Source organism: Pteronotus mesoamericanus, unplaced genomic scaffold (assembly GCF_021234165.1).
Source record: "Pteronotus mesoamericanus isolate MK-2021 breed Mesoamerican mustached bat unplaced genomic scaffold, CSHL_Meso_final contig_74, whole genome shotgun sequence".
Classification (NCBI taxonomy): domain Eukaryota; kingdom Metazoa; phylum Chordata; class Mammalia; order Chiroptera; family Mormoopidae; genus Pteronotus; species Pteronotus mesoamericanus.
This window is the reverse complement of record NW_026555247.1, coordinates 1,481,941-1,770,298: the sequence shown is the minus strand read 5'-3', so window position 1 is coordinate 1,770,298 and position 288,358 is coordinate 1,481,941. Positions and strand designations below refer to the sequence as shown.

General features: G+C 38.2%; 3 protein-coding genes and 1 pseudogene across 7 annotated transcripts in view; 2 read left to right on the top strand and 2 right to left on the bottom strand.

Annotated features, from left to right (window-relative positions):
* SMCHD1 (structural maintenance of chromosomes flexible hinge domain containing 1) overlaps positions 1–91,662 on the top strand; it is a 156,823-nt gene extending 65,161 nt beyond the window's left edge. Inside the window, exons 20-48 of the mRNA XM_054583414.1 lie at positions 2,120–2,264; positions 8,175–8,271; positions 9,714–9,786; positions 11,773–11,912; positions 12,530–12,664; positions 14,624–14,851; positions 23,988–24,136; positions 25,050–25,138; positions 26,208–26,326; positions 29,100–29,267; positions 30,547–30,672; positions 32,611–32,690; positions 32,919–33,076; positions 35,635–35,750; positions 37,351–37,415; positions 48,920–49,007; positions 49,553–49,684; positions 50,792–50,944; positions 55,266–55,392; positions 55,564–55,683; positions 56,737–56,822; positions 57,502–57,624; positions 62,931–63,121; positions 64,776–64,885; positions 65,204–65,274; positions 73,060–73,231; positions 79,303–79,461; positions 79,732–79,846; positions 90,456–91,662. Of these exons, the coding sequence (XP_054439389.1) occupies positions 2,120–2,264; positions 8,175–8,271; positions 9,714–9,786; positions 11,773–11,912; positions 12,530–12,664; positions 14,624–14,851; positions 23,988–24,136; positions 25,050–25,138; positions 26,208–26,326; positions 29,100–29,267; positions 30,547–30,672; positions 32,611–32,690; positions 32,919–33,076; positions 35,635–35,750; positions 37,351–37,415; positions 48,920–49,007; positions 49,553–49,684; positions 50,792–50,944; positions 55,266–55,392; positions 55,564–55,683; positions 56,737–56,822; positions 57,502–57,624; positions 62,931–63,121; positions 64,776–64,885; positions 65,204–65,274; positions 73,060–73,231; positions 79,303–79,461; positions 79,732–79,846; positions 90,456–90,480 (3,560 nt within the window). The 3' untranslated portion in view covers positions 90,481–91,662. The remainder of the gene's footprint in view (positions 1–2,119; positions 2,265–8,174; positions 8,272–9,713; positions 9,787–11,772; positions 11,913–12,529; positions 12,665–14,623; positions 14,852–23,987; positions 24,137–25,049; positions 25,139–26,207; positions 26,327–29,099; positions 29,268–30,546; positions 30,673–32,610; positions 32,691–32,918; positions 33,077–35,634; positions 35,751–37,350; positions 37,416–48,919; positions 49,008–49,552; positions 49,685–50,791; positions 50,945–55,265; positions 55,393–55,563; positions 55,684–56,736; positions 56,823–57,501; positions 57,625–62,930; positions 63,122–64,775; positions 64,886–65,203; positions 65,275–73,059; positions 73,232–79,302; positions 79,462–79,731; positions 79,847–90,455) is intronic.
* A 27,975-nt stretch (positions 91,663–119,637) lies between these two features.
* On the top strand, positions 119,638–170,015 carry EMILIN2 (elastin microfibril interfacer 2). The gene is made up of 8 exons (XM_054583413.1): positions 119,638–119,914; positions 120,461–120,583; positions 145,192–145,367; positions 149,412–151,313; positions 164,102–164,515; positions 165,750–165,782; positions 166,394–166,522; positions 169,013–170,015. Exons 1-8 carry the CDS (start codon positions 119,781–119,783, stop codon positions 169,348–169,350), a joined length of 3,249 nt encoding a protein of 1,082 aa, XP_054439388.1. The 5' UTR covers positions 119,638–119,780; the 3' UTR covers positions 169,351–170,015.
* Positions 170,016–172,669: 2,654 nt separating this feature from the next.
* Positions 172,670–262,082, bottom strand: LPIN2 (lipin 2). Of its 5 annotated transcripts, none has more exons than XM_054583409.1 (20): positions 261,849–262,082; positions 217,088–217,288; positions 209,188–209,283; positions 205,662–205,963; positions 195,663–195,770; positions 194,937–195,060; positions 193,255–193,597; positions 190,412–190,511; positions 186,987–187,174; positions 183,360–183,453; positions 182,882–182,951; positions 182,040–182,129; positions 181,227–181,309; positions 180,118–180,262; positions 179,071–179,219; positions 178,447–178,533; positions 177,384–177,536; positions 176,868–176,982; positions 176,159–176,262; positions 172,670–175,820 (listed from the first exon to the last, which is right to left on the bottom strand). In XM_054583409.1, exons 2-20 carry the CDS (start codon positions 217,277–217,279, stop codon positions 175,676–175,678), a joined length of 2,688 nt encoding a protein of 895 aa, XP_054439384.1. In that variant the 5' UTR covers positions 217,280–217,288; positions 261,849–262,082; the 3' UTR covers positions 172,670–175,675. The 5 variants fall into 5 exon arrangements, with proteins under 5 accessions (XP_054439384.1, XP_054439385.1, XP_054439383.1 ...); XM_054583410.1 differs by lacking the exon at positions 261,849–262,082 and adding an exon at positions 259,870–259,905; XM_054583408.1 differs by lacking the exon at positions 261,849–262,082 and adding an exon at positions 238,799–239,113.
* An 18,498-nt stretch (positions 262,083–280,580) lies between these two features.
* LOC129078799 (probable ribosome biogenesis protein RLP24) lies at positions 280,581–281,081 on the bottom strand (annotated as a pseudogene).
* Between the last annotated feature and the right edge of the window lie 7,277 nt (positions 281,082–288,358).

Below are 288,358 nucleotides of genomic sequence, written 5' to 3'. Positions count from 1 at the left end.
GGTTTTTCTCTCTTTGTTCAGGTTCCCCAGAGTGGAGCTTTCTAGCCTCATGCTAGAAGGGTAAACACCTGGCTGCCAACATTTTGGGAGCCACGCTGGGGAAGATTTTTGAAGGTTTTCACATTTAGTAAATAATCTTTTGCTTGATTTTCCCATTTTCGAAAACTTAGGACACTTTTGGTAGTGCTGTTTTCCTCACTTCTTAGACCTACTTTCTTTTTCTTTTTTTTTTTTATCTTCCCCATACAATGTCTTCCCCATCTATTGCTGGAGCTGAGGAAGGCAGTTGACTGGCTCTGTGTATTGAGAGGTGAGGATCTGTGGAACTGTTTCTTAGACTTTGGCAGATCTTCCTTTTTTATTTCATTTTCACTCTAATTTGATATAACAATTCCTGAGACTTTTGGGTGTCTTATAGAGTGAATTAGATTGTTCTCTGCTTGCTTTGTTGTCATTGAGGATTTGATGTTCTTGGATCTTTTCTACAATAAGTCAGTGACACTTATCTATACATTCTCCAGCTTTCAAATTTGATAACTGTTGTCTTTTTTTCTTTGTTGTTTTATATGTTTAGGCCACTTAAAAAAAAATCCCTATAGTGTCATTATGATGGGGTTTTTGGAAAGAGAGCTAATCTAAGTGCCTGTGATCACTTTGCTTTAATGAGATGGACGACCATTGAGATCTTTCCTCTTTGGATATATAAATCCTCCACATATTTTTAATCACCATGGAGCACATTTTATAACATGGATGTGTTATAGTTTAAGCAGTTTTCTGTTGATAAATATTTTGTTTTCCAATTTTTTTGCTATTACAAATTATATTGGTATATAGGGGGAAAATTATGCTGCTTTGTGCTAGAATTTCTCTAGGGTGGATACCAAGAAGTAGAATTGCCAAACTAAAGTGTATGTTCTTGAACATTTTAAATACATTTACTCTCAGAGTGTCTTCCCCAAAAGGTTGTGGTACCCTCACCAACAGACTCAGTGCCAGTTTTCCTTTGATCATTTCTGGCCAACCTGTATTTTTATATAACTTAATGGCAGTAAATTATTCCTTTAATTATTAGGTTGTACACCTCTTCTAGCCTTTATTGGACATTTTTATGACATGAAAGCCTGTTCATTTGTTGTGGCCATTTCAGTTAAAGATTTGGTTCTCAAACTGGAGCTTGTATCTGAATCACCGGAAAGCCTTGTTAAACAGACTGCTGGGCTTCACTCCCAGAGTTTCTGACTTAGTAGGTTTGAGGTGAACCCTAGGATTTGCATTTCTTTTCTTTTTTTTTAATGCTTTATTGTTTATGCTATTACCGTTGTCCCGGTTTTTCCCCCTTTGCCCCCCTCTGCCCAGTCCACCCCCACTTCCATAGTCAATCCCACACTGTTATCCATGGGTCCTTCATATATGTTCTTGGACTTACCCCTTCACCTTCTTGTAAAGAGTTCCCACCTCCTCCCTCCCCTCTTACAGCTGTCAGTCTCTTCCATGATTCTGTGCCTCTGGTTCTATTTTGCTCATTAGTTCATTGTGTTCATTAGATTCCTCTAACTGAAATAAGCCATTTGGTAAAAGACAAATACCATATGATCTAACTTATAAAAGGATTTGCATTTCTAGTAATTTACCAGGGATGTCTGAAACTATTAGATTAGAGACCACTCATTGAGAACAGCTGGTTTAGAGGAGGTTTTATGTAATCTGGATTTTAAGCCTTTGTTGCATTTGTTGCAAATATTTTCTTATATAGGACTTTTAGCTTTCTTTATTGTATCTAATGAGATAATGTAAACTTTATTAAACTTTTATACCTATTTTTTACCTTTTTATGCCTATTAATTATGTATTTAATAATGTTTTGCCTTAATATTTCCTATGATATGGTTATAAACATATTCTTTATTATAATAATCTCTTTCTAGAATATTACTTTTAGGTATGATATGAGATAGAGATCTAACTTTATTATTCTCCCAAGTGGATTATAAATATAATTTGTGTAATTTTTGCACAAACTTAAAATGCCATCTTTATTATTGTTTAATTTCCCATATATAAATTGGCCTGTTCTGACCTAAAATTAATTTTCTGACCAATGAATTTTATTTTTAAGAGGGTAAGCCAGAGAAATTTTCATTTGGTCTTCTGGATCTTCCTTTTCGTGTTGGAGTTCCATTCAATATCCCTCTGGAGTTTCAGGATGAATTTGGTCATACTACTCAACTAATAAATGATATTCAGCCAGTTCTTGAAGCAAGGTAATTTGAAAGATCAATTTGTATTTGACTTTCCATATTTGCTAAGCATTTACTCTCTTTTCTTTTTTTGGCTTAAATATTTTATATGTGGTTACTTTCAGTATTACCATTAAAATGCTTAGTGGTTTTTATGATATCTGGGGGATTTATTTACCCCCAACCTATCATCTGTGGCTACAGGGTCATGTATATATAAATTGACCTGCTGAAGTTTATGTTTTGACTGAATTTACTGTTAAGTTTAGGTAAGACTGATAGCTCTGTCATTTTTTACTTCATTTCTTTTGGCAAGTATGATATGATGTCTCCTGGTAATTGATTATTAATTATAACATGTTTATTTTGTTGTTTGCTTATAAGTTATGGCCATTTAAACTGAAAGATACTGTCTACTAGATTTTTCACCTAATGCAATTTATTTTGGTTCATTTAAAAATCTATAACAATAAAGTATATGCTTTCCATGCAAATTTGAGTCCTTCCTTAGAATTTGGCTTTACTTAATAGTCCTTTAGAGTGATGTGATTGGCTGGTATTAAGAAATAGCTCTTTGAAACTTAACAGTGTGTCCAGTGATATGATTGAGGAGGTTCATTATTTTCCATTACTTCTTTTTGTGGTGCCTGGGAAGAAATTCTTCAGCAGTTTAAAGAGCATGAATGCTAGTATTTCTTTTTCACATTGGATGCCAGATTTTCTGGGTCCACTTTTTATGTTTATCTTCTTTTGTTGTATCTGTTTTTTTCCCCTTATGCTATAATCCTTTACTCTTTCAGTCATTTGAACATGTACTCTATTCCAGGGATTCGCTAACCGAAGATACAGAAGTGAATAAAGACATTGTATTTGCCTTCTAGAAGCTCATAGATTAGTGTAGATAGCTTAATATCTAGATTTATACCATGGTAAAGTTCCTGCAAAGCAATACATAGGTATAATAAAAAATATTCAAAATGAATTTTTCAATTTTATGTTCTCTTAATTTTCAAAAGTAATTCTCATATTTTGACATCTCACATTCATTTGAATATTAAACAGTAAAGGAAGTGAAAGAATTAAATACAGTTGGCCCTTGAATATCAGGGATTACGGTTGCCAGCCTCTGCACCGTCAAAAATTCACATTTAATTTCTCCCTCCCCAAAAAGTTAACTGGTAGTCACCTGTTAACTGGAAGGAAGTCGCACTAATAACATAAACAGTCGATTAACACATATTATGGATGTCATGTATTATATACTCTATTTCAGTAAAGTAAGCTAGAGGAAAGAAAATGTCAAGAAAATCATAAGGAAGATAAAATTACATTTACAGTATTTATTTTTAAAAATCTGCATGCAAGTGGAACTGCACAGTTGAAGCCCATGTTGTTCACGGCTTAAGTGTACTTAAACATGTTTGTTCAAAAATAAAACACTAAAAAGAATCCCATCTAGTCACAAATGGAAAATACTAGTGCATTAGTTGACACCTATAACCATTAACCTGTTATCAGTTATAGCATCCATCTTATCCTTTAAAAATATTTTTTTATTGATTGATTTTAGAGAGAGGGGAAAGAAGTATGGGATGGAAGAGAGAGATGGACTTGTTGTTCCATTTATATATACATTCACTGGTTGATTCTTGTACATGCCCTGACCAGAGATCGAACCCGCAACTTTGGCATATCGGGACGACAGTGTAACCTCCTGAGCTATCAAGCCAGGGATCCATCTTATCCTTGATAGGGTATTCTTACATATGAAGTCCCTGTCACATATATATTGATATTTAAGATTTTGGACTTCTAAAAAAGTCTTGGTGACATGGCTCTGTGAATTTATCCTAAAAGTATGACCATTATCTGAGTGGGTTTCTTGTGGAGGTTTTTTTTGTTTTGGGGTTTTTGTGTGTGTGTGTGATTTATATTTTTAAAAATTATTCACATATATTGTCTAAAGAATCAAACTTTTTGATAAAGCTTGTTATAAAAAAGAACTTCCTCCTTCTTGTGCCCCCTCTACCAAGCCATAATCCACATCTCAAGAAGCAAACCACTTTCAACTTTTGCACTTAAATTTTTTAGTGACAAAGATGATTTATTTCTAAGTAACTTTCTATTGCTACTTCTTGATTTATTTATTTTTTTTTTAGTTTTAAACATCTGTTAATTTTTGGTTATGGAAGATGGGAACATAACTCTCTTGATGCCACTTCTATTACAAATAAGCCTTTTTTTCTGTTCCCTCTTCAATAAAGTTATATTCTGGCTTGATCAGTATTTAGTGTTTATTATAGGTATAAATAAACGCTAATCACTTTCTTTATTTTACAACTTTGTTCTTGTTATACTTTTTCTTGGTAAGTTATTACAAATTAAACTAAATTTTCTGCCAGTTGTCTGGTCTCTTAAGACATTTAGGTGCATGAATAGTGTATTAGTTTCATATTCTTGGAGACATCTCTCTTGGAACTTGTGTTCCAGTCTAGACCCAATTGTTTTTATGCTTATTAACAGTTATGATTCTGTAATCTTAGAGAAAATAATCCTATTATTTAATAAACATTAAGGCAGAATGCGATGATTATCACAGGCAATTTCATAGATTGCAAAAACAGTAGGAAATGTTATTCTCAATATCATTAAAACAATATTCATGTTTTTAAGACAAATTGCTAAGTATCTTTATGTCCAGGTTGTAGGGTTTGAAATTCGGAATCAGCTGACTATAAGTTAGGCCCAGGAAACTGGGAGACAGGGCTTTGTCTTCTTTAATGATTACTCTTCAGAGTGATGGATCTGACGTTTCTGAGGACATATTCCTGAACTGTGAATCTCTGAAGTGGCTTATTTTATTTAGCATTTTACCTTTCATGGGTCCCCCATTTTTTAAAAAAGAATCCCATGTACCTTTCCTTTTGCTGAAGCACATCCTTCACTAATTTCCTAAGAAAGGGTACATGTGGGATAAGATTATTGCTCTGAAAATGATCTTTATTCTGCCTTGATACTTCATTTATTGAATTGAAGAGTGAACACTGATTCCTGTCAAAATTATGAAAGCATTGCTCTATTTCTGCCTTTGAGTTTTCACTGTTGCTGATAAATTTAAACTTGGTTAATTTTCCTTTTTATTTTTCCTATGTACTGTCTCTGGACATGTAAAGGATTTACTTTTTATTCTTAACAGAGCGAAACTTTATAGCAATTCATATCTGTATAGGGTCTCTTCATTACTTGAAGTATTCAGTTGGCCAAAAAGTCCTTACTTTTTTTCCATAAAATAAAAGACAGATTTTTCATTTTCACCAATAACTTTATGGATTTGGGTATTTTGAGTATGTCAGCTATCTCCTGAATGGTATAACGTTGATTGTTCTCAAACAATGTATTGATTTGATCACTGTCAACTTCAGCTGGTCTGCCCCACTTTGGAACATCGTCCAGTGGGAAATCCCCAGCATGAAACTTCACAAACCCCTTTTGACGTGTTCGATCAGTTGCAGCACTTTCTCTGTACACTGCACAAATCTTTTTTTGCGTTTCAGTTGCATTTTTATCTCTCTTGAAATAATAAAGCATAATATGCCAAAAATGTTGCGTATTTCCTTCCATCCTCAATATTTTAATGGATACATAAAAATTTACCAATTTTGATGAGATTTTTTTAAATGCATGCTGATGTGACAGCTGTCACAATACTATCTCACAAAATTGTTTCGAATAAGTTGAAGACAACTAAGTGCTTTAAGAGCTATCTTATGGCAAAAACCAAACAACTTTTTGGCCAACCCAATACTTCATTCTCTACCTTTCATCATCACTGTTTTCTCTTTCTTGGATTTTTATTTATTGATACTGAACCTTCAGACTGGTTCTCTGATTTCTTAATTTTTCTGTTTTTCTTGATCTCTTCATGTTTCTTCTACTTTCTGATATATTTTTCACAACTTTATAACTTTTCCCATTGAGTTTTTCCTTTCTGCTATACTTTTAATTTCCAAGAGTTCTTCCTGGCTTTCGGAATGTTTTCTTATAGATCTTCTTTTTGTTTTATAAATGCAATACATATTTTCATTGGTAAATAATTGGTAGTTTAAAAAAAACAAAACTTTACCTACCCAGATAATCTTTCTCCAAGTTAGTTGTTTTATGTTGGTTTTTCATCTCTTTGCTTCAGATATCTGGTTATCCTTTGTCATCTTCTTATAACTGATTGGAGAACTAAACTGCAGATAGGAGACTCAGCGCCTAGGAGAGGCTGTTGACCCTGAACTCTGCTACAGGATGATCTGTCTGTAATACTTCCTTGAGGGAAATCCTATTATGGGTATCTTTAGGTCTTTTTTTCTTGGGCTGGGCTATTTTTTCCAAGAAAAAATCTTTAATTTCTTGCCTGAAGGGGAATAATTTGGTTCTCCAGGTTCCTAACTTACCCAATATCAAGGCTGGCATAATAAGAATGAGTATGAGAAAGTCTCAACATCTGTATGCATTTGTTAGGATTATCCCTTCTGTTCATTTTAGTATTTTCTCTTTCAACTTCTCTTTCAACTTCCATTTATTTCCTTGATTCAGAGAGTCTCTGCTTTAGCCATTTTCAGATAATAATCTTTTAGTCATCTGCCAGAGATAGAGAGGAAAGATCTGAGGATACAGAGTTTCACATTTATTTGTTTATTTATGTATTTATTTTTATCTTTCTCTTTTGACCCCACTTTTAAAGATACCTAGTACCTAGTACCTCTAAAAGTGGGTACCTGAGCGGTACCTGGGAATTCTGGAATTCTGTTTTATAGATTGGTTTCCAGCTTTTTCCATTGCTATTTCAGGGTTTAGGTTTTTTGGTGGTTTTTATTTTTGTTTTTGTTTTTGGTTTTTTTTTGAGACTACTAGGTCATTTACTACTGTCAGTCCTGTGTTTTAGTAAGTTTTATCCTTTTCTTCCTATCCTCATCTTTAACAGTAAAGAATTCTCTTTATTGTCATATTTCTGAAGTTCCATGAGATAGTGAAAGTAGCTTTGTGCCTTTAATGTGCCATTTTCCCCCAGGAGTCCATTTTATTTTGTATGCTGTTTTACATCTTACTCCGCCCTCCCCCTTCAAAAAACGTGTTGTTTAATTTTCACAATTTATTCAGAAATACTTGTAAATATTTAAATTCCATTCTTCAGAAAAAATAAGCTTTTTTTATTTTAATTTTTTTATTGTTCAGTTGCAGTTGTCCCGCCTTTTTCCCCAAATTAGGCTTTTTCTTTCTTCATCATAGTGTAGGTTTCCTTTTTTCCTCACCTTACCCCTTGACAGAGTAAAATGTTTACACTGTAAGACTATACACATGTTCAAAGGTGATTTAGAAATCAAATTGCCCATCGTAGTAAATTAGGTATCTCAGTGTATATTCTTACACGATTACCTCCTTACAAGCCTGTACTTCATTTTTTGGACTTCATCTAAATTTGCCATTCAGTTTAATAGGTGTCAGAAATTCTCTAAAATCCCATTGACTGAAAGATTTGCAAGAATTCATGTCAAAGTCTGAAGAAATGCTTAAACCTGGACTATTTGGATTTTTTTTTCTCCAAGCTTATATGCATGGTTAGCATTTGCTTATTTCTTACTTTGTATCTTTACTATTTCAATATGAAGTTTTATTTATATATATTTATATATATATTTACATATATATATAAAATTTGCAGTGTTTGGCTTACTGGTATCACTTATTAATACTTGTTGGATCATTTTTGTATGGAAAAGAAATTCATGTGAATTTGCTTTTCTGGTCAGTTCTATTTTTAAAAATACTATTTTATTTTTAAAAAATGAATTAGTCATGCTAATAGCATATGAGAAAATAAACCACATTTGCAGCTTATTTGTAGGTAATGGAGGGGAAGTTACAAAATAATTTATTTTTTTCCAGTGGTTTATCTTTACAATATGAAGAAATAACCAAGGGACCAAATTGTGTAATACGAGGTGTTACAGCTAAGGGCCTTGTAAACTCTTGTCAAGGCAAGGTAAGCATTGTACATAAATGTTATAGTATATGTTTATTATGTGGTAAAAATGAAATTATAAATTTAAAATCAAATAACCTATTTTTGTAATAAAATGACTATGATGTTGGATTTTTAGGAATTGGAATCTTGTCACCTGACTTACCATTTACATATCTAAGAAAAATCAGCATGTTTGCTAACTGTTGTTTTTGTTAAACATTTATTAATTAAATATTTTCAACTGTATTTATTTCAGTCTTTTCACACTCAAAGCTATTTTTTTCAGTACAGTTATCCAGTACTATGTTGTTTTTAAAAAGTTTTACAGTTTACTTTTAATATCGTATTGGTTTCAGGTATATAGCATATTGGTTAGACAATCACAGATTTACAAAGTGTCCCCCAATGTTTCCAGTACCCACTTTTCTCTTTCCATCCTTTTTTGAAATTTTAGAAATAAACATATGAGAGACTTTAGCTCACTTCTGTGAACATATTGGGTTAGGTATTTGGGTGAAGCAAAGTATCTTGGGAGGGATAATGTTAGGAAAGTAAAGCCATAAACTCAAATCAGGTAATTTTTCAATTAGGTATGTAAAGCAGCTAATAGATTTATATGACTAAAGGAAACATTATGAATAATAACTTAAGTAATCTTACTTTTTTTCACTGTATCATTGCCTTCAATATATTTAAATTTTTTCCTCAAAATGCTGTTTAAAATAGAACATGTGAATGTAAGTACTGTTTACTGGACTTAAGTGTATAATCAAATCAAAGTAAAGAAAGTTTTTTACATCTTTCTGAATTCAAATTTCCTTGAACAAAGAACTCGAATTCATGGAAAATTTGATTATTATGAGATAAACTTAAAAAGATTTCTAGATTATAAAAAACTTCATTTTGAAATAACTTTATAGAGGAGTTAGATAGTACACAGAGTTCACATACACTCTTCACCCAGCTTCCTTTATGAACATATTACATAATCATCCAATACTTATCCACCCTAAGTAATGAACATTGATACACTACTCTTAACAACACCATGGGTTATATTTACATTTTCTTTTCAGTTTGTTTCACTAGTGTGGATTTTTGGGGGGTTTTTTTCCTATTCCTGGATCTAATCCAGAATACTATGTTGTATTTGGAGATTTTTAGAGTTTGTTTTTTTTTTTTTAACTTGACTGTTTTCCCCACATTTTTTTATGATGTCCATCCTGATTTTGGTCATCATTCAGAGGTTACATTTGTAAATCTGAAGAAACTATTGTCTGTAAAGAAACTGTCAATTATTTTACCCCCACCCCTTACATACATATATATAATTTCAGTCATTATAAAATTGCTAAGTAGATTTCTATAATGGTATAAAAATAAAAAGCAAAATAAATCAAAATTGAGTTGATAAAGTACTTATGTACATAACTCTTGGATTTGATTAATTTTTCCAACAGAATTTTAATCTGAAGGTTATTCTTCCGGGTTTAAAAGAAGACTCACAGATTTTGAAAATTAGATTACTGCCAGGTAATATTTTAAGAAATATTCCTACTATTTACCTTTTAAATAATATTCTTATGATAAGGTATGATATGAATATAAAGGTCAAGTATATTTGAGTTTGATTACGGTATAAGTTTTGAAAATATATATGAATATCTAACATAGCACTGACAGAAATGATCAGTTAAGAAACAGGTAAACATTGAGGAGGACTTCAGTCAAGTTATAAAAATAACCTTGGGAGAGGAAAGTGAATATTGAAAATGTATTTGGGAACTATTTTTAGGGCTATACTTATTAGGCTTATATGAGGACTGGATCTACCTTTTCTGATAGAACTGTAATTATTTCTTATTTTAAGAAGAAAAGTTTCTCATGTATTTATGTTGCTAATTTGATACTGACATCCATTTGAAAATGAAGTTACATTAAAGTTACTCTGTGTAGAAAATGCTGGCTAATTTGAGAGATGGTCTATTTAAGAACTTCAAAGAATATATTCTAGAATCAGCCCTTTTGCATTTGAATCTATGGTGACACTAATGAGCTAGGTAAATTTGTTCTATTTGTCGGTTTTGTGTGTAAAATAAGAATATTTACTTTCAGAGTTGTGAGGATTAAATGGTTTAATATAGGCACCTTGCTTTGCACAGTTCTGTGGTAACTGAATGGAGGACAGAGTTCCAATATACATGAGTTCTCACTAACACAGTACTGCTGAAAGTGAGAACTGCATGTGCTTGTAAAAAGCCTAGAACAGTGCTTGGGATGTACGTTTTAGCTCTGATATTAACAATACTATGATTATATCTTTACCCATATATGACCTTTCGTACTGGTTTTAAGTGAAAAGAAACTTATTAGCTATTTTATTTCCTTTCACAAATTCCCCTCAAGCATGATTTGATAAAGATGTAAAAATTGGCATATTAGTAAAAGTATAATAAAATCATTACATATTAATAAACACTGACAATGCTATTATTATTTTAGAGGTTAGCTAAAAATATGTATTGGAGTAATGAAATTCTTAGACACCATATGGTTCTGACAGTTTTTTGGAATTCAAGAGGGAAAGTGGTAAAGAGGGAATTAGCACAGTATAATTATTAGTGATCAACAGGTTTCAAATTACACACCAGAACTTAAAACTGAGCCTGATACTCACTAGCCATTTGACAAGATACTTAATCTCTCTGGGTTTCAGTTTCCTCATCTATTAAAATGGGGACAATAATATTACCTTATTTATTAAAATCATTGTGAGGGTTGTATGAGAATAGTAATTAAAATTTATTGCCTGGCATATAGTAAAAAAGTAAATATTAACTAATAATAAAGTAAAATAAGTATTTCTAGTAACTGTTCTTTGTAAACTTGTATTACTAGCATTTAGCATAAGTTGAATTTTAAAATATTAGTGTTTATAAAGCACATCAAGTGATCTTGTTACAGAAGTGTAAACCCTCTTATTAATCTTAGAGGAAGCTTGCGTTGTAATTTGATTATGATAGCAAAGTAGTGGTCAGTCTAACAAATTAGCTGATTATATCATTTCATGAACTGATCCTTTGAACATTATTATCCAAAACAAGTGTCTAGTTTCATGTGCCTGAGAAATCAGTCATTGTGTAAAGTTAATGTTAGTAAATGAAATAGTAGTTTAATAAACTTCTACTTTTCTTTTTGAATACTTTTTTTCTGGATCTTTTAAAGAATTTACATGTATAGGTGATTTCCAGCATGAGTTATCACTATGTCATAGCTTGTTCCATAAAACTAAGTGTAGCCATCAAACATTTTAACATAATTGAGACAACCCTGATCATGTATAGAATGTATGCATTTGGGGGATAGAAGTGACAGAACATGGATATTGCTTAGTTTTTTGTTTTTCAGCATTATTTGTAAAATATTAAAACTTGATATTTTAAAAATTCTTTCTTTTGCTATTCAATATTTTAGTCTTAGAAACTTGAATCTGTATTTCATTATTTAATTTCCTTGTAGGTCCACCTCGTCGATTGAAAGTGAAACCTGATTCTGAAATTTTAGTTATAGAAAATGGAACAGCTTTCCCATTTCAGGTAGAAGTTTTGGATGAATCAGACAATATAACAGTACAACCAAAATTGATTGTTCATTGTAAGGTAAGCTGTTGTAAGATAAAGAATATGTAGGTTTTATTTTGAGTCCCATTGTAGTTAAACGTAAATGACGATCTTTCAGCTGCTTTATAGTAAGCCTTATATATTATCTAGCTTTTTAACAAATATTCCATGGAGAAATTTGTGGGATATCTCATTGCCAATAGTTTTCAGGATCCCTAAGCCAATAAAGATGCCAGCCATGCCGAGTTTCATAAAGAAAGTTATGAACTAAAGATTCCTCTCCTCTCACCTCATTTCAGATGATTTAATTTATGAATAGAGTGATGAGAAATAAACTTCAGGATTAGAGGTGGATGGATAAATGAAGATGACTAAAGTCACAAAAAGGAAAGGAAAACCCACATAGTTTGCAAAGTAGAAAAGAAAGTTGTTAAGGAAGTTAGATTTTCTTCCAAAATAGATAAATTTTACTTAGAAGTATAAAAAATTGACTCTCTTCATTCAGAAGTTTGCTAGACAATTAGTGAATTCTAATTAGAATTTTCTAACTTACAGCCAGAAATCACTGTAGTGAAGTATTTGAGAAATTAAATAACCGTTATCTAATAATCAGTTATGTTAATGAGATCTTACATTATTTTTTCTGCTTCTAATAGTTTTCAGGTGCTCCTAACCTTCCACTCTACACTGTGGATTGCAGTAGTTCTGGAACCAGTATTTTATCAGGATCTGCCATTCAAGTTCAGAATATTAAAAAAGACCAGACGCTTAAAGCTAAAATTGAAATACCTGTAAGTTGTTATTGTTATTCATTTGAATTATATTGAGTCTTCATACAAATATTCTTTTAAGAGGTTTACACTAGATTTTGTAAAGTTTTCTGACTTTTAAAAATGAAGTCTTTGCAGTTCTTTTAGCCAAAGGGGAAAAAAGGCAGCATGAAGTAGTATAGTGAGTAATTCAATAGTTTATATCAAATATTAGTAATTTTCTTGATGAACTATTTTGTAATATCTGTAGCATTATTGATTTACAAATTATTGATTTACATATTCCTAAAATTGATTTTTTTCTTATGTAAAAATTTGACATTTATGTGTCAGTTTTATTTTTTATAGTTTACGCTTGTTTCTTAGAAAGTTTGGTAAATATTTCCACTTAAACTACCACTGAAGAACTGTAAGCATTTAATTTTTATGTATAATTTTAATAAGAAACAATGGTTTTTATTTATTATTCTCATAAAGATTTATATCTTAATGTTCCAGTAGGATACCTTTTATTGGATATATATCATGGCTGAGGGTGAAGCCAGCCTGATATAAACAATTGATCCCCTAGGGTTTCTGAATGGATTAACACATACTTAAACAAGTAAAATACTTAAATGTTAAATGTGAGTCCTTTGTAATTGATAGTAGATGATGAATAACCTAATTCCAGTTGACTGATGTTTTTCCTACTAATTATACATCAGATAACATTTTGAGCCTTAAAAGGGTAAAAGACAGCTTTTATTGTTTGTAGTTAGAATGAGATGACTTTATTCTAATTAATTTTTTTCCAACTGCTTGTATTTGATAATCTTCAGATATTTGTTATGCATTTTATCCTTTCAATAATATGACCAGAATATTTTGAGCATACTATTGTGCAAAACATCAGGAAGATTTAGGAAGAAAAAAGTTGGATTTAGGGAGGAATCTGGGCTTGGAAGCAAAAGTAACAAATTATTAGGTATTATGTAAATACTACGGAACAGCAACAGAGAGAAAACCCAAGAATCCAGGTCAGTGAAGACGAAGACCAAAGTATACCATTTAATATGCAGTTAGAAAATGTTATCCAAAAGTATTGACTCTTCAGTTTGAGTCAGGCAAATAATATATGTACATGATAGAGGGTAGGTTATTTATCTGATATTCATTGAGGTAGGAATTTTGAATGTCATTCATCTGGATGGACTTTAATAGGAATGACTAACTGTAACCAATGACGAAAGAGACATGAGCTAAGGAGGGGTGGAAAGGTATTTTAGGTTTAGGTTTATTTTGAATTTTGTTTATTTTGGGGAATGTACTATTCCTAGATTATGAAATAATGATGTAATGTTTAATTTTGTGTGCTCAAAACCAATTTATACAGCTTAACCCAGCTCAACTCTACTGATCTGTGGAACACAGATGTGCCCATAGTAAATCATAAATAATACCACCTCAGTCTTCAGGATATTTAGTCTTTATCTAGTTATAAGCAAACTTGTCCACTTAACCTCGGCGTATAATGAATTGAAAAACACTAGTGTAACCTTAATATCATTAAATAATATATTTTACAGCAATTATTTGTCCCTGATTTTATGGAAAGTTTGGATTTTTTACACCTTTATTCTTATTAATGAAAGGCACTATGTTCATGTCATGTGATTAAAATTTTACAAGTTTGTGGCAGTTTAAGTAAACTTACAAATAAAAGGACAGGATTCCTTTTAAGTCCAAACATGCCAGTTTTATGGTCTTAAAGTGGCCACTATCTTTATAAGTTAATGGTATAAAGTATGGATTTATTAATAGTACAATACACTATTAATTACAAAACCTGTGAATGTTAACAGTATATAAGAGGATCTTCCATAATACTGGAATAAGTTTTTAAGCAGTGTAATAAAACATTTACCATTAAAGCCAAAAACTATGTTTTCAAAAACTACGGATGTCACTCAGTATATGTTGGTTTGTCTCTCTTCCTAGAGTTGTAAAGATGTGGCATCTGTGGAGAAAACTATTAAGTTGCTTCCCAGTAGCCATGTTGCAAGATTACAGATATTCAGTGTGGAAGGACAAAAGGCAATCCAGATCAAACATCAGGATGAGGTTAATTGGATAGCAGGCGATGTTATGCATAATCTTATTTTTCAAATGTATGATGAAGGAGAAAGAGAAATCCATGTAACTTCAGCTTTAGCAGAGAAAATTAAAGTAAGTATCTCAAACAAATTGGTTATTTTTAAAGATTTTGTTTATTTTATGCTTTGAAAACTCTTTACAAGAAGATTCGTAGGGAGCCTTTAAGAAGAACTGTATCACAGAGAAATAATACTATTTAAAATTTCAGGCAAAATAATAATTTTTTTCATGTACTAGATAGAAACATGAATGATTCATGTGTGACAAAATGATTTTGACACTTAAACCAAATTCCAATCTTTGGCATGTTATTTAGTTGTCACTACTTGACTGCCTGTATTTCTGTATCCATAATAAAGATCACCACCTTACCAAAGCAATCTATTTATAGCTATTTTGAAGGCAGTAAATAAAATGTCTGGTAAAGGTAAACAGTAAAACAGTATTGTTAATTTAATGTCCTGATTTGGCCATTTGAAATTGGTATACCACTTGATAAAAACATAATCCTTAAAAAACATTTTGGTTGGTTCTCAGTAACTTTAGGTGGTTTTCACCAATCTGCTGTCATTTGAATGCATCATTTGTACCTACAAAGGGTGAATCTATGTGTTGAACTGTCTCTTTTAACAGAGAACCAAATCAAAATAGATTGTTTTCACATAAAGTACATGGCTCTCTCATTCTTAACTGAAAGAATAGTGGACAATTTATACTTGCTTCTTTAAAAGTACAGTTAATTCTACTATAATGAAACACGTAAATTACTAAAAATCATTGTAGTATGTAAAATGGTGCAAAAAAAAAATCACATGTCTTATGGGGAAAATGGAAATTAGAGGCACAATACTCAAGCCTCATCAGTCATCCATTTAAAAATAAAGATAGGGAATTAATAAAACAGTACCAAAAACAGTAGCAGTAACATTAACTGATTGAGAAGTCCATGAACACTATAAAAATATGTCAGTTTTCATGTGGAAGTGAAGGAAATGTTGCAACTTCTGAGCTACCATGAGGTGGTGGGAACGCCACTAGGTGTGGATATGTGGCTCAATACACATAAATAGCTAGATGTTTGGTGTTTGAGGTGTGATATTTTGTATGTTCCTACATGACTTGGTTCAATTGGGTACAGTTTTCTGTGTTCAACTATTGTAAGGTAAAATCTGTTTTATACTCAAATTATTCCCTATTATTTTAATTTCATTAGAATAAATTTGCATTTTTAAACCAAGCATTATAGCAGAACAAACTGTACTTTTGCCCTTGACATTCATAGAGAAAAACTCCTCAAATTTTATATGAGAAATTAATTTTCTAGAGCTCCAGGTTTCTTTAAGACAATTAGAGTTAAACATCCCTCCACCCCCAATTCTAGAAAGCCAATATCTGTGGACCCTTATGTAATAGATTCCAATTAACTAAAAATTTGGACACTTGTTATTTGTGGGACAGAATGCACAACTTACTTTTTGTACTGTCATATCCTTTAGTCACCTTAGGTTTCCAAATAGGATCTGATATTTTAAAAGAATTGTTTACCAGGGGCTAAACTGATCTTATTTTTAAAATCTTACTTGGAATAACCCTTGTTACAGTCACTTCATGTTTTCTCTCATTAATGAGGGAAGAGGGGATTAAGAGAGAAATAATCCTGAAAGGGAGGCACAGGTCATTTTTATCTATCGTATGTCAGCAGATTTAAAATTGCTTGGTTTAAAAATGGTGCCAGGAACCTGGCTTCTAAACTTGTTCCACATTCTATTTCTTCTTTTTTCTTTTTCTTTTCTTTTGTCTTTTTTTTTTGTTTGTTTTTGTTTTTTGCTTTATTGTGTATACTATTACAGCTAACCCTTCCTCCCCCTTTCTTATTGAAGTTAAGAAGAAACACTGACTGGAGAGCCTCTTCCTGTATATTACTTTCTTTTTGCCATTCTCAGAGCTTGTGGTCTGCATTTGACACATTTTGCCTCAAATCTAGTAGCTATGTGTTTCTTGGGTTCCAGAGATTTTAAAACATGCACCTCTTTGTTAATAAAAGATATTAAATACTATTTTATTAAATGTATAGTCTTTAAAGAGGTTATTATAGTTTTTAGAAAATTCTCTAATATTTAGGAAAGTCAACACAAACTGAACTAGGAATTCATTGAAGGAGTAGCACCATTTTTAGTGTAATGCTTGCTTCTAATGGTAAAAAAAAGTAGGATAAAGAAGATAAGAATGAAAGATGGTTTTAAAAAAATGAAAAGGTGACTAAGAATAGTAGAATGGCATAAACTGGGATGAAAAGATTAGAAAATCAGTGCTTTAAGATTAAATCGCAGTGGTCAAAGGCTAAGAGCAGAGAGGAAGTTAAACTAAAAAATCAGAAATAGAAAGGATTGGAAATTTAAAAAAGCATAGATTGGGATAATCAATTTTAAAATATGGATCTAGTAACAAATTAAAATATGGAATGCAAAAGGTGCAAAATTAAACTAGAGCTAAAAATCATTTAAGAGGTTAAGGGAGACCCAAATTGGTGGAGGAGTAGGTGGAAGATACACTAACCTCCTTTCCCCACCAAACTGGACTTACAACTAAATTATTAAAAAATCATCCTGAATAACCCCCTGAGCACTAGCTAGAGAACAATATCACCAGAATGAGACTGGTAAGACGTGATGAGGTGTGAGAGAGCTGGCTGGGGTTCCCTGGGCAGCAGCTGAAGTTCCAGAGGGATATTTTAGCTGCCTGGTGGGGTTCCCCTTGAGAAGTGTGGGGTCCAAACTCCAAGTGGTTCTCCCCATCCTAGAGCACCATAACCTAGAAAGGAACCCAAATAACATCTGGCTGAGAAAATCATTGGGGTTTCTGTCTACCAGGGAGAAATGGCTAAAGATATACAGAGCCTCTTTAAGGGCCAACACACAAAATACATTTGCAGCCACTTACCCAGGTCTCCTTCAGAGGAAGGGCAGAGCAGTCTAGAGCCACATGAGGAGAATCTGGGGTTGGTAGCTCTGAGGAGAGAGCTGAAGGGTCATCCACCAGGATCCTTGTGTTCAGTTATTCCCCATACTGCAGGAGCCATCTTTCTCTGGCAGACCACTTTCCTCCTCGTGGCATCAGCCTGAAAAAAGCAAGTGCCCCACCCTGTGGAGCTTAAATTAAGCTCCCCGCTGCTGAGGAGTACAGCTGAAGGCACTTTCATGAATAAGACTAACAGAAAGCCTGCCGGTGGAGATGGATTGGGAGCTTTAGGACTTTAGCCCCCAGGCCCTGTGCTTATAAAAGCTGGCCTGGGTACATAGCTTGGTTCTTTCTACACATAGCTAGGCCTAGCAGAGGGAGCCACAAGCTGTGGATCACTGCTCCAACAGGTTGCCCAGGGCCAGTCACAGGCAGCATCCAGCATAAGTTTGCACAACAGTTTTTGCAGATCTACCTAGTACATAGGGACAAACACACAGAGGCAGCCAAAATGGGAAGACAAAGAAACGGGTCCCAAATGAAAGAACAAGAGAATTCTCCAGAAGAAGAGCAAATTAAAATGGAGGCAAGCAATTTATTAGATACAGAGTAGAAAGTAATGATTATAAGGATCCTTAACAGCATGAAAAAAGACATAGAAACCATAAAAAGGGACAAGTCAAAAATACAGAGTACAGTATCTGAAATAAATAATATGGAGTAAACAGTAGGTTAGATGAAGCAGAGGATCAAATCAGTGATTTGGAAAACAAAGTAGAAAAAAACAGCCAAGCAGAGCAGCAAAAAGAAAAAAGAATTTTTTAAAAGAGGAGAGTCTAAGGGACTTTTGGGACAACGTGAAGTGTAATATCATCCACGAGGTAATACCAGAAGGAAAAGAGAGTGAACAAGGGATGGAGAACCTCTTTGAAGAGATAATTACCAAAAACCTTCCTACCTGCTGAAAGAAAAAGACAAACATGTCCAGGAGGTGTAGAGTCTCAAACAAGATGGACCCGAAGAAGGCCACACCAAAATGCATGGCAAAGCTTAAAGACAAGGAAAGAATCTTAAAAGCAGCAAGAGAAAAGCAGTTACAGTGTTGTTAATTTATTCTGGAACTCATGGTCAGTGCTGAAACCAATGAGTACCAAACAATGAATTATTTTCTCTTGCTGGACGGTATTGTGACTCACACAATGTTTAGCAAATGTGACGAGTCTGGAGCAAGTGCGAAGTGCTGAAACATTTTTATTCTCGTCAAATTCTGAGGCGGACAAGTACCAAGGTATGACTGTAGTTACCTACAAGGGATCTCCACTAAGACTTTAACTTGATTTCTCAACAGAAACATTTCAAGCCAGAAGGGATTGGCATGAATATTCAGAATGAAAAGCAAGGACTTAACAGCCAAGGCTACTTAACCCAACATAGCTATAATTTAAAATTGAAGGAGAAATAACCCTGGCTGGTGTAGCTCAGTGGATTGAGTCCTGCCTGCAAATCAAAGGGTTGCCAGTTTGATTCCCAGTCAGGGCACATGCCTGGGTTGCAGGACTGGTCCCCAGTAGGGGGCATGTGAGAGGCAATCACACATTAATGTTTCTCTCCCTCTCTTTCTCCCTCCCTTCTCCTCTCTAAAAATAAATAAATAAAATCTATTTAAAAAATTGAAGGAGAAATAAAGAGCTTCCTAGATGAGAAAAAGCTAAAGGAATTTGTTACCACTAAACCAGTATTGTGACAAATGGTAAAGGTATTTCATTGAAAAGAAAAAGGAAATAACAGGAAAATAATTCAGTAAAATGACCATAAATACATATCTATCAATAATCACTTTAAATATAAAGGGTTAAATGCTGCAGTCAAAAGACATACAGTAGCTGAATGGATAAGAAAACAAGACCCATATATATACCATCTCCAAGGTACCCACCTGAGAACAAAAGATACACACAGGCTCAAAGTGAAGGGATAGAAAAATATATCTCATGCAAATAGAAAAAAAAAAGTTGAGGTAGTAATACTTGTATCTGACAAAATAGACTTTAAAAGTAAGGCTATGGTAAGAAATAAAGAAGTGTTGACAATACATGATGATAAAGGGAACAATCCAAGAAGAGGGTATAACCCTAGTAAACATTTGTGCACCCAATATAGGAGCAACTAGATATGTAAAGCAAATTTTGATGGGCATAAAGGGAGAGAGAGAAATACAGTCATAGGAGAGGATTTTAACACCCCATTGACTTAATGCATAGATTTTCCGGACAGAAAATCCACAAGGAAACAGAAGCCTTCAATTACACACTAGATTAAATGGATTTAATTTATATCTTCAGAATATTTCACCGCAAAACAGCAGAATGTAGAGTCTTTTCAAATGCATATGGGACATTTTCTAGGATAGACCACAAATTAGGATACAAAACAAGTCTCAGTAATTTTAAGAAGATTGAAATCATATCAAGCATCTTCTCTGACATTAACATGACACTAGTTATCAATCACAAGAAGAAAACTGAAAAATACACAAAGACATGGAAGCCAAATATCATGTTATTAAATAAACAATGAATGGGTTAACAATGAGATGAAATCAAAAGATACCTTGAAACAAATGGAAATGAGAATACAACAACTCAAGATGTGTGGGATACAATGAAAGCAACCTTAAGAGGAAAATTCATAGCATTACAGGCCTATCTCAGGAAATTAGAAAAACTTCAAATAAACGATCTAACTTTACACTTAAAGGAACTTGAAAAAGAACACCAAAGCCCAATGTAGGCAGAAGGAAAGAAAGAATAGAGATCAGAGTGGAAATAAATGAAATAGAGTCCAAAAAAGTACAAAAAAGCAATGATTCCAAGAGCTGGTTCTTTGAAAAGATAAATCAGATTGGCAAACCTTTGACCAGACTCATCAAGAAAAAAATTGATAGAACCCAAATAAAATCAGAAATGAAAGAGAAGAAATAACAATTGACACCAAAGAAATAGAAAGGATTGTAAGAAAATATTACATACAACTATATGCCAATTGGAAACCTGGACATAATGGTTAAATCCTAGAAACATATAGTCTTCTAAAACTAAATCAGGAAGAATCAGAGAATCTGAATAGACAGATCACGCCTAGTGAAATTGAAGCAGTAATCAAAAAACTCCCAACAAACAAAAGCTCTGGACCTGAAAGCTTCACAGATGAATTTTACCAACACTCAGAGAAGAACTAATACCTCTCTTTCTGAAACTATTCCAAAAAATTCAAGAGGATGGGAGATCTTCAGGGTCATTTTACAAGGCCAGCATTATCCTAAAAAACCAGGTAAAGACACTGTGAGGAAAGAAAATTGCAGGCCAATGTCCCTGATCAGCATAGATGCTAAAATCATCAACAAAATATTAGCAAACGGAATACAGCAATACATCAAAAAATATCATACAACTTGATCAGTTGGGATTTATTCTGGAAATGCAAGGTTGCTGTAACAGTCACAAATCAGTGTGGTACACAACGTAAGTAAAATGAATAAAAACACATGAACACATCAATAGATGCAGAAAAAGCATTTGATAAAATCCAGCAACCATTTATGATTAAAAACTCCCAGCAAAGTGGGGAATAAAGGGAACATACCTAAACATAATAAAGGCCGTATATGACAAACCCACTGCCAGCGTCATACTCAGCAGGCAAAAACTACAAGTGTTTCCCTTAAGATTGGGAACAAGAGAGGGATGTCTGCTTTTACCTCTTATTCAACATAGTACTGGAAGTCCTACTACAGCAATGAGACAAGAAGAAGAAATGGTATCCAAATTGAAAGGAAGAAGTAAAACTGTCATTAGCAAAGGACATGATACTGTACATAGACAACCCTAAAGATTCCACAAGAAACTTCTAATACTGATAAATAAGTAAAGTAGCAGGATACAAAATTAGTATCCAGAAATCAGTAGCGTTTTTATATGCTAATAATGAACTATCAGAAAGCAAAATTAAGAAAACAATCCCATTTACAGTTGCCTAAAAAAGAATGAAATACCTAGGAAACATTTAACCAAGGAGCAAAAAGACCAATACTTGGAAAATTATTAGAAACAAAAGAAAGAAATTTAAGTAAATAAGTGGAAGCACATATTGTGTTTATGGACAGGAAGAATTAATATCAATAAGGTGTCCATACTGCCCATTGCAGTCTATAGATTCAGTACAATCTTGATTCAGTACAATCAAGATTCCAATGGCGTATTTCACAGAACAGGAACAAATATTTCGAAAACCACAGAAGACCCACAGCAATCTTGAGAAAGGAGAACAAGGGTGGAGAAATCACACTACTTACTATCAAACCAAAATATAAGGCCATAGTAACAAAAACAGCAAGGTACTTGAATAAAAAATGACACATAGATCAATGGGACAGAATTGAGAGCCCAGAAATAAACCCATGCCTATACAGTCAATATTTGACAGAGGGATCAAACACATACAATGGGCTAAAAATAGTCTATTCAGTTAATGGTGTTGGGAAAATTGGACAGATACATGCAAAAAAGTGAAACCAGACCACCTTCTTATGCCACACACAAGAATAAATACAAAATGGATTAAAGACTTAATTGTTAGACTCAAAACCATCAACATCATAGAGGAAAACATGGAAAGTAAAATCTCGGACATTGCTCATGGCATGTTTTTCCCTCCAATGTATCTCCTCAGGTAAGAAACAAAGGAAAAAAAATAAACAAATGGGAGACAATTCACTGAATGGGAGGACATATTCTACAGTGATACATCTGATAAAGGGTTAATACCCAAAATTTATAAAACTCAACACCAAAAAACCCAAACAATCCAATTAATAAATTAATTCAGTTAATTAATGTGCGAAGGATAGACACTTCTCCACAAAAGACACACAGATGGCCAGTAGATATATGAGAAAGTGCTCAATATCACTAATCATCAGAGAAATGCAGTTTAAAGCCATAATGAGATATCACCTGTCAGAATGCCTGTTGTCAATAAATCAACAAACAAAATGCTGGGGAGGATGTGGAGAAAGGAGAACATTTTTGCACTGTTGGTGAGAATGCAGATTGGTGCAGCCACTGTGGAAAAAAGTATGGAGTTACCTCAGAAAATAAAGTGGAACTACCTTATAACCCAGTGATTCCACTTCTAGAAATATATCAGGAAAAAACCCAGAAACACTAATTTGCAAAAATATAAGTACCCCTGTGTTTACTGTGGCATTATTTAGAATGGCCAAGATTTGGAAGCAGCCCAAGTGTCCATGATTACATGAGTGGATAAAACAACTGTGGTGCATTTACACAATGGAATACTACTTGGCCATTAAAAAAGAAAAGAAAGAAAATTTTACTCTCTGCAACATCAAGGATATACCTGCAGAATATTACTGCTAAGTGAAATAAGCCAGTCAGAGAAAGACAGATACCATATGATTTCACTCATATGTGCAATCCAATGAACAAACTAAACTAACAAGCAAAATAGAGACCAACTCATAGATAGAGAGCAGGCTGATAGCTCTGGGCTGGGGAGTTTGGGGGTGGAGGAATCAAGCTAGGAAGAAAAAGGACTCATCGGCATGGACAACAAGGTGGTAATTGACGGGGGCAAGTAAGAGTGAAGGTGAAAGAGGGTATAAGGTGGATAAACAGTAATGGAAAAATATGCACTAAAAATGGAGCTAAAAACGGAGAAGAAATGTTTGAAATAAACTCTTAAAAAAATGAATTAAGTCGAAAATATATTGTAGCTAGAGTGGTAGTTACATCCCTGGACATAATTTCTGTTTTCTTGGTGAACAAGGGTCCACCCAAAATCTCATTTAAAGCCAGTATTAATAAGATTCTTTTAAAAAATGGAAATTACCTCTCAGAATTGATCATGTGACTTGATCTACCTTTGTATATATTATTTTAAACTATAATTATTCACAGTGATAATCTTGTTGCAAAACTCTGAAGAAGTGACTTAAGAATTTTTATTTTATTGCATTGAAAGATATGGCCACATTAACAGCAAAGAAAAGAAGATACATTTTTATCATTGTAATTTGTGACCCACTATCATTCTGATTATAAAGGTGCTTTCTTTTTCCTCATAGGGAAGTAGAATGGGTTACAATTTAAGAGTTGATTCAGTAAGGTAAGTATTAGTAGGAGGGTATTAGACTTAAGTGTTTAATTCTTAAGTGTAATTTTTCTCTTAGGTTAATTGGACTCCTGAGATTAACAAAGAACACTTACTACAAGGACTGCTTCCTGATGTACAAGTACCAACATCTGTAAAAGATATGCGCTATTGCCAGGTTTCATTTCAAGATGATCATGTGTCTTTGGAAAGTGCATTTACAGTAAGGTTTGTGTGCATATTACATGTGGCAGTATTTCGAAATTCAGCATGTAACAACAAACATGCTTTTCTCAAATGCACATATGTAGGAGTTGTTTTAATGTGTAGAAAGTATCACAGTTTCTGTGAAATATGGTAGGTTGTCTTTGGAATAAAGCTTCACTGGAAATATGATTAGTTCTTAATATCACTATAACCCTCTGTTTAATTGGGTTCATAGTATCTGTTAGAACTGGAACTTTGACTAAAGGAAAGTCCTCTGAGTGCAAGCAACAGTGCGAACACCTGCAAAATGACAGACATGAAAAATGCAAAATATACAATATAATCAGTCAATGTATTGTTCAGAGGGAAAAATTCTTCATTGGTTAGTGATGATTTTCAATAGCTAACTCCAGCCAGACCCAATATATAGAACTGATAGAAAAGGAGAAGGCAGGTAAGTATATTAAAAAACTTATCTCTTAGCCTGACCTGTCAATTCCTTGGCCACCTTTTTTACAGTAACCCTCTTCATACTATTTCCAGCACTTAAAATAGCTCCATGTTTGAGTTAAAAATTTTTAGATATGCTGCTTATCTGCCATAGCCAGATTTCTTGATGAGTTATTCTTACCATCTTTTATTTCTCAGTGCTCTCGTTACAATTTCTTGTTTAATCCAGCGTAGATACTACAATTTAACACTTATATAATTTTTTTTCTGTCAGTATTCTTTACTCTCTTTGCAAGCTTTTTTTCTCTCTTTACTCTTGGGTTAATAGTGATGTTCTATAAAGGCATAAATTGTATTTAAGTTTTAGAAACTGTGATATTTATATATCTTTAGCACATCGAAATACTCTTATTTTTTTCTACAACACATGGTGTGACTAAAACCTTTTAATATAAAGGCTTTACAATTTGTTAACCAATTTCAGACCCCTCCCTGATGAACCTAAACATCTAAAGTGTGAATTAAAAGGAGGAAAAACAGTACAGATGGGCCAAGAGCTTCAAGGGGAAATAGGTTAGTATGTCTTGCTTTTTTTCCTTTAAAATACATATATAATGTGTACTTATGTTCATGTTTTGACATGTATAATTTGAAAGGAAAGCTTTGAGTTTATGTACAATTATTGGTGTAAAATCCATTGTCAGAAAAGCTTGAAGTATTTTCACTATTTTTGCCTAGGCTGACATAACTGTGAAATCAGTTTGGCAAAAATAATTTGTTGGGAAAATGTTGGTTTTTGCTAAAAGTAATAATAGCTAATATTAAAAGTATAGAGTAAATATATTAGTGGTGCATATGTCTCCTTTATTTTTCATATATCTAGAACGGTGATTTTCAACCTATTTCATATCATAATACATAAACTAAAATTTGGCAGCATGCCCAAAAAATAGACATTTTGCCAATCTGACAAAAAAAAAAATAGGTATAGTTTTTATTGACCTACAGAAAAAAATAATAATAATTACCCACCATTTTTTGCTCCAAAGTCACTTTTTAAAGAAACAGGTGCCTATACTTGTATATAAGGATTTCTGGTACCAAGAATTAAACAGTCAGACGCAACCTTATTATGTGATGTGGCCAGTAAGATGCAACTCTAGTATGGACTTTATATTTATGGTTCAAGACAGGGCATTCATACTGGATGGCTATTGTTGTGTTGGCTGTTGTCATTGTTTTTATTTGACAATCCAAGAAAAAGGAGGTCAGTGTCTCTGACTAAATAGTCAGGTATTGGCATGCTTTAAAAATTCTTGGGGCACACCAGTATGTTGCAGCACATTGGTTGAAAATCACTGATCTAGTATATTACTAAATTATTTTTTTCAGGTTTTTATGGTAAAAATCTGGTTACTGTCAGCATTATTTTAAATATATAAATACAAATGTACTGATGTATATTCTTGATAATTTTGTACTGGTTATAATAGAAGTCAGTGCAATGAATTTTTACAAAAATACAAAAGAGAACAGTTAGAGTAAGTTTCTAAGCATACTTTAATGAAGTATATAAATGTGTTTATAGATATTTGTATCATCTATTAAAAGATAACACTTTAAAATTAAACATTCCTTTTAGTTATAATAGTTACAGATCAGTACGGAAATCAGATTCAAGCATTTTCACCAAGTTCTTTATCTTCCTTGGGAATCGCTGGTAATGGACTTGATAACTCACAGTTGAAAACTACCTTTCAGGTATGGCTGCTTTCCATAACAGTTGGCTTATGCCATTGGTTTATATATATAACAAAATTTGGGAAAAACTAAAATAACTGAAAGAAGTTTTATTTTAGTCTTTATCATGAAAACTCATAAAAAGGTATTATAAAAACTTGTTATAATTAAAAATTTTGAACATATGCAAAAAATAGAATAACTAGTGTAATTCCTATGTTCCCATGACTACTAGTTCAGTAGTCACTACTTCCGTCTTTACCATATCATCTTTAAGCAAATTTCATACATCATCATTTCATTCATAAATACTTTGATATGCATATAAGGCAGCTTTTCATGCAGTTATTTAAATAAAATTTCTTAGTGCTCAAGCCTGCATTAGAGTAATTGTGAAAGTTTCCAACTGTGTAGTTAATTGAGATTAGTTTGAAAAATAAGAATTGCGGTGCAATTATTTTAGTTTAAAACAATCACACATGATGTATTCTACTTGGAGAGATCAAAGACAGCTTTTGAAAAAAGTAGATGCTGGGAGTTGGACCTTCAAGAAATCTGCCAGGCCAGATAGGTGAAAGTGGAGGAATTCTAAGGCCAATGTAAAATTGAAATCATTTAGATCATTTAATGCTTTTTAATACTCCTTCCTTTTAGAGCCTCCATTACAGTTTTTACCTGAAAGAACAATCATAAGAATAGCTCCTTGCTGCCCTTTCTAACTATAGTTACTGTTTCCACTAATCTATTATTTATGGAAATAATAGATTATTTTTGTGCTATTATTTTCAAGTTTTCAGAACACCACTTTTCACTGTATCTTAGCACTGCCAAAGAACTTTTTTTTAGCCAAAGAACTTTTAATGATGTTTCGTTCACTATACAAAGACAAGCTTTTCTCTCTGACTTTCAGGTTCTTCAATTATCAAGCTTTACTGTGTGTGTGTGTGTGTAAATGAAATAAGATAACCGTTCTCCTGCTTTTATGAATGACCAGTCTGCTTCCTACCACTTTACACACAGACTTCCATACTCTGTCACTAATTGCTCCTAAATTGTAATCTGTTTTCCTACATTTTTAGTTATATTAGATACCCATCAGCATATAGACATGCTATATCTCTCATATTAAAAAACACCCACCCTGACACACAAAAAAAACACCCACCCCAAAACTTTCTTTGGCTTTGAATCCCTGTCAGTCTGTTACCCTATTTCTCTCTTTTTATAGTATAACTCCTTGGAAGGATTGTATATATATTGTCAGTTTTCACATTCCCAGGCAGGCCCCACTGAACATGTTTTCTTTCTGCCCTGCTCCACGTGAACAAATCCATTGTCAGTTTTTTCATCTTATGCTGTCTATCAGACCTATCGGCATTTTCCATAATAAATTTAGATTCTGTCACACTAGTATGGCTTAAAATACTCAGTAGTATTTTATAACAGCATAATCTCATATCTTTCTCCTCCCATAGCTTGCCAGCCAAGTAGACTTTTCTTTCTACTGACATTTTACCGCTAATACACTGTCTTGACTTCCTTTCAAACAGTAGGAGTCTGCCCCCAGTCTCTGAAGAGAGAAAAGAGCTTTTTATTTTTTTTAATATAAAGTAATTTTCATATGTCATAGTTTCTTAAAATCATTTTCATATCTGCAACTACATAAATGTACTACTATTCTGAAGTACATTCCTTTAATAATTTCAACATTAGACCTTAGAGAATGCCTTTAAGAATTTTATATTTAATTCTCTTTGTACTTATCTACAATTTGTAAAGGCATGTACAGATTTCATTTTCAGGATTTTAAGTAAAATCAGAATAACTTCCAATATGATATAAAGAAATCACCTCTTCAGGACTTTTGGTGTTTAACTATTAAATGTGAAATTCTAGGTTATACTTTACATATATTTGAACTTTCAATATGTTTTACTAATGAATATTTCTTTCTTTTTTTACAAATATTTGAAAATTCCCATTGGCTGCACTCTTTGGGGTTTAGGGGAGATTAATGTTGATTATTTTGAAAGGTCTTCATACAGAAAATATTCTACAAGTTGTTTCCAAACATAAAATATAATATTTTAATACCGATCTTTAAAAATCTGATGAATTTGTCCGTAGTGGGAATTTAAGATGATTGAATCATTAAGGGTCAGTATTAAAATGCAGACACTACAGTGCTCATTGCCAGTATGGAATTGGTTTATATCATTCAGTCACATGCAAAAATTACAAGCTTGTTTTACTGATTTTCATTAATATGATGTGTTAAGTATTCTAAGTACCAGAAATTGAGCAGTGACAAATCAAAGTCCCTACCTTCTTAGAGATCACCTTGTAATATGGAAAGCATGCAATTGGTGAAACATGAGTATTGAGAAAAACAAATCATGGTAAGGGCATAGAGTGCCATTATATGGAGTTGCCAGGGAAGATACCTCTGAATAAGATATGCTATATGCAAAAACCTAAAGAAAAGCCATGTAGACATCTGGTAAAGAAGGTTACAAGGGGAGGGAAAAAGCAAGTGCAAAGGGTATTGGGCAAACACCTGCTTGGCTATGTGGGAATAAAAAGGAGACAGTTAAGTGTAAATGACAGGAATTAGTAAGGTAGAAGGACATAGCCAGACTTTTTAGATTGCCTCCTTAAAACAATTCAGTTTCTCCTCTGAAGGAAATAGAATGCATGGTATGCCAGTATTGACATGTGTGCAAGTTATTTGCTGTTGTTTTACCCAGAAACACATCTCCCTGTCTTTTCTCAATGTACTTGTTTTCCTCACTAGGAAAATACGCAGAGTATTAGTGTGAGAGGCATCAAATTTACCCCAGGTCCTCCTGGAAATAAGGATCTTTGTTTTACTTGGCGTGAATTTTCTGACTTTATTCGAGTACAGCTAATTTCTGGACCACCAGCTAAACTTCTCTTTGTAGACTGGCCAGAAGTAAAGGAAGTAAGTAACTTTTTGACTTGATAGAAAGAATTTAATATCATATGACTTATTTCTTTCAGCTTGTCCTGGATCAAAATAGATATATTTGGTTATCGAAGTAACAACAAATAACAATAGTAACAGTAACAATAGTAAAAGGGCAAAGTAATATGATTCTTAATACTCCATTATTTAATTCATCACTTTGTCTTTGTTAAAAAAATAGTGTAATAATTGAAATCCTGAAGATGTTATAGATATTTTCAAACATGCATAAAAGTGAAAGTAGTATAATAAACTCCATTTTCAACAGTTACTGATTTTTGCCAATTTTTTTCTTTATCCTCTCTCACTGACCTAAAAAATGTTTTTGCTGGAGTTTTAAAACATCAGTTATCAAGTCATTTTGTCCATAAAAATTTAAATATATGTCTTCCTGGGTAAATAGTTAAATCTTAAATACTAATTCTACAAATATATTACTTTTGTTGAGTTTTTACTAAATTTTTAGAATTGCAAATTTGAAATGTTTAGATTCTGGCATTTACTTATGGTGTAGCAGGACCTATTGGTATGATAGCTTACTTTTTTTTTTTTTTGAAAGGAAAATAAACTCATATGACCATGGTACTAAATGAAACTATACTACTGGAGGAGCAGATCATCTAAGAAAAGTTAATATACCTGTGCCCTAGCTTGAGATTATCCTTTTTGATTTGTGAGTTAAAAAACAAACAGATAAACTACCATATGACAGATTTCTTGCCTGATGGCAGTTTGTTGTTATTGTTTTTAGTTAATTATATCCAGTATTAATAGGTCAGCAGCCAAATTCCCAGAATTATACAGGCCTTATGTAAAGTAGGGGAAAAGCAAGAAGTATTTTAAGCAAATAAGATAATGTAGCCTTATTTAACTATGGGCTAAAAAGCTCTATTACTGCTTCATGTAGAATGGCAAAGGTCTGAAAATTTATAGAGGAACTAAACTATAGATAGCCAATGCTAAATCTGGGGACCTACGATAAGCTTCTCTTTCCTTTGAAGTCATTCTGATATCTAACTTTTAGGAATATGGTAGGAGCCAATAATGTCAAATGCTGTTTTTCCTTTTACGAAATTAATCATTTCTTGGAGATCATTAGTGGTAGTATAATTGACTTTTAAAAGTTTATTTTAATTAATGAAAGAAGTTATTTGTGAATAGAACAGAGACACTATGATCACTTTATAAGTATACAGTGTTCAAATAGTTTTAAGACATGTTGTAGTGCTTCTTAAAGTATTTATAACTGTATCAGTCTATTCCAGTGATTAATGGAAGAGAATTACAGAATCCTCTCATTGTTCAACTTTGTGATCAGTGGGATAATCCAGCACCTGTACCACAGGTTAAAATAAATGTCATAAAAGCTAACAATTTAAAGGTATGTTTTAAATGTCCTTAAATAATTTTCACTTAAAATATTGGATTTCATTCTTATGTTAAGGTCTTTAGGTGTCACATTTGTTTAAATATAGTGTCTATAATGTTTATTATTGCTTAGTTTAAACCAACCTAAAGATTTTTTCATAATATTTTTGAGGAAATAAGTTTACATCTTACAAGTAGTGTAACAAGGAGCAGTGTTCTTCAGTTAAGACTGTTGAGTGTTTACAGTATAATACCAGTATTTGGATTTCAGATTAGGTGGAATAGATAACACTGACAAGGTGTGACTGAAGGACAGACACAATGACCTGCAGTATGGATTAAGGAACAGATATTACTGGGAAAACTTACAAGCTGGGGTGAAGGAAAAAAAAAATAAATAAAGGCATGTGAGTTACCTACCAGGGCCTGGGTATAGCTGCTCTCCTGGGTTTTGTTCTAGGTTGTGGGGCAAGCATGAATATGGCTGTGTAATGTTCGGGGGCAAACATAGTGCTGGACATCAGGAAGTCCAAGATTAAATATTTTTCCATGAGATGTGGCAGGGACTTTGGATGCTTTATGCAAAGTTGGACGTCCTTCTGTGAGGGGAAAAGCAAGAAGTTGCCAGTGCCTTGCAAAGTTGTATTTTGGCACAATTCCTCCTCTTAGTTGAAGGGAATTAATTTGTCCCATTAAGGTTACAAGGCAACACAGAGAGATAATACTGAGCCAGGCTTGAACTTTATACTCACAGTTAATGCAGGCAGTTAATAACATGTAAATACACAGTTCTCTTGAAATTAATCTGTTTATTTCAGTAAGAATCCCAGCAGGAATTTACCAGGACCTGAAAAGTTGATCTTAAAAAGCATATGGGAGGTTAAAGTACCAAGATTGGCTTGAGATCCGCATGGACATGTTTTCATAGTAAAGTAGTCAGGGTTAGAGATCCTAAGCCTGTCAAAAAGATTATGATATTGCTGCTGACGGCCTGAAATGGATTTGCTTCTCTGGCATAGCAACAAGGATTTAGGACCCAGATGGAATGCTTTGAGAAAAATTGGTTGAGAGACAATGGATCAGAGGGTAAATGTGACAGGTACAAATATAGGACTTTGTCATTTCACTTACTCCTCATTTTTGTCTCACCAACTATTGTTTCTTTTTGTCTTCATTACCATAGTTATCTAATTGTTAGGTTCCATTAAGCAGAAATAAGTATTAGGGTTTAGGAGTGTGATTTTTCTGCTACTACAGTTAACAAATTCACTTTTGTTCATTTTTATTTTTTTCCCCTCATCTGAGGTCATACTTACTGATTTTACAGAGAAGGGGGAGGAATAGAGAAACATTGATCCTGTGGTCCCTGACCAGAAAATGAACCCTCAACCTAGGCATGTGCCCTGACTGGGAATCAAACCTGTGACCTTTTGGTTTATGGGACCACGCCCCAACCAACTGAGCCACATCAGCCAGTGCAAATTCACTGTTGTTCTTAATATTTGTTTCTAGGAGAGTTAAACTGATGATTTTTTTCTACCCTAAATAAGAGTGTGATTCTAGTTTCTAGAGAAGCATTTGCAAAACACCAAGAAACTTTTATAACCAATGATTAGGAAATGTGGCAACTGATTCTTAACCATGTGAAGGTGAAAGCTTGGTTATCACTAATGAAGGTAGTATTGCAACAAAGATTTAGGAGCACATTTGAATAAACAAAGAGAAAGATGTAGTAACAATGGACATAGTATTATGATGCCTTGCTTTGTGTGTGTGTATTTATATTTATTTCTCCCATGCCATGCTGCGGTTTTGGAATGTACAGTGTTTGTGAAATTAGAAAAGTTAGAGGTTTCAGAAGTGTGTGCAACTATAACTTTTTAAATGGTAATAGAAAAGAATTTGATTTCTAGAATTTTCTAATTACCTTTGTATTTTGTTTTATTTTTAGCTCATTCCTTCAAACCAACAGCATAAAACAGATGAAAGGGGCAGGGCTAATTTGGGAGTGTTCAGTGTTCATGCCCCTAGGTAAGAACTGAGAGTTTAATAGTTATTAGTATTATAGAGACTGGTTTTCCATATAACTTGCTGAAGTTAAGAGTAATAAACTAGCCTTCTGTCTAGTGTTAGGCAGGTGATAGAATGAGCAAGAGTAGTTTCCTGAATGAGTTAAACTTTGTATAAATTCTCAGAATTTTTAGATTATAACTAATGCAATTTGAACCCTTCCCCAAACCCCCATTTTTTTCTTGTTAGAGGAGAACATACTATACAAGTGAAAGCCATCTATAACAAGAATACCATAGAAGGGCCTATAATTAAGTTAATGATTCTTCCAGACCCTGAAAAACCTATTCGTCTCAATGTTAAATATGACAAAGATGCTTCCTTCTTGGCAGGGGGTACTTTCACTGGTGAGTAATTCACAGTTTAAAATAACTTTGTAATGATAATTTGCCTTTTACATTAGTGGAATAAATTATTCTGGGTGTTTAGCATAGTCAAAATGCAAGTATGTAGTAGCCTTTTAAATGACAAGGAAAGTACATTTGACTTAGTTATGTCTTTCCTCACCCTTACAGCCTGCATTCCTTAGTGGTATAAAATGAACTGAAAGTTCATACATAAACTGATGCCCTAAGGTAATTCATTTTGCAAAGAAATATGAACTACTAAATGGGGAGTGCTATAGGGGCTCTATATACAAACTGTATTGTAGTGTTATCTTAAAATAGAACTAGAATTAATTTAGATGGAAATACATCACATCAGAATTTATGATGGAAGATATTTCAGAACAAAAACATTCACTAAACATATGCTGTGTCCAAGCACTATACTGGGCTCTTAGTTGCAATAAAGAATATGTAACAGTCCTCAATGAGTTCAGTGTAATATATGGGGTTCGCCAAACAGTCCGTTATGTTTTTTCTGTAAAATAAAAGACATATTTTATTTTCACCAATAACTTCATTGATTTGGATATTTTGAGTATGCCGGCAGTCTCCTGTTACTGGTTTCCAGTGGATAGAGGCCAGGGGTGCTGCTAAACATCTTTCAATGCATAAAACAGCCCCACAGCAAAGAATTATTTGGCCAAAATGTCAATAGAACCAAGAAACTTTGCAAACCACTTTTGACAACATTCTGTCAGTCGCAACACCTTCTCCATACATCACACAAATCACTTTTTACATTTCAGTTGCATTTTTATCTTTTTTTAAAACAATAAAGCATAATACACTGAAAATGTGTATCTTCTTCCATCTTCAATATTAAAATGACTGCACAAAAATTCACCAATTTTGGTAAGCTTTTTTAAATGCACACTGATATAAAAACTGTCACAATGCAGTCTAACAAAATTGTTTCGAATGAAGTTAAAGACAAGTAAGCGCTGCTAGAGCCATTTTACAGAAAAAAAACTAAATGAACTTTTTGGCCAACCCAATAGAAGACAATCAGGTAAGCAAATAATTTCAGTGTAGTGTAGCAGGTGCCAATTAATAGGAAATAGTATTGCTTTATACAGGAAATTTTCTTGAAGTTTTCTTGAAGGTATGAATTCTTATACATAGATTTAAGTAGTTAAAAGAAGCAGGCTAAAAAGTTTAGGTTCAAAAATTAGCAATTTTTAATAATTATGGTACATACAGCGTCTGGCAAAAGTAACACCTCCTTGATCATGGTTGGTAGAGTAATATGGCTGTAATAATTTATAGTTTTAATTCAAACATTTCACCTAAAATGTCATATGGTATGCTTGAGTGTGATCTTGTTATGTTATAGGAGTACATGCTTATGATTTTGTAATAAAATATTTTGTAATAAAAAGGGGGAGTTATCTGTACCAGACCCTGTATATACATAGCCTTTATATTCAAGTGTTTGAAATCTGTTTGGGAAGATAAGTTCTATTTCTGTGATTAAAAAACTGTAACATGCCAAATGAATGTTGCAGATGATAAACTTAAGGGAAATATTATATGTAATAGGAACTACTATATGCTATTAAAAATCATAAGAGAAAAGAAACATTGTATCCTTGGAATACATAAAGCATGTTGATCTATGAACACATTTGCTCAAAATCTAGGTTACTGAGTACAGTCTTCTTGCTCTTGCATGATAGAACTTACTGCATGGCAGACTATGAAAATAAAACAAGGGACTGGTAATAATAAAGATGTATGTATAGATTTCTGGGAAGGATTTAGCACCAGAGTTGTCTCATGATTAGCAAGTTTTATAGACAAATTGTTGGAGAATGCTGTTTAAAGAATAGTGTTATTTTCTTCATCAGAATTTTATTAACATTTAAACAAGAATTTTATTTTAAAATTCTTGTTTAAATGTATAATATATATTATTATATGTTATATATAATGTATATATAAAATTATTAGAATATGTTATAACATTATAACATATTTGATATACAGGCATACTTTGTTTTGTTAAATCTCTAAGATACTGATTTTTTACAAATCAAAGGTTTTTGGCAACCCTGTGTCAAGCAAGTCTCTAGGCAGCATTTTTCCAACAGGCTAATTAAAAGTATGTACATTCTTTTTTTTAGACATAATGCTGTTGCACACTTAAGAGATTACAATATAGTACAAGCATAACTTTTATATGCCCAGGAAACCAAAAAATGTGTGGTAACTTGCTTTATTGCGGTGGTCTAATACCAAACCTGCAATATCTCTGAGGTATGCCTGCACAGTAAGTCCTCACTTAACATCATCTTTAGGTTCTGCAGCTTTAAAAGAAATGACGTATAACAAAACCACATTTACTATAGGCTTATTTATATAAACAAGAACAGGAGTTAAGTTCCTGGATATCTTATCAACAGTATAATAGACAGTGCTGAACCAAATGATACTATTTGAGGAACTGTTCTGCATTTAGCCAAATCCATTAATTGAACTATAAAGAAAATAATTTTTTTTAATGTTTACCATGACAGATTTTATGATTACTGTTATTTCTGAAGATGATAGTATCATTAAAAATATTAATCCAGCACGTATTTCCATGAAAATGTGGAAGCTCTCTAACAATGGGAACCGACCACCAGCAAATGTGAGTCCTGGATAGCATTTTAAAGTTAAAAATAGTTCTTACATCTAACTTAAATGTAATTTAAGTAAAAATGCAATGCGTATATAATGAAGAAGTAGAAATTAACCTACTCTTTTACTTGGGATTTAAAAAATATATCAGTATGTTTCAAAATTGTGTTGATACTATTGAAAAGGAAATATTACATTGTAGTATTTCTAAATTTTTAAGACACATTATACTATACAATTATCTTGTCTAAAGGACAGGAGCACAAAGCAAAAGCATTAAATATCATTAAGAGATAATATAGAAAATTAAATAGTAGAGCAATGTGATTAATAGTTACATGTTAGAGAAGGGGGATAGAGTGATGAGAACAATTTGAGGGTCTAAAGCAGCATAGTCCAATAGAAATATAATTCACGCACACTTAAAATTTTCTAGTAGCCACATTGAAGTGTAAGAAGAGCTGGCTCATTTGCCTGAGTTGGAGGGAGTGTCATCCCATTGACCAAAACGTCATGGGTTCAATTCCCAGTCAGGGCACATACCCAGCTTGCAGGTTCGATCCCCAGTTGAGGGATGTATGAGAAGGCTACCGATTAATGTTTCTCTTACACACCCAAGTTCCTCTCCCTTTCCACCTCTTCCATCCTCACTCCCCCTCTCCTACACCCTACCTCCTTCCTTTCTAAAAACAATGAAAATTGTTCCTGGGTGAGGATAAATAAAATACAAAAATAAAGTGTAAAAAGAAATAGTAAAATTAATTTTAATGTAGTTTTAACCTAATAGATCAGAAATTGCCTTTTCAAGATGAACTAAATGTTTTATTTTTCTTTTATTATTATTTTATTTTTATTCTTACCCAAGGACATGCTTATTGATTTTGGCGTGGGGGTGCAGAGAAACATTGATGTAAGAGAGAAAAATTGGTCAGTTGCCTCTCATCTTTGTATCCTGATGGAGAATAAAACCCATGGCCTTTCAGTTTATGGGGCAATACTCCAACCACCTGAGACACACCAGCCAGGGCTGCACTAAATATTTTTAAATTTATTTTGATATTTTACTTTTTTAAAAAATCTTACCAAGTCTTTGAAATTTGGTGTGTATTTTATGCTTACACCACATCTCAGTATGAACCAGCATATTTCAAGTGCTCAGTAGCTAGATGTTGACTACCATACTGGACAGTGCAAATTTGAAATAAATTTCAAATTGAAAACTAAACCTTAAACTATATCAGAAGTTTTTAATTTAACAATGTCGTTCAGGATCTATGGTTAATTTTAATTACCTCTTTAGGAAGTTAGCTTTCTTAATATATGCCATCAGTCCCATCAAGCAGCTATTACCTTAAATTGTATCACCACCATAAAGATCTATTATGTGTCTTTTAATAATGGTATGTGTTTCCATTGTGACTTATCTCATTATTGTGTCTTACATACATTGTAAATATATATACAAATAGGTATGTGCCTATGTATTTATAAATCCAGATGTGATTTGTATTCACATTTGGTAAAGGTCATATAACTTCTCATCCTAAATACACTATGTTAAATGTTCATGATTTCTCTCTCCCCCTCTTCTCTTCTACTTCCCTTTCTAGGCAGAAATATTTAGTTGTAATAAAATAAAAGATAATGATAAGGAAGATGGCTGCTTCTACTTCAGGTATTTCTCAAGTCATTTCATATTGTTAAGCATACTTTGTTACGAAGTGAATCAGCCTTGATGATGTTTGCTTGCTCAGCCAGAGGAAAATAACTTATGATTAAATAGAAAATAGTAGTGTCTTTTAGGTTTTTTCCCCCAGGAAATTTTTTGAGAATATATGTGTTTTACCTGTTTTTAAATTTTGTAAAATGGCTTGGGGAAAGGTTGAGATAGATAGATAGATAGATAGATAGATAGATAGATAGATAGATAGATAGATAGATGTGTATATATATATGCAAAATTATCAAAGCCCATTTCCAGAGTACTTTATAATATGTTACTAAAAGGGAGATCTCTGTAATCTGAAACTGAAGATCTTACAAAGTAAAAAAGAAGACTAGAGTAGTGGGTTGTGTTTTTTTTACTATTTAACTATATGATCGAGATGTTGCTTCTGTATTCTGGACCTTTACTTTGAAATCTGATAAATAATTTTGAGTAGACTGTGACTAAAGTTTTGTTTATTTTTAATGAGAAATGTTCTTTTAGATTTTAGACTAATAGTTGCCTTGTTTCTTTAAATGTGTTAGTCTTTTTAAATCATGTACAAAACAAAAAATACAGTTACAAACTATTGTTAAAATAATGCTAGCATTTACAATTGCTTAGGTATTTACCATTATTGAAATCTTTATTTCCCGATGTGGCTTTCATTACTGTCAACTGTATTTTTAATCTTACCGTACAAATCTCCCTTGAGCACTTCTTTCTCAGCTAGTGGGTAATGCACTCCCTTAGCTTTTGTATATCTATGAATGTCTTAATTTCCCCCTCACTTTTGAAGGACAGTTTTGTTGAGTATAGGATTCTTGGTGGTTGGGGCTTTTTTGGTTGTTGTTTTTTGTTTTTAGCACTTTGAATACATTGGCCCCACTTCTTCTGGCCTCCAAGTTTTCTGATGAGAAATCCAGTCCTCTTATTGAGGATTTCTTGTATGAAATGATTTTTTCTACTCTCTTGCTGCTCTCAGTATTCTCTTTTTTGAAAGTTCAATAATAAAACGCCTTGGTGTATGTCCTCTTGAGTTAATCTTATTTGGAATTCTTTGATTATCTTGGATTTTTATATTCATATCTTTCACCAAAATGGGAAGTTGCTGGCCAAATACTTTCTATGCCCTTTTCTCTCTCTCTTCTACTGGGACTCCCACAGTGTATATGTTGGTCTACTTTCTGATGTCCCAAAAGGTCATTTAGGCACCATTCACTTTTTCTGATTTTTTTCTTTTACGCAAACTCGAATATCCATTGTCTTCAAGTTTGCTAATGCTTTCTTTTACTAGTTGAAATCTACATTTCAATACCTATAGTGAAATTTTCAGATCCAGAATTTTTCTTTGCCTTCTTTTCAGGCTTTCTATCTCTATTGATATTATCATACATCTTTGGGGTTTTTTTTGTTTTTGTTTTTTACTTTCTCCACATCTTCCTTTAGTTCTTTGAGCATCTCTGAGACAGTTATTTTATCAGTCCTTGTCTAGTATATTTGCTCTCAGGTGTTTTTCAGGAACAGTTTTTTGTGACATTTTTTCTTTTACATGACCCATACTTTTCTGTTTGCATTGTGATTTTTTTGTTGCTGTAGTTAAAAACTCAACATCTGAATCTAATGCTGTGGTAGCTCTATAATTGAGATTCTCTTCCTTAACTAGGATTTGATTGCTATTGGGTTTTTTTTTTATTTTTGTGGGCTATTTCTTGCCAAGGTCATTCTTAAATATATACATAAGGTCTTCTGAGCCTTTCCCTGAACATGTGTGGTCACTTTTTAATATTCCCAATTATGCAGTTGGTTTTTAATGTCTGGCTCTGCAAAACTGGAAAACAGAAAAAATAAAGGGAGATGGGGTTAAGGAATGGGTACTGGCCCTTTAAATCACCCTGGTAGTCACTTCATTTGGAGGATGAAGGGCTTGCAACAATAGTAGTTCCTGTAGGAACAATGGCTTCATACATTTTTGTTCTGCACCTCTGTGATCACAGGTAGCAATCAGTGTAGATATACCTGATAAGTGAAGGATAGGGTTGTTTCCTGGAATTGTGCACAGCTGCCTGTCCTGGGGGTGGAGTGATAAATAGTTGCTACTGTATAAGAGTTGAAATTGACTGAAATTAACCTCAGTTTACCTTGCAGATCTTCCATCTTGCTGGAATTTGCCAGCCTTCAGTGGCCTACAGAGTTCCAAAATAATTTTATCAGATTCTTCCAGTACAGTTGTTTAGATTCCTGGTACTTTCTATTCCTGTCGTCTTCCCAGAATTTTCTCTAATTTTTCCTCTACTTTTAAAATTCCTTAAACCATCATCAGGAAGGTCAAATTGCTTATTTATATTAGGTCAGTGTTTTTTCAGACTAACTATATTGAAGGACCAGTTTCTGTTTTTTAAAAATTTTACAATCTGTCATAGACCAATGTTTTTTGTTTTCATTTGGAAAAAAGAAAAAGAGAAGAATAGAAAGATTCTCTGAGCCCTGGCTGAGCGGCTCTGGTGGTTGGAGCACTGTCTTGTACTCCAGCAGTCCCTAACCTTTTTTGCACCATGGACTGGTTTCATGGAAGACTGGTGGGGTGGGGAGAGCTGTTTAGGGGACAGGATGCAGAGGCAGAGCTCATGTGAGCCTCACTCCCCAGCTGTGCATGGCGGGAGAAACAGGAGGCGTAGCTCAGGCGAGCTTTGCTTGCAGCCTGGTTCCTAACAGGCCATAGACAGGTAGTGGTCCACATCCTGGGGGTTGGGGACCACTGCCATACACCAAAAGTTTGTGGGCTCAATCCCCAGTCTGGAAACCATCTACCAAGGGTGCGGTTGATCCCAGGCAGGGCATGTACCCAGGGCAACCTATTATTGATGTCTCTCTCTCCAATCAATGTCTGTCTGCCTGTCTCTCTCTCAAATCAAAAATATATCCTTGGGTGAGGATAAAAAAAAAGTCTACTGAATATGCACTTGTTCTCAAAGTTATGTCAGATTGTAATACATGTTTCTGAATACTCTTATCTTGTGACTGACAAGTAACATATTTATGTCAGCAACTGGTCTGCACTTGGTCTCCTTGGTCTGCACTTTGAACCATTGCCTTAGGTCTTTTTTTGGATGGGAATGATTTAGACATCTGAGGAAGGACACATTCCCTTCTCTTCAGTATATTAAGTTATCTTTCAGTGTATGAATCTATTTAATGTGTGGTAATTGAATCTTACCTTATCATTCTAGGGCATGTTTGAAGAATATTTTAGTAAATCTTTTAAAAATAATCACACATTTTAAAACTACTTAGAGGTTGTAGTTACACAACAATGTATATGTGCTAATAAATGCCAATGGAGTGTACATTCTAAAATTTTGTTATGTGAATTTCACCTCAATAAAAAGAAATCATACACTGTCAGTTATACATGTATGTAAAATATATTTCCCAATATTGGGTATATTTGAATGATGAAAGTATTTGAATTCCTGATGTGTGTTAATCACTATATTTGGTGTTCTACATATATCACTTAATTTTTTAACCTTTAAAAAACTGAAATAGAAAATTTATAAAGTTAAAAAAAAAGATATGCAGCTTTGTGATTTCTCCCAAAGTGAATGTCTGTGCTACTACTACTGAAATTAAGAAGTAGAAGATTTCCAGTACCTTCAAAGCCCTACCTGTGCCCCTCCCATTTATTTTATATATACACACACTTGTATGGACACACAAACAAAAATAACTCCTCTCCTGACTTAGTTTTCTTTAGAGTTATATTATCCAAGCATACATCCCCAAATTCTCTAGTTTAGTTGTACTCACACTTTAACTTTAAACAGATCATATTCTTTTGTATAAAACTTCTTTCTTTCACTCAACATTGTAAGGTTAATCTATTATGTGACTTAGAGCAATAAATTTGTTCATTTTCATTGCTGTGAAATTGCTGGGTCATAGATTATTTATATGTTTACCTTTTCGAGCTGCTGCCATACAGTTATCCATAGTGTTTATATCAATTTATACTTTTACCAGCAGCGAATGAGAGTTTCCATTGCTCTGTATTTTCCCCAACATCTGGATTTATTCGTATTTTCAGTTTTAGTCTTCTGGTGGCTTTGTACTGGCATTACATTTAGTTTTAATTTGTACTTCTCTTTTCATCATATATTTATTGGCCATTTTAATAACCTTCTGTGAAGTACCTGTTTGTAGCTTAGCAATTTTTCTGTTGAGCTTTTTTTCATATTAATTTTTGGAGTTTTTATATATTGTGAGTCTAAGCTTTTTGTTAGACATCTTTGCCCATTCCATGGCTTGCTTTTTCATTTTCTTTGATATCTTGAAAAGAAGTTCTTAATTTTTATTGATATATAATCAAACATGTTGATCCTCTCCTTTGTATGTAGCTCTCTTTATGTTCTGAAGAATTATTTCTTTACATTTAGGTCATGAAGCAATTCTACTATATAAGTGTTTTGGGTGTTCCTAAGTCCACCTTCATGAATTTGATGATTCATTAGGAAGACACATAGGACTTAGCATATATTCATACTCACAACTATGATTTATTAAAGTGAAAGGATAAAAACAAAAATCAGGAAAGGGCATAGCTGCAAGGAGCCATGTCCAAAGGAAAACACTTCAGTTTCTAAGGGTTCTATCCCATGGAGTCACAGGACATGATTAATTCCCCAGCAACGTTAATGATAACACGTACGAAATATTATCAACCAGGTGAATCTCATTAGAGATTCAGTACCCAGGGTTTTTATTGGGGAGCTGGTCACAAAGGCATCCTCTGCCTAGCATATACCAAAATTCCAGATTCCCAGAAGGAAAGCAAAGGTTTAGCATAAACCATATTGTTTGTACAAAGTTTAAGCATTGTTAGTGACTCCTACAAGGTAATGGTGGGAACCTTTCTGAAATTTAGTTTATAAATCCAGCCAGGGCTCAACCTTGCCAGCAGACCTTTAGATTCGCTATGTTAATTTTTTATTACAGTATGTATTTATATATACGTATACATATGTACACTTATACATATATATGTATGTATATGCTGTGTGTGTGTTTATATACAAGGTCTATCCAGAGAAAGTCCAGCCATTGTTAATATAAGAGAATGGTTTATGTGACATCAGTGTAACCTGGCAGCTAAGGAGAGTGGTCTGGAATGCACAAGCATGAACAATGACTTTACTAGTCAGCGGGGGTGGTAGATGCCCTTGAGTGAGCATGTGTACTGTGTGGCTGTCACATTCAAAATAACTGAGAGAATGAATCTGCATTAAATTTTGCAATAAGCTTTGAACATTCCTCCATGGAAACCATTCGGATGATTCAGAAGGCTTTCAGGGATGATGCAATGAGTGCAGCACAAATGAAAGTGTGGCCAAACTCTTCAAAGATGACTGAGAATCCTTTGAAAGTGGTCCACATTCTGGAAGGCCTGCAACACTGAGAACACCTGAGAGTGTTGAACATGTATGGGCTGGAATCAACAAACATGAGCGACTGACAGTGCAAGAACTAGAAGCTGATCTGAGGATCCAAAAACTACTGTGTCTGAGATTTTGACATAGGATCTGGGCATGAAATGTGTCGCAGCAAATTCGTTCCATGGCTTCTGCTGTCAGAGCAGAAGGATCATCATGCTGCATTTGCTACAGTGAACCAGATTTTCTCAAGAAGGTCACAACTGAAGATGAATGGTGAGTCTACTGCTATGATTGGGAAACAAAGGCCCAGTTGTCCCAATGGAAGTCACCTGGTTCTCCATATCCAAAGAAGGCCCAGCAAAGTCACAGCAAGATCAAGACCATGTTATCAGTGTTTTTTGATTGGGAAGGTGTTATATATCACAAGAACACTCCTCCAGGCCAATTAATAAGGAGCACTACCTCAGTGGTCTTTATCTGTTGAGAGATGCAATAGGACAAAAACAGCTGCAGCTATGGGCAACTGATGATTGGCAGCTTGCTTCATCAAGGCAGCGTGCCAGCTCATACATCATGTCTTGTGCAGTTTTTTTGCAAAACATCAAATCACTCAGGTGACTTGGCCCCTCTGTATCCCAGATTTGGCACCCTGCAACTAAAGTCAGTTTTGAAAGGGAAGAGATTTCAGATTGTCGATGAGATTCAGGAAAATACAACAGAGCAGGCAATAGTGATTTCCAACAAGGGATTTTGTGGAGTATTTTGAAGAGTGGAAGAGATGCTGGGAAAACTGTGTGAGATCCCACAGTGCCTACCTTGAAAGGGACTGAGGTGCCATTGTCCTCTGTACGATGTTTCTTGTACCTTGTATGTTCATTCAGTGCCTCTATTTTTCATATTACGTGGCTGGATATTTTCTGGTCAGACCTCATATATGTATTTGTCCCTATGTTATTGAAAAGATAATTTTTCCACAAAGCCATCTGTATTATAAATCATGTACCCATGTATATGTGTGTCTGTTTCTGAACTCCCTATTTTGATATCATGATCTAGTTAATACATTTTACTCTACCATATTTTTTGATAAGTCTGATGTCCTATGGTACGAGTCCTGTAACCTCGTTGTTGTTTGTATTTTGGTTCTTTATTTTCCCATACTAATTTTAGAATCAGCATATCAAGTTTCAAATAACAAAAACAATTTCAATAATAAAACCTGTTGGAATTTTGTTCCGATAGAAATTTGGGAACATACTGCAGTATACAATATGGCATATCCCTGTGTTTATTTAAATTTCTTTAATTTTTCTTACAATATCTAGTGATTTTTTTAAATCAAAGTCTCATGTTTTTCCTTTTAGATTAATTTCTAGATAATTGAATTTTTTCCGTTTTATTTAAATATAATTGACATATAACACTGTATTGGATTAAGGTATACAAGGAATGGTTTATGTATGTACATATTACAAAATAATTACCACAATAAGTTTAGTTAATATTCATCCTCTCACAGAGCTATACATTTTTTTTTCTTGTGGTGAGAACTCCTAAGATTTACTGCCTTAGGAGCTTTCAAAGACCTTATTGTATTGTTAACTCTGGTCACCGTGCTGTATATTGTATTCTAGGACTTATTTATCTTGTAGCTGGAATTTGGACCTCTTAACAACCATTAGTCATTTTGCCCACGTCCCACCGCTCACTTCTGGTGACCACCAATCTGTTCTCTGTATCTGTTAGTTTAGTGTTTTTAGATTCAGCATATAAAAGTGAGGTAATAATATTTGTCTCTCTGACTGACTTATTTCACTTAGCATAATGCCTAGAGATGATATTTTTGATGCTATTGTAAATGGTGTCCTTTAAAATTTTTAAATTTTGTTGGTAATGAAAATCCAGTTGATTTTTATATATTGACTTTGTAGCTAGCATCTTTGTTAATCACCTTGTTTCCAATTTTATTTGTTGCTTCTTTGGGATTTTATGTATAAAGGACCCATGGACAAGGACAATGGGGGGAGGATTGAAAGTGGAGGAGAGGTGGGCAGAGCAGGGGAGAGCAGTGGAGGAAAATGGGGACAACTGTAATTGAACAACAATAAAAAAAATATTTGCACACTTATGTCTGTAAGTAATGATAGGTTTATTGCTTTCCAGTCTTTATGCATTTTATTTTTCTTGCCATACTACGCTGGCTTGGATTTGCAGTGAAATGTTAAATAGATGTGGTGAGAGTGATCATTCTGATCTCATTCCCAATCCAAAGGGAGTGTTTCCGCATTTCACCCATAAGTATGATGTTTCCTTTAGAGTTTTTCTTTTGCTAGGTATCTCTAACAGACTGTTTATTTCTAGTTATTACTAAAAGAATTTCTACTTATTATGAATTGACATTAAATTTCATTATATATTGAAGTAATAATATGTGATATTTTTCCTTTTTTAATGTGAATTACAGTACATTAGTTTTCTGAATGTTCATCCAACCTTGCATATTGGAATAAACATGATTTTATCATAATGTATTACCTCTTTTAGGTATTAGTGGATTGCTTTTCCTAATATTTTGTTTGTGATTTTTTTTCATCTACATTAATGCATGAAAGTTGCCTGCATTTTCTTTCTTACAAATTCTTCTCAAATTTGGTGTCTTAAGTCATCATGTATACCTCACAAAATTAACAGGAAGAAGTGGTCCCTAAGTCTTGGTTTATTATATCAGAAGATCTTACGTAATAGTGTCATTATTTTTTCTTAAATGTTTGGTAGATTTCATAAGTGGTTTCATCTGAGCCTAGACTTTGGAAGATTGTAATTAAGATTCAGTTTCCTTGAATTCAGCAGTTATAGGACATTTGTATTTCCTGTGTTGTCTTTCATCAGTTTTGATATTAAGAATTTGTCAGTATTATCTAAGTTTTTTAAATCACTATTTTATAGTATCTTCTTTTTGTTGTACTATCCTTTTCTTGCTGATTAATTTTACCAAGATATTTCAACTTTGTAGGTCTTTCCAAAGAACCAACTTCAGCTTTTTAGAAATTTTCATTGATTGCATCTACCCAGGCTTATTCAGAAATATAGTGTTTAATTTCTAAATATGAGATTTTCTTATTCTTTTTTTGTTACTGATTTGTAGATTAATTCCACTGTGGTCAGAGAGCCTACCCCGTATAATTTCAGTCTTTTGAAATTAATTGACAGTTATTTTTGTACTGTGTGTAATTTTTGTAAATATTCCTTCTGTACTATAGAATATACTGCTTTTGAAGCAAAGTGTTTTTTTATGTTTATTAGTTTAAAATTTGCTAATCATTTTAAGTTTTCTACATCCTTTTTTTTGTATGCTTTTTCAAGCAGTGAGTAGTAGTATGGATTTGTCTGTTTACCCTCTTAGTTCTACCAGTGTTTATATATTTTGAGAGTATCTTATTTACACACAGACTTAGATTATTATATTTTCCTGGCATATTGAATCAAGTATCATTACATTATTCATCTTTTTTTCTCTGGTAATTTTTTTGTCTTAAAATCTACTTTGATAACAGTATATCAAAGTATATTTTACTGTTTCCATAAAATGTCTTTTTTTATTACTTTAGTATCTTTATATTTTAAGTGGTTCTAAATGATACAGTTGTTTTTTTTAAATCTCCTTTTCAATTGAAAAGTTTAGATCTTAATATAATTACCAAAACACATGCTTTTGTATCTATAGTCCTACTGTTTGTTGTTTTATCCTATTATTCTTTCTTCCTTTTTCTGTTTAATTTATTGTTTTGAAATGTTGTTTTCTGTTCCATATTACGTTGATAGTTGTACAATCTTACTATTCTCTTAAGTAATTTTTTTCAGATTTCAGCATTCATTGTTGACATACCAATGGGTAGTGACAGTTTGCATTTTATACCTTCTTGGGACAGTGAGTGAATCTTAGAACACTTAAACTCCATTTTCTCTCTCCCACATTACATGCCTCTGTTGTTGCGAATGTTAAACCAGTCAAGGCATGATTATTTTATATAACCAGTGGTCATTTAGATTTATTAACTTAATCCTCTCTGTTAATCTTCAACTTGGCTTCCATCTGAGTTCATTTTCTATCTGAGGAACTTCCTTTAGTATTTCCTCTAGTGCACATTTGCTAGTGATGAACTATCTCATTTTTTCCTGAAAATATTTTTTTTCACTCTCATTCTTGAAGGATATTTTTCTTGGATATGATTATTTGGGTTGGCAGTTTTTTTCTTGAAATACTTTCAAGCCATCATTTACTACCTCATCATTTTCATTAAGAAGTTAGCTGTTATTCGTGTTATTATCTTGAAAATCAGTCATTTCCGCTCTTCTTTGGTTGGTTTGATTTTTGTTTTCCAGCAGTTTTGCAACAACATACTTGTGTTTGGATTTCTTTTTATTTTCCTGCTTGGTTTTTATAGGCTTTCATTTTGTGGTCTTTGTTCAGTTTTTAAAAATTGTAAGCCATTATTTCATCAAATATGCATTTGCCTCTTTCCTCTTTCCCTCTTCTTCTAGCAGCTCTTAATTACATGCATATTACCTTCTCCCAGTAATCTCTGTCTCTTACCTTCTTTGCCATTCTTTTGTTTCTCTTCATTCTAGATACTTTATTCCGAACTACCTTCAATTTAATCTCTACTGAGTGGTATGTAATATACAGTTAAATCCATCTTTGAATTATCAGTTTTTGTTTGGTATTTTTCGTTCACCTTTTTTTTTTTAAGGTACAGTGCTGTGTTGAGATTCTCAATCTTTTGGGGTTTTTTTTTTACCCTAAATAATAACCAGAGTTTGTCTAAAGTTTCTTTGGATTTGTTTTTGTTGGTTTTTGTTCTAGTTTTCTGACCTCTTCTTCATGTACCTCGTTTCTTTTGTGTCTGTGGTTTGGTTTTTGTTTTTTACCATTTTATTTATCAACGTTTATAGAAATAATTTGAAATCTCAGCCGTTACCTTCCTCCAGTATCGTTTACATTTGCTTCTTTGTGTTCATTGTCTGGGCCACTAGCAGCCTGTTACCATTTTAGTCCAGTTTCAGAGATTGAGATAATTCAAAGCTGAATTGCTTTATTCATTGGGAACCTGTCTGCTTTAGATTCACCTCTATATCTTAGGATGTGCTCCCAAGAGTAAAACATCCTTAAATGTAAAACTCACCTTCCAGGATTTTTTTTCATCCTACTGAGTTATTTTTCACTTTTTGCTTGTTGTCTCTCAAACATCTTTAAGCAGATGTCTTTACACATGGCTGTCTTCATCAGGAAGGGTAGGTCTGCCATTGGAAGTGGTATTCTGTTTTATTCTGTTGGAGTAAACATGGTTTAGGAAAAGGTCAAATAATTTTCTCCAAGGTTACATGTATGTTACAGTGCTGGGATTTTAAGTCACCTATCTATTCAAAGCCTTTGTTCTTTTTGCTACATTATGCCAGTATTTTTAGACTATAAATGACGTGTGAAAGCCACCATAGAGATCATGAGCCATATTGCACATGCCAGTCAAAGTATAACCATAAAATGTCATTCATATCTTCATTATCGTTAATTCTGATCAAAACAGGCTAGTAAGTATACCTCTTACTAGGCACTACATTCTTGATTGATAATTAAACCACAGTAAATGCCTTGTAAAGTTAACTATTTAGAATATAAAAACAACATAAAAAGATCAGCATATCCTAAATTTCAAAATATAAAACTGTGAGTAGGAAATTTATTACGTAAAATTGAAGCAAATTCACTTCACATCTAATTCAGCATTTTTTGTGTTTACTATTTTGTGAACTTTATATTCCTACTCTTTCAGCTTTGCCATACCCAGTGCCTGGTTTTTTGATGTTTTGTGGAATGTCCAGGGAAAAGGAACCTGAGATTAGCTTAAATGAAGGCTAATGTAGTAGTAGTAATTCTCTTTTTGTGCATTTTCTTTTTGTGGCAGGAACAGAAATTATTGATGTTGTGAATTCTTTCCCCATTTATTTAAAAGTTGTGAATAATTTTATCTCTTTCTAATTTAGGGATAAAGCAATTCCTAATAAAATGGGAATATATTGTATCCAGTTTGGTTTTATGATGGATAAAGCTAATACTCTTAACAGTGAACAGGTTTGCTTACTCTCTTTATATGCCACAGTTAGCTTTACATTTTCTTGCTTAATTTAGGAATGAAATGTTTTATTTTAAAGTGAACTAATTATTGGTTGCAGATGAATTAATTACTGAATGCAAAATGTAAATAATGCAATTTTCAGAACCATTAGAATATATTTAAACTACATTAATATGATCTGATGCATAAGTTACTTTTTCCATCTCACTTTATATCAAAGATTCAGTTAGTAGGCATTTTAGTGTATATCATGGTAAGATAGCTTCTATCAACCATACATGAAATTTCTTAATTAGTATTTTGGATACTAGAATTCTGGATAATGAAGTTTAAGGCAATTTTAACATACATAATCTCCACTTAAAAAATGGCAGTGTACACCTTTTATCCTGAGTTTTTAATAGTTCATTTAAGAGATTAATGGAAATAAATTTTTAAAAGTAACATTTCATTTAATATATGCTATCATTTCTTCTCTTACTCTTGAACTTTAAACCATCAATATATATTGTTAATCAGACTGCTTCTTTTGTTTTGAAAGATTATAATTGATGTTCAACCTAATCAACCTGTGAAGTTAGTACCTAAAATTCAGCCAGCTACACCAGCTGTTTCAAACGATCACTCGGTTGCCAATAGGACCCTTGTCAAAGACCTACATCTTATTATCACGGTAATGTTCATTTTGTTCCAAAATTGTGAAAGGCAGCAAAAATATTTCTAATTTTAGGGTGCAGAATAGTTATTATAGAATCAGATTTTGATTATTCATTTGAAGGGTATAGGGAAAATTTGTGCAGATGAATGAAATATAAACATCTTTGAATACAAATAGAGAATGCATAACATAATACATGAAATGTATTCGGCTATACTAAGTAGAACTGACTCAAGAATGCAAAAATCTGCCTATCCTAATATTTCCTCTTTAAATCTCCTCTTTCATGTATTTATTAAATATGTGTCAGATAAATTGATTTCTCCATGTACATTTTCACTGAGTGGGTGGAAGGAGATAAACAATTCTTTTTAAGAGATTTGTTCTGATAATAGATCATAATGAGCTCCTCCTTGGTGAGACTTTCTGATTACTTGCAGAGTAAGCAGCAGTAGAATTGCTATGAATATTAACAAAAACAGGTAAAATACAGTAGTAGGACCTTACCTTTATGGAAAATTCTGCTAGTGGGATACTGAATTCCTTATAGTTTATTTTCTTGTTGTAGACAAATGAGTTGTTCTTAACTTTCTTCCCCAGATCAATAGATGTAAAAGTATATGACAAGGTGAAATTTTTATTTTTATTCATTTATTTATTTTTAGAACGGTGGGGAGAGAAGGAGGGAGAAAGAGAGGGAGAGAAACATCAATGTGTGGTTGCCTCCTGCGCCCCCTACTGGGGACCTGGCCCACAACCCAGACCTGTACCCTGACCTGGAATCAGACCAGCGACCCTTTGGTTCACAGGTTGATGCTCAGCCCACTGAACCATGCCAGCCAGGGCATGAGGTGAAGTTTTTAAATGGGAGTCCTTTTAGTATACAAAGTTAGGAGCCATTGTATTAGCTAGAAGCTGGTGGTTCTTTCATGGTTTATGGGATTATTCTCTGCCCACAGGACACAATATGAGAATTGAATTCTGTGCTTGGAGTAAAGGATCAGAATAATTTAATATTTGGAGTTTTATAAATATGTCATATTTCTGATTTGTACATACCCTTCTCTGGGTTTAATCTTATCAGTTCTTCTAATTAGTTGTTTTCCATTGTTTATTTTTAAGGATGACTTCAACAATCAGACTGGAATTGATTTGGTTGGCACTGTAATAGCTACCATCAAAGGTTCTAATGAAGAAGATACCGAGACACCACTCTTTGTTGGGAAAGTTAGAACACTTGAGTTTCCCTTTGTGAAAGGTTCAGCTGAAATCACGGTAATTTTTATGTTTTTTGGTAGATAAGATTTCTGTATATATTTGTGTTTCATTGAAAAGCTACCATTCTGTGGATAGGAACAGAATAAAACGGCCTGTAAAATGTGTATATATCTTAGAAAAATTTGATGTATCAGCTTATCTTTGTTATTTTCTTCCAAAATGGAAATAGTTTTACTCATGAAAAATACACAGTGCAAAAACTCAAAAATAATCACTATGTTATCTCTCTTTAAGGATAATGATAAGCAATTTAGTGTATAACCTCCAGACTTTTCTGTATAAACACTAACACTGCATGGATACCCTGTGTGTATGATTTATATACATGGTGTATATGTGCGTGTGCATGAAACTTCATTAATGTAATAGAACATTGCTTTTATAAAAATCTTTTCCTATTTAACTCACCTTTGTTATATTTCTTCATCAGTAAGTATCAACTTAAGTCATTGTATTGATGATCATAATTTATTTGATCAGTCCTAAGTGAAAATTTAATTTTTTCCCAAAGCTTGTTTTATCAACAAGCTGATGGAAAGCTTCCATCAGCTTTCTTTTTTTTGTTTGTTTTGTTTTGTTTTGTTTTTGTTTTTTTTTAATTTTAATTTATTTTTTCAAATACATTTGTCTCAGCCTACCCCCCACCACTTTCCCTTGCCCCCTCCCAACATAAGATAAATATATCTTATTATTTCCTTAAGAAATTGCTAGAAGCAGCCCCAGCTGGTGTGGCTCAGTGGATTGAGCGCTGGCCTGTGAACCAAAGGGTCGCTGGTTCAGTTCCCAGTCGGGGCACATGCCTGTGTTGTGGGCCAGGTCTCCAGTAGGGAGCGCATGAGAGGCAACCACACATTGATGTTTCTCTCCCTCTCTTTCTCTCTCCCTGTCCCTCTCTCTAAAAACAAATAAATAAAATCTTAAAAAAAAAGAACGAAATTTCTAGAAGTAGATTGGAGACAGGGCCTTTTGGTAGTTACTGCCAGTGGCTCTTCAGTTTATATTCCCACCAAAAGTATGTGTACATCCTTATAGTTTTACTAGCCCTGAATATGAAGTTTTTAAAATTCTAACGAAGTTTCCTATATTTTAAAAAATATATTTTCTTTGTTACTTCATAGTAAGGTTGAACAATTTTTATATTTATGATCTTTGTAGATTTGCCCCCCAACTCTTTTTCTTATGGAATGTTCATTTTCTTCTCAATTTATATTAAAGATATTAATGCTCTTTTATATATAAATATTTTTCTTTAGTTTGTCTTTTATTGGGACATTGTTTTATTGGGCAGGAGGAAAGATGATATTCACAGCGCCAGGTCCAGTATTCTTATGCATTTAATTTTTTATTTGTCTGAATTTTTTTTTTCAAATTCATTAAATTTCTTGGTTTCATATATGTATGTAATCATTCTTCTTATACCAATTAATTTGAAGAGTCACTTTGTGTACATCTTGGTCAGTGTTTACATCTAATCCAGTGCTAATAGCGCTTTTTTAAAAATTATAGTTGACATATGATGTATTAGTTTTAGGTGGACAATATATCCCACTGTTTTAAACATTAGGCTTATAGGCAGGGAGCCTACAACTTGCACTTGGCCTACAGTAGACATATCAGTTGATTTGGCAATGACAAACCATTATAGCATTTTCATTTTAATTAGTTTCTAAAATTTAAAGTTCTGGAATTTTTACATGAAGATACACATTTCTGATTTATGTGGAGAATTCTGAAGACCTGGCAATACTGAGCCAAGATTCTCTTATGGTAGCATGACTTTCTAGTCATTTGTATCTATTCCACTTCTTTTCATTTATTAACATCAGGAGCAAGTGTCAGCTGATACTTTTATTTACACTTGTATTTTTATTTTTATTTTAATGGAGAGTAAAGTGAAATTTTCTTATACCATAACAAAAATTAGGTAATGATTGCTACATGTTGAAAAACAAAGAAGGGGAGAGACACGTTGAACTTCGAAGTAGGTTTGTTTTAGAGGAATACGCCTAGCCCACTTTACCTAATTCCTGTTTACATATGTCCTGTTTCCTTGGCCACCCTGTTAAGTTTTTCACATTGCTGACCCTGCTGAACACATTTATGATGTTGCAATGATTACTTAATACAGAATCTAAGCTTCATGTCATACATAGGAATTTCCACTAGAGGTTCCTAATATCACACTGGATAAGCAGGAAACTCAAATGCTGCTTGGCTCATGACCGTTTCTTGATTTAGTAGGTCTAGGGCAGGGCTCTGGAGTCTGATTTGTAAAAAGCAAGTGATTCTTATCACTAGAGACACTTAGGAAACACTGGTCCAGAACACAATGAGTATTTGTAAATATTACACATTTGCATGAAAAGAACGTGTATTGCTTTTTAAGGTATAACCTATTGAATATATAATTTTTTAAGTTTGTTAATTTTGTTATTCTAATTCTCTGTATTATTTGCCTACTTTATCTGGAAATTTCTGAAAAAAAGATGTCTAAGTTTCATTCTGCTATGCATTTGTCTATTTATCGTATTCTAAGTTCCTATTTTTAAATGTATTCAATTTGGGACTCTTCAGTTTTCTTCATTTCTGTTATCCTGTGTTTGCTTTTTTCTTGATAAGCTGTACATCAGAGATTACAATCTGTAAAACTATGAGATAGGAAAGGTTTCCATGAACAAGACATAAACGAAGAGATATTTTTATTTTTAACTATATTAAAAGTTCAAACTATGTACCATAAACGTATCCTAAATAGAATTAAAAGAACAGTGTTGATGTGTTGGTAATTGTTGACACTGAATAATGTTACATAGAGATTCGTTATATGATTGTGTAATAAAATTTTAGAGATGATAAATTGGGTAGAAATATTGCTCTGTATGTATTGCTACAAATATGTATAGCAATATTTCTAAATATAATACAGGATTAATATATTAAGCATTTTTTTTAAAACTCCTTAAAAAATCTTCCTGCAAATCAAAGAAAAAGGCTATCTACTGGATAAATAAATGACCAAGAATATTAACAGACATATAGTGGAAGAGAAAGTATAAATGACCAATAAATAAGAAGGATGATCTCAATACCAGTCATGGAAATATGCTAGTTAGAGCAATAATGACTAGTTGTTTCTAACCCATCTTTTTAGAAAAAAAATACTTGATTGATATTAAGTGTTGGCCAGCATCAGAGAAGCTAAATATCTTTGTACGCTAATGGTAAGAAGATAAATTGATACAGCCTTTTTGAAATGAAATTTGATGACTACCTATTAAACTGTTTTAATGAGTCATATTTCTTATCCTAGAGAACACACAAGGAAGTGTTAAATTTCCTTTGCTATGTTATAAATAATAACTAAAACTTGTAAACAAACTAAATGTTCATTAATCCAGTGAAAGGTCATCATAGTGCAGTATATCTGTACTGTCCATAAATTATAAAAATTGATATTTAGACATTCACTGGAATCGATCAACAAATCAAGTGCTGAAAAGAAATTACTAAAGTATAAAGTGTATGCTATTTTTTAAACACAAGCAGTATTTTTATTTTTATGTGTGTTTATCTTCATGTAAATGACTGAAAATATCTTTCAGAAACTAAGTGGGATTAGGGATCAGTTTAATGGTGGGCTTGTGTTCTATATTTGGGGAAAGAGAATTGTTAGTTATAATTTGTGATTTTGTAATTCTCTGGAATAGTGAATTCTATTGATTTAAATTTTTTAAAGTTTTAGTTCTCTTTGAGTTGTATTATTGTAGTCTGAAAAAACAGCTAGCTTCTGTGTACTGTTCGACTGGAAAAATCCTTCAGGATATAAATATTTATATTTGCATTATTTACTAGTTGTATTCTGTAGTCTTAAACTAAAGATTATCAAAAAGCATTTTTATATGTGTGCAATAATGTGAAAAATTGTTTTTTTTAAAACAAATATTTAGAGCTTTTCAGGACCTCTTACTTGGTCACCTGGGACTGACTGGTGGGTCTTCTTCCCTGGTAACAGCTGTAACTTAAACTCAGCTTTGGGCTTTGGGCATTTCTTTGTGGTTGTTTTTATAATTTTTACACCATCAACAGTTTCACACTGCTTCAACTTAAAGGTTGGAATCAAGAAGATTTTGCAGGTCAAGATGCAAGTGGCCATTGATATTTCTGGTCTGAAATAAAGGTAAAATGTTTAATAAATCTTAAGGGTCAGTGTTAAAACTTACCAGTTAGAAACAGCACAATGAAAGATATAGCACTTTTACATTGACAGATACCTTTTTTAACTTTTTGTTGTTGTTGTTGCTGTTTTTTCTTTATTCAGAGTCTCGTGCTGGCAGAAAATAGTCCTGGAAAGGATAGTACTGAATATTTTATTATATTTGAGCCTCAGCTACCAGCTTTATCAAGAACATTAGAATCATACATCCTACCATTTATGTTTTCTGATGGTAAGTTTCTAGGAAAGTAGAGGATTACACTCTCATATGTTTGTGATACTTTAGGTAACCTTGATTTGCTTTCCATTAATATTGTATTTATTAGTTATGTAGACCTGTTATGACATATATTGGAAAAATCACAATTTTTAAATTGAAATAAATTATCTGAATTTTTTTTAGATGTTAAGAAGCAGCAGCAACTGCTAGCATTTGCGAAACAAAAGGATAAATTATCTCGATCTATTGAAACATATAGAGATGTTTTTGAAACCAGCAGACAGCTTATTGATGAAATGAAGTGTAAGTCATTTTATATTCAAAAGTAATAAAAAGTATGCATTGGGGAACAATGAAGCAGAAGGTTGAGACCATGAGACTTTTCTTTTCCTAGACTACACGTAAACTGCAGTACACAGCAGAAAGGATTATGGTTTACAGTATTCTTCATTTGAGTTACTTAAGATGAAGTATTTCTTCATTTCAAATGAGTTTGTATCCTCTTTACCTAAAAAAAGTGAGATTTTTTAAAAATTAGAAATCTGTAGAATTTTAAAGCTTTAACATAATAATATTTATATCTAGCTTCAGCTTCTGGCAAAGATATTAGATGACATCACTGGGGGATTTGTAATATGATTTTTATTTTGAGGAATCGAACTGTGTGTTTTACTTAAAATATCTTAAGTATTTCACACTATGGAGATGTAGAGGGCAGCACACACTAATATAAAAATATGCAGTTTATTTTTTATCAATACATAGAATGTTTCCTGCAATTTTTAATGTCTGTATACTGTTACGGCAAGACATTTGCTGAATTGAACTCTGTCATCTCTTTCCATTTGTCAAATTTTTTTGGCTACAGTTTTTGGCTTTATGTTAATTAAATAGTTAAAATTTTGACCCATAACCAACAAATATGTACTGCCTGTATCTAAGTATACTCACTTTTGTATTACCTATCCAATGTCAAAGATATTTAGAAAATAACAGGAACTATGTAGAGTAATGAGATAATACATCCTTTGTAGTACTAAAAATTATTTTTATTAAGTCTTATTTGTTTCTCGGAATAACCTTATGCAGTTATGTATGTCATGTGGATTAGGATTAAATAACTTAGCCAAGAGTACTTGAAGTTTTCAGTATAATATCATAATATCTCTCTTAACCACATTAGTTTTGTTTCTTAAATTTTTAGTTTTATTTTGAATTTCTAAAAGAATCACTATTTTTCATTTTAGTCAATTATAAAAACTAAAACAATGAAGTAATATTGAAAATATTTTTTAAAACTATATTTTGGGGGTTATTACACGTTGATGCAGAGGGTGGTTTTGTTTTTAATTTTAGGCCAAGTTGAAGGAGCGAAATTAAAAGAGGCCCAGTTGAGAAATGAACTAAAAACACATAATATTGACATTCCTACAACACAACAGGTACAGTTTCCAAATATATGTGAATGATTTTTTAAAATTAATTCTAGTCTATAATTTTTTTTTTACCATTATGTTGTATTAGGATTGTCATGAGCACTGTTGTTTTTGGTTACTAAGATATATGTAGATTATAACCTGGTCACTAACTAGACATTAAAGGAACCAACAAAATGATTGAGTGCTCTTTTAAAAGAAATTGCAGTTTATATATCTAATGTAGTGACACCAGTAAGTGAAATTAACAACACACCAATCTGCGAACTGCACTGAAAAGACTGTGTCGGTTATAATCAATATAGGCAGTGGCAAAGAAAATGAGATAAAATATGTCTTTATAAATAACAGAATATTTTAAACTTATATTCTTTCATTTATAGGGTGGGGCAAAAGTAGGTGTACCTTTGTTCATATAGAAAATGAGATAATAATAAATAATAATACAAGAAAAAACTCTCTTCATACTCTCAACTGTAAACCTACTTTACCCCATCTTGTATATAATTCAGTTTCAAAGTTCTGTTATATGTTATGTATTTCTTAACAAGATATTAAAAGTAAAACCTGCTTAGTAACTTTGTTATTGAGTTGTCCAAATTATTAATTTTTCTTTGCTCTTGTTATAGACTACTTGATACAAGAGTAATTGGTTTTGTAGTTAATTTTCCTCTATGAATTACAGGTGCCACACATTGAAGCACTTTTGAAAAGAAAGATATTAGAACAGGAAGAACTAAAGAAAAAACCTAGAAGATCATGTACTCTTCCAAACTATACTAAAAGCAGTGGAAATGTTTTGGGAAAGGTTTGTGTTTAAGCCTTTAAAGAGACAGTGCATTTTGTTATCTCGTTTTGTTCAAAATGTGTTTTAAAATGACATTATAATAGGAGTGTTAGTTTCTCTGTACTTTTAATTTTTTCCAACAAATTACTTGCTCTAATTACCATAATAGGGATTTGGCAGAATTTAAAACTGAAATACGTACTTAATCCCATAATTATTACTATTGAGGTCTTGCAGAAGTTGTTAACATGTCTTAATTCAAGGCTTATTGTCTTTTTAGAGATGCTTTCATGTCATATGGCTTATTGTCTTTTTAGAGATGCTTTCATGTCATATGGCTTAATAGGTAGCCAAGACCTTTCTGTCTGACTCAAGCTTCAGTGAGAAAACAGAAGAGAAAGAAAAATCAGAATTTGTCTGAATCTAAAATTGTTACAAAGAGAGTGAATTCTTGGATGCTCCTAGAATTAAAAACAGTAACAACAACAAAAATTTTATACATGTTTGCTGCCAAAAGAGTACCATTCTTTTCTGCTATCCCTTTTTCGGTTCTACCTTATTCAATCTTGAACTTCAATCTTGAACATTCTATTTTTTAGAAAGTGTTTCTTACAGAAGGTGTCCCTAACATCTTCCATTTTTAATGGTGTTAAGGTTTATGGTATACATAGGTGTGTTTTAGCTGTTAAACTTTTCCATTTAATGTGCATCTTAGCTTTCTGCTTTTATCTCTGTCTTAAAATTGGGGAAACTGAAACTTAGGTACAGAGTGATTTGAAACTTGCTCATGGTTACATAAGAAGCAAGTGGCAGAGCTTGGACTCACAGACTCAGCCAGTCTGACTCCAGAGTCTCTGCTGTTTATTACTACCCTTTATTGCCTTTGAACTTCATTCTTTTACAGCCACTCTGAACTTTTTATAGTATTTCTGTTTTTACATGAGGAAATTGAAGTTCAGAGAAGTTAAATAACTCGTCAATGTATAGTTAGTAGGAAACAGAACTTAGACTTAAGCAAGTCTTTCTAACTCCAAAGCCCATGGTAGTTTTTTTATAAATGGTTCCATACATCACAAGCAAACTACACATTGAAAATAGGTGGTAATCGTTACTATAAAAGTGTGTAGCAGTATTTACTACTGAAACTGTGTTACATTATTATCCAAACTCCAAATATAAAATTGAGAGTGTAAATTCATAAACTGAAAAAGTTTATAATTTATGATGTTTTAAATTGTTATTCCTCAGAATCAACTTATAGAAAGAAGTAGTCTTTATAGAAAGAAGCAGTCCTAGGATTCTAAGCATATGGATGTATATAATAGCCTGGTTTCTGGTACCAACATTCCACATTTAGTGGTTCATTTGATAAAACTCTTGCTCGGTGTGTAAGATTTTTACCAAAATACAAAATAAATTTTTTAAAGTCTTCTATTCAGATGTTTCTCATCGCGTCTTGAAAATCAGGGGGAAACTTGAAATTTCTTTCTTTTTTTTGTTTGAAAAAAATTTCAAGTATATTTTATTGATTACGCTATTATAGTTGTCCCAATTTTTTTCCCCTTTGTCCTCCTCCACCTGGTACCCCCCTTTCCCTCCAGCAAATCCTCCCCACTTAGTTCATGTCCATGGGTCGTGCATATAAGTTCTTTGGCTTCTCCATTTCCTATACTATTCTTCACATCCCTGTCTATTTTGTACTTACTAATTATGCTTCTTAATCCCTGACCTTTTCGCCTTCTCTCCCCCTTTCCCCTCCCAACTGATAACCTTCCATGTTATCTCCATATCTATGATTCTTTTCCTCTTCTGGTTGTTTGCTTAGTTTGTTTTTGTTTTTGTTTTATAGATTCAGTTGTTGATAGTTGTGAGTTTGCTGTCATTTTACTATTCATAGTTTTAATATTTTTTCTTGAATGAGTCCCTTTAACATTTTATATAATAAGGGCTTGGTAGTGATGAACTCCTTTAGCTTTACCTTGTCTGGGAAGCACTTTATCTGCACTTCTATTCTTAACGATAGCTTTGCTGAATTGACAGTAATCTTGATTGTAGGTCCTTGCTTTTTATGACTTTGAATACTTGCCAGCCAGTTCTAGCTTGCAAAATTTCTTTCGACAAATCAGCTGACATCTTATAGGAACTCCTTTGTAGGTAACTCTCTGCTTTTCTCTCACTGCTTTTAAGATTCTATCTTATCTGTGTATATTTTTATACTGTATTCCTGTACAATGTCATAAATTTAAACAAGTGAATAATTAAAAGAGATAAAAGAAGAGGCAAAAAAAAAAAGATTCTTTATCTTTTACATTTGGCATTTTAATTATGGTGTGTCTTGGAGTGGTCCTCTTTGGATCCAACTTGTTTGAAACTCTCTGCTTCCTGGACTTGTATGTCTGTTTCCTTCACCAAATTAGGGAGGTTTTCTTTCCTTATTTTTTCAAATAAGTTTTCCATTTCTTGTTCTTCTCCTGGCATCCCTATGACTCAGACGTTGGCACTTTTGGAAGTCCCAGAGTCTTATGATTCTCTTCTTGGTGTTTTAAATTCTTGTTTCTTCTTTCTGTATTAGTTGACTGTTCATTTCTCCCTTATGTTCCAAATCATTGATTTGAACACTGGCTTTCTTCTCTTCACTGTTGGTTCCCTGTGGGTTTTTCTTTATTTCACTTAGTGTAGCTTTCATTTCTTCCTTTACATGTTTGCCATACTCAGTGAGTTCTCTGAGCATCCGTATCACCAGTGTTTTAAATTCCGCATTTGATAGGTTGGCTCTCTCCATTTTGCTTAGTTCTTTCCCTGGAGTTTTGATCTGTTCTTTCATTTGAGCCATATTTCTTTGTCTCCTCAATTTGGCAGCCTCTCTGTGTTTGTTTCTGTGTATTAGGTAGAGTAGCTTTGACTCCCTGCCTTGGCACACCTGTTATATTATAGGGGGCAGAGTCTTACATATATTCGCCAGGGCAGGGCAACCCACTTCACTGCTTTGTGGCACTATATGTGGGGGAGGGGTTGGAAAGGGAACAGTGCCACTTGCTCAGCGCTTGTGCAACTGGCGCCCTTCTAGCTATTGCCCTGATGGTGGTTCTCAAAGTGATTGGGTTTGCATACACTCTTAAGACCATGGGGGCCCTTTAAGCAGACTCCCTTGAGAGACCAGCAGTTTCTTCTGCCACCCAACCCCTACAGACAGGAGTTAGGAGGCTTTCTTTCCCAGTGCTGGAACCCCAGGCTGCACAGTGCTCCCAACCCCAGGCGTGACTGTGCAGCCTGGGGTTGGGATCGCTTGTACCCCAGGTGTCCCTCCTGGTTTTTAATCCACCATATATGAATGTGGGACTGCCCATTCCACCGGCCGCCATCTCTGCTCCCTTGCTACACATCACTCTGCATCCTCTCCACCCTGGCTCCCTGTTTCCATCCCTCCTACCTATCTGGATGAATACTTCTTTAGTATTCAGAGGGGAAGGGAGGGAGAAAAACATCAATGCGTGGTTGCCTCTCCCACACCCCTCACTGGGAACCTGACCTGCATGTCAGGCACGTGCCTCGACTGGGAATCGAACCGGCAACCCTTTGGTTTGCAGGCCATTACTCAACCCATTGAGCCACACCAGCCAGGGCATTAACTTGGATATTTTAATGTTGCCTTCTTATTTACAAATACCTTGAAATCCCATCCATATTCCATTTTTAAATGCCATTCATCTCCCATTCCTGAGGAAAAATTACTAGCATCCATGAAATGTAGCCCTGGCCAGTGTGGCTTGGTTGGAGCATCGTCAAGACCAAAAGGTTGTGGCTTCAGTCCCTAGTCTGGGCACATACCTAGGTTGCAGTTCCATCCCCATTAGGGGCACATATGATTCCTAGTGTAGATGTGTATGTGACACAACCAATCGACGCTCCTCTATCACATCAAAGTGTCCCTCCCTTTCTCTCTCTCCTTTCCTTTCTTTCTGAAAGCAATGAAAAAATGTCTTTGGGTGAAGGCGGGGGGAGAGAGAGAGAGGAGAAGAAGAAGAAGAAGGAAGCGGGGGAAGGGGAGAGAGGAAATAGCTAGGATTGACTCAAACTGAAAAGGTAGTTAGCTTAAATGAACAGAACACCATATATGTTACACAGCTTTAAAAAAATGAGTGCTTGTCTTAGAGAGGATTAACTTTTTGAAAAAATAAAAAATAATACTTTGTATTGCCTGAAAGCTAAAAGAGAAAATATAATGTTAAGGAGTCTGCTGAGAGCTTCCAATCATATCTTCACTTAGAATTAATTACTGCAGTTAAAAGATTAGGGTGCTTGTGAACAATCACAAAATGGACACTTGTCTGTACTAGAACTTGTCAAAATTAGAATGAGGTCACCAAAGCAAATTTTTGGTTTTGACAATAGCAAGGATGGAAAGATTTCATTATCATTAACAGAATATGAAATTGCTTTCTTTGGAATAAGTATATAGGTCACAAAATTAGAATGAGTAGTGATTTGCCATTACTAATCCCTCTTTTGTTTGCTAGAACATTTTTTATTTACGTGTGCTAGTTTCTCTGCATGTCCGTTTTCTTACCTTTTTCCCCACTAACTTCAAGAGAGTTGGAGTATAGGGGTAGACATTATGGTGTTTCTAAGACTGACAGACAACTTTCTCATTGCTAGGTCAGGTTTTCACCACCAGATCAGATAAGAAAAAAAGGTAGATGACCATACCAATGCAGTGAATGAGGTTTTTAATTGGTCATGAAATTTCAGCCCTGTTGGACTTTGGTCAAGAATGCTTATGACTAAAGTATTTGTAAATAAAAGGGTGGCAATATAGCCTAACCTCCGAAGTGTTCTTATAAGCAGAAGAAATGATTCTTATTTGTGACATTTAGATTTGTATTCTGAAAGAAATACTATGGTATTGGAGTAAAATACCTACTTAGGAGGGTATGATCTGTAACTATGTTTAATTGAATCTTAAAACTCCATTTATTGTATGTGTATGTTATTTAAATATATTTTATGGTTACTTAATTAAAACATTCCCAATGGTAGAGATATTAAATGTGAAAAAATACATCACTAATTAGCGGATAAATATTTTTATTTGTTTATTTGCAAATTTTATTGGAGTTTAATCTGTGGAACAGTTTTTCCAAAATTTAACAGCAGAATAGACAGTTTAATGTTCAAGCCAGTAAGTTTTATAGTTTGATAATTTTTGAATTCATATGAGTGTTTCAGAGAAGTGTTTTTGCTCCTTAGACTTGGGCTTTTAAAATATTTCATACCAATTTTTTTTTTATTTAGTGGTTTATACTTGATTTTTTAAAAATGTGTTGTAGATTGCACACCTGGCACAAATTGAAGATGACAGAGCAGCAATGGTTATTTCTTGGCATCTGGCAAGTGATATGGATTGTGTTGTCACCTTGACCACTGATGCTGCGCGTCGTATCTATGATGAAACCCAAGGCCGTCAGCAGGTGTTGCCCCTTGATTCTATTTATAGGAAGACTCTTCCAGACTGGAAAAGGTTAGAAAAAAAATGGAAGTAATGATTTTTTTCTGAAATACCTTTTTTTTTAATCAAAGCACAGAATTTAAAAATGATTCCTCTAAAAGATGCCTAAAACAAACTGAGAAATAACTCAAAGCATTGACATTATTTTATCTTCATCACAAATGTGTATACTTTATTACGATCAATATTGCAGTATATTCAATTAAATATGCTGACCATGTCTAAGTTGCAAATTTTTGGTTTTGACAGTAGCAAGGATGGAAAGATTTCATTATCATTAACAGAATATGAAATTGCTTTCTTTGGTATATAGATGCATGTCTTTTGTCCTATTTATGTAATGTGAAAAGAAACAGACATTATTTAGGTAGAGAGGGTCTCTATTGGAAATGCCAATGGCAAAGGTGAAATGCAAGACTAGCCAGTTAGGATGTTTCATCCTTATTTCTGTATAAATCTGGTTCCTTTAAGTAATTACTTCTTTATTTGCTTTTCAGAGTATGTTGTTAGAAAGTAACCATGCAAATCAATTAGGTATTGTTAATCAAAATTTTAAAATATTTTATGTGTATTCTGATTTTGAGTGTTTTTTATAATCCACCTTAAAAGACTGGAAGAAAATAGTAACAAAACAAAAAAATTAAAATGTATAACAATTTTTCTTATATTTGTAAACAAAGCTTTGCTAGGCCTACAATTGTACAGGAATAGGGACTTTAAGGAGAATGGGAATTCATTAAGAGTCTACTGTGTTATTAAACTAACATTTCATTTTGTAATCTAAAAATAGATTAAAGAATCAACTGGAATTTGAACTAATCTATCTGCTCCTAAAATTTCTCACTCTGCTACTAGTCGTACCCATTTTAAACAACATAGGAAATCCCATCAGATCATAATTACTGTGTTTTGTGAGAATGATTTCCCCGTAGGAGGGCTTATCCTATGTCCATAATCCCTAAAGACCAAATTAAGAATCTGTGATTTAAGAAAAGTATGAATTTGATATTTAGAGCTAATGTTTGCTCTAGCAACTAATTATCTTCTCTTTTCCTGGTATTGTACCTCTAATTGGGATTGAGTTAACTAACTTCTAGAGCCACCTTTCCCTTCAGCACTTCTACCTTCAAAATCTGGAAAAAACTACATCATTTGGAAAGGAAAGATCCAGCACCCCAGCCAACCTCCATCACTTGAATCCTATCATACTCTGGGCTTCAGCTTCTCATTCTCTATGTTGTGTGGGAAAAACAGAGAGCCAGGCCTATAATCTACCTCCCTACATGTGTCTAAGTCTTAGACCTGCTCCTTTCCTCCATTCTAGGGTCCCTCTCCCCATGATACTGTTAATATCATTGGCATTCTTATTTAGGTCCAGCTTTAGAGGCTGCTTTTCTTTCATTATCAAACTAAACAACTGTTAATTAATACTGATTTTATAAACTAATTGAGGGTAGTAGTACAGATAAAACTAAGTAGATATTTTTATATAGCAAATATTATTTTCATTTCTAAGGGCATAATAATCATTTAGTAGTTTTCCTTGTGGTGGGGAGTTGATTAAATGATCACAATAATATGCGCTGTATTCATGTTTTTCATATTTTATATTTTTTAATCAAAAAGTTATATAAGATTAATACTTTTAAAATTTCTTTTCATTCAGACCTCTGCCTCATTACCGAAATGGAAAATTATATTTTAAACCCATTGGAGATCCAGTCTTTGCCCGAGATTTGTTAACATTTCCAGATAATATAGAACATTGTGAAACAGGTAGAGGAAATTATGGTGATTTTATTTTATATAGATGTTACATTTGTGAACTAGAGTTATAAATTACTGATTGTGGAATTTCTGTTTTCCATAATTTATTTAGTTTATAAGTAATAGTTTTATTTCCATAATTTATTTAGTTTATAAGTAATAGTTTTATTAACATTTAATTCTCTCATTTTTTCCAACTGGAGGTAAGTGTTGAATAAAATTCTAATGTTAGCATTCTTTGTAAGAAAATGTTCAATGTGTGTGAATACTTTAATATGACCAAAGAAGGTGTCATGATTTTAAAATTTTATTTATTGAATTTTTTAGTATTTGGTATGCTATTAGGAGACACCATTATTTTGGATAATTTGGATGCTGCCAATCATTACAGAAAAGAGGTATGTATTTGAATTCTTTTTTAATTTGTAGCTATAATTGTGATGTGTATTTTAAAATTTTAATATAGATCTATATAGGAATTATTTTATGACACATGCAAATTATAAGTAGTCCTATCAAAACCAATTTAAACTCTACATATTGATAAGCTACATAAAATTGGGCACAATGTGAATGTGCCATCACACAAGTTAAAATGAGACATGTTTTGGGGTTATTAAATCATCTAAGACTCAAAACTGATATCTATTATTGATGATGGTATTGGAAAAAGAATACTCTCAGATAATGTTGGTAGAAATGTAATTTTATGTGACCCTTATTTATTAATTGTTTAGGCAGCTGTAACAAAATACCACAGACTGGATAGCTTAAACGATAGAAATTTATTGTCTCTCAGTTCTGGAGGCTTGAAAGCCAAATTCAAAGTATGCAGAGGGTTGATTTCTTTCTAAGGGCTATGAGGGAAGGATGTCTCTCAAGCCTTTGTTCTTGGTTTGTAGATGGTCACCTTTTTCTGTTCACATCTGTGCATAACTGTTTCCCCTTCTTATAAGAACACTACTCACTGGATTAGGGCCTGACCTAATTACCTCATTTTAACTTGATTACTTTTTTTTTTCATGTTTAAGTGTATAAAATGAGAAAATATTTTAAAATATTTATGTTAAACTTGGAATGTCTGAAACAACTGAAATTTGAACTTTGTTGCATGGATTCCTGATTAAGTGTGAGAGTTTTCTTCTCCTGTCCTGGTTCCTGCCTGTGTCATACTTTTATTTTTCCTTCTGGAGGCATAGGCTACCAGAAGAAGAGGATGTGAGAAAATATATTGAGATAGTACACAAAATTTCCCTAATTAAATGTGAAGTGTGGCCTTTGTATTGTTTCTGTCAAATGGTGAGCTCATTGGCCACATAGTAGTCATGTTTATATTCTCATTTTATGACAATTTTACGGTACCATTGTATGCCAGGTACTTGCCTCTTACAGAGATACTTTTTCTCAATTGGCCAGCTGAAGGAAGTATGTATGAGTTGCTGTAATATTAGAAATCGATTCTGGCAGCCCATGTCCTGATTGGATGGCTTTCGGTTGCTCTTCATCTGGGAATAATATATTGCACCAGGACACAAACATAAGCATTAACCCTGGCACTTCAACTCTGTTGGCTGATACTGTCCTAAAATTTATGAGGTCCCTTCATAGAATTAAGACTCAAGTAGTGATTTAAACCAAATTAATCATACTGGCCATATTGGTTCAGTTCAACTCTGGACATCTTAATTTGGTCAAGGGTACATTCACTAACAATTAAAATAAATGCAAGAATGTTTATTATTCTCTCCCTGACAGGAGAAACTAATAAGTATAACAATTTAATTGTTCAGTTATTCAGTTTTCATTAACCCTTCAATATTTAAAATGTCTTATAGTAAAAATGTCAGAGCATATTTAAAAATATATACAGTATAAAGCAGTTTGCTTTTATAAAATTATTGATATTTAAAACTTATTAACCATCTTTTCATTATAATATTTAAAATTATTTCACCTGAAAATAGTTTACCCACAAATACCTATAATTCTGTAAGCTAAATAATTTTTTTTTTTTTTTTTTATTGTTCAAATACATTTGTCTCCATTTTCCCACCACCATTTCCCTGCCCCACCTTCCCCCACCTCCCACCCCCAAGCCTTTCCCACTTTGGCTTTCTCCATGCATCCTTTATACATGTTCTTTGATTTGACCTTTCACATTCTTTTCCCCGTTACCCATCTCTCTCTCCCTCACTCTTGTTACTGTCGGTTTCTTTTTTCTTTCAATGTTGCTGGTTATATTTTTCTTGCTTGCTTGTTTTGTTGATTAGGTTCCCCTTATAGGTGAGATCATATGTTATTTGTCTTTCACCCCGTGGCCTATTTGCCTTAGCATAATGCTCTCCAGTTCCGTTTGTGTTGTTGCAATGGGTAGTAGCTTGCTCTTTCTTTCTGCTTTGTAATATTCCATTGTGTAAATGTACCATAGTTTTTTGATCCACTCATTTTCTGATGGGCACTTAACTTGCTTCCAGCACTTAGCTATTGTAAATTGTGCTGCTATGAACATTGGGGTGCATAGAGGTTCTTTTGAATTGGTGTTTTGGGATTCTTAGGTTATAATATCAGCAGCGGAATTGCTGGTCAAAAGGCAGTTCCATTTTTATCTTTTTGAGGAAATTCCAAACTGTTTTCCACAGTAGCTGCACCAATCTGCATTCCCACCAACAGTGTACTAGGGATCCCTTTTCTCCACATCCTCACCAGCACTTGTTTGTTGATTTGTTTATGATGGCCATTCTGACTGGTGTGAAGTGGTATCTCACTGTGGTTTTAATTTGCATCTCTCTGATGGCTGACGATGCTTAGCATCCTTTCATATGCTTGTTGGCACTCTGTATATCCTCCTTAGAAGTGTCTGTTCAGGTCCTTTGCCCATTCTTAATTGGATTGTTTGTCTTCCTGCAGTGGAGTGCAGTTCTTTATATATTTAGGAGATCAAACCCTTGTCCGATGTATCACTGGCAAATATTTTTTCCCATACGGAAAATACATTTCCCTTTTCATTTTGCTGATGTTTTCTTTAACCATGTAGAAGCTTCTTATTTTGATGAAGTCCCATTTGTTTATTCTTTCCTTAATAGCCCTTGCTCTAGGGGACATATCAGTGAAAATACTGCTGCGTGGAATATCTTGAGAGTTTCCTGCCTATGTTTTCCTCTAGCTCTTTTATGATGTCACGACTTATATTTAAGTCTTTTATCCATCTTGAGTTTATTTTGGTGTATGGTGTAAGTTGGTGGTCGAACTTCAGTTTTTTGCATGTAACTGTCTAGATCTCCCAACACCATTTGTTGAATAGGTTATTTTTAACTCCATTTTATTCTTCTTCCCCCTTTGTCAAATATTAATTGACCATAGAGACATGGGTTTATTTCTGGGCTCTCTATTCTGTTCCATTGATCTTTGTGTCCTTTTTTTGCCAGTACCAGACTGTTTTGATTACAGTGGCCGTGTAGTATAGTTTGATGTCACATATTGTGATCCCTCTGACTTTGTTTTTCTGTCTCAAAATTGTTACGGCTTTTTGGGGTCATTTATGGTTCCATATAAATTTTTGAAGTCTTTGTTCTATGTCTGTGAAATACGTCATTGGTATTTTAATAGGGATTACGTTGAATCTATAAATTGCTTTGGGCAGTATGGACATTTTAATTATGTTAATTAATACTTCCAATTCATGAACACAGTATATGCTTTCATTTATTTGTGTTTTCCTTAATTTCTTTCTTCAATGTTGTATAGTTTTCTGAGTACAGGTCTTTTACCTCCTTGGTTAGGTTTATTCCTAGGTACTTTCTTTTTCTTGTTGCTATAGCAAATGGGATTTTTTTCCTGATTTCTGATTCCGATATTTCACTATTGGTATATAAAAATGCCTTCAATTTCTGAATATTAACTTTGCATCCTGCTGTTTTGCGAAATTCACTTATTAGGTCGAGTAGTATTTTGGTGGAATCTATGGGGTTTTCTATGTACACTATCATGTCTTCTGCAAACAATGATAGCTTTACTTCCTCCTTTCCAATTTGGATGCCTTTTATTTCTTTTTGTTGTCTGACCGCTGTGGCTAGGACTTCCAATACTATGTTGAAAAGAAGTGGTAAAAATGGACAGCCTTGCTTTGTTCTTGATTTTAGTAACAAAGCTTTTAGTTTTTGCCTGTTGAGTATGATGTTGGCTGTGGGCTTTTCATATATGGCCTTTATTATGCTGAGGTATGTCCCCTTTATTCCCACTTTGCTGCATGTTTTTATAGTAAACATGCTGTGCCTTATCAAATGCTTTTTCCGCATATATTGATATGATCGTGTGGTTTTTGTCTTTCCTTTTGTTTATGTGATGTATTACATTCATTGATTTGCAAATATTGAATAATACTCGCATCCCTGGGAAAATCCCACTTGATCATGGTGGATGATCTTTTCAGTGTATTGCTGGATGTGGTTTGCCAGTATATTTTTGAGGATTTTAGCACTATGTTCATCAGCAATATTGGCCTGTAGTTTTCTTTCTTTCTTGTGTCTTTATCTGGTTTTGGGATTAGGATGATGCTGGCCTCATAAAAAAAGTTTGGGAGTCTTCTCTTTTCTTGGAATTGTTAGAGGACAGGGCTTAGCTCTTCCTTAAATGTTTTGTAAATTTCTCCTGTGAAAGAACCCAGTCCAGGGCTTTTGTGTGTTGGGAGTTTTTTGGCTACTACTTCAATTTCACCAGCTGTTATTGGTCTATTCAAGCTTTCTGCTGCTGCTTCTTTCAGTGCTGGAAGGTTATATTTTTCCAGAAATTTGTCCATTTCATCATGGTTTTCTTTTTTTTCTTCTTTTTGTTTTTATTTACTTATTTTTTAATGTCAAAATCCATTATAAAATATTGAAAAATTTAAATCCATTAATTTAGTCTCAGCAATTAAAACACCATAACACCTGCATAGATAATTAAGTAGGTCAGTAAAATAAAATGAGCATCCTAGAAACAAACGTATATATCTGCCTAACAATGTAATATGTAATTAAATTGCTATTTCAAATAAATGGGGAAAATAAGGCTTATTCAACAAATAAGGTGCATGAACCACTATTTTTTGAAATAAAACAAATATAGAGACCTATTTCACACATTATACAAGAAATATTCAGGTAAGTTAAAAATCAAAATGTAAAATCTAAGAAGTTTTAGGAGAAAATACAAAATAACATTTTTTCTTATCCTGAAGGAACATATTCAAACCCAGAAGCTATAAAGAAAATATTAACAATATGACTATATTAAACATTTAAGACTATATAGTAATATACATACAAAAAAATTAAAGGACAAGTAATAGAATAGGAAAATATTTGTAACACATCTAAAAAAGGGTTAATAGTTTTGTTTTGTTTTTTTAAGGAAAAAATTCTATAACCATTTAATCAAAAAATGGATAAATACCAAGAAATCATTTAGAGCTTTTTAAAAATAATAGAAATAGGCAAGAAATATACATAAACAGGTTTAGTTTCAACAAATAATAAAGTACAATACATCATTGTCACAATCAGATTAATAAGTATTAAAAATATTGGTAATATCGAGTATTGGTGAATGAAAAGAACTGGGTATTCATAGACTCTTTTTCTTCATCTTCTTAAAGCAGTCCCGTTGGCATATTTTGCAGTGCTGGTTTGGTGGAGGCATATTCTTCCAGCCTTCTTTTGTCTGGGAAACACCTTATTTTGCCTTCCATTTTAATTGAGAGCCTTACTGGGTAGAACAATGTTGGTTGCAGGCCTTTGCTTTTCACTACTTGGAATATTTCTTGCCATTTCCTTCTGGCTTACAGTGTTTCTGTTAAGAAGTCAGCTGCTAGCCACATTAGGTTTCCCTTGTATGTTACTACCTGTTTTCTCCCTTGCCACCTTTAGGATTCTCTCTTTGTCTTTGATATTTGCCATTTTAATGATGATGTGTCTTGAAGTAGGCCTCACTGGGTTCCTCTTAAAAGGGATCCTCTGTGCTTCCTGGACTTGTGTGACTTTTTTTCTCCACAAATTAGGGAAGTTTTCCATCATTACTTTTTCCAACAGGTTCTCTATCCCTTGCTCTTCTTCTTCTGCTGCTATCCCTATTATATGGATATTATTACATTTCAATTTGTCCTGCATTTCCCTAAACACCTCTTTATTTTCATTTTCTTGCTCTTTCTGGGAGCTTTTTTCTACCTTGTCCCCCAGCTTGCTATTTGATCCTTGGCTTCCTCTAGCCTGCTTTAGAGTCCTTCTGCTGTGCTCTTCAATTCAGAAATTATATTCTTCATTTCTTCTTTGTCTCTTATTGATAGTTTCTATGTCCTTCTTCATGCTAACTGTTTGCAGTAAGCTCCTTGTCGCTTCCCAGTAGTTCTTTGTAATTTTCTCTGAGCTCACCGAGCTCATTGAGCTTTCTTAGAACTGTTGTTTTGAACTCCATATCTAATAGTTTACCTGCCTCTATTTCATTTAGTTCTCTTTCTGGGGATTCCTCCTTTTCCTTTAATGGGGGGGTGTTTCTTTGTCTTCCCATTATTCCTGAGACTCTTATTTTTTTGCTTCTGCTTCTTAAATTGATCTGTCTTGACATCCTGACTTTGTGGTGTGAACTTCTATGGCAGGAGACCACTGTTTTTACTTTCTGGATCCGCTTCTGATGATGTCAGATGTTGCTCTTGTCTGACCTTAGGCAGTTTGTTTGAGACTCCCAGGAATCTACAGTCTGTGGCTGTCTCCTTCAGTTGATAATCTAGTCACTCCGCACTCAGTAGTCATGCTTAGGCACCCCAGGGTGGGTCTGAGTCCCTCCTGGGGGCGGGGTTATTGAGTCCCCTCACACTGCTGCCGCTCAGGGGAGCGGTCTGCCTGAGCAAGATGGCTGGTGCCATATGGGTGAAGAGTCAGCACTGGGATCCCGCCAGCTACTCTCTCAGTTCTCTCCTCAAAGCTTCCATCTCCAGTCTCCTCAAGTGTCTCTAGACCACTCTGCACCCTCTTTAGCCAAGGATCTACTATCTGTGACTGCCACTCTATACTCAACAGTCAGGCTTACCCACCTGGCCAGGGCAGAGCCTACTAGGGATGGGTCTATTGTGTCCTCTCATGCTGCTTCTACTCAGGGGAGTCTAACTTGATTTCTTCTATAAACACATTATTTTCAAATAAGGTCACATCCTGAGAAACTTGGGGGTTAGGGCTTCAACATAAAAATTTTGAGATACACCATTCAACCCTTAACACCTTTGAAGGCACAGTGTGTCAATATATATTATCACTATATAACAAACACTTCAGAAGTTGCTTTAAACAATAACAACATTATTCTCGTATGTCTCTGGGTTTCTCCAAGTAGTGATAGAAGACCTTTTCCCAATAAACTGGAACCCCCAAACAGCTAGACCTTATTGTAAGGATAAACAAAGAAATACACCTGTCCATCTCAACTCCAAGTGCTTCTAAAAACTGACTAGTGGAAGTATTTCATTTGAATTCTGCTTCTCTGATTACCAATGAAATCAAACATTTTTTTTTTCTTTCTTAGACCTCTTTTGAAAGAACATTCTTAAAGATCACAAAATACTAAATCTAGTGTCTTTTATTATCTTACTTCTCTGAAAAATTTAATTCTTGACTTTTTTTCATGGCTTAGTTTTACTAGATAGTTCTAATTTCCCCAACTCTCACATTACTAGCTCTTTTACTTCCCACAACTGAAATTACAGTATTGTCCTCTGAAGATTTAGCCCTATGCTTTTTACTCTAATATTCTCTCTTTGCTATTTTTTGGTCATCTGGAAAATGCATATGTAACAAAGGAAATTGAGCTAGTGATACTGCCCTGATAGTGCCATGGCTTTCAGAAACACAAACTACTCTGGCTAGTCCCTTTCTTTTCCTCTTATCAATAAAGTTGTCATTTTCACTTTTTTCCATTTGTGTCATCATTATTCTAATAACTTAAGCTAACACTTAAGAATTATTCATCCTTTTTCATTGCCCGGCCTCTATTTTTTCCCAGTTTATCTTACACAGCACTAGCCTATTAAGATACTTAGAAAAATACTAGCATGAGCATGTCATTTCTAATCTCAGAATCCTTAAATGATATCCATTTTCTTAGGGCAATTGAAATAAGTTTTACATACTCAATAATTATTATATGTTTACTTAAAATAGGTTGTTAAAATTACACACTGTCCTACACTGCTCACCAGAGATGGAGATCGCATTCGAAGTAATGGAAAGTTTGGGGGCCTTCAGAATAAAGCTCCTCCAATGGACAAACTTCGGGGAATGGTATTTGGAGCTCCGGTACCAAAACAGTGCCTGGTCTTAGGGGAACAAATAGGTAGGTTGAATAAGTACTTCGATAACAATTTCTCATTTGATTTTAATCCTTTATTTGGGGCTTGTGTATTGATATTCTAATAATGAAAAATTAACCATTAACAAATATGAATAAGATGTCTTGTTCAGGGCATGTGACCTCCCTCCACCATTTTTCCTTCTACAGGCTATGTCGCCTTGTTTTTAGTCAGCTAATATAATTGTTTTATATCTGTGTTCTGAAGTGAGTGTATAGGTGATCAGTATCCCTAACCCTATGTTGTTCAAGGATCAACTGTACTTTTGTAAGAGGTCCCCTAAAGGCCATTACCTTAGAGCCTATTTATATAGTTCTTGGATACATACTTTTTCAGCAAAAAGTAGTTTGTTGTTATTGTTAATGATTTTATTAAAAATGGTAAATACAATATAAAATTTATCATCTTAACCATTTTTAAATGTACAGTTCAGTAGTGTTAAGTACATTCATTCACACTGTTGTACAACCAGTCTCCAAAACTATTGTCATTTTTGCAAAACTGTAACTCTACCCATTAAATAGCAACTTCTTATTCTCCCTTCCCCCACCTCCCCGCCCTGTGCCCCTAGCAAGTACTAGGGTTTCTCTCTGTGTATTTGAGTATTTTAGGTACATTATATTAAGTGGAATCATACAGTATTTGTCCTTTTGTGACTGGCTTATTTCACTTAGCATAATGTTTTCCAGATGTATCTGTGTTACAGCATATGTCAGAATACCCTTTCTTTGTAAGGCAGAATAATATTCTATTGCACATATATACCATATTTTTGTTAACTTTTATTGAAATACAATAAACATATAGAAACATGTACATTTCATAAACATACCAATTTATAAATTTTCATAAAATGAACACTGCCCCTGTATTAAGAAGTAGAATATTTTTGGCACCACAGAAGGTCTCTCAGTCCCTTTTCCAGTTATTGTCCAACCCCCTCGCCAAAGGATAACAGCTTTCTTAATTTAAAATAGCAACAACGAGCTTTGTCCATTTTTTGCACCTTAAGTGAATGGAATTGTGCAGTTCATACTCTTGTGTGTCTGGCTGTGTTCTTTCAATACTATATGTATAGTTGTAGTTCATTTACGTTGCAGGATTGTGTAAATATACCATAATTTATTTTTTTTTATTTCACTGTTGAGGAATTCAGATAGTATCCAGTTTTCCGTTATTACTTCAACCCCCAACAATGTTCAGAGTAGTAGTTGGGAAACATAGTGGACAGAAGGTTGTTTGTATTCCTTTATGAGCTGGCCAGTCAGGTGCAGCTCTAAGAGGAGACAGGAAAGGCTCAGGAAAACAGTTTTTACACTTACAGGTCCTTGAAGCAGGAGGCCCCACACACCATGCACATGGGAAAACACCACCGTGGTCAGGAGGCAAAAGACAAGGAGAGTGCTTGAACCAGTCTTTATTGGGGTCCCGGCAGGAAAGGAAAAAGGCTTGACAGTGTAAACTGTTTAGGATTATCTAGTTTGAGTAATTCCAGTGGGCTTTGGGTTATAGGCTTGGTCTTTAGCTAGTTGCCTGGTACCTGGTCCTGAGATGATAAGGCAGAGGAATATTGTTTCTTGGTGTGCACAGACCAGATAGAGAAGGTTTGGCTGTGGATTGGTTAGTTTGCATATCAAAGGCATTGGCTATCTCTGGGAGGGGCAGTCTCTTTTCCAGCCAGAAAGGTGTTTTTAGGATATCAAAACATCATAGTCTACAGAAAATTAAAATGATATACAATACAAAGGTTCATACTTCAGTTTATGATGTCATTGAATGCTTGCAAAAATCTCTGTAGACAATAATTAAGATAAATTGATAAGAAATTAGGGGGGGAAATTCAAGGCAGTGAATCAACATAAAAAAGCCTCAACCCTTATCACTCTACCTCTGCAGTTGATAGCAGTGGTCCCAAACAGAATTACCGGTGGAACCTTCAGAATACACAGGTGCTATAGTGACAGCATTTCCAGTTTCCCTGGGCATCTGAATGTCAATGTAACAGTAAGGCATTATCTGTAGATCTTAGGGAAGAAAAGGTTGTTAAGTAAAGATTTCTGTGCCTTATTAGATTGTTTTATATATGTAAGGTTGACAGATAATACAAGGATTTCAAAAATTTAAGTTACATATCCTTCTTGATAAATACCTTCAAAGATACATTCTATATACAGACTAATGACTCAGCAATAAGAACTCAAATATTAGACAAACAATTTTTAAAAAATCAAATGAGACAGTTTAAGATTACTAATTGGGTATAATATACTTTTGGTTGTAAACAATAGCAGCCAGCCATGACCATTTGAAGCAGAACAGAAATGTATTGGAAGGAAACTGGAAGAAATTGCAGATTCAAGAGAGATTGAAAACAGCCAAGACAAAACCAAAAATGGCTCTGGGACATTGAGCAGCCTTGAGTTCCTTGCACCATCACCCTGGAGTGCATTTTCTAACAACTCAGATTCTACAGTTCCTAAGAGAGAGATTTTCCCTCCCAAATCAGCCAGCCATAGTGAAGATCAGATAAACAGAGCTTTGAAGAACCTCCTTCTAGTGTATCTTGTGATGCTTGCAGACAAAAGCAATTTCCAACTAGACAACCATCACAAAAATTGTAATAGCAAAATTAAAAACAGTTGTTTGTCTTCTAGATAATTTTACTACACAGTGTTTTGTGTTACAGTATTTAATGTGATAATAGCAAATAAGAGCAAAAAAAGGAAAAATGAGTATTTACATGTTATAAAATAAGATGATTAGAAATAAGACCTTGAGTAACATGTGAATACATTGTTCTTTCTTTAAAAAGCAAAGACACTTAGATTTTAAAACATCCTTTTCTATGTATTTTCCACTTCTGCCTCAGTGAACGTTATATGTCACTTTTATAGTCAGAAAAACTTACTAATTAGTTTTTAATACCCATGTTCTTTGAACCAATAATTGATCTTCTAGGAAACATGCCTAAATAAACAATCTGAAAAACAGACAAGACTTTCTTTTATTCAGATGACTATTGCAGCCTTGTTTTTCAAGCAAAACATTAGAAATGTTAAATGCTTTAATTGAATTTATAATCTGAGAGATACCTATTATAATGTTAAATGGAAAGTGGTTGGAAAGTATAAATGCAGATATCAAACATTTGAAAAATTAAACCTTCATACTTGTCTAACGAAAAGACAAGAAAAAAGTGAGATGGTAAACCTACCAGTTTTTGCCCAACCTTCCTTTTTTTTTCTTTTTCCTATATTATCTCAGATTTTCTATAGAGATGTTAAAAAATAAGTATGGACATTGTGGAAGCCAGGATATGGACAAAAGAGAGGAGAGTTTTTAATAGCATCTGAAGAAAGGAAAATCTTTTTAAATAGCCAATAAATAATTGATATATAGTTTATAATCATGATGTCATCAAACTAATTAACACTTCTATTATATGTTTATATATTCCAAATATGTAGACCAGCTTAGACATTATTTATACTTTATTATATCATGCTTAATTTATTCAAATATTTACCTGCTCAATTATTACTATCCATTTTTTTTTTAAGTTAAATCATTCTTAATTTTTTTTTAGAAATAGTGAACAAGATTGAGTGCTGTGGTTTTCAGGGCAAGTATGTTTTGTTTTATAATGGAAATAAACCGAGTATATAATGATTTCCCATGTACCTGTCACCTAGCTAATTTTATTTCAGTTATACCTACCCCTCTCACAACTTGCTTCCCTCCTCCTCTCCTTGGGTAGATCATTTTGGAACAAATCAAAGCAGAAATTCTGTGTATTTTTTCACGTATTTTTTTTCCCCAGTCATCAGGACTTATCAGTTTTTTTGCCAATACAGTCTTAGAATCATGCAGAACACAAAGTCTGAAGAGACCTAAATATTTTTAGTAAAGTCTGCTTACCCATCTAACTGCTTAAATTTTTCAGTGGTAAGAACGTTGCTTCTGCCTTGTTATTAACCTTAATGTGCCTAATAACAGCCCTGTAGTTATATTTTCTGTTCTTTGTATTGTTTTTAGTAGCTTTACTTACATAGTCATTTCCTTAGATACAGTGAAATAATATATATCTTTCTTAGTAGGTATCATACAGAAATTAATGCATTGTAATTTGTTTTCTTCTCTTAAATGAACAGATTTTTAGAAGTATTTTGTTGCCATAGTAAAGCTTCATCAGTTTTATTTTTTCCGGAGAAAAAAATTTCACACAACAAATATTGTAAAAACCCAAAAATCGTTTATAAGCAGAATTGAATGTGAATTTTGAATTTTTCTTTGTCAGAATTCTCATAAATTTAGTTAGGAAATACTTTTAGTGACACCATGGTAAATAGAAGTTATATTTCATATAAAAATTAGAGGTTGATAAGACATATTAAATTAAGCTGCTGCTCTCCACTTTATGCATAAAATATGAAGCTACTGTTAGTGCTACAATTAATGGAAAATATTTAATATTATAAATAAGAATACTAATGTTCTATTAAAATATTTGAATATAAATAGGACTTCAGTCCTTAGTGATTTGAACTTTTATATTGTCTCCTGAAGTGCAGCATCACTGACATACAAGTCTGGATACTATTTTGTAACTCATTCGTATATAAAATAAGTATATTTTATGCACATAGAAAAGATTTTTTTATTATGAAAATGGGAGTACCTCCAGACCAGAAAACTGGTCTTTTTTCTAGATACCTCCAGGAGTTCCCAGTACATAATAAAGAATTAAGGAACATAAGAACCTTGTCATCACTCAGTTACACATATAGAATTTGTATTTAAATATATGAATATATTCATAAGCATACACAGATATGCTTGCATGTGTATTTGCTCATTCACTCTAATTATAGATTGCTAGAGTGCTGGATAGTTTTCATTTTAAATGCAGTTCTAGACCCTTAAAATATAGAATATCTCACTTTATGTCTTATGTTATATCTAATATACGCAACTCTTAAATAATTTCTTTCACAGTTTTGTGTGTAAACTACTCTGTGTATTTGTTAAATTTTGGATGTTTTATTTTCGTGAATGTCGCTCATCTTTATGTGTGATTAGCATCTCAAAAGGCCAGATAATAAATATTTTAGGCTTTGTGAAGCAAGAGGCAAAATCAAGGGTAGTATGAAGGTATTTATATAACCATTTATATTTGTACAGAGCATTCTTGGCCCATGGGTTGTAATTTGCTGACCCCTGAACTGGAGTATACTCACTGTATTTAATATTTAGTGTCTAGTAAATCATACAGACAGGTGATAAATAATATAATGTAATGTAATACATTTTTAAACAAGTAATAGAAGGAAAGATAAATTTTGAAAATTAAGTATTTTATCAAAACGGCATTTTTGAAAGCTGTGTTTAAAAGAATGGTCATGTCTGTTAGAAGCAGTGATTTTCTAACAGTATTACATACATTTAATGCATTTGTAGCCCCCCCCCTTCAAATTTGTCTATGTGGAATAAGATAGAATATTCAATATTAAACAGGATATAAATATTGAATGAGTGAGTGATCCCATTTACAGAGCACAATTATGTAGAAAGCTCCTTATACAGAATTAAACTTACTAAGTTAAGCCATTGAAGAAAATTAAAATTTAACAAGCCAACAGTCTTGTGCTGGGGTCTAAAATCTGCTTTTTTATATGTTTACATTGAACATTTTGTGACTTTGTAAGTAGTTCCCACATGTTACTATAACATAGTACCCAGTATTGCTAATTCTTCTTTCCTAAAACCCTAATTTGATGTGATATCAGTAGTTTTATTTGTTTTAACTCTTTGAAAAATGTTATTTATTTACTTTTAGAGAGAGGGGGAGGGAGGGAGAAAGAGGAGGAGAGAAACATCAATGTGTTGTTGCCTCTCATGCACCCCTCACTGGGGACCTGGCCTGCAGCCCAGGCATGTGCCCTGACTGGGAATCGAACCAAAAACCCTTTGGTTTGCAGACCAGCACTCAGTCCATTGAACCACACCAGCCAAGGCTATCAGTAGTTTTAATCAAATGTCTTTGGTTTCTTTGCAGATCTTCTTCAACAGTATCGTAATGCTCTGGACAAGTTGAACAGTCTGACTAAGGACCTTAACAGTCAATTAGAGTACCTTCAGTCTCCTGAAATGAAGAAGAAAAAACAAGAACTTGATGAACAAGAGAAAAATCTGAAACTAATAGAGCAACAACTAGGTATGTGCTTACTTTTTGTTAATGCCTACTTTCTCTGCATGAAGATAAATATTTATGATTATAGGGGTTCAACCATAATAAGAATGTGAATGATCTAGAACTTAATCTTGACTTCTAAGTCATCTGATAAATGGTTGTAAACTGTTCTCTCAGAAGAAGTAAGAATCATTCTCAGTATTATTTATTAATTATTTTTCTATAAATTAAGATGTATCTGTTTTTCTTGCGTATAATTCCAATCTTTTAAAAGTTAATTTTCTGTTTTTATAGCTATAACTCTCACACCTAAGTGTAACGATTCATTACGTCATCCAACAAAGGTTGAAATGACGGATTGTCCAATTCCTCCTAAAAGAATGAGAAGAGAAGTTATAAGACAAAATAGGTGAGTCTATTTATGACCTGATAGTTAGCATTGGTTATTTTATCAAAGTTCTTGTCTCATTATGCTTTAAAAAATAGCATGAGTTTATTTCTAATTTCCCCCTTGAGCCAGAATTTTTTTTTCAATTAAACTAAGTGATGGTTAGGAAAGGAAGACATAATCATTATATTTTCCTAGAATACTCCAATTTTCTAAGTGATTTTTGCTAATTATTTGGAAAATTTAAGTTTATTTTTATTTTGTATTTAAAGTTAGTGTTAAGATTTAACTTGCTTTTCTCATTTGGCTTGACTTATCAATACATTGCATTCTACTTCATAGAATCAGCAACTTGATAAATATAGAATATGCAAAGCCATTTATACATTACTTATTTAAAAATTGCTTATAATATTTGGTTTGGAAAATCTTATACCATTAAATAGCTCACCAAAATGGCAACAGAGCTTCTTGCAGCCTAACTCAATGGTATGGAAACTATCCTTTTAGGATTAGATTTTAGTAAAGCCACAGCACAGAAGGATACCATGGTACAAGGGTTTTTTTATACATTGTTTCAAAAAGTTTAAATATAGACTTTTGAACTGTGGTATTTGGATTTGGTATTCCCCGCCCTTCTGTCTACATATTTTGCATTTATGAGGTAACTATGTGAATGATGATTTTGTGTTGTATGTTGCTGGGTGAATAAAAGTGAGATATATAGGAAGGAATTTAATTCATTCCATATAACAGATAGCTTAAGGCATTAGAGCTTAAATCTCTCACAGATTTGAGAAGGGCTTAATTTAACAAGTGTACAGGACATATGGGAGTTTAGAAACAGTAAGTGATGCCACCAAGAAGCAGTCAGCCAAATCCAGAATGTCAAGAATAGGACATTGTACAGGAAAGGTCACAGCTTTTGCTAATAAATCAATGACCTAAAAGAAAGATGAAAGAAAGAAACAGTTTTACAAACTGTTTGTAAAAGTGATTAAGTGATCGACAATCAAATGTAGTATGTAGACCTTTTTTGGATCTGGATTTGAATCCTTAAAATGACAACTTCCAAAATATTTAGAGATTTTAATATCACCTGGATATTAGCTATATTAGGGAATTATGAATTTTGTGATTGTGTATAACAAAATGATAGTATTTACATTAAAAAATATATTTTAGAAATGTTCAGTGAGGTATTCATCAGTTAAATAACTCAATGCTTAGGATATACTCTAAAATACTGCAGGAGGAAAAATATGTGACAGGATATGGAAACAAGATTGGACAAAATGTTATAATTGTGCAAGTGTCCTATAATTTTTAAATATGTTTTATTGAAGATGGGGAGCATTTTTTCAGTTTTCTAGGAGACCAGTAAAGAAATTCCTGCTGAGCAGTTCTAAAGTACATGTACTTGAAGCTTCATCATAGCCTCAGCACTGAATTAGCCCAAGACCTTGCAGTTACAATAGCACTACTACAGATGTCACTGATTTGGATCTTGGTCATTAAGATTTTATGGCAATTCAGAGGTGGTGTGGGCTAAAGTTTTTCAGTTTCTCATTATGTTGTTAGTAGTACCATCATATACAAAGTTATACATTATATGCAATAAATCAAATGGTAAAGATTGTGTTGTACCTGTAATGTGAGCCACACACGCAATTTGACATTTTCTAGGAGCCATGTTAAAAAGAAACTGAGATTAATTTTAATAATATATTTCAATGAATCCAGTATACAAAATATCATCATTGTAACATGTAAACAACATTAAAAGTTATTGATGAGGTATTTTAAATTCTTTTTTTCATACAAAGTCTTCAGAATTCTGCAGACAGTACATCCCTGGACTGCTACATTGCAAGTGCTCAGCAGCCACATAAGACTAACAGCTACTGTATTGGACACCATAAGCATAGAAAGAGCTTATGATGATAAAATCTTGTTTCCTATGCATCTTCACCTTATTCCATCACCTAGAGGCAACCTTTGTTTCAAATGTTTAGTTTTAATTATTTTGTTATTACCTCCGTTTTTAAAATATACTTGTCTGTCTTACCAGTTTTCAAACAGTACAGCTCACCCAACCCTTTTGGTATGGAAGTTTGTCTTGCCTGGCCCACCTAATGACTTTTGGATGGAATTGTTCTGAATTATTTTAAAATTTTCTCTGTCATGATTATTTCATTATATTCTACCCTGCAACCACAACCAAGTCCTCCCCCCATGCTTTCTTCAAAGGTAGAGAGCAGTAAACCACATACATTATCATGGCTGTGTAAACAATTAGTACTAGGCAAAGTTGTGTGCTAGGATTACTTTTTTTCTCTATGAAATTCTAGGTTACCAGTCAGTGTTTTAGACATCAGGATCAAAAAATCTTGCATCCTCTGTCAGTTCTTAGAAATCATGTTAAATGTTAATCCAATTAGACTGTTTGTTACTGTTTTTCTGGAGTTTTTAATCTTCTTCCTTTTTTCTTTCATTATCTTGATCACATACTCTTCCTCCTGATCCAGTGACTACTAACTACGTAGGCTTCCTGGGTCTTCATAGCTACTTCTTGGGTTGGATCCACTGTGCCTTGGATTCCTTGCCTTTCACTCTCTTACACCTTTCTTAGGAAAAGTGTATACAAAGAAACTTGGAGCTCTTGCATGTCTGAAAATGTCTTCATTCTGCCTTTACATTTGATTGAAGTTTTCTGGTAATAACAGGATAGAAACAAGGCTAGAATATACTAAAGGAGAAGGGCCTGGGAACTAGTCTAGAGACAATGGCAAGAGACAAAAGGAGAATGGGAGGAAAGATAGAAAAGGAGAGGAAACCACAGCCTAGAATGTTCAAACAGAAACTTGGAAAGCTTTGTTCTCTTGTTTCCAGGCATTATAGCTACACTATGAAGTGAGATAACAATGATAATTAGTTAATTAAATGTTACTATATTGGCTTCAGGTATAGTAGGTAGCATGCTAGGGGCTTGTCTAATACTGGCATCTAGGGAGCCAGCAACCGGAGAGTTAGCCCTCCAGCCATACACTTAAAGCAAAGCCTGCGGATCCATTGACATTGCTCTGACCTGTCCCACTTAAAATTTCCACTCAGCTAGGAGACTTGATGGGAAAATATTTCTGTTTTTTCAGCAAGAGAAGAAATCCAAGCCAACAGCACAGTCCTCTGTTTTAAATATAATCATACAACCAAGAATCATCATGCATACATGCATATGAGGAAAAAAGCTAAGATAAATAGTAAAACAAACCCTGGAAGATAATTCAATCAAACTCTTTTTAAAATTTGTAATTTTTAATAAGATTGCAGGAGGAGTTATATTTACGAAAAACTCAAAGGCTATTAAGAGAAAGATACGGGTGGGGCAAAGTTATAGATTACAAATACTGTTGTTGAAATACAAAGTTCAAAGGACTAAGGACACTGGACAGTAGCTCATTCGATTATAGAGTATTGTCCCCATACATCAAGGTTGTGGGTTCGATCTCCGATCAGGGCACATACAAGAATCAACCAGTGAATGCATAAATAAGAGGAACAACGCATTGATGTTTCTCTCTTTCTCAAATCTATAAATAAAACTTTAAAAAAATGGAGCCATTGGTCCTGTATGGGGGGAAAAAATTCAAGGGACTAAAAAAGAAAATGCCTAGAAAAAAATTTGTGAAGACAAAGATGGAGACATAGAGAACCAATTCAGACTATTAGGAATCTTAGAAAGGAGAAAATGGAGAAGAAAAAAATCTGTAGAAACTTTTTCAGGGATAAATGAAAGGGCAAAATGACTGACAAAAGAGGCATGAAGATAATTAATAGTAAAATTTTAGAATATTGAGGAAAAGTAGAACAGCGTAAACTTTTGCAAAGAATGAAAAAGAGAACCCTATTGTCAGTGCAGATTTTGACACACAGAAAACAAACACCAAAACATCAGCTTATTTGTTACTTAGCTTTGTGTTGGCAATGTAAGAAGTTTTAGATAGAGATTTTGGTATATTCTAGCCTATGGCTTCCCTTTTTACATCTTATTTATATTTGGGAAATTTAAAATCACTTTAAATTTCCATTTAAAATTTAAATTTCTTAAGTTTCTAAATAAATTTAACTTACTGTTTAATTAGTAATTTCCTCATACACAAACTTGGTTTGTACTCCATAAATTTTTTTTTTTTAGTTTTTGGAGAAGACTTTATGACTTGGCAAAATTTGCGTGACACATAACATTAAATAACTAAAAAGAATATATAACTATATATGGTATGATCTAAATTCTCTTAAAAAATCACACACACACAGAAGACTGGAAGAACACACACAGGCAGTGGAATTACAGGCAATTTAAAATTTCTTTTACATACCTAAATAAATGTTTTTCTTTTTTCAAAAATATCTTTATAATTTCATTTACAGTTTTATCATTGTAACAAACATTTCTTTTTTAAATTTTTTTGCATTTTTTGTTGTTCAGTTATAGTTGTCTTGCCTTTTTCCCCATTGCTGTCCCTTACCCTGCCCCCCCACCCAATTCCACCATCAATCCCCTCCCCCATTGTCCATGCCCTTGAGTCCTCTATTCATGTTCCTTGGCTTGCCCCTTTCTCTTCTTTCCTCCTCCCCATCCCCTCTGTTCACTGTCAGTTTGTTCTTTATTTCCATATCTCTGGTTCTGTTTTGCTCATTTGTTTGTTTTGTTCATTAGGTTCACTTTATAAGGTATTTGTCTTTCACTGCCTGGCTTATTTCACTTAGCATAATACTCTCTAGTTCCATCCATGCTGTTGCTAAGGGTAGGAGCTCCTTCTTTCTTTCTGCTGCATAGTATTCCATTGTGTAAATGTTCTAGAGTTTTTTGATCCACTCATTTACTGGTGGGCACTTAGGCTGTTACCTGCACTTGAGGATTGTAAATAACACTGCTATGAACATTGGGGTGCATAAGTTCTTTTGAATTGGTGTTTCAGGATTCTTAGGGTATAATGCCAGCAGTGGGATCACTGGATCAAAAGGCAGTTCCATCTTTAGTTTTTGGAGGAAATTCCATACTGCTTTCTACAGTGGCTGCACAATCTGCATTCCCATCAACAGCATACAAGGGTTCCCTTTTCTCTACAACCTCACCAGCACTTGTTTGTTGATTTGTTTAGATGGCCATTCTGACTGGTGTGAAGTGGTATCTCATTGTGGTTTTAATTTGCATCTCTGTGATGGCTAGCAATGCTGAGCATCCTTTCATGTGCTTATTGGCACTCTGTATATCCTCCTTTGAGAAGTGTCTGTTCAGGTCCTTTGCCCAGGATTGTTTGTCTTCCTGGTGTGGGGTTGTATCAGTTCTTTATATATTTTGGAGATCAAACCCTTGTTCAAGGTATCATCGGCAAATACCTTTTCCCATATGGTCGGTTGCCTTTCCATTTTGTTGATGTTTTCTTTAGCCATGGAGAAGCTTTTTAGTTTGTAGTCCCATTTATTTATTCTTTCCTTTATACCCCTTTCTGTAGGGGTTTCTGAAATTTTCCTGCCTATGTTTTCCTCCAGGACTTTTATGTTGTCACAACTTATATTTAAGTCTTTTATCCATATTGTGTTTATTTTTGTGTATGGTGTAAGTTGGTGGTCTAGTTTCAATTTTTTTGCATGTAGCTGTCCAGATCTCCCAACACCATTTCTTGAAGAGGCTATTTTTACCCCATTTTATGTTCCTGCTCCCTTTCTCAAATATTAACTGACCATATTGACATGGGTTTATATCTGGGCCCCCTGTTCCACTCCATTGGTCTATGTGTCTATTCTTATACTAGTACCAGACTGTTATGATGACAGTGGCCTTGTGATATAGTTTGATGTCACATATTGTGATCCTTCCTATTTTGTTCTTTCTCAGAATTGCTGTGGCTATTTGGGGTCATTTATGGTTCCATAGAAATTTTTGAAATGTTTGTTCTATATCTGTGAAATATGTCATTGGTATTTTGACAGGGATTGTGTTGAATCTATAAATTGCTACAGCTAGTTATGGACATCTTAATGATGTTAATTCTTCCAATCCATGAACAGGGTATATGCTTCCATTTACTTGTGTCTTCCTTAATTTCTTCAGAGTTGTGTAGTTTTCTGAGTACAGGTCCTTTACCTCCTTGGTGAGGATTCTTCCTAGGTACTTTATTTTTCTCTTTGCTATAATAAATGGGATTTTTCCCCCTAATTTCTGTTTCTGATATTTTATTGTTGGTGTACAAAAATACTTTTGATTTCTGAATGTTGATTTTGCATCCCACCATTTTGCTGAATTCATTTATTAGATTGAGTAGTTTTTTGGTGGAGTGTGTAGGGTTTTCTGTGTACACTATCATGTCATCTGCAAACAGTAACAACTTTACTTCCTCCTTTCCAATTTGGATACTTTTCATTTCTTTTTCTTCTCTGAATGCTATGGCTAGAACTTTCATTACTATGCTGAATAGAAGTGTGAAAGCGGACACACTTGTCTTGTGTCTGATCTTAGGGGAAAGGCTTTTAGTTTTTACCCATTGAGTATGATGTTGGCTGTAGGTTTCTCGTATATGGCCTTTATTATGTTGAGTTATGTCCCCTTTATTCCCACTTTGCTATTTGTTTTTGTCATAAATGGGTGCTGTACTTTATCAAATGCTTTTTCAGCATCTCTTGATATGATCATCTGGTTTTTGTCTTTCCTCTTGTTTATGTGATGTATTACATTTATTGATTTGCATATATTGTACCATCCTTGCATCCCTGGAATGAATCCCACTTGATCATTGTGTATGATCTTTAAAATGTATTGCTGCATCGTTTTCCATTATTTTGAAAGGATTTCAGCATCCGTGTTCATCAGCAATATTGGCCCATAATTTTCTTTCTTTGTTTTGTCTTTATCTGGTTTGGAAATTAGGATAATCATGGCCTCATGAAAAGAGTTTGGGAGTTTTCCCTCTTCTTGAATTTTTGGACTAGTTTGAGAAGAATTGGGGTTAGCTCTTCCCTAAGTGTTTGGTAAAATTATCCTGTGAAGCCATCTGACCCAAGGCTTTTGTGTGGGGGGAGCTTTTTGATTTTACTGCTTCAATTTCACCTGATATTATAGGTTTATTATAGCTTTCTGCTTCTTGACTCGATTCTGGAAGATTATTTTTCTAGAAATTTGTCCATTTTGCCCAGGTTTTCAAATTTCTTGGCGTATAGTTTTTCGTAGTAATTTCTTAATAATCCTCTGTATTTCTGTGGTATCAGTTGTAGTTTCACCTTTTTCGTTTCTGATTTTATTTATTTGGGTCCTCTCTTTTTTTTCTTGATGAGTCTGCTTAAAGGCTTGTTGATTTTGTTTATCTTTTCAAAGAACCAGCTCCTGGATCTATTGATCCTATGAATTATTCTTTAAGTCTCTATGTAATTTAATTCTGCTCGGATCTTGCTTATTTCCTTCCTTCTGCTTGCTCTAGGCTTTGTTTGTTGTTGTTCCTCTGGTTCTCGTAGATGTAGAGTTAGGTTGTTTATTTGAAATGTTTCTGTCTTTTTTAGGTAGGCCTGTATTGCTATGAACTTCCTTCTCAGGACTGCCCTCGCTGTGTCCCATAGGTTTTGAGCTGTTGTATGTTCATTTTCTTTTTTTTCCTGAAATTTTATTTCTTCTTTGATCTCATTGTTTACCCATTTATTGTTTAATAACATGTTATTCAGTCTCCATGGATTTGATTGTTTTTGAGTTTTTTCCTTGAGGTTGGTTTCTAGTTTCAAGCCCTTGTGATCCAGGAAAATGCTTGATATGATTTCGATTTTCTTAAATTTGTTGAGGCTTGTTTTCTGTCCTATCATGTGGTCTATCTTTAAAAATGTTCCATGTGCATATGAAAAGAATGTATATTTTCCTTCTTTGGGATAAAAGGTTCTATATATTATATCAGTTAAGTCCATTCGATCTAGTGTATCATTCATTGCCACGATGTCCTTTTTGATTCTTTGTTTGGAAGATCTGCCCATTTTTCACAGTGGGGTAGTCAAATCCCCTAATATCAGTGTGTTGCTGTCTATATCTTTCTTGAAGTCCTCCAGGAGTTTCTTTATATATTTGGGTGCTCCTATGTTGGGTGCATATATGTTTACAATGTTTATACATTCCTAATGGATTCTTCCCTTTAGAATTATGAAGTGACCCTCTTTGTCTCTTTTTATGGTCTTCATTTTGAAATCTATTTTATCCAATGTAAGTATTGCTACCCCAGCTTTTTTTTCCTGTCCATTTGCTTGGAATATTTTTTTCCATCCCTTTCAGTCTGTGGAGGTGTTTTGTTCTGAGGTAAGTATCTTGTAGACAGCATATATACAGGTCATGTGGTCTTATCCATTCAGCTACCCTATGTCTTTTGATTAGAACGTTTAATCCACTTACATATAAGGTTATTATTGATAGGTGCTTGTTCATTGCGATTGTTTCCCTTTGTACCTGTGTTCCTCTCTCTCTCTCTCTCACTCTATTCTTTCATCTTTTTAAAGCAGTCCCTTTAGCGTGTCTTGCAATGCTGGTTTGGTGGAGGTGTGTTCTTTTAACCTTCTTTAGTCTGGGAAACTTCTTATTCATCCTTCCATTCTAAATGACAGCCTTGCTGGGTAGTGTAGTCTTAGTTGCAGGCCTTTGCTTTTCATTACTTGGAATATTTCTTGCCATTTTCTTCTGGCTTTTAGTATTTCTGTTAAGAAATCAGCTGCTAGCCTTATAGGGGCTCCCTTGTATGTTACTAGCTGTTTCTCCCTTGCTGCCTTTAAGGCTCTTTGTCTTTAAAAGTTGGCATTTTAATTATGACCTTTCTTGGAGTAGGTCTCTTTGGATTTACCTTGATTGGGATCCTCTGTGCTTCCTAAACTTGCATGGCTTTTCACCTCTCCAGGTTGGGGAAGTTTTCTGTTACCGCTTTTTCAACAGGTTTTCTATCCCTTGCTCCTTTTCTTCTGGTATTCCTGTGATGCAAATGTTGTTACGTTTCATGTTGTCCTGAAGTTCCCTTAAACTATTCTTACTTTTTGAGTCTTTTTCATTTTGTTACTCTACATGGGTATTTCTTTCTACCTTTCTTCCAACTTACTTATTCAATTCTCTGTTTCATCCAGCCTGCTTGTAATTCCTTCTTGTGTGTTTTTTTTTAATTTCATATAATGTATTCATTTCTTCCTGGTTATTGTTTATAGTTTCTTTTTCCTATTTCATGTTGTTAATAGTTCCTACTCGGTTCCTTGTAGTTGTCACTAAGTTCCTTGATAACCATTTTTTTATTTCTGTCTGATAGATTACTTGCCTCAATTTCATTTAGCTCTTTTATTGGAGATCCTTCCATTCTTGTTGATTGGGGGGTTTTGTCTTTGTCTCCCCATTTTAGGTGACTCTTTTTGTTTGTATCTGCATCTCAGGATGCTCTGCTTTGCCTGCCTGTCTTCATGCGGTGGCCTTCTGTGATAGGAGTTCTGTGGGAGTCACTGATGTAGTCTGTTTGATTTCCTTGTCTGGATGCTCTAGGGTTCCCCTTTATTCCATTTGTGTGGGCTCTTTTGTTGTTCTTGGGTGTACTTCATAAATTTTGAACTAAACTCACATATTTCAAAAATATTACAGCATTTGAAATTAAAGTGTTTTAGTGTTGAAATAGCAATATATTTTATCCATACAAACAGGAACAAATTTAATAGTAGGAAACACCAACACAGTATGTATGTTCACATGTTTTTATTTATATGTGTATATGTATATTACATACTTACATAGTTATCATAAGCTTTTATAGAGATTATAAACCATATTTCATTAACTCTAAGATGTCATTATAAGAAAAACAATTATATATGAACATTAAAGAAAAACAATACAAATTAACTCATGAAATTAAAAGGTCAATTTCAGAAATGTTAAATGTGGAAAAACATGGATCTTAGAGTCAACAAAATATACTTAACAATATATGATATTACACAGTAGACTCATTTTCTTTAATAGAGAGTTTAGTTTTCTAATTCATTTTTTACTCATAAAGATCACAAATTAGTTCTTTATCAAAAATGTGTATCTTCCATTTGGAAATTCCAGTGTAGGGAAATATCATTAGAAAATAAAGTACTTAGATGTCCCTGAATAAAAATATCTGTGTATCCACTGTGTTCATCTCTATGTGAATGGAACTATAGGTTTTTTTTTAAGTGTTTTTAAAATTTTGCTTGTCTTTATTTTGTAACTTTTTTCTAATAAGCATTTTACGTGTTAATTTTTTAAATGTAATTTCATTTAAGGAAAATTGGGAGGGGAAATAAGTGAAAATCTTCAGATTTGGAGTCTGAGAAATACTATTGTAAAGAAGTGTGGTACAAATTACTTACCCCTTTTTCTATATATGTTTGCTGATTTTATTTTGAGGCTCTCTTACTTTTTTTTCCTGACATGTCAAAGAAGTGATTATATACAAGGATTAATTAAATATGTTTATACTGAGAATTATCATAATTAATAGGATATAGTTCTATTGCATATTTAACTCTCTAGGTCTGATGACAGAGTTTGGGAATGGAAAATTTTGATACATGTAATTTATTTATTTTTTCCCATTATGACCAGGACTATAACCAAAACAAATGTGTGAAAGGTGACAGAGAAGAGGGGACCTTTGGTCTCAGTAAGAATGCCCTGCCTTCTGCAGCTCTCTTTCAGAAGACCAAGAAGGTGACTTACCAAACTGTATATTTCTGGGGACAGTACAAGAATCTGGGGCATTCATTTCCATGTCTGTCCAGATGAGACTGGAAGCAACTATTCAATTTTATGATTCTCACTGGACAATATGGATTTCCTGTCATTATTCCAGCCAGCATGCCCTTCGGTTATTATTACCTAGCAAATGTGTCAGAGGAAAATGTGCAAATATGGCAGTGACTGTAAAACTGACACAAAGCATTTATTAATCCTGAAGAAAAGTATATGTACTATTTTTCAATATGATTACTAGAGATATGCTAGAACTATTTCTTGGAAACAAACCTTTTTATTACTTTTGTGTGAATTTATTTAACAAAACTGTTTTGTGTGTTGTATCTAAGAGAAGTTCCAGAGGTTAGGTATTTAATTTTAAATATGTGAGGAAACTCTTAATGAAGAATTCAAAATAAAAGTAGTGGAAAAAGCACAGGAATCTGGGAATTCAAATGTTAAAATACATGAAAAAATATTAAATTCATGAGTGAACTTGTGGCAGCAGTAACATTTTAAATTTCTAAAGACTTATCCTGTATGTGTGTGTATATATATATATATATAAAATATGCCGCAGCATCCATTTTTATAAGTATTGTTTGACTCTATTAATACTAGATTATAGTCTCAGCCTTAATTCTATATTTGCATTATTTTGTAATTTTTTATTGCTATTTTTAAAGGGTTAAAGAACTCGTACACTTCTACATTAACGCAATAAGGGCCTGCTAGGAGGTTGCCTCAGACGCATTTGGATTGTGTATTAAAGCTGACATGTCAACATATATGTCATTTGTGTAAGTTCAGTCATATTGGTCTGTGAAGTTACTTTATAAGGAAATACTTTTGATACAGTTTTGTGTCCCAGGAAATGTGTGTGTTTTTAAATCCTTTCTAAATACACAGTGAGGTTAATAAAAAGGATTGGTTTTCTTTTTCTCTCTATTTAATAGTTTTTTTTCATTGAAAGCTTCATGAAAGTTATTACCTACACTGCTGACCTGTCTTCATAATTGGAAGTCATTTAACTGTTCTTGCTGAAGAAAGAAATAAAATGGCAATAATAGAATTAGCTAAAGAAAAGATTGGATCCTTTTAAGTGAAACTTATTCTTATTTGTTCTTAAATACTAGTGTAAAAAGATAAAAGTCCTATCTTCTATAATTATTACACTTTTGACTCTTTGACATGGTTATTTACAATTTTAAATGGGTGGGATTAATTCAATTATATTTTGAGTATATAATTTTCATCTGATAATTTTTAGTAAAAAGTTTGAATTTGTATCATTTTTATACTATTAAAATAACTTTTCAGTTATATCTGCTAAACATTTTCATGGAATCATCTCTTCCCATTCATGGTTATGGAATTATATTTATAAAATTACTTTTATACATATTACTTTAAGATGATTTATTTTGCATGCCTGTTAAACACTCGGTACCTGTTTTGACTTGCGAAGGAGGATACCATTCCTTGGAATCCATGGGGAATTGCTTACAGGACTCCCTGCTGATACCATACTCCACGACCACTCAAGTTCTTGGTATAAAATGGTGTAGTATCTGCATATAACCTACACACATCCTCCCGTATATTTTAAACCTCTAGATTATGTACAATACTTAATACAATGTAAGTGCTATGTAAATAGTTCTTATACTGTATTGTTTAGTGAATAATGGCAAGAAAAAATGTTGGTACATGTTCAATACAGATGCAGCCATCCTAGGACTAACTGCATGTCAGCAACAAAATAACTTTTAAATAGACTTTAAAAAGAAAAATGTTATTAAAGATGAAGGGGACATTTTATAATGATAAAGGGGTCAATCTGTGATGAAAATATAAAATTAATAAGCATGTGCACCTAATAACAGAGAACCAGGATACATGAAACACAAACTGACAGAAATGAAGAATATTCAACAGTAATAGAGACTATACCCCATTTTCTCTTTATTTTTTTATTTTTCAATTACAATTATACAATAAGTTCATTTCAATACTATATTAGTTTCATATGCACAACATAGTTACTACACGTTTATATAACTTACAAGTGATACATTTTGCATGTATCTGTCCTGTCTTTATTCCATTGTGTAATCTTGCTGCTTCTGTCATAGATTAATTGACCTCATCAGTATGCGTTTATTTTTGGACTCTATTCTGTTACACTGATCTATGTATATCAGTTTTTATGTCAGTACTGTGCTGTTTTGCTTACTATAGCTTTAAAGTATAGGTTGATATCAGGCAGTGTGATACCTCCAACTTTTTCTTTCTTAAGATTGCTATGGCTACTCAGGGTTTGTTTGTTTTTTTTCCTTTCACATAAATTTTAGGATTATTCTAGTTCTGTGAAAAATGTCATTAGTATTTTGATAGGGATTGCATTGAATCTGTAGATTGCTCTGGGTAATGAGGACATTTTAATGATGTTAATTATTTCTGTCCATGAACACCATATAGCCTTGTTTATTTGTATCTTTAATTTCTTTCTTCAGTGTCTAATAGTTTTCTGAGTACAGGTCTTTTACTTTCTTGCTTAAATCTATTCCTAGGTATTTTATTCTTTTTGATGCAATTATAAATGGGATTTTTTTTAAACTTCTCTTTCTGATAGTTTGTTCTTTGTGTATAAAAATGCAGTCAATTTCTGAATATTAATTTGGTATCCTGCCACTTTACTGAGCCCATTTATTTTAATCATTCTTTCTGCAGAATTTTTAAGGTTCTCTTTATAATAGTGTCATGTCACCTGCAAATAACAGTTTTGACTTCTTCTTTTCCTATTAAGATGCCTTTTTTCTTGTCTGAGTGCCGTGGCAGGATATCCAATACTATATTGAATAAAAATGGTAAAAGTAGGCATACTTGCCTTGTTTTTGATCTTGAAAAATTTTTCAGTCTACTTAATTCATCATTAAGTATATATGAAGTTAGCTTTGAGTTGGTCATATATATGACCTTGATTATGTTGAGGTATGTTCTATCACCATTTTGCCAAGAGGTTTTATCAGAAATGAATGTGGGATTTTTGTCAAATGCATTTCCTCATCTATTGATATAATCACATGATTTTTATTCTTCCTTTTGTTTATGTGGTGTATCATAATTTAATTTATGGTCATTAATGGTTATGGTTAATTTGTGGTCATTGAACCAACTTTGCATGTGAGGGATAAATTCCACTTGATTATGCTGTATAATCTTTTTAACATATTACTGAATTCATTTTGCTAATATTTTGTTGAGGGTTTTTGCATCTATGTTCATCGGGAATATTGGCCTATTTTTTTGTTGTTATTTTTGTAGTGTCTTTGGTTTTGGTATCAGGTATACCCCATTCTCAACAATGGAACAACTAGACCAACTAATAGATTAAGACCAAGAACACAATGAAAAAGTTGAAAAACATGATAAGCCAACTAGACTTCACAAACATACAAAAGATTTCACCCACCAACAACATTATATATTCTTATAAGGGAAGGGAAGGGGAAAGTCAAGGAACATATAGCAAGGACTCATGGACAAAACCAAAGGGGAAGAGCTGAGGGAGGGAAGGTGGGAGGGGGCAAGGGAAAGAGGTGGGGGGAAGGCAGAGACAAATGTATTTAAAAAGTAAATAAATTAATTTAAAAAAAAAAGAAAAAAAATAAAATCTCTTCTTAGAAAGAAAAAAAAAAGATTTTATGTATTTATTTTTAGGGAAGGGGGAAGGGAGAGAAACGTCGATGTGTAAGAAAAACATTACGGTTTGCCCCTTGCATACCCCCAGCTGGGGGCCAAGCATGTTCCCTGACATGGAGTCAAACTGGCAACATTTTGGTATGTGGGCCGGTGCTCAGTCAACTGAGACACACCAGCCAGGGCCAACATGATACACCCTTAAACACACATGAAACATTCTCCAGGATAGACCATAGACTAAACTATAAAACAAACCAAAAAATTTAAGAGGATAGAAATAATATAAAGTAAGTTCTCCGGTCAAAATACAATGAAACTTTAAATAACAGGCAAACATGTGGAAATTAAACAGTACACTCCTAGATAACCAGTGGGTCATAGGGGAAATCAAAAGGAATTCAGAAAATACTTTGAGATGAATGAAAAGAAACCACATTAGAAGTTACAGGATGCACTGCTTAAAGTAGTGTTTAGCAGGAAACTTATAGCTATAAATAACCACACTAAGAAAGGAGAGATCTCAAGTCAATAACCTAATTTTTTACCTTAAGACATTGGAAAATGAGAAGCTAAACCTAAACTAAGCAGGGGGGAGAAAAATAAACTTTAGTGTGGAAATTAATGCAATAAAACAGAGACTAGAAATACAAGAGAGAAAAACAATGAAACAAAAACTTATTTTTAAAGATCAACAGTATTGAAAAGCCTTTAGCTAGTTTGACCAAGAAAAAAAGAATATATTAGAATGGAGAATATACTAGAATCAGAAATAGAAGAGGTACATTCCTGATGACCTTACATAAGTAAAAGGATTATAAAGGAATACAGTGAATAACATTAATTTTTTAATATGTGAACAAATTAAACAACTTGGCTGAAGTGGACAAGTTCCTAGAGAGACACAAATTGCTGGAACTGACAAATAGACAACCAGAACAGACATATAACAAGTGAAGATTTTGAATCAGTAATTTAAAGAAAAAACAAAGGAAAACTACCCCCAAAGAAAAGCCCAGGCCCAGAAGACTTTACCACTGAATTCTACCAGACATTTAAAAACTCTATACCAATTTTTCACAAACTTCCAAAAAATTGGAGAGAGTACTTCCCATTTCATTCTATGATGTCAGTAGTAGGCTGATAACCAAAACCAAAGACATCATAGGAAAACTACAGACCAATATCCCTGTGAACATAGATGCAAAAATCCTCAAAAAATGCTTCAAACACATTCAGCAACATATAAAAAGAATTAAACACCCTGATCACATAGAATTTATCCCCAGAATGCAAGATTGGATGGGTTAACATCTCAAAATCAGTTGGTGTAATATATCACATCTATAGGATTAAAAATAATTACATAATCTTGTGCATGGATGCAGAAAACATTTAACAAAATTCAACCCATTTTTTTATGATTTTAAGTAAAACACTAAGTATTAATAGAAGGGCACTTATTCAACTTGATAAAGGTCATCTATGAAAAACCCAGAGCTAACATTATACTTAATGGTAAAACTGGTTGCTTTCATTCTAAAATAAGGAACAAGACAAAAAATACCTGCTCTTGACACTTTTACTCAACATTATACTGGAGGTTCTAGCCAGAGTAAATAGGCAAGAAAAAGAAATTTAAGAAGTGGAACTATCTCTGTTTGCATATGATATAACCCTGTATATTAAAAACCCTAACTAATCCATTAAAAAACCACTATGAGTTCAGCAAGGTTGCAGATTCAAGATTTACATAGAAAATCAGTTATATTTCTATATACCTGCAACGAACAATCCAAAATTGAAAGAAAATGTCATTTACAATAGCATTAAAAAGAATAAAATACTTAGTAATAAATTTAACTGAAGAGGTATAAAACTTGTACTCTGAAAATTACAAAACATTGTTAAAAGAAATGAAAGACTGAAATGGCGGGGGGGGATCTCATTTATGATTTGGAAGACTTGACATTGTTAAATGGAAATACTCTTTAAACTAATCTACAGATTCCACACAGCCCCTATCAGAATCCAACTGCCTTTTTTGTGCAAAGTAACAAGTTGATTCTACAAATCATGTGGAATTTCAAGTAATACAGAATAGCTGAAACAATACTGGAAAAAACAACAAAAGAGGAATCACACTTCTCAGTTTCACAACTTACCAAAAAGCAACAGTAAGTACGGCACTGTAATACTGGCACAAATATGGGCATATCAGGGAATGAAAGAGAATTTTGGGTTCAGAAATAAACCCATGCTTCTATGATCAGTTGATTTTCAACAAGGGTGTCAAGATCAACCGAAGGGGAAACAAACATCTTTTTGATAAATCATGTGGAGACAACTAGATAGCCACATGCAAAAAGTATTGTTGCAACATTAACCTCACACCATGTACAAAAATAAACTCAAAATGCACAAAAGGCCTAAATTTAAGAGCAAAAATTATAAACTAGAAGGAAACAGGGATACATCTTAATGATCTTGAATATTACACCAAAAGCAGCAGCAACAAAATGAAATAAATTGAACCATCAAAATTACATACTTTTTTTTTGCTTCAAAAGATACTATCAAAGTGAAAGGACAACTAGCAGAATGAGAAAATATTAACAAATCATATATTTGATAAGGGACATATCTAGAATACACAACCTTTACAACTCAAGAATAAAAATTCAAATCAAAACATTGTTATTGGCATAAAAACAGACAAAAATCAGTGAAACAAAATAGCCCAGAAATAAACCCACACAAATATGGTTAATCAGTTTATGACAAAGATGCCAATAATGTACAATGAGGAATAGACAGTCTTCAATAAATGGTCCTGGGAAAACTGGACAGCCATTTGCAAAAGAATGAAACTGGATAACTATCTTACACAATACACAAAAATTAACTCAAATGGTTTAACAACTTGAACCTAAGACCTGAAACCATAAAACTAGAAGAAAACAGGCATCAGTCTTGGTAATTTTTCGAATCTGACTCCTAAAGCAAAGGCAACAAAACTAAAACAAATGGGATTACACTGAATTATTCTGCTCAGCAAAGGAGAACTTCAACAATCTGAAACGACTAAGTACAAAATGGGAGAAAATATTTGCAAACCACTTAGCCAATAAGGAGTTGACATCCAAAATATATAAAGAACTCATATGACCCAATAGAAGGAAAGAAAATCTAATTTTTAAAATGGACGCTTTTTTTCTTAAATACTCTCAAATGTCAGTCATAGGCTCAGCACTGGTGCCAAACTGGAATCTGCATTAACCTGGTGAACACCACTTGCTCCTCCCTAACTTCCTGAGATCTTATCTTACCCAACTTGTGTACAGATTTCGGCTCTTTCAGGGACTGAGCTTTACGGGCAGCCAGTAGGCGACAGCAGGCCTCAAGGTACCCTGTGCCTTTTGCCAAGTTGCTATAGGCTGGGTATTGGTGGCAGCCAGGCTCACTTTACCATGTGGTGTCTTCCACGCACTTCCAGATCCAGCACAGGCAGCTACCAAAAGTGGATCACTTTATAGCTCCTACCAGGTAGTGCTGGCCCAGTCACAGATAGCTGCACTGAAACCTACCCCCTCCCCACAAAGAGGCCCCAGAAACAACACACCTGATGGCAGCTTCAGCACACCACCCAAAGAGCACTATAAGAGGCTTTCCTGAAGTGTGGGCTACTGGGGCAATTCCTGCTCCATGGGTCAGCCTCCACACAGCAGCTCATACTCTTTGGTCCTGACCAATTCTCATAGCCAATTATCATGAGGGTCAGTCCCATGCCAACAGCAGTCAAAGCTCAACTACAACAGGAGGGCACACGCAACCCATACAAGGGATACTCCTGGAGCACCTGACTCAGGTGATCAGGGTTACTGCACGATGGGGCCCCATAGGACAACTACTGTGGAAGGCTAATCTGCGAAGACTGAGAGAACAAACAGAAAGGCAGCCAAAATAAGGAAACGAATATCTCAAATGAAAAACAAAAACAGGAGAAAAGTCCAGAGAAAGAGCTAAAAGTGGAGACAAGCAATCTATCGGCTACAGAGTGCAAAACGCTGGCTATTATGATGTTTGAGGAACTTAGAACTTCAACAAAGAGATAGTAAGCATAAAAAGGACATTGAAACAGTATAAAAGAACCAGTTAGAAATGAAGAATACAATAGCTAAAATGAAATGATCACTAGAAGTAATCGAGAGCAGACAGTTGAAGCAGAGCACCAAATCAGCAACTTGGGAGACAAGATAGCAGAGACAATCAGAACAGCAAATAGAAAAACAAAAGACAGATGAAAAAAAAAACAACTCTATACAAATGGAAACAAAAGACAATCTGGGGTAGCAGTACTTATATTAGACAAAACAGTCTTTAAGACTATAATAAACAAATTAGACTACCTTCTTACACCGTATACAAGAATAAACCTAAAAAAGGATTGAAGACAAATGTAGGATTCAAAACCATAAAAAACTCCTAGAAGAAAACATAGGTAATAAAATCCTGGGGCCCTAGTTCATGGGTATCTAACAGTGGGGTGGTGGCAAGGGAAATCTTCCTGCTGCTAATCCTGAGTTTCGCAGGTTCAGGGCATTAAAGAAACTCATCTCATTTTCCTTTTCTTCCTGTAGCTTACTGTCAGGGGTTTTTGAAACCACTTACCTTCTCCGCTTCATTAGGTTGTTCGCTTTCTTTGCCAAATCCTTATTGCATAAAGACATAAATATTTCCCTTACCGTTGGCAAAACAATTTCAACTGTATGATGGTGTAGTAATTTAAAGAACGACTTAGGGGCTATTTTTTCCCCACAGTCTCAAGTATACATAGACCAAGCAGTGTTACAGTAGAAAACCAATTCTTAGTTACAGACCAATCTGCTAAAATTTGGCCCAGTGGGCTCCCTTTAGGAGTCAAAACAGAACAACCCCTGATGGCACAGAAGTACAAACTCCAAACCATAAACATAGCAAGACCTCAGACAAAGTGGGAATATGTGAAAAAACTTGGATCCATAATTTTATTATTCCAAATGAACATTCACAGCAAATACTAGCATCTTATCTTCCACCAACCAATATCACATTATTCTGACCAGACCCAAATGGCACCAAGTCCAAGTAGCACAAAGCCTAAATGGCACAAAGTGTCAAGTGGCACAGGCACAAAGCAAAGTCCAGGCCCTGACCAGGTAGCTCAGTTGGTGAGAGCATTGACCTTATTTATATACCAAGGTTGGGAGTTAAGTTATCAGTCAGGGCACATATAAAAATCAACCAATGAATGTACAAACAAGTGGAACAAAAATCTCTCTCTCAAATCAATAAATAAAATTTATTTTTAAAATTCTATTTTTAAAAAAGCAAAGCCCAAACAACACAAAGCCCCAAGTGGCATAAAGCCCAAATAGCAGGGATAGGTGGCCAGCTAATCAAAACTTTGCTGGAAGTTGTCCATGATCTCTCAGCTGTAGTAGTTTTCAAGTTAGCAGTGTCCGTCCCATTAATTTCAAAGGACCAGCTCATCAAAACTTTGCCACTAGTTATCAGTAGCACGAAGCCCAAGTAACAGGGCTAGAAGACCCTCAATGTGCATTCTGGTTTAACTCAGCCAGTCTAGGTGTTCATCTGCTTCCCACTTCCTTTCATTAGCTGAGCATTTCAGGCAGCTGACGCCCAGAAGCCTGTTTCCTTTCACCAGCCAAGCATTTCAAATGGCAGATGCCTAGAAACCCATTTTCCTCTCACCAGCCTACTCCTGGGGTTGGCCTGCCAGAGGCAGCTGGGACCCAACCCCGCAATCTCCGGGACTTAACGAAGTCCAGGTTCTCCTGCCTGGCTCACAAAAAACAGAGGAAACAAGTGAGTTCGGCTCCCTGTGGTAATGAAAGCCATTTACACAGTATTGGATGCAAAAGGAAAGAGGTTCATTCAGGTACTGACCTAGAAGAATTGTGGACTCCCATCTCAAAGACCATCTTGTCATTCTGCTCAAGCCCATGGAGGAACGCGAGGGTTCTCTTTCTTTATCCAATCATCCTGTTAGCTTTTGGCATGCTCAGGCCCTACCCATTAATCCCTCTAGCCTTTGAGGTGCTCAGTGTGAGAACCACCCCCTGTGTCATCCTGGCTAATAAAGGAAACTTCCTTGTGCTCCCCAACTGTTTATGGTATCAGGGTCAGAGGGGAGTAGAAGGCTGCAGGACCTGCAGTTGGAAAGCCTAGAGATTCAGCAGCCCTCAGCCCACCTCCAATGCTGGACATGGCACCCCCACATCGAGGGAGCCGGTTGGAGTCCACAGGGCACCCCTGGATCCTGGCCTTCCCACGTCCTCTACACAGCCCCTGTGAGGCCTGCCTCTGTAACTGTCTATGATAACATTGCTCTTAGCAATATTTTTTTTATCTATTTCCTCGGGCAAGGGAAACAAAAGAAAGAAAAATGGGACTACGTCAAACTAAAAGTTTTTGCACAGCTGTGGAAACCATCAACAAAACAAACCTACCATTCTGGAGAAGATATTTACCAACAATATATTTGGTAAGGGGTTAATATCCAAAATTTATAAAGAACTCATACAAATTCACACACACACACACACACACACACACACGCGCGCGCGCGCAAAACCTCTTTTAAAAAGAGACCTGAGTAGACACTTTTCTAAAGAGGACATACAGATGGCTGATAGACATGAAAAGATGCTCACCATCACTAATCATTAGAGAAATGCAAAAACCACGATGAGCTATCACCTCACACCTGCGAGAATGGTTATCATCAATAAATCAGCAAACAAGTGCTGGCAAGGATGTGGAGAAAAAGGAACCCTTATGAACCCTTGGTGGGATTGCAAATTGGTGCAGCCACTATGGAAATGAGTATGGAGGTTCCCCCCCAAAAATTAAAATATAGAACTACTGAGCAATTCTACTTCTAGGTATTTCTCCAAAGAGATCTAAAACACTAATTTGAAATGATATGCACCCCTATGCTCATTGCAGCATTATTTGTAATAACAAGATATGGATGCAACTCAAGTGCCCATTCCTTAGCAGACAATTGTATTAAGAAGTGGCATGTAACGGATGGAACTGGAGAGCATCATGCTAAGCGAAATAAGCCAGGGGGCGAAAGACAAATACCATATGATCTCACCTATAAGCGGAACCTAACCAACAATGCAAAGATGCAAGGAAAATATGACCAGCAACACTGAAAGGAAAAGAAATCAACAGAGACAAGAGGGAAGGGGGGGGCAGGGAAAGTGAAGGGAAGGGGAAAGTCAAGGAACATATAGCAAGGACTCATGGACAAAACCAAAGGGGAAGAGCTGAGGGAGGGAAGGAAGAAGGGGGCAAGGGAAAGAGGTGGGGGGGAGGCAGAGATAAATGTATTTAAAAAGTAAATAAATTAAAAAAAAAAGAAGTGGCATGTATACACAGTAGAATATTACTTGGCCATAAAAAAGGAAATTTTATCATTTGTGGCAACATGGATTGATGTAGAGGGTATTATACTAGGTGAAATAAGTCAGACAAAGGAAGACAAATACCATATTATTTCACTTATATGTTAAATCTAATGGACAAACAAAACAAACAGACTCACAGATACAGAGAACAGACTGATGGTTGTCAGATGAGGGGGGTTGGGGGACTGGGTAAAACAGGCATTAAGAAATACAAATTGCTGCTTACAAAATAGTTACTGGGTATGTAAAGTACAACATAGGAAATATAGTCAATATTGTAATAACTCTGTAGGGTGTCAGGTGGGTAGTAGACTTATCAGGAGGATCACTTCATAAACTGTTAATGTCTAACCACTATGCTGTACACATGAAACTATTAAAATAATATTGAATGACAACTGTGACTGAAAAAAATTTTTTTAATGAGTAGATATTTTTTCCAAAGAAGACTCTGTGGATGGCCAATAGGTACACAAAAAGTTCTCAACATCACTAATCATCAGGGAAGTGCAAATCAAAAACCAAAGATATCACCTCACATCTGTTAGAATAGCTATTATCAAAAGATGAGAAATAATTAGTGTTGGTGAAGATGTGGGGGGGAAAAGGAGATCCTTTATGCACTGTTGGTGGGACTCTAAATTGTTACAGCCACTATGGAAAATAGTATGTAGGTTCCTCAAAAAATTACAAAATAGAACTACAATATCATCTAATAATTTCATTTTGGGGTATTTTTCCAAAGAAAATGAAAACACTAACTCAAAAATACATATGCACCCCCATGATCATTGCAGCATTATTTATAATAGTCAACACAATGAACTACTACTCTTCAGCCAAAAAGTAAAGAGAATGAAGTGTTGCCATTTTCAGCAACACAGATGGGCCTTGAGGGCATTATGCTAAATGAAATAAGTCAAACAGATAAAGACATATACTATATAATCTCACATGTGGAATATAAAAAACAACAAAAAAAAGCAAGCTTATAGATACAGAGAACAGATTGGTATTTGCTAGAGGCAGGCAGTGGGAGGTGTGGATTCAGTGCATGAAGGGTGCAAACATACAGTTATTAATCAATCATAGGCATGTAACATAGTATGGTGACTATAGTTAATATTGTATACATATTTAAAATTTACTAAGTAGACTTAAAAATTCTCATTACAGAACAAAGCTGTAACTATATATGGTGACGGATGTTAACTGGACTCACTGTGGTGATCATTTAGCAATATATACAAATATTAAATCATGTTGTACACCTGAAACTAGTATAATGAAAATGTCGATTATACCTCTATTTTAAAAATGAATTAAAAATACAATCCTAAAAAAATAAATTTTAAAATGTAATAGTCCTCAAAAAAGAAGTAGAAAATCGATTTTTTGGAGTAGTCTGAATAACTAATAGGGGAAAATGAAAAGAAAAATCCTAAGCAATTAAGAGGGAATAAGATGGTTTAATGACATTTTGGTCAGGAAGCCATCCTGAGGTCGGTCAAGAAGACCATGCTCTGCTGTCAGAGCCAAGCCTTCCCCAGAAGACAGTGTTTTTTTGACACTAACAAACACACAAAAAATGATTTGAGCCTCATATGAGTAAAGAGTGGAGAAAGGCTTACTGAGCTTTATAGACACATGCAAATACACCATAATTTCAACGTATTTTTTCGTATTTCAAAGCAGCACCCAAAGCTTTTTTTCAAGAGGAGTTAAGGGATACAGACCCATAGTTTGTCAGGAATTCTTTTTTAAAAACATTTGATAAAGTATAGCACCCATTTATGATAAAAACACTCAGAAAACTGGAAGTAGAGGAAGAATACCTCAAGATAATAAAGACCATATATGAAAAACCTACATCGAACATCATACTCATTGGGTAAAAACTAAAAGTTTTCCCAGTAAGATCAGGAACAAGGCAAGGGTGTCCACTTTTACCACTTCTATTCAACATAATATTGGAAGGTCTAGCTACAGCAATCAGACAAGAAAAATAAATAAAAGACATCGAAATTAGAAAGGAGGAAGTAAAACTGTCATCGTTTGCAGATGATATGATAGTGTACATAGAAAACCCTATAGACTCCAGCAAAAATCTACTCTACCTATTAAGTAAATTTGGCAAAACAGCAGGATACAAAGTCAACATTCAGAAATCAAGGCATTTTTGTACCTGAACTATCAGAAACAGATATCAAGGGAAAAACCCCATATGATATAGCAACAAGAAAAATAAACTACCTAGAAATAAACTTAACCAAGGAGGTAAAAGACCTGTACTCAGAAAACTCCACAACGCTGAAGAAAGAAATTAAGAAAGACACAAGTAAATGGAAGCATATACCATGTCCATGGATTGGAAGAATTAACATCATCAAAATGTCCATACTGCCCAAAGCAATTTATAGATTCAACGCAACCCCTATTAAAATATCAATGACATATTGCGCAGATATAAAACAAACATTTCAAAAATTATATAGAACCATAAACGACCCCAAATAGCTGCAGCAATTTTGAGAAAGAACAACAAAGCAGGGATCACAATATGTGACATAAAACTATATTACGAAGCCACTGTAATCAAAACAGTCTGGTACTGACAAAAGAATGGACACATATAGATCAATGGAACAGAACAGAGAGCCCAGAAATAAACCCATGTCTCTATGGTCAATTAATATTCGACAAAGGGAGCAGAAGCATAAAATGGAATAAAAATAGCCTCTTCAATAAATGGTGGTGGGAGAGCTGGACAGCTGCAAAAAAAAAAAATGAAACTCAACAACCAACTTACACCATACACAAAAATAAACTCAAGATGGATAAAAAAACTTAAATATAAGTTGCGACACCATAAAAGTGCTAGAGGAGAACATAGGCAGGAAACTCTGATATTCCACACAGCAATATTTTCACTGATATGTCCCCTAGAGCAAGGGACATAAAGGAAAGAATAAACAAATGGGACTTCATCAAAATAAGAAGCTTCTGCATAGCTAAAGAAAACATCAGCAAAATGAAAAGGGAACCAACTGTATGGGAAAATATATTTGCCAATGATACCCCAAACAAAGGTTTGATCTACAAAATATATAAAGAACTCACTCGACTCCACTCCAGGAAGACAAACCACCCAATTAAAAATGGGCAAAGGACCTGAACAGACACTTCTCCAAGGAGGACATATACAGGACTCAGAGACATATGAAAAGATTCTCAGCATCGCTAGCCATCAGAGAGATGCAAATTAAAACCACAATGAGATATCGCTTCACACCGGTCAGAATGGCCATCATAAACAAATCAACAAACAGTAAGTGCTGGTGAAGTTGTAGAGAAAATGGAACCTTAGTACACTGTTGGGAATGCAGACTGGTACAGCCACTGCGGAAAACAGTTGGGAATTTCCTCAAAAAACTAAAAATGGAACTGCTTTTTAACCTGGCAATTCCACTGCTGGAATTATTCCCTAAGAATCCTGAAACACCAACTCAAAAAGACCTATCCACCCCAATGTTCATAGCAGCACAACTTACAATAGCCAAGTGCTGGAAGCAAGCTAAGTGCCCATCAGTAAATGAGTAGATCAAAAAACTATAGTACACTTACACAACGGAATACTACACAGTAGAAAGAAAGGAGGAGCTCTTACCTTTCGTGACAGCACCGATGGAACTGGAGAACATTATGCTTATCGAAATAATCCAGGTAGTGAAAGAAAAATACCATATGATCTCACTTATAAGTGGAACCTAATCAACAAAACAAGCAAGCAAAATATAACTAGAGACATTGATATAAAGTACAAACTGACAGTAACAAGAGGGTAGGGGAGAGAGAAATAACGGGGATAAGAACGGGAAGGGTCGTTAAGGAACATGTATAAGGGAACCATGGGCAAAGCCAAAGGGGGTTAGGATTGAGGGTGGGAGGTGGGGGTGGGTGAGGTAGGGGAAAGTGGTGGTGGGAAAATGGAGACAACTGTATTTGAACAACAATAAAAAAAATAAAGTAGAAACAAAAAGAATGCTTTTTAAGGATTTTTTCTTATTGTGAAACATATTTGTTAATATATGTAAAAATATGAAACAAACAATTTAATAACTAAATAGCTTCAAGGTCAATAACAAGAATACTGCCCTAGAGGCACCTATGTTTCCTTCTGATCTCTCGACCCTCCTTCTCTGGAGATAACCACTATCTTTCCTTGTTTCTCTCTTGCCCAGCTTTATAGTTTTATCCCCTAGTATGCATTCCTAAACAACATAGTGTAGTGTTGGCATTTCTGAACTTTATTTAAATTTAGAAATCATACTTTTACCAGAATAGCCTTTTCTAACTAACTTCTGACACACTTAACACGATTTAAGATTCATCCACGTTTATGTGTTATCTGCAGTTCACCCATGTCCGTTGTGGTATAGGATTCTATTATGTGGATGTGCCACAATATATCCATTTTACTTCAGTGAGCATTTGTTTGCCTGTTAGAAACAAGGTGCTGGAACATTGTAATAGAGGTCTCCTGGAACAGATATTTGTTTTATAATCAAGTTGGGAAAAGAAGAGCTTAAATGTCTACTTAATATAAATTAATTCTTATTCTATGAATGATTAAAAAGTGGTTTTGCATCACAAAAAAAGGTCTCTTGGTGCACTGTGCAAGACCTTCTCTAGGCAATACATCTAAGGGTGAGATGGATAGGCTTTAGGGGGTGTGACTTTTTAAATGTAAAGTAAAGCAGAACTGTTTTCCAAAGTAGCTGTGCCAACTTAAACTCCATCTGGCCATGTATGAGAGTTTGTCCACGTTCACACTAACACTCAGTGTTGTCAGACTAAAATTTTTGTCAATCTGGTAGTATGTAGTAGTATCTATTTGTCATATATATTAATTAGTATGCACTTCCATGATTATTAATGAGGGTGTGCATATTTTTTTATTGGCCATTTAAGTTTATCCTTTTGTGGAGTGCAGATTTCAGTCTTTTGTCCATTTTCCTATTTGATTATCTTTTCCTTGTTTATTTATTGCTGTTGATTTACTAAGTTCCCCTATCAATTCTTTATCAGTTATATCCTGAGAACACCTGAGAGGGCCTGGAGACCCCAGGGAAAGTTCAGAGGACAATGAGGAGCACCAGGGTCCGGAGGGTGGAGTTGAAGTTCCCCAGGCATGAAGGAAATCCCTCACAAAGGGAACTGTTTAGGCAAAGATTATGTTTGCTGGAGGGCCTTCATTCAAACATATGTGGAAAAAGGTAAAAAGAAGAAAGAATCCTTCTCCTTCTTCAGCCCTTGTCAGGCAAATTAGATTTGTTTCTGGATTTAACATTCTTATTTTTGAAGACTAGTTTGTGGATGAAACAGATTCGCGAGTTTCTCCAGGTTGGGCTTTAGCGCTGCACTGCGCCTTTGAAGACTCACCTCAGATAAGGTACCTCATCTCTTTAGGCAAGGGAGGACACATGGAGGAAACCATCATCTAAAAAAATTGTTTTCATTGGCCAGATTTGTTCCCTTTGAAATTTTGAAATATCTTAAAGAAGGTTTTAAATCCCCAACCTGATGAGTTTATTCATAATGAATTTATCCTTCAGAAGATATCATTTATTTTTATTTCCCTGGCAGTCATTTAGAAACAGCAGTTCAAAGCTGAAAATGGATTTTCCTTTTGTTATCTCTGCAGTTGACAGATCTTTCTGGCTAAGCAGTGATTTGGCAATGGTTGGTTTTTAATTCTAGCTTTTTAAAAGTACAGTTAAAGAAAACTGCAATTCTAAGGCAACATAGGTTTGAAACCTTATTTGGCCCCTCATTACCTCATTCATGAGGGCGGGAGCACTCTGGCTGTAGATCACATGCTCTGGCCTAGGGAGAGGGTGACTCTTATTTTGTTCTCTGACTGATGGGCCTCAGAGTGGGGTGGAGAAGGGCTGAAAATAGTCACTTCTTGGCTGCGTCTGTCAGGAGGGAGGGCCTCTCTAATATGGGTCCATTTACAAGTGAGAAAGAGAAATAAACCTCTGGAGGTTGACCTCACCAGTTACAGTGAATATGATGTGAGCAGAGATGATACGGCCGAGGGAAAACTTAACGGGGGTTTAGATTTATGCAAGGTGTTTACATTTGTTAAAAGATAATGCTTAAGTATACTCTTCTGTTCAAAGGTGGAGTTTTCAACTTGTTTCAAAGTCAGCATCCCCAGATCCCAGTTCTCACCCAAATTTAATACCACTGTTCCACCTATATACATATTAGGTATGTTAATTTGGTCAACTGTTTTCTAATAGTCAGCTACCTATCTGCTTTCTTTCACTCCTTCAATTAAAGTTATTGAGCAAGTAATATATGCCAGACACTGTCCAAGTATAGCGTTAAAATATGAATGAGGTGAATAAAAAATAGTTTTTCTTCAACAAACCGTCATTCCAAAACTAATCAATGGTGTTAGAAGTCAGAATCAATGTGACTTTTGGAAAGGATTAATGGTTGGAAGCAGCCATGAGGGGTCCTAGGGTGCTGGTCGTGACTTGCTTCATGATCTGGGCGCTGGTTATGTGTTCACTTTGTAAAAATTCATTCATAAATCATTTATGAATTATGTACTTTTTAGTAAAAATGCTATATGTTGATACAATTTGCTATAATCTACAAATATTTATTTTTAAAGAAACTTTCATGAGCTCTGGTTGGATAGCGCTGTTGGTTGGAGCATCATCCCACATACCAAAATGTTGCAGGTTCGATCCCCAGTCAGGACACATTCGAAAGCAGACGACTAATGTTCCTCTCTTACTCCCTTCCTGTCTCTTTTGCTAAATAATCAATAAAAACATGTCCTTGGGTGAGGATTAAAAAAAAAGAAACCATTTATGAAATTGAAATCCCTAGTACTAAAGGGAAAGATTGTTTTGGGGTTGAAATATATTGGAACTGAGTTCTGGTACATTTTTTCTAATGCCCTTCCTATTTCTCTCAGGAATCCTGGCACCACTGCCCTAAACAACCATTTGGAAAGCATAACCTCAAAAAAGGGAATAAAATATTTTGTTTTCATATTTTAAAATTAGGGAAAAACATGTAAGAGTGTAATATAAAACTAAGGCACTTTCCTTCTTGACCCCTCGACATTCTCTGAATATGAAACTCTTGTATCACTTTGTATTTTCCATTGGTCAAAAGATATTAGCAACTTTTATCTGCCATGGCTTATTGTTTATGTTGTTGTAGTCTTTTGACCAATAAATGTCCAAAGATGTCAATGGGGCTTAGATGGTGAGTTGCATTTCAGCAGGCTCTTCCCTGCTCTGCACTATTTAAATGTGCTATTACCAGGCCAGAGCATTTAAATATGCTATCACACCATGGTGCTGTGTTCTTTCTTAGCTCCCCTGGATGAATTTAGAAGTGATTAAGTCTGAGAAGACTGGGCCAAAGGAAGCTCATGCAAATATCCTGCTTCATTGATAACTACCTAAACAACCAAATTTCCAGTGCTTAATGATTTTTTTAATAGTAACAATTTCAAAAAGTTACAAAAATACATGAGGCAATAGCAGAACAGGGGAACTTTTCCCAAGTTGTGACTTATAGCAGTTCAATTCTTTCTCATTTTCTGATTTTAATATTTGCATTGATATTTACTAATGTTTTAGCCTTTAAAAAACACTACATTTGTGTTAAATAAATATAGTGTGGCTTTCAGTTCATTTTAGGTCTCTTAGTGTGACCATATAATTTATTGTCCAAACCCAGGGCACTTTTGAAGATGAAAGGAGACACTAAAAATAATTAACAGTGTTAACTGATCCACAACAGGAGGAACCGGGGACTGGTCCCAGCAAAAGGATATCTGGTCACCCTACCTATCTTTAGATAAGGGGAAAAAAAACAAAAACAAGAACAAACTAGAGTTTGTTTTTCTCCACCAGCCTATACTGTATCCTTCAACAGTGCTATGTCATGCACCCTTTCCTCATGTTCATTACTCCTCAATCCATTCTGGTCTGTCTGCCTCAACTACCTCCTGGGTACTTCTAAAACCACACACCTTATTCCAGCCAGTCTACCAGCTAGCTCCTGCTCTTCTTTATTAAATACAGTATACTTATCATATTAATTATAATCACTTCCTCTCCTGCAATCACATTCATTTTTCATATCAGGTTTTAAGCAAAACAAAATAACAATGAAATACTTCTCCTCATGCCCTGGCTGGTATGGCTCAGTTGGTTGGAGTGTCATTTTGTAAACCAAAAGGTTGTAAGTTCGATTCTGGTCAGGGCATATACCTAGGTTGCGGGTTCAGTCCCCAGTTAAGGCACATACAGAAGGCAACCGATCAATGTTTCTTTCACATTGATGTTTCTCTCTCCCACTCACTCTGGAATCAATTTTTTAAAAAAGTCTCCATGGCCATCACCAAGGTACATTTTTTTTACAATGCTATATTCTATTTACTAAATGTAACTTTGTTCATGTTCTGAAATCATTCTATTCATGTGTGTCTTGCTTCCAAACAACTAAGATGATAAAGAGCTAAATCTGTTTTTCTGTGGCTTCTGTATTACCTGGTGTAGTGTTCAATATGCAGAACTTCCTCAGTATGATCCTGATAAAGCAAAGCTTTGGATGGCCACAAATTCCTGAGAACAACTTTTTATCCCCCCAAATATGACATTTTCTTATTGTTCACAGAATTAAGTTGAAATACAGTTTATTATTTTTATTCATAGATTCTGCATTTGTGGGCAAGCCTACTCACCGATTTTTTTTTTAACTCCAAAGAGCAATTCATATAGCCCTATCATGGTCATTATGGACTTGGCAGAGGACAGAGCCGTGGAAACCTTCCTTGGCCTATCTATGCACAAGTTCCCAGCTGAGGTCCAGCAAGGCAAGGCTCTTCCTTCTTGCTTTAGTTCCCATGCTATAAACAAGTGTTCTTTTCATGATAAATGTAGCACCACGTGTTTTGGGATTGGGTTTTTTTTTTCACTTTTGTGCTTTTTATGGGACATTTTGCTCCTTAAAATGGCCTTCAGGCACAGTGCTAAAGTGCTGTCTGGCGCTCCTAAGCACAAGAAGGCTGCGATGTGCCTTAAGGAAAGAACATGTTTGTTAGTTAAGGCATGAGTTACAGTGGTGTTAGCCATGAGTTCAGTGTTAACGAATCAATAGTATCTATTAATTAAGGTATCTTTGAAAGAAACACATAAAACAGGGTTGTGTATTGATTGGTTGACAAAATGTTATGACCAGATGTTTGTAGGAACCTACCCTGTATTTCTCCTAGAAACAGTTTCTAATATTCACTAATTCAGTGTATGCAACAACTTTATAGAACATAGTATGCCAAATAATGACAATTGACTATATTTAAATACTAAACCATTGTTTAGAACTGCACAGCCTGAAATGCTGTAATGAGTTAATTTGTTCATAAATACTCTTCTAATGAGTATGGATCAAGATTATGCTAAAATTGAATAACTTATAATCCTGCAACTCATTCTGCCTATATAAAACACTTTGTTGATTCCAGAACAATTAACTCTCATTCCATGCATAAATGATGAACTACAACATAGTTTAATGTGGCTGATAATAATGAAAACATTATTGCCTAAACTATTATAGTTCTCTTGGAAAGAAACAAACATCTCCTAAGAGCCTATTTTTGTCAGTTATTTTTTTATAAAGAAAGAAATGTGTTCAAAACCATACCATAAGTGTGCCAGCAATACATTCTCAAATATACTATTTGACCTCTAGTAAGCTATCGGGAGTATTCTATGAACTAAGAAACATCTGGAAAAAAATTAAAGGATATGGAATTGGTAACCAATTTCATCTTTTTGAGGAAGAAAATACTCATGATTGAATTGCTTGATGATCTGCATTTTTTTTTTTTTTTTGGTGTGGAATAATTGACCCTACCAAAGATGTCATTGAATTGGCCTAAAGTCCATCCCGTAGAGGATGAAATCACCTAAACAATGAACTGACTATATGCTTTCTCTTGGGAAGCAGGAGAAAGAAAACTGGTCTAGAAGTCAGGAGTTCAGGAGCCCATTCCCCACTGCCACATTTAGAGTTATTTCTGGTTATGCCACGCATGTGTCTCTTGATAGCCTCTTCTTTGTATTTCTTATTTGGAAAAAAATGCAATAGATTATCAGCTCCCCATGTCAGCTGGCACAACAAAAGAATGACAAAGTTCGGGAACCAGATTGCAAATTTGTTGCAATGCTGAAGTAGTAAGGATAACAATTGTAAGTATTTATCCTCTGCTTATTGTATGCCAAGCACTGTGCTAAAGCATTTACATGTGGTAACTCAGCTAATCCTCCCAACAGCTACATGAGGCAGTCCTATTTTCAGAGAAGAAAATGAAGGATAGCAAGGCATATTGACTTGTCCAAGATCATTCAGCTTGGGAGGTGGGGGTCCCAATTTTGAAGAGTACACTGACTCAGTTGCATGAGCTCTTAAACACTTTTATTTTCACATGTGATTTTAGGCATGATTTTAATTTTTCAAACATTTGAAGTTCTTAGGTGATAGTTTAATATGTATTAAGGCACACACTCCTGATCAATATAGGGAAATTTGCTCTTGGCATCTCTCAACAAAGATGATTAAAATAATGCTCATAATCCTTAACAATGCCATCAGATCAGTCAGTTGGTAAGTAATATCTATCTTGGGTTAAAAAGATACTGAGATTTTGAATCTTTAGTTATGTATGGTCTTAAACAAAAAAAGCTTTCATGGCTGAAAGCTATTTTTAAAGAAAAGGTTTATTAGACCATTGCTACTGTTGGCATAAGAAATGTCCAAACATGTACAAAATTTTTATGAGTTTATTTGAGCCAAACTGATGACAATGACTAGGAAGCAAAATCTCAATGAACAGATGAAGTGCTCCAGAGAATGACAGTTTTGCGGCTCATTTTATACATTACAGTCAAAGGAGGAGGCCTAAGGGAGTTACACGAAATTCATTGGTAGCAAATTAGGGAGACGGGAGAAAGCAAAGGGGGAAATCCCTGACATTAAATGAAGAGTAAAATGAATACACACATACTCCTTTCACATTGGTGGGTACAGGATAGTTAACAATTAGCATTTACAACATGTATTTATGGTTTTGGGGGAACAAGATAATAATGAAGTATCCTGGGTGAGTGTGCCCAGAGGGATCTGAAAAAGGAGATTACTCTGACATTTCAGAGGTATGTTATTGTAGATGCAAAAGGACAATAGACAGGCTTACTTAAGGTAAAGACTGACATTTGTCAAGGAAGCTACCGGCCTCGGATGGGCTACCTTCTCTGACCAGGTTTAGAAAGTAATTTCTGTGTCTAGGCCATCCTGTGTGATTACTTTTGGTCTCTGAGTTGGTAAGGCCCACCAAGCAGGCTTCCCCTGAGCCTGTCACCTTTAGTATGTGGCCCCTTTTTCATGCACACTAGCAAGCAAAAGTTCAAGTCCCCGGGGCTTGCAGTCTAAACCACCTGGAGTTGATAGGCTCTTTTATGGAAACCATTTGGGGGAAAAAGATGTAAACCACTTTTGAAAGAATTTACACTGGCTATAGATAAAGAGGTGGGAGAATTTGAGCAGGGTTAGTTCAGGGACAGGTACAGAGTCCCTATGTAAGAAGGGTCCACTCCTGTGGATTTGTGGCGGGCAACAGCCTAGAAAGTCTGAGCATAAGCAAAAAGGGAAGGCTCCAGAGTGCCATGGCACCAGGCGATTTTCTTTAGATAATCCTGGAAAAGGATTATCTGGAAGTTAATTCAAAGTCCCAACATATATTCAGGAATGCAAGCAATCTTGTTGGTTTTGCCCTGCAATTGTTAACTGATTAATCGTCTTGTCTCTTCCTTCCATGTTCTGTCCTGCTATCATTTAATTTAGGACACCTCAGAATTTTTTCCCTGTCAACAGTAAATGGGATATTTGCAAATAAGTAAGTTATGAAAAACTGAAAAGAGCAATTGTTCTTTGTTCTGTTGCAGTCCAGTTGAGCAAAGCCTTGATTTAACAGGACAGGAAAGTCGCTGTTGCCTATAGATTCTGAAGTGTGGGGACTCACTGAATTTATTCTGAAAGTGCCTTGTCCAATGCAATGCCTATGGCAAATGGAGCTATGCAAATTTGCATCAACTGAACCTTGGCATTCCAAAAGAGTGACCAAGCTAGACAATGCAGTTAGTTAATTTTTCTCAGACACATTTCTATCTTTCTTCCCCTATCAAATGGCACTTTTTTTAAAAAAAGGAAAGAATAGCATCTTATCACTAACTTATGAATGTTTAATACATTTACTTAGGGTATTGCTTTGCAATCAAAATTTATTCAAGACATTCAGTCTACAAGGACCTTTTCTATCATTAGATAAGCAGCATAAAGACAGCAGTAAAAATACCTAGAAGTACATCTAGAAATCAGGCAGAAATTTTTTTGAGTTCTAGAAAGCTGTGGAAAAAAAGGGGCTGCATACTAAACCTGACAAACTTCGGGAAAGGCTGCATGCATGGTGGGCCTTGCAAGTGCAGAGACTGAAAGTAACCAAAGAAAATTATCTGAACATAAAAATGCCGAACTAAAAGTGAGTCATGGCGGGTAGTCCATCCTAGGCCTATAGCTCCTTGACTAGAATCAATCTTACCTCAAACGAACCTGTCTATTACTGTCTTTTTACATCTAAGATAACATACCTTTGAAATATCAGCGGGATCCTTTGCAGACCCCTTGGGGTACATCTACTACACGAGAGCTGGAGAGCTCAGAACTCATTCTTGTTCCCTAAATATCACCGCTCTGCACTGTAAATATTAAGTAACTGTCCCATACCCACCAATGTAAAAGAAATGTCTCTCCATTTTACCTTTTATGCAATCCCAGAGATTTTTCTGCTTTGCTTTGTCCCACCCCCTTAACCTACCACCCGTGGATTTTATGTAACCCTCCTTATGCCTCCTCCTTTGATTGTAATGTATAAAATGAATGCAAAACTGCCATTCTCCGGAACATATTCTCAATCCATTGAGATTTTTTTGCTTCCCAGCAATTGTCATCAGTGTGGCTCAAGTAAACTTTCATCAAAATTCTCTACAGGTTTAAAACTTCTAGCCAAGATGGAGATGTAGGTAGATATCCTTTGCTTCCTTGCACAACCAAAAAGAGGACGACAGTCAATTAAAAAACAGAAAACAACCAGAACTGCTTAGAAAATCGAATTGTATGGAAGTCCGACAACCAAGGAGTTAAAGAAGAAACATTAATCCAGACTGGTAGGAGGGGCGGAGATGGGCAGCTGGGCAAAAAGGACATGTGGCAATGGTGCAGCTGGAGGACCGGGTAGTCCCACATTTCCATGCAGATAAATCGTGAGGAACAACTTGGGAGTAAGACAGACTGTGCCACCCAGGGTTCCAGCGTGGGGAAATAAAGCCTCATAACCTCTGATTATAAAAACCTGTGGGTGTTACGGTGGCCAGAGAAACTGCCAGTCTCACAGGACAGTTAGTTGGAGAGACCCAACGGGGTCCTAGAATGCACACAAACCCACCCACCTGGGAATCAGCACCAGAAGGGCCCAATTTGCTTGTGGGTACCAGGGGAAGTGACTGAAGGTGGGGTGAGAGCCAAGTATGCAGCATTGTTCCCTCTCAAACTCCTCCCCCACAGACAGCACCACAACACAGTGAGGAGGGTTGCCCTGCCCTGGCAAATACCTAAGGCTCCACCCCATACAACATAACAGGTGTGTCAAGACAAAGAAATATGATCCAAATGAAAGAACAAATCAAAACTCCAGAAAAACAACTAAGCGACAAGGAGATAGCCAACGTATCAGATGCAGAGTTCAAAACACTGGTAATTTTGCTCACAGATATAATTGGGCATGGTCACAAAACAGTAGAAGAAATGAAGACTATGCAAAGTGAAATAAAGAAAAATATACAGGGAACTGACAGTGAAGGGAAGGGAACCAGAACTCAAATCAATGATTTGAAACAGAAGGAAGATATAAACATTCAATTGGAACAGAATTAAGAAGCAAGAATAAAAAAAAAAAAAAATGGAGAGAGGCTTAGGAACCTCTGGGACAACTTTAAATGTTCCAACATCTGAATCATAAGGGTGCCAGAAGGAAAAGAGGAAGAGCAAAAATTCGAAAACTTATTTGAAAAAATAATGGAGAATTTCCCCATTCTGGCCAAGGAAATAGACTTCCAGGAAGTCCAGGAAGTTCAGAGAGTCCCAAAGAAGTTGGACGCAAGGAAGTACACACCAAGGCACATCATAATTACCTTACCCAAGATTAAAGATAAGGAGAGAATCTTAAAAGCAGCAAGAGAAAAGGAGACAGTTACCTACAAAGGAGTTCCCATAAGACTATCAGCTGATTTCTCAAAAAAAAAAAAAGAAAAAAAAACCAACAAAAACAACCAAACTTACAGGCAAGGAGAGGCTGGCAAGAAGTATTCAAAGTAATGAAAGGCAAGGACCTACATCCAAGATTACTCTATCCAGCAAAGCTATCATTTAGAACGGAAGGGCAGATAAAGTGTTTTCCAGATAAGGTCAAGTTAAAGGAGTTCATCATCACCAAGCCCTTATTATATGAAATGTTACAGAGACTTATTCAAGAAAAAGAAGATCAAAAGTGTGAACAGTAAAATGACAACAAACTCACAACTATCAACAACTGAACCTAAGAAAACAAACAGAAAAACAAAAACAAACTAAGCAAACTAGGACAGGAACAGAATCACAGAAATGGAGATCACATGGAGCGAGATCAGAGAGAAGGGGGAGGGGAGAGAATGGGGGAAGAATGCTTCTCCATAAATGGTAGGTACAAAATAGACAGGGGGAGGTTAATAATAATGTGGGAAATGGAGAAGCCAAAGAACTTACATGTATGACCCATGGACATCAACTAAGGGGTGGGGGCGGGGGTGGAGAATGCTTTTGGAAGGAAAGTACCAGACAGAAGGGGATAAAGGTGAGGAAAGAATGGGACAACTGTAATAGCATAATCAATAAAATATACTTAAAAAAATTTCTCTACAGGTTTGGACATTTCTTATGTTGAGAAAGCAAAGATGAGGGAAGAGAAGTGTGGGTATCCCAGATTAGTCTTGTGACTGTTGGCCACGTCCTATACCAAAATCAGTTCATCTTGATCAGATGTGTTGTGCCCATGTGACTAAGCATGGTGATGAGGGACATGGATCTGCCTGCTGTCTCTGTAATGAACACCCATCCTTCCATCTCGGAGTACTGGGGCTCAGCAGGCTCAGTGCCTCCCAAGAACGGACCCCAAGTACTGAGCCAGATGAGCCTCTTTTATCATGACCAAGAGCAAAGGAATGGATATTATGACGTAGTTCTCTTTGCATGTTGGCTTTAGGTAAGCTGGTCACCCAATCAGGAATGTAAGTTATTATGGGGCACTTTTTATTTAAAAGCAGAAATTCCTTTAGCTGAGACTATCAGGATAAAGGATATCTACCTACATCTCCATCTTGGCTAGAAGTTTTAAACCTGTAGAGAATTTTGATGAAAGTTTACTTGAGCCACACTGATGACAATTGCTGGGAAGCAAAAAAATCTCAATGGATTGCTGCAGAAAACTGAGTTTGCAAGTGCCTAAGGTAGTTGGTAACATATAAAGAATTCACACTTGCAGCATTCTGTCAATTATGTCCACACTACTGCTCATGGCTGGGACCAGATGACCTGCCCACTTAGTCTGTTTCCTAATGTGCTTTAACTCTCTGTCTTCAGGAAGCCCCTGAAGGGCTCTCTAGTTTGTGAGTTTGACGTGTCCCTTCCTCTGGTTAGAGAAGAGGAAGGGAAGATTGTCTCTTGGGGTCTTGGCTTCAATTCTTCCTGAGAGCCAAGAGCCTTCTTCCATCTTCCCAGAGCCACCCCACACTGGGTACGTGTGGGTTTGTGTCTAGAGAACCCCACATGTGATTTTATATGTGTGATAAATATTATCTCACTTAGTTGACTGTACATCAGAAACTTGACACCCTTCGCTGAACAGGAGCGCCTGGAAGCTCTATAAACACAGAGTCCATGTGCGTTTGGGAAAATCCTGTGTTTTTGCACAACGCCTAGCATGGAACAGGTGCTCAGAATAAAATTTATTTACTGATAGATGCCATTTATAGCTGATTAAATATAGTACTGCAGTCATCTCAGTGAGAAACTGCTCCTCAAATTCTGGGACTAGAATGCAGCTTCCTCCTATAACTGACGCAATGGAAAAAATAGATTTGACTCGATCAGTTCAACTTCACACTCAAGTTTGAGAAATACCTGTATCGAAGAGAAATTGTGATTGTTAGCTGTTAGTTTCAGATACACACACATCAGTGTGTTCCCTCCATTTTTCACTCTGTCACTCTCTCTCTTCTGTGCTCTGTTTCTTCCCTATGACGTTTTATGAACAAAGATGGTATTGAGATGGGGGGTTAGTAGAGCCACCCAGAAAGATACAGATTGGTTACGCAAGTCAGCTTTTTATCTTTTTGTTATTTCCCCCTCGGGGGGCTCTTCAGAAGGCTGGGATGACTTCAGTCCACTATTTGCATGATCTACCATTAGAGAGTTCATGGGCAGACTATGTATGTCCTTGCATGGTATAATTTTCTGCTCAGATCTTGCAAAACTTCTACTTAGGAAACTTCCATTTACAAATCAAAAGACTCAACATACCCCATTAAAGCATATTAAAAATAAAACGAAGCAATGGCTTCATTTAGCAGAGTAGGGAACACAACAAAGCCTTGTTATTATCCACACAATTCACAGGCAACAGTGTCCTGCTAGCTCACAGATATTACAGTTAATCTCTGCAAACAGCCTCGCTCTAGTGTTCATTAGCTGCAGCAGGTGAACTCAGATACATAACCTTCTTCAACACCCAGAGAATACAACCCTTTAGTCTGGATTTTATGTAACATTATTCTGTGGAGTTGCTTTACCCCAAAAGAAATTGATAGAGATGAGTGTAACTCACAAATAGGTAGAAAATACACAAGCAAGTGTAAAAACTAATGGCTAGCAGTGTCTGAATTGTTAAGAAGCAAAGGCGACTGTTGTGGAGCAAATGGCTTTAATATTGATAGAAAAATAAAGTTCAGAGGAGGACATCAGAAGCAGAGACTCAGGTGGCCTTTCAAAAATCTGTGTAGTGTATATGAGAACCTGGGGCTGCGCTGCAGAAGCTTTTGGGCAGTGGTGGGGCTGTCGCTCCTACTGTGCCCTGCTGCCCCGGCGTTGACTTGGAAACTGTTAAATGAATGGATAAGGCAGAGGTGGGTGAGGAAAGAGAGGAGCATTCGCGTTCATTTCCCCCCTAAACTCTCCTAAATCCAAATGTGGGGGAATGGACGCGTCTTGCCACTGGAGGAAATCCGAGCCGCCTCTGATAAAGGACAGATACAGATGTCCCTCTTTCACCCTGGGAAGCCGGCACCCATGCCCGACGTGAGGACTGCGACTCACCGGCGGCGGCCACTTCCCGAGGGGCTGGGGGCGCTCCTGTTGGAAGGTGGTAGGCGGAGTTCCCTGGCTTTTGGGAAAAGACCAAAGGAATGAATAATTGGAAATTCTGTAATACAGACCCTTCTCCCAAACCCTTTAGCCCTTTCACCCCAAACCCCCGCTGAGAGGCAAGGGGACTGGAGACAGGGAGTCGTGGTGGAGGGAGAGTCACGTTTCCGAGAGGGAAGTGAAATAAAGAGGGCGGCACCCGGGGGGACCTGTGCGTCATTGAGGGACCGAGCAGAAACGCGGGCGCACTGGGGTGGAAAAGGAGAAGTGGGAGCGAGAAGCCAGAGAGGGCAGCCGCGGAGCGCGGTGGGGGCGCCGCGAAGCGTCCGAGCCTCCTGTCTTCTCCCGCCGCGCTCCGGCCAGCAGCGCTCAGGATCCCGCAGGCGGGGCGCCCGCCACGCACAGAATGTGGCCTCGGACACGGCCCCGGCCCCGCGCGTCCTGGCGCTGGGCGCTGGCCCTGCTGGCCCTGGGCGGCGCGGGGCTGTGCCAAGCCGGCCCGCAGCCCAGGCACCCTGCGCGGCCCAGTGCCAGGAACAAGTAAGTGTGGGGCCCCTCTCCTCGACCCCAGGACGGCGAGAACGCTTCCCAGAGTCCTGGGCTCCCGCCGCCTCCTCCCCGACCCGCGGCCGAGCCCCTACACTGCCCAGCTAGAAATGATGAGCAGCAGCTGGGTGTCCCCCGGGGCTGCTCCTGTAAGGCGCCTCCTCCCTGGTGGCAGTGCACTTCTTGGTCGGCGCGGAGTCCCGGGTGACCGCGCCAGCGCCTCAGGCAGGGCTGCCTCCGGGGCGGCGGTGCGCTGTGGTGACCCGCAGCACGGAGCGCTCAGAAAACTCCTCCCAGGAAACTACTGGAGTCTCCGGAGTGCTTTTCCCTGCCTCTTGTAGAGAATAGGTGCGGGCTCTCCAAAGGCGCACTGGCACACCTTCCAGACGCCGGCTGTGTCGAGCTCCCGCCTCAGCAGGGACCGCGACCTCCCTAACCCGGGCTCCGTCTGCTCCTTTCTCAGCTCGTCTCCTCTCCCCTAGCTTCATTGTTCTCGGGGGTTTACAAAGTGCCCCGCTCCCTCTCTCTTCTTCACCCCAGGAACTGGTGCGCCTACATCGTGAACAAGAACGTGAGCTGCTCAGTGCAGGAGGGAAGTGAGAGTTTTATTCAAGCTCAATACAACTGTGCCTGGAACCAGATGCCCTGCCCGTCGGCGCTTGTGTAAGTCCCGGAGGGGAGGAGAGGGAGGGGTGGGTCGGCCCAGGCCGGGGCGGGGGCGGGGGCGGGAGCGGTGGGGGTGGGGTCCGAGCGTTAGGCTCCAGCGGGTCCGCAAATCTCTTCTAGAGCGCGTGGAAGCTCCGCTGCTGAAAAGTTGGAGCGCTGAGTGGGGTCCCGGGCGCGCCGGGGTATTGAAGAACCATTGCTGCCCCGAGTGAGCGCTGAGGATGCGCACGATTTGTTTGTGATCACTGGGGCACAGAAGGGATGAGCAAAGCCCCTATTTTCTTTCTTTCTCTCTTTCTTTCTCTCTCTCTCAATTTTATGACTAACATAAGGCAGCTGGACCTAATTAGATCCATATTGTGCATTCTGGGGCATACAGAAATTCCAAGATGTATACGGCTAAAAATGTTTAAATGTAGGATTAGCTGAGTGTCCTAAAACAGACGAGTTTTTTTTTCAGGTTTCCCCATGAAACTGACCTCTTCCAGGGTTGTAGACCTCTAAAGTCCCAGGAATAACTTGCTTAAAAGTGTGTCATCATTGTTTTTTTCACTTTAGTTTCCTGGATTGGCTAAGAGGTTGTCATGAGAGAATGGTTCTTAAAGATAAGGGGGAGAATTAATTATCTTTTTGCTTAGAAATATTTCACAATCTTAAAAGAAAAAAGGAAGCAATTGAGTTACAGATTCCGTTAAATACATCACACTCATTCAATGGTCATCCCGCAAGTCTTTGTGTTTTTGTGTAAGTCAGATATCAGAGCTCTTGTGAACAAATGGCTGTTGGGGAACACATGTGATGGTTGAAATTAATTGTTTTCCCCTAAGAATAAGTTGTTTGTCTTAGAGCACAGTACAGCAAAGAATAATAGTCAGTAGGCGGATCTGTCTTTGGCAAAGCAAAGGGACAGATTGAAACTTGTGTGCCAGAAAACCTCATTCCAGAAGACAGATGAACCTTCAGGCATGTGAGGTACAAGAGGTCCCTCAATCACCCCCATGGGCTGCTGTGGGAACTGCAAACAGGAAAGGGATACTTCCTCTCAGGTTAACAGCTTAGAAGAGATCTCCACTTTTTATTACACAGAAAAAATAGGCTGCAGTGGGATCGCTGGCTGTCACATTGAGTTGGGTAGATTGTCAGAGTGGTGCAGTACCGCTATCCTGTCTGCATCTCTGGTGGGTAACCAGCAGACCTCACAGTGACTTGTAGATGGTAGGGTGGTCAGTGACGTGGGCTGTGAAAGTATTCACAAAGAAAAGAAAGTGTAGAGAATACAGGTTTTATCTACCTTCCAAGAAAGGAGAGGGGCATGGTGTGGAGAGATACACCAGCATTGAGGAGCAGGGGCTTTGAGCTTTTATTGAATTATAATTGGATTAAAAAAGGGTAGGGGTGGTCGTGTGTGGCCCCTCGGCTGTTGGGGCATTGTAACATGAGGCTGCAGTTTGCTGCAATGTTGTCTTCTGCCTGTGGCTATAGCTAGTTCTGTTCTTGCTTCCAGTAATGCCCAGTCCTGGGGACAAGCTCAGAAGAGCAAAATGGCGTCATGTTTAACAAGGCTATCGGCCTGCTAGGCAACTGACACCATGATAGCAAAATGTGCTCACCTTAGCCTCTCAGAAGAGATATGTAGGTATTCATTACAATTTGAATTAATTTCTATAAAATTAGATTTGTTTATCAGGAATATTTCATTTGTCTTACACAAGAATAGAATTTTGTGGTTTCCTCAAACCTTAATATTATGATAACTTAGAAATAAACATTTTTTTATTTGGAGAGGTAATATTTTTCATTTAAATTACTTTTTTGGTTAATTTTCTGAAATTATTTTAGTGCTTGGAATATCCGGTCGTGATTCAATTGTTGTATTTGACCAGAACTCAGTGTAACAAATTCTCTGTCTTCAGTGGAGTCAATCGCTGCCAGGTCACCAGGTTAATGAAAAGCATTTGGAGCGTGTTTTTATCACCCAATGGGAAAGCAGCAAAAATTGCTGTAAAAATGACAGATGCTTCTATTGTTTTATTAAACAAAACCAAAATAAGTCACCAAGGTATTTTTCTTCAATAACTGTGTAAACAATTCAGGTGTGTTTTTTAAAAAAATCCTGCACTGAAAGTGAAATTTAAAATATAAAAACAAACTGTTTTAGCTGATCAAGCTGAAAATTTTGAAATTAGGCGGTTAATTCAGTCTTGACCCTTTTCTTACTGTTTCTTTAGAGTCAGGAAAGGAATGGTTTACTTTATCTTTCAACTACTAGATGTTTTCTAAATTTGGAGAAATAGTAGATGAATGAAGACAAAGGGAGAGACATTACTTTTTATATACTTGAAAGAGAAGGAATCCCTGTTTGACGCAGAAAACCTGTTTGTCGCAGGTTTTCTGATGAGCCCAGAAATCAGAGTAACCTCTCTCAATGCATAGATACTGTTAGGTGAGGTCTTCTTTATTTGAGCCTCAGGCCCTGGGACCTGTGGATGTGAAGGTTCTTGAGGATGACTTTCCGGGTGGTTTTAGGAGCACAGGCATGCCTTGCTTTATTGCCTTTCACAGATGTTGCTTTTTTTTTTTTTTTTTTTTTTTTTAATCAACTGAGGGCAAGACCATCAACCAGCAAACAAAACTACGTCTCGCTTTATTGCAATGCTCACTTTATTACCGTAGTCTGGAAGCGAACTCTCTGTCACCAAGACAGATTGGAGGCTGGCCGAGATGCTGGAGCTAGAAATGCCGTTTAGCATCTAGTGACAGTTGAGTGTCTTGGGGTGGCAGGTATAAACTAGTGAGGCCTTAATCCAGTTAGAGCAGAGCAGGGTTGTTAGGGGCGGTGGAGGGAAATGAGGAAGAGAAGCCAGGCCAGGAGGACAAGAGCAAAACCAAGATTTTAAAGGTAGAAACTACATCTTGGAGACCCCTGGAGGAGAGGTCCAGGAGACTGAGGGGTCCAGAGGGCTGGAGGTGTTAGCTAGCAGATTTGCTTGTGCAGAGAGAGGCAGTTTCAGGTCAGTTTCAAGCGCATAGACATTGTAGCTCCCCGGAGATTAAAGGAGGATCTGAGGACACTCAGTTACCCAAGAGTTAAACGTGTTTCAAAGGCTTTGGTGGAGAAAGAGAGTTGATAGCTAAGCAGGTGAAAAATTCCTTGAAGAGAGAGAACTCTGAATATTTTATGAGAGAAGTGAAGAAGCCAAAGGGAAAGATTGAATATGCTCTGAGACAGGTGGCAATTGGCTAGGTAACACGGGGTTTGATGGGGAAGTTCACACAAATAAGGGGAGAACATCTGTGCCTGGTCAAATCATTGGGTGCTAAGCCTCTGTGGGCATTTCCAGCAAGTGTAGACAAGGGTCCACTTGCATGTATGAAGAGCCTTAGATTCCAGATTGCAAATTGCATATCAATATGTGAATCTAGGAGCAGGGAGGGTTTTTATATGATATATGAGCATTTTGAGCAATTACTTTTCTGAAACTGTAAAGAACCTTCTGAGTGTCAAGCACTGTATTAGGACTTTTTATTCTGTTAATTTAATTCTTGCAACAACCATTCAAAATGAATACCATCATCTCCATTTTATCCATGAGGACACAGACAGGAGATATTCCCTGACTTGCCTGTGGTCACAGGAGACTAAGTGGCTGAGATGCCTCCAGACCCAGGGCTGCTGTCCTTTGGGGACTGGCCTCTGTCCCTATGGCAATGGAGAATGCATTTGTTTGTTTTAATGTGTACCCTCAGTAGACTGCATAGTATTTAACTATAAAGAGCATTTATACCCTCTTTCATGCAAGGCAATTCCCACATAAAAGTGATTGAGAACATTTTTGAAGGCTTACCACAGCGTCGCAGGCCCAACTTGGTGAGAATGTCTCTCTGGAGTGCATCCTTAGAACAGAATGAGCCCCTTTGTCTTCATTGCCTTCCATCTTTACAGCATCCCCAAGGGCGTTATCCCCCTTTTGCAGGAGGGCATGCAGTTAGGAAGCAGCAGAGCCTGGATTCAAATCTATGTCTATTACTGGTATTTCCAAGCCTCAGGCTCTTCCCAATGCACACCGCCCGCAGCCTCTTGCTGTCTAAACCCATACCCTGGGATGAGGACCCACCCCAAAGGCCTGTGTGTGTGACACCTGCCCAAGTGCTGTGATGCTGGTACCTCTGGAGCGATGGGAAGGGAGGGGTGAGGGCCTTCTTAGGGCCTCTTAACATGGTTTGGTGGTGTTTGGATGTACCAGTGGTAGAAACAGCACTATCTTTCTTCTCCTTCTTGGACTAGGCATTGTTTCCTTTAATGCATCATTCATGTCTCATGGCAGTAATTTCAGATAGTTACATAACCACCCACTTAGCCCGCAGTGGCCCTGGCTGACTGATGTTAGTAATGGAGACATTTGGGGGCATCCTATGTACAGAGCAGCTGACTTGCTGGTACCTTGTTTTTGGATCGTGGGATCTGAAGATCCCAGATGTAAGGCAGGACTATTCCTCTGTAATGGCTTCCCTCCCAACCCAGGACTGAGGCTCTGCAGATCTGGCTGCCTGCTCTCTGACACCGCAAACTGACTGGGGTTTATCAGCATCTACCCAACCCCACCCCACCCCCGCCTCCTTCTTGGGTGTGTTGCATCTTGGAGAAATTTTTCCTATTAGCTCTTAAAAAAATCTCATCAGTTGGTGAGGTATTCTGGATGGGACCAACTGAAGGATCCTGTGCGGCTGTGATAACAGACTAAGAATATGAATTTGTAGCAGGTGTGAGTTTTAAGTGCTTAGTTTTCAGAACTCCTTTAATTCTCTGATTCCAACGGGAGCGATAGTCAGTCAGCTGGAAGAAAAGTTTATTAGGGAGTAATCTCAGCCGGGAAAAGTTTTTTTGTTTTTTTTGTTTGTTTGTTTGTTTTTTAACTAACAACACATAAAACTAGGGGAAAACATAAGAGCTTATGTTTTCTGGACACAATTCAACATTTTCTGCATCACCAGGAGCAGAATTCTGTTCAATTCAAAACGTACCTCTTGTGCATATAGCTTTGGCAGATTTTTTTCCCCTTTAGCTTTCAAACAAACAGCTTGTGATCAACTGGCTGTTTAAAGCCTTTCTCCTGGGTCCTGAGGGAAACTTGAATGAATTGAGGAGGCATGAGGGAGTGTGGGAGGACACTTGCCAACGAGCACACAGGGGCGCTCAGACCCCAGAGCCTGGCGCTGCCCCTGGTGCGTTCCCCTCCGTGGGTTTTCCGTCCTTACCTGCCTTTGGGGAGTGTATCTGGTGAGCTTCCCCAGATTCCTCACACCTTCCTTTCAAGCTCCTTTGACCTTTTGCTCTTTTCCCTTTCCTAGGTTCCCCGTAGATATGTACAGCTCTTCGGCATTCCCAGAGCACTTCCACATGTGTTGTGTTTTTTTTCTCTCTCATCATAAGCTCAGCCCAAAGATTAGCTAGGGCAGAGACAGGGGTGTTGGAAAAAGAAATTTTATGCTTATGGGCTATATTTTCAACATTATCTTGGAGAAAAATTAATGGGATTCAAAGAGAGGTTATGGCCTAAAGAAAAACAGTTTGCTTCTTGTTAAACCACATTTTAGTTCCATTAATTGGTCTTCCTCCATCGATCTGTTCTACCATGTTGGTACTTGGTAAATGAATTAAAATTCCAAGGTAGGCAGAAAAGTCGAGGTGAGTGGGGACAGGCACCCTCGGAGGTAGTGCCCAGAGGCCGCTGGCGTGGCCAACACATCCTGCAGAGGAGGCGAAAGACTTGGCTTCTGGCCTGAGCACTCCCACCACTGAACTGTGCGACTTCAGGCAAGCCCCCCACCCTCTCTGAGGCATGGTTTCCTGGTTTCCTCCTCTCTGCTTTACCAGAGAGGCAACATAACTGACACAATTTTGAAAATAAACAACGCCCTATTGCCCTCATGTAAGGTACACTTAGCAGGACTGTCTAATGAATACGTGTGTTCTCATTGCTCTGTTTGAAGTGTTGTTGCCCCTCAGGTGATCTTATCTTTCAGGGTTTCAAATTTGAAGTTTAATGCTTCCTGACATGTTAAAGAAAGACTGAAGTGCTAAACAATGAAATAAATTCAGTGAACTAAGATAACAATTCTGAAATTATAATGACTAAAACTGACTTTTAAACATGAAGTTAAACTCTTAGAGTCTGCTTTGGAAGCAGAGCCAGCAGCGGAGTGTGTTCAGGGAACACGTGAGCGAGTCCTGTAGCCGTGGGCAGGTGCTGAGTGCCTGCGATAGATCGGCAAAGAGCAGTGAGGTGCGCGTTCCAGTCGCCACGAGTGGTGGTGAACGGTGCCAATCCCCGGCCATCTTCCTTCCACCCAGACACTAGCACCCCGCTTCGGTTCTTTACTTGTAGAACAAATCCTCTTCCTCACGTTGATAATGTTAAGATGTTACTTACAAATGTTTACTGAGTGTCAATAATGTGGTAGGCACTGCATATGACAGTTACAGTGTTCTACGTACTGTTATTTATTTATTTATTTATTTATTTATTTATTTATTTAATGGGGGGGGGTCAAACCATTTTATTGAAGGTCGAAGGGCTGGGAGATCCAATGTGCTCAGCCCGTGGGGATCTCCCCAGCTTCACAGCCACCAAAAGCCTACATACTGTTTTTTAAAACCTAAAACTGAAAAACTGTGCCAGTGTCCAGATTGCTTTCAGACTCTCTCTCAAATGTTTTGATTTATTGTTGGTTACAAGACTTTTTTACTACTCAAAATTGACTGCTCCTGTCCTTAATGAAGCAGTTTTCTGGACTTCAAAATAACAATGAACTGCTTGGTAAAATGATGCAAGTGTGACTTCTCCTTATGAAACGTGATTTTCCTGGAAGGGTCAAGATAGGAATATTGTAGTTTTAATGTGATAGGAGTTCACGCTGGAGGAAAAATAGTGAAATGATTAAAGTGAAAGTCACCACTAAGTTTTCTTCTTTCCTTCCTGTTTTAAAGTGGTGATGGGTGTAGAAAAAAGTGGAGAGGATTCAGACTAACCAGATGCCTGGTTTGAAAACGCTGTAGAAGCAAACTTTTCTGGGTGTGTCAGGGCTCAGCTGTACTTTTTATTTTTTTCCACCTAAGACATATTAGATGATTAGGGAACACGCCTAAAAATTATTCTTTGCAGTGTCAGCCTTTCAGGACAGTGTGCTTTACTATGCATTTGGTTAAAAGAAATCGGGTTAAGAGAAAGATGGTTTAGGTGAAGCCTTCTCATATTAATTTTTTTAAATTATATATTTTTTAATTATATTTCATTTTTTAATTGAAATATAATTAATTTTTAAAATTGTATTTCGTTGTTTATACTATTACAGTTGTCAGTATTTCCCCCTTTGCCTCCCTCACCCAGCCCCCACCCCTCGGTCCCTCAGGCAATCCACGCACCATTGTCCCTGTCCGTGGGTCATGCATCTACGTTCTTTGCCTACTCTACTCCCTGTAATGTACTTTCCATGCCTATGGCTATCCTATAACAACCAATTTATACTTCTAAATCCCTTCACCTTTTTACCCATCACCCCATTCCCACTCTCATTTGGCAAACATCAAAATGTTCTCTGTATCTATGATTCTGTTTCTGTTCTGCTTGTTGATTTATTATGTTATTTTAGATTCATTTGTTTAGATTAAAATGTATTTATTGCCATTTTATTCATATTTTTTATCTTTTTCTTCTTGTTAAGGAAGACCCTTTAACATTTTATATAATAACTGGTTTTGTGGTGATGTACTCCTTTAGCTTTTTCTTGTCTCGGAAGCTCTTTAGCTGTCCTTTGATTCTAAATGATAGTTTGCTGGATAGTATAATCTTGGTTGTAGGTCCTTGCTTTTCATCACTTTGACTATTTCTTACCAGTCCCTTCTAGCCTGCAAAGTGTCTTTTGAGAAATCAGCTGACAGTTTTATGGGTGCTCCCTTGTAGGTAACTGCTTTTCTTTTATTGCTTTTAAGATTTTCTTTTTGTCTTTAAACTTTGGCATTTTTAATTATCATGTGTCTTGGTGTAGGCCTCTTTGGGTTCATCTTGTTGGGACTCTCTGTACTTCCTGAACCTGTATATGTATTCCCTTACCAAGTTAGGGAAGTTTTCTGTCATTATTTTTTTAAATAGGTTTTCAATTTCTTGCTCTTTCTTCTTCTTCCAGCATCCCCATGATGTGAATGTTGGAATGCTTTAAGTTGTCCCAGAGGCTCCTTACACTAGCCTCATTTTTTGGGGGGGGATTCTTTTTTCTTCTTGCTGTTCTGATTGGGTATTTTTTGCTTCCTTATATTCCAAATTGCTTGTTTGATTCTCAGCTTCATCCACTCTATTGTTGATTCCTTGTAAATTATTCTTCATTTCAGATAGTGTATCCTTCATTTCTGATTGGATTTATTTTTTATGGCGTTGAGGTCCTCACTAAGTTCACTGAGCGTCCTTATAACCAGAGTTTTGAACTCTGCATCTAGTAGATTGCTTATCTCCGTCTTATTTAATTCTTTTTCTGGAGTTCTGTTCTTTCATTTGGGCCATGTTTCTTTGTCTCCTCATTTTGGCAGTCTCCCTGTGTTTGTTCCTATGTATTAGGTAGATGTGCTACATCTCCCAGGCTTGGTAGAGTGGCCTAATATAGTAGGTGTTCTGCAGGGTCCAATGGCACAGCGTCCCCTATCACCCAAGCTGGGTACTTGCTGTGTGCCCACTGTGAGGGCTGTGTATACCCTCCTCTTGTAGTTGAGCCTTGATTTCTGTTGGCACATTTAAGGTCAGCAACTGCCTATGTTTGATCTGGGACCACCTGGCATGAGCTACAAAATGATGTGTAGACAGCTGCTACTTGTGCTGGGCTTGGAGGTGCCCAGGGGAGCCAAGTGGTGATCCAGTGTTGGCTGCTGCTAGTGCTGGGCTTGGGGCAATGTAGGAAGAGGTATAGGCCTCACTGAAGCCAGAAGCTGCTTGTTTGAGAGAAATTAGGAAATTCTGAAGCTTGAGCCAAAACAAGCCATTTGTAAGGAAAAGCCATAGGAGACAGCTTAGGTAGGCTGGAAATTTGGATGGAGCAAGGTCTTAGGGAATCACCAGGGTAGGGCAGTGTGAGCCACGTTGAAGGAGTCTCAGATATGGCACTTGCCTGCCAACTCTGTTGGGGGAGGGCTCAGAAAAGGAACAATGGCTCCTGCCAGCACTTCTGTGTGGGAGAAAGCTGATGCTCAGCTCTCACCCTGATGCCACGCACGTCTCTTCCTCCCTATATGTCTCTGGTGCCTTTCAAGCTGCTGCTTCAATACTGAAGCTCAGAGAGAGTGATTCTGAGTAAGTCTCTGCATGGGCCCTTTAAGAGGAACCGCCTGGGACTCCAGTAGTTTCTGTCTTCCATAGCCTCAATCCCTGCTGGTTTTTACAGCCAGAAGTTATGGGGACTTATCTTCCTGGGCCTGGAACCCTGGGCTAGGGTACCTAGTGTGGGTCTGGGACTCCTCTCTCCCAAGATATCCCTCCCTATTTTTATCCACCACACTTGGGTGTGAGACCAGCCCATTCTGCATCTCCACTCCACCTACAGTCTTGATGTGATTCCTTCTTTAATCCCATAGTGGTAGGACTTCCACTCAGCTCAATTCTTGGAGGTTCTGTAGTTTAGCTGTAATTTTGATGTGGTTGTGTGAGGAGGCAAGCCGTGTTTACCTATGCCACCATCTTGAGTAATTTCCTTCAAACTGGTCATTTCGATGACAGGAAATTTGCTATGAGTCTTCTCCGTTTTTTCCTAAATTTTCCCATCTTCACATAGATTTGTGATTGTACAGTACCTGCCAAATACATGGGTGTAATTCAGTGATCTTTTACAGAGTTGCTCATAATCTACTATAAAACAAAATACTAGAAATTTCCCTCTTGCCCTTACCAGTATGGCTCAGTTGACTGAAGCATTGTCCCATAACCAAAAGGCTGTGTGTTTAATTCCCAGCCAGGGCACATACTTAGGTCATGGGTTCAATCCCTGGCCCATGCGCGTGTGAGCCCCTGTATGGGCATGTACAGGAGGCAACCGATAAATACTTCTCTCTGGCACCGATGTTTCTCTCCCTTCCTCTCTCCCTTCCTCTCTCTAAAAGCAATGAGAAAATGTCCTTGGGTGCGGATTAAAAACAAAAAATTTCCCTCTTGTTTCAAGTTTTCAACATCTCAACAGGGATGCTATTAAAGGATCATGAGATAAGAGCCTAAAATTTTCCTAAACTGTAGTGGTGAAAAATGCCACTTGTTTTTTGCTGAGGCTTTTCCACATATGTTGAAAATGTAGCCCAAGAGCTGTGGTAGTGATTGCGACAGATCTCAGGGAGGGGGTGAGTTTCACAATCCAGTCCTTCACCGGGAGATCTTTTCACCATGAAAGCGTTTCCCTGGCTTAGTCCATTTCAACCCAAAGGGCTCTCACATGTTATTGGAATGAGGGCCTTGGCCGGGAGATACAGTCGAGGCTTTCTGAGTATTCTCAGTGTTCCAGAATCTTGAATCTGGCCTGCTGTCCTGAAAGTGTTCAGGCCTGGTTTGTGTGCCAGGAGGCCTATGCTGGAGAGTCTTCAACTGTTTTCAGCTGGGCAGCAACTTCCAGGACAACACCACCACGCTAGGACCCCGGTTGCCTGTGATAAATGATGTGCCCTTTTCCCATCCCAACATGTTGCGTCATCTTCTGGCCACTCGATGTATTTGGGAGTCATTTTGTTATATCATTGCACAAAACAGCTAGAAAGATGTAACACAGATTCCCTGCTCACCAGTGGTGCAGGAGTGGAAGCACAAATACCTTTTATGGCTTGTTTCCTGAACCAAATAGCAAGGCATCCTCTAAACACATCTTTTCAGAAGTGTCCCTGGGAAAATAATAATCCTAATGTGTAGACTGTCTGATTTTCAAAATGCTAATTTATGTCTTTGATACTTTGTGTTATTTTACACAAAATGGCAATTGAAGGTGGTTATAAACAATTCTGTTTTGACTGTCTTTCTTTAATCATTGATCCATAACTTTAAAATTAAAAAAATAAATATAAGCCTGAGTTTCCAACAGACAAAACAATTGGTGGTGTGTCTGAAGAGTAATTCAATACATTAAAAAAAAAAGCTTTAGTTAAATTCCCATTTTGAAACTTTGAAAAAGACTCAGTAATGCTGATTTTGGTTTTTACTTAACAGAGATATATTTTGGGTAGGCAAGACTATCTAGTACTTTGCTTTCACAGTCCTGATGAGATTTTTAAAAAACACCCCAATGCAAAAATAGTTGCTTTTTTAAAATTCAGCTTTATTATGTATAATTTAGAGAAACTGTACATATTTAAAGTTGGGTAATTTAATATTTTGGCCCCTGAAATCAACACCACAATTGAGATATTGAACATTTCCATCATCAAAAGCTCCTTCACACTCCTTGACAACGAACATGCCCCTCCAGTTCCTCTCACACGCTCCTCCGCAGACTGGTGTGCTCTCCGTCGCTGCAGGTGTGTTTGCAATTTTTAAAGTTTTATTTAGAGTTATACGCTCTGTACTGTTTCTATGTCAAGATTTTTTTCATTCAGCAGAATTGTTTTGAGGTACATCCATTTTGTGCTATGTATCAATAGTTGATTACTTCTTATTGTTGACTAGTATTCCTTTGTATGTGTGCACCACAAGTTCTATAGAGTGGTTGTTTTGTAACTGAGGACTTGTGAAATGCTGAGTGTATAAAATCATTTATAATGATCGTAAGATAACTTCTTTGATTTTTCTGAAGATCAATTGAGGTGGTAAATACGTAACAAATGTAGAAAATTAGATAAAACCACAATGAAGTAAAAAAAAAAAACCATGTTATAGCCCTGGAAAATGTTGAATTGAGGCTACATAATTTAGGCTAAGCCATTCTGAACTGGCAGAAAGCCCAATGGGGTTAAAGAAAACTTATTCTTTGAAGACCACAGGTTACTTGGTTTCATTAAACAAATATTTTTGTGCAGGGCCTGTGTCTGACACAGGACTAGCAAGGAACTCCGACCTCTCTCTTGGCCTCCAGAAGGTCACATCCTGTAGGTGAAATGAGACATAAACAGAAATCATAACAACATAAAACGTAGAAATTAGCATTGCTACAAGAGAAGCACAAATAGCTGAGGATGTTCAGAGGTGGAGGAAATTGTTTCCAGCCAGGAGGAATCTGAGAACTGGTTTGTGGGTGGTGACATCTTGGCAGGGCTTTGACGGGACGTTCTAGCTGCATATGTGCAGATGTGAGGGCATCCTGCATAAACCAGGAAAGAGGGAGCAAGGGCTGAGAGGTGGGAAGTGAAGGAACATCCACAGTGAAGAGTAAGTCAAGGGGTCAGCACAGCTGCTTTCTTCTGAGGGCTGTGAGAGAGGGATCTGTCCCAGGCCTCTGCCCTCGGCTGGTGGATGGCCGTCTTCTCCCTCTCTTTACAATGTCTTCCCTGTGTGTGTGTCTCTGTCCAAATGTCCTATTCATACATGGATGCCAGTCATCCTCGATTTAGAGCCCATCCTAACGATCTGATTTTAATTCGATTACCTCTGTAAAGACCTTATTTCCAAATAAGGTCACATTCTGAGGCACTGGGTGAGGATTCCAACATATCTATTTGGAGGGAGGGAATATAATTCAACCCATTACAGCTAAGGTTGGGAGATTGGGCTTTATCATTTGGGCAAAGGGGAGTCATAGAAGTTTTTTGGTCTGGGACACCATCAGAGGTTTGCTTCCAAATGTTGATCTGGCAATGTGTGCAAAATGAATTTGAGAGGAGACAGAACAGGGTAGGCTTGAGGGGTGGAGAGAGGGACCCTGTTGGGAGATGGGCTACAGTCCATGCCAGACTGGAGGTGGCTGCGACCTGCCTGCAGAGACGAGGAGAAGCAGCGGCTCAGTTCCAGTGGCTGTGTGACCACCTCTGTGCTTAATGCATGATTAGCACTGGGTGGGTTTGAGGAAGTGTGAAGATCAGTCACTAAGCAATCTGTATAGCCTGTTGTCAAGATTATTGACAAAAAAAAACACACATTGCAAAGAAAGGCATATTAGTTCATGGATCGTCATTGGGAATTATGGCAGGATTGCCTTTATCCACGGGACAATCAGTTATTATTCATCAGTTTTGGTGATCAGGAACCAACTTCTGTGAAAGCAGTCAAGTCCATTATTATAGAATAACCCATATTTTTAGTTTTACTGCAAGTTTTTGCCTGATGGCGTGTGTATACACACACACACACACACACACACACACACACAGTTTATAAACCTCACTTACATAGTTTTATAGCTTCACAGTTTTCACAGCTATTGTATAATTTTATTCTTTCACTATCTGGGAGGTAGAAAAGGGGCAAATATTTAAACCCTAATTTGTATTTTAGGAAACAGAGAAGTTTTCGGGTCCTATCCAATCTAACTTGTCTTTGAGTTGGGACTTTAATGGTGACTCTTGTTATGGATAATAAAATTATATGTTATTTTCCACATGGTCTCCATATAAGTATGATTGTTCCATGTTGGATACTGGTGGCTCAAGGAAAGCCATAATGTGGTGCCTGGTACCACCTATTAGGCCCCCAAAGGATGTTTGCTGAATGAAGGGATGAAAGAGAGAGCATGTGGGTTGTTTCTTTATTTTTCTATTGAGGCTATTAAAAAAAAAAACCAGTTTAAACTTCACAGCAAAATTGAGGGAAAGATACAGAGATTTTCCATACACCCCCTTTCTCCATACATGCACAGCCTCCTCCATTATCAACATCCTGCGACAGAGTGGTATATCTGTCACAATTGATGAACCTACATTGACAAATTGCAATCACCCAAAGTCCATAGTTTACATTAGGATTTATTCTGGGGAGATCACGTGTTTGTAGCTTATCTTCCCTCCCATTATTAAGAAGCATGTGCCTAAGTCTGGTATTCAGTTTTCAGTCATGGAGACCACAAGTTTGAATAACTGTCCATGGCTTGTGTTTTTAATATGGAAAGTATGACATACATATAGTCTTTGAAAATAATTGTTAATAATGAATAAAAATGCAACAGCTTGCAGCTACAACAAGGATTTCACATATGGTAGATTCCAATTAAATCAACCAAAGCAATGATATAAATTGTAATTTAGATTTCTGAATTGGCTATCTTGGTGTAACTTTTTAAAGTTTTTTTGCCAAGACATAGGTGTACATTCACTCTATGATGTGAGACAGCTTTATTTTATGTGAGTTCATATTATACAACTTGGTGTTATTGGGAGGATGCAGTGACCAAAGATAGAACTGCATTTTGAAAAAGTTAAATACTAAAAGTATAGGAAATTATTTTAGAGATTAATTTTGGGGCTTTTTTGAAAATACCATACTTGCTTGTATATTTATTTGCAAAAATTGATTGAAGGCAGTTTTAGTGAAGTCTTCGGGTAGTGGGCCAACTTCAGCACCAGTTTATTAGGAGGATGAGATCCACTATTTACACCACAGATTTAATTGTTTTACTGATTTAAATAAAACAAAATAATACACCCTGGCAGGTATGGCTCAGTTGGTTGAATGTGTCCCTCAAGACAAAAAGGTCACTGGTTTGATTTCCCATTTGGGGCACATGCCTGGGCTGTGGGTTCTGTCCCTGGTTGGGGCGCATGTGAGAGTCACCTGACTGATGTTTTTCTCTCACATTGGTGTTTCTCTCCGTCTCTTTCTTTCTTCCTTCCCCTCACTCTAAAAACAAAACAAAATAATACAATCCATATAATTTTTCTTAAAAAACATGATTTTAAAGAAATGGAAAGCATACCATATATTTTCAATTTGTTAACAGGTATCTGTGTGTCCCCTCTTCATTTAGCATCCATATATTTGTCTCATTCTCCTCCAATATTACAATTTAGTAGCAAATTTGTCCTTTATTCAAGGGAAAAACCCCATAGATTGGTGGAGTACAGTGCTTCACAAGCAATGGAGCGCTATTCCTGAGGGACTTTGACCTTAAAAAATAGAGGGCCAGCTATTTGTCCAGCAAAATGGGTTAATTTGGGAACAAAATGGAATGACAGGTCCAGAGAAACAAAGGAAAGGGACATTCTTATAGATTTGGGAAGCGCTATCGTAAACAAAGAGTCTATTAGAGAAAATGAAAAGCTGGAAGTATAGTGGCTTTTCATTGGCTGAGCTATGGCAGCTTCCCACTGGCTGAGCTATGACTGGGCAAAGAGGAAGTTCCCTCCTACCGAGTAAAGCAGTGTCACTGTCAGAGATGTAAGGTACGTCTCTTCCTGTTGGGGTTGGATGTGCATGTTGAGTGATTCATGTGAGTGTCCCCTCTTCTAGCCTCCTGACTCCATTTTAAATGAGGTTTCTGTTTTTTCATTTTCACAGGCAAGAGTGAGTTTTATAAAGCATTAGAGGAGGGAACATGTAAACAGGGAATGATTGGCTGGGATTGAATAGCTGACCTTATTTAGAAAGATCAAGGAACAAGGAAATAGGTATAGAGGTCAGAGGTGGCTGGGCATTTGGGGATTGGCTGACTGGCAATACCTTGTTTCTGTCAAGTGGAGTATGTACACGAACACGGAAGTTCAGTTTGCTGATGTGGTACTGGGTAGGAGCAGCAGCACCCTCTGAGTCTAGAAATTTCTTTCAGCACCTCTCACTTTACCAGAATTGTGGGTGCCCCAAAGCTTCCTTCTAACCTGGGACAATTCCCAAGGCTTAGTGTCCCATAGCCCTTGCATACCTGGGTTCTGTGGTGATTTTCTTAAAACCACATGGTGTTGGCCAAGGTAGGGAATGTCATACCCCCAAGTTTCCTAAGAAAAATCCAGCCCCACAAGTCTGCATGAGCCGTCAGGACTGTGCTGAAGAGTGTTAGCAACACAGATGGCTCTAAGGACATCCTAAGTTTTACCAACCTTGAAAATCCACTTGCCATCCCAAGTCTTCTTGGAGGAAAGTTCCTCCTCCTTGGCCTACTGCTCCGCTACCACCTCCCTTATAAAAGTGAATAAGCAGTCCTGGCGGGCAGCTCAGTTGGTTAGAGCGTTATCCCAATATGCCAGGGTTGCAGGTTTGATCCCAGGTCAAGGCACATACAAAAATTAACCAATGAATGCATAAGTAAGTGGAACAACAAAGTGATGTTTCTTTCTCTCTCTAAAATCAATAAAAATAAATAAAAGCAGATAAGTAAAATTCTTTTTGTCTTGCTAAATAGCCCCCCACTCCCTACTTGTCTACACCTTGAGATCTTGGGGTGGGGTGGGTTGTGGCAGCATCTTTCAAAGGAAAACAATGCTCCTCCTAAGCAGAGTGCACATGAATGAGGTGTCTCCATGTCATTGTGTTAAGTGTGGATTTAAAAAAAAGTGATACAGGGTTAGCCTGGATAATGTGAGAAATATGAAACTACGTTATAATAGCGTTTTGGTCCTTTTCCTCCCAACGTGGTCATAAATAGAAAAGAAATACAAGTGTTCCTGTGTTTTCAATTCCCAGATTATTACTTTTCAACTGAGAATGAATTGGCACAAAGAAGGAGAATTTTTTATATCCGCAGAGAAACTCATCATGTCTCAGGGTTTTCTAAGCTTCCAAGTGACTTCCACTAACTTAACAGGTGTGGACTGTGTAAGAGCTTGCCAGCATCCATAGTCTTTACCCAAAGGTCTGAATAAATACAGATGGGATGTCATAGCGAATTCCTTTTCAGTATCAAAAGGCAACACTAAGAACAATGGGTGAGTGAAGGATATGGAATTGGGGAAGAAGAGAAAGCAGGAGGGTAACTGAGATCCTTAAGAGAGAGGGATGGATGTTGCAAACCAAGTCAATAGAAACACGGAAAAAAGGGTTTCGAAATTATTATGACTTTGTAGGAGAATTTGAGAAAATAATTTTTACACTTAAAAAAAGAGGAAATAATCAAAATATGTTATTTGGTGGCTTTCAAAAGAAAGGTTTGGATCTCCAGGCCATGGAAAATTGTGTTTGTGGTGAGCATGATACAAAAGATGCAAAAGGCTGAGACCAGCAGATGTTCTCATGGCCCACACTGTGGGAACACTTGAGTATGAGCACGGGGGAACGATGAGGGAAGAGTCTTCTGTGATTCTGACTCCAGGAATGAGGAAACATGATGTAAGTTTGAGAAATAGAATAGTGTAGGATTTATTTGGGGAAAACATTCTGCAGCAGCGATAGCCCCTCCCAAAAAAGTTCTTCAGGAGAATGTGGTCTGTCATTAATCTTGAGTTATTCAGTCCCCAGAAAGCCCTCACAGTTAGCTGGGGCCCTGGGGGTTGCCCCACACTTGCTGGCTCTCCTCCCCACTGTCACGGCATAGACATGAGTTTTGTAATGTATCTCCCAAAGTGAGGAAGTTAAACCTAAGAATGTGGACTCATTGGAACTCATGCATAAGCTATATTTTATGGTCAGGACACGCCCTGCACTTGGAAATGATATCATTTTTAGCAATACAAGTTTGTCAGAAGATCCCAATTGCTCTTATAGCCGAGTTGGACTGAGCCTTGCAGTTCAGCCAGAGATTTCTTTAATCATCTTTCTTTAGGACTTCAGAATTGCTCTGTCCTCGGGGTTGGGGTTGATAAATCATGTAGAATTGTGGAGGAAAATTTCTACTTACTACACTGTATAATCAGGGCAAACTACTGAGAAATGAAGAGACTTTTAGGTTTTCAAATCTAACGTGCCACGCTAAGCACATAAGGAAATGAATTCAAGAGGAAATGGAAAAATAAGCAGCTTACAATTGTGGTTTCTCCAGCAAGTATCTCCTTTGTACTGGAAAACAGACAGTCTCCTATACACGTTTTCATTATGAATACATTGCTTTGGTGTAAGATCTGTTCTTTTAAATATGTGTACAAAGCTCTATTTATATGTACTCTGATTTTAATCAGAGCTCATCAGTCTGACTTTTAGATTTATTAGATACATTTTGTATTTCGGAAATATATTTTCCCAAGCATTCTGGCTTTTAAAACTTAGGTGGATTTTCCTAAAAAGTCAAGAAAAATATTTTATATTTTTTCCATGTTATTATTTCCTCCTGTCAGAGACTGTGTAATGTTGCAGAAAAAGATAAGATGCATTCTGATTTTGGTGTTTGGTGTGCTTTAACCTGGAAAAAGGCCCTTTGGTTCCTTCGCTTTATCTCTTTGGCGAGGCTTTTTCAGTCTGTGGAAAGCTCTCACTGGAAGGGTCCTTGTGGGTCAGAGTCACGTCTTCATATTGCAAAAATCGTCTTTGTGGATGCACATGGTTTCAATGGCCAATTTTTGACTGGATTCAAATGCAAGTGTCTCTTCTGCACGTGCAGAGCCACTTTTCTCTCAAAAATCAGTTCTGAAATTACTTCTAACTTCAAACTGTATAACCTCTACTGCCTGGCCATATTTACTTTTGATAAATGGTTACCTCAATTAAAAACTCATATATTTATTCATTGATTGATAGAAAACCAAACAAAAAATAATCAAACAAAATCCCATTTGTCACATGTTGTTCGTAAAAACCCAGGAACGACATGTGTCTATTCTAAATTGAAACATGAGTACCAAACTTTGTAAAAAGTGAATTACCGTGGGAAAAGGAAGAAAATTTTGACACATGCTACAGCATGGATGAACCTTCAGGATGAGGGGGATCAGGATATGCCATCCTATGTTGATTATTTTAAGCGGAAGGCATTGAGGAACAGCAAACACAAAGAACTCTCTGCCCTCCTCCTTTCTCCCTAGAAAGCAGTGTATAAATTTCCTACCTCTCCTGTGCCAGGATAAGGAGAGTGATCCTTGTCACTGAAGACAAAGAGCTGCCACTGACATGAGTCTGCATAAGCAAACCTTGCTAAAATAGCCCTTATTTGCCGTTAGCTCCCCTGTATCCAGGGTCCAGCAGAAGTAAGGCTTGCTTGAGTGTGGTTGGTAGGACACATGAATGTCTCAAATGAGATGGACAGAGATTTGAAAATTTCACCTAAAATGTCATATGGTGTGCTTGAGTAACATTGTTATGTTACAGAATTACATGCATATGATTTTGTAATGAAAAGGGACATTAATTGTGCTGGACCCTGTATTTCCTAGTTACTTTCCCACAATTTATTATCCCTCGAAGCCCAAACTCCCTTTCCTTTGTCTAATCACCTGTCTACAATTCATCACCCTTTATTAAATGGTATATAAGCCCTGAGTCTCACCGCTTCTTTGGGTTTTTTAACTTCTTTACTGTGAAGCCGCTGTATGTGAAAAAAATATTAACATCAGTAAAATGTGTATGTCTTTCTCTTGTTAATCTGTCTTTTGTCAGTTTAATTCATAGGCTCCAGAACAAACCTAAGACGGTAGAGGAAAAGTTTTTTCCTTTCCTACAAGGGCATTATGCTAAGTGAAATAAGCCAGTCACAGAAAGACAAAGACCATATGATTCCACTTATAGGAGGTATTTAGAGTGGTCAAATTCGTAGAGACAAAAAGTAGAATGGCGGTTGCCAGGGGCTGAGGGGAGCGGGGAATGGGAGTTCGTGTTTAGTAGGTACACACTTTTGGTTGGGATGACGAAAAAGTCCCGGAGGTGGATGGTGGTGAGAGTTGCACAACAGCGTGCGTGTGCTTAGTGCCCCTGTGCCCCTCATAATGGCAAATTTAATGTGCTGTGTATTGTATCACAATTTTAAAAAATTGAATTACTGTGGCTGGAGTGGACTTCTGCTCTGTGGGAAACTTGGAGTAGTAGCTGAATGCCAGATAACCAGGGCTGCCCTGGTGAGCATTCTGAAATGCGATGAAATGACTTTTCGCCTTTACATGCTGATTTTCCTTGTCCCAGGTAGGCAGTTAGTTCTGCAGGCCCAGGGGGCTGCCTACCAGAGAGAGGGAAGGGCCTCTTCTTTCTGGCTTCCTTTTCCATCCTCTCAGTCCCATTCCAGTCGATACTGTGGAGAACCACACATGCAAAATGAAGCAAGAAGAGTTGGCTCCAGATTTTTGAGGACAAGCCAGTGACTGGGAGAAGGAGGAGAGTTTACTAGAAAGTCTGTTTTTGAGAGAAATCCTGTTCAAGTGAGTGTCCCCAGTGGGGCACTGGGGTTTCGATTTGTGCAGTTTTAGTGGCTTGTGTTAAAATAAAGTTCATGTAAATCCTAAGTGCAGGGCAAAGACACTTATCTTGCGGAACAGCTGTGTGGGTGATCCTCTGCCAGTGATGTGTGGTTATTTTTCAGAGAAATATTCTACCGGCGATTCTAGGATGTAGGAGGAAAAAACCAGCCTGTGGATGTGAGATAGAAACCATAGATGAACAGATAGATGTGAGCCCACTGGTGTTCCCTTGACAATCTTGTGACTCTCTAGACTCATCCTGTCCAATGAAACTTCCTGCAATGATGGCATTATACTAGCCACTTGTGGCTGTTGACCACTTGAAATGTGTCTAGTGTGACTGAGGAACTAAATGCTTAATTTTGTTTAATTTTAATTCATTTATGTGTAAATAGCCACATGTGGTTATTGGCTACTTATCGGACAGCATGGCTCTGTGTTACCTGGTGTGTGTGATTCTTACCCAAACCATCATGACGGGAGACCCTGAAGCTTGGTTTGGTTTTGGGAAGACTCAGGAATTCACCTTTGCTTGGGGTTAGACCTGAGGATAATTCTGGAGTTTTTAATTAGGATATTGGACTCCCCAAAACCTTGTCAAAAGTAGACCTACTGTCATTAATTAATTATTGTTTGATTAACCAATTATTAGTTGATTAATAATTGTTTATTGAGCATCTACAATAGGATAGGCACTGTGTTTTTAGTGGGAATGTTGTAGAGAACAAAATCCACAGGTATTCTTGTCCTATTAGGGCTTAGGGTCTGCAGGAAAACAAACATTGAACAAGCAAATGCCAGTGAGAACTGAAGCATGTTTGGGGAGAGATCTCACCTCAAGTCAGTAGGAAGGGAGTCTTTGTGGCGCTGAGGTCAAATGAAGACACAGTCATTTTGTCACATTCTGTTTTAACAGGGATACTTCCACTCATGTGGCCCCTGAACTCTGATTCAACTTTTTCAGTTCTTTTCTGGCTACCTTCCTTCTCATTAGAATTTCCTTGGGGTCAGTTTGGTGCCTTTAACACAGAGGCTGAACTCATATGGTTAAACCCTTGTTTCCCCCCAGAAACAGTTTCAGAGGGAGTGGAGAGCTGGGGTGAGTGGGCCTGGCTGAGGCAGGGTTCAGGGGCAGGCTCAGGCCGCGGGGCAGCTCGTTGGCACGGACCCCAGGACGCTGAGGCAGCGGGGGACAGCGCTTCCCGAGGGACAGGACGCTGTTACAGTCCCGACCGGAGACTGGGATGGGAGCCGAGGCTGCCGCCTGCGTCAGCCCTCCAGCTCACCCGGCACCTCCTGACTGTCCCTTTGGCTGTCAGTGCCTCATTTTGGTGCCCCAGTTGGGGGCAGCGAGTTGCTGGGTCAGTAAGTATTTATTGAGCATCTCTGTGTGCTCGCAGCCCCGGGGCCCTGGTGGCACTTGGGCTGCTTTGGCCTGTTCGCTTCCCGGCCTGGTTGTCCGGCCCTGGCTGCCTCAGAGGGCAGGTGGGTTCCCTGGATCCGGGGCTGCTTCTCAGCTCTGGCTGAGCTTGACAATAACTTTGGGAATTTTTGAAAGGTACATAGACCTGGATGTCCCATGGCCCCAGACCAATTAAAATTAGAATTTTGGGGAGTAAAGACCTAGGCATTTTTGTAAAGCATCCTGGCCAAGATATTGTCCTGTAGCACTTTGGCTGATGCTGGGACAGAGGGCCTGGAAATCCCATGGGGTCCTTCCCTATTATCTGTGGAACCTCCCAGCTGGCTACTGTGGAAGCGGGAAACCCCTTCCATGAGGAAAATCCCAGGATGGCTGTGGGGCTGGACAACCCCTGCCTCCTGCCCTCACACCCCCCACTTTGAGGTCTGAGGACCCGAGGCTGCCTCTGGGGCCTGGGGCATAGTGCACAAAGTGGGAATGGGAGCTTTCCCACAGTTAGAGGTAGCTGCCTGATCATTTCCAGCTGTCACTGCAGAGGCCCCTTCCACGTGCTGGACCTGAAAACTTTGTTAGAGATGCTGTCAACCTGAACTCCATCGCCTGAAATGGGAAACCCTACAGCAAGCCAGTTAGGGGAAGGGGGAGTGGGGAATGCGTGTGAGGGTGGAGAGGAAAGTGGGAACTCCAGGGAGCTTTCCTAGATGGGAGCTGGTTCAAAATATTAACTGCCTTTACAGAAAAGAAGGGAGTGTTCAAAAACCCAGAATGTTCTTACACCCAGCTCAGCAGTGAGGGGTTAAGGCTCCTGGGTGGTGTGAGAGGTCTCCGCTCTTCCCAGGGTATCCGAGCCTCATGTCTTGCTCTCCTATTCTGGCTCGGCTGCATTCAAAAGGGTGTAATGCAGGCTGTCATCTACTGGCACATGGACAAAACCCAAGAGCAAACACATTTTCATATTCAATCTTAAATGCTCAGAGGAACCAAGTTTTTCTGAGATTACACATTTTTCCAGCATTATGACATACTTGGGCATACGGAACAATGGAGTGGAAATCTTTTTTTTTTTTTTTTTTATAGTTCCTAGGACCACACAGAGGATTCTTTTGACAGAGGGGAGGTAGGGCCAAGGGCTTGTGTGTACCTGGAATAGATTAGACGCTCAGGTGAATGTTTGCTGAATGGGGACTGTTCCTTCTTACCTTCTTACCCACGTCCTTTGGAACATCTCTGGGTGGGTGTGGCTGTTTTGAATTTAGGGCCAGCGCCTGAGAGACTCGCTGCTTGTGCATGCCGGAAGGCTGTGTGGGGGACAGAAGAGAACACGGGTTTAAATCCCAGCCCTGCCCTTCCTGACTTTTGGAACTTAGGTCACTTAGCTTCTATGAGCCTCTGTTTTCTCATTTGTGAAAAGGGGAAAGTCTGAATTACAGGGATTGATGGGGATATGGTGGGAATGGGATGGAATGAGGGGCCTAGGAAGAAGGTCTTGCCTCCTCCTTACTAATGAGCAGCCTTTCTTTTCTGTTTATTGGGCTTTCTCTTCAGTTTTCTTTGAAAAATGCTCCCACCAGACCTTCTCAAAATTCACACACCAGGCCCCACCACAGACCAATGAAACTGGAACCCCTGGGCGAGGCCCAGGCATCTGCGGTTTTTTACGGTTCCGTGGTGACTCATGGCCGAGGTGAGAACCACCGCCCTCAAACACCAGGCAGAACAGGGACAGTGAGAGGTGCTGGGACTCTAGTGCTTGGGGCCGCGCTGTCAGCAGGGCCCTCTTGGAATGCTGAAAGGACACCTGTCCTGTCCTGGTGCTGGAGTAAATCCTTATATTTGAGGTTTTAGGTGACATGATTTTGACCCTGGAAGATGTTGAAGTCCATTGCAGGTAGTAAATCTATAATTCTCTCAGGAACATAACTTTGAACAACACCTGCCGCAAGGCCGGTGTCCGAGGTGGAGTCACTCAGCTACACGAGGGCCGCGGGCCACCTGGCAGCTGGTTGACCCGAACCACCACCCTGAGCAGCACACAGCGACCCTGGGGAGGTGATACAAAGGTTCTCTCTTTCGGGAAATTGGCCCTAAAAAGAGGACCAACTGCTAGTGCTGGTGTTCAAAGTGAAGAGGAGGGACGACAGGGTTGAAGAGAGGCATGGCTCCGAGCCAGAAATAGAAGTTGGGGTAAGTTAAGGAGCCGCCTTGCATCGGAGCTGCGAGCTGGGGCGCTGCGGGGGCTGCAGCCCTGCAGCCGTCCCACTGAGCCCAGCGGCTGCGGGCTGGTCAGTGCGGGGCGAGGCCCGGCCTGGGTATGGGACTTTACAGCCCGTCACACAGGTCTGTGTGATGTGCAAGCGCATCAGGGGACGTGCACTTTTAAAGGGGACTTTTGAATGGCTCCACTTCTGCTTCCGTGTTTCTCTCATTAGCTATATGAATCAAGGCATCTTTTTAAAAGATCTGAACACAAACGGCACGAGGTGCGGTCCCCACAGGCTCGCGGCCTGCCAGGTACCTCCGCTACTGTGAGGGAGAGAAGGTGCAGAGATAGGGAACCTGGATGTTCTGAGAGACGAGGGTGAGCCATTGATGCTCCTTTAAAACACAGAACAAATGACCCTGAGCTACACCTGGAAAATTGTCTTCAAAGCAGCAAACTCTAGAACAGAAATTTGTTGGCGAAACACAAAAGCTCAGTTTGTAAAACATGGCCACATCCAACAGTAACCCTGGGGCCAAGTTTTTCTAAGTTGTCTGTTTCCCCAGCCTTTAGTGCGAGGGGAGCTGAGTGCTGGGGTAGGGGTGGGCGGGATCCAAGAGCTAGGAAAAGAGGCCAACGGGGTTTTGGGTGAACCCCAGGGACCACTGCTGGATGGAGGAGACCGGGGGAAAGCAGGCAGGCCCCCTGTGTGATCCTCTTCCTTTGAGTCCAACTCTGGGAGGGCAGGAGTGCTTGTAGCATCAGCCGGTAAAGAGAGAGGCCACCCTTTCCTCCTGCAGGTATCGCGTGAACATCAGACCCAGATATGTCACCAAGTACAAGACCGTGACACAGTTGGAATGGAGGTGCTGCCCTGGCTTTAGAGGAGCAGACTGCCAAGAAGGTCCCGGAGACCCCACGAAGACTCTGCGTCCCACGCCTGCTCGGCCTCGAAACAGCTTGAGGAAACCCACGGGTAAGCCCTCATCTGTGCTCGGCTGTGCAGGGGGACCACTGCCACTGCCAGTGCCCTTCAGACAACACAGCTTGTGATTTCCAGTGTTGAACCTTCCAAGGTCGTCAACGAATGCAAATATATGCCTGCGGTAGGCACATGTGGCTCACTATTTGCAGACTCAGTAGCAGTGAGAAAACTTTTTGCAAGTAAATGGCTTTGTTAGGGCCAACTTGTGAATGCCAAGGCCTTAGAAATCAGTGTAGGAGATGCTGATAGTTTCAGACTTGGTTAGCCTGAGGCAGACATGAGAAGAGATTCAGAAGCAATAATGCTTTGTTTGTTTTTAGTTTGCTTTCATCTACAAGTTCCCATAAACCTGAATGTAAAAGAGTTAAAGTTGTTTTTTAAAAAATAGATAAATAGAAACATTCTTATTCTGTTCGGGTTGAGATATTTACAAAGCTAAACCCCACCTTATAAGCATCCAGTGAGGTTGTTCTTAAATTTATTTCTGAATTTTTATTTTTTTGAAGTGAAGTGGCAGAAACTCAATGAATTGCTTAGGAAGAAAAGATCATTTTCACCAAAGTACACCTTTGCTTTTAAGTGTAACATTAAGAGAGTGACTTGTATGGATACTTTTTTTCTCTTTTTTTCTACATCACTTTATCTTCTTTTTTAAGCTGAGTCAGAATAAATGTAACTTAGATTTCCTTATGAATTTAATGTTTAAGTCATTTTGAAATGATTATATTTCCCCATGAGGTGTTTCAGTTTTGACACTTGTATTTTGTCTCAACATTGTCTGTAAAATAGATTTTAAGATAATGTTATATTACAAAAATAATGAATACCAATTAAAGAATGTTTATAAAACATAGGAAAAATATTTAAATACAAATACTCTTGTCACCAACTGGTAACTACTGTTAATATTTTCTCATAAAATACTGCTCTTTTTCCCACGTTGGCGTGTACATTGTTGTGAAAGAAAAGTTCATTCATCCCAGGAATATTAATTGAGCTCCTGTATCTATTCTAGGTACTTGGTAAATGAGAAAAACAGGGCAGACACAGTCCCTGACCTTACTGAAGGCAAGCATTAGACAAGGAATTGCAATAAGTTATCATAGGTATTATGCTGGCCACACATGATCTTGGATCATAATAGATAGTTTGTTCCTGTTTTATTTAGTTTCCATATTCATTTTATAAAAGTTTAAATGTATATGTAGTTTAATAAGTCAAATATCTTTATAAAAACTGTTAGGAAAAGCACTTTCCCTTCCCAGCAGTGATTGCTTTAAATTTTTATTTATTGATTTGAGAGAGAGAGATCAATTTGTTGTTCCACTTATTTATGCACTCATTGATTGATTCATTGATTGATTGACCAGGGATCGAGGCTGCAACCTTTGCGCACTGGGACAATGCTCTAACCAACTGAGCAACCCAGACAGGGCATAGCAGAGCATGTTTTTATTTATACAGCATTTTGCTGTTTACTTTGTAGTAACTATGTGGATAATGTTAACAGCTATAATGTGCTATAAATCTGTTGCCTGTCCTACAAAGCTTTTTGATTTCTATAGAGTTAATAATAATCATATTTTTCTTTGCTTGGTATTCTGTGTTTTTATCCCTATTTCAACCCAAAGTGTTCTCTGGTTATCTAAATGTCCTCTCATTATAATCAATACATCAGTTTCTCATCTTCTTAAAAAAAAATCTCTCCTCAGCCCTCTCGCTTGCCCCGCCTGGAGCGGCCCACCTGTCCTCTTCCTGGTTCGTGGCGGTGGCCCTGTGCCCTCAGCCAGCCTCCGTCCTGTTGATTCCGTGTTTCCTGTCCCCCCTGCTTGCTCTTGCCCAATTCACTCTCTTGCTTTGGTAGAGCACATCTTCTGGTAGTGTCATAAGAAGATGGCATGAGAGAGAAACTTTTTTTAAAAAGTTTTTAAACCATTTTATTTATTTTATCTTTTAAATCATTTTTTTGATTGTTATTCTATTCCAGCTGCTGCAATTTTCCCCCCTTTGCCCTCCTCCTCCACTCATCCCACCCTCTGCTCCCACAGTCAATTCCCGCACAGAAATAAACTTTTTGGTATTTTATAGTCTAAGAACATTTTTACTCTAGTTTCAGAATTCTAGGTTGGAAATAATTTTGCTTCAGAATTTGAAGGTATTGTTCAATTTTCTTCTAGCTTCCAATGCAGCTGTTAAAAAGTCCAAAACAATTCTCATTCCCATTTTTATGTGTGACTTGGTTGTTTTTCTTTTGTGTGTCTGTGTGTGTCTTCATTTTATTGGGCTTCAAAAGGGAATGAAAAGAAATACTTATCCTCAACCCACTATCATTATAAAAATCATACTGTTTTGGGAACTTATTTTTTAGTGTAACCTATCATTAAATACTTTACAATATCATGTAATGACTTTAGAGAGTGTGATTATTGGAGCACAGTCCCCTATCGATGGTCACTTCCGTTGTTTGCAAGTTTTCATTATTATAGATAATATTTGAATTTTAAATTTTTCCTGTTAAATTTTTGGATTCATCCCTGATTACTAGAATACATTTCTAGAACTATAAATTGCAGGGTCAAAAGAGTTCTGAGTATTTTGATACATATTGCCAAATTATTCTTCCAAAAAGTTGTAGCAATTCCCCCAGTCACCAGCAGAATATGAAAGGATTTCCTTACATCCTGATCCTCTCCCAGTCTCCTGCCTTTTGTTTTTACTTCTTTTGTTCAGAATAGCATTTCATATTTATGTGATTCAATAACATGCTTTCTTCATCTAGTGTCTTGAGGTAGAATACATTTTTCAGTATGGAAAATAAGATGTTCTTTACAGTTTTCCACTTGAGACTTTGGCCCTCTGGACTCCAATCTTGGTTTTACTATTGAGTTTATTTTAATAAATAATAGCTGTTGTTATGATTGTGTACAAAAGTTTAGAGGAGATAAAAACAATGAACGTTCAAATCAAATATGTACAACATTCTAAATTTGTTTCTGATGTTTGTCACTGTACATTAATGCACTTTATTTCATTGTAATCTATTTTGTGTTTGACTTTTTCCACTTTACAGGCAGGCTTGTCAATGTTAACCCCTTTCTATTTACTCCTTGTATCCTACTGTGGATTCAAGGGCATGGCTTATTCTATTGTGTCAGGTTTCGATAACCTCCTTTTAGTTTAATTTATCTTTCTTTATACCTATTAGTTTGTTTTTAGTTCATGACTCATCACAATCTTTATAATATTTTTTCTTTTTCTTGGACTATTTCCTTGTGGTTATATTTTTCAAAGTAGGATTATAAAAAATTCAATGTTTGTATTTTTTGATTTAGTGAACTTTCTTATATATGGTCAAATGTCTCTATTGTTAGGAGATGCCAATAGAATCAGTTGCTTTCTCTCTCTCTTGCTTTTAGTTTCCTCAGCTGCATAACAGTGCTAAACAATATCTCTGAGACTCTTTTAGCATAGCGATGCTAATAAAAGTAAGAGAATATTTAAGAGTTATATGGAAGGTAACTTGCTGCTCGTATGATATCATACCACCCAACAGCTGTTGGGTGGATCTTGCTCAAGTGGCTTCTTGTGGTTTTGTGTTGTAGTATTCAGTCAACCATTGGGGTGTGGCTGCAGTTCATTAATATGAAGGGTGATATCTTCATATGATTAAGTAGATAAAGAATATTTCCCTTCAGGGTGAAAAAACCATTGAATGTCATGTCCCATGTATATATTCTCTTAACAACCCCTAGGAGGGAAGATAGTACCTCTGCTCCATAGGTGAGGGGATTATATTTCACAGAAGTTAATTGATTTGCTCAAGGGCAGACAGTGAACTGCAGAGGCAGAATGCAAGTGGAGATCTGTTTGACTCAAAGCAGGTAGAATCTTTTCCACTCTACCACAATAGTTGCCTGTGGTGAGAGTGGATCTGGAACTGAAGATCTAAATGTATTCTATAAGTACTCTGTTTATTGTCTTTGCAGAAACAAGGTGGAAAATGTTAAGTCATGTCCAACTCTTTCTTTGTAACAGACGATGAACCAAGCCAAATCGCAGAGCCCAAGAAGACATTGTCACCAACTCATGCAACGGAACCAAGTCGAACAGTAGATCCAAAACAGGGGCCCCAAGAACCTCAGGATAAGAAAATACAGGTGCTTGAGGAGAAGGTTCTCCGACTCACAAGGACGGTTCTTGATCTCCAGTCTTCCATTGCTGGTGTGAATGAAAACCGCAAACGTACCATTCAGGATGAAAGGCTCAGTAACCTGCACCCCCAGCCAGTGCCTGACAGTACTGTTGGTAAAGACACTGAAATGGCCCAGCTTCCTGGTGTCCTCAACAAAAAGGAATCTGGCATGAAAGACATCAAATCTGAATTGGCTGAAGTCAAGGATGTTCTGAAAACCAAGAGTGACAAGCTGGAAGAGCTGGATGGGAAAGTGAAGGGTTATGAAGGGCAGCTCAGACAGCTCCAGGAGGCAGCCCAGGGCCCTACGGTGACCATGACGACCAATGAACTTTACCAAGCTTATGTCGATAGTAAGATTGATGCCCTGAGAGAGGAGCTCATGGAGGGAATGGACAGGAAGCTGGCTGATCTGAAGAACTCATGTGAGTACAAGCTGATTGGTGTCCAGCAGCAATGTGATGACTATGGGAGCAGCTACCTGGGAGTGATCGAGCTTATAGGAGAGAAGGAAACAAACCTGAAAAAAGAAATAAATGACCTCCGAACCCAGCTGCAAGATCCTTCAGCCCGGTCAAATTGCTGTGATGGTAAACAGACTGGTGACTTTGGGCAACAGATCAAGGTGTTAGACCAGAAAATTGAAAGAGTTGCCGAAGCCACCAGAATGCTAAATGGGCGACTGGATAATGAGTTTGACCGACTCATCGTTCCAGAGACAGATGTGGACTTTGATGCAAGATGGAATGAACTAGATGCAAGGATCAATGTGACAGAGAAGAATGCAGAGGAACACTGCTTTTACATTGAAGAGACCCTTCGGGGGACCATTAATGGAGAGGTAGATGACTTGAAGCAACTTCTTGATGAGAAAATACAGTCTCTGGAAGAGCGTCTGGGGAGCATTCTCCGAGAGATGGCCAACAACACTAATGTAGAATTCATTCCCCCCGCATCGGTCCTACCAGGTGTGTCAGGGGCTGGGCATGAACAGGTCATGAATGAATTAAACCACCTGAAGAACAAAGTTCAAGATGTTGAGGATATTTGCCTTCAAAACTTCCAGGGAGAGCATCATGGTATAAAAGATATTTTCCCAAATGGAGAAGACAATGCAGTGAGTGAGAGTTTGAGCCTTTTGAAATCTCTAAATGACACGATGCATAGGAAATTTCAAGAAACTGAACGTAGCATCCAGAAACTTCAACAAGATTTTAGTTTTCTTTATTCTCAATTAAACCACACAGAAGACAATATGAATCATCTTCAGAGTGAGCTGAGCAAGTGTAGAGAAGGTACAAATGCTGAGGTGGGTGGGCTTTCTAAGGGGGGTGAGCAAGAAAGGATGGTGGAGCCATCTCCCCAGGACACCATTGCTCCTTGCTGCATCCAGCTGGAGGAGAGGATGCAGAGGCTGCAGAACCAGGTTCGCTCAGAGCTAGACACTTGTAAGGAGAATACACATGGGGTCCAGAGGGAGGTCTCTGTGGTCGAGGACAGGGTGTCTCAGATGGAGAAAACTTGCAGCAAACTGGATTCCATCTCAGGAAGTCTTCAGAGGATCAAGGAAGGGCTCAACAAGCATGTCAGCAGCCTGTGGAGTTGTGTCAGACAGATGAATGGGACACTCCGGTCACATTCCAGAGACATTTCTGGCCTGAAATATTCTGTCCAGCAGTTTTATAGCCACGTTTTCCAGATTTCTACTGACTTGCAAGACCTGATCAAATTTCAGCCATCAGCAAGTAAGTTGACCTTTACAATGTCATTCTTGTATGTGTTTGCAACATGTATTGTGCTAGATTTTGGACAGTGTGAGGGATTAATTACATCAGTTCGATTCAAAGTGTGCTTTATAGATTGGTGCCAGTTTGTGAATTGTTTGCTGCTGGGTAGCAAGGACATAAACACCAACATTGAGAGTAAGTACTTACAAACTTTTAAAATAATTTGATAACACTGTAGCATTCAAGCACATGCATGTGGACTGCATCCAATAACTGTTGTCTTCAGGCCCAACACACATCCCCTTTGTGTCTCCCAGAGCTGAACGCTGACTTACTGGGTCCCTAAGGACTTGTTTAGGGCCAGCTGTGTGTCCAGAAGGAACCCCCACTTCTTGACCTGTCTTCCCCCTGCTTGCTTTTTTTCTCTCCTCCTCTTTGGTCCTTTATCACCTTTTCCACCTTGTTCACCTCCAGGTGACAAAGTCTCATATGCTTTGAGGCTGAGGTTTCATGGCCTGATAAGAGCCTGTAGGATTTTATGACCGGGTCCCAGTTGAGACATAAAACCCAAGGAGTGGGACGCTGGAGCATGAGAGGTAGGCGAGCCCTGGCCTGACTAGGGAAAGCCGGGGCCAGGTCGTCAGGGGGCGTGAGGAGGGCCTGAGGTAGTCAGCGATGAGGGGTTTGTAGATAAGAGGTCACCCGTGTCAACCAGGAGCAGGAAGCTGGCCTCTGTGCCAGCTTGGGGCCGACCACACTACACTTTGTAACCTTCCCCGTCGTCCCCAGGCCCATGAAGCTTCTGTATCTCTGGAATGTTGAGTAATGGTCACAAGACCATGTGTGTGTTCATAGAATGATTGTCCCATGTGTGACAGTGCTGTCTGGACAGTGTTTTATAATAACAGATCGAACCAGATATTTCCAGTTGATTTGCAATTCCCAGGCAGTTGTGGGAAGCTGTGAGAGCTCTTTCACATTTATCTGTCAAAGTAGGAATTGGAGGTATGTGGCTTCCAAAAGATTATCCCTTTGCAATGAACTCAATGTTGTGAATGAAGAATGCATGGACTTTTGGGAATTTCAAAGAGCCAAAAATAACCTAGCAGAGCTTAATCTGTCCTTGTAGAGATAGCTTCCAGGGCTCGGAGATCTGTGACCTGAGTATTAGAGGTCCATGGGTGAATTAGGAGTTAAGATCACAGTGAAAGTCACACATTGACTAGTGAAAAGTCAACAGGACATTTATTGAGCATCTACTATGTGCAAGGCTCTGTGAGGGATGCAGATGAGCAGCACAGCCTTCACCGTCAAGGCATTTTCAGTCAGAGTGGTGAAGACACACTTTGGTCTGCAGGGAGAATAAATGAGACTATATGTAAAGGTCCAGTGAGTAGTGTGGGAGTTATTCTTCTAGTTCATAGAATCTTACTGAATGCTTGTTGTGTGGTAGGTAATGAGCTATTTGTGTGGACTATGTGAATGACTGTGCATGTGACAGTGACAGTCTGAGGGGAAACAAGCCCACAGAGGTGGGCATGGGAATGGGGTGTTTATGGAGGCACTGGGCATGTGGAGTAGCTCCCATGGCTGCTGTGGAAATCGAGGAGGGCTTCTCAGGGAGAGAGCCCCTGAAATGAGTGATCAGGGTTGAGTAGGTTGCTAGTTCAGAGGCTGGGGGCGGGGGTGAAGTGAGGTACAGTGATAAGAGAAACTTGTGGAAGGAGGCTTTACTGGAGCCTAATAATTGAGGGATGAGTACGCCTCAGAAAAGCAGGAGGATGGAGGGTGTACTTGGTGAGGAGCTGATGTGAATGAGTTAATTTTCAGCATGTAACAACCTACCCCAAATATTGGTGGCTTAAAACAATAAAGATCTATTATTTTCCATTATTCTGTGGGTCAGAAACTCAGGAAGGGCTTGGCTTGGTGGTTCTTCTGCTTTATTTAGTGTTGACTTGAGTCACCCACTTGGCTGCAATCAGCCGGCATTGGGTGTGGTTGGGCTGAAGGTCCAGAACAACCTCAGTCACATGTCTGTGCCTAAGGATTCCTCCATTGGCCATTCTCTCTCCCCACGTGGCTCACTTGGGCTTCGTCACAGCGTGGTGGTCTCAGGGTGGTCAGATTTATTCCGTGGTAGCTGGTAGTGAGCGAAGGTGGCAGCTGCTGGGCCTCTTCCATGCTCAGCCCAGAGCTGGTGTTGTGTCACTTCTGCCACATTCTGTTGGTCAAAGCATGTTAGCTCTTGAAGGGTGATGTGGCTTATATGTGTTGGACATATTAATGACAGTCCTCGTATCTCCCACTGCGAGCCAGGGGTGAGGTTGCATAATATAATGTATGTAGTAGCCAGTGACCAGCCTGTTGGACCAGGGACACAGACTGTTCCCACTCAGTCCACTGCCCTATTCACAGATCTCATTCTTTTCCTTAGAAGCATCCCTAATGGGCTGAAGTATCCAGGAAGCAGCCCATTGGGGGAGGGGAGGGAAGGGTGGACAGAAGGGCTTTGGCAGATGTTCAGATAGATCCAAGTCTCTTTCTTGTCTCTCCGTTGTTGTAGATGTTCTGTTATTTTGGGGGACAAAAGGTCCATGGCTTTCATCTAGTATTTGGACAGATGCCTAACTTTCAAAAGGTAAAGAATCGCTGCTATTTTCATCACTGTCTCACTTTCAGCTCAGCTCAGTGGCCTCTGTTCTCCCACCCATTCATTCATTCAACAAATATTTACCGAGTTGTGTCCTTGTGCTGAAGTTTCAGACCTCAAGGATCTGACACTGTAGTTGGGAAGACAGGCAGTGCACAGCCCAGCAAATAAAGATGTGATTTCAGCTACCAATCAGTGTGTGGACACAGATACAAGAGTAAGGCAGTAGAGATTGGGGGACAACATATTTTAAGTGAGTGGCAGGGAGAGTTGCTTAGTGGTGATGACATTTGAGCAGCTATATGAATAAAATGAAGGGCAAGCCTGGCAGAGACCTATAGGACAAGTGTTCCCAGTGTAGGGGACACATGTTCAAAGGTCCTGAGGCAGAAATGAGTTTGCCCTGTTTGAAAACTCGGAATGCCAGTTTGATCGTCTGTGAGCTAGGGGAAAGGTCTTAGACAGTGAGGTCAAAGAGAGGATAGGAACTAGATCATGTAGGATTTTATGGGCCATGGTAAAGGATTTCGATTTTAAGTACAATGAGAAACTATCAGAGGATTTTGAGCCAGGATATGATTATTTCCCAGATTTGCAATCCCATTTAAACCCATATGTTCTCTGTAACTTTAGGCAAATTACTTATCTACCTAATGCCTTACTTTTCTGCATCTACTTATTGGAAATAATAATACCTCAAGCCTTGCTGGTGTGGCTCAGTGGATTGAGTGCCAGCCTGTGAAGCAAAGGGTCACCGGTTCGATTCCCAGTCAGAGCACATGCCTGGGTTGTGGGCCAGGTCCCCAGTAGCAAGCACACAAAGAGGCAACCACACTCTGATGTTTCTCTTCCTCTCTCTCTCCTCTCCTCTCTCTCTAAAAATAAATAAATAAAATCTTTTAAGAAAATAATACCTCAAAAAGTTGTTGTGAGGATTAATTCTCCTTAGTAATGGAGTATTAAATAGTCCTTGGTAATCACTCAATAAATATTAACTATTATTTTAACAGTCTGTCCCCTCTACTGGATGTTCGGTCTGCTTCTGGCTGAACCTTTCTCCCTTTCTCTTTCTACAAAGCTCAGGCTCCAGCCTCAGAGGAGAGAGCAGGCCTTTCCGCACAGTGGATGTGGGATAGAGCCTGCAGCCTCAGGCTCTTAGCTGCTCTGTAGAATGCTCCAGGTAGCCAGGGGGCATTTTCTCCCTCTCTCCCTTTCATTTTCTTCTTTTATAAATTGTTGATGAACTAGTGTAAAAAGCCAAGAAATCTTCCCTCCCCAGCATTCAGGATTCACGTTCAAATATTTTTATTGCTGAGAAGTGTGGCACTTGGATACATTAGGTTCTAAAGGATGAGGAATTTCCTTCATCCTTTGTCCTTCTGCCTGACATGGCTGTAGGGGTTGGCCCTCTGCCTAGAGACAGTCACTCCCGTTTCCACAGATGGGCCTGGGCACCACCCCTTTGCACCTTCTCACCGGCTCCCCTTCCCTTCCCTTTGGTGGCATCTTGTCTTCAAGCCGCCCAGTTTCATCTTTACTGAAGTCAGTCAGGTGGGGAGTCTCCCTGCTGCCAGTAGCTCCCGTGTCTGTCTCCAGATGAGCATGAAAGGCAGAGTCTACTTTCTGCCTGGGCCCAGGACCATCCCAGCCTGCACTGCAAGCGTCCGCAACACCGAGACGGGCTGCATTGACAGCGGGCACATCCCCGCCTCCTCCTCGTCTGACGGAGACGCTGAGCCTGGCTGACTCCAGCATGTGCACTGTTCCTCTTTCAGTTGGGAGAGAAGGGGGGTTCCTGGTGTTGAGAAACCTGGAACTCCACCGAGCAGAGCTGGCGGGCAGACGAGTAATTCTGTGATCAGGGAAGCTCTTTCCCTATGTCATGGTTCCAAGAAGGGACAGGCCTGCCCAGATGCCACAATATTGTTTCAACATCCTCTCATGACAACAACATTACTTCCTTCTCCAATCGCCCACCTCTTCCTTTTGCTCATGTCTTAGGGTAAATTCTCATACTACTTCAATTATTTTAATAATGTTTTGTTTAGGAGTGTTTCAGATTTAAGAATCCCATCAATATCAAGTTGCTTAATTTAAGATGTGCTCTAAGAATGAAAAAAGCACAGACTTTTCAAATAAGTACGTAACCAAGAAGGCTGCCTGGGGGGAGAGTGGCCTGATGCGAGTATAATGTTGATTTTTGCCTTCAACCTGAGATTGGCCAAGTTTGGAGCCAGTTTAGGTCTAAGACAGCATGATGGACTTGGAGTTTTACAAACATATAAAGGCTAAATAAACTGCATACACTCAGACCATACTGACTCCAGACAACACACAGCCTTCGACCCTGCAAGCATTTGGTTTTTTGTTTCTTCGTTTGTTTGATTGTATGTTCACCCCAGGATGGTGTTTTTCATTGCTTTTAGAGAGAGAGGAAGGGAGAAAGAGGGAGAGAAGCATCGATTTTTTTGCCTCCTGTATGTGCTGGGACTGGGAATTGTACGTGCCTGGACTGGGGCTTGAACCCACAACCACACTGGCCAGGGATTTTTTTTCTATCCACACCCAAGGATATGTTTATTGGTTTTAGAGTGAGAGGGAAGAAGAGAGAGGAAGGGAGAGAGAGAAACTTTGATGTGAGAGACAAACATTAATTGATTGCCTCCTGTATGCAGCCCAACGAGGGATTGAATCTGCAACCTACTGGAGCATGAATGACACTCCAACTAAGTGAACCATCTGGCTAGGATGGCACCTGGTTTTTGTAATGATTTTTAGTTGGTATAAATAGCAGCTGCATTTCTCCATCCTAACCTTGAATTTAGAAGTGCAGTGTTCTGAGGACTGAGCTCTCCTATAGGTGCAAGCAAAATCCTCTGGGAGCTTAAAATAAGAACTCCTGGGCTCACTCAGGGGCTTTCTGTTCAACAGGAATTTGTCATTAAATTTGTAATTAAGACAATAAACCTCTAGCTCTGGTCTTGGAAATGGAAGGAAGGCCACCTCAGAGGCAGCAGGAGACAACTACCCTTCAAGCTGTGCCCAGAAAGAAGGGACACGCAGGGGCAGGAAGGAGGTAAGGAGAGAGAATAAAATGATTGATTTTGTCACCTGCTACCAACCAAAGGGTGACTGTGCAGGTGCGAGTCCACTTCCAGACTCTTCTGTCATCGCTCTGTCTCTCCTTATGTCTTAATTATTGCAACTGTAATTTATAGTAGGTTTGAAAATTGGGTAGCATAGATCCTCTCTACTTTTCCATATAAATTTTAGAATCAGCTTGTGAATTTCTGCCAAAAACAAATTCCCAAGTGATGCTGATGCTCAGATAGGTGAGACCCCCTTCTCTGAGATTGAGGTAGTGAAGTAACTTTTCATTTCAAAGCTTTTGCCACAGATTTTAACACAAACAAATAAAGCTGTATCTGTATTTCAGTGCTGTACTTTTTAGAAATGTAGACCTATTGTCCCTCTTTCGCCTATTTCCTTGGGATTTCCCTGTGATCACGTCTTCTTGGCTCGGCCGCCTTGTGGAGGAGTCAATGTGGGCCCTTCCGCACCACAACTGACACAGCGCTACCGCGCACAAGCGAGAGGGCTCTTTCCCTCTTTGTTCCAACCAAAGCCAGAATCAGCATTTAGGCTGCCATTTGCTCAAAGGAGAACCATTCCATTCAATTCACATTTTCCCTCCTCGGGTTGTCAGGGGAACAATTCAGGTTTTCTGTCCATTGTTTCTTTCATGTGCCTACATGTCCTCCATTTAGGGGCATGCTGTCTGGCCTGCTCTCCCCTCAGGCTTCCTGCAGGGAAGACAAGTGACTGTTTCCTTAAGGAACCGTTTTCTCGTGGCCCACTCTGTGCTGGCTCAGGACAGGAGCCACAGTTCCTCTGAACGTCCCAATGCGCAGGCATTGGTCACACCTCAGTCAGTGGTGGCATGGGCCTATTCCCAGAAACTGAGCGTTCGCTGCTCAGTGCGGCAGTCAACTCTGAGAACATCTTACATCTGTCCAGTTTAGTTGCCTTATGTCAGTATTTGGATGAATTTTTTTTTAAGCCCGAAAGAAGTCTTGAGTGACACCTTTAAATACTTCTGTAGTTGCAGCATTTGGTGCCGACACGTCCTCCGGAGGCCGGGCAAATCAGATTTCACCAGGACCAGACTGCTAATGAATTGCACTTCACTCTTGCACAGTGTTTACAATTAGGGATGGGCACTCACACCTGTCCCTTCGTCTGACTGGCACTGAATTCTGCCTGGGTGACAGGAGGCACTGCAGGGTCAGCCTGTGTAATGCAGGACATTGATAATTCAGGAGGTTAGAGGGGCTTTCCCACAGCCAGGCCTCCAACGCAGACGCTAACGTTCAAGGCCAGTGTCTGCCCCCACAGCCTCTTGTTCTGTGCCGAGACACAACTAAGGTGCCAGGAACCTGCGAAGGAGCCTTACATTTTGCAGCTTAGGCTCACACTGCAGCTGGCTCCAGCGTTCCTGAGCGGCTGCGAGCGGAGACAGACAGCCCAGGCTCCTGTTGCTGGAATGAGACACTAATCAGCTGGACCAGACACATCTCCTTAGCACATCGGCCTCATGGATTTTGGGAAATTTTTAAAGGCAGGTCTTTATTTTAGTAAAGTCGAAATTGGTTTTCAATAAGAACTTTAGAGCAGAGGGAGAGTCTTTTATTATGCGCTGCCAAGTCCCTCCATGGTCATCCTGCGGTCCTGCCTGACCTGCTCCCAGTGGCATGAGGCCACACGTTGGCATCAGGATGATGCCATGGGGACAGGCTCCCAGACCAAGAGCCAGGACAAGATCCATTCCTTACCGTTCCTCATACAGTAACGCGTGGGCAGCAGCACTCGGCTCTTGGTGAACTCAATGCAGATGGTCACTTTGAATTAGAAACACATGTTCAATTCAGTGTTGACTGCCAGAGAGTTATCTTTCCAGAATGAGCAAAATGCTGTCTAGTCTTTGTTTCAGTTTTGTAATGAATGTATGCCTCAGGAGCACCGCATGCTGCTGCGGCGGGAGGGGGAGCTGGAGAGGCGGGGGGCTGGCGCTGGGGCTCTGTCCAGGTGCAGCGACGCGTTCTCATTACCATCTTTGCTGTGATGTAACAGGAGGTTCGGAGCACTCCGCTCTCAGGGCACTCGCGGACGGACACCCCTAGGAGATTAGTGGAGAATATGTGGCCCAAACAGTATGATTTGTTCATTCTTTTCCTTCGGCCTCCCGCTTGGTATGATGCACCTGGGGGCGATGGGAGTGAGAACTACAAAAGCGAAAACTATCACCGTCTCTGCGTACCCGCATTGCCCTAGTACAGGGGACCCGCACCGCCTGGCTGCAGACCAGTACGCGTGGTGGCTTGTTAGGAACCAGGCTGCGCAGCAGGACATAAGCTTGAATGTAATGCGCTTGAATCCTCCCGAAACCATCCGCCGCTACCCTGATCCCTGGAAAAATCGCCTTCCATGAAACCGATCCCGGGTGCCAAAAAGGTTGGGGAACGCTGCCCTAATGGGACCCCAGAGTGGCAACTATTGGCAAAATTAGGGTGCTAAGTTAATGCCTGGCAGGAATTTGGGGGTGGCCCGTAGGACGTGCCATACGTCCGGCCTCCTTTCATTCACCAAGTACATGTGCCAGGCTGGTTGCCTAGTCCTGGGGATGAAAGATCATTAAAATGTGTTCTCAGATGCTCATCACCCAGCAAGAGAGGAAAGACAAGAAATTGAAAGGACCCCTAGAGGCCCGAAGAGCTTCATGTTTCAGAGACAGGATTGTTCAAGCTCTCCTGGGCAGATCCAGGATGACTTCGTGGAGGAGGTGGTATCTGAGCTTAGTCTTCAGGGATGCGTGTGTCTCTTGGCAAAGGCACCAGAAGAGGCCTTTGGGGAGTGTGCACAACAAAAGCAAAGGCACAAAGAAACAAAGCTTAGAGGGGAGCTGGGCACCCCTGCGGTACTGAAGCCTGCAGGGGGAGACGGGGCAGGTGCTGGGCACTTGCATGTCAGACAGAGAAGATTTGATTTGATTTGATGAGCAGTGGAAAACAACAGGAGATTTTTGAGCAGGGGAAAGATGGCTAGAGTGCCTTCTAAAGACCATTGTGTAAAGGCGTGGAAGAAGGAGCCAAAATATTTCAGAATTCGAATCAGCTGGACTTAGCAACGAGAGAGAGAGAGAGAGAGAGAGAGAGAGAGAGAGAGAGAGAGAGAAGAGGGAGGAGGAAAATATGACCGAGCACCTGGATGAGGTGACCAGGAGAATGCCAGTGGATTTCAGAGAGAGAGACAGTTGGTGTGCTGGGGAGAAATGAGAGAAGAAGGACCAGGACCAGTTTGAGGGGCTGGACTTTGCTATTTTAAGGTACTTTGCTGACTGTAATTCCTGGAGGGCTGTAGGATGAAGAAAAGTGTTTTTTATTTAAATTTTGGATGGAGACACCTGAACTTGGGGTTAAAGGAAGAGCTTGGGGGAGGAAGGAAAGAGGGACGAGCCGAGAGGAGTGGTGTTGGACGGAGCAGCTCCTGGAGGAGCAGGGAGGTGGGCGCTGGGGGCTCGGGCAGAGCGGTGCCCGGGAGGCAGGACACTCCCGAACCGGGGAACAGAGTGAGGAGGACAGAGCAGGTGGACAAGAAGTAGACTTAAGCGTGCCTGGGAGGGATAGGGTATAAATGTGCCCTTGGTGAGTGTCTCCTACGGTTGGATTTTATAAAAACAAGAAAAATAGTACTGAGAAGCTTGTATAATGAAAATCAGCATCGCTGCCCTGACGTCTCCCCGTCACCCTCTCAGTCTCCCTGGGGCGGGGGGTGGCAGCCACGTGCAACTCTTTCAGCTGTTTTCCCCCCTTGATATTTGCCTCCATATTTCTACATTGATTTATTAGCTTTAGACATCTCTCTACATAGATACTATAGGTAGTATTTAGAATTATATAGGTTATATATTTTATCAGCTACAGATGACCTATGTAAGAGGCTCTCTCATGTCTCTCCCTTCTTCCCCTCATCCATCTCTCAACAGTTACATCACAGAATCAAGTCAATACTTACGCTCTTGTGAGCTACGCAACTGGGTAATAGTTAAAGATGACTATGTCGCTTTTGGTTTTGCTTTTCCCTGAATTAGTAGTAGTGTTGCATACTATTTGCTAGATTTTATGTATCTATTTTGGGTCCTTCTTACCCTTCAATGATCTCTTAATACAATTTTCCACAGCATACAATGTGTCATTTGTAGACTCTGTTTTTTAAAACTGGCGACCTCCCTGCTGGACTTCTCTCTCTTCCTGACTCAGTCCATACCGCTTACTCTCTAGACTTGCTCTAAGGCTTCCAATCTGAAACTTCCTGCTCTACCACCCTAGAAATTCCTTGAACCTCTTTCCTGTCTGAGACCCTACAAGTTTCTTTCTTTCATGGTTTACTCCCTTTGTTCCAATGAAATGTTTTTTCCAATAGTTTTTTAAGAAATGGTGCTTGAAAGAGAGTTTTGTTTTGTTTAGAAACATTGCATGTCTGAAAATGTCTTCATTCTAGTCTCATAATTGACAGACTTTTTTGACCAGCTATGGAATTCAAGGTTAATAGTGATATTCCCTCAAAATTACAAGGCATTGTTCTCTTGTCTTCTAGTTTCTAATGTTGTTGAGAAGCCTGATGATCCCCTTCTCATTTGAAGTCACTTTTAAAAATGTTTTTCTCCTGAAAGCTAGTAGGATCTTCTTTTCATCCTCAGTGTTCTTGGTTTGGGTCTCAGTGCCTTGGTTTGGGTTTTTTATTCAATAATTGTGCTAGGATCTTTCATCTTCTCCAGTTCTGAGAAATGGTGTATATATTTAATTCTCTCCTTACTACCTCATCATCCCTACATCCCAGTTTTTCTTGAGAAAGATTTCTGGGTTGACCCTCTAATTTTCTTTTTCTTAAAATTTTATTTGTCAATTTGAGAGAGAAAAAAATCAATATAATGTTCCACTTATTTATGCATTCATTGGTTGATTCTTGAATGTGTCCTGAACAAGGACTGAACCCACAACCTTGGTGTATCTAGATGACGCTCTAGCCAACTGAGCTACGTGGCCAATAGCTCTAATTTTCTTATTTCCTCCTATTGTTCATCATTTTTGGTTTCTTGTCCTACCTTCTGAAAATCTCCTTGATTTTATCTACCAACTCCTTTCATTGAAATCTTTTTGTTTTTTATTTTTTGGCAGATGTTTTTAATCAGCAAAGGCTCATCCTTATTCTCTAAGAAGGTCCTTTTTATACCAATCTTTTCTTGCATCTTGGATGGTGACTTCTGTTTCTCTGAGCGGTAACATATTTATTTTCTTGTATTGTCTATTTCTTCAGAGTTCCTTTTCACTCGTTGGTTGGATGACTTGCTTTGGTCTTTGTCTTTCATATTGAAGGCTTCCCTCGCACTTAGGTGATCTTGACTATGGTTCACATTTAAAGGTGAGGCAGAGATAGGGTTTCATGCTTGTGGACTTCACTGTGGAGTCATTTTTTAAAAATCTTCACCCAATAATGTTTAGCAATTTTAGAGAGGGAGGGAGGGAAGGAGGAAGGAGAGAGAGAGAGAAATATCAACATCAGAAACATTGATCGGCTACCTCCTATATGCATCCCAACTGGGGACCGGACCCACAACCTATATGTGTCCCCTGACCAGGAATTGAACCCGCAAACTTTTGGTGTACAGGGCAGCGCTCCAACCAACTAAGCCATCCAGCCAGGGCTATGGAGTCCGTTTGAAGGTTCCTCCTATCAACGACCTGAGGTAATAAATGTCTTGGAAGCTGAGCAGGGAAAAGGGGCCGGGATTCTCCTAACGTAGGGTGCAGACTTCGACTTAGTGTTTTCAAACTGTTCTTTGTCCTACACTGTGGCTGGTGTTCCCATGTTTGGAATCTGTATGCCTGTTTCTCTGTCTGACCCAGCCCTTCTCAACCAGGGTTCCGAAGACAATTAGGCCTGATCCATTCCACTGATGGGCATGAATTAACTTCTTTGCATCTAGAATGGTATTAGCTCTGTGTTAACCTTGCAAGAATTGAGAAAGTGATCACTCCGCTCATTCTCTGCCGGGCTTAATTCTCTCATGGAGCACTGGTCAGGAAAGGCTATTTGAGAAATCAGCTTCCTTTGGGGTGGAGGTGGACGAGCAGCCTGGCTCTGTGGGCGGAGGGCGCATGTGTTTGATATGCCATAATTGCCTTAGTGAGTGTTAAAACCAAACTAGATAGTGGGTCAAAATGCCATCACTGATTTTGCCAGGACACAATTGTATAGCTTGGAACATGGGCATTGCAGACACCACAGGGACCTGAGGAGCGGCGGGTTGGCTTTTGAGAGTGGTATCCGGCCAGTGCTGGTTATTTTTAGATGCTTTGTGGCCCTTCACAGGAAGGCTAGTTCCAGGAACGTACTCACTGAGGAGAGGGCGGCAGCTTCCTGGCTGTGTTGCAGTGCCATCCCAAGATGTGAACAGGAAAGTGTGAATCAGAAGGTTCCTCTGGTGGAAACCCCCTCCACTGGTGATCTAAGGGTGTGGTAAGAGGCAAGGAGAACTGCTGCTCCTTTGGGGCCTGTGCTTGCTGCAGAGGTGGCCCAAGCCCCCCGACACTGCTTCGGTCACCTTGGCATCTGAGCCTAGGAGGCCCTCAGCGTATGAAGCCAGGCACAGTGACCCCAAAACTAGCTTGTTTGAATGTAAGGTCATCTGTGGCAGCAGGTCCCTCTCAGTAATTTGTGGTTACCTCTGTGCTCTCATTATGCAGTGAAATCGGGGAGTTTTGGGCGCTGGAACCAAGAGTGGCGCCTGCCAACTCCAAGGGAGGCTGAAAGTCCCCCTCCCTGGCAGGGCACCTTCCCGGCGCCTTCTCCGTGGCTCCCAGGCCACTAGAGGGCAGCTTGACAGGCAGGCAGCCCCTTCCGAGGCTGCAAGGCAGGCTGTCCCCATTCTGTGGTGGCTGCTCTTCTGTCCCTGGTGCAATGCCCATGACTGTCGGTGCGGGTGCAGGGACAGCCCCCCAAGCACACACCTTTTGTCTCACACAGGGGCTGTGGCTGAGCAGTCAAGCCGAGGTTTTTAACTCTATGTATTTCTTTCTACTTTCCAAATGCTCAGCGGAGGAACCCTCAGAAGCGTCCCTGCCGCCGCCCCACGGGAAGGCCCCACAAGCTCCCGAGAAGCCCCCACAGCTGGCAGAGGTCCCCACAGAACCATCTCATCCAGAGCTGACCCCTGCGCCACTGCCAACGCCCAGTGCTCCCCCACCTCCTGAGGACCCTGGACAACAGCTGCACACAGGCCAGCAGCCTGTTCTGCCCAAGAGACCCCAACAGCCACTGCCCCCGCCAGTGTGGCCTGGCTGGACAGGGCTGCCCTTCTTGCCTGGCTCCACTGGGGTCTTCACGGAGACCGGAGAGGCTGGGCCCCCAGGGAGGCTCGGCATGTCAGGGAGGGGCCTGCCCTATGGCTTAGACGGCCAGACGGGGCAGGCACCCATCCCCAGCGCACAAGGCTTCGCAGGAGCACCAGGTGAGCCTACTTGGAGGTGCGGGCTCAGCCTCAGGGGTCTGCTGCAGGGGCTCTGTGGGTTCAGGGTTCAGCCTTCAGGGTACGAGGTCCAAAACAGCTCTCTAAAGGTGTGGAGATCCTGAGAGACCAGTTCATGCTAATCAAACCTCTGGGGCTGGGACACCACAGGTTCACTGCAATAAATTATACTTAGAATTGCCCCATGGGCTGGAATACCTAGGCCCCAGGGGAAGCTCACTGATCTTCCCAGCAGGAAATGTACCCGGGAAACCAAATGTGTACTAGAGAAGCTTGTGTAACAGCAAAGACAGCCACACATCAGAGTGGAGAAGCTGGAAGGTTTTGGCTCGGATCCCCGTGGTGTCATTACAAGCACTGGGACCTGAGCCAGCCCCCTAACCTGAGGTACAGCAACTTCACCTGCAGAGTGAGGGCAGACATACCACCTCAGGGAGTTTCTGTGAGGGTGCGGGAAGAAAGCCTAGTCCCGTGCTTGGCTAGTAAGTGCTCTGTGCCGGTTGTGTCGGCACCACTGTCCTGGGAGCAGGTGGGGGGATGCTGGTGGGCAAGGGCAGGAGGGAGAAGGAAAGGGGAGCCAGCCTCTGTGGGCTCCCTCTACGTCAACTTCTCATAGCTCTCCTGATGGCACTGTGCAATTAGTTCTACTTACAGGTGAGGAAACTGAGGCTCAGGGCTATGACATGTAAACAAATAATTTTCTAAGCAGTTTGTTTTCTATTATTTCTTGTATCATGGATGGTTATACAATGTTGGACTATTGTCTGTCCATTTACACATACATCCCGCCTATGCATCCGTCCAGCAATCCATCCATGCATGCATCTATTCAGCCATGTAACAAGCACTGTATCCAGCTTGCTGGAGCTGAAGCCTGTGAACAGACAATGCTACTAGAGGGCAGGCCTGGTAGTTGGCAATGTGAGTCTGTTCAGTCTGTGGACTTCTCCTCCCTGGCTTGATAGAGAAGCCCCAGTGCCTCATCTCTTTCCTCATATACCCTCATCCAGCTCACCCTCAGGGCGTTCTCCCCTGTCCAGGGGTAAGTGGGCTAGTGGGGAAGCAGGTATGGAAGGTGCAACTGTTTCTGGGAGGGCAGCTTGGAGTGGGTGCCCTTGGTCTATTTAAAGAAATAGTATGAGGAGCAGAGAAATTCTGAAAAATGAGCTGCTGCTTAGGATTTTGTTTGATATTCAATTCCCATTTTGTTTTTCAGGATACCCCAGGTCACCTCCTCGGGCCTCCCCAGGTACGTCTGCCGCTCTCCTTGGCAGCCTCTGCCATGCGTGTCCTCCTCTCCGCTTCGGGCCATTCGTGTGGGTGGAGACTGGGCCCAGGCCTTCCCTGCCGCCAGCTGTATCACGGCCTGTGCTGACTATAGTGGGGACCCTCCCTGAGAGGGTCCAAGCCATGCTGAGGAGGGAGCTTTCCCTTAAGCATGATCCCAGCTCCTGGAGTTCCCTGAGAGAACCACTGGGCGGCCCTAAGCCTGCTGCAGCCCTGAGCAGCTTTCTGGGGGTCCAGGTTTTACTGGTTCTTCAACAAACAAGCAGCTCCCAAGATTATTCCCATTTTCCATTCCCTGACCACCCCCCGCCACACTCACACACAGTGTCACGCACACCGTCTCACACATGTCTGCTCCCAGCAAGTGCCTGTCCAACTGCCAGCTCAGCTGTCCTTGCTGCTGACCTGATGAGGCGGACTGTTTGGCTCTTGGATGGTTTGTGTCCCTGGGTGCTTTATCACGAGGAGGCAAAATAAAATGGTGAGGCTGCCTCTCAGGACAAGCACGCAGGCCTCAGCTTCCTAGGCCCCAACTCCACCTGCCTGCAAACACCCTCGCTCTCTCTCTTCCAGGGCTTCCAGTGCCTTCTCTGGTGTCTTTCTCTGCGGGGCTCACCCAGAAGCCTTTTCCCAGTGATGGGGGTGTTGTCCTCTTTAACAAAGTGCTGGTCAATGATGGGGATGTGTATGACCCCAGTACCGGTAAGTCTTGAGGGGCCTGCTATCTGGGGCCCTGGGGTGGGAGAGCCACACTTGAGGAGATGCCCCAGCAGCTGTGGGCACTTGAGGGGGAAGTTGGCAATGTTGCTAGTCCCTGTTGTGCGTTTCTGTGAAGAGGATTCCAGCTTGCAGGCTGCAGGCAGCTGGGTGTGCAGTGACATTTCCAGTCAGCGTACCAGCCCTCACCATGGGGATCGTCCACGTGATTGCAGATGGTTAGAAAGGCTCTCCCAGCCGAAGCCACGGAGAGGCTCCCTTTCTCAGCATGTCATTCTCACACCCTGGGACAGGACAGGCCAGAGACGCCCTGCCTCCTTCAGGGAGAAACTGTGGTTTATGATGAATAGAGCCAAAAAAAAAAAAAGGGACAGAGTCCTCTCCAGGAGGGTGGCCCTGCGTGTAGGGTCTCCTGCTCTGAAACAGAACTGTCCCAGCTGCCTGGATCTGCTGGTGGCACCTGGGTTACCCGTCAGCCCCTGAGAATAGTGGGGACAGAGGTCCCCCTAGGGTACTGCCGCTCAGGCTTCCTCCTTCCCGCCAGCCCACACCTGAACCTTGGCTTCTGCTCCCAGGGACAGACATGGTATCTGGTCTCCTGTGTAAAGGGAGGGCAAGTCGGGCACCACCTGGCCCGCTGATGTGGCCCTGGGGGAAGGACAGCCCCAGGAGTGCCTGGGGCCAGTCAGGGCAGGGCCCGAGGCGGGTGCTGAGGGTCCAGGTGTCCCGGGAGGCGCTTCCCTGAGGAACTCTGAGACCTCTGACAAGAGGCCATCCTGTCAAGTGCCGCAGACGGAGGGGCCCACGTGGGTCCTCCCAGGGGCTGCTGTGTGCGTGTAATGGCTGGTGGATTTCCGGGAGACTGTTGGGAGATGGAATTGAGTTTCTTCTGGGGAGTTTCTAGCCATCACCCTCATGTTTGCCCTGCCATCAGGCTAAATCCCACCTGTTCTTAGGACAGTGTTAGGGAGCGTAAAAGTCATGTGCAGAACGTGGGAAAGTGGAAGGCCCGGTCCTTCGGGCTGACTGGAGAGCAGCTCAGGGGCCAGCGTTTCTAGGCTGCTTCTGAGGCCCAGAGGCAGGCAGGCCAGGGTGCGAGCAGCGCCCCTTTGCTTTCAACTCAAGTACAGCTGCCATCAGGGCCCTCATCCCATGCTGCCTTGGTGGTGGGGACAGCTTGTCTACTCTGAGAGGTCAAGGGATCTTTGCAAGCAGGAATGGTGGCCCACACTTTTCCCATGCTGTCCAGCTGAGAACATCTCTTGTTGAGGTCTTCAGTAAAGGAAATTCTGGGTGACCCTGAGCAAGGCCTCACCCCAGGCAGACTCTGAGGGAACACAAAGGCCAGGCGCCCAAAGTGCCGGGGCCGGGTCTGTCCTCAGGGCCCAGGTATCTCAGGAGAGACTCCGGGACCTTTAGCTTACTGTTAAAAGCTGGGGAAGGGAGCTGGGTGGCCTGGCCTATTTCAGGGCAGAGTGAAGACCCAGCCCCCAAGATTCCTTTTCAGCTCAGGGACCTCCATTCTGTCTGCTCTTAGCCTGCGGTCCATGTTTCTAGCCTGTTCCCTGCAGAGATAACCTACAGCTGCTTTGCTGTGGGGCAACCTACAGCTGCTTTGCAACAGGCACAGCTACAAACATTTCCTGTTCCTCCTGCCACCTCCACGCCTCTAACTTCCACTTCACCGGCTCTCCCCAGGCCCAGAACCTGTGGGCCCTTGGCTAGGTGAAAATCAGCTGATTTTTACCCATGAATGGATGACACCTGTATAATGGTCCCGTGCAGGGAACCTGGCTTCTCCACGGGAGCAGAGCTGCTGGTGGTTTTCCCCTGGGTTGTGATAAGCTTTGTGGGATTTTTGGGGTCCTGTCTCCTCAGGAAGCAACTCCGGCGTTTGTGGATATTGTGTGCAGCAGCCAAGCTGTGAGACTTTTTCTAAATTGGCTTTGGGGAACTTTCAGTGGAGAAAATTCCCAAGAGGCAAGCAGGAGCTGGGTGGCCGCTGCTTCCCCACTGTTCCTTAGCTGAGTCGGGAGCAGGCCATGGGCGGGGTCTCAGCAGCACCTTCACCAGGCACAGGCAGAGCACATGGCACTGCAAAGGCTGGTGGACCCAGTGGCCAGAAATGTTAGGGGGACTGAGCTCCCTTCCAACAAGGCCAGATGGTTCTCTCCCTGCACTGTGCTCCCTGCACAGCACTGCTGTCTCCTAGGGCTGCTCTGAGTGTACATGAGGTATATTGATTATACCAAGTGCTGGGGGGTTTTGCAGTATTTGTCCTCTTCTGTATGCGACAAGCATTGGGCAGGGGGGTCCTGCAGTGAGGACTGGGTCAGTGGCAAAGAGTGGTTCACGCTAAGGGGGCGGTCACTGGTTGAGCGTACGTGGGCTAACTCTCCCACGAGAACTGATGGCCTGTTGTGAAGTGCTGTGGTGGTGTCACATGAGCACAGCGGTCTGCTTTCTTCCTCCCAGGGATCTTCACAGCTCCGTACGACGGGCGCTACCTGATCACCGCCACCCTCACTCCTGAGCGGGACGCGTATGTGGAGGCTGTCCTGTCGGTGTCCAACGCCAGTGTGGCCCAACTGCACACAGCTGGCTACAAGAGAGAATTCCTGGAGTATCACCGGCCGCACGGGGCTTTGCACACATGTGGGGGCCCAGGCGCGTTCCACCTTATTGTGCACTTGAAGGCAGGAGATGGCGTCAACATCGTGGTGACTGGGGGCAGGTTGGCTCACACAGACTTTGACGAAATGTACTCCACATTTAGTGGGGTTTTCTTATATCCTTTCCTTTCCCACCTCTAGGGCACTGGGAAAAGGGGAAAGAGTTGTGAGAACTGGAAAGCTTTAATATATTCACTTTACGTATGTAACTGGAGCACTGGTCTAGTTTTCTGTCGACATCCCACCACCTCTCTCTCTGGCTTTGGAGGCCACCACACCTTCGAGGTCCCCAGCAGGCAGCAAGGAGACATGCGGCCACTGACTTCCGTCACTCCCACAGGCCAGCCAGCCAGCCGAAGAGTTGGATATGCCCCCTACCTGTAAGCCAGGCCCTCCCCAACTCCCATCTCTGTCTTGGCCCCCAGGCGCCTGGGGTGGGCCTACAAGGTGCTGCCCTGTAGGCCTAGGCCATAGGATCACGTCCTGCTAACCGAGAAGGGAAGAGCTGCTGGATGCAGGTCTGAGGCAGCGGACTGGCCAAAACTGGTACCTGTGGCTAGTCTTTACCAGAGAGCAAACCGTCACCAACTGTCTTTGTGTTTATTTATACTGCATGCAGGAGAGAAGTTGAAACACTGAAGTGGCACGTGCCGCCACACAGAGACCTGGGCTGTCCCAGGTTTGGTTCACCACTGCTTACCGCGGGCCTCCGCCCAGCTGTGAAGAGATCCGAGAGAGACTGTGTAGCTTGTTGGGCTCCTTGAATGACATGTACAATTTAAGTGCAAAGACAGGGAGTGTCAATAAAGATGTAAAACCACTAAAACACTTCGAGTTACTTAAATCTGGTGCCTTATAGATTGAGAGTTGCTGCTGAAAAGCAAACTGTAGAAGGTACAGTTGTTTTGATGGCTATAGAAAGCTTGAATAAATTAATCTCAACCATTTAACTTGCCCCTCAGTATCCAAGATGTACACTTGGTTCTTTTTTGCTGGTAAAGACACACCAGATGTGCTTGGAGATCAAGGCCCCCATGCGGGCCCTGCAGCTGAAGCGGGGCTCCTCCAGGGGACGCTGAGAATTCACATCTAATTAGCAGCTGCCCAAGCTAATGAGATTGCTTGCTGCCCAGGTCACACAGATGCTGCTTTAAGAACTTTTGGGTTCCCAGGCAACAAGAGGCCCAACATAAAGTTGAGCACACACTGAAAGCTGAGATCATCTGAGAAAAGCAGGCATCTTCCCATGGAGAGCACGTTCTGTTCCAGGGAAGCCCAGGCACGTCACGCCCTTACCGGCAGCTGCAGGAACCTCTAGGCACACCAGCCCTTAGCTCCAGGAGGTCTCTGCTCATCATGTTGGTAAAATCTGTTGGTCAATAAAGTGCCACTTGGGGAGGCAAGTCCCCTAGAACCCCAGGGAAAGATGTGGACCATAGACAAGTTTCCCTGGCTTGAATCAAGCCACCAAGTACTAGCATGCTGTGAAAACTGCTTTGAGTTTCCAGGGCTGCTTGCCAGTGCGATTATAGGGTGGCCCCTGGACACTGCAGAGAGGAGTGTTTTTCCTCACCCCCCAACCCCAAGCAAGGGGGAAGCGACCAAGAACCTGAGGGTTTGCTGTTTCAATATTTTAAAGCCTGGGCTTCTGTCCAGGAGCGCGAGGGGAGGCTGGCATTCTCATCCCATCTCTCCAGCTGGGGAGCTGGCTAAAGGTGGCTGTCAGAGTATCACTGGCTTCCTAGAAATGACTCATGGAAAAAACCCCAGTGAAATGGAGCATGTTCAGGAAAACCCAGTTGGCGCATACACGCTTTTGCCCTCTCTCCCTACAACCCCTTGTAAAGGCCTTAACTCGGTGCCAAAGGGGATAAATGAGCAATAGTTAGGAAGGCAGCGTTCTTTAAAGCAACAAGTAACATTTGGTCCTCCCCTCTCAGTGCATTGTGACTCATTTAGTCAAAGAAGGTGAATTTCAGCTCTGTGTGTCCAAAATATGCAAAACAGACTAAGTCTAATTTTACAGCAGGTCCTGTGTTTACTTCAAGATGAAATAGGAAGAAACCCAAATCGTGGTCCATTTAGGGGACAGCATCTTTCAAAAGGGAAAGGCTGAGGGAAGGCAAGGTCACCTGAGCTGGAAACTGCAAGGACTCTGGAGCGGCTCCTTCCAGAAAGCAACAGTCCTAAACTGTGCCTGTGAGACATAAGAACCAAGCCCTAGGCATAATCAGACACAGGGTTACTACTACTCAAATAAAGCAGTTGCTGCTGAGAAAAAAGGCAGAGTACTTAAGGCAGGCAGAGACAGGGCGGGGGCGGTTTTTCTCTTCGCATGAAACATTACAAATGGCCATGTTTAAATGATTGGGGGGAAAAAACCCAGATAAAAACTCAAATGACCCCAGCAATAAAGAATGCAAATCAATGCAAATTGCATTTGAAATTACTTCCATGTTAGCACATTGATCTAGCTTTCTCAGTGACCAACTGTTTTTCCACAACTCATTTGTAGTTTGAAAGGACAGGGGTTGTGATCAGAGAGATACCGAAGTCCATGCTGGTATATTTGAAACATGCCTCTGCATAGATCCACATCCACTTTCTAAACATCTACGTGTGCCTTTGCCATATTGTCCTATCAAAGGGAAGTAAAAGGAAGAACACATGCAAACTCCAAGGGGTGCAGAGTGCAGCAGAAGGAAGCTGCAGTTGAGACAGGCTTTCTAAGAGCACAGAGATGGAACTATGCTGCTCCTCCCTTCAGTGCATGAAGCCATCTGGGGTAAAAGCCATTGCCTTTATAAGCAACCTCCCTGTCTGAGCTCTTCCTTTCTCTTCCCCAAAGTACACCCCCCTCCCCCAAGAGCCCCGGTTCCCTCCCCCGGCCTCAGCCAGCCAGGGCATGGCAAAGCAGCATGAAATGAGAGCTCTCTACTTGAAGGCACACTCTCAAGGAGGACTTTAGGGGCTCAAGATGTTCAGCATATGCTGCATCTGGCAGGGCCCTCCCAGTGATTTGAGGGGATAAAAAGATGCTCATTTAAATAATATGTAGGATGGGGTTTTTGATCCAAGTACACTTTTACTCTCCTAAGCTGATGAAAACATCAGGATTGCTAAGTAGTGCTCACCCCAAGGAAGGGTTTAATGAAAGGTGGGATGGCCCTCAGGGACCCCTGAAGGGCTGAGGGGTGGGATGGAAACAGCCTAAGGACTCCACTGAGAACACACCAGAAATCACACACACATGAATGAATCATTCCCTGGCATAACCTACAAAGCAAGAGGTTAGTCCCTGAGGGTGTAGCCTCACTTTTGGAGTCAGGTTTTATAAAAATAAGCACCAAAAAGAAGTCCTTTCTGTAGACATATTTAAGTGTCAGCAAAGATCAAAATGCTAATTTATGGAAATTAACAATTTCTGGCAAGAGTACAGAGAAGATGGTTTAAATGTCCTCTGAAGGAAACAGTCAAATGCATTCACTTTATGTTTGTTTATTGTTGTAACATTTTGTTTTGAACATCAAACACTGCACCAAAATATGAGCCATTTATCTTAACACAATAGTCTTTGCCATAACTAAGAATACTGGACTGATGTTCACAATTAATTTATGACAACTTAAAACTTAGTGGCACTGCAGTCTAAAAATCAAATATTTTATCATAGAATGTAATTATTAAATTAAAAACAAAGTTTTCCCCTCCCTTTCTTACCTTTGAACCAAAAACATAGCCTTCACCTGGAAAGAACACTTACTTGAAACAAAACCTCAATTTTTAGCTAGTTTCTTTAAACCCAGCATGCTCTAAAATGGGAAAATAAAGCTTCCTAGAGTAAATATGATGATACTGAAAAAATGTTAAAATTCCCTGGGAAAGTCTGTTTTCACCAACTTGCAAAAAATGAAAGAGTTGATATCTTTATCCTTAAAAGGTCTTGCCTGCACTTTCAAGAACACATTGTGGAAGGGCTGTGTGTGGTCTTATGGGCACAAGTATGGAACTTCCAGTCATTTACTGGTGATTGTTCTTCAGTTGTTCTCCCTGTGACTATTAGCAGCTTTCATTTTAGGACATCACAGTATTAAGTTTTTTTATTTTTCCAGTTGAAAATTATGCAGATGTGTTTAAGCGCAGCAAACACAGGGCTCACATACCTAGCCGCATGGCACGCTGCAGGCCCACAGGTGCACTTCCTAACGCCTCTGAAGATGCAGATGTTGATGCTACAGCTCCATGAGCTTTAACACGCACATCACATCGAGGCAGACACTCAAGTCACGGTGAGCTGGAAAGTAGGAAAGGGGCCAAGCCATGGCCATTTTACCAGTGAAGCAACTGACAGAATGACTTAGAAGAGCCCACTCTACCTGCAATCTACCCATGATACCATCCATCACCAAAAGCAGCGCAAGGCTAACGTTTCTTCATTCACTCACCATCGTAAGTGTCTATGTACAAACACACTCAAGGGCATCTCTCTTTCACAGAAAGAACATGTCATTTGTACCAAATGGCAGTGGGTTTTCAGCACAAACTTAATACTTTCATAACACTATAGCAATAGTAATCACCTACTTTTCAGCATGAGGGGCTCCTTTAAATAAGGAAAAAGACTGATCAATTAGTGTGTGTACCCACTGGATCAATCTGCAGTGAAGTGACAAAGTTGTGCTTATGGACAATGGGACAAAGGAATCAGCTACCCTCAAAAGAGGGCTGGGAGACCTGGGTTGCCAGGTTGAACCTTCTAAGAAGGCCCATGTGTCCAGAGAGAAAGGAACTGTCTAGTCAAAAACTCTTTAAAGGACAACCTAAAAAGGACTAGAGATGGTGTACATTAAGATTTTTCATACTGCACATGTGCAAGGAGGCCCAACTAGGCTCAGATTAAGCGCATAAAGCTATGTTCTTCTAAAGCAAACACAGTTGAGGACACACTGACGGCATCTATGAGATCAAGTAACTGCATGGCCACTCTCCTAGGAATTTAATTCAGTAACTGGGCAGAACTTCACACAAACATAACCTTAGTTTCCCTAACCTACTGTACATAAACAAACTCATTACACAATAGTCATTAGGCATTGACCTATTTAAGGTGGGAAGGTCTGCACTGGAGGAAGCGCATGCCTTCAGGTTCTGCCACTGAGAACCACATTCGAGGGCCTTCACCCGTTTCTGCATCCAACTGCACCAGGGAAAATGGCTGAATTACGTGAGGGGCTTTCAATTCTCCAATCTGGACAAATAACCACCCCCCCATTTCTCCTTCTTTACATTAGTATTTTTTGGGTGGAGTAAACTAAAACAAGAAGAGCCCCCAGCACAAGCAGAGAGGAAAGCAGAGGTGAAAATGAAAACCAACCCGAGAGGAGTGGCGCCTGTACCTGCAGCTCCCACTCTGCTCTGGAACTTGGCTCACTGCTTTCTCACTAACAGAGGCCTAAGGTCAGCTCTGGTCACCTGAAAGCCTCCTAACAGTTCTTTTGATTTTAGTACTGACTTGATTGTCAACACCCAACCTGATCTTTCCGGGCTCTCTCAGCATATGGGACAGAAGCCTCCCCTGGTGCTGTTTGCTCGGACTCTGACATGAGCTTATTACAACCAGACTGAAAAACTGAAGGGCAGGCAGGACAGAGAAAAGGACCCTTCCCAGGAGCCACCGCAAGTGCAGAGCTACATTTCCAAGGCCTTCCTGAAATCAGAGCTCTTCTTTGCTGTTTAACCTACTCCCACTGTTAGTCCTGTTCTTACAGACATCAAATATACCCCTCAAAATTGTTTCTTCTGGATAGGTTCAAGACAGAAGGCGATGGTCTAAGGGGCTTTTCCTCCCCAGGAGCTCATGTCTGTAGGCTGTGAGGCGTGGCTCTGGGCCACTGCCCCAGCAGCCGTCCCATTTCAGTGTAGCAGGGGAGGAGGAGCCCACAGAAGAAAAGCGAGCAGGCAGTTTGAGTCAACATCATTAATGGGACCCAAAGCAGCTCGGTGGACCCTGATCCCTTAAAAAAGCCCTGGTTTTGGAGAGAAACACTTTCAATTGCCCAGTGGAAATTATAACACTTTGTGCAATATTTTGGTCCACTCTCATCTAGTTTCCTTTTTCTTCCTTTTAAATTATGCAATTGAAGAAATACCCAGCGCACAACTTGACACAGAACGTATGAGAGAACCGGCCAGAGACAGGAGCCCAGGCCTCCGACCTCAGGTGCGGGCTCCCCTCACTTCTCCCACTGGGGCACTGAGCTGCAACCCCGCCAAGCTGGAAGGGTGAAGGAGATGGCAGTCCTGCTCCAGGAGCTCTCCTTGTACCTGCTGGTGCCTAGCTGTCGACACAAGTCTTGCCAAGCACCTGAGGCCAGGAGGGGAGCCCAGTGTCCTCTGTCCAGCAGAAGTGTCGCTCGCTTTCCCTAGCTGCAAGGTGAGAGACTGAGGACTTCCTGGAGGAGTTGCCTCAGGCCAGGTCATCCAGGTCCACTTTGGGGATTGGATCTCTCCAGTAGCAGAAGGAGCTGAACTCTGGGCACGGAAAGGCAGAATTCTGTTCCTTATTGAGAAGTGGGAACACGTGCTCCACAAGTTCACTCAGTCTGTGATACCTAGGAGAAGGGATCAGGGAAGAAAAGCACAAACTGTTACTGTGATGTTGATCTAACGAGCACAAGATTGCAGGTTGTAAAGCTAGTTATTCAGATTTCTCAGATGGGTAGAATCAGAGATGGGTCTTCATTCCTTTCCCAAACACAGACTTTCTCTTCAAAGTCTAGGAGAATCAGTGACACCATAAATAGAGGAGAAAATACCCAAGCAAAAAGGAAAACCTCCAAAGGCAGGTACAGTTATGATACTTTGAGCGAGGCATGATCTTTAGTGTCTTCTTGTCCCCAATGTCACCCTGGCTGCAGGGCACCAGGCTGAAAAATGGAAACACACTTACGATGACTTATTTCCTTTGGTCCTTTCTTGTATTAATTCACCCTTGGGGTTCACGGTGAATATTCTGCAGTCTGGAACTCCAACTTGTGTGTAAGCATAGACATCCTGGAGAAGAAAACATCAAGCAGGGTGACTATAGGGAGAAGAAATTAGGAGCTGCTTCTCCAGTCCCCTGTGGGCCCGAATTGGACAAACAGAAGACTCTCTATGGGAAATATGCAGAGCCAGGCACTGTGTAGCTCTGCCACTAAAACTGACCTTTAGACAAACCCAAACAAAATGTGGAGCCAAACTCAGAGTGAGCTGGGGGATTCAGGAAACATAAGCACTGGCATGGGAGGGCCCCACCAAGGGGAGGCAGGTGAGGGAAATGTTGATTACGGGTGAGCGATCATGCTGTGGTTCTGGGGCTGATCCAATGACATGACTTAGAACCACTTAGAACATGAATCAGAACCACCTGAGGAAACAAGAATTGAAGACACAGAAGCAAAGAGAAAGTGCCCTTCATCATACACCAAGACTCTGGGGTCAGATCTCCATCAACAGGATCTCCCCAATTACTGTTAAGAAATTTGGAGTAGATAAAGTGAAAACCTATTTAGCAGAACAGGCATTGAGAATCATGACATTGCTATACCTTAAAAGTGTTATACTCCTCTCAGTTTTACCCACCACATCAGAATGTGTAGCCTGAAGGAGACACTCACATTTGGACGGTTCCCAAAGGCAGCATAGAAGGGCTGCTTACATGGGGCGAACAGGTTCTTGATATCATTTAGACATTCAATTTTGAATTTCTCTGGTTTCTTTTCTATCACTTCCCTAGGGGGCAGGAAAATATCAAATACAATCACTAAATTCAAAATGGCAGTGTTCTCTGATGTACAGTCCTGAGAAATTTTAGTGCTCACAACCACCCAATTTTTAAAATCCTTTGTAACTGGTGTCTTTCTCCTCTCCCAGTAAATCTGATGACTAAGAAAATTTGATGGGGTTTGGGGAAAGAGAAAATGACCACTCCTAGAACTTGACTTGACCACACCGGACACAGACCGGGTGGGCTGTGACTTAGAATGCTATGGGGGCGCCAAAGACAAGACAGAGAAACTCTGAAACAGATACAAACCCCTTCAATGAGCCTGACACCCATCCTCACACACAGGCCATTCAGGCCACAGCACCCCCTCCCCATGCACTCAGAGGGGCTGCATGCTGGAAGGTACCTGTGGAAGGCAGAGAACAAGCTGCTGGGCGACAGCATCAAAGGGCCCCGGGGCAAGATTGTGCCCTTGTCGTTGACCCAGTGCAGGTAGCCACGGGTCATGTCGGCCATGCCAATGGCACGGGCAGAGCAGTACAGAAACTTGTAACCATTCCTGAAAGAGAATGTGTCCTATTTAGCCCACTGTGCTTTGGCTACAGGTGAAAAAAAACAAACTACTTTTCTTATAAATGATCAAAGTAAAGACTGTCTCAATTACTGTGAAAATCAAGTTCTTGAATTTAGCAGGAAACAGGATTATAAAGATTTCGCCTTTCCATGGAAAACACTATGGGGGAAAATTACACAACTGGAGATTATGCTAAATTTACGAATACTGATATAATCTTCAGCATCCAGTCCATGAAAGGCAGATGAGAGAACTGACAAAAATCTCAGACTATCTTTAAATTATCTGTCATAAAGAAAAGATACAAAAGATCTTGTTTATAAAGACTATATGCAGAAGGCATACCATTCTGTAAAGCAAGGGGCAAAATTATACCTGGGTAACTGACATTATTTTCATATTAGGGCATTTTCAACTAATGTTTAAGACACTATAATTTTTCAAATCATTTTAACTCATATGTATTAGGGCCCCACAAAGGCCATGGCACTGTGTTCTCTGCTGCACTAGTATGGAAGACCCCATGGGTGAAATGTTTCCCCCGTGCATGCATGCATTACCTCCTCAAAGAAATACCCAATTTAAAAGTACCTAAGTACCCACAAGTACCCAATTCATAACCAAAAATGAAAATTGGCTCTTGTTAGGTTATAGCTAAAATCCCAATTACAGCTATAACTATACATATAGGTAGTGCCTAAAGTTCCTAGCATTGAGAGAATGAGATGATATATGTTGGCTGCCACTTTTCATTGTGTGAGGTTATAGGAAAGGAATGGGAAAGAAGAATGGGAACAGGCGGAACATGAACACACGTGATTGCTATTTTTTGATCTCAATCAAAGCAAAATTCTAGGTCACTAGAGTACATTAGCAGGTGGGACAGGAGACCTACTCGTTGATGGCGTGGTAGAGCTTTGCAATACCCTGATGAGTCCAGTCTTTACCTAGCTGTGGAAGGATCTGTCCCAAGGCATCAGACCTATGAGGGCAGAAGTAGGAAAAGATATTAGGAATCAAGCACTTAACACCCAAGTGTTTTCCTCTTTAGTTATATACCAAGCTGTAGAAAAACACTGGGTGAAGGGGTGGGACAATCTAGAGGGCAATTTGCAGTGAGGCAGTCTCCTGCAGATACACCCATTGAGAGTATTCTGAAAGTAGAATCAGACATGAGAGCTGGTTGTTCATTTTCAGAGATAATTTACAATTACACACCCTCTTTTTCTCCTCCTTAATCTCAATAGCTTCTTAGTTTAGTTTTTTTTTTTTTAATGTCAATATTTGGAGACCAAATAACTAAATCTTTCCAAAAGTTATTTACAACATTACATTTGTACGGCTCCACCTATCTCCTCCATCCATAAAATGACCCTGTGTGGACTGCACTCAGAATGTCTCAGTGTATGTAGTTTGCAAAGCATTCCTGACAACGGCTGAGGGAACTCCCCTCCCTGTCCCCGACAGCACACTGATCTGCACTTCCTCTCCCTGCCACCCACCATGAGCTCCTGCTTACTTGGTTATTGTTCCGTCTATGTCGGAAATGATAATCTTGTCATTCCAGTTCCATAAGTAAATGGTCCCTGCACAGCGGCAGGTACCTTGATACTGTGTTGTAATACTAAACACGACATCATTTGGGCCATCTCGGAGCTTCAGTTTTGCCTTTTATAAAAAGTAGAAAAATAAAAAAAAACACAGGGGCAGATTTTTAAAAATGGATGGAATTACATGCAACAATCAAGTTACATTTTCCAATAATATATAATCACTGAGGGACTGTGTAAGACATAATGTTAAGTGAAAAGGACCCTAATCTCCAGAATATATAAACATACATACGTATCTATGAATACATAAAGAATGAGAAGAAATATATTAACATAACTGAAATATAAAAAATATTAGCTGAAAACGTAAGTTTGGAAAAGAGTCTAAATGTTTACAAAATGGAATCATGTCTGCCACATTACCACACACTAGGCCCAGTGCTGTGCGCATGGCTCACTGACTGTGCTGGGCTTGGGGAGCCAACGCCTCAACGGTGTTTGGGATTCCAAGAGACTTTTCTGATTCCCCAGACAAAAAACCTCTCTGCTCCTCCTCCGTACTTAAGACTGGGGGCACAGTAACACCATTTCACAATGAAACCAGGTGAAAAGTCAGAGAATGAAAACTAACAGGAAAGGGGAAATTGTGTCTAAATAAGAAAACATTATTTTTCTATTCTTGTGGCTCTAAAGAGATAGTGGGTGACCCAGTGAGGAACCAGTTGTGTAAGATTCATGGGGAAACAAGTTAAAAATACAGATTCCTCAGCTCAATCCCAAAACCTCAGAGGGGGGTTAGGGGTGGTGGAGGAAGTTATATCCTAGGTTCCCCAGGAGATCGTGGTGGTCCCTGGGGTTGGGCGTTTACGTAAGCATATATATGTTAGCATTTATATGACTACACAGTGTGTTGTATATGTAAAGCTTGGGATCGAGTGGACAGAGGAACTAAGTCAACTTACACAGTTACTAAGCTAATCTAATTAGATCCACATGGATCACACATTACTCACGATCTGATCTGAGGAGAGGCGGAGAGACTTCTTATAAGAGGTTGTGCTGCTGTGGCTTGGGGGCTCCATGGGGACGGGGTCCATTTTGATTGATTCTTCAAGCTCCTGAGACCCCTCGTCACTGGATGAGTCATCCTCTGCTGGCCTATTCAACATTAACCCAGTAACCAAACAGGCAGTAGGCTGCTCATTGATAAGAGCTTTGCATTTACAATCAAGAGATCCTCAGTCCATTCTAGAAAGAGGAAGAGTTTCCTCCCCTGCTGCTCTCCCACATCCTGCTTCCATGCCTGAATGTTCATTTCATGAAGTGATAATGCCACCTTCTCCCTTGCACTCACAACTGGTCAGAGGTTGGTCAGAGGGTACTTTCTGACTATAACTGGGCATTTTCTACTATGAGCAATGAGTGCTAATTGCTCAAGTAGATATGTATGTTTCAAAGGATACAAATTAAAAACAATTCCTTATGTTTGTTTAAAAAACAAACAGGAAAGATTTTCTATACCCTGGTTAAGAGAAGAGGGTAAAGAGAAGTAAGAATATACTGTCGCGCAGACTACTGAAGAATTAGGGAAGGGCAAAAGAAAGAATTTGATACTGGTAGAAAGAATGGGGTATAAATGGTGGCACTTCCTCTAAGAGCCAGCCAATCTGAATGTCCAAAGGGGTGCTCCTTTTTTCAAAAAATGAGTCAGACTCACACCAATCTCTAAGATTCTCTTCCATGTTTCCTTTTTTGTGCCTTATAGGAAGCCAGGGAGCAGGGGCACCAAGCACAGCCCATCTTAGGGCTCCTCAATATTCTCCCTTCCCAAAGGCCTACACTTATTTCACAGGCATCTGATTCTGTTGGCTCCATGATGGGAGGAGCAGTATTAAATGTATTTACTCTTCTAAGCAAATGATGTTTTTTTTTTAAAAAAGCAGAAATTATCATTTCCTAGCTGAGTGGCATAAACAAGCCACTTATACTCATGTATGGCCATAGGAGAAACATATTTCTGACTAAGAATTAAACAAAATTGCCAAAATCAACTTGAATGCAATGACAAAAGCAGGGATGGCTTAAGTGTTGTGAGCTTGGAGGATGAACAGGGTGCCCCCACCTGCCACTGGCTGGCTCCTTTGTGCTTGATGGAAGGTCACTGGTGGGTGGCACCTCAGATTTCCCTTCCTTGGCCTCTGGCAGCTAAAAAGGCAAGATAATAATGGTAAAGTGCTGCTTTCCCCTCTACTGACAAACAAGAATTCATCAGTGGTCCTTGTCAGGAATGAACAAAACTGCTTTCTGAATCCACAATTTTAAAATGCTCAAGAAAATGCTCAGATTTTCTCTAGTGTGAGCCAAAGGACAGAAACCTGAGATAGAAGTCACATGCTGCTTCACAAAAGCTGTCACTACAAAGCCAGAAGAAAAAAGTTTAATTAAAAGGCAACCATTTCAAGCCAAAAAATATAATACAAGTGGTCTACACTCATTAGGTCCATAGCAGAGACACTGGGATTATAGAAGAGAAGTGACTGATGTTGACGCCTCCTGTGTAGGAGGGTAACGAGTTCTTGCACCATCTGGAAGGTAATGCAAGAAAGTGGAAAGAGCCGGACTCAAGGTCAAACCCTAGCTCTGTCTCTTACCAGTCAAGGCACTTCACCTCTTCATACCCCAGTTTTCTTACTTGTACACAATGGGAACACAAACCTCTATACTTTTGGGCTATTGTAAAGGAAAAGGGGTAACATATATAAGGTATCTAGCACAGTACCTGCACAGAGCAACTATTCAAAAATGGTGACTACTATTGTAAACGAGTATTATATAGCCCACATGGAATTTCTTTGGTGCTTGGCAAAGAGTTTTTTTGAATAAATTGAAGATTCACTTCTTTTCACTTCATGGAAGATACCCCCAAGTTAGTTACCTGTTTGGTCATGCTTTCTCTCTTACGCCAGAACCACCAGCGACCGGATTTCTTTGGCATCTTATCTTTGACCCAGGACTCGACTGTGGCCTAGAAACAATCAACTTGGGGTTAGTCTAGCAACCTATCACAAAGTACCTGACTACCTTCTACCACTAGCCTGCAGAACAGTGTCTTATCATGAAGTATGGAGCAATGATCTCCACACCTCCAAACTCTAGAGCTTTTAACACCTGAAAGATGGACAGTGTCCTCTTTCATGGCAGCCTGGCTTCAAGGCAGTTCTGTGGTATGAGACTGAGTGGTCAGGTTATGTAGGAGCTGGCAAGTGGGCTGCTCTCATGTCTCTAACCTTGGAAAATGGGCTCTCCTGAGTTCGAAGGACCAATTAGGCCACTGATGTCTTCTCGCAAGACAGATTCAAAGCAGCCTTCAGGTTCCATAAAGTTAATTTTATTAGCTAAAATCTGACCTAACACGCTGATGTCATGCTTCTGGTAGCCACATCACCCTTGTTTTTGCTGACTCTTTCCATATTAATGAGAGGAATATTTTTTCATTCATTCTATATTTAACAATTAGTAAAATCTCTCAACTTTTACACACAAGCAGAAACCAGTACAAATATCTAGTAAAAATGACAAAGATGAGGCAGCCTAGCTAACTGCCTAGATTTGGGGCATAAGATCATTTGAGTGGGCATACAGAACTCTTTGAATCGTTTATAATAGTAAATAAAACTTTGAAAAGTACCTGGTTCAGAAATATGCACATATAGATTTTTCTAAGTACTATATGCTATAGTTACTTTTGAAAAAGCAACAAATGTGAGACCATCTCACCTTAGGCAAACTCTTCTGGAACACTTGCAAGCTAAGGATCATGGGAGCAGCCAAAGCCCAATTATAGTAACTGCCAGAAATAAAAATTGCATAAAATCATTACACAGAATGAGGAGTGAAGGAAAAGGGGGTAGGAAGGGAGGAAAAAAAGTAGGGAGGGAGGAGAGAGAAAGAACATAAAATTTCTTATTCTTTTCAGTAAAAAAGATGATCACCTAAATTTTTTGTCATATAATCTTTGCTTCAGGCCAAACTTCTCTGAACAGAGAAGTAGTAAAATCTACCAAACAAAATAACATTTTAATATCTCACTTAAAAATGAAGACGAAGCATCAATTTCATTGTAAAGTCACTGCCTGTTAGTTCATTTATTCAAAATGATATATTTTGTAGCAAGAAAAACTGTAATAGTTAAAAAGAGTACTTGGGAAAACACCCTGCAAGAGTATTTAACAATTACACAAGCAAGAATATTTACCGGTTATATATCCGTATTACAAGGTTAGGATTGTCTATAAGTCCAGGGTTTTCTGCAAATTCGTGATAAGTAATGATATGCTCCATGAATTTTTCTGCAATGTAAAATAACAATTGGTTTTGTTAGAGATTATATAAATTCCCAAATAAGATCATAATACTCTGCATTGAAAGGACTACAGCATAAAATATTTCCTTTAAAAAAACTTAAAAAAAACACATTTTTTTATGTCCATCAAAAGTTTTTTCCCAGGACAAGAAAGAATACTTGTATCCTTTCTCTCTTCCACTACTCATCCCCCAGTTAAAAACTAAAAAACAGGAGAAATGAGGTATGCCAGAGACTTAGAAAAACAGATTACAGGTGTGGCCAGAGAGAGAGGGAACACACACACACACACACAAACCCACACTCTATAATTAATGAAAAATAAAAATTTCATTCTTATCAAAGGCAGAAACTTTACTGGCAGACAACTGCATAACTGAGGAATATTCTTCGGGGTCTAACAGATTGAAGTGCCTGCTACATTAGGAAAAAAACAAGGACTTCTGGCCAAGATTGAGGCGTACGTAGATAAACTTGGCCTCTTCGCACAACCAAAAGAAGGACAACAAATTTAAAAACAAAAAACAACCAGAACTGCCAGAAAATCAAACTGCATGGAAGTCTGACAACCAAGGAGCTAAGGAAGAAACATTCATCCAAACTGGTAAGAGGGATGGACAGGACATGGGGCAAGGCGGTGGCTGGAGGACTGGGAGGGCGAGGTGGCAGCTGGCAGACCAGGCAGTCACACATTTGCATGGGGATAAACTGCGAAGAACATCTGGGGAGTGGGACAGACCACACAATCCATGGTTCCAGTGCAGGAAAAGCCTCAAAACCCCTGGAGATAAAAACCTGTGGGGGTTGCAGCGGCAGAAGAATCTCCCAGCCTCACAGGAGAGTCTGTTGGGAGAGACCTATGGGGTCCTAGAATGTACACAAACCCACCCACTTGGGAATCAGCTTTAGAAGGGCCCGATTTGCTTGTGCGTAGCAGGGGAAGGGACTGAAGGCTGGCTGAGAGCCAAGCCAGCGGCATTGCTCCCTCTCAGACCCCTCCCCCACCTATGGCATCACAGTGCAGCGACCTGGGTTGCCCTACCCTGGCCAATACCTAAGGCGCTGCGCCTTCCAACATAACAGGCTTACTTAGAAAAAGAAATGTGGCCCAAATTAAAGGACAGATCACAGCTCCAAAAGTAGAACTAAGTGATGAACAGATAGCTAACCTATCAGATGCACAGTTCAAAACATTGGTAATCTGGATGTTCACTGAATTGGTTTAGTATGGTCGCAAAAATGCAGGGAAAAGTGAATGCTATGCAAAGTAAAATAAAGAAAAAGATACAGGGAACCAACAGTAGAGGGAAGGAAATCGGGGCTCCAATCAACGATTGGGAGCAGAAGGAAGAGATAACATTCAGCCAGGACAAAATGAAGAAACAAGCATTCAAAAAACTGAGGAGAGGCTTAGGAACCTCTGGGATACCTTTACAATAATCCAACATCGGAATCACAGGGCTGCCAGAAGGAGAAGAGGAAGAGCAAGAAGTTGAAAACTTATTTAAAAAAATAATGAAGGAGAACTTCCCCAATCTGGCCAAGGAAATAGACTTCCAGGGGATCCAGGAAGCTCAGAGAGTCCCAAAGAAGCGGGACCCAAGGAAGCACACACCAAGGCACATCATAATTAAGTTACACAAAGTTAAATATAAGGAGAGAATCTTAAAAGCACCAAGAGAAAAGGAGACAGTTACCTACCTACAAAGGAGTTCCCATAAGACTGTCATCTGACTTCTCAAAAGAAACCTTGCAGGCAAGAAGGGGCTGGCAAGAAGTATTCAAAGTCATCAAAGACAAGGGCCTACACCCAAGATTACTCTATCCAGCAAAGCTATCATTTAGAAGGCAAGGGCAGATAAAGTATTTCCAAAATAAGGTCAAATTAAAGGAGTTCATCATCACCAAGCCCTTATATGAAATGTTAGAGGGACTTATATAAGAAAAAGAAGATCAAAAACTATGAACAGTAAAACAGGAGGGGAAGAATGGAGGAAAAGCCATAGGGAATAAGTAGCATAAATAATAGGCACAAAATAGGCAGGGGGCATCGTGGTGGTGGTGGTGGTTTAAGAATAGTATAGGAAATAGAGAAGCCAAAAACTTGTATGTATAACCCATGGACATGAACTAAGGGAGGTGGGGAATGCTGGAGGCGAGGCGGTGCAGGGTGAGGGGAATAAAGGGGAGAAAAATAAATGGGACAACTGTAATAGCATAATCAATAAAATATACATTAAAAATAAATAATACAAGAAAAGAGAGAAAAAACAAACAAAAAACATTTTACACTGCTTGGAGAAAAAAAACACACACCAAAATCTGGCTTTGGGTCTATCAAGAAATAAACCCCAAATTCCTGCAGGATGAATGAGGTTTTTGCATAAATTTTTGTACCCTGTTCCTAAACCTGCACTCTAGCAGATCTAGTCTAACAGAGAAATTTCCCTCCTGGTAATTTGTTTATTACTTTTATTTGCCATTTCTGCCTCCTCCAATAACCAAATTTACCTTTTAAACAGTGTAAATTTTATAGTTTACATAAATTGTAAAATTTCAATTCCCCACTCCCTACATTTTTTTTTAAGGGAAGGCTTACGAGAATTGTAAGAATGTGACCTATTTAATTTTGTTTCCTGGAAAAAAACCACTGCTGTAACATATTCTTAATTTCTTGCAAAAAATAAAACAAATGGAATTAAGAGATGGAGAAAAAAGAGGTATAATGAGCACACTATGACCCTAAAAAGAAAAATATTTAGGCTACACAGTTGTAAGGCTCGGGTGCAGCCAATCTGCCACACACAAGCCTTTAGTTTCTCTGAGAGGAAGAAACAAAAGATGATGCTAGTCTAGAAAAGAGTATCTTTCCTAGAGGAAAATCAAAGGCCATCAGCCAAATTGAGAAAATACTAAGAAGAATTTAGTTTACAAAGGAAGAACAAAAAGGCTGAGGAACTTGGGACAGATGCACACATGATGCTCAGCCCACATCAGAGATGGCTAAACTATCTCTGCTAAGCTGCTTCCTTTCTCTAGAGCAACTTTACTCTCCTGGGCCAACTTTCAAGACTGAGAAAGTAATCACTTCTACTTTTTGCCAAAAAGACCATTTACTCAGTGAACAATCAACTTTTGACAACGTCAAGCCCTACTTTCATATTTAAGGCTCAGTGCTTTCCAGGAGGGAAGCTGGATCCCAGTCCCACAGATATTTCGACAACTTTACAGATGAGAAAACTGATACAGCCCGAGCTGACCCTGGCCACTCAGCAAACAGGGCAGCCCAAGACTTCTCAATCCCTTAAATGCAAAGTGAGAGCCTTCAAGGCACACTTCCTCACCTAAGCCATTTGTATGCAATGATATACCACCTGAGGTATTTTAAATGAGATACCTCTTACCTGCACAAGATTATTAAAAAATTTACTCTGAAGTGGCTCAATAGCGGGTTTTTAATCAAATGATGACCATGCTGCTTTTTTCAAGGTGAAGACACAGCATGATTGCCCAGCGTACCTTTAGAAATTTCTCCGTTCTCACTGAGGCCCCCACAAAGGGAGAGGGTGACGTCAGGCAAATCCATGGCAGAATCTGAGAGGCACTCGGTGCCACTATCAGCAGCTGCGCTTCCCACCGACTGTGGGGACTGGGAGCCAGAGAGTGTGTCAGACTCGGGCCACTGCCTGGAGCCAGGATCTGATTCACTGCAGGCAGGGGACAGGAAGAAAAGGACTTGCTTTATTACAACTTCTTGTATTCCTAGCATACTACATGATTTTCGGAGGGCTCATGTCAAATAACAAATCCCCTGAAAGAGCAACAGATTGGTCTACCATCAGACATAGCTTTTCTTAGGTAGTGTTTAGAATCATGTCATAATCACATTAAAAATAACCTATTAGCACTGCTGAGGAATTAACTGTGAATGCAGTACATGTGACAAAAATCACTAAGTTTTTCACAATTACATACATATTTCAACTACAACCTTTCTGATTTTAATTAAAGTAGTAAAAGAGCTTTAAGTATTTGTATTTCTGTGATGAAAATGACTGGGTAATTAAGAAAAATCTGATTTTGGAAACCTTCTGATCCTAACTTCCTAGAAAACCTGTGGTACTATATATATATAGATCCTGTAGAAAATTACTGTAGTTATCACAAAATAAAACAAAAATTAAGCAAGAGAAAATTCTGAGGCTAGACCCACCACAAAAAGAAATGTATTGAGAGATAATGTATTTGAAAAAATAAATTAAAAAAAATAAAAAATAAGAGGATACAGTGGAAATAAAACAGACCTTTAACATAAAAAAAAAAAGAAATAAACTAAAAACAGACTATTCTTACACCAGAGTAAGGGCCAAAAGTAAATATGAGGATATTCAATAGTTTCATTTTTCTAGATGATAAGGCACAGAAGCCAGGTTTTAGAAAGTAATTCTAAGGAAAACTTTGTAATGGACCAAAAATTTGAGAGAAAAAAGAACAAGGAACAACACCTTAAGTCTCTTAATCATGAATGCTTAAATTCTCTATACCCTCTGAATGGAAAATGTCACATTTATTGTTATAGAATTTTCAAATTCTTTTCTTACTCAGAAAGCCAATATATTTAATGTATGTGACCAATATATGCAATCCAGTGTAGTTATAAACTCTTCAGAAAAAAAATCTCAAATTGGAGCAGTAGATGGCAGCAGAATACACATATATCACTAACTACAAAGTTTCAAAAGTTAAGAGTTTTGCATTTGAACTAACAGAAGATTTAGGTTTTTGGAAATGCTCTCTTAACAGCAATGTACAGCATGTTACAATACTAAAGTTAACTCAGAATGTTCTCTTCTCTGCAAATGGTGAAAAAGCCAGTGCCAATGTAAGGCAGCAAAGCCTACTGCTATGCTGGGGCTAAGGTAAACACAAACCACCATTTCCTCTTTATCATGGGCATACAGCTAGGTCCCATCATAGTTACACGCAGCCACGTGACCAGATGACTGAGTTGTTGATGTGGACTGAAGGGGTGGGCTGCGCCCTTCCCAAGCCTGGCACCTGGAAATTACCCAACGTGAGCCTCTCTCCTTTCCCTGTTGAGGCCCTAAGGGGACGGTAGGGCATGGTGGAACCTCAAGATGGAAGGAGTCTATGCTCCTGAATCACTGTGTGCAAGGCCTCCCACCAAACAGCAGCACTAGAATACAATCGACACTTGAACAATATGGGTTTGAACTGTGCAGATATACTCACACAGACTTTCCCAAACAGAGAGCTCTCCATATCCCTGGGTTTCACATCCATGGTTTCAACCAAGTATGGATTAAAAACAGTATTTCCTGGGAATGTGGAGGGCTGACTGCATGCATTGTTCTACACTATCTTATATAAGGGACTGGAGGATCTGCAGATTTTGGTAGCTGTGGTATGTCTTGGAACCAACTCCCTGTGGTTAAGTTTTTGGGAAGTCAAAAGTTGTATGTGGATTTTCAACTGCAAGGGTCGGGGGCGGCTGGTGCCCCTAGCTCCCTCACAGTGTTCAAGAGTCAACTGTATTATATCACGTGGTAAGCCACTGAGCAGCTAGTATCACTCTAACTAACCAGTACAGAGAAGACATCATCTGTCTCAACATGTCACCAAATTCACAAGGGTGATGTGACTTAAAGTTTAATGATAAATACTGGATAGTTAGTCAAGATAACAATGAACACAATAGTAACAAAACACACGTTGATAAGCATTACAACAGTTTCACTATCTTTAAGTAAGTATAACATTTCTCAAGAAATAATCTGTTCATGACGTAAGAAGCTACCTGGTGAATGGCAATGATCCTAAATAGTAAAATTATCATAGTGCACAGCAGGGTCCCACTGCTTTAGTCATTTTCTCTACTTTTTAAAAGGAAAACTAAGAAATCCATCTTAGGACTTACAATGTAAGTAAATGACCATAGACTTAGAAACCTAAAGAAAGTGATAATTCTAAGACAGCTTACATTTTAACCTTCGTATTGAAGAAAAAAATGGAGTTTCAGTATTCTCACCTTAAAAATGCAAGTAAATATTCAAATGAAGTAAATATTCGCAACAAATTTAGGGAGGTAGTAGGAAGGAGTTTAAGGACCTTCCAAAAATATTTATAAAAATTTAAGTGTCTTCATATCGATCCCATCTTTCTATTTTAAATAAAAACTTCATAAAATGTTTTCCAATAATTAATTTAAAAATATTTAATTAGGTATGCCTACAGTTCAGTATATTCAAGTTATACTTTCCATGGAGAAAAGTGTTTTCTTTGTAATCACAGAATATATTGAAATGGACTTTCTCTAAGAATGAAAATGAACTTGGGAAAATAGTCCAAGTATATCCTATCTGAGGTTTTAGTCATTTAAGAGGAAAATCATGAGGGAAAGGGCAAAAGAGGAAAAAGAGGTAAGAGTTCTAGGGAATGTGGGGAATACAGACCAGCTGGAATGGTGCCTCATAAGATCCAGGCTCAACTGCAGAAAAAGTCTGGGAGCTCAGACTCATTGAGTGAAGGCATTCTTTGCTAAAACATGTTTCAGTAAAGATATATTACCTTTAAAACACATAAGAAATGAGACAAATGCTAATAAATTTTCTTAGGCATGCTGAGTTTGCATTAATGACTGTAATGTGCTACTCTGAAGTTGTACCCATTGGTGTACACTTATGTAGGTAACTAGTGTACCTCTTCTTGTTGCATTAAAAATTTCTTCATAAATAGGTAAATAATGTTTCAAATCACTGCAGTTAAAACACACACAATTTCTGAATCTTCTAAATCTGAAGGCAATCATCTAATTTAGCTAAGAGACATCACCTTGTTCCTTTTTCTCAGACAATATGTTTTGCTCTAAAAATAGCTAGATTATTGCAGAGCTGTTCACTGTTCAATATACAAGGAATACCTACCTTTTAGGGAAATAGAGAGCTGCAACTTCAGGTTCTAGAACCTTTAAGTCATCTAGGTAAATATCATCAGGTCCCTGGTGTTGGCTTCTCTTGTGGACACCTGTTTTTTTAATAAGAAAAACACACCATAGATAAGAACTTAGTTATTCTTCATTTACAACTCTGCAAGAAAATAAAGGTTTGCAAAAACTGACCATGATTTGAATTGGGCTTTATTTTTAAAAATGTCAAATAACCCATTCACTTGTGTTGGTTCTCAACCATACACACCAATGAAAGTGAAATTCAGTGTTACAGTTGCTCAACAAACATAAGCTAATTTATTCATTCTTTCATTTGTTGTTGCATGAATAATCCTAGCCCCTAAAAATAATTTATATTTGATAAATTTTTATATTTATAATACAATCAAGCATGACCAAACTTGATGAAGTCAATGGCATTAAGAAAGAAGCTATTATTCTAAAAACATGAAGAAAAAGGTTGCTGGGGAATAGGATATTCACATGGTACCAAAGCATTACATTCCAATTGTGAAAGGACAAAAGTCCTTTACAACAAATAACTTTGGCAGACAGTACCTTAAGTAAGTGATTCATTTAACATCACTAATTGTGAGACATTATGAGATACACTATTAAGTATTCGATATATCCCATAAAGTAATCTTCAATTAAAAAAATAAACAATATGTAAACCGAATAATTAAGCTTTTAGGTCTATACTGCTCACTACAGTAGCCACCCACCACATGTGGCTACTGAGGACTTGAACTGTCCTAGTTTGGTGAGAGGTATGTAAAATGAGTTTAAGAAATGCATAAAACACACCAGATTTCTAAGACTTACTTTATAAAAATCAAAATCTCAATTTTTATATTGATTACATGTTAAAATTGTAATAATTTGGCTTTACTGGTTTAAATAGAACATATTACTAAATTCAATTTCACCTTGTTTATTTTTTTACTCTTCAAATGTGTGAGAAGACAAAATTATATATGCAACTCACACAACATTTCTAATGGCAAGAGCTAACTTCCATTTGAAAGAAATAGGAGGATGTCACCTTGGAAAAAAACCCGTCAGATACATCCAGAATATAAGAAAGTATACCAAACAATTGGCGAGGCTCTTCAAAAGGTCAGTATCATGAGTGTAGAGGAGGAAAAAGGTACAGAAGTGTGTGTGTGTGTGTGTGTGTATGTGTGTGTGCAGGAGCTATTCTAAATTTAGAAAATGCAATGTGAACTTTAATGAGATCTTGGTTTGGAGGGGAAAAAACACTAAAACGCTATTCTTGGTGCATTTAGGAAAATATGAATGTGGGTTCCTCAAAATGACAATTGTACTAGGTTTAGGTAGAGAATGTTCTTATTCGTAGAAAGTATATCTTCTTGGGGTGGTGAACACACAATTCAATATACAGTTAATGCATTATAGAATTGTACTCCCAAAACCAATAATAATTTCACTAACCAATGTCACCCCAATAAATTCAATTAAAAAAAAAAGAGAAGTGTATATTGGAGTATTTAAAAATGAAATGATATAATTCCTGTAAACTGGTTTCCAAAATGGCTTAAAACAACAAAAAACTTTATGTGCGTGAGTGAAGAGACAAAGAGACAGTGATAAAGTGAGAGAGAGTGTGAAAGCATGCCAATTTGCGTAAAACTTTTCAAAATAAAAGGTTGGTGATCTGGGAGACTGAGGTCAAATGAAGGATGGAAACCACTTGGTGTTCTTAACTCTAGTCAGTTTCTATACTATGTGCTAAGGAAGGGGAGGGAGGTCAGTATTTCCTAGACTAAACAAAACATTCACCCTGAAAAACAGATTCCCCCACCTCCCCACCATCCCCCACGCCCGGCCCTTTAACAGTTCTTCGAGTAGAACACAAGGTTATGGGCTTTCGGTTTGAGAACTGCTGATCCTACGAAAGAGTAAGGTGCCAAGTTAAGCTGGATCATCAGCTGAATAATCACACTTGGTTACAAATCCTTTTAAGTAAGTTAGTTCTGAGTGACCCTGAAGGCCCATACTTGTAGTGAATATTTTTATTAAGTCAGTTTATGATTATGTATCCTTTGGTGTTAAAATTTTTAAAAATGGAAGTAGATATTTGGCCATATGTGACAATGAGTATTTTTAGGGTTTTTTTCCCACTTCCCTAAAAATAGCCTCCATGGCTAGTTTTCATATAGTGTTTTGGCTCTTATTACATGTTCCAATTATCAATAAATAACTTTATATTTTTAAATAGGAAGAATATTCTGATTTATTAAACTTGTATTCTGAAAGTGAGATACAGCTGTTAAGCCAAGAGCTGGACCCTATCTTCTGCTTTAGAGGGAAATAATCAGTGAAAGAGAACACATGCTAAAAATTACTGTACATTACACCTCATATGATTGGGAAAAAAAGCCAAAAGTATTTATTTTGGCCTCAACAAATCAGATGTTTTAGGTGGAAATATTTTTCTCTAGTCTAATTTTTTTGTTTAAACATAATTTAAAGAAATTTCACTTTATTGACATATCTGGTCAATAAAGTTGTTAATTTAACTCATTAACTTATTTAACTATATCAATTTTTTTTCATTGAAAGTGCTTCTCAAGGGCCTACTGTACACAGCTGGGATAGAGCAGTGAGGAAGTCAGAGCCCTGCTCCAGTGGATCCTGTAACGCTATGGGGAAGCCTTATAAAACAAGTAATCCTACTAGGTTCTAATCAGGGAATACAAACATAAAGGTGATCATCACATGTTATTTGAAACACCGAAATAATTTTTTTACCATCTAAATTTAGAATACCTGATGCCAAATTTAAAAAAAGATTACCTTTCTTCTTTGATGGCGAGTCTACTTTAGCTGCCGGTTTTGATTCTGAGGGAGCCTCCACTAACGATGGGTTAGGAAGGTGGTCTGCATCGAACATAGATGAAATCTGAGGCTCAAGGGGAGGCTCGAGAAGTTCTGCAGCACAAGCTGCACTGCTCATCTGCTTACACAGGGCTCTGGGTTTGGGCTTCACTACGGTACAGACTGTTTCTCCCATGGATGCATCCTTCTCAACTTCACTTATGAGGTGGTCCTCACTGGGAATTACCCGAAAATGAGTATTTTCTGATGGTGTAATCGTAGCTGTCCTAGGATGATGATCAGATCTCTCTCTTTTGCTGACCTAAAAAGTTGAATTGTTTAAAAATTAAATTATTTTCAAAAGTGTTTCGTATAGTTGATTTCTTAAGCTAGATACAGGTAAATGCGCTCATTTTATTTAAACAACATATTCAGTAAATACATTATTTTGTATGTATAAAATATTCCATAATTAAGTGGTAAAAAATAACTGCATTTTGTTCAATATCAAATTTATAAAAGTTATGTTTATAATTGTTCGATGAAGGGTTCAATACTGGAGAAGACTACGGAAATAGATGACAATGTTTAAGATACTAAGGGGGAGAATATTCATTTTCAGGGAGAAAACATGAGTGCTCCATGAAAATTAAGCCCTGCTTTGACTCTCTCCAGGTTCTGTTAAAACAATGTAAGATGCCCAATTATAATGTTGCACACATGAAACTCATGTTATAAATCAATATTACCTCAAGTATATTAAAAAAAAGTAGAAGTGGGCAGTGAAGTCTCAAATGCACTCACACATAAAAGCAAAATGTATATTTAAAAAAAAAGCTAGAGGTCTAAAATATTTTCTCTCCAGAGAGAGAAACACAAACACCATATAATTTCACTTATATGTGTAACCTAAAAAATAAAATTAACAGAGAAAATGAAACATAAACAAACTCACAGATACAGAAAACAAACTGATGGTTGCCAAAGTGGAGGAGGTTGCGGGATTGGGAAGAAAAGAGGAAGGGAATTAAGTAAAAAATGCCAGCTATTAAAAAAGTCATAGGGATGTAATGTACAGCATATGGAATAGAGTCAATAATATCATAATAACTATATATGATGACAGATGATTACTAGAGTTACTGTGATGGTCACTTTATAAGATATATAAATGTTGAATCACTAGGTTGTACACCTAAAACTAATATATAATGAATATCAACTGTAAAGTAAGTTTAAAAAACTAAAAGTTGGGTTAATTCATACATACAAAATAAAAGTCTCTCTCAATATATGAATAAACAAGAAATGTTATTTTCCAATTCTTCTTCCATTATGAGCTGGTGAAAAAAAGCTTTCACAATCAATTTCTTGTTTAAAATTTCAGTGTGAAAATTTTAGTTTCCTTTAGGTACCTTTAAAATTTTCTTTACTGTAATGTTAGTTAACAATCAACCATACTTACTAAATAGAAACACAGAAAATAATGCTAGATTCCTTTTATTGTGAACAGTGCAAACATGAAAAATGTTAACTCTGAATTGACTTATGTGACTGTATGAGGGTACTACCATCATTTATGGTTATATGTGCTCAGTTTGATAATCACCCCTTTACTCATGGACGATGAACACACTCTGGAGGCCAGTAAACCCTAGTACCTTGGTGGACTCTGGGAACCCGCCCCACGTCCACTCCATGTGTGACTCGGATCTGAGCAGGCTCTCGGTGGGTTTCATTTCCAGCTCTGAATCACTCTTTGGACATGCTGCCGGGGAATACGGGCTGCAAACACAGTACAAAGAAATGAAATGACTTTAAAGTTGGGAACTTCAGTGTTGCTGAGCTCGACAGATTAAAAAAAATGTTAAGTTTGAATATATCAACTGTATCCTGCAGATATAAAGATTCTACTCAAGAAAACACTATTCCTCTTGAGTTTTTTCGTAACAATAAAAACCATACCAACTAGTATTTTATGGTGGACTTGCTAGGTCCTCTGTAAACATTTTATGTGCATCATCCCATTTGATTCTCACAAGAAATTAATAAGAAAGGTAATTTTACAAGAGAGGAAATGCATGGAAAGGTGGACAAAGTTAATGTTTCTACATGAGGGAAACGGGATTTGAACACAGGAAGAAGTGTGACTGCTTGTTTTTTCACAATGTCATCCACAGTACAGTGGCCAACACAGTAAAAGTAAGTTAGATCTAGGTTAGGAACAAAATAATTATTGAAATAAAAGGTCCACATTCATATTTAAAGTACACGTTCAATGTCTCACTGTATGAGAGAAATGGCAAATACCATTACTGTCCAGTAACAGAAAAAGTTATTTAATGTATCTTTTCTTTAAGTAACTGAGAAATTTTGAAAATACTTACTTGTCCAAAGGGGACCAATCTCCATCAGATAAGGGGTAGTGATCTCCAGAATGGAAGACCAGAGGCTCCTTATATTCTTCTTCCTTTAAGGAAGCATTTGAAGATCCTCTGTGAAATGGAAAGAAAAAGGCAGAAACAATGACACTATGTCAGCTTAAAAAATTCCCCAAATCTACTGACATATCATCATCTAAACAAAACAAATAAAAAAGGTCAAATAATTAACCCTATTATAAGGACAATGTGGAGGAGAGGAGAGATTCACTGCTGTCACCCATCATACCCTACTATTTAAATACGGGATAAATATAGGGGGAAATAAAAGGTGATGTGATTAAAAATTCATTTCTACAGCTAGCAAACCAAAGTGTTGCAGGTTCAATTTCCAGTCAGAGCACATGCCTGGGTTGTGGGCCAGGTCCCCAGTAGGGGATGTGTGAGAGGCAACCACACATTAATGTTTCCCTCTCTTTCTCCCTCCCTTCCCCATCTCTAAAAATAAATAAATAAAAACTTTTTTAAAAATTTCATTTTTACCTCTCTTAGGGATAACAAATTCAAAGGCTAGAAGAAAACTGAGAGTTTATGTATATTTCACTCAAGCTTTACAAATCTGAGGTAATAATACCCTATTTTAGATATTAGGTAATAAAGAATCCAGAGTTTAGTAACTTGCCCAAAGTTAAAAAAAGCTAGTAAGCTGCAGGATTCAAAATAAGCAAGTCCTTGTTCTTCCTACTATACTCCACTGTATATTACAAAAAATAAAAAATAAACAAATATATATATATATTTATATATGAATATCAGCTGAAGAGTTATGGCTCAAAAATTTAAAAATACCCTAAAAACTCTTAAAAACCAGAACTTATTTTCTCTTTGTTTGGCCCAAACATTAACTGAGAACTTTTTCTTTACTAATAATCTACATGATATGGGGATGTGAGGAAGATGATATAAAAATACAACTGATGTTTTTAAAATTCATACACAGACCTTGAAACCATAGATGGCTAAACTAATGCTAATAAGATTTTAACTCATTTACCCTTTGGGTTTCTTGAAATTGCAGAGTAATACAATTAACTTGCCATATAACCTTAAAACAACCCTCAGAAGCACTGCCCCTGTTTTTCATCTTTAGTTGGAAATTTATCATCTGTCCTATTTCACAATATACTTCACTTGTCCTATTTCACAATATACTAGAGTTGAAAACTCTGAAAAGTATAAAGAAAAGTACAAAGAAAAATTCTGAAAAGTGTAAAGCACTAAAGTGTACAAGTTTAACAGTGTCTTATAGAAAATTCAATGTTGTACCAGAATATTAAAGATAAAATAAGATCTATCATTTAATTTGCTAGACTAAAAATAAGTCTATAAGCTATTCATTTTAATATTACCTTTCTTCCTTTATATCTTAACATGTTCTGCTTTACCACTAACTCTGACATGTAACAGTTTTTCCACATAGCAACACCTATTTATTTGTTTATTTATTCATTTATAGACAGAAGGGAGGGAGAAAGAGAGGAAAGGAAACATCAATGTGTGGTTGTCTCTCATACGCCCCTTACTGGGGACCTGGCTCACAAACCCAGGCATGTGCCCTGACCGGGAATCGAACCAGAGACCTTTGGTTTGCAGGTCAGCAGTCAATCCACTGAGTCACACCAGTCAGGGCAGGAACGCCTTCTAATTCAAGATTTTCCTACTCTCATCTTCTTTTGCTCAGGAGAATTACACTTTGGCATACACCCTCATTCAAGGGGAGAAAAACATATACAATGATACCTCAATACTAGTCATTAATTCATTTCAAAACTCGGGATGAACTGAAGAATACTGAGTGATTGTGGTGTGGCGTCCTGTCCTGACTCATACAAATTCTAGCAGGTGTGACAAGTCCTGAGCAAGCACCGAGTACTGAAACATTTTTTTCTCATCAAAATGCAACCAGTACAGGGTTTGAAGAGTTCTGAAGCCAACAAGTACCAAGATACGACTGTACTTGAAAAAGGCATACATCTAGGTAAAAAAAAATACTCTGTTTCTTAAGAAATAAAATGGCAAAAGCTGAAAGGGAAAAATCAGATGCTTATGAACCGTCCTTATTTCCCAAACTTTAAAGGACATTACATCCTTACCTATCAATATTCATATATGTATATGTGAAAATGGTTTGAAAAGAACAATGTAAGAGTCACATGTTTTAATAAAAAATATTTTTGGAACATATTTTACTGCAGCATAAGATGTAATCCAAGAAGAGTTTAGCAAAGCAAACCGGATTTAATAAAATTCTGGAAGGGAGAAAGAGATCAGGCACCAGTAAGAATTTACAACCCTAGGAAGACATGAAGTGATCTTTCTGGGCATATCCTGACAAAATAGAGCCCATTAGTTTAGACCCATGAAGAGTGATGAAAAAGGTTGCTAATGGTGAGGTTCCTTTCAGTTCTATGATTCCTTAACTAACACAGGACTTCTAAAAACCTGCTAAAGCACTTTCAAAATGGCATGTATTCTTGAGAACAGGTGACCAGGCAGGCAAACTACAACAGAGTAACTTTAAGTACATCACAGGAGGCTACAGGGAGTATACGCACTAGAACATGAAGAAAATAATATGAACACTCATTTTACCTATGTTGAAACAGAGGATAAATATATGCATTAATGCTGAACAGCAGATGATTTGTGGTAGGGTAAATAATTAAACGTTGAGTCAGGGTTGGTGGGGTGAGAGCTTCAGCTGTTGAAGTTCACAGTAAGTGTGTATAGAGCACTTCAGCCTTCCCAGATGCTCCTCAACATCATGTCATCAAATTCAGCATCATTTTGTAAACCAATTATCTTTACTATTCAAAACCTAACAGAGATTACGTGATATATACAACTGTCAAAATCCACTGAATTTGCATACTTAAGATCTATGAATATTATTGTGTGTAAATTATACCTCAATTTTTTAAAAGTAGGGAGAAAAATCAATATAAATAGGCTAAATTGTTTATGTAGGATAAATTAGAGGGTCAAAGGAGTTTTAGGTCTATTTAAATGGTAGTATGTAAGATAAATCGGGTTGCTAACTACAATCTCCAAAGGTCACTAACTCTGTTAACAACATGTTTATCCTCAACCTTTGCACAGTATTGGCCAATAAATTTCAGTGTGACTAATGATCTTAATTTGCATTTGGCTATTTCCCATAAAAGATATCTCAAAACAGAACTGAAAGGACGCTGCAATGTTTCTCTGTCTACTGTGACAAAAATGAAGAGGAGAAAGAGCAAAGAGCAAGCTATAAGGTTCATGTCACTAAGAACACAGAGGGCACTCTAGAAGCCAGTAACTAATTAGGAGACGAAGCATGAAGCCTCATGGCAATGGACGTTGTCTGGGAAAAGTCTTAGTTTGCAATGAACAGAGGGGTACATACATCTTTACAAGTATGTGTTTTCATTTTTTTTAAGGTAAATATACAGAAGAGGAATTGCTGGATCATATGAAGTCTGTCTGGAAAAAAGTTGAAGCATTCCTAATGTAACGAGAACAGTTTGTGTGACATCAATGTAGCATGGCAGCCAAGGAGAGTGGACTGTAATGCACATGTATGAACAATGACGACTTCACTGTACTCATCAGTAGGAGTGGTAGACGCCACTGAGTGGGCATGTGTACTGTGTGGCCATTGCATTCAAAATGATTGAGCGAGTAGAGCAACAAATCTGCATCAAATTTTGCATTAAGCTTGAACATTCCTCCTCGGAAATTCTTCAGATGATTCAGAAGGCCATAGTTATGGGCAACTGGTGATTGGCAGCTATATCATGACAATGCGCCTGGCTCATGCATCACATCTGGCTCAAACATCATGTCTCATGAAGGGTTTTTTGGCAAAATATCAAATCACCCAGATGACTCAGCCCACCTACAGCTGAGATTTGGTGTCCTGAGACTTCTGGCTTTTCCCAAAACTAAAATCACTGTTGAAAGGGAGAGATTTCAGACCATGAGATTGATGAGATTCAGGAAAATATGATGGAGCAGCTGATAGCAATTGGGAGAACTATGTGAGGTCCCAAGGTGCCTCCTTTGAAGGGGAATTAGGTGCCATTGTCCTATATACAATGTTTCTTATATCTTCTCCAATAAATGTGTCTATTTGTCATAGCACATGGCTGGATACTTTCTGGACAGATCTCATAGTAACTCTAGTCCTAGTTTTTTTAAGAACCTCCATGCTGTCTTCCACAGTGGCTGTACTAATTTACGTTCTCACAGTGTACAAGGCTTTCCTTTTCTTCACATCCTCTCCAAAACTTGTTATTTCTTATCTTCTTATTTATTTATTTTTAGAGAGGGGAAGGAAGAGAAAGAGGGAGGGAAACATCAATGTGCATGTGGTTGCCTTTCACACGCCACTCCCCGCCCTCCCCTGCCCCCAACCAGGGACCCGGCCTGCAACCCAGCCAGGTATGTGCCCTAGACTGGGAATTGAACCAGCAACCCTTTTGTTCACAGGCCAGCACACAGTCCAATGAGCCACACCATCCAGGGCACATATCTTCTCGATAACAGCCATTCTAACAGGTGTGAAGTGGTCTCATTGTGGTTTTGATTTCCTATTTTCCTAATAACTAGTGATGTTGAACATCTTTTTAAGTATCTGTATGTTTACTGCAGCATTATTACAATAGCCAAGACATGCAAATGACATGTCCACCAAAAAGTGCCTAAATAAAGATGATGTCTCTCACACACACACACACACACACACACACACACACAGTGGAATACTACTCAGCAATAAAAACAATGAAATGTTACCATTTGTAACAATATGGATGGACCTTGAGAGTATTATGCTAAGTGAATTAAGTCAGATGGAAAAGGACAAAAACTATAATTTCACTCACATGTGGCATATAGAACAAAAAGTAACACACAAACTAAGGAAACAAACAAACTCATAGATACCAACAGAATGGTGGTTACCAGAGGGTAAAGGAGGTCTGGAAAGGGTAAAGTGGGTAAAGGGGACCAAATATATGGTAACAGAAGGAAACTAAATTTTGCATGGCAAGCATGCAATAAAGTATACGGTTATTATAATCTTGTACACTAGAAAATTATATAATGCTACTAACCAATACCCAAATAAACTTAATTAAAAAAATCTTAAGTTCTCTGCATTTAGCTCCCAAGTCTGCTTTCATGGACTAAAAATAGAGGTTCCTTGTTTTTATTGCTGGGCATTTTATACATTTCTATCAGTGCCATGTTTTATATATTTTCACTCAGTATGTGCTACAGCACTGTCTAATCAGAATTCTCTTCCCTCCAACAGGTTATTTATGCTTAGGTCTATGTTTTGAATACATACTGTCCTCACATCCTCTAGAAGGACAAAACAAGGCTTCTGTACTATATCTAAGCCAAATTTATGAAGGGACAGAGGTTCACTAGGTACAGCTTGTACAAAGCCCTATGTAGTTTAAAGTTTTCCAATTTCCACCAATCAAATTCCTTCTAGCTTTCAAATAGTAACCTGCTTTAAAGGATGATGCAGTCTTTCATCTGCCTCCTTCAAAAGGACTAACTTTAATTAGTCTTAATTATATGAATGGAATTCTTGAAAAGAATTTAAATAGAAGGTTATCTATCAGAATACAAATTTCTTTGAGGTATCTTCTCTGGAAACAGAATTTCTTTCCTAAGTGGTAGGGGCTTAGGAGGGTAAGGTGTTCAAAGGTTACAAATTCCAATATTATATAACTCTAGATCTTACAACTGTAAAAGCAGTAGACTTTCTGTTCTTTTTCTCTCAGACTCTTTAACTTGACATTTAATATGATGCTAAGACATTTGACCCTAAATATTTTCACCTAAATTATTTTAGAATCTAAATGCTGAGATGGAGAGAGTCTTGCAAATCATGTAGTTTGATTCTCTTATTTTACAGATTAAGAAATGAAGTGCTAGCCCCAGCTGGTGTGGCTCAGCTGGTTGGAGCATCATCCATTAGACCAAAAGGTAATGGGTTTGATTCCCAGTCAGGGCACAAACCCAGGGTGTAGGTTTGAGCTCTGATCAGAACACATATAAGAAAGGTAACCAATCGATGTTCCTCTGACTCTCTCTCCCTTCCAGCCTCTCAACAGCAATTAAAAAATGTCAAGTGAGGATTTAAAAAGAGAAAAAAGAAATGAAACAAAGGCCTGGAATGATCAGGAAACTGCTATTCCACAATCAGAAGTAAAACTAGTTCAGTCTTCTACCTTTTATCAGTTCAGTGCTTACTTCAGTATATAAACTGAACTTTCACAACTGTTACTACATGCTGTTGTTTTAAGTCCTAATTTCTGTTGGCTGCATTATTAAGCAGATCCTGGTTTAAGCAAATTTTAGGAAAGAGTTCCTTCAAGTAGTATCGTCAATGATTCACTGGTACCTACAAATCACCAAGCCTATGAAAATTATTACAAAGTCCTAGTTTATATGCATTCTGATATGCCTGGTTAGCAAGCAAGCAAGGTTCTGGCTTAATGAGAGAAGCTGGCAACCATGTCATTGTAGAACACATCAGTACACTAACAGATTTGGCTGATGCAGCCTTTCATGCAATCTGGAAAAGAAGGGCATGCACTACTATTTCTGCCATGTGTTCACTTCTAGCACTCATTTACAAAATTCCATTAAAATCATGACTCTTCTGCATCTAGTAGGTGATTTTACATGTTTCAGAAATGTTTTAACTTCCCAAGTTAAAGCTGCAGGTTGTTACTATGCTGTACACCTGAAATATAATACTGCATACCAACTATAATTAAAAAATAGAAATAAAACAAAAATAAAGCTGCAGGTTGTTTAGGAGTTCTAAACATAGTTGTATTATGCTATAATAAAAGACTCTGTTGAACACCTATCAAAAAAAACTTTGAAGGCGAAAGGTTTACTTCAGGGTCCTTCCTGGTGGATCTTAGAAGAATTTTAGTTGGCAAAAAATATTTCCAGGGATTAAGGCAGTATTACTTAATAATTAAGGCACTTTTACAGTTTTAATTACTTAATATTTAAGGTAGTACTATTACTTAACGTTAAAATACTTAAGGCAGTATTAAAATGTTAATCCAAATAGAATTTAGATGCATGTGTATTTCAAGTTTTTCTCAAAAGAACATGTTTGGCTTATTAATGTAAATAAGCCACAACTTTTAAAGGAACTCTTTACACTGCTCTTAACGCACCAAAATCAAATAAAAGATCTCAAAGGGGCTCCTGGTATACTCTCTTTCAGAAGGGAAAGATAAATAACCTTTAAGAGACTGAAAGCAGAAAGGATGGTATCTCTTTTTAAGAAACTGTGGTACTTCTTATTAGCTTAAAATTCTTTGGATATCAATGATATAAAAGGAGAGTTTAGAACATTTATAATTAAGTTCTTCCCAGCTAGTATTTTGACACTGACAAAAAAAATTACCTCAATTCATTAATTTATTCGGGATCAAAAAATTTTATAGGTATAGCTTACACTGGTTTGTATACTCTAAAGTACTTTCCGCTTTCTGTCTTTTGTTTAGTTTTAACAGGGAAATTGTGAATTCTAGGACAACTGAAATCAAAGTCTATATTTAGCATAGGTGGAGTGACAGCATCCCAAATATGACAGGTGATGAGCAATGGAAGATGGGTAGAAAAAGAGTTCATATATTAAAAATTACTATCAAATGCAGAATCTTGTTCCAGAATTTACAACTCAGATTTTAAAGTTTTGAAAAATGAGTTAATGGTTTTGCCAAAAAGGGATTACTATAGTTTGTTATTCATTAACAGAGTATTGGGTTGAACAAGAAGTCTGTAATGGTTTTTCCCATAAAATAAAAGACACATTTTTTATTTCCAACAGTAACTTTTGATTAGGATATTTTGAGTATGTCAGTTATCTCCCGCATGGTAAAATGTTGATAGTTCTCAATTAATGTCTTGATTTGATCAGTATCAACTTCAACCCGTCTACCTGACCATGGAGCATCGTCCAGAGAGAAATCTCCAGCATGAAACTTCGCAAACCCTTTTTGGACACATTCAATCTAATTACAGCACCTTCTCCATGCACTCCAAAATCTTTTTTTGCGTTTCAGTTGAGTTTTCACCCTTCTTAAAATAATAAAGCATAATATGCCAAAAATGTTGCATATTTTCTCCCATCTTCAGTATTAAAATGGCTACACAAAAATTCACCAATTTGGTAAGTTTCTTTTAAATGCATGCTGATAGGACAGCTGTCACAATACAATCTAACAGAACTGTTCTGAATGAAGTTAAAGACAACTAAGTTCTACTAGAGCCAGTGTATGGAAAACAGAGAATGAACTTTTTGGCCAACCCAATATAATTATAATAATAGCATAGTTTTGGGGTGTTTTTTCCTGACTTGACCATTTAACAAATGCTTGATAATTCAAGCACATACGAGATCAAGACAAAGTTTACAATTGGTATATATTTGGGTTCCATAACTAGAGAGAAATGATTTCCCTTTTTTTTTCCATGATGAAGAGAACTTTAAAGCACTAATTTTCCCAGGAAGTAAGGCATGATCTCTCTATTCAGCAACTAAGGTGTTGAAAGCATACAGATGGACCAGCATATATGTTATAATGCCATCCTCCCCTACTCCAATTCAAATAAAGGGTTTGGAAATTTAGGGACAATTGTGGGCAGCTTCTTGTTCAATGGTCACTAGTGAAGAATAGCACCCCACTGACATACCTATGGTTCTCCCTGTGCCAGTGCAACCACTGAGTGGGACAGGTGGAAGATAACCTAAAAATAAAATCTTAGATGAAAAATCTATGTTCTACCCCAAATTCAACCCCTGAAAGTGTTGACTTGAAAACTGATATCTATTTTGAGCTCTTCTACTGAGTTGGTAAATAAGTAGTGATCAAGATTTCTCACTTAAGAAAAACAAACCAAACCCTCCTTTCCTCTTTAACTTACTAGAATGTTTTGGTTGCTCACTCGGTTGCCTCTCATACGTGTCCCAATCAGGGAATCGAACCAGCAACCTTATGGTGTACAGGACAATGTTCATCCAACAGAGCCACCAGACCAGCAGATAGTTGTGTTTTTTTTTAAGTAGTTTTCATTTTTCAATTATTGTACAATTGACATACAATATTACATTAGTTTAAGGTGTACACCCCAGTGATCAGACATTATTTAACTAAATGATCATCCCGTTCAACCTGGTGCCCATCTGACACCATGCATAGTTGTCAGAATATTACTGAGTGTATTCCCTATGCTGTACTTTATATCCCCATGACTACTTAGTAACAACCAATTTTACTTTTTAATCCCTTCATCTTTTTCACCCATCCTCTCTACCTCCCTCCCAGCTGGCAACTGTCAAAATGTTCTCTATATTTATGAGTCTGTTTCTGTTCTGCTTCTTCATTTATTGGGGATTTTTATTTTTAGATTCATTTGTGAATAGATATGTATTTATTGCTGTTTTATTGTTCATAGTTTTGATCTTTTTCTTCTTAGCAATTCTCAGGAATAGGTGACATACCAAGCACAAGACCATCGGGTTGGGTAGTAGTGCTGATGTTTATATCTGCTTACCCAGGGGCAAGACACTAGTTCAGATCTTCCCTGAGACTTACAATTTATTTGGCTTTTGGAAATTTACTGCATGAAAAGACACACACTGACAGTCTGTTTCAAATGATATTTGAGCAACACAACAGGATGTCTGATGGCAAATTATGTTGAGCTACGGAAAGAAAAAGAGAATGCCTCTCCTACTTTAGTCCACAACAAAATGTCAAGGGGAAAAACAAGTCCAAACCTCACACTGTAGACCCATTAAAAAAACAAACAAAAACAAAACCAAAGAAACCCCCAAGCTTCTCACTTTACCCAAACTCTAAGCACGGACACCTGGCACCTGTACAAAGAGCCCTCCCAGACCAAGAGCCCTACCTTGCTGACTGGGTCGCCTTGTCATCGTCAGAGCTCAGATCCATATCCATAGCATCTTCTGCAGCAGGGGAAGCAGCCTGGTCTTCCTTTTTACTGTCTTGTTTGCACTTCTTTCTCCTTCGTTTTTTCTTTTTCACAGAACTTGGAGTAAAAACTGTCTCTGTTTCCAAGATGTGTGAGATGCTGGAACTCTGAGATGGTCTTTCATTTCCACCTGATTTCACCAAAGGGGAGTCAATATCTTTAAAGAACTGATCTTCAGTAGGAATTGGTGAAGTGGCAAGGTAAGCAGGAAGTTTTTCCTTAAGGAGAACATGGAGAACGAAAAGTTGTCCATGGCAAACTAGACAGCGAATCAAAATAATAAATTCTTTGCATACTTAAACTTTCACAATGGTAGAAAGAACACAGTTCCTGAAAGTAAGATTAAGTCACACTGAACTAGGGCACTGCCTGCTTTATGCTAAGTAGGTCTTTACCCTGCACACAGCTCAGTGTTACCTCATTTTGGTCCATGTAACTGAGTATGTTTGAGGAACCACTATGCCAAGTCAGCATGGAACACATGAAAGCTGTAATTAAAGCAGAGCCAATTAAATTCTCTGTAAAAAGAAGTTTGAAGCAGCAACAGCAGCATTCCAAGGAGGTGTTGCAAAGCATTCTGTCTGTCAAGAACTTGGACAAAGCAGAAGACAAAAATCAGAAATACCTCATCAGACAAAGGGCAGCAGGACAGGTTAAGTGAAGTGAGAAACTATAGTAAAAATGTTTGTGTTTGTCAAAATTAATTGATGGTGGAGGAAGGCAATTTTAACAAAAAAAATACTCTAACAAATTAATGGGTTTTTAAATCATGAAGTATTTAAGATATCTTTTTAGGAACTCAAAAGAAAATAAATACCAACAGTTAGAAATAATTAAACTCTTATTTTAATATTAAATAAATGATCAAGTCTCGTGTTCAGGAAATTAACTTCTTCATCATTTACTTCATTCCTTAACATCATGGGGGAAATGAAAGGGAGGTAATAGAGATATACATTAACCTCAGATAATTCAGGACACTCAAGTTTTTATGTTAACAGTTCTGAAAATAAGTGGATTTCCCTACTTGTTTTAAATTAATCTTCTGAATTTGGCTTTGATAAACATATTATCCCAAAGCCAAAATTTTGTTTACCCAAGCAAAATCTGTGTTCACCAGCAATACATAGTTAGAAACTCTAATGATAGTATATTATTCTGCAAGCTCACAAAGCACTGAGGTCACAGGCCATGGTTTCTGGGATCCAGGGCCTTTTAATTTAATGGTCTTTGTTATAAAGTTTACTTGTAATTCTTAGGAGCTGTTTTGTCCCTGACAATGTTTCCTAGTTCCACTGTAGCAGTTTTTAAGGGGGGGCAGGAGGGGGATGATGGAGATGTATCAAGTAGTAATTATAATGTTGTTGGATGAATTAATAATTTTTTTAAATTTTTAAAAAAGATTTTATTCTAATATTTCATAGTAGATTTTGACATTAAAAAAATAAAATCAATCTGTATTTAAAAAACAAACAAAAAAAAAAAAAAGAAAGAAGGAACTCCTACCTTTTGCAACAACATGGGTGGAACTGGAGAATATTACACTAAGTGAAATGAGCCAGTCAGTGAAAGACAAATACCATATGATCTCACCTGTAAGTGGAATCTAAACAAAATAAACTAATGAACAAAATAAACCACAGGCATGGAAACATGGAGCAGACTGAAAGTGACCAGAGGGGATGGTGAAGGACAATGGTAGAAAGAAGGGGAAGGGACTAGACAAAGAACATGTATGAATGACCCATGGACATGGACAACAGTGTGGGAATTGACTGTGGGAACCAGGATGGGATGGGTAGAGGAGGGCAAAGGGGGAAAAACAGACAATCATAATAGAATAAACATGATTTAAAAAAAATTAACAATTAAAAAAAAGATTTTATTCATTTATTTTCAGAGTGGGGGGTGAGAGGGGGATGCAGAGAGAAAGAGAGGAAGAGAACCATTGAATGGTTTCCTCTCGCACACCCCCAACTTGGGGTCTGGCCTGCAACCCAGGCATGTACCCTGACTGGAATCAAATCAGCAACCTTTTGGTTTGCAGGCTGGCACTCAATCCACTGAGCCGTACCAGCCAGGGTTTTGTTTTGTTTTGTTTTCATTTTAAAAAGACACACACTATACTGAAGGAAATCTGGCAAATTTAGTTACACATGGAATAGGAAAAATGGCTGGAAAGTTAACACTCTCCAGGTTAACCTTGCTAAACATAATTTTAAATGGAATCATCAGAACTGACCATGAAACTATCAATAACTTAGTCTTTTCATTTGTTGATTTATATTAAACCCAAAGAATGTTATGAATTAAACGTGATTTTAAGAAATACATAAAAATTATAATCAAAAATATTTTCTTCCTCTAGTAACTCACTGATTGCTTCATTCTGCCTTTGCCTGTATGATGAGGAAAATTTTTATTTAGGCCAATACAAACAAGATATTAAAAAACACGTAATTAAGATACTAGGAAAACTCTGGTCTGATGAGGTTCCCTTTCATTACCATACTGTGTCAATGCTGCTTTACATACTGGTACATAAAGTGTTGGCTTCTCTCTAAATTAAAAAACGATAATTTCATTCTGCTAAAGTTTATTTTTCGGTCATTTTTTTTGTCAATTTATATCAAACTGGTAGTCTTCAAAACCCAAAAACATAGTCCTGTATCCCTAATAACTTGAAGCTTATCATTTTTGCTGAGATTTTACTCTTTATGATAAAAGATGTAACAATGCCTTCTAAGAATTTGTAAAAAGATCCACATTAAATCCATCAAGAACAGTTTACCATTTAGATCAGTGGATACCAAGGAGAGGAGGAGAGGGAGGGAAAAGGAGGGGAGGGCGAGAGAATGTGTGTTGGTAATGACAAATTGTGCTCTCTTGCTTAAAAGAAGCCAAATATGCAATAATTGTTTATAAAGGGTATAGGCCAATTAATTTAAATTCCTTGAGACCCTAATGAACCACTTCACTGTGACTATTCAAGGTTGGAGATGCACTCTCCCAAATCAAAATGGTAAACTTGTTTTTCAAGTTTAAAGGTCACATGTGTATGAACACACAAAGAACCTGAAGAGATACACCCTTCATTACTTAGGCAGAAATGAAATGTATTCAAATCCAGGTGTAAACTGTAACAGACACTAAATAAGAAAGCTCATTAAAGTTGGAGAGAAAGATGTGCCTTTCCTTACAAAAAGCACAATTATGGACGCCTTCTGCATTCTCTCTGTACCTTGAAATCTGGCATGGAAAAAAGGTCCTCACTCCTCAAGCTTCCTTCTGACAGCTCAGTTCTTCAACCTAAAACTAAAGCTTGCCAAACCAGCAACATCATCTGTACAACTAACTATGAAAATGGAGCATTTCTGTTTTGGGATATGCACCAGAGGCCTGCATACAATGCATAAAGCAGACATGATCCACAAGGACTTACATATTCCTCTTCAGTCTCCTCCACAAAGAAAGCTTCTCCATTGTCACCCAATTTCATATGAAGATCCACTGCATCACCATTGATTTCTATATCAATCTAAGTGGAGAAACAAAGTGACATTTAACATTAAGAGTCTTTCATTTAAGCTAAACGAAGCCTAAATTTTGGGTTCTCAAGACAAACAGTATTGAGGTTCCCAGAGTGACAGCCCCAGAGAAACACTGCTACCTACCCCATTTCCCACCCCTAAAAATACCAAACAAGCCTTGGGCGGTAGGGTGAGGAGGGGATGGTAATCAGGGATTGAAAGAAAATGTTTTACCATTTTTATAACATATAAACATTTAAAATTATTTAATTTCCAAATGTCATATAATAGGGGGAAATGTTATTGCCAAACATCTGAGTACTTTCATAGTTAAAGCAAAGGTACATCTCACCTTGCATGGTTCAGATTAAGCACAAATTTCAGTTACCATGGTATGTTAAATGGGAGTAACTGCAGAAATTACAAACTTCACTGCCAGCTCTTCTATCCACCAATCACTACATAAATTAACAGATGTCCATCATGATCATTAACCCATCTTGCCACTTTTTCAGAGTCTGTAAGTGACTGGTCTCAGCACTACTGTTCTCCGTTCAGACAGCAAAGCACATAGTTGTGCTGCCTCCTTGTCTCCCAATGATAAAGCCATGTAACATTTTATTAAAAAAAAAAAAAAATTGAAAGAGGAAATTGCCCAAGATCAAACTGCAGTACAGAAACAGAAACTAATAGTATTAGAAGTAAAATTCAAATGGAATGTAAACAGGTACAGAAGAAATAGCTGATGGTGGGAACGGTGACCCTGCTGCCATTTGAGAGACTCCCAATGTGCAGCTGGAGGAACTTGGTGACAGCGAGCTTACCCATACAAAAAAGAAATGTGTTGGTGATGATGGTCCTGAGGAAAGTGGCATAGGCAAAAAAATTCATGTTAAAGGAACTCTCAGAGATACTTCATGACACTGCAAATTCAAAGGATAAAAAGTTGGAAGCCCTGATCTAAACTTATAAAGTATGACAATTTGCCAAGACAAAGAAAAGATGCTTGTTCAATATAATGAGTTTTACATCAGGAAGGCACGCACTGTTAAAATTATGCGTTAAGTTTTTACAAAGACTTGAGTTCTCAATGTTTCTAATGCTGTAATTTGCAGTATACTAAATACTATTTTACTACCTTTCATTTTCCTATACATTTATAACTGACAGTAAAAATTTTTAAAGTTCTGACAAACATTTGTAAAGGACACGGAAAACTCCTAATTTTTTTTCATTCATTATAAAAAGTTTGCACACCTTCAGCTTGCTCAGTCATTTTTACAGGTTTGTACTACGATGCAAAATGAGGACTGTTTATATATAATGCTAACTGCTATTACCCCTTGAAAATGATGTAGTTGTTTATCTCTGGCCTGTGCATAAATTCATTTAAGTACCATACAATAATAAATGAACACCAACTTTTGAAACTTGTATGAATAACCTTTTAAACTCCAATTTTATTTGATTCTCAAGCAAGGATATATTTCAGAGGGACAGGGAGAGAAGTAGAAAGAGAAACATCAATCAGTTGCCTCCCGTATGCACCCTAGATCAAAACTGCAAGCTAGGTATGTGCCCTGATTGGGAATTGAACCTGCGACCTTTTAGTGTTTGGGACTATGCTCCAACCAACTGTGCCACCCAGCCAGGGCACAGATAAATTTTTAAAATTTTTTCATAATAAACTGGCTGAAGTCCTATAAGCATCTAGAGTCACCTAAGATTTCTAAAACAGCTGTAATAATAGCAGCTTCTTCCGCAATCATAGGAAGGCTGTTTCTAACTTAAAAAGTTATGTAAAAACTAAAAAAAAAAAAAAAGTAACATGTTTTTCTAGACTATAAGCAAAAGGGTAGGGAAAAACTAAATTAGTTTCATAACGCCAAATTTTAGGTTTCTCAAGATTACTTAAATGAAATACTTAACTAAATTTATTCAACTACAAGTTGAACATATAAAATAATGCTTTGTTGATTTGTATAAATTCTTTAAGTTAAACTAGACAAATGAAGCTATGTTATTTTTAATAAAAAATACAACATTCAAATTAATACCATCCTTCAAAATTTTCATCTTTGGAGGTTATCCATTTACCCAATGTAGCTGAGGAAATAAAATAATGCTTCATTAGGATGCAAAAAGAACTGTTTTTATACTACCTTAGAAAAATTAACCCACTCTTTTATAATCCTTACTTTTAGAGATCAAGTATAACGTTTCTGAATGACTCTTGATTTGACTTGAAATGGAGTTTGGTTCTTTCCAAAAATTAAATCTAACATCACATTGTGCCAACACTGAGGACACTTAGAAGAGTATACCATAAGCTCTTTAGGTAACAAAGAAAAAATATTAAAAATATTTTGACAGATGGCACAAGATGAGTAAATGCTTTCCCAAGGTGGTTATTTTAGAAAAGGACACTCATCTTGATGTTAGAACTTCTAGTAAACTGGTTGCTAAAACAGCACTCATTTCCATATATTCAAACCTCCTGCACTGTGGTTAATCTCACTCAAGATATATGGCTGAGCTATTGAAATACATCATTTACTTTTAAGAAATACTGGCTGTAGCAGACACTTGTTTTTGTTAAGAATATCTCTGATGTCCTGTGGGAATCTATTCATCTTCTATTTGAGACTATTCCAGGTGTGGCTTCAGAGAGTGGAGGTGGGGCTGTTATCCAAGCCAGGCCAATCAATATATTACACCCCAAGCTATAGTGACTGATCCTTAAGATATATGTGATTCATCTGCTGGGGAGACTAAACACTGGCACTTGTGTAGGAAGGAAAGCTCTCTTTCCACTGGGGTTGCTGGGTTAATGGGAACTAGGCCTGGAGGTACTGGTGCCCATCTTGTACTAGAACATATATAAAGGGAAGCAGAGCTGAGAGTTAGAGGGAGAGTTCTGATAGTACTTTTTAAAAAAATTTGTTGATTATGCTATTACAGTTGTCCCAATTTTTACCCCTTTGTCCCCCTCCACCCAGCACCCCCACTCCCTCCAGTAATCCCCCCTTCTTTGTTCATATCCATGGATCATGCATGTAAGTTCTCTGGCAACCCATTTCCTATACTTGCTCTTAACATCCCCCTGCCTACTCTGGAACTACCAATTTGTACTTCTTAAGTCCCGCACCTTTTTCCCTATTCCCCCAGACCCTACTCCCAAATGGTCACCCCTCCCAATATTCTGCATATCTAGGATTCTGTTTCTGTTCCGCTTGTTTGCTTAGTTTTTTACATTCAATTGTTGATAGTTACGTATTTATTGTCTTTTTAATGTTCATAGTTTTGATCTTCTTTTCCTTAAATAAGTCCATTTAACATTCCATATAATAAAGGTTTTGTGATGATGAATACTTTTAGCTTTACCTTGTCTGGGACACTCTTTATCAGCCCTTCGATTCTAAATGATAGCTTTGTTGGATAGAGTAGTCTAGGTTGTAGGGCCTTGCTTTTCATCACTTTGAATACTTTTTTTTAGATTTTATTTATTTTTAGAGAGAGGAGAATGGAGAGAGAGAAGGGAATGGAGGGAGAAAGAAGAGGAGAGAAATATTGGTGTGTGAGAGATACAACAATCAGTTGTCTCTCATGCACTCCCTACTGGGGACATGGCGCACAACACAGGCATGTGCCCTGATTGGGAATCAAACTAGCAATCATTTGGTTTGCAGGCCAGCACTCAATCTCCTGAGCCACACCAGGCAGAGCATGAATACTTCTTAACAATCCCTTTTAGCCTGAGAAGTTTCTTTTGAGAAATCAGCTGATAGTCTTATGGGTACTCCTTTAAAGGAGTAATCATTTGCTTTTCTCTCACTGCTTTTAAGATTCTCTGTTTTTAACCTTTGACATTTTAATTATGATGTGTCTTGGTGTGGCCCTCTTTGTGTCCATCTTGTTTGGGAGCCTCAGTGCTTCCTGGACTTGTTTCCTTCACCAAATCAGGGAAGTTTTATTATTTCCTCAGATAGGTTTCCAATTTGTTGCTCTTTCTCTTCTTCTGGCACCCCTATGATGCCAATGTTGGAATGTCTGCAGTTGTCTCAGAGGCTCCTTACACTGTCCTTGATTTTTTGGAATCTTTTTTCATCTTACTATACTGATGTCTTTTTCTTCCTTATGTTCCAAATCATTCATGTGATTCTCGGCTTCATCCACTCTACTGTTGTTTCCCTGTAAATTATTTTTTCCAATTAGTGTCTCCTTCATTTATGATTGGATCACTTTTATGCTGTTGAAGTACTGAGTTCTTTGAGCATCCTTATAACCAGTGTTTTGAACTCTGCCTCTGAGAGTTTGCTTATCTCCATTTCGTTTAGTTCTTTTTCTGGAGTTTTGTTCTGTTCCTTTATTTGGGCCATATTTCTTTTTCTCCTCATTTTGGCAGCCTTCCTGTGTTTGTTTCTATGTATTAGGTTGAGCTGCTTTGACCCCATGTCTTGATAGCGTGGCCTAATGCAGTACGTGTCCTGTAGGCAGTCTTCTCTATCCCCCAAGCTAGGTTCGTGAGATGCGCCCTCAATGTGGGCTGAGCATTTCCTCCTCTTGTTGAGTCTTGATTGCTGTAAGCAGGTCAATGGGAGGGATTTACTGATGCTAGGTAGCCCATAAGACTGGCTGTGACCACTGGCTAGCAACCACCTCCCTCCTTGGTTTGTGGAGGTAGTTGGGTGGTAGTACTCTAGCCCAGTTTGTAATTGTCTTCTGGGTGCACAGGCTCTGGGGTTTTTGGTTAGTGCAGGCCAGGGTCAGCAACGACCTGTGTTTTGTCACAAATGGCTGCTAGTGCCAAGCCTGGTACCATGCAGTGAGAGGTATGGGGGCTGGGCTCAGCTCTTGCTTGAGCAGATTTAGGAAGGTTGGGAACCTGGGAGCCTGCACCTAGCCTGGCCACTCATATGGAAAAGCCACCATTACCAGGTTGGGTGGGTCTGTAATTTGGATGGGGCGGAGCCAGTGTACTTTGCCTCTGTGTGGGGGCGGGCTCAGAAAAGGAACAATGCCCTCTGTCTGCACTTCTGTCTGGGAAGAAGCTGTCTCCAAGCTCTTGCCCTGATGCCAGACACTTCAGTTCCTCCTTGTATGTCACTGGTACCCTTCAATGTGCTGCCCTGGTGCTGGAGCACAGAGGGGGGTGAGTCTAAGTCAGGGTGCAGGGTCCTGCATAGGAGATGACTGAGAATCCCACAGTTTTTCTGCTAACCTAAACCCCCCTAGTTTTTACAGCCAGAAGTTATGGGGTCTTATCTTTCTGGCACTGGAACCCTGGGCTGGGGGGTCTGGCATCCCTCGCTCCCAAGATACCCTTCTGTTTTTTATCTTCCAATCTTTCACATGTGGGTTTGGGACCAGCCAGTTCTGTGTCTCCACCCCACTACCCATCTGGATGAATGTGGTTTCTTTAATTCTTTAGTTGTCAGACTTCCATACAGCTTGATTTTCTGATGTTTCTGAATGATAGCTGTTCTGAAGTTTAGCTGTAATTTTGCTGTGGTTGTGTAAGGAGCTGAGCCACATTTATCTATGCCTCCATCTTGACAGGAAGTCTTCTGGTAATACTTTCAGAGACTCTAAATAAAGCCCTCATTAATTCAAATGTCCCTGGACTTTAGTTATGCAAGTGAGTAAATTTCCTTTTTTCTTAAGCTAGCATGAGGTAGATTTCTACCATCCACAATAGAAACTGTCTTTTCTAATAAACTGGTTTATATAACTTTGGTAAGTAATCGAATAATCAGCTTTGTGTTAAACCAACAAAAATGATATTTAAAAATATCAAGTGCAGGTTTACCTTTCTGAAATTAAATCTCTGAGTTATAAAACATACTGGGAGTACTGATGTTCTATTAAACAAGAACATACCAATGGCAGTGGGAAAATTATTATACTGCATCTCTCCAACCATAGGTTTTAAGGTGATTATGATTTTCAAGTTCACTTCACAGGTGGTACTATATCTGCAAATTGGGTCTCAGTTTAAATCAATGAATTGCTTTTCCTAATCCAAACTGGCCCAAAATAAGACAAACAGTTAATCCAAATTGCCAGGTAATCTCAAGGCAGACATGGTTTTACTGTTATAGGAAAACTGTGATTTGATCAAATAGCCAAATTTCCTCACAAATTTTTGAGTTTCTGGGATACCAAGGAAAGGAGTGAAAAAGAAGAAATTTTCTCTTGTCTTGTGTCTCATGGATAGCCTTCTATTAAAATTCAAGTGTTTGACAATATATTTAACACAATGATTTGTGTAACCTTCTACAGAAACTGTACTACTTTTTTAGAGACATACAACATACAGAGGTATCTTACCTGTTCAGTCACTATTTTCAGATGCACAAATGCTTACGTACATCAAGTTACATTTTGAAAGTCTAGAAAATTTAATTTGATCAAAAAAAACAGATCACAGCAAAAATAAATAAATAAATATATAATGCATTATAAGCCATTTTAAAAATAGATCCTTGTACAACTAATGGCAAGTTTTAGTGGATTAACAGTTTGCCACTGATTCTCCCAACGCAGATATAATTGGGAAGTACGGCAGCTTAGAGGTACTGGAAAGAAAGATAAATTCAAGAAGTTAACTATGGCTTAATACTGTTTTGCAATGGAAAGTTTAAAAGTCACTAAGTAAATTACAACTCCTTTTGGTTTCCAAAGGGTGACTATGAACAGAGGCCAGACCATATAAACCCTGCCCCCCTGAAATATGGCTCTCCAGTGGAACACTGATTTTGTTAACACCTAGAAAAATCAAACAGCTTTTTCTTTTGAGTAGGGAAAATATCTACTTTGTGAAATCCATAAACCTAACCTTTTACTTTAAAAATAACCTAAAATCAATTAAAATAGAGGGAAATTTCTATTTTAAAGAACAAAATCAGCTAAGTGAAGTAGTCCAAATCTGAAAATAGATGTTTTCAACTTACGCAATTGATCCTCCAACACATACTTCTGTTTCAGAAAATGGTGTGGATTTTTCATTATGCTTTAAAATCCTGGCAAAAGTCTCCCTATATTGTTTAGGTAGATACTGTGGGCCAAGAGTAGAAAGGTAAATACTGTGTCCCTGCCAAGTTTTATTACTAGCTCAATTTTCTGACTAGATTGACATCAGATGTACTAACAAACCTCCCAGCTGCTCCATTATCTGAAGGAAAGAGAAGGTAAGTGAAAGAAAAGCCAACACGAATACCCTCTTTTAAAATGAATCTTCCCTAAAATAAATAAAAGTCAACCAGCCTATGGCCTGGGGGTTTGCATTTCAGCTGGATTTGGAGACAAGTCCTAATATAACCAAATTTAGTTTACAAATAAGATTTACAGCTTTGTCAACATAAACTGATTTGACAATAATTGTTTAAACAAATCTAACATATTCTTGATTATGTCAGTCTATTCCATCCAGAATTGTTATGAAGACATTACCCTAAATATTCTTAAATGCTGTCTAAGGTAAGGTAAAGCAACTTTTTCTAAATACATCTAACATCCTCATTTATAATTCAAGTTTCTTTGGTTTGCTCTTCTGAACTGCAACAAATAATTATCAAAATAATTTTCAGTCTAAACAATATATGGATATTTCCCTTGGAGAGACTTTCTGTAGTAGGGCCTTCTGAATTTAGAAGCAACTTCCAAAAGCAATTAAGGTTGACTTCTCTTACCTCTGCCTGTACCAGCATGCAGATTTAAAATCAAAGGCCAGAGAATTCACAGTAACAATTTATTTACTGGTGCCATCTAACCTCTCACCCTCCTGGAAAACATGCTGTGCCCTGTACTTACCACTTTCTCTTTGGATCTCAGGACTCCCAGCTTCCCAAACCGAACGTGAAAAGGCGAACACTGGTAGGTGCCATCCTGCTGCCGCACCACAATGACATCGATGCACCCAGACAAGGTAGCTTGGTTAATGCCCTTGTAGAGCTCCTTCACGGTGACAATCACCTGCCCAGCCAGCTGTCCCACATAATTCATGGTTTGAGACTACAAAAGATAAGAAAAAAATTAAATGCAATGTTAATGCTGAATTTGTAGATATGACAATAACAAAGAAAAAACTAAAGTGACTACAATTACATTACTAATTTGTACACTAGATATGTACCATTAGTAATTTTGATTTTGAACTCATTACTCACATGAACAATCCCAAACTGTTCTTCTTTGTATCTGAAGCGTGTGTAAGTCCCTTTTTCTTTCCCATTATCAAATATAGTGCTAGATGCTATTAGAGATTTTTCTGCAAAGTAAAGAACCTGCACAAAACCACCAAAGAACCCAGGCCACCACCACTGCCCTTCTGCCCAAGACACAAGGGTTCTCATGGCTATCGTATCTACTCTCATCATAGCTGACAAACAGAAAAAAAATGACCAAGGATCATCCCCAGGAGGAACCTGCTGAAAGATGCGTAAGTCAGAGTTGTGTTTTCTACAGGACTATTAATAGAATATTATGGTTCAGACAGATGCTTAATTAAATAAACGCTAGTGACCTTGACTGGGTCTAACCTAATTTATAACATTACCTCTAGGGAAACCTCCCCTTCACTGCTACATCACAATTCACTGGAACATAAATTCATGTTTCACAAAGTTCAAAGCTAAAAACAGGGTTTTAACCTTGTTCTTCAATTGCAATTCACTATTCAAATAAGGATCACAGGCTGTAAAGAATCCTCCAGAAAGGGTCAAAAGAAGGAGTTGAGTATACCTGACTAGGTCCACCAGGGCTAAGAGGAAATGTTTTCTGTCTCTGTACCTCACTTGCTATGACTGCAGTTAGAGGTGGCTTTAATCTAACAGGTGGCACCCACAATACTGTACGCTGTGAGGGCAAGTGGGCAAGTCTCCCTGTCACCCCCTCAACTATTCCACTAATTAGGAAAAAATAGACCCTTCTAGTCCTAAGATTGTCAAATTTCATTTCCAGTTATTGACTGTAACATTTCTTTTGTTACACACTGACACTGTGTCAAAGCACTAATCAGCAAAAATCATTCTCTTGGGGATGGGAATGTTGCAGATCAAACAAGAGAGGCTTACACAGCTCTGGCTAATCCAGAGGTTGACTTTCACCAAACCAGAGAGCTGAGAGATGATTCTCCAGGTTATTCATCATAAGCACATTTCTCTCTCTAAACCCGGCTTTCGAAGTGCCTAGAACTCAAAGTTACTACATGTTCAGAAAAGTTCCCAGATCACATTCTCTGTTGTCAGATAAGTCCAAAGCTGAATTGTGGGAAAAAAATGTCATCCCTTGGGAAAAGGTAGGGGCCCACTGTTTAAAGGTGAGCAAGTGCCTACTGGCAGCATCTGGAATGTTTTTTTCTTCTCTTGTACACAGATGAATGTGCAATGAAGGCCCATCTGTTTCACACCATGAAGCACAGCCACAGTACTTTTACCCTGGAAAATTTTTTTGCATATTTTAAAGCTGATGTTACCAACACCCCCAAATACACCTATAGAAAGTGCATTTAGGAGATGTAAACTAGCTGCAGAACTTACTACTAAATAACCAAACAAGGCAGTGTCCTCTATGTGATAATTCTAAAACAATGACAAGTTGGTGATGACCATGGTTTTAGAATAATTATTTCTTGACTGGATAAAAGAATGATCAAATGAATCATCAATAAATGAGACTAAAAAAAATAAGAAACAGATGTGGGGAGAAAATAGTGTTTCATCAGAATATTCATACTGCAACTAATTATATTTTTCAAGATAATTGCAGATTCACATGCAATTGTAATAAACAATACAAAGGGTATATCACATGTACCCGTTACCAGTTTCCCCCCAAACTAACATTCTTGCAAAAGTCTTGTGTAATATCACAACTGAGATATCAACATTGATTTAGTTAAGATTCAGAACATTTCCATCATCACCAAGATCCATCCTATTGGCCTTTTATAGCCACACACACCTATTTCCCTCCAACTCTCATTCTCACTCTCTCCTTAATCTCTGCCAACCACTAATCTGTTTTTCATTTCTGTAATTTTTGTCATTTCTAAGACAGTTACATAAATGGAATCATATAATATATAACCTTTGGAAACTGCATTTTTTCACTCACATTTCTATAGAGATTCATTGAGGTTGCTGCATGTATGAACACTTTGTTCCTTTTTATCGTAAAGCAGTGTTCCACGGTATAGATGTACCACATTTTGTTTAACCATTCACCTGCTGAGGGACAGCTAAGCTATTTTAAGTTTTTGGCTATTACAAAGAAAACTGCTATAAACATTCCTGTGTTGATTTTTGCATGAAAGTTAGTTTTCAACTGACTGGGGAAAACACCCAGGAATGGCTGCTGGGTGGAATGCGAACTGCATGCTTAGTTTTTAAAGACACTTCCATCAGAGTTGCTGTACTATTTTATATTTCCACTAGCAATGTCTGAGAGACACAGTTTCTCCACATCCTTGGCCAAAATTTGGCATTGCTACTATTTTTTATTTTAGTCATAACGACAGGTGTGTAATGATATTTATTTTAATTTGCATTTCTCTAATGGCTAATGATGCTGAATATCTTTTCAGGTGATATGCCATATAAATATCTCATTACATTTTGTTTCATAAAATACAACTAATTTAGAGAAAAAGGGAATAAATATCTTGTTTGTGCCTTATTTTGGGGTCATGGTATACAAATTTTATATGTTAAGAATGTCTCCAAAAACAGAAGTGAAATAAAGCTTTGACTTATGTAGTTCATTTTTTCACTCTTTTACCAGAAGTATTTTCAGCAACCTAAAACCAGTCCATCAGAATATTCATATTCTCTAAGTAATACAAGGTCTATCTAGCCATGTAATATGAAAAAGAGACATTTATTGAAAAAGATACAATATACAAGAAACACTGTACACATGACAATGACGCTTCAGTCCCCTTCAAAGGAGGTACCTTGCAGCTTCACACTGTTCTCTCAATGGCCATCAGCTGCCCTGTCCTATTTTCCTGAACCTCATCAATGGTCTGAAATCTCTTCTCATTCAAAGGAGATTTTAGTTTTGGGAAAAGCCAGAAGTCACAGGGCACCAAATCTGGGCTGTAGGGGGCCTGAGTCAACTGGGTGATTTGATGTTTTGCCAAAAAACGCAACATAAGACGTGCTACATGTGCAGGTGCATTGTCATGATGAAGCTGACAATTACCAGTTGCCCACAGAGGCGGCCTTCTGAATCATCTGAATAGCTTCCATGGAGGAATGTTCAAGCTTAACACAAAATATGCAATAGCCACAGAGTACACTTACATGCTCACTCAGCAGCATCTACCGCCCAGACTGACTAGTACAGTGAAGTCACCATTGTTCATGCATGCATATTCCAGTCCACTCTCCTTGGCTGCTAGTTACATTGATGTCGCACAAACTGTTCTCATTATATTAAAAATGGCTACTTTTTCCAGACAGACCTCAAATATGTTCATATCATGCTTTTGGTCTTTCCTGGTACATACATTAACCAAATAACCAGCACCCAAGTATACAATCTTTGTATTACTGCTTGACGGTAGTGACAATTTAAAAATGAGTTTTGTTACATATTCTTTTAAAAATTCATAACTTAATAGGCCTTTTCTTAAAATAAACTGAAAATAACTTTTATGTCTCTTCATTCAGCCATAAACAAGTCCTATAAACTAAATGTATAATAAACTTGCATCAACTAGAGCACTGAGTCTATAATTAAGTGTAACTACATCTATTTAAGATGATTCTAATGACCGTGGTTGAAGGATGTACTGTTATACAAGAAAGTCTATTGTGTAAATGCCAGTTGCTAAATGTAGAAAAATACAGTCTGTCAAATGACTGATTTTTCCTCTTAGCAGATATAAAACAATTCTGTTTATGTTATGAAGGCTGGGAAAACAAAAGTAAAGGGAGGCCTGATGTCTTAACATTCACTACACCCTGAGAATGACAGGCATAGCTCTGTTAGGAGAGGAACCCCAACCAGGCTTGAGGAGGGGGACTTCCTCATTATTATGTCTGGGGAAAAGCAACTGGTCATTGTATGCATGATACCTTAAACAGCTTGCTCTTTAAGCAGAAGCTACCACCATAAAACTGTGGTCCTACACATCCAGCCCAGCACTAGCCATAAAAAGACTGGTGAGGACAAAGTCAAGTCTCTGACACCAGTCTATCCTGGGCATAGTCTGGGGTAGTGGGACTCTGTGCAGGGGCAGAAAAAATAGATGATTAGGTAACCCAATAAAATACTAGCTTTTGAAATAAAACTAACATTAAAAAAACAGCATATAGATTGTAAACTATTCATATTTTACAGTGTATAATGAGGAAAAAAGTGGAAGATAAGAGAACATGAATTCAAGAACAGAGAATGACAGAGACCAACAGAGAAGGACGTAGAAAGAGACCAGTGAAAATTCAGAGCAAAAGCAAAGACACTACATAATCAGAAAGCAGATTGACATAAAGATGCCCACACAGAAACAATACCATGGGATTGAAGGATGTTCACAGAACAGCATCCTTATCTTCAGGCTCACAAGCACAAATAAAAACATTAAAATGCATTTACTGATTCTTAGAAATGGAAGAATTTATCCAGCCCAGCCTTGCAACAAATTAAAAAAAAATGCTTCTAGCACAGCTCTGAAGTATGGTAAAGTTAACAATTATCACAGTAGCAGCAACTACTTTTTTTGAGAACTTACTGTGTACTTAATTCTTAAGCTTATACAAGCATTATCATCTCAGAACCACCTTTTGGTAAGTATAAGTTCTATTTTTAAAGATAATAAAATTGAGGCTTGGAAAGGTTAAGTATTGTTATGGATTAAATATTTCTCCTGTTTAGCCTCCAAATTCCTATGTTGAAGTCCTAACCCTGGAGGTGGGGTCTTTGGGAGGTAATTAGGTTTATACGATGTCCTGAGGACACTTAATTCCCCTTTTGATGAGATAAATGTTTTTACAGGGAGATGACGCCAGAGGGTGCTCTCTCTCCCTTCACCATGTGAGGACAGTGAGGAAGTAGTTGTCCAGAGCCAGGAAGAGGACCCTTACTAGGAATTGAAGACCTTGGACTTCCCAGGCTCCAAAACTGTGAAAAACAAATGTCTGTTGTTTAAACCATGCAGTCTATGGTATTTTGTCATAGCATCCTGAGACGGCTAACACAAGTATCTTCTTTAACATCATATGCTACACTGCTTTTCAATTTGTGGATACTTCCAGCTGATAGAGAGACACTCCTTTCACCAAGAAGTTCACAACCGTATCAGGCAGCCTAGTTATTATATCCACTAGAAATCACATTGAATTATGTACCACCCTTTCTAAATGACACTTTCTCTACACTAAACAATTTACTGTACAACCACAATTAGGTCTCATCTATTCTGGGCTAAGCATTCTTATTCTTTAAAATATCTGAAATGGCTGTGTTTACTCTCACTTTAATGACAAACTAGAGAATTATCCATGTCTTTAAATGGGAGATCCAAAGCTAGATAAAATGGCACAGATCGGCCTGGGAGGCACTTACTGATCAATAACCTAAAAATGAAAAAAATGATTAGTTGGTTATCAACTAAAATACACAGAGGTCAAATTTATATGAAATTGAATGGTTCCTACTATCAGATTTTTATCAAATATTTTTTAAACATAAACTAGTGCCTGGAATAAATGGGTGGCTTTCAAGATTTAATTATTTACTAAATGTTTGAAGATTTGCTTATTAACTTTACCTGAGCATCAGAGAAACTAAAGTCAGTCATCTTGATATGTAGTAGAGATTTATAAATGGAATGCGCCAGTAAATAAATTCAAATACAGATCTCCCTCCTACAAAACTGCCCAAGATTATTAAAAGGTGATATATTCAATAAAAAATAATGGTTAAGGAAAAGAGTAACTATAAAGATACAGGTAGTTTTTAAAATAGTACAATTTTTAAATAGTTATCAGTACAAAATGGATATATTCTAAGTTGCTCCTTTATACATATCACCAAAAATCTGTTTCCTAATTTTTAGGTTTACCTTCATATATCTATTCTATACTGGTATTACTAGTTAGCAGTACTACTAACAAACACCACAACTACAGCTGTTACACATCTATCATGTGTCAAGTGCTGTTAACTTAAACATTACCTCATGTAATCTTCACAACTACCCATAAGTTTGGTATCAGTATTCCCATTTATATGAGGAAACTGAGGTTCAAAAGTGTCCAAGGCTACCACACTAAGTGATAAGGCTGATATTTGAATTCAAGTCTGATTCTATAGCCTATGTCCTTCCCTGCATCTCTAAGTGATAGAAATGCTCTGAGACAATGACAATCCTCAGGTTCCTCGCTGCAAATGAAATCTCAAAGAAAAAGCAAAACCAGGATACGTAATTAAAAAGTAGACTGACATAAAGATGCCCACACAGAGAGAACACTGTGGAACTGAAGCATGTTCATAGAGCAGCATCCCTCCCTGTCTTCAGGCTCACAAGCATAATTCTCTCTCTCTCTCTCTCTCTCTCTCTCTCACACACACACACACACACACACACACACACACACACACACTCACACGCCCAGATTTCTTTAGGAACTGGAATATTATTTTTACTTAATATTATCTGGCCACATAAACATTATAATTAGAGAGTCCAAAGAAGCCATACTCATCCTCCAAGTCTCCACTTACCACTTCGAGAGTTACCACTGACTACTAACCTTTCTGCTAGACCCAAGGTTCAATGTTAGGAAATGAACTTTCTGGTCTCCCAGGACTTGTTGACAGCTTTTATCTAAGAACTTCACTTCAACATTCCATCTAACCTTCTGCTTACAGATATGAGGAAATGTGCTATAAGGGAATAAAAAGTTCTAAACACTTCAGGAAACCAACACCAGAACGCTGTTACCTCATACACATTCCAGCTTACACCTATGCTCCTGAACCTAACTCCTGCAGGCACCCAAACTTACATTCTGCATTTGAGTAGCACTTACCGTTTGTTTTGAAGATTTATTTTTTAGAGAGAAGGGAGGGAGAAAGAAAGGGAGGGAAACATCAATGTGTAAGAGAAACATCTATCAGCTGCCTTTTGTATGCCTCCAACTGGGAACCTGGCCCACAACCCAGGCATGTGACCTAACCGGGAATGGAACCGGCAACCCCTTGGTTAGAGGGACAGCACTGAACTCACTGAGCGACCCCAGTCAGAGCCACTTACTGTTTTTTGAGAACTTTCTCAAACATACCTCATTTGATCTTCAAAAGGGGAATTTATGTTATACAAGGCAGACATTATTCATTTCATTTTACATTTACACAAGTTGTTTGCTTTCCACTACTGTTTACAAGAACGAGCACCACTGTGACTCAGGGTTCTAACCGCCCTGCTACTTCCCACACCCATGGCTTAAATCTTTGGACTCTCAAGATCAGCTGGTGTCCCTGAGGTCAAGATATCTGAAGGATGAACTTAAGTTCTCCAAGGATTCCAGAGTCCCCTAAAATAAGGAAACCACTCTTCCTTAAGAGTGGATAATGAAAGGCAGCAATAACACGCAATGGCAGCACCTGCTGCAAGCTTCCCCCTGGACGGCAGGGGCTCAATGTTCCCCAGGGGACTTGGCCATGTCCTGTGGGGGCTGAACTCAGTCCAGACATTTGCTAAAACATTTACCATGTACCCAGGAGACACTATGGGGATCACAACGACCTGAACGAGGTTACAACTTAGCTAGATAGCATGGATCAGAGAACTAGTCAAAACAGGTGCAGTCTTTGAATGAGTAGCAAGCAGTGCCCCAGGCAACTGCTGCTCACCCTGACAAAGAACCCAGCCTTCCTGGAGAAGCTGCTCTTGGCCACTTAAATTCAATTATTGTGTATCTCTCAGTTTTTCCATTTCCCATCACAGCAGAGCTAACTTATTTTAGCTGCCTTTTTAAAAAACTTTATTTGAGAGGTGGGGGAAACATGGATTTTTGCTGTTCTAATTACTTATGCATTCATGGGTTGATTCTTTTGTGTGTCCTGACCAGAGATTGAACCTGCAACCCTGGTGTATCAAAATGAAGCTCTAACCAATTGAATTACCTGGCCAGGGCTTAGCTGCCTTTTAATATTTGCTTCATAAAATAAAAAACAGGAAATAGTAGCACGCGCGTACACACACACACACACACACACACACACACACACACACACCAGCCTTGTCCTCAATCGGGGGGACAGTCCCTAAATTCAGGAGCTTCACAAAGTAGGTAGTTCATTGGGCTCCATTTGATCTCCTTGAAGCCAAAACTCCTTGGGAAATGCTAACAGCTGCACATCTAAAATGCATTGCCCCAAATTATCTGCTTAAGAACAGTCTCTTTCTCCCCCACAGTACAGGGAAGCTGTTGCAACAGGGCTTTTGGTCATTTCTAGGACCATTTAGTCTCTGCATCTATGGAATCTGTAAACCATAACCAAAACTCTGGACAAACTCCCTGAATACACCAAGTTCTCCAGACACCCTTTTTATCACAGGAAACGTCCTTTGATGTAATTCCTCTGCATATTTAATTTAGAAATAATCACATAAGAAGACTGTAATCACTTCAAGAATCAGAGAATTTGTAACCTGCCTTTCAAAATGCTCATTATACTGGCCTATGTCTGACAGGATTTTCATATAGTCAAGCACCACTGAGCACCTGTCTCATGCCAGGTACCACAGTAAGTCCTTATAACATAAAGATAAATAAAATCCTGCCGTCCTTCTCTCACAGGTCCCTGGGTCTATAAAGAGAAAGCGACATAAATACTGTCTTAACTTACACAATGCCTGTGGTAATGCTATTTTGGTGACTTTTAGGGAAAAAAACTGCAGAGAGTCAAGGAAGGCTTCAGGAAGCAGCATGTTATTTGTTCTAGCAGTGCAAATGTACATGAGAAGTCTATTAGGCCAAGAAAAGGAGGTTCCAGTAGGCAGGCCTAGGCAAAGAGCAGAGCACATGGGAAGGATATGCTGGGTCTGAGGCAAAGGTGAAAGATAGTGCAAGGCCTTGGACCCACGCCTCAAGCGTATCTCGTGGGCAATGGGCGCCAGCAGGGGTTATGGTCAGGGAAATGACACGATGACTTGGGAATACGGAGGATAAACTGGAGAAGGGGGGGCTAAAAGCGGACACCACTTCAGAAGCTACTGCAACCAATTTAAGCAAGAGACAGCATAACTGTAATGGCAGAAGAGGTACAGAGGAGACAGAGAATCAGTAAGATGTGATGACCAACCCAAGGCAGATGCTAATGGAAAGAAAGCAGTTCATTAGGATCACACCATAATTTCTAGACCGAGCTAGAAATATATCTGGCACATAGTTGGGATTCAGTAAATATTGCTGAATGAATGAACAATGCAATTTAGACATGAAAATAAAAAGGGCAGATATGGTGGGGAACTTTCTATCAAGGCTGAACTTCAAGATTATTACTTATTCCATTAGTTCAAAACTTTGTGTACAAGAAAATCATCCTGAGCAGTTTTTGAAATGCAAATTTCCTTGGATCTTTTTAAAAGTTTAATAATTGATAATACAGATGAGCCAGGTTAGGGAGGCATAGTTCCATGAAAAAGCAAGAAACCCTCTGGTAAGATTCCATGCCCCTCCTTGCTACTTCCAAAATCAGTCTGTCATAAAATGGACCCCAAGGAGGAGTGAATCTTTGAGTGCTCTCCTGTATCCTCCTTCAGAAAGGATGTACAGACTGAGGTGTTCTAGAAGTTCCTTCTGAGCTAACATCTGGCCTCTGAAGATTCTTTCCTGAGAGACTAAAAAGTTCAGCCAGGATGTTTGAAGGCACAGTCAGGGACTGTTTTATGTCTAACCAACTTCTTTTTCCTGTTAAGTGATGAAAACTGGCAAGGTCCACACTTCAGGCCACTATTTCTCAGAGTAGTATGAGACTATCTGTAGCTGAATCAAGTTTGGATGGTTAAGAATGTTGATTCTAGGCCTCAATCCAAACATAAAAAACTGGAAGTAGAGTCTTGAGGATCTGTTATCCATTGATCCTGACAGACATCCAGGTCTGAGAACCACCCCTAATCTCTTCTGCACAAACTTTATTCTCCCAGTCAGGATTAAGCTTGTTGAGAAAACCAAGTTGTTATGGGCTGAAGTACATATCCTAATCTCTAAGGCATATCTATTATCTTAATATCTGATCCAAACTTAACAGACCTTGAATTTTATACATTTTACTGAACAAACAGCTGACCTGATCATTTTTATAAGATGAATTTGAGGACTGGCAGTGATCCTGTCAAATACTCATTTATAAAATTTCTGGTCTGGGAAGACTGGTTTCCTAGGGGTTCCTTTCCTAATTACAACCCAGTACTACTCAAAATCAACCCTTTGAATACATAATTAGAAGAGGAAATTTTCTGACCTAATACTCTGTTTTGGAATTTGAGCAGCTATATGCTGCAATGGCTAGCTCAGCGGGTATTAAAAAGATTCCCTGGATGACAATGATTCCCCTCTGAGACTACCAAACACAGGGGTAAACGCCAGTGGCCGTGTCTGTAATAAGGGACCAAGGCTTTGGTATCAGCTAGCTGGCTGATGGGGTGGGGAGACATCTGACCCAAAACTGGGCCAAAAAGATACTCTTGAAATGTGTATGGAGAGTCAAAGTAATCAGAAACCGGCGAGGCTGAGTCACCTGGGTGGTGATACAGAAGGCTCACCAGCTCAAGGCACTGAGATACCAAGCAGCCCTAGCTGTTGCCCTTTTACCACCTGAATGATGAACAGTTAAACTTTGTTTGCTTGGCTTGTTCCGAGTCCATTTCTGATGTATGCCAACAAAGGACTTAAATACAAACACATTGATACTGCTTCTGACTTGATAAAGTCTCCAAAAAAAACATCCTGGGAAAATTAGCAAGATAATTACCCAAATGTAACCCAGTAAAAGCTGCCCTCTACTGAACTCAGACTTTTTTATTTTTTTATTATTACGAGTTTTTTAAATGAGAGGACATGAGGCTGACCTTAAGCTTATCTGTAAGGCTAGTAGGCTGATAAATTCAGATTTCAAACCTGTCAAAATATACTTCAAGAAAATTTAAAAGCACAGATTTCTACTCACTGGGCTCACTTCTCTATAATTTCACCACACTACCTGCAAAGTAGACACACAATTATTTTTGGGCTTAGTAAAGTTCAAAAAACGGAAGACAATTTGTCACTACAGTGTACAGTATTGAACATTCTTTCCTGAGTGGTAGTCCCAAGTTTTACTAGCTATTTGCTTTAGCTTTTCGGCAAGTACAACTAAGGTTAAGACTGTAATTGTCACCTATTTTATCTTCGAACACCATTAACTGCCTGCCCTATACCCTAGTCACTAATTCAGTAATTTTCAGAACGATCCTTCAAATACAACAATAGTTTTCTTCTCAATCCATCACCTAGTATTGACTACTAATATGAGAGCAAGGATGTTCTAGACTTCCCGGATGAGGAAATGGGAACAAATAAAGTATGTCTAGAATAGATTGTGAACACACACAGCCTGATGGAAAGATGATCAGAATGAGAGGGGGTGAGGAAGTGTGGGCTCAATGGTTAAAAAAAAGCAGAAGGTAGTATAACAGGGTTTGTGGTTGTATATGTGTCCATGGCATCCTGCCCTCTTCCTACCACAGCATGTAAGCACTCATCACACTGCCGTAATTTGTTTATCCAACCTCCAAACTCTAACTTCTGACAAAAAAGAGAAGTGCTGTATGCTTCTTTGTTTTCCCAAAGCCTGCCTGGCACAATGACTAGTAATAGGAGGTTCTTCATGAGTATTTCTGGGTCAATGAATGTATGAATTAACAAATGGATGAATGCAAGATCTAATGAACAGAATCAGAAAGAAGAGGGAGGAATGTAATACAATGCTTTGCATTGTAACCTTAAATAAGAGAGAAATTCAAGAGGTAGATAAAGATATAGCTGTATACACGCACACATACCTACAGCACCATACATTTAAAAAAGGCCAACAACAGTGGAGGCCAACCCAATGTTCCAAAAGCAATGTTCAGATATTCTGAACCAATGTTTTTCTTTCCAGATGCTGGTGAAAACCTCACAGAAAAAACTTGCATAAATCTAGTCTATGTGAGTATCAATTAAAATGACACTCACTTCAAGTGGGTAAATCTAAAAATATCCCTGTGAGGACAAATGACATCCGTGCAGATCGCTGTGAACACTGAGCAGCCAGCCCCACAGCAACTTGTGGTAAAAGAGACTGTTGGTTTGTCAGGGGAAGTCAGTGTGGGGAAATGTCACAGGCTAGGCTAAATGTGACATTGATCATACCATAACCAAAGATTACAGAAAACAAAAGTGAAATAAAACAAACCTAAGTTATCACTTCCTAGTAGTCAATCTACTTATATGAAAATGCCCAACGTTACAATTTTATACTGTACAGCCTTCAAGGGAAATGGCAGATAACAATAATTTCATTTTCCTAATGCTCAGCAAGCACTAGAATATTCATTTTCTTCAGCAACAGAATTGGTACAGAGCAAGGAAAACTAAATGTTCAATTTTACACTTATCTTTAGATTTCACTACACATAATTAAATTATTGTTCCTTAAGTAAATCATAAAGTAGAAAGCAGCACACTAGAGACCCTAACTAGTTTCCACAACCCCCACATCGTTCCTGTGACCAAACTTGTTTTGAACTATTGCAGCTCTACAAAATTGAATGGTTCTCATTCCTTTACTTCTCTTCATTGCTTCTCCCTTCATTATTTCAAATTGCAGAATAATGCCTTGTAATGAAGCTTTCTGATATCTTTCCCTGTGATGATTACAATATGCCCAGTTCTAATCTATTTGTATGCAAGGTGACAGATGATAAATGTTACAGGGAACATTTAACCTGACTGGACTCTCAAAAGAAACACATAAGTAAAATTTAAAAAATGCAATTAATCATGAAAGATACTAAGAAATTACTTAAGTCGACCGTTGCGTAATGGCTATACCTATCAGCATATAAAAATTCTAGCTGAATGTTCATGACAACTCTGCTGTGAAATGCAGTAAGATTTTCAAATAACTAATAACTGTACATTGAACTATTCAAAATACTGTTTTTCAAAAAAAAACTACGGTGCATTTTACATACTGTAAAAATAACCCTTTTGTACTGTACAGTTTTGACCACACAATCATGTAACCACCACCATAATCAAGATACCTAACTAGATCACTCCCCAAAACACCCCTATAACTCCTTTGTGGTCAATCCTTTTCTCCCATCCCCTGCCAACTGCTAATCTGTTTTCTGTCCCTTAGACTTGCCTACTCTAGAATGTCATATAAATAGAACCATATAGCATGTACCTTTTTGAATATGGCCTCTCACTCACATAATGCATTTGAGATTTACCAATTATTGCTGCAGCACCCTGTGAGACTTGCAACAAGGCCGGCACTGGACAGCTCAACCCTTGATCCTATCTCCAGGAATATGTGTCCTAGCCTCTTTTTCTCCACCTGAATAAATCTAGCTTTTGCCCTCAAACAAACAAAAAAAAAAATCAATATCGTTGTAGGTATCAATAGTTTATTCTTTGGTGTTAAGTAGTATACCACTGTATGGATGTACCAAAGTCTTTTCATTCATATGTCAACTGAAAGGTATCTGGGTTATTTCCAGTCTGGGGCAATTACAAATAAAGCTACCTAAAACATCTGTGTACAGACTTTTGTATGAAAAAAATTTCATTTCATTTTGTTAAAAACTTAGGAGTGGGATTTCTTAGAACTATTTCTGCAAGGTCGATTTTGCAGCTATTGTTTTTAAGACATCTTCAGTGCACTAGGAGTTTGCTATTAAAAATAAATCCTTCCTTAAATTATTTTACAAAGTGGTGATAATTTAACTGTTTCATAAATACAGATTTTCATACATGGGAGTTGCATTTACTTACACTCGTGAAAATTCAAACTATTCATTTATTCACAACATAACATTTTAAACTATGCATATCTTTGATAAACCACATATAACCTAAACTATAATTCAGATGTTTTACTAGTATTCCTCCTAGTGTTGGCCATGGGAAAGTGATGGGGGAAAAGAGGAGAGGGCAGTGACACTTACCTTTTCCAAGTGCCACTTTACATACCTCATCTCATTTAATCCTCACAATTAGGTGAGGTATATGGCATTGTACTACCAAGAAAAACAGGGCTTAGAGAAGATAAGCAATTTACCTACAGTTACAGAGTGACAGGCACAGACAAAAGTTCATGTCTGTCTCACACGACCAGGCTCTTTTTATTTTATTTTTGGACAACAACTCCAAAAAACGTTAATGCTGAGTTTATGTAGTTTTCAGGGCTATGCAAGTAGGAATTTCGTAAGTACATGTAGAAGGTAATGATGATTCTTCCACATGCTATCATACATGAAGATATCAAGCTTTTTATTACAAGTAGCCATAATATTACATTATGATCATAAATATGTTTTTAAGGAACATGTTCTCATCCTAAGTTTTCTAGGATAAGAGAATTGTGTGGGTAACCTATATTGGTGGTGATCACTGATAATCATAAGCAACTCTGAAATAAACCGGGAAACCTGATTGTTTGGCTCAATTTCACATATGAAAGGTACACCGTCTAACAAGTTTCCATGAAAACCCTATGTAGTAAGTATTTTCAGTGACGACTATCACTTTAGTCCAGACACCAGTAGAATATAATTTCCTTTGCGACATTCTGACTTTATTTGGGGCTCTATCTATTCACTGACCCAGCCGTCAGGAACTGATGTCATGACTCTTCCAGTCAAAATTACAGCTGTGAGACTGGGAACAAATGAACATATTCCTGTAGTTTGCAGGTCTAGGGAAAGACATGTTAAACTCCGCTCATCTTCCTCTCATCTCACCCCCACCCCCCGCAAAAGAATGTCAGTCAGTATCACAGACGAATTAAGTTGGAATTTTAAATTTGTACCAATTGTGCTAATTCCCTGGGATAGAAGTCCTTCAAGCTGCGTATTACCTAGTTAAATTCAGGAACAAGCCAGATGAATTACACCCAGCAGAAATTGAAGGTCACTGCTCTTACTTTAATTTCACAGCTAATAACAAGCACCTACAGGCCTAAAGTTCACCACCTAAACACCCGCAAAAACCTAAAATGAAAGGGTTTATTATGAAGAAGTCTGATAAGCAAAGTACCTGCTTTAGAAAGCAAGCTTTAGAAAAGAGGGTGCAGGCTGCCTTACCAAAAACAAGATAATTCAAGGATTAAAATAAATTTGGTTTCAGTGAAATTCTGCAACTTTTGTCATCTGAGTGGGTTGCACATATATTAATATACAGGGTGACACAAGAGTAGGTTTACAGTTGTTCATATGAGAAATAATACAATTAAAAATAGTAATAGTAAAAACTGTTTCAGGGAGGGGGCTATATGGGGACTAAATGGTAATGGAAAAAATATAATAAAGATTACATATTTAAAAAATAAAAATAACTGTTTCATGTACTGACAAATGTAACCTCCTTTTGACCCACCCTGAATACAGAGCCCCCCTGTACATTCAAACCACTAAACATTCTCTCAAGTGAACTCAATTTTTCTTCACAAATTTTTGTAAGAATGCTGCCCATGAAACTGAACCACTTTCCACTCCACTATAAGAAATGGGACTTTTTTTTTTCCCTTCGAAGGCTGAGTTCCCTTAGTCACATAAAAATTCTTTGCAGTGTGAAAAGAAATGACTGTCTCAGGTTTGGAAAATGATGATTCATTAAGGAAGAGACAGTTCACCTGAGTAACAAAGCCACAAGAGCTTTGCCTTTGGGTCCACAAAGTACCTAACAGATATAGATCCAAAGGCCATTGTTCCCTAAGAATCATAAACACCTGGGAAGTGTCTAAAAATATAATTTCCCATAGGGAAGGCTTAAATGAACCCTGTGGTATTGGCCTGGAGTTGAAAGTCTCCACGGACAGATACACAAATAGAGATGTGTGCTTATGCTTGGGCTAGAATACACATTTAATATCTGGGCGCTCTCTGCTAAGAAGATATATCATGAAGAATACTCTAGAAACACTAATCATATCTAGAAAACAGATCTTGGTTTCTAAATACCATTCTCCAATAAAAAGAGCCAGGACTACTTGGAGAAGTTGTTGATCCCAGGGCTTGGGGGTGGGAAAATATAAGATGATGCTGAGCATCTAATAGAGCCAGAAAGTAAGAAAATACTCAAAATAAAAAGTACAAGAGCATGTTAAATAAGCATAGAAGCCAAAATGAAACAGCTCCAAAAGGCAAATGCTAGAACAATGTAGGCAACAAAATAATGATAGCCTACATACTAAAATATTCATGAGTCCACAGTGATATAAATTAAATTAATAAATAAGTAGGGAAAAGAGACGGCTTTCTCTTAAAAGGTGAATTCTAATTAATAAGTAAAGAATGAGGGAAATAGAATCATAGTAATAATTGTGGCAGGCAATGGATGTTAAAGAGGATTAAAGTTTGAGGAGAAATAGGATGTCTGCATATTCTCAAAGTATCTTTCCCAAGGTATTTATTCGTTACAAAAGGTCAAATAGTAAACTTTACAGTAGAGAAACCTACAGACACCACCTGCATCAAGTGATCTAGGGAAACCTCACCAGTAATAAGAGGCACCAACATCAGGAACCCCCTTCCTGATGATTCACTCAAAAGGGCACATCACATACGATTTTCTTGCCAAAAACGCATGACCTCCTCCTAATGAGGAGACATCAGACAAACTCAAATTGGAGAAAATTCTACAAAATAACTGACTAGTACCCACTGAAAGTATTAAGACTGAAGAACTGTCACTGACTGGAAGTCTACAGTGACATGACAACTCAATGCAAGGTGGGATTCTGGACGGGGTCCTGAAACAGGAAAAGGACTTCAGCAGAAAGCATCTGAATACATCTAAATAAAGTGTGTAGTTTAGTTTTAAAAACAAAAACAATTCCTAGGCTCCGCTACCCTCTGCAATTCTGATTCAGTTTGTCTAGGAAATGTTTTATATTTAAAGCTCAGCGAGGGTTCCAGTGATTGGAGTTGAAAACCAATGTCCTTGGGAATCACCATCCTTGGCTGCCACTAGAATGACAGAGGAGCTCTGAGGAATCCCAGAGCCCAGAACCCCCCACCCCGGATTACAGATGCAAATACTTTTTTAAGCCCCCAGGTGGCTCCCAAAATAGCAGCTTATCAAGCTATGTCTGATGATCACAGGGAAGTGGATCAATTCCCAGTACACCCTTGAAAGCCTCAGTGGCAGGGGAGTGAAGAGAACTGGCTGCTCCTCTCCTGCCCCGCATCCTCGGAATGAATTCCTTTTCTAATTTGAATCTTATGCCTGAATATAAATCGGTAATGGTTATGACTCCATGCTTTATTAGAATATAAAAGAGAGATGATGACAAATAACTTTTATAATCTCAGTTATCACCCTTGACCTGGAGATAGCCCTTCTATTTGAATTTAAGTGTAAGTCTCAGAGATAAGTCTCAGAGAATGCAGCAACATCCTAGAAATTACACAGCTCTCCCTACAGGTTTTCCTGGGATTTAGGCAAATTTCTGATGAAGGCCTTTTCTACACAGATAGGGGCTAGGGTGAAGATAGCAAAGTAAGGGCACACAAAATTCTAAGCATGATTTCATCACAGTTAAAACAATATTCTAATACAACAAGACCAGCATATTGTAATTTCTACTCCTTGAAAAATACATTTCCCAAATGTCTTAAGAAAGTAAAAGAACTTAGACAATGGTTCTAAGGTTATGCAACGGACTTCAAAGAAGAGAAAAAAATATTTTTCTGGAACAAGCAGCAAAAGAGTAAAAAAAAAAAATTATTTTTCTCTACTTTCAATGAAATAAGTACCATACAACACACGCAAAACTTATCTACTCTAGAATTTTTCTTCAGTAGAATTGGGTTGTTTTCAACATTCAATACCTAACGTATGATTGTAAAACAAATTGTATAAAAAGTGTTTTTCCAAAAGAGGTAATATTTTTATTTAGATTCTTTCTGATAGCTATGTCCAATTCCTCTAGCCTCCCCCGACACCTGACTTCTTGAGACACCTAATGACAGTTATGAGACTAGGACTTTTATTTTTTCCCACAAAACTGACTGACCATCACCTGGATCAGGTCTGTAACACTGGGCTTTTCCTAACTGACGGAGTGAAACTGCTCAGCTATCTGGGAGTATATATAATTAGTATCTGGGCAACTAAAGAGGTACTGAATAGTATTTATACAGCTATCTGTTGGATATCTGTCCAGTTATGTTACTCATAAAATCAGGACAGCAAACAAATGAGACATTTTACTACATGCAAACAAATAAAAAAATTGTAAGCATCTAAGCAGACTCAGTGTGGCAAAAAAAAAAAAAAAATTTGCTGAATGAAGAGAATTTTGTTTTCTTTAGACTGTTAAGTGCATACACTCTAAAGTACTATGGAGCAGTTGTATATGCATGTATTTTAATTGTAAGCTATTTCCAAGTCTTTCTGAAAACAGATGAGGGCATAAATATAAAAATGGATAATAATTTTCAAACAGTCTAGACAAAATTCTGGCCATATCCTCTAAGTTACTCTTCCCCAAGTACCTGAGCTCATCTTCAGTATCAGGATTAAAAGAAGCAAGCAATTTGTGAAAACACAAAGAGTCTAACAGAATTTACTCCCCCAAACTACAAAACTAGTAACACTACCACATTTCTGTGAGGAAATAAAATTCTATGCAACTAAATATTTAATCAGTTTTGTAAACACTGTCCATGCTGGGCTGGAGGAAAAGTGTTTGGTTTTGGACCTATTCACCCAGTGCTGCCCTAAAACTTGCACAGCAGGGAGTAATGATGAATGTGCTGGGAAATGGGAGGGTTTCCTAACTCAGTATAAAGCACAGTGCCCCAAGCCACACACTCCACCTCCAGGGTGACCTGCTATCTTCTACCACTGTTTCTGTTAACTAAATCTTGCTGTAAATAACAATACAACATTCTCTCTGGAAAAAATGTGAGCTTTTGGGACTCAACCATACAGATGCTCAGATCTCTTGATAAGGAGATCAGAGGGCAAGGATGGAGAAGCACTGCCTCAGGGCTTCCTAGAGTCCCTGACAGCAGGCGAAAATGTGAAGATCCAACCCAGGCCAAGTCTCACTTCTGTCTCTAATAAGAATGGCCCTTCTACCTCTCAACAACAGAAAGATTCAATTCTAGAAGCTTTTCTTAGGATTACAAGTTTGGCTAAGAACTCCTGTAGTCCTTCTGCTCTAATTTTAAAAACTGCAATCATGGTAATTTAAAATAAGTGATGGCAAATAAGGCCAGGAGATTATTTTGTAACTTCAGGGTACCTGAATATGAAACGATTTGGCCTTTTTCTTGCCAAATAAAGGAGTTATCTTCTTTTGTTTAGAATTTATGGAAACATGACTTTTTTATTTTATTTTTTAAAAATCCTCACCCAAGGATATGCTTTTGTTGATTTTTAGAAAGAGAGGAAGGAGTGTGTAGGCCGGAGAGAAACAGCGATGTTGAGAAAGAAATACCAAACAGCTGCCTCCCTCCATGACCCAGAATCCAGGGGTCTCACTGACAATCATTTTGGTGTATGGGGACAACGCTCCAATCAACTGAGCCACCTGGCAAGGGCTGGAAATGTGACTTTTAAAAAATTCCTAGTTTCTACCAAAGCACAGAAGCCTTTCTGTGTGTTGTTTTTTAAGTTAATACATTTACATTCCAAATGCATAAAATCATCTTTAAGACGAAGAGTTTCACCTTCTAGCAAGGTATGCCTAGTAAGTCATATGCTTCCATCAAGAGCATATGACTAGTAAGGTCACTGAGGGACTGGACCCTAAAAACCAGGATGCATCCTCTCCTCCTTGCCACAGACACATCCAGGTTATAAAATCTAACTCCTATATAATCAGTACAGCTTTTAAACAGATATCAAAGCCAGAGTACTGAACACTAGCCATTCAGAAAATCCAAGTTTCTCTTGGGGAAGAGAGGTAACCCATGGAACTTCAAGGTTCTAACATTACCATAAAAGGGAACTGATAATAAAATGCAACCTAATCAGATACCCACTGCCTCCCTTTAGAAAGCAGGAAACATTAAGAACTTTTTCCTATGATGAGTGGTTTGTGTTAGTGCTACTCACTAAATGAAATTTTAAAATACTTCATATCAACTATGTTCACTATTCTCCTTTCTGACCTTTATAACAAAAATCCATGAACCCACCTATACATACTGTCTACACTATTAAAATGGAAATTTCAAAAGTAAATTGCTTTTCAGTTGCACCTGACTTCTATTCATACTCAAATGTCCAGTTCCACCAATTCCCAAGAACCCTGAAAAAGTACTTTTACCAACAGATCCAAAAGCAAAAACACACAAAATGTGATTAACGTTTTTAAAAGGTGATAAAAATTTTTTTAAACTAAAATCAACCTGATTATGAGCCACGGATTTTAAAAACTAATTTTTGTCGTGTTTATTTCATACTTGTTTTCATAAAAACATATTCCTATAATTTTCTTTAAAAATACCTTTACCTCATTGCATTTACTTTATTTTTAAAGGAAAAGGTTCCGTAGGTAGGGTGAAATAATATTGTCTAATTCAACTGATTTTGTTTCCTTGATGCAGACTTCTAGAACTTAACACTGTTTATAAGACTTGTTTTATATCTCTTGTATGAGAGAAAACTATAAATTAAAAAAAAACTCAGACATCCAAATAAAAACACATATATAAAAAATGCAAATAAAGAATATTTTAAAAACTCAAACAGTATGCATTTCCTCACATCCTTTAAGCTTAAAAACATTTATTTTTGTTTGTAGTCATAGGAGAAAAAAGAATGCAGTCACACTTCTCTATTATGTATCAGTTAAAGTGTTAGTATCAAAATACTGGTTTAGTTTTCAAAAAATTTTGACCAGAACAGTAAAAACCTTAAAACTTTTAAATGTTTTTTATTCCTCAACTATTGTACCCAGATGCAAACAGAATGTAAAACCAGATACATTTAGATTGAAACTCATTAAAAAAAAATTCTCAGTTTAACTTTACTTTCTTTTTTCTAGGCAGAAAGTTATTGTTAACTCATAAATGGAAAAGGTAGAAAGATGATATAGCGTGAATGAAGGAGACCACGTAGGCAAAGATTTCTGTTGAACCTTACATTTAAAAATTAATAAAATCTCTTACGACACTATATTTTCCAAAGAAAAGTCATTAGCCATTTTCTTTCGATGGATGTCTTTCCCTCTTCTTTTAGTATTACCCAGACTGAGCAAGCAAACGAAGGGCCCAGAACATGGGTGGATGTAACTCACCAGGATACCAGCAGGGGCCTTTCCACGGTAAACATCTTCAGTTTTGCTTAATGAGTCTTCGTGAACCTGCTCCTCATCTTCACTAGCATCTTCTAAGTAAAACATCTTAAAATTGAACTAGCTTATCAAGCATGTCTTTTTTCAAAGATGAAAGTACAATTCTAAATGATCAAAACGGAAAGCTGCTCTGCTGACAAACTGTTTGCAAACACAGTAATACGGTTAAAACTGAAAGGAAATGGTACTTAAAAAAAAAAAGCAATACATACGCGACTTTACCAATAAGATTTGCTCAAAATGCCTCAACCCCTTCTCTCTAAAGGAGATAAGAAAAGGGCATGGAACAGACTGTGCCATGTGTTTACGCTGATAGGTACCAAGTCCTGCCCAATCACATGACAGTCATTGCAGCTTCCATCACACAGGACAGGGATTGAGTTAATGATTCTCTAAATCAATCACATCCTCGTTTGCAGTCATAAAAACAACTATACACATGGAGAAGTAATATAAAAATTAAGGGAAAATAGTTTATGTATATTTAAATCTTCTTAAAAATAAATATTATGATGCAAATAAATATTATGATATAAATATTTTGATGCAATGTAAACCTCTTCCTCCATGTCCAACTGTAGTTCCAGATCCCTGGCATCAGATGGTGGTAAGAAAAAACTGATACTGGGATACTACCAGTGGGAAAAAATGGAAGTAGAAATGAGGTGGGGGGAAAAGGAGATTAAGGAGAAACTATATAAGAAGGTGAAGAGGGGAAGAGAAGGAAAGCAGAAGAAATAAAACTTGGAAGAGATGAGAAACCATGCAGGGGGTAACTGTAAGGAGGGTTGGTGGATGGATGAAGATATAGGGGAAGAGAAAAATGGTGGAAAACCTCATCCAGAGGAAACTGAGGCTCAGAAAGAGGCCAGGCAATTAGCCCCAGAGCACCCACTTAGGTGACACCGGACTTATGGTTCAGTGTTCCCCTCCCGATCCCCCTGACACGCCAGGTTAAGACAAGAGAAAAGTTCTAGGGGGCAGGAGGATGGAGACTGACAGGAAAGAGTTAGAAAGGCCTAACAAGAGAGGTAAGGTCCAGGAGGGCAGAGATGGGCAGGTATGACTTCTGTTCTGGCAACCTTTGCCTCAAATGCCTTTTACACAACAAGCAGCCTCAGGCCAGCTACTTTAATTTCCTGCTAGTATTGGAATTGTTTCAGTGTTTCGATTGATGACTCACAGAATGTTCTGACTGCAAGGGAGCATGTACCAAGGACCAAATGGAGGGTGAGCTCATCTTCCCAACAAGTGTTTGTTTAGTCAAGAGGCACACACCTCAAGCTTCCTCCTGAGGTAACCTGTATAGATCACCTAACCCCTCAGGCTGGTACTCCACATTCCGGTTCCAGCCTATCACCTGAGTGGCGGCTTTTCAGACATGGTAAATAGAAATCAAACTAACAATTCTTAATCATCCGTGGGATTTTTCAAAGAAAAGTGCTACTGTATATTGTCAAACTTTTTCTTTGTAGGCTAAGAATAATGGTTGAGTATCAAGAAAAATTACTTTTTACTTTTCGCAGCATCTTCATTATCTTTTTTTTAAAGGTGGGTAGAAGTTCTTGGATGCTTTTCTCCAAGACTTAAATTTTTCCAAAATCTAGTTCAAAGAATCAGAGCCAAAATGCTAGACAGAAGAGTCATAATCTTGTTTAGATTCCACAGCTGATAATGATGCTAGTAAAATATATTCTGTGTGTGTGTTTTTTTTTCTACTACTAGTTTCATTAGTATATGAGACTAGGTATAAAACACTTTTTACGAAGATGTAAGAACTTGCCCTGGCTGGTGTGACTCAGTGGACTGAGTGCCGGCCTGCAAATCAAGGAGTCACTAGTTCAATTCCTAATCAGGTTGCATGCCTGGGTGGCGGGCCATGTCCCCAGTAGGGGGTGCGCGAGAGACAACCACACATTGATGTTTCCCTCTCTCCCTCCCTTCCCCTCTGTCTAAAAATAAATAAATAAAATCTTTCTTAAAATATAAGAATTTATTTAAAAACTTCCTAACTTGAAATTTGGTTCAATAGAAATACCTTTATGACATAAATTATATTCTGATTTTAGCACAAACTATGAAAATAAACTATTCTACCCAGTGGTCATACTATGAAATAGCAACATATTTCTACTCAATTACCAATGAAGAGGTGAGAAAAATAAAGTTTTGAGTAGTTTTAAAAAAATCACAGTGAAAATATTTTTTAAAGCCTCACTTTCAAAGAATTCATCACCACCATAATTACTCTATAGTGTAGAAGAATGAACTGAAGTGCCTTCCTGCATCTTCAAGGCCACTCACGTATGACAGAGACCCCTACACAAAAGGACCAAAGCCCACCTGAAACAGTTCCCTGAGCCAGACGGGTCCTATCATCTATAATACAGTAAAGTATATGAAGTTTTCCTTCTCATATTTGGAACTACTTAAAATACACTGTTTACCTATGAAAATAATCCAAAAGTGACCAATATGTTTTCTTCAAAACCAACAGAAAATTCCTCCTGATGCCACTTAGTTTCTCCAACATTTTTAGTTTAACTGCTTATTGGCAACTGACTATCTAGTTTACTCAAGTTCCAGTGTTTCATTATATCCTCACACAATCCCAAAACGCTAAAGAGGATAGCTAGTGATTATTTTATTTGAACTGTGAATGAATTAGTAATCAAATACAAACAAGTCTTTCTAGGGTCAAAGAAGAAAAAGGTCCCCTGAGGTCAGATGGCCCAGCTTAAAGTGACCCTCACAGAGATAATCTTCTTGAAGACTTATGTTTTATCTTTAAAATTCAATACATTCTACATTCTGCTCTGATGCGTCCATGTCTTACTTTCCAAAAAAAGGACTAATTGGCTCAAGTTCAAGGGTTAATGCACAATATTTACTGTATGGCCTAGAATATCTTCATGTACATATCCCAGTCTAAGACGTTTGGGACTAAACATACTCTGACAACTAACCTTTCTGACACTAACATTCTAGGTCAAACTTTCACCAAAATATTTTGAGATCAGAGGGAAAAAAATGAGAGAACTGTTCAGCTATAGCAGTCAAACCTCTGTTTGATCATTAAGTGGGTAAAGCTAAGCAGCCCAATCAAGGAGCAGAAGAACTGTGGTTTTACACATCACAAATTCTGGACATTTCCAATAAATAAATCAAAACAAGTGGGAAACCATTTTCCCTGCTCAGAACCCCAATGGTAGCTGCCTCACTGAGTATGTGTGTGTGTACTTCTATGTCCTGTTAATGTATCTGGTTTTTTTTCAAATGTTTGTCTCTTTCTTCAATCATTTCACCCTCTGAAGAGCAGTTTGCAATGGTGCTGTTCCCACAGTGACACTCAGGAGTGACATCCTAAGTATATAAGCAAATTTATGTACTAGGACTTTGTCACCCCATTTTGTTTACATTCAAGTAATCCTGTTAAAAATGCAAGTCGTATTATCAAATTTGAAAATAGTAAACAGAAACAGATATTTTGCTATAAACTCACAAGTAACAAGAATGCACGAGAGTATTACAACACTGGGTGAGTAAAGGTACTTCAGAAAGCACACTGTTGGGTTTCTCCATTCCAGGTCAGCAGTGAGATAGCTTAAAAGAGCCAGAGAAAACTACAACAAATGAGGTGAGCAAGGGTTGATGATATCATTAACACAACTCAAAGAAAAATAAGAAAAAATTACCAGAAATTATGAGATGCACATTCTTTGACTCTTAAGTGGAACTTCCCCATTCTACAAGTTGGTTCTGCATAACATTTCTAACTAAAAAATTTCTGGGCCATTTGAAAAGCTGGTGATGATTACTTGTTTTGTTGCTGTGATTTTATCTCTTTCCAATGTTACGTATAATTTTTTTATTTTCAAAATACTGGTAATCAACTGACACTCTCCTTTCTGCTCTCTTCTTCTATCTGTATAAATGAACTGTGACTGCAGTGTTTATTAAGTATTTAGAAATCAGGAAATGAGCATTCCCTTGGATTTAGTTTCTTGGGGAACATGTAAAAATTCTATCATATAAAGTTCATACAAACAAAAATAAGTACAATAGGATATCAAGAGATAAGTGTACAAAGGACATACCCAACGGATATCCCAGATATATAACTGTGATCAACAGTGAAGACCTACTCATGTCTTACAGCTGCCACATGGAGAAGTGAGGATGTAAACCAAGGCCTGTCAGCGTTCAGAGCCTTTGCTTTAATCGTATTATTGGTGTTTAATTTAGTTTGCTTGCTATCCTATTAGTAGGCTTAAAGAAAATCCCACCCAAGAAGTTGGGATTATCATTTTAATAAAGAACCATCATGAATGCTAAGAGTCATCCAGATAAAATAGATGGCTGAGAGTATAAGTTATTGATCTGTAGCCTTAAATGGACCAATGGAACCTTGCAGCTCTGCAATGTTTCTGTGGTCAGCTTGCTCTCCCAATTGTTTCTTTTTCAAACCTCCATGTTTCTCAACCTGACTAATCTCCATCACTCTACCTTCCCCATCAGAATATGCAGCATTTCATATTCTTGTGTGCAGATTCATTTGCATTCTTCCTGAAATGAACATCAAAAATGGCTAAAATATGTTGCTATGAGAATAAGGTAAGAAATCTGCTTTTTCAATGGAGGCTCAGAGAGATTATGTGCTACATCCAAGGGTTACCAGCTAGTTTTTAAAAGTGCCAAAGCCAGGCTCAAAAGCTAATCCTTGTACTTTCAAACCTCTAGCTGTTTTCCATAGACTGTAGGACTTATTAAGGTTGGAACTCAGATTTAATGTGCTTAGGTATTTTTAAAATCTCAAATACAACAAATCTAAAAGGATAAAATATTTAGGAATAAATTTAAGCAAGGAGGTGGAAACCTGCATATTTAAAATTACAAAACATTGCTGAAAAAAACTTAAAATGACTTAACAGAAAGACATCTCATGTTCAACAATAAAAAGACAATATTGTTAAGATGTCAGTACTACCAAAATAATCTACAGATTCAATGCAATCCCTATCAAAATCCCAACACACTTATTTTTTTGCAGAAAAAGAAAGTCAATTTTAACATTGATATGGAACTGACAGGGACCAAACCATCTCGAGGATTTTTAATTTCAAAACTTATTACAAAGCTACAGTAATCAACACAGTATGGTACTGGCATAAAAATAGACATACAGACCAATGTAATAGAATTGCGAGTCCAGAAATAAACCCAAACATTTATGGCTAATTGATTTTTGATAACTGTGCCAAGTCCATTCAATGGGGAATGTGCTGAGACAGCTGGATTTCCACATATAAAAGAATGAAGTTGGATCCTACCTCACATCATACAGAAAAATAAACTGAAAATGGATCAATAATCTAAATATAGAACTAAAATCATAAAACTCTTAGGAGAAAACACAGGTGTAAATATTCATGACTTTTGATTTAGCAAATGATTTTTAGGTATGACACCAAAAGCATGAGTCACAAAAAGAAAAGGCAGATAAATTGGATTCCATCAAATTTAAAACATTTTTTTGTTTTGCATCAAAAGTACATTATCAAGAAAGTAAAAAGACAATCTACAGAATGGGAGAAAATGTTTCCAAATTATGTATCTCGAGTTTAATACCCAGAGTACTAAAAGAATTTCTACAACTCAACAATAAAAAGACAAACAACCCAAATATAACATGGACAAAAGGTTTAAATAAGCTGTGACAACCAAAAATGCCTCCAGTCATTTCTGAGTGTCCCTAGGGGCAAAACTTCTTCCAGCTGACAAGCACTGGTATGTATGTGGCCTTGTATTTGCATGTCTGTTCTGTCTACACCCTCACAAATGTTAGGGGTGGGCCAGTCAGGCACATTACTTGATTTTTAATTTAGACAGATCAAGTTTTAAAGTACAGTTCTACCACTTACTAAATATCCTCAGCACTTAACTTTTCTGAGCTTCAGTTTGACCTGAGCTTCATATGAAGCCTGGGTCATAATACCTACCAGGGAAGACTGCTTTCAGGATCCAATGAAGTGGCACCTGTAAACTACTAAATACTGATTAAGTATTAATTCCCTTCTTTTCATTAATAAACAATGTACTGAACAGCTTTAAGGCCTATGCCACATAGGTGTCTAACAGATGATTGTTTGGCTAGGATCTCTGCCATCAAGGAGCTCACTATGTAGTGAAGGACACAGGAAAGTAAACAAATGACTTTGAATCTAATTCCCACTTCAACCAACGGCTCTTTTTATCTCTGTTTTAGCTTCCCAAACCGTTTCTCTATTCTCTAAGGCCCATCCAACTCTGGTCTACCCTTTAGCCTACTTGTACGAACTGTATGAATCTAATTTACAGTCTAGCCACCAAATTGCCAAAATAAAACCAATATAGGTCAAACGAACCCTAGGGATGTACAGAATGGTCTTACGGTAGAAACTATTGGATCTAGCTGCCCACAGACCTACATCCTATACTAGGTCCAAATCAGACTGACCTCCCCAAAGAGGCAGGTAAGGCACTTCCCCCAATGTATTTCTTTCTTCCAAGTTTTGGTATAAAACTGCTAAGCAATTGTGTTATCTTTTAAATTAATCACCTCTGAAAGCTACAATAAACTGATCCCATTGATATCCCACTGTTCAGCATATTATTAATACTTTTTCTAGAAGAATTCTTTAAATTTAGGATAAAAATCACAGAATAAAAATCAGTACCATTACTATATGGTCACAACTCTTAAGCAGTACAAAGGTATATGTTTTGCATACTCACTACCCTAAACATACTTTTCCCTAACATGTAGTTTAAGACTCTGGAAGCAATTTTAAAAGAAAGTGGTATTCCAAAATGTTTTTGAGAATGACTGCATCATTGAAATGAATATATTGCCACTGAAGTAGGCAATGTGATTTGATTGCATAATTTTTTGTCATATTCTTTCACAGCACTTTTTTTTAATGACTAAAATTTATGCAATGGTCTTAAGAGTTTGCAAACTAAGACACAGGCAAAAGCCCAGATGTGTTCCAAAGAAAGAAAAATTAAGAGTTCTTTTAACTCTTCTTGAGAATTATTAGTTCTGAATCATTAGCCCTAAAACTGGTCCACACGTCATGATGATGAAAATGTTGGTCCACAAGATAGGCGCTAAGAGGTCTGGTCATGTGTGGTGCTCTGGATAATGGATGTTAGGTGGATGTCAAGGAGTCTGGATACATGAGGTAACCAGAGGGTTATCTGGGGTTTGGTATATGTCCACATGTATATCCAGACATTGATACAGGAAAGTTCAAAAATTTTAAGTTTCAGGGCTAGTTAAAACAAGAATAAAGTCTTTCCTCATACCTCAACTTTCATAATGTTAATAATTTTAGTGGCTTGGTTAAAGTGACTCCACTTTATGTATTTCCTGCCTTTACTTTTTCCTCAATATCAAGGCTGTGGCACAGGTGACACCATTTGGCCCTGTAGTTTACTCTTTAACACCATGTATAAATCTTGAAATAAAAAAAAAATACAACTAAAGTGAAAAGAAAATAATCAAATCTCTGTCACTCTTATGTCTTTTACCCTGATTTTTCCTTATAATCTTTCCTCCTGAAAATTTGGTGGAAATGCAGTTTTATGAAATGTTCAGCAAAACAGTTTTAAACTGAACTTACTGGGGTAACATTGGCTAATAATATTATTTTCAGGTATACAAGATTATAATCTGAAATCTGTGTTTCCTACCATTACCATATATCTGACCCCGTTTACCCACTTCACCCTCCTCACACCCTCTTCCACCTCTGGTAAATATCATTCTGTTATCTATAATCTGTGAGTTTGTTTTGTTATTTTATTTGTTACTTTTTGTTTTAAAATCCAAATGTGTGTGAAATCATACCTTTTTTGCCCTTTCTCATCTGACTTATTTCACTTAAAATAATACTCTCAAGATCCTTCTAAGTTGTTGCAAATAGCGATATTTCAATCTTTTTATGGCTGAGTAGTGTTTCATGACACAGTTATATTTTTTAAAAAGACTACTAACAATTTTCTCATCATCCATTTGTAATGGAGCAAAAAATTTAAAAACCTGAGGTAATTAGATCTTATGGGTAAACTTTAGATTTACTAACAACATGATGCACACGTGTTACTTAAATAAATAACATCCATCAATTATCACCCATCATCCCATCTCAATAAGCACTGTGAGATCATGTGAAAGAACTGGCTATTTGCTCATAACCCTGGACTGTATGTACGTATGTATGTATCTATTTATTTATCAAATATCATATATATGAGGTCTGTCCAGAAGGTATCCAGCCATATACTATGAAAAATAGACATTTATTGAAGAAGATATAAGATACAAGAAACATTGTACATAGGTTTGTGATGCCTCAGCCCCCTTCAAAGTAGGTATCTTGGGACCTCACACAGTTTCCCCAGCATCTCTTCCACTGTTCAGCAAAATCCTTTGTTGAAATTGCCATCAGCTGCCCGTTATATTTTCCTGAATCTCATCAACAGCCTGAACTCTCTTCCCTTTCAAAGACGATTTTAGTTTTGGGAAGAGCCGTAAGTCTTTGTTGATTGCAGCCTGTAATGTTCAACATTCTCAGGTGTTCTGCTTGTGGCATTTGTGCCACACTTTTATTTGTGCTGCACTCATTGCATCATACCCCAAAGCCTTCTGAATCATCTAAGTCGTTTCCAAGGAGGAATGTTCAAGCTTAATGCAAAATTTGATGCAGACTTGTTGTTCTATTTGCTCAGTCATTCTGAATGTGGGGGCAACAGAGTACACATGCTCAGGCAATGGCATGTGCACAGTTCACTGACTAGAACAGTGAAGTCATCATTGTTCACATATGCGTATTCCAGTCCACTCTCCTTGGCTGCCAGGCTACATCAATGTCACACAAATCGTTCTATCAGCCATTAGCAATGGCTGGACTTTCTCTGGACAGATCTCATATATCCCAGAGCAACAGAATCCCAACCCTCTTTCCCCTTCCTCACCATCACACACAGAAAGAATTATTTGGTTTTATAAAGACCTTGCCACAGACACCAAGTTCTCTAAATCTACTAGGAATTCCAAAGCTGACTGTAAATTTTTGCGTAAGAGGTGCGAGATCCAACACTTCATGAATATGTACACTTCATTTTTGGAGGCATGTATTTTTCTAAATCTGACTGAAATTCAAAGAAATACTAGTGAGATCAAAGCTATCGCAATCATCTTTGGGGCATCATCAGAATGCCAAGCCACTGTGCCAGTAACCCTTCAGTGTGCCAGGATGAAGGCAAGACAGTGCCATAATTCTACATAAACAATCTGACCTCAATTATCTTATAATGATTTCTGTAGGTGAAGAGAAGGATCTTCCTTGATTACTAGCAGCACACAAATTCAAAACAAGAAAAAAACAAGTACCTATCCCTCAGCTTACTAAACTAATGTCATAAAAGTGACCAGGAGAATGCCTCAGTTCCCGTAACACACACTCAGTTTTTTCAAACACCTCCAATCTCTCTTGCATTTAATTCTCAGTAATATAGGCCCCTAGTTTCCCAGAGGGAAGTCTTCTAGATCAGGAAGCACAAATCCACCCTTTTCCACTCCTCTTTGGAACTGCCTGGGTCCATCTGTCTCAGTTAAATAGAACATGACAACCATGAGGCCAAGAAGCAGGGATGTGAACTCCTGTACAGCCATACAGATACCACTCACAACTACAAGCATCCCATGCAGGAGTCTGCAGAGGGTCCTGGACAAAGAGAGGCTCTGGAGATGGATAATAGTCTTCCACCAATGCCAATTAAAATACAGCTCAAATTTCATGCCCTGCTGTATTTTGCAGTGCCTACTGGCCCGAGTAGAACTTCCCAGAAATATAACGAGGGGAACCTCCCTTTCTTGACTCTCGGAGGACATTTATTTGGGTGAATAAAGGGAGAGGCTGTGGGGATGGAGGCCAACTGCACCACTGCTATCAGCATCACCTATCACTCTAGTTTGGGCTGTGTCCTAAATATATGCAGCTTTGCAGAACAAATTCCAGGTAAGGCTGCACCTGTGTATTATCACAAGGCAATTTGCACATTGAGCTACTTGAACAAGAAAGAAGAACTTCCAAGAACAATAACAGGTCAGTGAAGTAAGATTTGGAATTCTGGTGGGGGCGGGGGTGGTGAGGAAGCCTGTTTCACTCACGGATCTGTTTAAAAGCAGCACCTACTTTGATGTACCAGGCACTATTCTATTCTGAGCTGGGATCAAGCAGTGAACTTGCCTGACAAGGTACCTACTCTCATAGCACTTATAGAGAAAGAAAACAAAAAAAATAAAATTCTAGACTGGGTTAAATATCATGAAGAAAATTAAAAAAGTGATGCTGTCAGAAAGTAAGGAAATAAGAGCAGGAGGAGGCTACTTTAGGTAAAAGGCTTAGGAAGTTAAAAACAAGAAAATGTATGAAAAAATTTTAAAAACCCAATGAACAAACTCCAGAAATGCTCACCTCTGAAAAAGAAATAGGGTATAATTAACATGGAAAATGGAGCATCAGAACCTGGCCAATCATGTTCACACACATACTTAGGATTTACTTTCTCTGCTGCTATTCTTTCATTTTTACAACCTTCCAATTACTTCAGAAACAAAGCAAGAGTAGAAATGGGATGACTCAGATACTAAGTTAAACATTCAGGAAACCAGAAGAAATTTTTACAGTAACACAAAAGTCTGAACAAAAATCTCCAGTTGTAATTTAAAAATTACTTCCCAAGAGTTGCTTTCTGATCTTCAGTGAGGAAAAATGTGAGTATAGCATCTTTGAAAATACTTCATAACTAGACATTCTGTTAAATACAGAGGACGTCACACACTTCTCTTAAAACTCACTGTCATGAGCCCTGGCTGGTGTGGCTCAGTGGATTAAGTGCTGGCCTGTGAACCAAAGGGATGCCAGTTGATTCCCAGTGAGGGCACATGCCTGGATTGCAGGCCAGGTCCCCAGTAGGGGGTGCGTGAGAGGCAACCACACATTGATGTTTCTCTCCCTCTCTTTCTCCTTCCCTTTCCCTCTCTCTAAAAATAAATAAAATCTTCCTTAAAAATTTTTATTTAAAAAACTCATTGTTATGAACTGAACTGTATCCCCAAAAGTGATAAGCTGAAGCTCTAAGCCCCTATACCTCAAAATGTGACCTTACTCAGAAACAAGATCTTTAGAGATAACTAAGTTAAAATGAGGTCTTTAGGATGGGCCCTAAACCAATGATTGGCTTCCTTATAAAAAGAGAAATTTGGATGGACGTGCGCGCGCACACACACACACACACACACACACACACACAGTGAGAAAGGCATGTGAACATGAATGTAGAGATCAGGGTACCGCATCTACAAGCCAAACATACTGAAGACTGCCAGCAAACAGAAGCTAGGAGAGAGGCATGAAATGATTGTCCCTCACAGTCCTCAGAAGGAATCAACTCTTCTGTTACCTTGATCTCATACTTCTAGCCACCAGCACTGTGACAATTTCAGTTGTTTAAGTCAGTCTGTGGTATTTTGTTACAGTAGCTCTAGCAACCTAATACACTCACTAACATAACAGCAAAGAAATATAAAAGGGGTAACTCACAAGTACAAAGAGAATGGTACAAGAAGGAAATAAAAGATACCAAGTTTTTGAAAGGCAAAAAATGGAGAGAGAAAAAAATGGAAGACCAAAAAATAAGTGCTCAAACAAAAGCCTACATTAATGGACATATGGGGGGAAAAATGAGAACTACAAGAAAATTTCCCAAAGTCAAAAACATGATTTCCAAACCAAAAGTTCCCACCAAGTGCCCAGCAATAAGTATGGAGAGGTACTGCACTTTTAAGGACAGTCAGGACAGAAAGATGCCAATAGACAATGTTAAAGCTTCCGCAGTTTCTTTAAAGGCAAAGGATTAAGGAGCCTTCATGTGGGCAGGGCTACAGAAAGCGCATCATGCTCTCAATCAGAGGTACAGCATCCCAGTGCTGACCACTTCACAAGCTGTTCATGAGAACACACAGCTGCAGATGATTCAGCATGTGGGGTAAAGCTTCACCAGGCCTGAGGAGTACCTACATACTATTGAGTTGGCCAAAAAGTCCTTAAATTTTTTCCATAAAAGACACATTTTCCATTCTCCCCAATAACTACTGACTTGGATATTTTCAACATGTCAGGTATCTCCCACTATTGGCTTCTAGTGGGTAGAGGCCAGGGGTGCTGCTAAACATATTAATGAATAAGACAGCCCGCCCCACAGCAAAGAATTATTTGGCCAAAATATCAATAGTACCAAGAAACTTTGCAAACCACTCTTGACACGTTCATTCGGTCACAGCACCTTCTCCATACAATGCACACATTTTTTTTGTGTTTCAGTGCATTTTTATCTTTCTTGAATTAATAAGCATAATATGCTGAAAATGTTGTGTATCTCCTATCTTTAATATTAAAATGGCTGCATAAAAATTCACCTATTTTGACGTTTTTAAAAAAATACACACTTATATGACAACTGTCACAATACAATCTAACAAAACTGTTTCAAACGAAGTTAAAGACAAGTAAGCACTGCGAGAGCCATTGTACAAAAAAAAACTAAACAAACTTTTTGGCCAACCCGATAAATTTTCTCTGTGTTGTTTATGCCCTTCTGACTTTTTGAGACTGGTGACAGACCTGTCTCCTATTCAGCAGCAAGTGTACAAAACAGGCCCAGAGCTACAGGCTCACCATGAAGCCCTGTGAGGACAGGACTTCCCAGGTGTTCCAGTCACTCCTTGACCATGAATGGTCCAGGGACCAATACGCAAATCACAAGTGAAGGCAATTCATCAAGTGATGAGAAAGTAAGGAGAGACTTTTTAAAAAGACATAGTAAAGATACTTTTAAAAAATTGAGAGGATGGGAAAGGATAGAAAGAGAAGGAAGTAGAGAGAGAAAAAAGAAATTTAAAAGCTTGAGATTCCTCAAAAAAAAGCCATTCTTCAAAACTAACAATTCAAAAATTTAAAGGAAAACTTTTCATTCTAGCATTCTTAAAAAAAAAAAAAGAAAGATTTTATTTATTTATTTTTAGCGAGGAGAAGGGAGGGAGAAACAGTGGGAGAAAAACATCAATGTGTGGTTGCCTCTCAAGTGCCCCCTACCGGGGACCTGTCCCAGAACCCAGGCACAGGCCAGGACTGGGAATCAAACCCGCAACCCTCTGACTCATAGGCCGGCGCTCAATCCACTGAGCCACACCAGCCAGGGCCATTCTAGCATTCTATAGCCAGTCTACTAATTAAGTATTAGGTTAGGATAAACTTTCAGATATGTAAAGTTTGTCACAGACACATCTTCCTGTGATCCCCTTCTCAAAAGGCTACAGGAGTATGTGCCCACCAAAATGAGGAAGCACACTGATAGGACTATCTAGAAAACAGGACCCAACACAGGAGAAATTAATGGGATTCAGGTGAGGTGTTGACTGCACTGAGGAGTTTTGTAGTTCTGTCAGAAAATGGGGGCCTGAATTAGTTATTGGTACTGAGAAACATAAGCCAACAAAACAATTAAATACAGAGAAATCAAAAATTTGAACTGGTAAAGAAAGAAAATCATTGCACATGCTTGTTTTGAACAATGTTTAGTCATGAAAATATAAACACTGAATGCTGAGAAAATAAAAAAATTATGTCAAAATTGCTTTGGGAAGATAGAAGGAAATATGTAAGGAGGATTACATAAGAGATGAATCTTCACCTTGCAGAGTAGAAAATCCAGAGACAAAGTTTAAAATTTAAAAAACAAGCTATAATAGTATAAATATACAAACATGGACTTAAATCCCACAAGGAACAAGTAAAAAAGTTGAAACAAGTCACTTTTAATAAGCAGTAATCAGCAGTGAGGAAGAGACTGATATTTTTCATCATATACCTCAAAGTACTGTTTGAGTTTTTAAACTGTATCTAAAAGTAATATACTTAAGCATTTTAAAGATAAATAGAACTATTGTATAATTCAGCCTTATGAAAAAAATCAAATTTACAGGAATGAAAACCACTAAGGAAAGGAAAAAATAAACACTAAGAAAACATGAACACTGTGGAGGTTTTTTGTTTGTTTGTTTTACTTTTAATTAGGAAAAGCTCTCTTCCAACTTTTGGCATCAGCACCTGTGGTCCCTTTGAGCTTTAGGTATGTCTCATTAACCAGACAAAACAAATAAACCAGGAAATTTAAATACAGCAAAGTTCATATAAATTATCTAGTTCATTCAGCTGGGGTAAGAAAATGTCCTAACACAAAAGCCCCTTTTCGTTATGGTGAGAATACCAGCAAGACTTAGCGCACATTCAGAAGATAAAAAATGTCACCCACCATAATACAGGTATATTAGTGTTTTTCAAATAGAAAATAAAAATTTCATGTAGTTTTATAATCTCAGTAATTTTTTATGAAAATCAGTTGTTAGATTTTATACAAAAATGTTAATTACTTACAAACTTCATGAACTAGTCAACAACATAATTTTTCTTCCAGCTAAGCATTCACCTGCACAATACAGGCTGAGGCAAAACTAGGTTTACAGTTGCATGGAAAGTAATGCAATAATTAATGAATAATAATACAAGAATAAACTGATATACTCACAACTGTAAACCTACTTTTGCCCCACCCTGTGTAAACTGGGTATGGAAGACAGCTCTGCTTTCTAAAGATAAGGCTCCACCTACAGGCCTACACAACAAAATTCACAGAGGTCAATTCTGATGGCAAAATTTACAAGGCTTAAATTTATAAACATGTAATATGTAAAACTTGTATAAAACATTACTAATTTATAAAAGTGTGCTTTCTATCTTGTCACTATTGAAATAAAAATTCTGGGTGTCAAGATAGCAATTTTAAGCAAACACATGAAGCAATTCTTTTTATTTGAGACAAATACCTTTCAATTAAACATATTCTCACACTAAAAATATAAGTACAGAAGCTCTCTCCAAGATACTTTCTGTGACTTATGTTCAATCACTCATGCAGTACTCCCTTCTCAATCCCTTTGTACTGCAATTTTATTATAAAAGTCTGCTTTATGTAGACATGGACTTAATTCAACCACAAGACTTTAAGCTATTTCAGGACAAGATGGACGTTCTACTGACCTTTTTATCCTCTGCTCCTGTGCCTCTCCATACTGTTTCAACAGGTAAAGCTCCCAGTCTGCTGCCCTGACTCCGAATCTCTAAGCGCCTTTGGTGGCTCTGGTTTAATACACAACTTCATCTAATCCTCAGAATCAGCCTATCAGCAGGTGGTGTTATTTCCATATTACAGATGATACAACTAGGTAAACTATGTACCAAGAATATATTCATGAATTTGGGAATTCCTAAAGGTACCTATGAATGTATTTCTGTTTTAAGTGAGAAGGCCTTCTGTATTGAAGAGATGGTAAATACCAAATCACTCATTTATTCAATTCCAGTAAGTAAAACACAATTAAAACTTTATTAGAGACGTTATCTACACATATAGTTACCAAGTGATTCAATGATATAGAGAAGAAAATACCAGTTCAAAAAAATAAATCTGTTCAAAACCTCAAACTCAGATACTTAACAATATTAGGGCTTTCTACTGGCTACCCATAATGCGATAGGACAAAGGTTCCTGAATGGAGTAACAGGCTAGAAGCTCCCTCCAGTTCTGAAATGTTTTAACTCAGTGCGCCTACACAGTCTAGTCCCAGGTAACCCAGGGATTATGGAGTACAGTTTTCAAATCAGGAATAGTCAAAAATTACCAGGGAAAATCCTTGAAGAAGGTATGTTGGAAATGTACCACGTCTCAAAAAGTCCAACTGAGTCCATTTCTCCTTCTTAACACTAAACAGAATCAATTTCCTCTCAGGCTGTGCCCAACAGCAACGCTTAGCTTTTGACACCCAACGGAGCAGTGATGTGCTTTCATCATGGAAGGTAGACAGAGGACCCTAGGCTTCACTCATTCTCCAGCAAGCACCAAGTACACCTGGTGGGGCTGTATTGTTGGCTGGTATTTTTCTCCCTGACACCATTGAATTTGCATACCACAAATGATTCAGAAAAATATAAGGCTCCTATGCAGCTGGTGCTTTCCTATTAGCGGTTTACAGATGCTGACATTAAGAATAAGCTCTCCAGTTCTACCTAATAAAGTCAAAACAAAACCCTAAAATTGAATTAAGCATGTTAAATAGATGCACAAGAATTCTTATATCCTTGGGCATTGTGGTGGCACAGAAGCAGGGGCATTGGTATGAGGTCAGTGCCAATACACAGTTGTGTGCCTCTGGCAAATCTTTTAGCTTCAGTGTCTTCACCTAGAAAATAAAGCTATTATCTCTACTCTGTAGGGTTATTGTAACTCTTAACGAGATAATGTGTGTAAAGTACAATGCCTCACCCAAAGATGTTCAATCGTGTAACTGTAATAATGACCACCTGTTGCAAACATTAAACACCTTACAGAAAGATTCACTGTTCCTAAAAAGTAGGCACTGGTACCACTTTAAAGATGAAGAGTCTCTTTAAAAATAATCACATGTAGCATCCCAAAGGAAATAAAAAGTACATTCCTTATCATTCGTCAGTAAATCCATACATTCCTTGACAAATCTTGGCTCAGAAAAAAGGCACATTACTTTACAAGGATCAAAAATTTACAGAATCAACTGTTGGGGAAAGCACCATACCAAAATTCAAAGAGCAACACTCTGGCTGGTGTGGCTCAGTGCATTGAGCACTGGCCTACTACGTGAAAGGTCGTTGGTTCAATTCCCAGTCAGGGCACATGCCTGGGTTGCAGGCCAGGTCCCCAGTTGGGGGTGTGTGAGAGGCAGCCAGTTGATGTATCTCTCACACACTGATGTGTCTCTCCCTCTCTTCCTCTCTCTCTAAAAGTAAATGAAAAAGAATTTTTTTTTAAAAGAGCACCAATTCAGAGTTCTTAATTCATATTAACTATTTGATGGTTTTACTGTCTCGTAACAATACAGAATCATATAATAAAATTACCCAATGTCTTTATACTGAATAGATTGTACCCAAATACAATCTATTCTAAATAGCCCTTCTAAGGGCTATTTACATTCGGACACTCCTCTTTTAGAATGAGTTAAAGCTCTGGCCCCTGTGGCTCATCTGGTTGTAGCATCATCCCATAATCAAAAGGATTGTAGGTTTGATTCCCTGTCTGGGCACATATGGAAATGCAACCAATCATTGCTTTTCTTTTACATCGATGCTTCTCTCTCTCTCTCCATCCCTTCCTCTCTCTTTAAAAGCAATGTAAAAATGTCCTCAGTTGAGGATAAAAACCAATGCAGAATGAGTTAAACACCAAGTCTCTAGAACACCTGGACACACCCATCTTGCTAGGAGCAGGAAGTGCCACATCATAATGTATTGAATAGATCAAAAGCACCCCAGGTCATTGTACAATTAATTTTACTGTTTATTCAGAGCTTAAAAAAGAAAGGAAAAAAAGTCTTTTATTTAGAGTTTAATTCCAGATAAACCAATTAATTTTGTTAATAATTATGATACTTTCTATTTGAAAGAAAGCATCTTACTATAGATTTAAAAACATGTTTAACTCAATTATTCTTCCCATCATATTTCAGGATTAGGTAAATTCATACAGTCAGTTACTAAAGAAGTTATTTGGTACCACATGGTTATCTTTTTTCTTGCAGTAAAATCATTAGTTCCAAGTTTAGAATTTCTGACGGATGCTTTTCCCATCCTCAGCTTCTCCTCTTTGTCTAATGATTACTTAGTTATAGTCCTCAAAACTAAATAATTTTTAAACCTAGATCCTGGTACCCCTTTCTCTTTGAAATAATAATTTTAAATAATCATGTTTCTCAATCTTTTCAAATCCATGTCCCTTTACATCCCCTGTAATGTTACTTAAAATTTCAACTAACAAGGGACCACAAAAATTAAAAATCAAAACAATGAGAGAGCACACACAAGACCTTCAAAAAGTTTCCAATGCACCAAAAAAGACAAGTCTCACAGCTCAGCTGCTCCAGCTTACTCTATTTGAGCTCTTTCTGTACAACCTAGAGTCATCTCTTCCTCTTTCCCCTCTATAACTACTTTTAAGATTAACAGATCCTGTGTCCCCATGACCATACCCCAAAGGTGCCCATGTTTAAACATTCTTTCCTCCCCTCCTTAAACCTTACTTTTTCTACTTGAACCTGACAAACCATCTAGGCCAGCTTCCCACTACTTCCACTTGACACCCTCCATCTCTCCCCTACTCCTTCTTAGTTCAACATTTACAGAAAGGAAAGGAAGCAAACTGACCAGGTAGTGCCTGAAAATTAAGAAGACAATAGTTATTTACTCTTACATTAACAGCTAACGCCACAGATGACTCAAGACCAAACACAAGTAATAACAGAAAGCACCGAAGTAACATAATATCAACACATGTAAAGAGGTGTGACTGCTATATCTGAAGGTAATTAAGGAAAAGTGAGTACTGAAGAAAATGATTAAATGGGGAAGGTGGAGATGGCAGGGAGAAAACTGAATTGAGGGAACTGAGATGAGAAATCTAGATCTGCTAAAACAAGTAGATTTTTGAGCAGAAAGATAAAAAAGATGCTAGAAGTTGAAAACAACTTAGAACTTATAAATCACTTTAAATTTTATTTATAATTTGCATGGTTTAAAAAATAATTTGAGGAAGTTCAGACAAGTATACACATGACTAAACTATAGAATTAAAATAAGAGAATTGGACAGAAATATGGATAGTAAATGAAATAAAGGCAATATAGACTCAGACATTGTTCATAACATTAACTAGAGAAGACTTTCTAAACTGTTCAAATATGCCAAAAAGTCAGATAAAGGCAATACACCAACTACCTGAATATTACAAGGTGTGTTTTTCTGTGAGCTCCAAAGTAGTAGAAAAATCTGTTTTGAATGGTTCATGCTGAAAGTATATGACACTAAAGTTAGATATAAACACCACATAATAAAGTTCTAAATTCAAAGATTACAAAAATTGGTACCACATTCTAAACGGATTTTTAAAAGATCACTTTCTAGGAGCTCCCCCTCCCCTTTTCTAATAAATTTATGTAGTCTCTCAAATTATATAGCTGACTTATATAATCTAAAAGATAGGACTTCTAACTATCATATACCTCCTTGCCTTTCAGCCATACCCTCTTTGTTACAGAGGTGAAATGGAGCTGATGCTGTAACCGCTTTGTTATGCTTTACAAGTAAAATGATTTCTGGCTCTTTCCTTCCTCGTTTCTTAGTAACAATTTTAACACCAATCCAAACTGACAAACAGGATCACTGAAATTTAGCACTGAAAGGCTTTAACGTAAAAAGAAACTAAACGGTAGTTAGTCAATCAAATAAGGAAAAAAAGGTATATTTATCCTAAAAGTCACATTAAAGTCTTTATCTTGCATTGCAGCAGTTTTTTCCTAAAGAATGTTTTTATTCTCCTTCCCTTACATCTTTTTTTTAATTTATTGATTTTGAGAAAGAAAGAAAGAAAGAAAGATAACAACTTGTTGTTCCACTCACTCACGTATTCATTGGTTGCTTCTTGTATATGCCCTGACCGGAGATCAAACCAACAACCTTGGGGGATTGGGACAATGCTCTCACAAACTGAGTTACCCAGGCTCCTTCACTTCTGACAGACTGAAAACAGAATCATCCAGTCGCAGGGGCAGAGGCAGATCTCTGGGCCAACAGTTTCCGTTGTTGGTCAGGAGCAGGGCTGCTCCAGGTGAGGACTGCAGAGATGGAGTGGCCCCACCACACTGAGGTTGGCGCTGACTTTGGAAGAATACCTAACTGCTTCATCTGAGCCCCAGGGTGAGTAACTCTCCCTTACATGTTCGTTTTCTGAAGAGCACAGGACTGTATACATGTGAAGTGTTTAGTGTCAGTAAGAGTATGTTACTAAAATAAAGAATCAAGGTTATGGCAGGAAAGGTAGATTCGAAAAAGCATAACTAATTGCAAGCAAAGCCACCAAAACTTATTCAAATGCATCCTTAGGGATTGGGCAAAAAGGAAAAAGGACTCATGGATATGGACAACAGTGTGGTGACTGCTGGGGGAAGGCGGATATAATGGGACTAAATGATTATGGAAAAAAATACAATAAAGATTAAGTTTTTTTAAAAAATGCCTTCTAACCAAGATACAGCCATAAAGCTTATCTAGCCTATAATAAATATCTTCAAAGTTTTAATAAGACAATTTATAGAGGATTCTGCCTAACAACTAGTGTTTCATCATGAATTGTTTCATCATGAAGAAGGCAAATGAGAGAAGGCTCTGAGGCTCAGCCAGAAGTCCGTATAACAGCTTCTTTATAAATGAAGGGGATAAAACAGTTAAAATGAGGCTTTCAAAATAAAGGTCCCAAGCCACTGCCTAGTGATTAGGCAAGTCAACATGTACACATGTACACGCCCACTGGCAGTCACTGGGTCAGAGCAAAAAGTGAAGGATTTAAATTAAAGGTGGGCTCCCAAGTCACACTTAAAGAAAACCTTCCTGATCAGTTTGCTAAGCACCTAAGGGAGGGAGGTGAATCTACCTCCCAAAAAGACAAAGCTTCAGGCTGTTACTGTGCTGCTATATAAGAGGAAATATGCATATAGAAGCATAACTCAAGAGGAAATAGTTGTTTATAAAGAAAAACAATCTATACTTAAACTAAATATTAATATTTTAAACATTGTAAATGTTCGCTGTAATGATCATCAGCTTAATTTAACCTTTTACCACCACTAACCCTTGGCACTGCCAGGATTATTCATCCAAACTCACAATTCAGGAAACTTGAGTAAACTCATTCAAGGAAGCACCACCACTCTCAGGTCACCGGTAAGCACGCCATCTACTGCTTCCTACTTTTATTCAACATACCTCTCTCTACCAAGGCTCTTCAAAAAGCCAGTTCTGCCGTTGGTACCAGTCAACAATCAGAGTCTCTATGGCCTTCAAGGACTCCTAGTCTAGTGCAGAATACAACCCAGTCAGCAAGCCAAAAATCACAATACAGGGTGATGTAGCAATAAAGGACACAAAGCCCTGGCTGACCCTATTTGCTTCTTAACAGAGGCTTTACTGTAGTGTTCAACAATTTTCACATGCTCCCATTGCCAGATCCTCCTAAACACAGAGCTTTGCTTGGTTCTCAACTGTCCCACCCATGAATGCTAAAACAGAATCTACCATCTCATTTGTAGCATTCTGTGGCCATTTCTACCAACATTTGGGTATGGAGATACTTCAGTCTGATATACCACAATCAACTGCACATTTAATTGGAAAGAAGTCATCCATACTACCCAGCGCTCTTTCCTGCGTGGCCTTCTTGGGCCACGGTTTACACTCTCTGACCAGTATGGCCTAAGGCTGACTGCCATTCAGGCAAAGGGAGGCTGCTGCACTACTCGATCAGCCCACTGACAGCCCACTGAGCGTTAGGGGCTAACCCACCTGTCGTTCCCCTGCACCTTGCTGTGAGCTCTGCCACTCCCCATCTCAACATCACCTGCTACAATGCTACACCTTCCACTTTTAAGCCACCAAAAACAATTAACAGACCATCAGCAAAGAAACCATTATACGCTACTCGGTAATTTGCAAATATTTCAAACTATATTTCAAAGCTGACTGGGTATTGTCAAAGCATTATGTACTAGTCAGGCCAGATTTAATAAATAGTAACATTTACCGAGCATCTCTACAGAGCAAAGAGCTTCAACAGGGCCCGGCTAGGCTCTTTTCCTATTAAAGAAAGAAAGAAAGAAAGAAAGAAAAGAAAAGAGAAAAGAAAAGAAAAAAGAAAAAAGAAAAGAAAAGAGAGAGAGGGAGGGAGGAAGGAAGAAAAGAGAAAGAAAGAAAGAAAGAAAGAAAGAAAGAAAGAAAGAAAGAAAGAAAGAAAGAAAGAAAGAAAGAAGAAAGAAAGAGAGAAAGAAAAAGAGAAAGAAAAAAGAAACAGGTTCGGAATAACCCCCCAACCCCCAAATGTGCATTTAAAATTAGTCTAGTGGCTTGTTAAAAAAACCTTCAGAACATTTCCAAATATTTAGGATTCCAGCACTTTCTGAAAGCACGGGTAGTGATCTTTCTGGTCCCGGGTTTCTTAAGTATGCCTTTAAAATGTCACCCTGGATTTTCAATGAGAATAGTCTTAAATTGTACAAAAGAAAACGGTGATTTGCCGGGGTTCCAAGTTACAAGAAAAGTCCTCAGTATAAAAGGTTTTCTAACAAGTTACAGTTAAATGAAGACTGACCGAGGGGAGGGAGTTTGGGAACCGAAAGACTACTCACACTTCAGACTCAGTCCACTACCTGGAAGCAGAGCCGCTGGGCGGGCGCACGGCCCCACAAAATAACAGCAACTTCCCAGCCCGGGCCCTACCGCGGGTCACGTGCCGCCGGCGCCCCCTCCCCCAGGGCCCCGGGCGGGATGGAGACACGGCCGCCAGCGGCGCTTTTCTCGCGGTGACCTCACTTCGGCCTCAGGTCGAGTCTCCACGCCAGAAACCCGCGCGAGTGAAGGGGTCTAAAATGACCATCACCTCGGGCAGCGGCGGAGGCACCCGAATTTTTCAGTCTTCATGTCCCCCCTCAAGTTAACCCACCAGCTCGCCCTCCAGCCCGTTTCGCGAGCCCGTCCCTCCACGGCGCTGGCAGGGCCAGTCTACGTGACGGCGGCAGCGAGGGGCGCGAACAGGGATGGCTCGGCCCGCTCTGTCCCCAGGGCTCCCGTCCTTCGGCAGGGCAGCACTGCGCGAGTTGGTGCCCCTTGCCTCCTCCGAGCAAAGGACCACAACGCACGCCGCGGAGGCCGACCCGCGGTGGCGCGAGGACCCGGGCTCCGCACCCGCTTACCTGCGGTGGCTGGGCTCCCGGCCAGCGCCGTCACCCGCGGGCAGCAGAGGCGAAACGGCGACTGGACGGCGGCAGCAAAGACCAGCTCGGCAGGACGGCCTCGGAGGCAGCTAAGGAGGCGGGGCCTGCTGGGGGCACGCGCGAAGCCCCAACGCCTGCCGCCCCTGCTACCTCGGGAGCAGCCTGGGCCGCAGGCGACCCGGGCGCCCCTCATGAATGGGACGCGGCGGCGGCGGCGGCGACAGCGGCCAAGCGGCGCGCAGACCCCGCCCCTGTCACGTGACGCCGCGCTGCACCGCCTTCTCCCGGCCTCTCTGCTCTAGCTGTCTAACGCGCCCACGCCCCTGCCCACCTCCTACGCTGCTGGACTGGGCCTCCACCTCACTAGTGTTTGCTGCAACCCCAGCGTTACTTTTCTAAAAATAAAGTTTCTTCTGGTCTCCATGGCAACCCTGCGGCAGGTCACATGGAACTTAGAGCCCAGTTGCCAAAAAAGAATAAATATTATTCAAGTGCAAAAAAGTATAGGGCATGAATGTTTTCCACTTTTGATCACCAGTAGTGTGTCTGACTGGTTACTTTCTCCTGTCCCATTTCCCCCTCCCAAATACTATTATATCCTCTTTCTATAAATACCTTTTAAGGAAATGGATTACCAGTGCTCTATATTATTGTTGCACACTGGTTTTTGTCATTTTACAGCCTAGTCTATTATTGAAAGTTTTGGATGAAAGTACATTATATTATTTCCAAATACCATTTGTTTCTCATTATGCATCTTATGGATAAGTTATACTGGGTTGGCCAAAAAGTCCATTGCATTTTTTCTCCAGTTGATGGCTCTAGTAGCCTTTAGTTGCCTTTAACTTCATTTCAAACAATTTTGTTAGATTGTATTGTGACAGCTGTTATATCAATATGCATCTTTAAAAACTTAACAAAATTGGTGAATTTTTGTACTGTTGTTTTAATATTGAAAACAAAAGAATGTATGTAACTTTTTGGCATATTATGCTTTATTATTTCAAGAAAGATAAAAGTGCAACTGAAACACACACATACACACACACACAAAGATTTCTGCAGTGTGTGGAGAACTCAGTATCGTGACTGATTGAATATGTCAAAAATGGTTTGTGAAGTTTCTTGGTACTATTGACATTTTGGCCAAATGATTTTTTGCTGTGGGGCTGTCTTATGCATTGTAAGATGTTCAGCAGCACCTCTGGCCTGTATCCCATAGAAGCCCATAGTGGGAGATAGCCAACATACTCAAAGTATCTGAATCAAGGAATTTATTGGTGAAAATGAAAAATGTGTCTTATTTTATAGGAAAAAACATAACAGATATTTTGGTCAACCCAATAGCTTTGAGGTTATTGGAAAAAAGTCCTTTGTATAAAGCTCCTGTGTGATGAGCCCACAGCTGGAGTGTGGTATGACTGGGCTGCAGTGGGAGGAGGGAACCTGCTCCCTGTCACAATGCTCCCCCTTGGCTGGTTCTGTAGAAGGAAACTTTGGCCTTTCTCTAGCATTCAGCCAAGGTTTAATGAAGCCCTTAAATGAAGCCCAACAGATACAGGTGGTTTCATGGTCCAAGCACACTAGGAATTTTCCTCTTCTGTGCGTTTCACCTAATTTCATAAGCAAAATAAAACTTTAAAAAGGTAAGAACTGGAATTTTCCTTCCATATTTCAAAGCATTTTACTTGACACTGGAGAAGTGGAATTTAAGAGAGAAAAGGCTAATCATCAGTTTCTACATCAATAAAATGGAACCAGTAATGCTTTCCTCACAGGATTGTTTTGAGAATTTCACAGAATTATGTATGAAATGCGTAATTTATCTAAGCGTCTCATGCTGTTAGTATTCAGTTTCTATCCTTTTTTTCCATTTTTCCCCACTTAGACTTTTACGTTTCTCTCAGACTATTTTCAGTACCTCCTGCCTTGGGAGGGAGGTGTTCTGCCAAGCTTCCTTTATTCCTTTTATCATTCAGGAAACGATATGCATCCCTCCCTTCCTCCAACTTTAGATTTGATACCTCACCCTGAATGATTGGTTCACGTTTCTAAGATTTCGTCATTCGCTGATGTCTACCTCTTGTATGCCACCTCTTAAGCAAACTAGATACTCATCAAATATCTGTTGCATGATATCCCTACACTTTCCGCCCCAGACACCTAAGCTGTGTGTGGGGACCCACTGATCTACTGGGAAGTCTGAGGAAGGAACCTCTTCCTTCACTTGTCTTTTGACCCTACCACCCTCTAGCTCCATCACTTAGGAAGAAGGTGGGAAGTAGTAAGGAATGAGGAGGACAAGGAGGGTAGGAGACGTAGACTTTTTGTCCCTTTATTCCCCCTCGGGCTATCAATTTATCTCATAACCCCCTAGACAAGCTAGCTAGAGGGAGGAGTCTCAAAATTTTTTAGGTTTTTCACAATAGTGCTCCTGTTCCTCCTCCACCCCTGAAACAGCTCAGGCTAAAGTCACCAACAATCTTCTGGTTGCCCAATACAGTGGATCCCTTCCAGGTCCTCTTTCTCACAATCTCTGCAAGGAAGAACAATATCGACCACAGCTTCCTTCTTGAAACTCCTTCCTGTCATCTGCCGGAACACCTCTGAGAGCGACACATGCCTGTGTTCCGTGGCTTTCAAACCTGCTCCTCCTGATCTCCTATCTTGGCTAGTTGCACCATGATCACATTTAGTTTTCCTAGCCAGAAACCTAGGAGGGTCTCATTGCCCTCCGCTCTCATTCCCTGTCCATCAAGTCCTGTCATTTCCACCCTCATAAGCTCCCTACAGACAATCCGGCCCTGCCTTGCCGTGTCTCTTTCAATCCATTGCAGGCATATTCAAGGTGGTCTCCCTGCCCTCCATTCTTCTACAGTTCTAAGTACCCTCCACCCTGAATTGCAGATCCAACCATAGCACAAATTATTGAAAATCCACTGCCTAGAGGAAAGAGTTCAAGTTCTCTTGCATGGCATCCAGTGTGCTGCTTTTCTCTCAAATCTCTCCTGCTCCTTATAGGCAATATGCTTCAGCTATTTCTTTTGCAATGGGATAATTTTTTAAATATTAACTTCTGTTTCTCTCCATGTATTTTCTCTTTCTTTTCCCCCTTATAAGAATGCACTGAGGCATTCTGCTTGTCTCAAGGAACCTCTGGAAAGCAGAAGTTGCCTGCGAGACATTTCCTTCCTGCCTTTAATTTCCAAAATCTAAATCAGGAGGGAGAGAGCTCACAAGAAAGAGTCTGTTTGAGAGAATCCAAAAGGAGGAAGGATATTCCCTGGAGTAAGAATCCAGTATCCCCAGCTTGGAGTTGAAGGGAAGTGGTCCTATGCCCTCCCTCTTGCAGGTCCCAGGTGAGTTGAGTAAGCCTTAGAGAGATATTTTTTGTTGTTGTTGTTTCCAGCTTGTACATCTCTTCTGTAAGGACAGAGACTAGTTAGCATTGTCTGAGTCATTATTATATGCTTAGCTCTCCTAGTAATTCTAACTACAAATGTCTGAAGTAAATGCTATTATTAACACCAATTTATTGATGTGGCAACTGAGGCACAGAGAGGCTAAGTGACTTGCCTCAGTCTTACAGTTAGTAATCAGTGACCCTGGGCTTTGTCTTCAGGCCTGCTCGACTCCCAAACCTATATTTTTTCACCACCAATTTCCACCACTTTCCATTAGTTTTCCACTGCCCTACCCCAATCAATGTCTCTTTTTCTCACACTACTAGTCCACCTTGTACACATCACTGTCACACTTATTTTGTACATAGTAGGTGCCCAATAAATATCTGATGAAAAATAAATGAGGATTTCCATTTCTAATAATATGTTTGGCTAGGGTATCCAGACTAAGTTTCACTGAAACAACAACAAAAATACTGGGTAAAATATTTAAAATATATTCTGGAAGGCATCTATACACTGGCAAGAGGTTAAGAAATAGCTCTAGGGCAGAAAAAAGGCCAGAACCCACAGAGGTAAGCAGAGCCCAAAGTCAGTTTTGACTAGAAGGTATTTGCTGAATCTAATGAATATGAATATTGGTTTCTACAGCCTTGGGAGCCTTGGGAGAAGCTCCCAAGCATGAAAAGCTAGTGGCTGCTTTAAGTGGGAGTTTAATAAAACTGGAACCCCAAAATCAATTAAGGCATATCTCAACAAATTTTGAAAACTTTAGATTATATTCTCACAATTCAATTACATCAAGAATCAATTTTTTAAAAAGATAACTAGAAAAACCCATTTGTTTGGAAATTCAGGGTCAAAACCAAATCATGAAACTATGACAATATTTCAATGTTTTGTATAAATATTTGATACTACATGTGGAAGCTTGAGAGGTAAAACTGAACAAGGAGTTAAAGGGAAATTTATAGACCTAAAAGCTTATGTTAGAAGAGAAAATGGTTCTAAATATAAAGAGCAAAAGAATTAGAAAAAGAATAGCAAAATAAAGTCCAATAAAACATAAGAAAGGTAAAATAAGAAAATAAAAAAAATTGAAAACAAATGTACAGTAGGGAGGACCAATTGAGGACCAAACACTGGATTTGTGAAAAACTAATAAATTTTATAAGCCTGTGGTGAAAAATGATCAAGAAAAAAAGAAAATGTAAAAACAACATGAAAAATAAAGAAAAAGCTATGCGTATACGTGATGTAGAAATTACAGAGATAAGGTAATTTTGTGAGCATTTTCAAATTAATTGAAAACTTAGATGAAGTGGAAAAATTCCAAGAAATAAAATTTAATAAAACAAATAGAAAACCAGAATAGACTCAACAGTACTCAAGAACTTGAATCTATTATTAAATATTTTCTGCAAAGGAAAATCTGGGAAGAAACATTTTACTAGTGACTTCTATCAAACAGTCAAGGAATAAATAATCATAATCTAACACAAGCTATTTTAGAGTATTGAAAAAAGGGATTGTTCCTCAACTCATTTTATGAGGGCAGCATAACCTTATACCAAAATCTGACAATGGGAGTATGAGAAACAAAAATTTCAGGCCAATCTCACTTATAAATATAGACACAAGTCCTAAGCAAAATTTCAGGAATTTGAATCCAGCAAAATGATACATTATAACCAAATTCATCCACCTAAGAATGCAATGTTAGTTTCAGATGAGGAAAAATTGCTGTAATTTACCACATTAAAAGGTTAAAGGAGAAAAATCATATGATGATCTCAGTAGATTCAAAACAAAAAACAAAAAAAAACTTCTTTGGTAAATTTCAATAATCACTCAGAAGAAATTCATAGTAAACAAGGAAAACTTTTTGATAAAAGGTGTTTACAAAAATCTATAGTAAACAACATAAATATTCATTTATTTTATTTTTAAATTTTTTATTTATTTCTTTGAGAGAGAGAGAGAGAGAGGAAGAGGGAGAGTAAGAGAGAAACATTGGTCTGTTGTTCCACTTCTGAATGCATTCATTGGTTGCTTCCTGTCTGTGCCCTACTGGAGATCAAACCTGCAATCTTGGTGTATCCGGATGATGCTCTAACCAACTGTGCTACAAGGTCAGGACTAAGTTACCATTTCCTTTAAAATGGGGAACATGGTAAGAGTGCTGCCATCTCCACTTTTATTCATCATTGTGCCAGAGGTCCTAAATAAGTTAGTAAGACAAGAAAAAGCAAATATACAGATTGGAAAAGAAGAAATCATGGCATAATAGTATTTGTAGGAAATTCAAAAGAATATGTACACAACCTATTTGAAACAGGGTACAAAGCAGGGATCCCTGAAAATATTCCCCACAGTCCCTAGTTGGGGTTTGGGAGCAGTGAATGATATAGCACTTGAGATAATTTGCATAGTTATGGCAAATTGATAGCTAGTTGATAGCTGTGCTGCAGCCTCAGGCAAAAGGTCTATACGATTTTCAGAGTTTTCAGTGCCTTGTGATAGAGCCACAGGAGGTGGGCACCCCCTCCCCCACCCCCATGTCCACATGTCCATTTGACACAGGCAACTCTTGCCGTCGCTAAAGATGGCAGCTGAAAGGTAAAAGATATGGGGGAGCCCGGCCGGTGTGGCTCAGTGGATTGAGTCCTGGCCTGCAAACCGAAGTGTTGCCAGTTTGATTCCCTATCAGGGCACATGCCTGAATTGCAGGCTAGGTCCCCAGTTGAGGGCATGCAAGAGGCAACCACACATTGATATTTCTCTCCCTCTCTTTCTCCCTCCCTCCCCTCTCTCTAGAAATAAATAAAATTGAATAAAAAAGATTTTAAAAAAGATACTGAACGGGCAAAAGTTGCACATTGTAGGAGGGGCCAGGTATGAAGTTACATAGGAAGCTCCAGGTCAGCATTTAAAATACGGGAGGGCTGAGAGAGAGGAGGTAGCAGCCTTGTGGTTTAAAAGGGTATAGAAGGGCCGCCCCCACCAGCCATGAGGAAAGCAACCATGAGGAAGGAGTCATGAAGTAGGTCTGGTGTGTAAGATGTCACACAGTTTTGGAATAAGAGCTGGAGTAAGAAAGAGAGAACCTGCTGGGAAACCTGCCTGGAGAACATGGCAGAGCGGATGGAGCTGTGCGAGGACCTCCCTAACCAAAAACGGATTAGTGGGAGATGCCTGGAATGTTGAACTGTGACTGGGCACGCTGAGCTACGGATTTCTGTTTTTGTGAAAGATGGTTCCTCTGACTGGTGTAACTGAGACTGGGCTGGGTTGGCAAAGAGGGGTAGGATTATGTGTGTTTTGGGGTGTTTTAAAGAGAGTGGGACTTAAGGGGAGAAATCTGCCATTATTCTGAATCTGTATAACCTGTAAATAAACAACCCTTTTCCTTTTTCACCAAACTCTTGCATTGGGAGTCATGCTTCTTGCTGGCAGGCAATCAAACCCCACAGCTGTTCCAGAACTGCAAAGGCAGGGTTCTGTAAGATATAGAGATAAATTATGAGTGTTTAACAGTACAAAATCATTAGCATTTACATACAAAGCCTGTCCACAAAGTATCCAGGCATATACCATGAAGAATAGAAGCATGTATTGAAAAAGATACAAGATACAAGAAACGTTGTACATAGGACATTGACTCTTTAGTTGCGTTCAAAGTAGGCACTTTGGGACCTCACACAGTTCTCCCAATTGCCATCATCAGTTGCTCCATCATGTTTTCCTGAATCTCATTGCCAGTCTAAAATCTCTTCCTTTTCAAAGGTGATTTTAGTTTTGGAAAAGCAAGAAATCACAGGGCACCAAATCTGGGCTGTAGGGTGGCTGAGTCACCTGGGTGATTTGATGTTTCACCAGAAAGACCCTGCGTGACACGTGATGCATGAAAGGGTGCATTGTGATGAAGCTGCCAATCACCATTGCCCATAGCTGCAGAGGAATGTTCAAGCTTAACACAAAATTTGATGCATATTCTTTGCTCTACTCACTCAGTCATTTTGAATGTGACAGCGACACAATACACATGCTCACTCGACAGCATCTACCACCCCCATGACTAGCACAGTGAAGTTGTTACTGGTCATGCATGTGCATTTCGGTCCACTCTCCTGACTGCCAGGTTACATTGATGTTGTGCAACTTGCTCTTGTTACATGAACAATGGCTGGACTTTTTCAGACAGACTCCCGTATGTCAAAAATAAAAGTTTGGAAAGATGCCATGCAATGTTTTCTATAATTACCTCATCCCCCTTAACCTATCATATTTCTATATGACTGCCCATTCATCACACTTAGCATTAAAATGCACATGACTAACTGTTTCTTTAGGTGTTCATTTCCTTACAAACACTTCTGTGTCATGTAAAACTTATATGAAATAAATTTGTATGCTTTTCCCCTGTTAATCTTCATTGGTTTAATTTTAAGACCCAGCCAGGGATCCTATGAGAGTGAAGGAAAACTTTTTTCTCTTCTACAGCATCAAAAAAAGAAAAGTACTTAGGAATCAATCTAACATAATACAGTATGTGCCAGGCTTTTATATAGAAAATTATAAAACTTCATTGAAAGGATATGAAGAAAACCTAGTTAAAGAAATATGATATTCACGGGTAGAAAAGACCAAATATCATAAAAGTATTCATTCTCCACAAGTTGATCTGTAGGTTGGATGCATTTCCATTAAAAATCTCAACAGAGGTCTCTTCTTTAAGAGATACTTGAAGAACTAAAGAGCCCAGAAACAGACCCAGCTTATATAGACACTTGATGTACAGTAGAAGTGGCAATTCAATCATTGAGGAAAAGATGAACTTTTCAATAAATGGTAAGAAGGTAGTTGATTATCCACATGGAAAAAATGAGTTTAGACCTAACTCTAAACTACATTTCAAAATCAGCTCCAGTTGGATTAAAGACCTATAATAAGAAAAACAAATTTACACTCTTGTCATCGTTTGTTAAAAGATTTATTTATTTATTTTTAGAGAGAGGGAAGGGAAGAAGAAAGAGGGAGAGAAACATTGATGTGTGAGAGAAACATTGACTGGTTGCCTCTTGCATGCCCCCAACTGGGGACCTGGCCTGCAACCCAGGCGTGTGCCCTGACTGGGAATCAAACAAGCAACGTTTCATTTGGCAGGCCAATATTCAATCCACAGAACCACACCAGCCAGGGAGGGCACTTGCCATTATTTTAAGGATACACTTTCTTTTTCACATTTTACTATTTCTGAAATTGTAATTTTTCTTACAATCAATGGCAACTTATATTTAATGATATGTGATATGTAACTTTTAGGAAACAATATAGAAGAACATATTAACAAATTCTGGTAGGGAAATATTTCTTAAACAAGATACAAAAAGTACTAACTATAAAGGAAACGATTGATACATTTAACTAATTTAAAGTTAGAACTTCTTTAAAAGAGATTAAATAGAGTAAAACAAAATGAAACCAAAATAAGCATCATCCTAGGAGGATGTTTGCAACATACATAATCAACCAAACATTAAAATCCAGAATATATAAAGAACTCATATGAATCGATGTGTAGCAGACAGTAGAAAAATGAGCAAAGAAAAAAATAAAAGATTTTCACAAAAGAACAAGTGCAAGTTGTCGGTAAACTTATGAAAAGACATTTGGTTTCATTAGTAATCAGGGAAGTGTAAGTTGAACTTCAATGAGATATCATCACACACTTATCAAAATGGCCACAATTTAAAAAGCTATTCAATCTCAAGTGTTTACAAGGGTGTGGAGTGACCAGCCTGAACACAAAATATGCTGCTGGTTGGAATTCAAATATGTAACAGTTTTAGAAAACAGGTTGATATTATCTAAAGTTGAAATGCATATACATGAAAGCCAGAAATTCCAATGTTAGGGATATACCTTTGAAAAATTCTTGTACAAGTATACTCAAAGTCACACAGACAAAAACCTTTATGGCAGCATTGCGTATAATTGCAAAAAGTGAGAAAAGCCTTAATGTTCACCAAAGGTAGGAGAGAGGATTAAATGATGTTTTAATCATACAAAGAAGTATTATGCAATTATATCAACGTGGATGAATCAAAAAAAAATTGAACAAACAAGAAAAAAAATACCAATTCAAGTATGATTCTACTTATTCTATAGAATAAAAGGGCAATTCTAAACAATATCTTGTTTAAGGATAAAATCATAAGTGATTTTTAAAAAACTATAAAGAAAAGCAGGAAAATGAATAACAGAAAGTTCAAGATAGGACTGACTTCTATAGGGAGACTGATGCAATCTGAGAGGAGCTCACAGAGGGCAGGGTAATGTGCTATTTGCTGACCTGGATGATGGGCACATAGGTGCTTGTGTGTATTTTTATTTCATGATAAAAATTAAAATAAATGAAAATGAATTTATAACCAAATACCTCTGTGTATTTTTCAATGTTACTGTGTACCTACAAGCTTTGTGAATTTACCTTAATCTCTTGTAAGACAAACTTTTACATCTTACAACTTCCCTAATGAGCTGCAAGGAACAATTTCTTTTCAACAGTGAACTGCACAGCTTCTTTGTAATAAATCCTTCTAGATGATGAAGAAGAAGAAGTAATGTAAGATGGGCCAGAAGTATAAAAGGAAATAGTAGAAGCAGGAACACTGTTCTAACTAATAAGTCACTCATAATATACCTATCTCCAAATCACTTCATTTAGGTTTGTTTGTGTTATTCTAAATCAATGGTTATATTTCTTATTCCTGGGAACAAAGACTCTTCCCGTTGTTCCATGGACTTCCTGATTTTCACTGGTCATGTGCTAACAAGGTCATAAAACCAGGGATGTAGGAGGGCAACATGTCCAAACTGCCGCTGGAGCAGAAATATCAGCAGCGAATGTTGTCCTGTCTCTGCTGGATTCTCTCCAGTCCCGGGCAGTTCATCACGCTTGGGACACCTCAGTACGTGATAAGGCAGTTAGGACTGTTGCACTACCGAGGTCAATCGACGTCACCCAGGAGACAGACTCTCCTAAAATACTACTTATTTCACTACCCGTCATTTTTCATAGTGTTCGATGGAGCAGTTTAAGGAAAATGGGTTCTGTAAATTTTGTGGGAGGATTTTATTATCAACACCTTGAGATTTTTCTGCTCTTTTGTAAAGCTAAGTTTCATCAGCAAGTATTTTACATTTTAACCAAACAAATACTGTTAACAATAAAATAAGGTAACAGTAATTTTAGATGGTGAGAGGAGGAGAGATTCACCTTCCTAAGGAGTGCTCTGCCCCCATCTCGCTGGAAGCTCTCGGCATTTCACTGTCATAGCAACGTTGCTGCGACCAGCCTAGAAAACTTTCCATATGTGAATATTAACTTTCTTGTGCTTCCAGATTGCTTGTTTCAGCAGCTACTGTCTCTATTTCTTTCCAAAATAGCCACTAATTTGAATGGAATGTCTGGACTACAACTAACTGTTCTTAAAGAATGCTTTTGCAGAGTGTCTGCTCTCTTTACTCCCAAGACTTCAAAAATCATGCTTTGTTCCTTATCAGCCTTGGGTTGTTAGTTCTGAGAGATGATTCTTGATGATGTATGTCCCGCTCCCCATTCTCTCCCTCACAAAAGCTTTTTACTAAATTAAATTTCTTGGCAACACAAAATGTTCTTTTTCTTCTATCTTTTCTTCATTTCTCTAAATGGCTTGCAAAAGGCAGACAAATTTCTTCTAATGTTAGGAAATTCAGGGGAAAATGTATGGCTTTGTAGGTTATTTTCTTGTTATAACTTGGGTTTCAGTAAGGGAGTCTTTTCTCACTAAGTATAATCCCCAGAATTTGTTAAGTAAATGCTAAGCATGTTTAGAGTGCTCTGTAGTTATTAATTAATTAGCTAATCTTGAGCTGGGAAGTTACTAAGTACTCTCCACAAACTTTTATGAGGAAACAGACTACTTTGAACTCAGGGATGGCCCAGTGTGTGCCTGTTAATTGGTGGGTGGAGAAGAATACAGGGCTTGTGTCAAAGAGCACAGGAAGGAAGAAAGGTACAGCTGGCAAGGGGATTCTCAAGTGTGTCCTTGTTGGGACGACTTCTATTCCCAACCGTCCTTCACCCTCAGCCAGTACATCCCACTCCCTTTCCATCGCGCCTTCCAAAACACACCACAGGCTGCTAACACTTTCTGTTTTATCCAGCAAGGAAAAGATAAAGACAAGGTACAAACAGAGGAGTAGTGTGGTGGAGGGACAAACTTTCCTCTCCCCTCGTTTCTACTAGCTGTGCTTCTCACATAGACACCGGACAGGTTAACAAGAGAAAATAACCAAAACAATTGAATACCTACACAAGTATGGGAACTCCACATACATGAGAGAGTCAGAGACCCCGCATGCAGGAGAGGCTCAGAGATAGAAAGAGAACATGGGTACCTAAGACATCTTGAGCTAGGGATGAGGTAAAGTGCTTTGGGGGCTTCAAAGGATCATTGCAGGATGATGAGAAGAGCAGGTGCTTAGTAAACAGAAGTTTGTCCTGTCCTTTCCTTAGATAAGTCAAAGAGGTTATCTCTGATAATAGCTAATTATGGGCAAGGCTCTTAATTCAAGTTCTTGTATGCAGTTAATGGAGGGACAGAAGATTCTCTTGAACCCACAGCAGAAGTTGTCTTTAGCTCAGTACAATCTGCATACCACAGAGGAACATCTTGGGGCAACTTGCTCTGCTCTGAACACCCACAGTAACAATGAGAAAAACAATGAGAGAGAACCCCATGCTTCTGCACATGATCAGAAATCAGCTTTATTAAATGAGAAACGGCAGCCATTTGGAGGTGGGGGTAAGGGTTGCTGTGTAGAAAAATCTTCTCCAGAGCTGTTGTTATCACCACCAAATAACCACCTTTTTTTTTTTTTTTTTTTTCCTGGATTTCATTCTCCTCACACTTTCTGGAATTTTCTAATGATTCTGTACCAGAAAATGTAACTCCATGTGTCTACAGTCTGGAAGAAGATGCAGCCTGGGACCGGGGGGAGACATAGGGGTGCACTTTAAAAGGTTTCTGCAGGATATTAAAGGAAAATTCAGACTGAGAATATGGACTTTACAACAGAAACAAATACTTAGTCTGTCCTGTTCTTAGATTTGAGTCTAAATTTAGACCACTATATAGAAGGACATGCAGGGCTCCTCTTCTATCTCAGTGTCAAGAAGGAAGTTTTACATTGTTACTGTTATGGAGATAGAAAGCTCTTGGAAAGCTAGCTCCCTGCCCCCCCCGCCCCCATCGCCCCCATGGCTTCAGAGAGTCTTACCAACACTTCTGAGTTGTACTCAGTGAAACCTCCTAATAGAGTTGTGTTTGCGAAAACTTTTTCCATATTGTTAGGGTGGTCAGTGATGTGGGCTGAGAAAGAATTCACAAAGAGAAGACATTGTAGAGAGTAAAGATTTTATTCACCCTCTAAGAAAGGAGAGGAGCAGCCTTGAGGAGTGGAGACTTTGATCTTTTACTGGATTAAAAAAGGGTGTTGGGGGGTCGCCGCTATGTGGCCCCTGGGCAGTGGAGGGGTTGTAACAGAGGCTGCAGTTTGTTGCAATGTTGTCTTCTGCCTGTGGCTTAGGGAGTCGTTAGTTCTGTTCTTGCTCCCAGTAATTTCCAGTCCTGGGAACAAGCTCAGAAGAGTAAAATGTCGGTCATGTTTAACAAGGCCATAGGTGTGCTAGGCAAATGGTGCCACAATAGCAAATGAGGCTGACTGTCCTTTCAAATCTCCCTTTGCAGATTATGTGATACTTGACTTGCTGATGCATGGTTAGTTTGGTTGGTTGTTATCATTGCTTCAATACTATCTAGCACTGTGTAGAACATATTGCAGAAGGGAAGTTAATAAATATTTGATGCACAAATGTAACAGTGGGGAATTCTAACTCACCCCACCATTCTTTTGACATTCTTTCTGTAAGTGCTGACTGTGACTAATATGTAGCTTATAGATAGAGCATGTTTGTATAAGAACCTTAGAAACTAACTTCAAAAGATACAGACTCTCACCTTCAGGCATCTCAGCTCTGAGAGATTTGTTGAACTTCATCCATGGAGCGAGGAAGACGTGAAGCCAAGGTGACTAAACCAGGAGGATGAGCACTGGACCATCACTTGCCTTATTGGAATGGACTGTGCTAGTCTGTACGTAGAGAACTTTTCTATCCCCCTCCTTGATCTCTTTGTTCTGTTCCCCTCTCCCTACTTATAAAAACCTCTGCATGCACTGAGGTGCGGAGATGGGCTTTGAGATAGGAGTCCCCCATCTTCCCAGGAGGAAGACTTTGAGACATGCATCCCTCATCTCCCAGGTTGCCTACACCTGAAAATAAACCATTTTCCTTTTCATCAGCACCTATCTCTTGAGTATTGGCTTTTGCAGTGGCAGGCAGCTGGACCTGCTTTTGGTTACACAAATAAATAAATGTGGCCTTAAGTAAAAGCAAAGATGGATCTACTCAGTGAGTAGATCTATATAGGGATTATGCCATATAGCTATTCTACCATACATCTATCGGAAGAAATTTTCATGGCAGTGAGAAGTGTCCCCCGCCCTGTCCCCAGCTAGAACAGAGCCCACTGTATTTGCCTCCACCTTCATCGCCCTCTTCTTCTGCACACTGATCAGACTCATTCATCACTGCTGGGAAATTTATGCTCATTCCTGGGTCTGCAGCCTTTAGCATGGCATTCTTCCTACCTAAAATGTTCTACTTCTCTGCTTCTAATTGTCTAGTTTTGCCCTCCCTTCCAGGCTCACTTTAAAGTCCACCTCTCATGAGGAAGCCTTTCTTGGTATCTATCGGTAGCAGCGTGTTGTAAAGAAAGGGGACTAGGTTAAGATTCACTATCCCCGGATTCCAGTTTCTGCTCAGCTGAACTATTTGCTTTGTATGGCTTCAGAAAGAGCCACCCCCAGATGTGCCTCTGTAGTACGCAGGTTCTTTATAGCTAATGGCTACTTTAGCTGTGGGCTCAAGAGGAATTTCTGCCCTTTCCTTAACTACTTAGAAGAATTTGAATTTTACTATGGCCTTGCCCATAGTAAAAGATTATCTGAAATTACATCCTTTTTGGTTATTTTCTCTTGTTAATCTGTCTCATGTCTATTTAATTATTAGATCCGCCAAAAGAACTTCGATGGTAGAGGAATTTTTCTTCCTCCCCTACAGCCTTGTTTGTGCCTCTTGACCTCTCACTGCATGGTCTCTAAAACTCTTTCTGGGTTAATACATTCTGTAATACTAAATCTCTCCAATCTTGAAAATTTTAGCACACGTTGTTGCAGTCATTCATTTGGTACCAAATCTATCATAATCTGCATTGTTACTGATCTTCTTTTGTTCAACTCTAGTTCATTGAAGTATCTGTAACTCCGTCAAGGACCAAAAATGTGTCCTTTAATTATTTTCAGCCCTATCATTTAGGATAGAAGTTTTGGTGGTAAATACGAGATCTGTCCAGAAAAAATCCAACCATTGTTAATATAATGAGAATGGTTTGTGTGACATCAGTGTAACCTGGCAGCCAAAGAGAATGGACTAGAACGCACATCTATGAACAGTAATGACTTCACTGTATTAGTGGGGGTGGTAGATACCATTGAGTGAGCAGGTGTTCTGTGTGGCTGTTGCATTCAAAATGACTGAGTGAGTAGAACAACAAACCTGCATCATGTTTTGCATTAAGCTTGAACATTCTTCCACGGAAACTATTCAGATGATTCAGAAGGCCACAGCTATGGGCAACTCGTGACTGGCAGCTTCATCGCAATAATGTGCCACTCATGCATCACGTCTTATGCAGAGTTTTTTGGTGAAACATCAAATCACTCCCCCTACAGCCCAGATTTGGTGTCCTGCAACTCTGGCTTTTCTTAAAACTAAAATCACCATTGAAAGGAAAGAGATTTGAAACCACTGATGACATTCAAGAAAATACTACGGGGCAGCTGATGATGATTGGGAGAACTGTGTGAGGTCCCAAGGTGCCTAATTTGAAGGGGACTGAGGTGTCATTGTCCTCTGTACAATGTTCTTTGTATCTTGTATCTTCTTCAATAAATGTTTCTATTTTTCATAGAATTTGGATGGATACTTTCTGGACAGACTTTTTTTTTTTTCCGTAATAATAACAACAACAACAGACAGTTACCAATGTCTGTACACTTTTTCCTGATGCTGCTGGCTATAGAGGTAGAATTGGTGATGAGTCACAGTTATCACCAGTAAGCAGAAATATAGAGATTCTGGGATCCTTGGCAGCATCATTGGGCTGCTCTCCTAGCCCTGGACTGCATACTTTAGAACTTCTTGGTATACAAGTGGGGACCCAAAAACTCTCCAGAATTTTTTATTAAAAATTGTATATTTATTCCTACATGTTTAAACTCCAGTCACCTTCAAAGTACCTTCCATATTATGTACTATACCTATTGAGACATCTTTTCCACTGCTCAAAACAATCTTTGAACTCATTGATTTTGATACCATTTAGCTTTTCTCCCAATTTTTGTTTCATCTCTTCCACATCAACAAAATGTTTCTCTTTTAGGACTTTTTTCATCCAGGGAATAAAAAAGTTGCTTGGGGTAAGATTGGCAGAATAGGGAGGGTGGCTCATGGGGGTCATGATGTTTTTGGTCAAAAACTGCTAAACACTCAGAGTGCTGTGGGCAGGTGCACTTGTCAATCACCCATCCTAAAATGGGCAAACATGTTGAAAGAGTCTTGAAAACAATTCACTGAAGCTGAATGCAGCTTCTCACAATACCAGCTGGTACACTGATACAGATGGGCTCCTAGAACATTCACTTAGTAGGGGAAGCCTGTACTACAAGGGGCCCGCCCTCCAAAAGATAATTCCATGTTTTTGGGAGTCCCCACTCATATGAGAAAAATGTTCCTCTTCCTTATCTATTTTACCCATTGTCTTTGAGGTTTTCTATTACCTGGAGATGAGCAGGTCTCTAATGGATATACCAGTTCACTGGTTTGTTATAAGAGTAAATGAGATAATGTAAATCCCTTAAAAATCTCCCATAGTAAGCCCTCAACAGATGGTTGCTTTTATTATTATTATTTTAAAGTATGCTTTTGTTACCAGTTCCTTTCTTGCAGCCTATGGTATCTGAGCTTAAATACAGGTGTTAATCATCTTTTCTTTTTTTTTTTATCATTGACACATGATTTTCTGAAGACATACTATTGTGTTAGTCCGCTCGGGCTGCCATAATAAAGCAGCATAGACTAGGTGGTTTATCATCAACAAAATTTATTTCTCACAGTTCTGGCAGTTGGAAGTCCAAGTTCAGGTTGGCTTCTGGTGAGGACCCTCTTTTGGGTTGCACTTATCATATCCTCGCATTGTGGAAAGAGAGAGTTCTGAGTCTCTTTTATAAGGGCACTAATTCTATTCAGGAGAGCTCCACCCTCTTGACCTAATCACCTGTCAAAAGCCCCACCTCCTAATACCATCCCCATGGAGGCTAGGGCTTTAAACATGTGAATTTTGGGGGGAACACAGCATTCAGTCCATTTAATCATGATGTTTCAAATATGCCATGATAAGCAACATTTTTTTTTTTTAGAAAGCAAGAGAACTAGGACATTGAGCCAAGATGTTGCCTTTCACCTATCTCTAATTTTTTCCTCTAAGAGTACCAGACAAACCCAGGTCCAACTAAAGGCCCTCCTTGAGGCCTAATTTTGCTTCTGAGCTTACAGAAACTTGCCCTAAGTCATACCTAACTATCCCTCCCCCGCTCTTCACATGCTGCTCATCCCTAGCCTTCCAGCCTTAGCTCAAATGGCCCCTCCTCAGAGGCTTTAACTGAAAACCTTTTCTAACTTTACTTATCTTCTTCTACAACTGTCTGTGTGTTTGCTTGTCATTCCTCTTCCCTGCTGGGCTGTAAACCTCATTAGAGCAAGGCCTTGTTTATTTTGTTTTCATTTTGTCCTTAGCAGATAGGACTGTACCTAGCACTTAGTAGGTATTTATTGTGGACCGAATGGAATGAGCTTCCTCTCTTTCTACCATGTGGGGACAAGAAAGCAGCTGTCTGAAAACCAGGAAGAGGATACTCACCAGAACCCAACCATGCTGGCATGCTGGCCTTGGACTCCCAGCCTCTACTACTATGAGAAATAAATTTCCATTGTTTAAGCCACCCAGTTTATGGTGTTCTATAATAGCAGCCTGAACTGACTAAGGCAGTGCTCAATAAATATTTGTTAATTCAATAAACAAACTTCTTTTTTTAAATCAATAATCAGTCCACTTAATTATTAATACTGAAGTAAAAAATTAGCCATTACTATATAATTATATAACCCTAAGAATTTGTAATTTATTCTAAATTCTGTCCTAACAAGTATAAAAACTGAGTTACTTAATACTCTTAACATACTTACTCATAAATAATGTACAGAAACATGAGGTATAAAGTATATATTTTTCTTTATATCTCGTACTTCAGTAGCATATATGGATGAAATTATTTTCTTCCAAGTAACTGATATTTTATCATTAGTCTCTTTAAATAATAAGTCTGTAGGCACTTACTATAGAAATAATTTTATGTGCTAGTAATGTATAGATATTCTACCCATAGGTTCAATTTTCCCCCAAACAATTGGATCCCTCTGCTTCTAAATCATTGTTGAGCTGGAAAAATAAAGCTCTACCAGGAATCTCAAGATAGAATTTTCTCCAAAGTGGAAATTAACAAAGTGCCATTTCAGAAATGACTATTCAGCTTTCACACCCGACATCTACAACTGCCTATCCTAACAGCTAAACCAGGAAAAAATAGTCCAAGAGAATTAGGTTTTAATATATGAGGCCATTAGTTTCTTCTAGGATATTAATAAACCAAAACATGAAATGCTGAAATCAAAACAAAAGATATTAGTATTTGAGGCTAATCATCATATAGATTGTTAGTTCCTTAAATGTATCCCTCCTTATATAATGTTAATAAAGGGACTATTTTTACCGCAAAGAAAATTTTATTTTATGTCACTGGCCATGAATTTTTGTCATTAGTTATTATATAAATGATGCCATTATCCAAATGTCATGATCATTTTATGTCCACAATTCCCTTTGTATTTACAGAATTTTCATATAGAAGAGATGTAATTTTAATCACTTTTTCATTTGAGTCACTTTATGTAAAAAATAAATGAATAACCTAAAACATCTAAGTCTCTAGAACAGATTTTCCAATGCACTCACAGAAATGGCTAAACAGTAAGATTGTCTGAAACAACTTCCACATCCACATCCTGTTGTGCTTTCTGTACCATTCTGCCTCCCAGCTGCCTTCCTTTGCATGCAAAGGGCCAGACCAGACGAATGTTTTGCTTGACTTCTCTGATGTCTTGAGCTTTCTGTAGTCCTTTATTTTTCTTCAACCTGTTCATTATAAATTTAGCTTGCCATTTCTGTTTGATCTCTTCGACTCTCTTCATTGCATTAATTTTATTCCACAGCCCTTGCTGGTATTTGACAGGTTCATTTCTACGTTTTTCAAATTCAAATGAATTACCCACTGTAAGCTTTTTGCCGGCTGCTTTATGGAATGCTTTAGTTCACCTGACCTTGAGAGGATTGTCCTTCTTTTTAAAGTTTTTATGACACTTGGATTTACAGAACCTGAACACCTTGCAATCATTGCAGATGAACATCATGCCATGGCCAGGCTATATGGGCCCCAAAGAGAAGTAACACTTCTTCAGATGCATGATGAATGTGTGTGGGGACCCGAGAAACTTCTAAAAGCTCAGTGCAGTTTTAGTACTATGCTAAAGTCTATGCTGATAAAATAAGATAGCACACTGGGTTGTTGCTTAAATGTCAGAAAGATCCTTTGTTTTATAAAAAGAGTCAGGACAGATTTTAAAAGAATTAAACTTCGCTCTTAAAAATTCTTTCAATGTTCCAATGTTCAAGAGCATGATAGTAATATTACATGAAGTGAGGTACATCTGTATCCCCCCGCACGCGCAATATTTAATTTGAAAAGATTGCCAAAGACTCTAATGTATTTCAAATTATGTACGCTCTAATGAAATGTTTTTCAGTTTATTCCATTGGTAAAAGCCATAAAACGGTGGACAGATCAATGAACAGCAGTGATATTTCCTTTAAATTTAGCACCATAAATCATGTTGGCTTTACAGAAGCACACGCACAGTATGTGGGGGATTTGGTCTATTGTAGTTAGTGGCTGTGTTTTACTATTTGCAAAAATCTCAGCGGAGGGTGAAAGTGGGAGGGAAAGTATAAGGCAAAGGTGTTGGGAAACGCCCTGTTTGGTTTCAGGAACTGTAACCCCGCTGACAGGTGAGAAGACCCTGAGGCTGGAAATAATCAAAGAGGCCTTGGGAAAACAGGCCACTGAGGAGAGGAATCCTGTCCCCCCTGGCTGGGGTGCAGCCCCTGCCCCCCTCACATCACCCTGCTTGGCCCTGTGATGGTCAATTGTTGATGACGGGTAAGTTTTCTCATGAGGAGAAACAGCTTAAGACAGACATCAGCCAGTATGGGCCCCAAACATGGACTTGGGGACACGGAGAAAGGGCAAAAAGGCCCGCACCCCTCAGCTTGGCTTGGACACGGCTGAAGTCCTCGTTCTATCTGAGAGAAGTCTCCTTGTCTCTTGGCAGCTCCCTCCCACTGCCTGGCTCAGGCTCGAAACAATACTGGAGACAGTCCTAAGCTAGATCTGGCGGTTCCCAGGGAAAATCAGCCCTAAAAGTAAATTCTTTAAAGTATTCTTTGTTTTTCCCTCAAAAACATAGCCAGCTCATGCTGGGAAGGAAATTTACATTATTTGCAGACCCTACCCCTATACCCTTCGGTGCTCTTATGTTTACTACGCTCTCATCTTTACTTGTTTCTCGTTTTCTAGTCTCCTCTCCGGACCCATGTAAATTGGTGTGTTCCTGCCATTTGTTTTCTTCAAAGCATCATCTATTCTCTGTAAACATTAACCTACTGATGTAATGAGATAACCTGTGCATTCCTATTACCTAGCCCCACTGATAACCCTTTCAATAAAAGCCTTTGAACAAAAGGGCTCGGGGCCTTTCCCACTAGAGCGAAGAGCCACATCCCTTCTCCTGGCACACAGAGAAGTGTCTGCAATGACTCGTGTTTATTCCCCGATCTGTGACGCCCCCGGGATGGGCTCCGGGGGATTCAGAGTCCGCGCTCCCATCTCAGCTGGCCCGGGACCGTGACCCTCAGATCCGGGAGTGCTGCGCTCTCCTCGCTGTGCTCGGTCCCCTGCGGCAGTTGTCGCCAAGACCAGGAACGAGCAGTGACCCGCAGCGCTCACCCATGCGACACAGAGGTGCTTGTATGGATGGGTGTGTTCTGAATGTGATATGTGTGTGCAAACGTATTAAAAGATAGAGTTGGCTTATTCAACCTTGGGTCACGTATTTTAGGAGAGCTGGGTTGACACATTTGAAGGAGACTGAAATACAGCAGTTCCTCCTTTTCCTTAAGTTTTGTTCTCTCTGATTTCAGAAAATATTACATAGACAGTTTCAGAAATAAACAATTCATAAGTTTTAAATTGTGTACCACCCTGAGGACCTCTCTTCATCTCATCACATGGCGTTGTATCGTCTCACACCGCCACAGGAAGAAGGGTGAAGATACTACAAAAGGTATTCTGAGAGAGAGAGAGAGAGAGAGAGAGAGAGAGAGAGAGAGAGAGAGAGAGAGAGAGAGAGAGAGAGAGAGAGAGAGAGAGAAACCACATTCACATAACTTTTGCCACAGTATATAGTTATTATTGTTTTATTATTGTTGATAATCTCTTGCTGTGCTTAACTTACAAATTTGACTTTACCATCGAAAAAAATGGTATATACATTGTTCTGCATCCATCCACTGAGGGTCTTGGAATATATCCCCTGCTGATAAGTAGGAACTACTGTAAAAATTACAGGAATCATGGGAAAATTTTCATCCACATTTCTTAAGAGGGTAAGCAATGCATCTCTTTAAGAAAAAAAGAAAAACAAAATATGGGAACTGAATTTATAGAAGCCCCTTAAAAAAAATAAGAACAAAGAATATGGAATAATACCATAGTAAAAATACAATTTAATTAAAGCTAGAAAAAGGTAACTATTAAATAGATTCTCAAATAAAAGGGAAGATTGAGGAAGAAAGATTTCCTAAATATCCAGAAACTGGAATTATGGAATTTGGACTCCTAATAGAAAATTTATTATGCTTTCATAATTTTATGACTAGAATAAGTTAATGTTTACAATACTGTATAGTAGAGAAATTTCTAGGAGTTTTAACTAAACAAATTTAAAATACCGGTAACAGGATAAGTATTTGTGAGTTAAACATATTTTATCTTTTACTATACAATAGAAGCACAATTTTATATGGAGAACCCAAGTTCATTTTCATTCATTGATTAATCCTTACATCATTCCAGTGAGGTCAGTGGGTTCATTTGTTTTGGATATATAGTGAGGCAGAAACTAGTTAACTACCTGAGCAAGCTGTGTGACTGCCCAGACACTCACTTCATTACCGGGGGGTTAGCTGGGAAGATAGCGTGCGTTCCTGATTCACAGTGCACCCTTTCCTCATTGTAAAACTTCTTCTCATTTACATTTTCAGTTTAAGCAACATAGATTGTATACCTGGAAGGGTTCTAAACAAGACAGAAAGAAATAAGGTAGGGTTTCTTTCTGGCTTTTCCCACCCAGATTCATAGAGTGGGGTCTTCCATGAACTTAGGAAAGGGGTTTGGATGTAGAGCAGCCTGCAAATGGCAAATGCCTGCTGCAGGGCCAAAACTTTAAGCTGAAATTATGAAGTGAAGACAAACATTTTGCTTCTTAAAAATTGTTCTTTATTGGAAGTTGGTGCTAAATACATGTTAGCTTTAGATACCAACTAAGCTAAATAGGGTCTCTGTCTCAGCCATGAGATTTACCATTTCATGTTTTAACTTTTTGCAAGAAACTTGCAAAGGAAATTCATTTTTTTTACACAGTAATAAAGAGAATTTAAATATATATTTAATCACATTTTTACCCAAAAGATTTCTTGTACATGTTCAAATGGGCATTACCTCTAACTTCTGTGGCTTCTCTGAGTAAGGCTATAATTTACTGGCTAATTCATAAGAGCATAGTCTTAATAAGTGCTTTATATGTATATTAACCCCATTCTCATAACAACCCTAACAGGTAGGCATGATTATACTCTCCATGTTGCAGATGAAAAGCTGAAGCCCAAAACATCAAGTACAATAACTTGCAAGTTCACACAGGTAACAAATGGCAATTGGCCCCAGGCTGGCAGGCTCCAGAGCCTGTAACATTAGCCACCACAACAGTTAAGCCACATTAGCACATATAACAAAGTGATCATCAAATATGTTCAACTTTATGTAATGCCTTGGCAAAATTTAGTTTTTCTTATACATTGTTTTCTGTGCTGCTCCACTAAAATGTTATAAACCAGGGAAACAATGTCATCTTAATCATTAGGAGTACAGAAATAGGAAACATTTAATGTTTGTATGAGTCAATGTAAACAGAAGAAATCATGAAAAAGGCATGAAAGAGAGGAAAAAAATCTTTGAAAACTTCTTAAGGGCAGCCCTGGTCGGTTAGCTCTGTTGGTTGGAGCATTGTTTTCCTGTGCCAAGGTTGCAGGTTCAATCCCCAGGAAGGACACATGTAAGAAACAACTAATGAGTGCGTGGACAAGAGAAACAACAAATCGATGTTTTTCTCTCTCTTGCTCTCTCTCTCAAAATCAATCAATAAAAAAAAGAATTAAAAAAATCTCCTTAAGGGCATTGCTAAGTTAGCCAATGTCCTTCACCTTTCAACCATAAAAGTTACGTTTAATTTTTTGGGAAGACAGTGGTCTTTGCTGTTTTTAACATCTTACAATACTATAGAGAAACAAACTGACATAAAAATGAAAGAACAAACCAAGTCTGAATTTAAAGTAAGACAAAAAAAGCATAGGGCTTTTCAAATGTAAACATTAAATACATCAATACTGAGCATCTATACTTTTATTACATAAATCAGAAACTAGACAATCTAATCAAGTTAAATTATGCTCATATACCATAGATAAACCATTCAGAAGAATCTCATTTTATATTCTTCTTGCTCCTAATTTCACCTGACATCTTTTGTCCAAAGTTTCCTTCCATGAAGTATATTTCTGCATAGATTTCCACATAATGTCCTTTCATTACTTGTGCTTACAGATCACTTTCTTACTCTTTTTTAAAAAGTTTTATGTATTTTTAGAGAGAGAAGAGGGAAGGAAAGACAGGAAGAGAAACATTGCTGTGTGAAACATCGACTGGTTGCCTTTTGCACGCCCCCAACTGGGGACCCGGCCCGCAGTCCAGGTACATGCCCTGACCCAGAATTGAACCAGTGACATTTCGGTTGGTAGACCGACACTCAATCCACTGAGCCACACCAGTCAGGGCTCTTTCTTACTCTTAATTTTGTACTTAATTTCTCTTCAGACCTTTGCTACTCAGTTTTTGCTTCATTGAATTTCAGTTGTTTGTACTGTGCAGTATTGTTGTTGATTTTTCTGGAGATTCTAATGGAGTCCTATGGAAAAATGCTCTTTTGACAAATGGCCAAGCGAGGTTATCTCTATGTCAAGAGATTATTTGGCGGGGGTTGGGGGGCGGGGGGCTCCTCACTACTGTTTATCAACCATCAGGTGGCTCTGCCGGGGCAGCATGGCTGCTGGAATCCTGAAAGACCTTGCTCCCTTAAAACATATTTTCTACCATAGACCCCAGATTTAACATTGGGGGCCTGTGTTAAAATAAAATGTGTTTTTTCAAAAGGGATTATTTAATGTTTTTCACTAAGAGTCCCATCACTCACCTTGAAGGACACTGAGGGAATGGAACTCAGGACAGGGAAGCCATGCAGGGGTGGGGCTGGTTCTTAGGGCAGGAGGGCTGTTGTGGGAGAGAGAAGCTTGACATGAGCATCAAAGCTCCAGGAGCTGAAAGTTTGCTCAGTCAAGAACTAGCACCTGGTGAGTAGGTTCCAGGCAGAATGTACAAATGGAAGGTGTGGAATACAAAAGGGAAGAATAATGAAGGTGAGTTCCCAGCTTGATTAACTGCTGCAGGTTAACTCTGATTAGTTATATTATACCAGGAATTTTTATTATCAGAGAAAGGAATAGTAACATTCTCCCCCTGCTTCCCCATCAAACCTGAGAAACACAGAGTAAAACTGACTTTGCAGAAAGAGGTTTTCTTAGGTAAAGTGAATGGAGAAATTTATTAGGCATCCTTTAATGCTTTAATAATTTAATGCTTTAATTATTTCAGTACATGAAATGATAATAAGATCCTATATATTTATTTGCCTAAGACATAACTCTAGTAATCACAACAAGCCAAAATGAAGAAGGAAGTGGGACTTGGAAGCACATTTTGTACACAGCTGCCATCTAGGAAAGCCTCTTTAAGAATTAGACTCTTACCCCGATTCTATTATCTTCTGCTTCACCCCCTCCCATTTTTCCTCTTCCTTTCAGAGTCAAAGCTTTCACTCATCTCAAATGATACAGAAATAGTATTAGACTCCTTAGGGAGAGTCATAGGAAGTTGGTTTTTTCCATGGCAGTATAATAAAGGAAATTAATTGGTATTGGAGGCAGCTGACATTTCCATTCACCATCCTAGTCAAGGATGTTGTCCTCATTCTCCAGCAGCAAGTCACGAATTCCTCTCACAAAGGCTGGGGAGGGAGAGCAACTGGAGCGAGGTCTTGAGAGACCCGAGTTCCACTCTTCCCTCACTTACTTGACATGTGCTCTGAGCAAAGCACTTCACCTCCATGAGTGGTAGTTTGCCCGTCTATAAAATGGGACCATAACCTGAGCCTGGACTGTTTCATCGACTGTATGTATTGCTTTAGGGACACCGAACTGACAGACCAACTAGGAAGCACTCAAAAACATATTTCACACAAAAATAAAATAGTTTCAGTAAAACTTTTATGTAACCTAAGTAAAAACAATGTAAATTCTTAATTACACACAGTTCAAATGATTTCTGTTCAACAGAGGGGGAGAGAGGCCTTCCCCACTTCCATTATGTACTATTTCCCCTTGGAAAAGCTACCCTCAGGAAAGCAAGCCAGGCAGGGAGTAATGCAGGGGCGTGGGCGTGGGGAAAGAAGCCCCTTACCATACACCAACTATGTGTTAGACACTTGCTTAGGCACTTCTTAGATGAATTAACTCAGGAAATCCTCACAAAATCTCCATGTGGTACACACTGTAATATCCCAGCTTTCCAGGGGCTGAGGTGGGGGACTTAACTTTCACACAGTCGTAAACTGGAGAGTTTGAACCCAATCTGTGTAGCCCTGTGATTCTGCCACTGAACTCTGCTCAACTGGGTTGCTGATCTATAAGCGATAACAGTCACCAGGGGAGCAAATTTACACACAAAAATCCTTATTTTTGTGCAAATGGCCTTTGATCAGTCAAACTTTTAGCATTTTGATTGTGAGCAGCAAGACTCATTTGAATAGATTCAGCTTAATAAAGTGAGCAAAACTCCACCCACCTCTGTTGCAATATTTAATAAGATAAGGTAGAATTTCATAAGAAATCCCTTAGGTCACCTTCTGTTACAGTCAGGAGTGGCAGGTCCAGATTTTTGGTCCAGCCTGGTGACTGACTCTATAAAGTATTTTCTGTGCTAACTTTCCTCAATTATAATAGCATGGATTCCTGCTAATAGATAGGAAAGAAAATAGAAGTTATGACACTATTTAGCCTTCAGGGATAAAGATTTACTGAAATGTTTTGAAATGTATGTGTAACAGAAGCCACTGCTTCTGTTCTGGCTTCCCTTGCACAGCTGTTGGGGTACAAGTAGCTTCACCTAGACAGTCTCATGCCCCTAAACTACCTCTTAAAAGGGCCTCCATTGTGGAAAAGTCGTCTGTGAATTCCA

Excerpts from the sequence above, each read along its gene's own strand:
- EMILIN2 (XM_054583413.1), top strand. The coding sequence starts at position 119,781 with ATGTGGCCTCGGACACGGCCCCGGCCCCGCGCGTCCTGGCGCTGGGCG. Across the intron at positions 151,314-164,101 it reads CAAATTTCAGCCATCAGCAA|CGGAGGAACCCTCAGAAGCG; the intron begins GTAAGTTGACCT and ends CCAAATGCTCAG. Across the intron at positions 166,523-169,012 it reads TGTGTATGACCCCAGTACCG|GGATCTTCACAGCTCCGTAC; the intron begins GTAAGTCTTGAG and ends TCTTCCTCCCAG.
- LPIN2 (XM_054583408.1), bottom strand. The coding sequence starts at position 238,903 with ATGTTTTACTTAGAAGATGCTAGTGAAGATGAGGAGCAGGTTCACGAA. Across the intron at positions 195,061-195,662 it reads GATTGGTCCCCTTTGGACAA|CCCGTATTCCCCGGCAGCAT; the intron begins GTAAGTATTTTC and ends CTGTGTTTGCAG. Across the intron at positions 179,220-180,117 it reads GCCTCTCCTCAGATCAGATC|GCAAAACTGAAGCTCCGAGA; the intron begins GTGAGTAATGTG and ends TTTTTATAAAAG.